This window comes from Ammodytes marinus, assembly GCF_949987685.1.
Source record: "Ammodytes marinus genome assembly, chromosome: 2".
Classification (NCBI taxonomy): Eukaryota; Metazoa; Chordata; class Actinopteri; order Uranoscopiformes; family Ammodytidae; genus Ammodytes; species Ammodytes marinus.
In genome coordinates this window covers 5,013,700-5,302,057 of record NC_137231.1, presented here as the reverse complement: position 1 = coordinate 5,302,057, position 288,358 = coordinate 5,013,700, and the positions used below count along the sequence as shown (strand labels likewise).

Genomic DNA, 288,358 nt, shown 5'->3' with positions numbered 1-288,358 from the left:
CATGTCACCACATACTGTATAGCAACATTTTGCGGCTGCCAGTTTAAATAAAATAAAAAAAATAAATATCATTAGTCTCTCAGACCTACATACATAGACACAACACACTTATTCACACAGTTAGAAATCTCTATGGGGATGGAGTAATCTGGCACAGAGACAAAAAAGGGCCCCAAATTCTCAAAAAGAGTTTGTTCTTCAGATTATTCTTATTAAGGCGCAATCTCTCCATCTGTATAACCAACCTGCGGTAGTTTGAGCGATGAGACCGTTTCCTGCCGGTATGCAGAGCCATATGTAAAGAGAGAGTCAGGTCAACTCTCTCTCTCTCTCTCTCTCTGCGTTTGACTCTAAAATGACACAACGTGCCAAAACTAACATCGCAATATAACGTGGTAAATAAACAAGTCACAAATTGAAAATGTTGAACTATTCCTTTAAAACAAAGGCCTAGGCTCTGTAAACTGGCATGTAAACAAAGGGAATGTAAACAAAGGTGGTCCACCATAGCTAGCGACATTCCCATTTACAGAAACTAGGCTCTGAATTAACCCTGGGTTTATTTTCAGCACTCACACAGTATACATACAGGTAACGGATCATAAGGAGATATTCAGTGATTTTGACAAAAAGAGATTTTTACTACAAGTGTTCTCCAGAACAGCTGACTCCACCTGTAACTAACTAAGCATATGCCTTTTCCCCTCATATGACCGTCTAACTGTCTGTGTGTGTGTGTGTGTGTGTGTGTGTGTGTGTGTGTGTGTGTGTGTGTGTGTGTGTGTGTGTGTGTGTGTGTGTGTGTGTGTGTGTGTGTGTGTGTGTGTGTGTGTGTGTGTGTGCAGGTCCAGGATGCGACGGGAGGTGCTGATGGAGGGTCTGCCAGACAACGACACAGACGCTGAGCACCACAGCTACTCTCCCTCGGCCACGCGGAGCCCCCAGTCTGAGGGAGAGGAGAGGAGGCTGCAGCCCTCAGGACACATCCACTCCAGCCTTCCTCTGGGCTCAAACCTCCCACTGCCTCACCTTAAACAGGAGGCAGTGGAAGACCATAGGGTAGAGGGGAGGGAGGGCTCCACGAAACACTCCAGAATTCAGTGTTTCTCCACAGCGGTACAGTTCCCGCCTATGAAAGCCGAGCACGAGGACTCCGCCGTCAGCTGCCGCGAGCCTCACCTGTCCGTCCAGCGCCTGAGGCAGGAGGAGGGGATGAGTGGGCCGGCCCAGGGGCTCTACCACGCAGCACTGTCCATAGAGAGGAGCAGCCAGGCCAGGCACGAGGGGGAAGAGGCCGCCGGGAAGTCGCCCGTGGACCCCGTCAGCTTCAAGGCCTCGTCCGAGCCGTGCCGCAGCAGCCTGGAGGTCTCCCTCAACTCGCCCTCTGCTGCCTCCTCACCGGGCCTCATGATGTCTGTGTCCCCCGTCCCCTCCTCCTCCGCTCCCATATCACCCTCACTGCCCAACCCCCCCTCCACCAGCACCAATCACAGCCTGGACCCCAACCAACTCCCAACGCCTTTCCAAAGCCCCAAACTCAACAGAAGCTCTCAGAGACGCAATGAGAAAATGGCCAACCTCAATAACATCATCCACAGGCTAGAGAGAGCAGCCAATCGAGAAGAAACACTTGAATGGGAGTTTTAAGCCCCCCCTCCCCCCTTTTACTTGTACCTAGCCCTTGATGACCCTCACGGCACACTGGAGAGTCTCAAATTGATCGCTTCCTGAAAGGGTTGGAACGGAGCCTGGCTCCTGAAGACCATTCCTCTCTGACTGATAACTGATAGGACACGGGAACACAGACCTTAACATGACGGCTGGATTCCCTACACGAACTTAAAAGAGTTGAAAAAAAATGTGTTACTGTGTATTTGTTTTTTGGTTGTTTCTTTTTTTCTTTTGATAATGCATACTACTTTTAAATATATGTGACAGCACTAGCTGTCGTTTTACCTATTCGACTTGACATGAAGACTTTTGCAGCTATGGTGTCATAAAATGTACACGGAAGTTCTGTAGATTGCCACTGGGTGAGATTAAAAAAAGACCCCTGTCTTAAGCCATTAAAAGCACTATAACTATTTGAAAAGAGACATTGACCAAATTTGCTACTTTTTGAATAGCAATTTTTCAGATTTTGTCTGTAAGACCGGATAGTTTAAGTCAAGTAACATGAAATCCTATACTGACTGAGGGATAGTCCTTTAAGACTCTAAATATTCAACATCTTGTATGTACTTAGTTTTCTTGGTGATATGTTTTGAAATATTTGTAACTCACACGTATAAAATGTGGTTGTACATGTTGTAGAATTGTCTGCAATAGCCTTCTCTAAACCTGATGTAGCATGGTCCTCACCTGACCCTGTTCTCCTCTGTAGTTAGTCACCTGTAATAATACTTGAGCCAAAACAAGTGAAAAAAAAAGTTGAAAACCCTGCAAAAAATAAGAAAAAAGGAAAGGTGAATCTAAAGAGTAGAGTACTTTTAGTGTTTTTCTTTGAATAATCCCTGAGGTTTACAGTTTAGGGCCCTTGTGCTCCAGGTAGTAAGTGAAACCTTCACTGCACACGAGCACAGTTTACATGATTTCTTTCAGACTTACCTCTCTGACCCTCAAAAGGCACTGCTTCTCAGACTGTAACAGGCCAAGACACAGGAACACCTGGTTTACCTCAGATTATGTTGATGCACATCATGCAATGACCATGTGATCCATTCTTATACATACACACAACCCACACTTATTTGAATCAACGGAGGGAAAGTACTCTGTTTCATGCATGAAAGAAGTGGCAAAGTTTTAATGGGCAAAAATATGTCTTTCACAAAGAATATGCTGCTGTTTGAAGAGATGGGGAGACAATAATTCAATTCTACATGTGTATTATGATCCTCCTTAGCAGTCAACACCTGATAGAGTGCACTTTCTCAAAATGGGTCATTTACTGTAGCTAGATTAATGTGTACTTGATCCAACACCTCAACCTCGTTAAAAAAAAACTATGAAATTGTATGATCTATGAAAAGTTACAGTGAGTTAACACTACAGTGCTGTGAAGGCTAAAGCTCACAGTATTTTGGAACATGATACAGTATATGGCCTCTTGATTTATACATGAAAATGTCCAATCTGTAAGTACGCTACATTCAAGGACACCAAAAGGTTACAGGTATACCCCCTCATATTATCTTTGACCACTTGTGTATTGTGTCTGTAGAAGTTTCTTTGTCATGCTTGCAAGATGTTCTTTATGTATTTTGCCTCTATTTTCTACTCGGAACAGTTAAACTAGATATTCAATACCTCGTGTATGAACTACTTACAGCACTTAGATTTTTGATAATTGTGAGGACTCGAGAAAAATTTCAAATATCAACATTATCCTAACGTTAGTGTCCACAAGTCTTTGCCTTTACTGTATCGTTGAAGTTGGTAGTAAACACTTGCACATGTCTACATAGTTCAGAGGACTTGGATTGTATTATGTAGAGATATATATTAAACAATTACTTAAAAAAAGAAAAAGAAAAAAATCTTACATTCTTGGAACAAAAATGTGCTGATTTTATTGAAGTAATAGAGTGTACAGATTTAATAAAAACCAAACCCATTCAAGCCAGTGCTGGTCTGGCAAGCTTGCCCACGTTTTAGACCTTCTCTCAGGGTAGTCTTGCTTTTTAAAGCTTTACTGAAACAGTTGCTTTCATCAGTGGTGGTGAATACGATAAACATTATGTGGTGTAGAGAATGACTATGTTATATATTCAATGGACCTGTGGAAGTTGCGTGTATATGGGAAAAGCAACTTTCACAGACATCGGTGGTTTTGTTGCGAGAGCTGTCGCTGTTTTTGTAATTCATTACACAGATGTGTCAAAGTACAGTGTAGATTGGAACTACCAGGATTGAAGCTAATGGGTTGCATTTTTGAGATCAGTAGACTTTGCTCTCTAAAATATTGTTTTGACTTTTTCTCTCTTGGAGCCACAGAAGATTTGCTCTGGTTTCCGTACCACCATTTTTTGTGCATAATATACTGTATGAATAGAAGTGGCATTTCGTATGTGGAGATTTCATTGTCTTTCATGGTAACATGGACGACTGAAAAAAGAAATGTATTTACCCAGACCATTATCTCTTCATGTAAAGCCCATCTCATTGTTTTGCATGCAAAATCATTCTAGTCACATGACGAGGGATAGACTGTGTGTTTGTGTTTTTGTTCTTGCACAGGGACATTGAATCAGCACTTAAAGTCTTTTTTAGTGAAGTCCATGCATGGTGCAGCTGATCAATTTGGCTCTCTCAAAGTCATAATGAATCCAGTTCAATCAGAACCCAAGAAATACCCAGTAAACATGACTTCTAGGTAATATTTAAATTATTTTGTGCCATATCATTATCCTCACAGGACTAATGCCTTGTGGTAAAGTGTGATTTAGAAGGGGTGTAGGGCTTTTTTTATGATCCAGTTCAGAAAAAAAGCTAAGCTTTTCTTTTACTTTTAGCCCTACACATTGGATGGTTTCATTTTATAATTGACATTTGTCACTAAATAAAGTTATTGTTCGGCAACAAAGATTGTGTTATTTACAACTCCGTCATTGAGGGATTGTCACAAAGAAAATGTTTCATTTGAAATTCAGCTGTGAGCCAATAAAGAGAAGTGTCCTGCAGGCTTAAATGACTCGTCTGACATGTCAGGCTATTATATGTTAAAGAATGGACTAAGGTATGCCAAGCGTCTTGGAAATAAATTTGCATATGTAAGCCATCATTCAATACATAATTGTTTAAGATCCTGCAGTGTTGTGTTTTTCTTTCTCTTTTGGTGAGGAGTGGCCACCCACAGTAGCCCTAAATATGAACTTACACAAATTAATGGGAATAAAGTCATAAAGGTAGCCTACATCAGTAAAACCACTATAAATGTATATTGTGCTAATCTAAAACAGCATGTAGCCTAATATTTTTATTTCCACATTGCTTCCTTAAGTATCACTTGTTCGATGATCCAAAACTTTTATCAGTATCATTCATGTCCATATATCCGTTTATTTGGGCCCAGTATTTACATGATCGTACAGCGCATGGTGAGTCTGAGGTCTGGCCCCTCCTCTGTCTGTGACGCGATGACGTCATATGTTCACGTAGGTTGTTGGGCTGGAGAATTCGCGGCGATGGTGACGGCTGCTCGGTGCTGGAGGGACGCAGTGAAGCTGGTTTCGGCTCGGATATGACTAATGTTTATCTGATCGAGGTTTATTTGCTGCTCAGTAATCGCACGGGCTTCGGCTGAATCTTTGGCTCCTAACTTCTCATCCCTCCGTTCACTGGTGAGTCCGCCGGTTGGTGTCGTTCCTCGGTGTGTTTTGACAGAGGCCTCCGCTTTGGGTTCCGCCCTCCATCTCATAACAACAAAAACAGTTGCAGAGAGCTGCGCTAGCTCTGCCAGCTAATGTTAGCTAGCCAGCTTACTGGCTGCTCTGTCACAGCTTCTAATGGCAAACATCGAGTAGTAGGAGATAGCAACCCAACAGAAAATGGCAACGTTACATGTTAATTTCGGCAGCTTTTCATCCAAATATCCACTTTTGACTATTTGAGCGTTAGCATGCTAGCATTATTTTACGTACGTTGAATAAATAGTGGCTTTAGCTAGCGGCAGACCCATCTAGCTAAATGTTACCCAAAGAGAAGGAAGAGCGATCATTTCCCTGCTATCCAGCTATTCATCTTTCTTTAGTGTCATGGGTAGTTATCTTATCTTACTAACATGTTAGAATAGCTGGCGTTAGCTACTGACTTTTTGCTTGGGAAGAAATGGCTTCTCCATAGTTGTCATTGTTGTGTTGTAGAGCATTTGGCTTTTAAATTATCATAACAATTAACCTTACGATTCAGAAGTCTTTGCGGATGTTTTTTTCGTGTTCGTAAGTGTTCACTTTACGTTATTTCCTCAGCATTCGCTGGCTAGCTTGACTATACGTCCATTGTTTATATAGCTTAGTTAACATTTTAATTGGAAAGTGTCACCATAGAACTTTCGTTGAGATAATTTAGCTTAATCAGTTTAAACTTGTTCACACACTAACTGAGCCGACACGAATGCTTTTATGAGAGTTAATCCCTGTTAGGTCTAATATCGCATTCATCAAAAACTTGACAGTCAATGTAACGTAGTCAAGCTAAAGGTGCTGCTAGTCAATGCAACTCACCGCCTCGTATTTCTTTTGGAAACTTGCTCATATCAGAGGGGATATCGAGTTTATGTGCTTGATAATGACAATGCTAGTGCAGTCTGTGATGCATGGTGGCCTGTCACGGGATAGGAGTAACGTTAAGGCTCTAAGGGGCTTAGCCTGCCTGTATGCAGGACCAGCCTGCTGAGCCGACGCCACGGGGTCATGAGCCCGCTGCAGTAAACAGAGCCCTGTGTGTGTGGGGCAGATATGCTTTATCAGGCAGCAGCACCCGACGCCAGAGCTGGACACCTCGCTGAGTGACGTAATGACCCCCCTCCCCCCCACTGGCTACTTCACACTACTCAATGACAAGGCGGTACTGAGGTCAACATCTGCCCCTGTTTCATAGTGGTTTTCTTGTTTCTGTCCATGGGCACATAACTTCTTTTGCCACCATGAGGAATTCTGAGTAATAACAACAACACTGTTGTGCATTTACATGAGGTACGGCTTCCCATCATGCATGGATTTGATACTTTCTGCTGTACATCCAGGTTTTTACTTAGCAGGAAAAACAACAACGGAAACATTTCTTGGGCGCTTCTTAGCAATTTTCTGAGCTCCTGCAACAGTGTCGGGGGCGACACCAGTTTGTCAACGCTGCTATACTGAGAAATCCAGAGTTTTGTGGAGCTGACAGGCTAACTTTATCAAGTTTGTATCATCGTTTGCCAATGGCTTGAATCTAACTGACATTCATTTATATGAAATGTTACGCCCTATAGCTTTAAAGGTTTCTGAAAAGGTGTGTTCAGGGTCCTGCTCATAGACTGACCTTCTCGGATCAGATTTCAGCCTGTGCAAGAGTAGCTGGCCTTAACAACTATTAGTGTTCCGGTTTGCTTAGAGATCCGTAACGGGGTTTATGTTTGGAAAAGAGATGTTGGGTGATATCTCCTTTAAGGATACTCTGTGTGCACATAGTTTAACATTACCTGAAGAAAAAAAGAATTGGTATCCATTGCTGTTCTGGGCAAATGTTTTCAGCCGATTCGATTGTGCATTGAGCAGGAAATTAATACCACCACCCAAGTGCTCTGAGGAGTCTGCTCTGCCAAGTATGTGCCCGACTGAACAGCCTTTTGGGCAGGTGACCAACCATTGTTGGGTACTTTAACCACAAACATTGTTTCTTGTGCACTATAGCACATCTGTAAAACCTTCCATTAGCCTGCATTGACCCCACATGACTGAAATTAATATTCTGACTTTGTTTGGTTTGTTTTTTTCTGAACGTGGACATTAGCTGAACACCAGTTCACGTGACTGAAACATTTTTGTATGCTGGCAAGAGTGAAGACTTAAGTCTTTCAAGACCCAGTTGGCAGGGTCGCCCTTAGCTCAGTTGGTAGGGCGCCCCCCCCCATGGGCCTCGGCCAGCAGCGGACCCGGGTTCGATTCCAGCCCGCGGTCGTTCTCTGCATGTCTCTCCCCTCTCTGCCCCGTTTCAACTCTGTCTCTACACTATCAATAAAGCATAAAAATGCCAAAAAATATCTTTAGAAAACCCAGTTGGCTTTTTTTCCCCCTCCCAATTCCACCAGAGTTTAAGTGGTATCTCCGAGCTCGCATGTCAAGCCACTGTGACCACCAGTACGGCTATATTTACAAGGACAGCAAAGGAGCAACTGTAGCTTGAATGACTCTGTGAAAAAAAACTGTGCTGTTTGCAAAATATAGACATGTTTGTATGGAAAAGCAATTTTGCTCATTATTCAGGTGCACATTTTCCTCCCATTTCCACAGATTTCCATGTCTTACTTGTGAGAGTTACCTAACGGGATCATCAGGACTGCTCATCGTCCGCTACTGATAGTCTGTGGTAAGGATTGGAGATTTCTATTCATTTTATTGCTTTAAGTGGCAGTTTTAGCTATTAGCTTCTTCTTCAACTTTACTGGTGTCCCTCTTTATTCAAATTGATGCAGCGGACTCAATTTAAGCTTTACAGAATGTCTAAATCCTGGTATTTCTGGCCAAGCCTTCCATTACGCCATTTCATGTTGAATTGATTTTGCTATTGAACCTTTTTTCGAACATGACTGCCCAACCATAGGCTCATGATGTCCTGGTCGGTCGCATATCCATTACAGGCTGACAAAGTATTTTTTCCAGCCTCCTGATACCAGCAATGCATACAAGATCACAACTGCAGTAATCCAGTAGTTTGACCAGCCCTTACAAAATCCAGCCACTCCCTGCAAACAGTTTTCTATTGAGCTCCTTTTAGAACCTGTAGTCTGAATACACCCAACAGAAGCACAGTAAATGAATATAGAAAGAGGCTGTTAGGCTGGTTTTGTTACATCAGTAGTTCATTTCAACCAGAGAGGGGTTATTATGCAGTTATCTAGTACCTCAACTCAAAAGGAGCTCTCTTAAGTTGGGCTGGAAATGGTTAAAACAACGATGGAATGACTTTGTGTAGACAATAAACACATCAAGTATGTTGTGCAGCATTTTGCCTTTATGAGAGAGTGGGCAGTGTAGAAAGATGGTTGGAAATGACGAGGGAGAAAGATGGGGTATTACATGTAACCAACATTTTAAATTCATATTCATTTTTTGGAAAACTGTTTGTCCCAAGAATGTCCTTTTTTAAATTCAATGAGAGGAACCGGTCAGATAAAATGGTGACCTACTGATATGAACAAAAGACCTTGAAGACCTTTTTAGTATTGAATGGAAATTTCAAAAGCAATCATTAATATTGATTCCCTGCTAAAAATAAACGGTATGGCAGGTAAAAGTCAACTATCAAAATGCCATTAACTGACCTGAAAACAGCATTGATAACGACACTCAGAATGTAGGATTTTAATCATGTATTCTGTTTCTATAAATGTTGGCCTGTATTTTACAATATTGACCTCAATGGATTTGTCTGCACAATGGACAATATGTGGCTGGAAGAGATTTTCTTTTTTTTATAAAGCGTTTGTGGAAAATGCTTGTTGCGCTATCTGTCCGTACTACCAGTTTACAGAGCCTAGGCTGTGTATTAACACTTGATTATTTTCCAGTGCGTGCACAGTAGGGACAGGTAGTGGGATCATGAGGTGATATTCACTGATTTTGACTAAATGTGATTTTGACAAAAAGCATTCTCCGGAATCACTGACTCCACTTTCAATTTCTAACGTTGAAAATGATGGTGAGGCCAAATGTAAGAAGCTGACGGCTGCTTTTATTTCATGTTTGAAAGAGAAAGGTTTAAAAACACTATACTTCATTCACTTTGATGTCTGTCAGAACTACTCATCAACTCTCTCTCTCTCTCTCTCTCTCTCTCTCTCTCTCTCTCTGTCTCTCTGTCTCTCTGTCTGTGTGTGTGTCTCTGTGTTGTCATTGTACAGACTGGTCCAGGCCGGAGTTCCTTGTTGGTTGACCCACACTCCTTCACAAGGGGCCATGGTAAAGTATTTTCACTTCATGAACACTGTAGACAGTGACTGCTGTGTGTCCTGTGTGACTCCAATGCTGTCTGCCTAATCGGAAACGTTCCATCGATTTTCACTTTCAATCAGCTGTGTTTATCAGGAAGCAGACGCTTACATCATGTAGTCAAAGGTTGTCGGGGACCGCAGTCTAAGCAGGGCGGCTTTCAGTTTATTCCACCACTACATATTTGAGTTGACATAGGGTGACATAACCTGCCCGGGGTGGACACATAGTCTGTTGAACAGTGTCTGTGTTCTGAACATAGCGCTGAGTGGTGGCTGTCCCCTGCCTGGCCTCTGCACAGAGACTGTATATATCAGCTGGGCCAATGCTGAGCCAGCATCACACAAGCCTGTGCTGTTATGTGCCATCATCTCCTTCCACCACCTTTATCTTTCTTTGCACACTGTCCAGACTAAACTCTGCTCCGGACCAATAGATTCCTGTCCATCTCTGTAAGCACAGGGCCACACTCCTTTTTTTTTTTTTCAAGCAGATTGTCCTTGAGGAAATGATTCTTGACTCTGCTTGTATATACATGCCAAGCATTCCCCTCTGATAGGCATCCTCTGTGAGATCTGCTCATCTCGGCTAAGGTGACCTCAAACATTCGGCCCTGATGAAATCCTGCTGGTTGGCTTTAAACAAAAAACACATCTATAATTTGATTTAGACTCTCCTCTTCTCTTCATGGTCTTGCGTGAATGTATTACCTGGTCTTTTTCCCAGGTTTTAAATCACTGTATGTTGGTGTCATCTGTTATATGGCTTGTGGTATAAGGGTTGATTATAGTAGGTTAGCCAGGGTGGGAAGGAGGAGATAAACGCTGCACTGTCAATTTTCCTTTTTTTTCCACCCAAATAAACGTACTAGTAAGGAGGACGCCCTCACACTTGGCGGGTTGATCCATGCTGTGCTTTAGTTCGATTGCCCCCCATCCCCCCCCCCCCCCCCTGCACTCACACTGCTCCTAAAGATCCGGCCTTGGCCAACATGTGCTGCAAATATTCCACTTCCATATCAGACCAATGCAAACCCTTAGGCAACATTTTTTCAATGGTTTGTTGCGCGCATGGACGAATTGGGCTGTGGGGAACAGTCTCATATATATATTGACGTCAGGACCGCCGTCTTTCAACCGTGCCGGGTCAGTGTACAGTGCTCGTGCGTGGTACGGAGCACTCGCACTGCTCAAACTATCTAGACTTGAGCCGTCAATCGTGCTTGGGCAGGGTTCGAAATGCCTAGTGTGAGTGCTTCCTAAGATGGTATTGAGCACAGATTTTTACCCCCCCTTGCCCCCCCCCGCAAACAATTTCCGATTACATCTTAGGTATTAAAGCCGTGAATGCACAAGTTGCGTGACAGGAGTGTAAAATAAGGAAGCACTCAGCCAGTCTTATATGGACCATATTTCAAAAGCCATAATAAAAAAGAAAGGGTTTGATTGTTAAAGTTGCTAGTGCTTCAGTAAAGTTAACAGGCCTTTTTCCCCTCTCTCTTTAGGAGGAGGAGGGGCAGCAGAGCTTGGAGTGTATCCAGGCCAATCAGATCTTCCCCAAGAAATCCCCCGTCCTGGAGGATGAAAACATGCAGGTGAGTAGGGCCGCTGCTCATCTCCTAAAAGCTCCACTTTACACAGACAGTTATGGGTTAATACCTTCGCCCCTCTGTACTCTGTTACGTAACCAACCATGACACATGGGACTTAAGTGCACTTTCAGTTTGACCAGTCTTACGACTCAAAAAGTCAAGTGATATCTGAAGCCGTACGGTCTAAAAATAGAAACCTCATTTGACAGTCTATGTTGACGGGGGAAAACAGACTCGATAAAGAAGAGATGGGGTTTATAGACTTCTACCTGCTGCTCTGAGAGGATTTCAGCGAGCACTGGCCGATCGCTCATTCAAAGCATACATGAGGGCACTCCATTTACATATCTCCATTCCTATTCATATGCTATTCATATTCGATTCTTTGAAAGGCCATGTACACTCAGAGAAGTGACGCGGTCCATTCGAGTGGCAAAATCAGTATATGGCTTAATCCTATCGAGCTTTCCCATGGAAACGCACTGCCTGTTGTTCAGTACTGCATATGGTAATGGTCTAAAATAGCTGAATATGTCATAAGGCCTTCTTTAAAAAGATAACCCAATTAGTAAGTTATTTTCTATAAAATAAAAGTTCACTAGTGGGTTGTGGAAAAAGCTCTTGCTGTGGATAAGAGTTGTACAGTTTATTCTTTGAAACTTCAATTTACATGTAAGAGGGAAAACATTTCATTTTGCCTGACTGACTCGTGTGGTACAAATGGTCTGTGTGACACATTGTGACATGCGTTCAGTAAAAGTCATGTCCATGTTTAGTGAAACAGTTGCTGCTAGCCCGCTGTGTATCAACATCAGTAGTGACCTGTGTAGCCCTGCAGTCTGTTTTGAAGAGTCTTCTCCCTTGCTGTGTCTAGTTGCCCTTTCCTGAGCTGCACGGAGAGTTCACCGAGTACGTGGGCAGAGCAGAGGACGCCATCATCGCCACATCCAACTACCGCCTACACATCAAGTTCAAAGAGTCCGTGGTCAACGTGAGTATCTTTTTTTGAAAAAGCGACAGATGAGCTTTCAAGGTTAATAATAATAATAATATATTTAATTTATATAGCGATTTTCTCGCACTCAAAGCGCTTTACATAGGAGCATAACAGTAAACAAACAAAAGGAAAATGTAAAGTTGATGGGGCTTGGGTTGGTGGGTGATCTAGGGGTAGGCAGAGGAGAAGAGATGGGTCTTGAGGTGGGACTGGAAGATGGTGAGGGACTCAGAGTCACGGATATGTTGGGGGAGGCTGGTTCCAGAGCCTGGGAGCTGCCCTGGGTTAGATACCATTAGAGACTGCTTCTCTCACAGCTCCTAAATAACTGAAGAAAAGAACCAGCTGGTCTCTACTAGAAGCTGTGTGGAAAGTGTGTTTTTAATGTATTGTGAGTGGACAAAGCGCTGTGGTTGGAGCAGGCCATTCGGGTCTGATCTGATGTGGCAGCATTACAGCGTGACTCGTGCAGCACCTCTGTTCCTACCCTCACCCGCCCCATGATCCGCTATCCCTCTGCTGTTGCCGTGGCTGCAGTTGTTCCAGAGGGGATGCATAATAGTCGCGTGCTCTTTTTTCCAACCTCTCTCTCATGTAAAAATGATAGACTAGCTTTGTTACCCAAATGTGGTCACTCTCTAAAAAAAAGTACTCCATTGTCATTGCTTCGAGGTTCTCTTTGACTTGAATTATTTAAACTGGTCCCATCTTATTACAACCCACATTAATATGTATATATATGTAAATGTATACACTCACATTCATATAAATATACACGTACCTTTTTGAGTGTCTTTTTTATATATAGTTGTCTCAGGACAGAGTGGTTTATCATTTAAATTTTTTCATTCAAAAATGCATAAGTATATCCCTTAATTTGACCAATACATCTCGCTCTAAACGCCTGAGTAGAAAGTGATGCAATGACAACTTGCTCCAGGAACAGTTCATAGTTGTTTCACTTCCTTCTCTTCAAATATGATAATTGTCAATTTTTGAACTTTTAAATTTTTAAAGGATGTGTCTGGTGTTATTCTGTATGTTTCTTATTGTTAGCAAATCACACAATAAGACCAAAACAGTGTGTGGATCCTAACAACAAGTATTGTACTGTGTTGTTCAAGCGTATTTGAGCCGGGTGACATGTTCTTTGATATCAGTGAATATTAAAACATACATCAATATGAAAATACATGGTGTAGTTAATCTGGAGTCACTGTGCTGCTGTTGTAAATACCTCAATAGTGCACATGATCTGTAGCTCAAAATAGTCCCAAAAATGCACCAACTTTCCTCCTGTTTGAGTTGTATTTGCCAAAAACTACAGTCGACATTTGTTTAAGGACATTTTCTGAGCATTTTTCAACAGATTGTAGAAGTCAGAAAGTAGGGAGAGATGGACTAAGTCATTATTGGTTTTGGTCCTTCCATGCAAAATCACCTTCAATTAAAACAAGTGAATTTCTCCTCGATCCACTACATGTACGTACTCCTGTGTGTGTTTGAAAGGAAAGTCCTGGGTTAATACACAGCCTAGCTCTCTGTAAATGGGTATGTTGCTAGCTACGGTGGGCCCCCTTTGTTTACGTATCCTTTTGGTTACATCCTTTAAACAGGGCCTAAACTGTGTATTAACAGCAGATTTCTTTTCAGTGCATGCACGGTAAGAACAGATAGCAGATCTTGAGGAGAAATTCACTACATTTGTCAACCACTATTCTCCAGAATTTCTGCCTCCACCTTTTTAGTTGGACCTCAATGAGCCTCTGGTTCTCATGTGGAAACTGTTGAGGAGGCATCTGCATCACATGACACAGTAGTTGTCAGAGCTCACACATCAGGGGTGGGAGGTGCTGCTGCCAGAGAGAGAGAGAGAGAGAGAGAGTGAGAGGCTGTTAACAAGCAGCCTAGGAATTTAGATGGCGGCCATATTCTGGGGTGTAGATTGGAGGGCTGGGATAATATGGTGTTAACCGAACATCCTGGAATGTGCTGCGGTAGCAAGCCTACACACACAGACAGATAATAGTGACGAATCAACATGCATCACTTTTTCATTATTGTTCTCTCTGTTTTGCTTTGGATAGAGTTGTTGTTGTAAGGTGTCAGTAAGTACCTGCCAGATGTGCATGGCGTGGAGTGCTTTAACTTGCCTTGAGTGTCTGTGTATATTTGTGTGTGTGTGCCTGTCAGTCTGTCAAAGCTGACTGCTTGCTAGAGCAGTAGAATCCTGTTGGTCCATGCAGTTTAACAGCAGGCATTGGATTAAAGTAGACGTGATGACAAACTATGTGTGGGATCTCTGCACACAGATGGCTGCTGATGGTGCATGGCTCCGGACTGTGTGTGAACAGCAACTTAAAGCCACACATGTTAATAAAACGCCCACTGTGCTGCTGCTGTAAAAAAAAAAAAAAAAAAAAAGCTCTCCGCTAGTTAACGGAGCTTAGTCATAAGCAGTATAGGTATTTTCCTCCAGTATTCAAAGTATGCTCTTAAGTCATAAGCACCGCGGCAGTGCTGTACTTTGGATGGTATTTGCCTGTAAAAGATAAGGACGTAGCTCTGGGCCAACAGGGAAATGAAGACACAAGCACTTCAATGTTTTAGTATTGATTGTTTTTAGTGCTCCCATTCTCGGAGAAGGTAATGTATTTGACCAGAGCCCAGGGAGATGTAAAGGGGTGTGAAAAATGAATGGAAAGGACACCAGGACAAGTGCTGTCTGTGGTATATTTTTAGCACAATTGAACATGTGATGTTGGTGTACTGATGTGGCTGATCCTTGGCATCAAAGTGTTTTAACTGTGTTACTGTTGACCACCACTAATGTTCTGAATGGATTGTCAGTTGCAGTCTACCACACTACTGACTGCATGTGATTGGAGTATTTCCATTACCTCCATATGTTTATTAAACATATTTCTCATCAAAGTTTGACTGGGGTTTGGAGTTGATGCTCCCTGTCTTCTGCTCCACAGGTCCCTCTCCAGCTCATAGAGGTCGCAGAGTGTCGGGATATGTTCCAGCTTCATGTCACCTGTAAAGACTGTAAAGTTGTCAGGTATGTCAATTACAACTGTTGCATCCTCTTTGTTAAAGTTATCCCAAAGTTGCTTTAGAAATCACGTTTTCTTTTCCTTTGTCAATCCCTGCGTTCCAATCCCCATACTTCCCTACTATGTAGTATGCCAGAAAAAGATTTAGGATGTCCCAATACATGCACGTCAATTGTAGCATGCTGAAAATACATACATTCCCCACTAACTCCAATAGTATTTTGGATCTTCGTCTTTATTCTTGACATTTCTCGACATAATGAAATTTCCTATCCTGTGACGCTAAAACTCTTCTGTACTTTTGTATGTGGTGTAGTAAAAAGAAAGAGTATGTGATTTGGAACCCAGGGTAAATGTAGGAATACATGTGATGTTCTGTCAAACGGATGCTGGGTACAAACTGTAGTCTAGTAGGGCTGCACGATATTGCCCAAAATGATTATCACGATTATTTTGGTCAATATTGATATCACGATATTTTACCACGATTATTCAGTAATTGTAGTGAGTAAAATATTTTTATTGGATTGTCACGTAAACATAACAGCGCTTTCATATCCATGTGATCGGCTATGCAATATTACTGATAATGTACATATATTTGCATAAATATAATAAATATTTACCTGAAGTCAATGCATTTCCACAAAGAAAATATAAATCAAAATATTGCACCAAAACTTTACTCAAAATCAAATCAACAGAGCACTGCTTTAACTTTTCCTTGTGCTACATTTCTGTTGAATAACACATCTTTGTTTCCTCACCTGACCTCATTGCATCTCCTAAAAGCAAAAATATAAAATATTTTACTCCATTCATTGTACCTGCATGATGGATGTGTATAAAACTTGATTTTGAACTAAATAAAATTGTGCCCACAATGTATAACTAAAATAAGTATATTATGAGCTGCGCCCTGTCAAAATAAATCACAACCTATATGGCTCTACTATGTCGGAATTTAATTTGAAAGGACGGAGACGGGAAGTGGCAGGTAACACTCAGCAACACGTTAGTTAAATGTTGCTGCCTCTCATGCCTTTACTCCCAACGCGAGGTTTCATCTTCGCTTCAGGTCGTGTGTACGCTGAGGCACTGACTGTATGGAGTTATTAGCAACCCTGGGAGCTTGTCTAATAACTGGAATAGTCATTGCAAACCCACTAGGTTCTTATGTAATGAAAACGTAGTTCAATACGCCAGCAAATAGGAACGACCAAGGATACGAACTAGCAACGGTGGAATAGTCTACTCGCCCAGCTAGACTGCTTCAGCTGACTGAAGGCTCCGGCTCAGCTGTTAGCCAACATGCTTAACCAGAGCTCCATCTAGCTAACAAAGCATTATTCCCCAAAATCTATAACAATTCACGGAGAAAATGACTGCCGAACATTTACATGGCGGGCTGCAGCCTGAAGCAAAACGTACTCGCGTCGTCTTGCTGGAGTCCTGTCGGACATTAACCATGACTCCTGTGTTCCCTGCTCTCCTGATACATGCAAAGACGTGTTGAAAAAGTATTCCATTGTTTTCTGAACGAGTAGCCCTGTTTGTGGACGTCTATCCATCAAAACTATGACGTAGGTCCTTAGGTGACCCGTTCGCTATACATTATACTCTTGACAGCGGTCTGTCTGGCTGGATAACAGACCTGGCAAAGTGTCATGTAATAATGGGTTATAAATCCGGTCCCACACAAAAAAAGAGACTAACAAGGGGATGTATGTGATTTCACAAGCGCAGATGTCTGCTCTCGCTCGCGCGATAAGCAGCAGCAGCTTGCTTCTTCGCGCGGCTCTTGGAGTGCTTTCTGTCTATGCGGGCAGAAAATTGTTCACACTTTGGGGGCGGAGCCACTGGACTTTGATTGACAGCTCTCGGGGAACCTGGGGTTGCCAGGTTGGAGCATGAACAGGCACATGATCAGCGAGTGGTTTGGGGAGGGATTGATTTGCTTCGCAGCTGAGCACACATTTAAAATATCGCACATTCATGTACACGTCATCGTGGGAAGCCAATATCGTCATCGCGATGAAAATTCGATATATTGTGCAGCCCTATACAGAGAAGCTTTGCCAAGCACAACCCAACACGTTGTGATGTTGTGTTTGTGACACACCTGGGCAATAGAGCGACATGTTCCTCTTAAAGGAATAGTTCAACAGGTTTAGTTTTAGTTTGTTGCCTCACTCTCAAGTTCAAGACAAGGAGACAGAAACCGTGCGTCAATTTTGGAAAAGAAGACCTGGGTAAAGGTTGCTCATTAGCTTATCACAAATACTGGTAGTCAATGGGAAGTGTTAGCCTGCCTCCACTGACAAACAGAAGATACACTTTACAACATCACTAAACGTTCCTGTGTGCTTGTTTTGACTTGTTTATTTACCACGCTCTATATTCTTTGCACTTTATGTCGCTCTTCTACTTGTTAAGACGTTTTGTTTTGTTGACCTACTGACAAGGACATAAGCAGTGGTTTGTGCATGTGCACAGGCACTGCACAGTTTTATTCCGATGTGTATTTAATTCTGAAATTACATAAAGTGCAAGAAATATTGAGTGAAACATAAAACTGTTAAATGAAGAAGTTACAACAACACAAAGGACCGTTTAGTGCGACCCACTAGTTGAGAGTCACTGTTTCAGAGGACCCTTTTTGGCTAATAATACTATTTCTATATAGAGTAGCTGAGTGTAACAATGTCATTTGCCCCCCCCCAGGTGTCAGTTCTCCACCTTTGAGCAGTGTCAGGAGTGGTTGAAACGGCTGAACGCAGTGGCTCGCCCTCCCTCTCGCCTGGAAGACCTCTTCTCCTTTGCCTTCCACGCCTGGTGCCAGGATGTGTATGCTGGGGAGAAGGAGCAGCATGGAGAGCTGTGCAGACCAGGTACCATGCTGTCTCTCACATAAACCACAACACAAGCTGTGTTCTCTACGCTCTCCTCTTATCGGACATCTGTGCTCTGTCTGTAGGAGAGCACGTCACCTCCTGGTTCAAGAACGAGGTGGAGAGGATGGGCTTTGACACTCAAAACGCCTGGCGGATATCGGACATCAACAGCAAGTTCAAGTAAGAGATTGAGCTTTCATTCAGGATACCAGCGGCTGCTGCTGCTGCTGAGTTGATTTCTGTCACTCCCAGCTAGTAGACAGACCCGTTCTTTGCTCTCATTGGTGTACAGCACAAGTCAGCGTGTGTGTTTTGGACAGTGGGTGGCTGTGTTATTGTACTGTCCTGGTGCTGCGCCCTGGGCCGAGGAAAGCCCAGCCCAGGATTAGGTGTCTGTATACAGAGACTTTTGTTGAGTTATCTCGGGGCCCTTTGGTGCACCCCCTATCTCTCTCTCTCTCTCTCTCCCTTTGTTAATCTGTTGCTCTCTCGTCCCCTCTGCTCTGCCAGGCTCTGCCCCAGCTATCCTCAGCAGCTCCTGGTGCCAGCCTGGATCACTGACAAGGAGCTGGAAAATGTGGCGGCCTTCCGCTCCTGGAAGAGGTTTCCCTCAGTGGTTTATAGGTGGGTGTGTTTTTGTTTTTAAGGCAGAAGGCTAAGCTGGAAATGGGCCTTTTTGTGGGAACGGAACCATCATCTTCAGACAACTTTATAGCAGTGGCGGTGTGGACAGAGTTTACTTTGGCTCGGAAAACCACAACACACAGCTAATGAGGAATGGATGATTCTCTGTAGGCTACATTTCTCTATTCACCCTTATTGAGAGTGAGTCAACATGGCAAAGACCACAGCCATGGCTTCAGTGGATTTGTTTTTTGTTGTGTTTTAACAAAGGGGTTCTTGGGTTCTCGTTTGATTTTTGTTTTTTGGAAAAGTACTCACCACCAGTTTGTATGTCTTAGTATGTCACAACACATGAAATAAATATGAGACCAATGTTTACTTTGGTGGCTGGAAAAATGCTAAAGCCAATAATGCTTAACCTTCCTGTCTTGAATGAAATGAAGACTCCCTTTGACCCGTAGCCTTATTGATTAAAACATTATAAGTAATAGTAATAAGACTTACTGTTGTAGAGGGAAATGAATAAATGGTAAATGCTGTCTCTTATAAGCCCTATCTCTATATCTCTGTGGTGTGCATACTGTAGCAGCAAATAGTTTTTCTCTCCGTGCAAATAAGATTAGATTCTTTGGTTGTGCTGTGGCTCCCTACTCCCTGGTTGCTAACACCCTCCCCTCACACAGGCACCAGACCACGGGGGCCGTGATCGCCCGCTGTGGCCAGCCGGAGGTCTCCTGGTGGGGCTGGAGGAACGCAGACGACGAGCACCTGGTCCAGTCCATCGCCAAGGCCTGCGCTGTGGACGGAAGCTCCCGCAAACACCTCAGCAACGGCAGCTACACCAACGGCTCCGACCTGCCCGATACAGACTTTGGTAAGAGCTCACACTAAGTCAGCCAACACCCACTCAACAACATACTGCAAACGCCCACTCACCAACGTGCACTTCCAGCTTAACACACGCCTGCCACTACACACACAGACAGCTGCTTTCACGCTGAGGCCTTGCTATCTGTATGAACAGCAGACACTGTTGTGCAATCCAAACGTGTTGGAGCTTGTTCTGAAGCAGCAAACGCACCCATCACACTAACTTCACATGTCCAACACATTCTGATGTGATGTGTTTGGAAACGCATCACATCTTAATGTGTATATGGACTTTTTGACTGTTATAGTGATCTCAACCATACCATAGAGTTTCATACACACTGAAATGTACTGATTGTAGAGCTGGTTATCCAAGTTCAATGCTTTTTTTGGTATTGACTGAAATGCCTTCATACCATCGAATATCGCAGTGTGCATCAGTGAGCATTACACACTTGACTGTCACCTTTTCATTTTGCACTGAACACTATTGGCACTGATTCATTTTATTGTTGTAATGTGGTTCCTCTTTTCTTTTATATTTTGTTGGAGCTGCAGTAGCTCAGGAGATCGGGCATTTGTGCTCATTGGAAGGCAGGCAGTTCCATTGCAGCTTAAAGTTTTATTTATTGATATTATCTAAGGAGCTGAAAACTAAAACTTTGGAGTTTTTTTTTTAATTACAATAATGTGTAAAATCATCTTGTTAAAACAGATTCAAATTTCTATTGAAAATGCTATCGCTTAGGAACCGCTATCAAAGTCAAGGTACCGTCTCTATGTCATTGTTTTAGCCGATGCCCAGCCCTAAGTGAGACTTGTATTGTTTTTGTCTGTATTAGAATCCTCCATAACACACAGCACGGAGGTGGAGACGTTGGCCATCCAGCCCCACAAGTTGCTGATCCTGGACGCCCGGTCCTACGCTGCTGCTGTGGCCAACAGGGCCAAGGGGGGAGGCTGTGAATGCCCAGGTTGGTCTTTTTTTTAGGCTCAATCGCTGCTTACAAGCAGATTTATGTCATTGTGTTTTTGTGGATTCAGCAGGTCAGTGAAACTCAATTGTTCTTAGTGCTAAAATGAAAAACTCCCACCAGTTTTGGGTTTCTAACCATTGTTTCCCTTTGCGTTCCAGAGTACTATCCCAACTGTGAGGTGGTGTTTATGGGCATGGCCAACATCCACTCTATCCGCAAGAGTTTCCAGTCTCTGCGTTTCCTCTGCACTCAGATGCCCGATCCAGCCAAGTAGGTTTTTTTTCTTTTTTACGCCTCCAGCTCTGCCTCCAATTTCCTCCAGTCATAACTCTAAAGCTCTGCAGGCTTCTTCTATTAAATCCAAAGCTCCTCCAAGCCTTGCCATAGTAACCGTAGGTAACTAGTAATCACAGCTGTGTTTTGGCCTCTGTGCCTACACAGCTGGGCCTGATTTAGACAGCCTGGCCCAAACCCCAAATGGAGCATCTCTTCCAATCTGGACTCTTAAACTCGCAGTACAATGATGTGTAATTGAATCATGCTGGCTTCAGAAAATGATTCTGAAAGTGGTTAGAACAGGGGTTCCTAACCTTTTTTTTTTCCAAGGACTGGCATATTTGTTTAAAGAAAATCCAGGGCCCGGTTGTCAATCTTAATGCCAAACATTTGAATACGCAGCATTCCATTTTGTACACTTTTTTAAACATATAGCTTACATCGTGGTATAGGCCTATAAACTGTATGCAGTAGGTGAAACAAAGACTTTTTGTTTGACACTGTACTTACCGTACAAACGGCTGTTGGGAATCGCTGGATTAGAAGATCAAAACAGACTCCAAAAAGAGCCAACCTACTCATGATCCTAGCCTAGCATCTTTGATAAAGTCATACAGATTGGGTCCATAAACCTTCTCATTTGAATGCTTCTTTGTTTACGTATTAACTTAAAAGATGTAGATCAGTGTTGGTGCTCTTAGCTGTAGAAAGTGATAGAAGGTGTTGCAAACTAGCTGAGTCTATAAATGCTGTGGTATGTGGCACCGGTCCTCACTGTGTGCAGTAGTCCTCCATAAAACATGTGTGCCATCGCTTAGTGTCTGGGGCATGTCTTGTGCTGTTTGCCTTGTAGCTGGCTGTCTGCCCTGGAGAGCACCAAGTGGCTGCAGCACCTGTCTCTGCTGCTGAAGGCCTCTTTGCTGGTGGTCAACGCGGTGGAGAGAGACCACAGGCCAGTCCTGGTGCACTGCTCTGACGGATGGGACCGCACCCCTCAGATCGTTGCTCTGTCCAAGCTGCTGCTGGACCCTTACTACCGCACTGTGGAGGTACACGTCAAGACCAGTTTGGAGTACTGTCCCAGACCCGGACCATTTGTTCACATTTTATTTTATTTTTGTATTGTCTTCTCATGAAAAGTCTACTCACTTTTATTTTTTAAATACTTAATTTTTCGATTTAACACACAAACAAAAGACAAAACAAAATAAACATCTTACATGGGGTACTCTACTTTACAGGTTTCTAAGACATTGTTTAAATTAAAGGTAAATATAAAAAAAAAAAAAAAAGTCAAAAGGGTTTCATGAAGGTCACCTCAGCGCTGCTATATAGTCCAGGATAGGCTGCCATATCTGTATACATGTTCTACTTTACCTGAACTAAGCATACTCACTTTAATAAGGTGTATTCCATTTTCTCCACTTGCTCCTCAGAAATAATGTATTTGCAGGTTATGAGCACATGAACGTATAAATAATGAGAGAAAAAATCGGGAAAATGTCTATGATACCTGAATGCCGAGCTGTGTCGTTTGCATGACATTTCTCATAATTACTACTTTGGAGGGCTATGCTCATAACTCTTAAATACAATATATCCGGGTAGCACTTGAAGACAGCATAATGCTAAGCAAATATTAGCTTCAGTAATTATTATGTTATTTAAGCTAATAAACAAGTAAAAAAAGTTAATATACATACCTGATTATGCACATTGTATGTTCTTAATTCTGCTGCTGAAGTACAAATGACCTTTTAGACTTGTTTTTTGGTGATTAAACATCAGCCACCCAAAACTAAAAAAAAAAACTAGCGTCTATGTTAGCTTCTTTTATGTTTCTGACCAGAGCACTTGAATGCATGTACGTAGAAAATGACTTCTGCACAAATGGGAAGCACGATATATATGTCTCAGAGCATGTGACAGACGGCATACAATTGATAATTGATAAACGTCTCATTTTTTTCATCTTGAGTTCTTGGGACTTTCTTCTCCATGCAGGGCTTCCAGGTTTTGGTGGAGACGGAGTGGCTGGACTTTGGCCATAAGTTTGCCGACCGCTGCGGCCACGGAGAAAACTCTGAGGACGTGAACGAGCGCTGCCCCGTCTTCCTGCAGTGGCTGGACTGTGTTCACCAGATGCAGAGACAGTTCCCATGCTCCTTTGAGTTTAACGAGGCCTTCCTGGTACGTCATACCATTGGTGGTCCGAATCAAACACAACACTGATTCCGCTAACACATCCTTAGATCAAATGCTGCAGGATGTTTTCATTTACTGAAGTGGAAACCGCATGCCTTTTTGATTGGAGTGTATTCACACCTGCAACAAGGAGACTGCTGTCATCTCTGCTCATTATCATACATGGGGGTGTGTGTGTGTGTACAGGCCTCTACATGTTAGTTTGTGTGTGTGTGTGGTTGCAGGTTAAACTGGTGCAGCACACCTACTCCTGTCTGTTTGGCACCTTCCTGTGTAACAGCGGTAAGGAGAGAGAGGACCGTCACGTTCAGGAGAGGACATGCTCCGTGTGGTCTCTGCTCAGACCGGCCAACCGCACACTGAGAAACATGCTCTACTCCTCACACTCTGAGATCGTACGTCCACCGCCTCACCCCTTTCTCCAGGCTGTAGGCCCTTTGGAAGTTCTGCCTTCATTATTGAACTTTCAAATACTTCACCTAAGTAAATACTGTCTGAATCATGTTCAAAGAGCGCTCTTCAAAAAGTCAAGCTGATTGATCCAGCCATACAATCATTTTAAAAGATTTTAAAGAGACAGCATAGTCTTTAAATGCATTATGGGAAGATGTATTTCATACTGTCTCCTAAGATTCAATACTAATTGTTATAGTCTCAAACTGGATTGCCACCCTCCTGGAAAATGCAGTCTTAATTTTCCTCTGATGATCATAAATGAGCTGTACCAGCAATGGAGACCATCAGCAAAAATGACCCCAATTTTATAGTTCTTATTAATGCATTTGCATGAGTCCGATTTTTTTTTTTTACAGCAGGCAGTCCAGAACATCCTGTTTCCTGGAGGCTACTAAACAAAAGTTGAATCTGCTTCACCATCGTCATATTACTATTATAGATCAGACATAGTCACATATAAATACATTACCTCATGGAGATGCATCCTGTGGTCTCTCTCTCACTCGCTTCCTAAACAAGGGCAAGCGCCTCGAGCCGCTCAAATCAATCAACAGAAACTAGCATTTCTGAAATAAAGTGTTTTTTAATTTTCTTTTCACAAGATTTCTTTCCGTTTGTCTTGTGATTGAGTTTAAGTTTGCAGCTGTTGTTGCAGGTTCTCCACCCAGTGTGTCACGTGCGCAACCTGATGCTGTGGACGGCGGTCTACCTTCCCAGCTCCTCCCCCACCACCCCCTCTGATGACTCGTGCGCCCCCTACCCTGTGCCCGGTGGCAACCCGGAGGACACGCCCCTGGCCAGGTGACACCCCCCTCTCTGACTCACTCATGTAAGGTAAAACACCAGGTCCGTCTCCCACGGCCGGAGGGGCCCAGCCTGTCAGCTGCAACGCTTAGATTCTTTGCTCTGATCAGGGCCCTCACAGTCACATGTACTGCTATATGCTCTGCTATCTCCTGTGGCATGACAGTCACAGCATCAAGGAAGTTGTTTCATTTTTATTTGGATATATTTCATGAAAGGCTAGCTCTAGATTAGAGAGTACATGTCTGAATGCCATTCTTTAAGTTGGTGAGGCTAACCATGAGATTGGTTTGTAAACTGAATACTTTGTAAAGACAATGTGTGCAGCAAGATATTAAATCACAGGGCGTCAAACACATTGTTATGAAATATAATTACATGTTGTTTCTCTTGCATAATTCCTCTTTTGTTTCCTCGTCAGACGTACGAAGACTCGCTCGTTCGACAACTTGCCCAGCGCATGTGAGCTGGGGAGCTCGCTGGCTCCTAACCGGCGCTCCAGTGACCCCAGCCTCAATGAGAAATGGCAGGACCACCGTCGCTCTCTGGAGCTCAACATGGCGGTGGGGCCTGAGGGCCAGGAGGTGCGGCCTAACGGCATGGGTCCTTACCCGGACGGAGTGGACTCTGAGCTGGACGACAGCCCGCAGCACCAGGGCCCACACGCCCAGCTCACACAGGCAGAGGCCACGGCAGAGGATGCAGAGGACGCAGAGCTCTCTGTGGCTGTGGGCGTGGCTGAGGAACAGATGGAAAACATCCTGCAGGAAGCCACCAAGGAGGAGGCAGGAGCAGATGTCCAGAGAGAGGGCAGTGCTGCTGCGCTCACACACCTCACTCACACTGCTGACACAGAGCTGGAGGCAGAAGCAGAAGGTAAGGAGGACCATCAGTGTGCTAAGGTCAACGGGACTGAGGGCCAGACAGAAGCCTTGGCTAATGGTCACCTTCCAGAAAATGGCCCAAGAGAGGGAGAGGAGGATGAGTCTCCCACTCTACCCACACAGAAGGCAGAGGAGGGGGATCAGGAGCCACCAGAGGCTCTGGTGAAGCAGGATGTAGAGAACTCTAGTGAACAGGAGCAGGAGGAGCTTGCACATGGACCCAGTGAGTCAGACTCAGGTGAGGTTGAGCAGCCTGGAGCCCATAGAACTTTAACTAACGGCTTTGCCGACAGTTCACATGAAGAGCCAGGTGTGGCTGAGCAGAGCTGCTTTGACTCTGAATCCGACCCCTTGGTCCCGGAGAAGGTGGAGCCGGTGGATAAGAGGCCCTCTTTGATGGAGAGCTCCACAGAGACTTTAACTGAAGAGGCCTGCATTAGGCCTGAGCTGCCAGAGCAGCAGCCTGTGTGTCCAGGTCACCCGCCCTGCTCCAGGAGAGAGAAGGGACTGGAGACGGGTGAGCACAGCTTTATCAGAACTTTAAACGGGGGCGTGAAGCGGCCCTCCGTCAGTGCCTTTCAGTCTGTGAGTGGTGACCTGAGCAGGGACGGGCTGTGTAATGGAGACAGCCTGGAGGAGCCTGGTGGAGGAGGCCCTCAGTGGCTCAAGGCAAACGGGGAGAGGGCCCCTCTGAGTAGACAGGTGTCCTTAGCCAGCTGTAACTCCCTGATCCTTCACCCGCGAGGGGGCAGCTGCTCCCATCACCGCTGGTGCCACACCCTGCTGGGCCGGGGGGCGGCCGCCAGCCCCGAGCAGCCGGCCCGCAGCCACCTGGACGACGACGGGCTGACGCTGCACACAGACGTCATCCAGCAGAGGCTCAGGCAGATCGAGGCCGGGCACCAGGCCGAGGTGGACACTCTGAAGAAGCAGGTCCAGGAGCTGTGGAGCCGCCTGGAGAACCAGCAGCACCACGCCGGCTCACACAGAGTCAACGGAGACATGGGAGACGAAGTGGTAAGAGGCTGAGCCGGTACACAAGAGCGCTTGGGGTCAAAATCACTTTTTGTCAAAATCAGTGAGTTTCTCCTCATAATCTGCTACCTGTCCATACTGTGTGTGAGCTGAAAAAGAATCTGGTGTTAATACACAGTCAAGGCTCTGTAAACTGGTAAGTAAACAAAGGGGGCCCTGTGTAGCTAGCAACATGTCTGTTAACAGAGCCTCAGCTGCGTATTAAACCTGGATTTTTTTTCCCAGAGCATTCACAGTACGGAGAAGTAGCACAGTGATTTTGACAACAACCATTCTCAAGAATCTCAGACTCCACCTCTAAATGTAACTGTAGCACAATGCACTGGTGGCGCACTGGTTGAAGTGAGCTTGACTCGTGTTGTCTCCCCATCCTGCAGACCTCAATGACAGACTTTGAGTACAACCTGGACCACAGCTGTTTGTCGCGCTGCAGCACGGAGCTGTTCTCTGAGGCCAGCTGGGAGCAGGTGGACAAGCACGACACTGAGGTGAGCACATGGGCCAAGCTAGAGCGCATTTTAGGAAGGGAATGAACAAAAGTCTTAAAGGTCACCCATTATGCAAAATGCACTGTTTCATGGTTTTTCAACATAACTATGTGACTAGAGACTCCCAAAATATGTAAAAAAAAAACAACCCTCTCACTTTTTCTCAAAAACAGTCAGATTTTATCCCTTTATGTCATCATAAAGGTACGAACACACTGCACATCGCCGCGCGGCGAGTTTCAATAGAAAGTCAATGTATTTCGAGCGGCCGCCGCAGAAGTTGAAAATATTGAACTTTTCGCCGCCGGCCGCCCCGCGATAGCCAATCACCGTCGTTAAGCTCCTCCCGACGTCACTCGGGTGAGTCTGCTGAGCTACAAGACACGTGAAACCTGGCTGGCGGTGCAGTCGGGAAAGGAGGGATAAAGGGAAAAAAGAAGGAAAAGACAGAGAGAGAGAGAGAGAGAGAAAGTTCCAACACATCGATAAAATGTATGACAGCAGTTTAATGAGACACCTTTTAGTAAAAGGAGCAAGGAATAGACTCACATTATAGAAGAGAGAAGGAGAGAAAGCCAGGGAAGATGTACTGCAGATGAGTGAATATGCAGAGACAATAAAAACTAAATACGACAACTGACACTTCCAAACATTTCCCTAAACATCTGAAAATCTGTTTGGGTTTTCTCTACATGTTGATATGCCGGCGTGAATGTGTATATGCACGGCCATCGATACGTGCGTGTGTGTGTGTGTGTGTGTGTGTGTGTGTGTGTGTGGGCGGGTTGTGTGTGTATGTGTGTGTGGGTGCATGTGTGGGTGTGTTTACGAAGCTTGGGTGGCAGGTGGCGGGGAGAAATGTGTGAGAGGTGCAGTGAGACCAATACAAGGGCCGATGGCAGAGATGATGAAGGCAGAATAGCCTACTTCAGAGACGCTCCCAACAAAAACAAATCAGTGAGGATGACGACGATGATGAGAGAGATGTAAATAGCGGGAAGAAACTGGGCGTGCACATTCAATGAGTCATCGGGCGGCGGCCGGCGGCGGACACAAATGAGCCAAAATGACCACGCGGCGCGGAACCTGCGATTCGCGCGGCCAACCGCCGCGCCGCGCTGTGCAGTGTGTTCGCACCTTAAGGGGACAAGCCACGCTCCTAATTTCAAACCTAGCTTAGCACTACCTCCACCTGTGATCGGCACATCCCCAAGTTCTCCTGAATCTAACTGGCTGTTCGATTCAAACCGACAGTTAAATTCAGGGCCAAATCAGAGCAGACTGGGCTTTCTGGAAGGCGGAGCTTAAAGAGAGCGTTTCAGACAGAGGCTGAAAAGAGGAGATTTAGAAATGACACTGAGAAATATAAAGTATTTTTTTTTCAGAGACTAAAAGTTTCCAGTAAAACCCCAAATTACAATTTTTAACCTGAGAATGAGCATAATATGTGACCTTTAAAGAGTAGGCTGTGTGTGCTTGTAGTTTGTGTAGATTGACTGGAGATCTCTTCAGATACGGCAGTTGATGATGGCGGATGGTTGATGGTAGAGGAGAGCTGCTCTGGAGCTGTGAACTGAGATCAGTCTGTACATTTACAGGTGACTCGCTGGTACCCAGACCATCTGGCTGCCCAGTGTTACGGCTGTGAGAGCAGGTTCTGGCTGGCCACCAGGAAGCATCACTGCAGGTAAGCACTGAGGCTCAGGAGCTCCTTCAGTCACTGTCCCTGGCATCAACCAGCCCTGTCTATCAAAGAGATGTCTGCTTCTTCTCTTCTATCCAGATCTTATCAGCTTTTCACTACACATTCCATCTGGAATTCATTTTGATTTCTGATGGGATTTTCTATTGGGATTTTACTTCATTTCATCATTTATTAACTTTAGTTTCTGCAGACCAGAGCTCAAGTTGGTATAAAAGCATTGTTTATTGTCCAGCCTGCTCTGTTCTGCATATGTAAACAGACGCATCTCTTACCGAAAGCAACGTTTTTTAATGTTATCTCAATGTGTCGTAAATATGTTTTGAATGTCCACTCTGATTAGGTAATTTTTATAATAATATACTGTATATGATACTATTATTATATTATATATATGATTTTTTGTTGTGGAACAATGGATCAAGCAAGACAGGTTGGTAGTGAGTGGCAGGGAGAGTTTAGATGTGAGGAGGACAAATGAGAGGAAAACCAAGAGCCATCATCTCTGATGAAATCAGGGCCACCATTATTGACCATGTTACAGTGATATGCTACATTCAGTTAAATGAAAATGTCCTTTAATTCTGTAATGAAATATTGATTCAAGGGAAATCATTCAAACATCAAATATTTGACCGTGGGGTTTCAGTCAGGGCCTTCAGTAGCGAACTCCGACCATTATGCTTAGAAAGCGGCATCATCAATGAAAAACAGCATCACCTACTGCCTAAGTCCCAGCAATAGGCTACAACGACCATAACAAACAAACAAAATGGTTTTAAAACTCCACAAAATAACGTTATCTCTCCATAGATAGACACAGCCAAAAGTAACACTCACCCATCACTTGTAGAGGAAATCCATCCTCAGATCCTATAAGCCATTAAGGCTGTTAAAATCTGTGATGTGCCATGTTCCTTCACAGGTTTAAAAAGCAGACAGGTCCAGCAACATACCGGTAACTTGTTCCGCTCGGTGCTAGCTGTTAGCCAGTCATAGCGTCGTAGTTACAGTCAGTGAAGTGCCTCAAAAAAACGTTGTCAGCCCATCCAGCTTATGTGTAGTATTCCTGTTGAAACTATATTTAAACTATGTTAAACGATCACCTTTAAAAAGCCACGCTAGATGGGCAGCGGGAGCAGTAGGTTGTGTGAAAGCGATGGCCACAGTAGTTCACTCACATCACAATGCAAAAAACCCGCCGAAGTTTCAAACTTCGCTGATGACATCCCGGGGGGCTAGCGGCTGAGATATCGCTGGGCCCTGGGGGCGGGCTGTCACTACACATCAAAATCTGATTGGCTGATGAAACGCGTCAGTCAAAGTTATTATCCAATAGGAGACGGCAGCTTCAATGAAAGACTAGCAATACTTCTAGTGCAGGTCCCGCTGCTCCACATAGCTGTGATGCGTTTAGATCATAGTTTAGATGATATGCCTGGGAAATCCAGCTTAGCCTCACAAAAAATAACTATATTCCAAAAAAAAATTATTATTATTGTAACGTACTGACATTTTTTATTAAATTAGACACATTTAAACACAAGTTAATCCAATTTAAAAAAAAATATATATATATATATATTATTTGGATTTTGACAGGGCCTGCAGAGAAGGCCCTGCTGGCCCTGACGGCCCACCACTATATCTTTAATGAAATGCTACTAGTTGGTGGTGTTTCTCCAGACTGTGTGTCAATGGGACCAGTGTTGAAGCGTGCATGCAGAGTTTTGTTGGTGTGAGTGAGTTGTGGTGTGCGACTGTGCGTGGAAGCATCAGGAGGATATGGTGTGCTTATTTTTCAAGTGTGCAGGACGAGAGCTACTTTTTAGGTTTCTTTCTCATTCTACCAGCGGGTGGCATTTCCTCTTGTGTTATCATTTCCTCATATCACTCTTGTCTACACTTTACTTCCCTTTCTCTGCTGTTGGTTGGATCAAGTTGTTTAACCATTTAGTGGCACAAGTACATTGTCTCCAACTGTTCCGGCAGTTCTTATCCATTTTCTGCCCCTCTCCTCTACAGTGGCAGGGAGCCTGTCCAGGAGGTCTGGTGAGATCCCCAGTCCCCCCCCCCCTCTAACCTGGCATTGCTATAACCTCCTCCTCCTTACCCTTCCTCCCCACTCATTCCCCTTATCCCCCGCTGCTAGCTGGTTCCCCCTCAGTCTGTTGTAGTCGTCAGAAAATGCCCAGGGACACCGCTCTCATTTCTGAGATGTATTGACTTGAATGTGCGTCATGCAGCATCAGTGTGTTTCCATTCAGCATTTTTCTTTTTTTTTTTTAATTGGCTCATAGCGTTAGCCTGGTGAGAGCAGCCTGACCTTGTGAGCTTCAAATTTCTTTCCCTGCCTCACATCAGTCTGGCCCCTTTTCCAATCTCTGTGGAGACGAGCCACGTCAAAACATGCCCGGCCAATCAGAACCTAAACGTTGGTCCCTGTTATAGTGGAAGGCAGCTTCTTATTTATTCATGTAGTCAACAAGCTAGCCCGATGAGCCCAGCCATACCACATGAGCTTATTTGTGGATCCATGTTGACATCACTGACTACATTAACATGCACAGCATATTCAGATTATGGTCCATATTCCGCTGAAGTTTCGGTTCCGGTAGTCTTTTTTTCCGGTTACATTAACACGCACAGCAGCTACGGGGATATTCCTGTACACTTGTCAATCAACATGTTCTGAATAGACCAGCGACTTGGTAGAAGTGCATTTTTTTGGGTAATAATTTCCTTCCCAACCAATAAAAATCTTTATGTCATTATCTTTGCCTTGCTTTGTTTTGTTAGCCAAAATGACACCGCTTCTTTTAAGGAGCCATGTTTACACACTCTAGTCTGCAAATGCAGAAAGAAATGCAGCGAAAAGACCGAGTATTGCTGTGCATGTAAACGTGGTCACTGACTACAAGAAGGAGCTGCATTCCAATTACGGACGGAAAGTGGGTAAGGTCCTTTCTGACAGGAGGTTGGATTGACGACTACATTGACCAATCAGGGGCTGCCTTCCACTAACGGACGGGGCCAGGCCCCTCCCCACGGGGGCTGGAGAAAGCCAGGAGAGGAAGTAATGTGAAGCCTGTAAGATGAGGCTAGTCTCACCAGGCTACATTAGAGTGTGAGCATGGTGCTGTCAGTGGCAGAGCTGGTATGGGAAGAGGGCAGATTGTTATTTCACCTGAATCTAAAACATTTAAAGAAAAAAACAATCCCACACCTCCACCCTCTTCCTACCATGATGCACCTCAGCGCCCTACCCTCCTACCTCCATACCCTCCCACCACCCTACACACCCACCACCCTACACACCCACCTTGGCATGCCGCCCGAACCCAGCCCTCTGCATCTCACCTCCAAGCAGCACAGCATGGTTACTGGAGAATACTCAGTCCACCTGCTGCTGTAAAAGGCTGTAGACTGCCAGTCAATTAGATGTTTTTTTTTATTCGTTGTTGCTGCTCAGGGTGAGTGCAGGCAGGTAGAATTGGAGCACTGTGTGTGTCAGTGTGTGAGCATGGCCTTACATCTGAATCTGAGCATGGGGATCTGAGAGCTTCAGTGTGAGCTGCTTTCCTGTCTAGTGATGATAAAGTGTGTTTCACTGGGCTGAATAATCAAGATGGCCACTGAGTGATAGAGCACCTTCTTCTAACCCGGCATGTAGTTCAATGTCACAACACAGCTGGACTGACAAGCTCCCATTCCTTCTTTCCACCTGTTGAATCAAGCACCATGGACGCATACAGCAACAACACAGACATCATTTCCTGTCATTTAGTTTGCCTACAGACACATCAGAATCATGTTCTTCAAATGTTGTTTAAAGGTACAGTGTGTCATATCGGGAGTATATAGCAGCATCTAATGGTCGGGTTACAGATTGCAACGCTCCCTCCCTTTAGGAGAATTTACAGATCTACAGTGGCCTTCAAGGACAAGAAGCTAGTTACTAAAATCACAGCATCCACCACTGCCTCAAGTGTTTCCACAATATCAAGTGATGAGGTGCAGATGTGTGTTAATTCTTCTGTAGTATAACTTCCTATTCCGGCAAACACCAACTATTTAAAAAAAACTAAACACGCAAGGCCGTTTAGTTTGTCTGTTCTGTGCTTCTGTAGAAACATGTTGATGCCAAATGGAGTCCTCCTATGTAGATGTAAAAGGTAATAAATACCAAACTGTTTAATTTTCAAGCAATTCTTGAGAACGGACAATAAATACTACACACTGTATCTTTAAGCAATCCAGGCAGGTGTTAGCCGGCTAGCTAAAATGGCCCGAATAGTCAAACACTATCCAGTTTGATTTTTATATATTATTCCCCTTAGCCATAGAGCTTTGGACTGTACATCTACAAACACATTAGTGATGTGGTAATAATACACACACACACACACACACACACACACACACACTGTAGCTTATTTTGACTTCTTCTCACATGCTGTACAGTAAGTACACCATCCTGCTGTTGTAAATATGTATAAATCCACAGCTGAAAAAAGTCCACAACAAATACCACCTTTTAGGCCTGTTCCATTTATTTGAACCATGTTTAAAGCTCTCCATCTTGAGCAGGGTTTTTGCCTAGTGCAGTTGTGTTGGAGTGTAATGTTATGAATAGGTAAGTGTAGGTGTAAAGAGGTGTGTCCATGTGAGAGTGCAGCACTGACCTGTGTGTGTCTCCCTGCAGGAACTGCGGTAACGTCTTCTGTGCCAGCTGTTGTGACCAGAAGATGCCAGTGCCAAGCCAGCAGCTGTTTGAGCCCACCCGCGTGTGTAAGGGCTGCTACGGACAGCTGGGCCCGCCTCCTCTGGACCTGGAGCTAGATAAACCAATCACAGCCAGCTCCAACTGACACACCAATCACAGCTAGCTCCAAGCTGAGCGTTACAGGACTGGAGGAGGGCTGAGCCGCTGGCTACAGGCGCACTGCTGAAGAAGAAGAAGAAGAAGAAGAAGAGCGCAGGAGCTACACAGAATGTCCCACAAACTTAATGTGTGTGTATTTGGGTGTGTGCTGCAGATGTGGACTTTAATGTGTATATACAGAGGATGATTCTGAGCGCTCTGAACGATTGCTGTGCACAGGGGCGGCGTGTGAGTGAGTGAGTGTATGTGTGTTTGAGAGAGGGAATGGTGCATCCGCCCCCCCACCCCAAAGGATTGTGTCAGTGACGGCACAGCTTTGGAGGCCAGAGGAGTGAGAGTGGACATCCTGGTGCAGACAGAGGAGGTCTCTCAGAGGACTTTGAATCTTTGAATGGTTTCTCTTCATCAGACTCCTACAGTACCATCATCTCCCTGCTTGGACTCCAGTGGGTGTAAGATCAGGAGCCAGGTGGAAAAACCTCTTGGCAATCATGAGAGCGAGTCCCTTTAGAAGCTTTACAAGTGTCTGGACAGCTGATGCTAACACGTGTTCAAGGAAAAACTTAAGTGGTCAGTTCACCCCAAATGACAAAAAAAGAAGCATTTGTCTTCATTTACCTCTTGATTTCTCCTAACCATGTATTTACATTTAATGCAGTGGATGTGATTTGAATAAGGGCTACAACTATTACTTTGAAAAAATCTGCAATAATTTTTTTATCAAGTCATAGTTTTTCCTGTGTGTGTGTGTGTAATATATATATATATATATATATATATATATATATATATATATATATATATATATATATATATATATATATATATATATATATATATATATATATATATATATATATATATATATATATATATATATATATATATATATATATATATATATATATATATATATATATATATATATATATATATATACACACACACACACACACACACACACACACACACACACACACACACACACACACACACACACACACACACACACACACACACACACACACACACACACACACACACACACACACACACACACACACACACACACACACACAATATCAAAAACGACTGAAATTTGATTAATTTTGATAATGTGTATGACAAAATGTAGTCCCCAGTACAGGCCTTCGTCCAAAAACAACTAAAAATAGTGTTTTAATAGTTTTAAAATGACTGTCTGTCTGGTAGAATGACTGTCTGTCTGGTAGCCAGCCATCTCCAGGCAGCTTTTACATCTGAGATTGAGGTTTCTCTTCCAAAGGAGAAATGATGACATCACTATGACATAAATGATCATATTCTTTTCTGACTTGGCAGAGCTCCTCTAGAGCCACAGAGGCACAGCTGTTTTCACAGGCTGAGTAGCACTGATTGCCCCCTGGCCAGTCCCCATTACTCTGGAAAATCCTAAATTGTCTATTTTAGGTGAACTGACCCTTTTATTGCTGTGCTCTGGGCTGAATCTCAACTCTGCGTATCTGCTTGCTTTTTGGTTTGGCGAGTTTCTTTTCTCAGCTTTTTTTACCCAGAATGGCACAAACGTGTAGGTGTGTGCGTATGTATAGCTGATTGACAGGTGAATACAAAAAAAGGTAAAGATACTAATCATTTTGTCAGCATCAGGTTTGACTTTGGGGGTAACGTGTGTTAGATTCAGCCCAGAGAGCAGACTGGATGTTGGAATCCTAAAGCTTGAGGACATTTCTGCCCCAGAACAGCTAACTCCTTTTCAATGCTCATCTGTACCACAGTGAGGAGGTTTGTGAACACAGCCAGCCGGTGGGACTGTATTTAGTGATGGACACTTTAGAACGTGCAGCCCTTTAACAGCTGATAGCTGACTGGCTGACTGAGTCATCTCTCCTGTTAGCCGTACCATCATGCCCCCTCATTCTTATTATTTTTTACCCAGCAGGCACTGGGATCTGGATGTCTTGCTCCCTTTCATGTCCTTCAGTGGAAATCACAAGTGAATCGGACACGTTTAAACTTCCATAGTCGAATTCTAAAGATGGAATGAGCGGCACGACCTCACTTGTGATCTGCACTCTGATTGGCTGATAGATGGAGCAGAGCAGTGGCAGTAGAAAGGGCTCTTATTTCTCAAAAGTCTGTAACTCTCCACTCATGAAATATGTCAGAGAAGCTTCACTGAGACACCCGCTCTGCCTGACAACCATTCAATGACCTCCTTGCACACACACACATTCTTTTTTTGTAAAATAAATGAATAAAATAATATATTCAGATACCTATATAGCATTTAAGAGAAACATGTATATAATCCTTAAATAGTGGCTCACTTAATTAGTCACCAAAATTATTATTATTTTTTTTTATTTCTTTATTCATTTCAGGAAAAAAAACATATATTTTGCAACCTGTTTTGAAGATAAGAGTTTTTGTTTGTTTTTTTAAATAGAGAAGCAGGGTGTCCTGTTTTGATGTGGTTTGCCCCTTTGAAATGCTTTGATTTAATTTATTATCATTATATCCAGACAATTCAATTTGCCACGGGATAATCAGTGTTTATGAGCTTGAGAATGAGAGAGAGAGCGTTATGATCTGTGGCTCGTCATGTCTGATTGGTATCGGCCAATCACAGAGCAGGATTTAGTAGATGGAACAATCCCTGACTATGAGGGGGAAGAAGGGTGAAGTCAAAGGTGACATCTAGCATTAGTTCACCTGTGGTGATCTCTTGTTGAAATGCAAAAGCAAAAAGACAGAACGAGTGTTTGTAGCCAATGAGACGCCTATGCACTGAGAAGAACAGTGGTCCAAAACAAGCAACCTGAACACACAAACATTACTCCATTCAAACCCAGCTACAAACACTACCTCTATTTGTACACACACACACACACACACACACACACACACACACACAGAGACACAGAGAGAGAGTTACTAGTTGCTTTTCACTTTTACATCATCAAGAATGGCCTTTGTTGGTATTGGTGAACCGTCTCCGTTAATCAAAGGTACAGCAGACAGGTGCAGACTTCCCTCTTTAATGGAGACTTTATTTTGGAGCCTGCCAATCTTTTTATTCCTAATCATGTCAGCAGATGGCCCACGTGTGCTTCATACAGACACACAGTGACACATTGTTGCCTATAAGAGGAAAGAACACACCAATACAAGTATGTGTGATTTGACAACTACCATTAAACCACAGTGGAGCTGTTGTATTAGCTGATCCTCTCCTGATGTGGTGGTAGGATGAGCAGATATTTTCTGTGCTCAGAACAACAACAGATTTTCAAGTGTTGTTCCAGTCAGCCCTGGCCATTCAAACAGAACAGAGCACTAGTAGTTTTTTTGGCCCCCTCATAGATGACAATTGAATATTTACAAAAAGCACTTGAACACGCGTTGTTATGGGTGACTACTAGAGTGTCCTTAGCTTCACCTGACCCACCATTCATTACTGATTGGATTTCTTCTAGGTGGTATCAGTGCAGTTAATGTGCAGGCAAAAGGAAATGTTCTCTCATCTACGGAGATAAACTGGAATATATGACTCTACACCTTAAGACTGTTTATGGTGCTGATGTTATTCAAGATCAATGCTCCTTTTTAACACACGATTTATTCCATGGCTTTACACTCCTCCCAAATGTATATGCCTATGCCCCTAACTATTGAAACACTTCACAGCTCATGATCTCTTTAAGTACAGAGCATCAACACAGGACTTAAGTTTGATGCTGATGGCTAAACGGCCCTGTATCATTTGTGTCCCCGCTCTGACACTGTGTTTTCACCACCGTCACAGGCATGTGGGACGCCACGCTTGTCTCTTAAAACAATCCATGAATGTGAACTGTCCCAACAACAAACAAAAAAAAAAGGCTATTTTTTGCACATGACATTAAGAAGACACTGCCACTGAGTGCATAGAGAATAACAACTGAAAGCATGCTGTGCTTTTCAGTATTGTTACGAGCATGATGAATATGTGTGTGTGTGTGTGTGTGTGTGTGTGTGTGTAGGCGGATTGGCTAACGTGATGAACAGCTCATCACTTAACACACATGTTGCTAGGATGATCCTTTGCTGTTTTTTTCTTAGTTCTTTTTTTTCTTTCCCTCTCAGTCTGCATATGTTGTAGTTCTCTCTCCACTCACACTGACGCGCTCTACCAGAGGCGTCGCTGCAACGGCCCAGTTATCACTCCATGTGAGTGTGTGTGTGTGTGTGTGTGTGTGGATGCATTGAGCATTGGTGTGACTGTGTGTGTGTGTGTTTGTGTGTCTCCTACGGTGGAGACTGGTGCCAAGCAGTTTTATTACGGGTCTCTGACAAAGGGATCACTCTTGCTTTTTCTTTGGATTTTCCTCGTCTCTCTCCCCCTTCTGTTTGATAAGCACTTTGAACCTTCTCGTCTGTCAGAGGAGTGTGTAGCTGTACATAGCAATTCTCCTGTAACAACAAGTGCTCCTTGTTCAGTCTGAATATTTTGTTTTTGTTGGATTTACTTTAAAGAGCATTACATTGTTGTAGAAATTAAAGGAGAAATAAACTAGATGAACCTACTATGTTGTCTACGTATATCACCTCATTACTCATGCTCTCACTGATCTCACAGGGGAAAAGATCGGCCGCCACACACACACGCACACACACACACACACACACACACACACACACACACACACACAGGCGGGCTGTACTATGAGGCAAACCAGGCAATTGCCTGAAGCCCAGGGAACCCCCAAAATGCCCTCTTTATATTTTGTCCCCATATTTATTGTTTTCTTTATAAAGATCTCTTTACAAAAGTATCATCATGATGTCTAATTACTCACGTTTTGACGGTCTTTCTGCCAACCGTGCACTACAGTCTGCACTACACGTTTACGGCGTAAAATTCAAAAGAGTATATGGCGGGAGAAGATGGGGAGATACGAGATAAACAGTGGCGTATTTAGCCATTTGGGGGCTCCAGGCGAACAGTCATTTGGGGGCCCTTGCATCTACCGGTCTAATGTACGCATAATGAGATGATACTGCATACAAACTATACATACAATGCGGACTGAGGTTTCGCTTGAAAATAACGTTATTTCAAGAGAGTTGCTAATGCTCATGAACTTAGTGGCAATAGTTCTTGCTCCACTAAACCTGATTATTAGCCAACTGTTACAGCTAGTGAAGCTAACAGAATGTAGCATACTCCCCCTAATAACACAAGGTTTTTCGTGTGCTCTGTCGAAATAAAGTTGGTGTTTTGTCCGCTTTCATTCTCAGATATGAACTGATTTAGTGCATTGATGCTATGAAACGGTGAATACAATTTTACAACGCAAGTTTATTAACAACCACAACACTTTTTTTCAACCAAACATGTTGCTTGTTGTATGTAATTACTCCTAGCGACCAGTGGTTGTAGTAATGATTGATGGCCACAGGAGGACGCCTGCACACTGCACTAACGCTCTGAATAGGATTTAAAGATGAAGTAAGTGATTGATTTAAGTTTAATATAAGTGTGAGATCGCTCTTTATTCGTACAGTGATCACTTATATAGTGTGCGCGTTTCATAAAGCCCATCTCTCAGACAGTCACTCACTCTGCATGTAATCGGCAAATAAACTTTTCGGGGATCCCGAAACTGGTATCCAATCAGAAGAGAGAACGCTACAAACCGGCACCCGTCTCAGTGCCGGTGCACGTGCAGAGTGACAAATGGGTGAATGTGTATGCGCCTACAATGTTATATCACACTTATTACATGGCACTTTGAGAATCAAAGTAATTTTATTCGGTAATAAACGGGATGCTTGTCGGTCTTTATTTCTAGCAAGTGACCCGTTCGCTATACTTTATCCCTTACTTATGGATCTGAGATGATGCTAGATAACTCGCTGCTTGAAGACCGCATTGCATTAATGTGGTGATGTAGGGACGAGGGAGGGGACCGCTAACTGCAGTAACTGACAGGAAGTTAGCTAAACTGACCATTCTGCATACTGAACCTTTAAAGGTGCAGTGTGTAATATGACATCATCAAGAAAATTCTAGAAAGTTCTAGAATGCAACACTCCCTGGGTAACCCCAGCACTTTTGAATAATAACAGAAGCTACAGTGGTCTTCAAGGACAAGAACAATTCTAAATTCTAAACAATGCACCTGATGACTTTCCAACCATGACGCTTCCAACATGGCGACGCCAATGCCTTGGTCCAAGGTATGGAGAAATATGGACATATATGAGACCCTTTCTAAGGGGAAAAAAAATATTCTAAATTTTTTTTCAGCTATTATGCACTAAATCAAAAGCACTTATGGATATTATAATTATCTTCTACAAAGTCTGCTAGGAAATAAAACCCAAAATTCTACACACTGCAGGTTTAACTGATTACCTCATTGCGGCCACATGATGGCAGTAAAGAGGCGTCATTATAAAGAGATTTATGTCTTATTGAAACAAGTTCCTCTCACTGAAAATAGACAAACAGTTCTTAAACATCCGGCAAATATAGATATAATACATTTTTCCTTCATAATTTTTTCATAGATTAATTAAAGAGAAATAATTTTTATTACATTTGTCTTTATCAAGTGTGTGTGAATGTGTTTAAAATTGTATTTAATAAACTTGTATTTGTATTTAAACTGTTTATTCTTGAGATGTTGATATGTAAACTTTGTAATTACTTAAAGCCACTACGAGTAACATTTAAATATCTTTTAAACAGCCTCACGTTTCCTCTGATAATCATAAATTACCTTTAACAGCAAACGAGACCATCAGTGCAAAGAAAGACGTTTTATATAGTTTTTATTACTGCATTTGGTCTGGTCGCACACCCAGTCCGATTTTCGGTTTGTGCATGCAGGCTCTATGGTCACATATCCATATTGGTCGCAGATTTCAGTGTGGCGCAGCAACGCGATTTGAGAAGCCTATCCCTCCAGGTGAGGGAAGGGGAGCGGGAGCCTTGTTTGAGACAGTTATTTGTCGTCATAATGACTGATAACGGGGCTGAACCATCAAAGAAAAAAAAAGAAAATGCAATGAAGAAAAGCTAAAAGGGAGAGTGATAGACGGGCGGGAGGAGGGCGTTGCCAAGCAACGTGTTCACAATTTCATGGGAGCGAACTAGACTGCAGTGTTTACTCCTAAATGAATGAGCGGTAGCCTACTAAAACAAAGTTTACTTTGCTTCACCATCATCAGATGACCATTATTCATCTGAAATAGTCATTATTTACAACAACATAAACACATTACCTAATCGTGATCCATACAAACTACAGTCTCTCGTTCATTCGCTTTCTGTGAGGACACGGAATCTTTCAGCTCCGCTCATTGCAATCAGGTGTGTGTGGCACTGACTGGCATTAGTTGATGCAGAGTCACTAACCACTCTCACGGAGCCGAAAAGAGTCCGTGCCCTCACACTTTCAACACACGGACATGCACTAAATACTGCGTCCTAATCATTTGACACTCGCACGGCCGGCACACGCTAGAAAACAGCTTTACGACAGCTGGCGTCGTAAAAATACTACCGCTTTTGTCCAAAGGGGCCGCCAACTGACAAAGTTACTCATAGTGGCTTTAAAGAGTAACTGCACACTTACACTTGGTTTTTTAGAAAGAATCTGAATTAAATTATTTTGTTGTTAAGGACCACATGCTAGTGTTAATGTTGACATTTTTTTAATGTGTTAAACTTCGGCATTTTAACACATTTTTTGTTTTTCAAAATGACTTTAGTGTGCTACCTTTTCAGATCCATACAAATACCTACCCTAAGAACACCATACCCACTGTCAAACATGGTGGTGGGAACCTAATGCACCAAGATTTCATCAGGCAGTTGGCAGAGAAACTCGGCCTTGGGCACCAGTGGACATTGTAGCAGGACAATGACCCAAACCACACACTAAAAGTTTATCTGTTTGTGAGATAGTTGTCTGGATGAGTAGCTCATGAGGATAGAAGCTTGCATTGGGAGACCAGGAGTTATGAGTTCCAGTCCTTAGACAAACTATTTAAAAAAAAGTGTTATAATGGAGTCTTTTACTCATGTACAGTCATTATGAAACGTAACACATTCCTCGACACACTGTAATTTTTCCAATCTAAAACCCAAAGAAATACAATTGTCCAGAGAAATGTTCCCAGCTCAGTCGGTAAGAAGACTACCCTGGTGACCGAAAGGTTGATTGTTTGAAACCTCATCAGGACAGAATTTTTCAAGTCAAATACCCAAATGAAGAAATAAAATCGCCGGAGAAAGCTTACTAGTTTGAACAGAGAAGTAGCTCAGTCTGATAGCGGAAGCTCTGAAGACCCAGAGGTTGTGTGTTTAAACCCTTCTCCGGGAATTTTTAAAAAGTCCCAGTGCCAAAGCACAGAAATAAGAGCGTCCAGAGAAAGGGTTCCTGTGTGAATTGTCTCGATGGCGTAGAAGGTCTTCCTGGAGCCATGGAGGGATGCAACCTCGTGGTGACTGGTTCAAATCCCACTGGATAGCACTCCATTTGGAGGCTAAGTGACACTTTGAAATGGGAGGTTTGCATCCCAAAGGTTGAATGTTCAAATCCCATTCTGCCAATGTGGAATTTTTCAACTTCAATATCCTAAGCACAGAGATGAAAGCACAGTCTAGAGTCGACTGAGAGCTAGCTCAGTCTGACAGCGGGAGCCCTAGAGACCCAGAGGGTTTGTGTTCAAACCCTTATCTGGGCATTTTTAAAAAGTCCCACCGTCAAAGCACTGAGATAAGAGGGCGCAGAGAAAGGGTTCCAGTACGAAGGGTATTCGGTAGCGCAGGGCAGATTTGGGCGGTAGAGGCGATGCATGTTCAAACATCGCCACTACATGTCTGGTTCAAATCCCACTGGCAACACTAGAGCCTGGATGACTGAGTAGTGGGAATATAATAAAAAATTCATTCCCCATCCGGGCCTTTCTGAGAGGAAAAGAGGGGGGTTATGAGACCAAACAATGTGACCAGCAGGAGTTTTACTGAGGAGTAGGGTAGCATAGGAGAGTGATCGAGGGAGGAAACGACATGCTCACCAACCCCAAAGGAGTTTGTTTGAGAGAGAACGAGAGTGATGGAGAGGACCCCTGATGAGCATTAATTACTCTCTTGAAGTAACGTTACTTTAAATAACATCCGCATTGTATGTATAGTTTGTATGGAGTATCATCTCATTATGCGTACATTAGACCGGTAGATGCAAGGGCACCCAAATGACTGTTCACCTGGAGCCCCCGATGGATAAGTTCGCCAATGCGCGCACACACACACACACACACACACACGCACACACACACACACACACACACACCAGAAGAAAACGGTCACTTCAGCATCATCATGTTTAATGCATGTACTGGTATACATCTCTAAAAATTAAGGAAATCTTAAGTTACTGTCTAACACCAATGTCTACTTAGTAAATGCAAATTCAAGTGAATACATGATACAGAAAAGAACAACCAAGAGAGAGAAAGAAAAAGCATTGCTCTAAGTAACTCATGCTCATTGATAGAGGTGGTCTCAGTGGCTCCTCTTGACAATAACTACACTTCAAATCACTGCACAGAAACGAGACATCTGTACCATAGGCAGCAGCAGCAGCAGCAGCAGTGGAGGAGGCAGGCTAAGAGCAAACCAGGTCCGGCATCAGAGGCAGAGCTGCGGGTTTGCTCCATCTTGGGTTTGCCAAAAAAACAACACAAAGAACACTTGGAGCCAGAAACATTGCTTAATAATTGTTTTTACAAAGTATGGCCGTACGACAATTGTCGACAAAGCAATCATATGCAGTTATATATATAGAAAGGCTATTGAGTCAAGAGGACCGTGCATATGATCCAAAGAAAGAAGACTGGTCCAGTTCTTAAGTCCTGCTCAGATCCAATCTCCGTGTGCAAAGTGTTGCCTCCTCACACCTCGGCCTCAGCGCGATGTATCAACGAGTGATCAAATGTTGCTTTGAAGAAAACCTCACCTGACATTTTTTTTGGGATTCTGATGAAATGCTGATATTGTATTTCTTAACCGACGACATAGTTAATCTCCCTGCAACATCTTTAGAAACTCATTTATTAAAAAAAATAGACGTCTTTTACCAGCCCGACTGTTCCCTTTTATCTATAAAAACTCACCCAGCAATATTTACATCTTATAAATTAGATTCTCTTCCATCCGTATAGAGCAGCGGACCACCTGCAGACAACTCTACTGCGTGGATCTCTCCCATGAAAGCACAAGTCACAAATTGTCTGTGCAGTTTGATGCATTGGTCTAGGACTGACACTGAACTATGTACAGGCAATGGGTCAGCGGGCAGCCTGAGTGATGTGTATGTGTGTGTGTGTGCGTGTGTGTGTGTGTGTGTATGTGTGTCTCGGTGTGCTTGCACTCATGAATGTAGGGTTTTCCAAAGTTTCTCCCATCAGAAGCAGCGTAGAGATGGACTCACACCGAGGACTGATCCCACACCTGCAAGACAAGAGCAGGGACAAAGAGTCACGTTAACAATGCTAATCAATTAAAAAGGTCCAGCTTTTTGTAAATGAATCAACACCTTTCTCACATCAGAACAACTTTTCTCCCTTAATAAGAACTCCCCCTTCGGGAAGAACATTTATATGTTTTACAATGTGTTGGTCTATCCCTCTCCTGTCTGTGGCTCTCATTCCTAAAGTAGATGTAAACATCTTTAGTAATGAGTCGCAGATCAAAAGTTTCACTACTAAAATAACTAAACAGAAACTATAACCGATGGGCTCTGTAGTTTTTGGGAATGGGTGCAAACGCAAACCAAATGTTTAGAGTTGGAATCTTCCTGTGTCATGTTACAGAATATTTTATTTTTCATACAACAGTGTAAGTTTACCACCCACCCCCCCCAGACTGCAGGAAGCCCCATACAGTACCTTGTTAACAGGGGCGAGCTGTGTGCGGACCGACCCTGCATGCAGTCGGCTGCTGTCCCCAAACCTCCCCGGAGAGCGCTCTCTGCGACTGTCCAGCACTCTGCCTGGAGACTTCTCCCTGTCCAGGGGCCTGGCTGGAGACTTGTCCCGTCTGAACTCGGTGCGTCCCTCCCTGTAGCGGTGTGGGGTGCTGGGCTCACGGTGCAGCCCGCCGTCATGGCTGCCGGGGCCCGACGTCAACCGCTTGGTGATGTGCTCTGTGTATGTGGGAGGGCCTCGCTTACTGGGACTACTGAAGAACACACAGCAGAGAGGGGGGGGGCTCACATCAGTGTCAATGACATTAGGAAACCAAACTGTCTTTAATAGTCAGGACCCCGACAGTCGCAAAATGTGGTTATGAAACAAAGATCATTCTATTAGAGCTATATGGGGGTGCTGATTGTCTGATTGATGGTATCACTTGGTTTCTCCCACAAAATCATGATACATCACCTATCGTGGTCTAAATATCGGCCGATTATACAGTTTGACAATAACTCGTTGGTGTCCTTGAAAATATCACGGTGGTAGAATTAGTCAAGCTTACAATTAATTCTCATGGCAAGTCAAGAAAACAAACTGTAGTTGGGTGTTTCAGCCCCTTTGTCTGGGATGGAAAGAATGGAAGCCAATGTCGCTAATGAGAATATGGCAAGACAACCAGATTCGACTCTGTAAACACCTCTAGTCTTTAAGAAACCAGAAGGAAATCTGATGTTTTTCCAGCAGATGGCGGTGTTGGCCTTTTCTGATGAAAAAGCAAGACTAGTAGACCCTTATGGTGTTTTTCACCTATTGATTTGAACGGACGGTTCACTATAAAATGTGTGTGGTTGGTATTCAAGTGTTTCTAATCCACCGACTCACTACACTACTAATACTGTTTTATTTCATTTTCTAAACTATAGAAGAGGAGAGCTGACCCTCTGCTGGAGCCCGTCCTCTGCAGCTCTCCAGACTCTCGGATCAGGCTTCCCTTACAGCAGATGACCCTCAGCTTGTTCTGGTAGGAGGAGGCCAGGTAGATGGCCCCGGAGGAGATGGCTGGGCCCAGGTAGCGCGGGCTGGGGATGTCCAGGTGGGCCAGTACCGTGGGACTGGGGAAAGACAAGACGTGGTTAATTAAACAAAAATCACCCAAAGCAAAGTGTTATGTTTTTGACACATTTTAGTGGGAGGTCTGTCTCACCCCAGAGAAGCATGTCCCTGAACCTCGATGACGTCCAGGGAGTTGAAGTAGGTGACAAACAGGTAGGGCTCTCTGTAGGCTGGAGAAGGGGACAATCATAAAGATAGTATACATGCTGATGCTACTACATTGCTTCTATCTGTGTTGATGCAGCATGAAGCAGCAGGAGTGTCAAAGTGTATTTACCAAAAGACAGAGGCAGACGGCTCCACTTGATGTCGTCCGTGCGGCTTCTCCGTCCGTACATGTCCACAAACACTCCAAACTCTGTCACATAAACAAAGCTTATTGTACTGTCCTCTGTGTGCCTTCTACTGGGGCTAACTTCACCACAGGCCATGGAACTACTTTTCATTTATCTCTACTTCAGTCCATTTAGTTCTGGGTATGTTTGACTTTTAATCCACTACATATCACAGCAAATATCTACATTTACATTTTTACTTTAATAGCGGACTTGGTCCATCGAACCAACCAATTTCAATGAAAGACTTTCAAAGGTATGAGCGGTCTTTGTTATTCTGCTTAATGGCATTCAACTATGCAGGCCAACCGTGAAGAAAACCTCATTCTGATTTACACAGCCTGATTCCAAGTGTGCACTGTGTCACAGAGGTTAAACACAATAGGAACATTTAACCTTTAAAATAATTGACATTAGATTGTTTGCCAGTGTTACCAGTATATACAACAGGCACACTTGATGATACTCTATACATCTGTTGAATTAGAGAATACATTGGGCAAGAACTTTTTTACTTCAAGTATATGTAAAAGCAAGTAAATTCTTACTTTTGCTCAAGTACTAAGGTTAAGGCGGTCCTTTACAAGAGTAAATCATTCTCTGTTTATTTGTACTTTTACTTTAGTTAAATGTTTGGTGACTCTGTCCACCACTTAAACCAGGACGAGTTGGGGGTGTCACTAACAGGGAATGTAAAAAGAATTGTCACCCATCGTAATAAAGTACAATATAGTAAACATCACAAACCATGGAAATAGAATTATAGAAGAAAGAAATATTTAGCATTTGTTGTGGTCACACTGGAAGTTACTGGCTTTACACCGATTGTCTTTACTGTTCTTCTTACACATGACCACACCAAAAACACTTGACCATGTCGTGTTGTAATCAGAAAAGCATGTTAGTAAAAAGGGCACCGTGAAAGCACAGCAGGTACTCCTCCTTGGCCATGTTGCTGGCCACCTGCATGATGGCGATGGGGAAGCAGTGAGACGAGGCAGCAAACACCGCCGAGGCCAGGGACACGTCGTTCTTATCCAGGAACTCTGCAGGGGGGGGATGGGGGGGGGCGGGGAGGGGGGAGGGGGGGAAACAGAGCAAAAAGACACTTAAGAGATCTGGGGTTTAATAAAGGAGCAGCACTTTAATATTGTCTGATGAGTCGTAAAAAATGCCATCCTGTGATTGTCTTTCAGCATAACTAAAAGTGTGTGTATGAAATGCCTCTGCAAGAAACACAGAGACAAAGGGACGGCTGGTGTTGTGTTTGTGTTGTTGTCATGGTTTTCTAAAAAAGAAAAAGAGAAAAAGAAAAAAACAGCGCTATTCTCCTGGTTGCCCTCACCCTCCAGCACAAACTGCTTCATCTCGATCTCGTAGAACTTGTTGGTTCCGATGATGATGCTGTAGCTGGTCAGGTGGACGCAGCTGCACGGCTCCAGTGTTTCTATCTCCTGAGAGGTGAAGAATACACACACAGGCTGGCAGGTTATTTTTGGTGTTATTTTCATTCTTTTGAAGTCTCCAGAATGCTGGAAACAATGGTTGCGTTCCGAATTGCATACTCTTTCTTTTTTCTTTTCTACATACTACATCCGACGATAAAAAGAATCTAGTTAGGATGCAGTACGCATACTATTAGGACATACTTTACTCTCTTATTTCATCATAACATTGCGCCTTGATCTTGCCTTTTGCTTTTATATCCGTCGCATCCCCGTTTGTTTTCATATGGATGCTTCGTCGATGTGACGTCACTTCACGTGCGCACTGGATTGTGGGTCAGAATCGTCCAAATAGGATGCACTTTTCAACACTAACAATCTTGGCCGCATGAAGTAGGACATCCGGGTACTTCTAACCATCCTAAATCTGGCCACAAGAATCGGGACATCCTAAATCTTTTTTCTACATACTATATAGTAGAAAGTATGCGATTCGGAACGCAACCAATGTCTTTGTCGAAGCTCAAATTCTTTGGTAGTACTTGTGGAGTGAGAGTGAGACGGAGAGAAAGAGAGACTGCAGAATGTTTTGGAATTGGAGTGCTGGGTTTGTGTGCTGGTTGTTGACATCAACCCACATTATCAAGCATATAGTATATCAAAGGCCAACATTGATTTCTGGAGCCAAAGTTTGTGCCCCCCTGCGATTAGGGTAATGACCGCAAAATAGATTTGTTCTGACGCTGCCTTCGAATAGAGACACAATGTAGCATAGTGTTTAGCGCCACTATATTAAGGATGTAATGGAACCAACAGGTCATACTCACCTTACGAATGCAGTATTTGTTGAGATTGTCGTTGTAGCGCAGAATGGTTATCTTGTTTGGCATTGCGGCACATATACAAGGTGCGTTGTCTATCTGTAATGAGGTTACACATCACCCATATATAGGAGGTTACATATTACCGTATAACAGCAAAAGGAAGCGCTTTAAAGTTTAACATGTGTGGCGTTTTCAGAAGACGTACTCTCCCAGCAGCAAAGAGGTGGCAGCCCTTCACTGTTTCAAAGATGTATGGGCCCAGTTCAGACTGGCTGGGCATGTGGGACTGGGCCAGGGACTGTTTCACTCTCTTAATCTCCACCAGGCACAATGCCCTTTCGTCCCCTGCAACACACACACGCACACGCGCGCACACACACACACACACACACACACACACACACACACACACACACACACACACACACACACACACACACACACACACACACACACACACACACACACACACATTTAGAATGGCCTTTCAAAGTGTTTGACGGTGACATATAATTACAGTGCCTCAATTAAAGGTGGTATCAGTGATTCTGGAGAAGGATTGTTGTCAAATTCCCTCCTTGTCAAAATGACAAGGAGGGAATCTCCTCACAATCTGCTACCTGTCCATACTGTGTGTGCTCTGGAAGGAAGATAGTGTTAATACTCTGTAAAAAGGGCATGTTGCTAGCTACGGTGGGTCCCTCTTGTTTATATTCACTTTGTTTACATACCAGTCTACAGAGCCCATGCTGTTTATTGTTTATTAGAAGACTTTGTCAGGGCACGCACAATATGGACAGTTAGCGGATAGCATGGAGTTATTCACTGATTATGACAACAAGCATTCTCCAGAATAGTAGACACCACCTTTAAACCATTTACTTATAGTGGCAGCGGGTTATCCTCTTTCTAATGTATTAACTATCCCCCCCCCCCCTTGAATTGAATTGAAAACTCAAGGAGTCAAATCCTGCTGCCCGCTCAGTAGAGTTCTCATGTTGAACAATGTCAACGCTAGACATCTCACCGACGATCATCAGCAGTTTCTCCTGCTCTTTGATGACGTGGATCTGAAAGACTGATCCCAGGCCAGGGATGTGTGTCAGCGAGTTCTTGATGACGTTCAGGGCATACAGACCCTCTTCAGAGCCCACCAGAACTATCTGCAGCAACAAAACAAAAAGCAAGCACATCTGTTAACAGAGTTATTCTGCTGCACATGGAGATCATTCAAACAAAAGCAACATGTGGCAAAACTTGGGAAGCCAATGTTGAGATAATGGCTGTTATAGATGGCTGTATAGGAGATATATACAGATGCAGACGGACAATTTTATGTTAAATATACACATCTAAATGTACATTTTCAACTTTTCTATAACAGTATATACACTAGTATGAAAGAAGACATGTTATGGAAGCAAAATAGATATAAATCTCATAATTGACAAGTGATTGGAAACATTGCTTTTCCTGCAGTGTCTCACACTAAGAAAACAAGTGGAAAATGTTTATTGTGTTTTGCATAGAAAAAACCCAGCCCAGAACGCTCTGATAAATGTGATCCAATAAAATGGGCCGGTCACCTGATCAGTGAGGGGGAGGGTGCAGTTGATGTCCAGCCTGTCATCTCCCTCCAGCTTGAGGAGGGAGTTTCCCAACAGCTTCTGTGAGAGCAGAGAGAGAGAGAGAGAGAGAGAGGGGAGGAGTCAGCGGGGTCATGACATCACCGTGACATCACCGTGACATCAGAGGAGCAGGACAGGGGGGGTCTGTGTGTTCACTGAGTCAGAGCCGGGACCAAGTCACGAGTCCCTCCACAGTTTGAAGTTTGCTTGTCCAGTCACAAATAGAAGGAGAGTCATGTCCATTTGAACTACACATGTTTAAAAAGGTCAGGTGATGAGTAAAACGTTCACATAAACACAAACGCGAGAAACAAAAGAATAAATAAACTAAAAGGGTGGAGAATGGTCATATGAAAATAATAATTATTCATAATATAAAGTCCACAAGATTTTTGAAGTTTACTGTCTGTATTTCAAAATAGCATTTAAGAAATGTCCAAAACACTATACTGATAGAAGTAGACAGAAATAATCACACTACACTTTATTTTACCATAGTGACAGTTTATACTCAAAATTCATGTTTCATTTTAACTTAACAATACAACCATTACCATTAATGAAAGTTGAATAAATTATTACAAAGTCATCCTCTGTGTGTGTGTGTATGTGTGTGTGTGTGTGTGTGTGTGTGTGTGTGTGTGTGTGTGTGTGTGTGTGTGTGTGTGTGTGTGTGTGTGTGTGTGTGTGTGTGTGTGTGTGTGTGTGTGTGTGTGTGTGTGTGTGTGTGTGAGTGTGTGTGTGTGAGAGAGAGAGATAGTCTAGCAGGCTACATGTCAGAGAGTTGTTCCTGACGCTAACTTCCTTGAGGCAAACCAATTGAAATGTCCTGCTCCTCAGACAACCACAGTGCACCATGGGGATTATTCTGGGTTGACTTCAGTACAACAATATTCTCTCATCTACCAATGGTGGAGACAACTATTTAACCCATTGATGACTATGGCAATCTAGGATGCATGTCCTTAATGCCTGAGGGTTTTCTGAAAAAATAGTACGAATTGTCAAGTCTACCAAAACCGTAATATCTAAGCCTGTGTAGCACATAGAAACATGAAATAAAATACATTTAAAAGTTAAGGTTCACAGGTTTTATTTAAACACGCTCCCTTAGCGCTTACAAACCAACAAATATTTCTAAAAATCGTCAAAATTAGATGAATTCGAAAATTATTAAATATTGTTAATAAATAGATGCAATGTGTTGTGTGATTTTCGTCAGTAGTCTATAGTAGACCTTGATTCTGCGCACCAAACGCCACTAACTGTTCTGTCGCCGACATAGCTGGCGTATTTTTTTTATTATTTTGTTTTATTTTTTTATTTTTTATTTTTTTGATTGACATGATTTTCGGCAAACCACACAACTTTTGGGTGGTCACGTGGTCTTAAAAAAATCAACAAAACCCACCTCATGTGTATTTGAACCAATGCCATGAAAATTAGATAAAGTAATAATGCTGCGCGACGCAGCATCAGGCAGGAGAGCCAATGTGGCATCGCGCAGCAGCCGTCATCAATGGGTTAAGAGCTAAAAAATCTATATAATCTAGATAAAGTCCTATTTTAAATAACATGGATAATAATATAACTTTAATATATAAAGCGGTGTTGTTAATATGTATTGCATGAAGAATGAGGTTAAACAGCATGAGGTGTCACTGAGGTCTTGACTGGCAAAGCTGAATGTATCTGCTGATAAAGAGGCAATAGTATTATGGGAAATCTATTTCATTTGGATACATGCTAACTGTCCTCAAGGCCCCCCAGTTGTGTCTCACGGTCGGATAATTCAGAGTCACGTGACTTGAGTCCCAAGTCTGTAGAGGGTGTGCAGAGGGTCAGCAGGGTAAAACACAGCAAAGATCAATCCAAAGATGTTCAGACATCTTGGTGAGAGGTTGTGTTAGAAAAGAAACAGTACACAGGGAAGGGAAACCACTTCAGCAACATTCAAACTGTTCCATCAACACAGTGTTTGAACAGGACGTGACAGTGAAGCAGAGGAGAGTGAGAGTGAGGGGATGTCATAGCAGGTGAGGTGAGAAGGCTGGGAGGTGGTTGACAGACGAGAGTGACAAACACATGCACTACTGTGTGCCTCGTGAAGTGTGTGTGTGTGTGTGTGTGTGTGTGTGTGTGTGTGTGTCTCAAGTCTTTATCATTGTAACTCTTTACCTGCACCAGAGGAGACAGAACCATTAGTCTTTTGGACACAGCGGCCTATGTGTGCGATGAAACCCAATGGAATGGGCAGAACAGAGCAAATCAACAAAACGTGCCCGTATACCAGACATACAATGTGGCAGGATGAAAAAGCAACAGACAGCAGTTAGAAAGACAAAGAGAGAGAGAGAGAGAGAGAGAGAGAGGAGGGAGAGAGAAGAGAAGAAAGGGACAGTTAACGACACATAGAAGTGAACTGGGGGTTATCCATTCAAACTCTAAACCTGAAACCCATGTCCTATGCCTGGTTTCCACTGAGCAGCACAGTTTGGTTCGGCCCAGTTCGACAGGGTAGGGTAACCCTAGATCTGGTTTGCGTTTCCACCGCCGACAGCAACCGTTAAATGGTAAATGGTAAATGGACTTGACTTATATAGCGCCTTCTAGCCGATTTTCTCAGCCCCAAAGCGCTTTACATATCTTACCACATTCACCCATTCATACACACACTCATACACCGATGGCAGTAGCTGCCATGCAAGGCGCTCTCTGAACCATCGGGAGCAATTTGGGGTTCAGTGTCTTGCTCAAGGACACTTCGACATGTGGCGGGGAGACGGGGGATCAAACCTCCGACCCTGCACTCCAGAGGCGATCTCCCTACCCACTTTCCGTTCTTAGTTTGCCGGACAGCGATAGCTGCAGTCAGAGTACATACAGTCTATGGGTCAGAGTCATTGAACAGTACTGGCCGCAGCAGCTACGTAACTATGGTGACACCCTTCCAATCGTTTGACAGTGGAAACGCAAATAAGACGTTCGGATCCAAACCGCACCGCTCTGTAGAAACAAAGCTTTACAATGAATTCTTGAAAGATACAGTACGGTATGTTTGTGAATGTCCCCCACACAGTAAAACAGTGTATGGTCACAGATTAAAGCCTTATCTGTGAGTGCGGTCATAATGGCTTATGGTTTGACTGAATATACATGGAAATGCCCCTCTCCTCTTCCAGAATACTCACTGCGTCGGCCTCGGCCTTCTCCCGTGAGGCTCGCCCCGCGGCCACCACAGACTCCATGACAGCCACCCAGCGCTGTTTGTCTGGGAAGCTGGGAGCCATGAAGTAAATGGACTGTCCAGGCCAGCAGGGGGCGTGACAACGGGACTCCAACTTCAGCACGTAGGGAACATCTGACACAGGAGACATAGGGAAGGTAAGACTCACTCTAACGTAATGCTTTCTAGTTCATAACAATCAAATCACACTATGCTTCATGTAGTACAGTATACAGTACCTGACTTGGCAGTGGTGGGTAGCTCAGATGCCCCTACTGCTCCATGAACCACCACCTCTCCATCCGACAGACACAGATCATACTCTTCCAGCGGCTTCACTGATTCTGAACAACAGAGAAACACAGCATTTGCAGATCTGCGAACTATGAATCAGTGGGTGTATGTCGTTCTGTTACACAGACACAAAGTGAACTACCTTCTCTGGGTTCTATCTCGTAGATGGACACTTTAGTGCCATCCAGGACCATGTATTTCCTCTCCCAGCCCTGGCCACGCTTACCATTCCTGCAAAACCACACACACAAGGCAAGTGCATCACTAGTACTACAAAGCAACTGTTAACTGAGGACTTGTGTTTGAAACATCAGCCTGTCTGATCAGTGGGAGGAGATGACACAGCCTCACAGCGAGGGAGCACCGAAAGAAAGTGTATTGCTGAAGAAAAATACACTAATACGTGTGAAGGACATGACGGATATGCAACATGTAGTGTGTGTCATTAAGCTGCTGGCTGCCAGAAGCCTTCAGAGCAGCTTCAGAGCTCTCTGTCATTGTGTGTGCAGAATAAGAATCCACAAAGTTGTAACATTCATTAAGTTGTTTGGCTACTCCTCATGTTATCTGTGGAATCATCTGCCTCTGCGAGTTTCTACATGGATGTTTAAAGGGATAGTTCAGTATTTTTGAAGTGGGATGGTACTTATGCATTCTTTTCCTTTCATTGTATGTGACTGTACGTGTACATTGTGTGGCTATGCTAACATGCACGTGCTATTGCAACTATGCACAATGGATACATGCATGCACGATTATACAGGATCATACTGCACCCATTCTAGTGAGCTGCTCCTGCTTAAGGTTCCTCACGCTAACTCTAACCTAGGAATGACTGCCTTTTTCTTAGTGCTCCAAATTCATGAAATGCCCTGCAAAGCAATCTCCATATTGCTACTTTTCCTACTTTTGGTATATTTACAAGTAGGACACATCTCACTCAAACTGTTTTAGCTGAATTACTTGCTCTTTTACTATTTTATCGCATTACCATATTTTTATTCTTATTTTATCTTGTACCCCTTTAACACTTTTTTTAATCTCAGTATTATACTTGTTTATAATATATTATTCTGGTTGATGGTGTATTGTGTTTCCTCTTGCTCATCATCAATGTAAATGAGGGCATTCCTAGTGCCTCACAAGTTGAAAGAAAAGTAATTGATTGATTGAAGAAAAAAACAACATCAGCTGTTGTGGCGTGCGATGTGTGGAAACTGTAAGAGCCAAATGCACGAGGAGAGCGTGGAAAAAAAAATATGCTTAAACAATGAGAGCATTGCATCAGTGTGTCCATGTCTAACCTGGGCTGCTTCATCCAGCCCTCCAGGTGCATGTGTCCGCCGGTCTCTTTGAGCTGTTGGCCTGGGGAGCTGCCTTTGTCCAGGTGCAGGGAGCAGTCGCTGGACATGCCGCACGTGGCTGGGAGGCAGGGCGAGCATTTTGGATGGCACAAAGCGTGACATTCTGAGGAGAAAGAACATAGTTAAAGAGGGAGTGTTTGGCTCCTCTCCACAAGCCCTCTGTGCCACCAGCGGCAACGAGCTGAAAGACTACCAGGAAGGGTATATATGACTATAATGACTACTAATAGATATCAGACTTAAGTTAACGCTATTAGTTTAAGAGGCATTTAAAGAAGGTATTTTACTCTTTTATTAACTCTCTTACTCTAGTGAAGAGTGACCAAAGGGATCGACTAATGAGTCTGTGTCATCTGAATATCTCAAAACTGACAAATGTATGGCGGTTCTGTGGATAACAGATGTTTTTGAATGTGTTTGTTAATATGAACGCTTCTAATACTGTTCTCAGACAAAAATAAAAAGGTAAGGCAGCGCAATGAGAGTCAATGATACCATCACCATGGTTTTACACATTACCATTTATCATCTGTGTTTCCATTGATACAGTAGAAAAAAAACACAATTAAAATAAAGTATAGGCGTGCTTATATTTCAATTGTGTTTGTATTAATGAATCGACCAATTTCAAATCTCTCTATTCAGTTTACTTAACCCATTGATGACTATGGCAATCTAGGATGCATGTCCTTAATGCCTGAGGGTTTTCTGAAAAAATAGTACGAATTGTCAAGTCTACCAAAACCTTAATATCTAAGCCTGTGTAGCACATAGAAACATGAAATAAAATACATTTAAAAGTTAAGGTTCACATGTTTTATTTAAACATGCTCCCTTAGCGCTTACAAACCAACAAATATTTCTAAAAATCGTCAAAATTAGATGAATTAAAAAATTATTAAATATTGTTAATAAATAGATGCAATGTGTTGTGTGATTTTCGTCAGTAGTCTATAGTAGACCTTGATTCTGCGCACCAAACGCCACTAACTGTTCTGTCGCCGACATAGCTGGCGTATTTTTTTTATTATTTTTTTAATTTTTAATTTTTTTGATTGACATGATTTTCGGCAAACCACACAACTTTTGGGTGGTCACGTGGTCTTAAAAAAATCAACAAAACCCACCTCATGTGTATTTGAACCAATGACAGTGCATTCAATGCTGGGAATGCCATGAAAATTAGATAAAGTAATAATGCTGCACGATGCAGCATCAGGCAGGAGAGCCAATGTGGCATCGCGCAGCAGCCGTCATCAATGGGTTTTAAAGCTCACCTGGGTCATTGGGGTCAGGGTCCCCTTCTCAAAGACAGCAATAATAACTCACCGAGACAGGTAGCAGCTTGGCGACCAAAGTGCACCGTGTCCAGGCACACAGTACACTTTGCAGCTCTCATGTTGAGTCCCACTGTGAAGCGGTGAGGGGTGTTGTTGTGGTGCACCACCCTCTCTCTCTCCCTCTCTCTGTCTCTGTCTCTCTGACTGTCCTTCAAGCGACGGCTATACTCTGAATACAGTCAGGGAACACAGTGAGGGCCGGCAGCTCCAGAATGCCTGTGTCAGGTACATCCATCACCTCAACACCTCAGCGCACCATGCCATACCCGCTATGAATTCACTTCAACCAAAGAGTGTTTCCAAAAGAACAGGAAGATGTTAAACACAATGCATAAGCAAGTAAAATCTGAAGACAAAAATGCTGGAAAAATAATATTGATAAATCAATTCATATGCCTGCACCCACTCACTGTTGCATTTAAGATGAGACACTGCAGGCAAAAACATAGTCTTTTCGAACACTGGTCAGTTTTGACATTGTTGGCTATTTTGCACATGTCTTCTTTCATACTAGTATCAATAAAAGGTCAAAGATGTACAGTATATTAAGGTACATTTGAGTAAAACTTGTCTGTTTGTGTCTGTATAGTTCTACTATCTCCTATACAACCATCTTTAACGGCTTTTATCTCAAAGTTAGTGTTTTCCAAACGAGAGACCGAGATGAAATGGGGCAGAGAGGAAAATTCAACATCTTCATTTTTACTTTCCAAATATACGCATAGTTAGATAGATATAGCCAAATTCAAGCATATTCAAACATTTATGAAAAAAAAAAGTTTCATGGTGATTATACTGCAGTGTATCGCCTTAAGAGGCATTATCCAGTCAGTTACCCATTGTGTGTCCTGCACTCTATGGGCCACATCCACTAACAATGGATTGCGCGCACTAATAGCTCCATGAATTGCGGTGAAATAGCGCCTGCAATCTGCCCCGTTTTTAGCCTGGTCCTACCAGACCATCGTACTTCATTTCATTTGTACAGAAGGTCTGGAATCGCTCAATTGACAAACGTTAACTCGCACCTAGCACCATATCCACTAATGAATTTGCACTAAGTATACAGTATACCGCCACTAACATGCCCACAAAGTCTGGCAGCATAGACTCCCTCATTTAAATACAATCAGTTTCGGCGCAGACTGCTTACAATTCCTATTGACCTAGCGCTATTTTTTTCTGTCATTTAGTGGCCGCAAAAGCAGCGCAATCCTTTAGTGGATGTTACCCTTCGTTTGCTATTGACCAACGCATTTTCAATAAAAAATGCTCTCTTGAGGACTTTGGACCCGTCATACACAATGTTTAGTTTGCGTTCTTATTGTCTATTTGTTTTCATTTCCTCCTTTACAATGACCCACAACTTAAATAGTTGCTGTAACATTGACTTACAAGAAGCAAGAAGTCTGGATATTACCTTTCTGGATGCAAACAGCGTTTTGTGCTTTGCAGAGTTAATCACATTTCTGTTAGTGTATGATGTAACGTTCAGGTGGGATCGTAGTGAGGTAGAGAGCAGAGGCTAAGCTTCAGCAACCAAGATTTAAAAAAACATAAAAAAGCTTCAGATTTCTAAAGCTGTGCACTGACGAGCGGTAATTTTAACTTGACAATTTTCTAAGCCTCACCTGACCAGCATGGTGGGATGTGACATTTTCTAGAAGTGCAGAGCTTTTAAAATCTGGCCTTTCAAGGATGTGGATGAGAAAAGGGAGGAAAGGGACCAAACTGCAGAAACCATGAGTTTGGACAACTTACTTTCAAAAGTGACCCTCCTTCTCTCTGAAAGGTGTTTGAAAGAAAAAGGGATAGTAAGAGCTTCATAAATGATCCTTGGCGAATGATATCATAATGTGTTAGTGCAGGTTAAGGGCCAGTATCTGTCAGGTATGTAGCTATAGACCTGCATGTACACAATGTGTCTGTTAGAGAAAGAAAAAAGTTGCACTTCAGTAAACATCATCCCTTGACTCACCCTCGGGCGTTGCAGTCTCCTTCCTACGTCCAGAGTTGGAGGGTGCCAGGCTGCTCGGACCTTGCTGGTGCTCAGGAGACTTCACCATGGCAGACATCACCATCTGCTGCCGTGCTGCGGCCGGGTTGCTGGAGTTACCATGATCCTTATACTGGAGCGCTGGGGTTGGAAGAATTCATTTATTGGACTTTTATTATTGTGTGTTTTCATGCTGAGTAAACCATTTTCTATTGTTCAGATCAGTTAATATTATACTATCAAATAGTCATAATGGTGCAAATCCGATGAAGATGTGGATGCAGCCCTTGTAGCAACAGCTAAGGATGATGTGGAACGGAGACTCCAGACATTGAGCACCCTCATCATTTGCATCGCTTTGGAGAGGTTTGGCGTCAAGGAACAATTTGCCAAAAAGACAACTGCAGGACCAGAACCAAATCTTCGGGGAGAAAAGATCGCTTCATAAGTGACCCCTACAGCGACAGCAAGATCTTGACCACTGTGCAGCCCTTATTTCCCCAACCAAAACCCTGCACCCTGTTCCCCATCAAAGAACCCACACACAAAGAAGAGGAGGTCATCAAGTCGACCAGAGCTCCTTCAGCCCCGGGCCCAAGTGGAGTCCAGCATAAGGTCCTCAAACAGTGCCTAATGCTTATGGAGCGCCTAATGCTTATGGAGCGCCTAATGCTTATGGAGCGCCTAATGGCCTTTGGAAGATCCTCAGGGTGATCTAGAGGAAGGAGAGGGTGTTTGGATGCCTAAGGAGGAGAATGCATGCAACGTTGAGTAATTCAGGACAATCTAACTGCTCAGTGCAGAAGGGAGGTGTCCCCGGCATACAAGGATGCATAAAACACACTCGTCGTGGAAACCCAACTCATTAGAGAGGCACTCGAGAGCAAGGGTGACCCGGCAGTGCTTTGGATGGACCTAGCTAATGCTTATGGTTAAATCCTGCACACGCTAGTGGAATTGGCCCTCACCAAGTACCATGTCCCCTTGAAGATCTGAAGTATACATCCTCCCCGAGTCCTTCCGCCCACCAGCCAACTCTGCCATGAAGAGAGGGACATTGGAGCATATTCTCAGGTGCTGCTCAGAGGCCTTGGGAGAGGGGCGGTACCGTTCAGACCATGACCAGGTTCTGCGGGCAGTAGCAGACACCGTCTGCACCGGCATCCTCCAGTAAGCAGTAAAGGCTGTTACATACTCGGCGAGAAGAAAGAACAAAGTTCTCGGTGACAGAGCTGCGAGAAGTTCTTTCTGGTCTGACATTACATACTTCACGAGAACTCAACTGCCGAACTCCTCACCGCGGCGCATTGTTACCATGGTAATTAAATCAGTAGCGCCAGCTGATTTCACTTCGCTTTCCTCATTGACTTCAGACTGACCAATCACACAATAGTTCTCGGACAAGCTGCGAGAAGAAAGTTCGGCCCGGGTGATGTGTCGAGAACAAGCTGCGAGAACAGCTAAACAAGAGCTGAGAGAAGAAAATGACGTCATTTTCTTCTCGCAGCTCTGTCACTGAGAACTTTGTTCTTTCTTCTGGCGGAGTATGTAACAGCCTTAACACCTTACAAAGTGCCCCATCGCTGTTTTTCGCGCAGGTGAAAAGCATCATACCCGATGAAGGCCAATGTTGTGCTGTTCTGAACAGCAAGATATTGGCAGGTCCTGGTTGATCTAGGAAAGCAGCTTAAGTTCCCAGACACTATCACAGCTACTACACTCAGGCCACATATGGTCTTAATGTCCAAGCTGTCAGCATGTACTTTGGCTGTTCCTCTTTATCCACTTTAAACACTGCGTTCCAATAACCATACTTCCCTGATTATTAGTATGATAGAAAAAGATTAAGGATGTCCCAATGCATGTGGACATATGCAGCATGCTGAAAAACACACGGATGTCAGGATGGGATTTTTAGTATGGAAATCAGTATGATTTGTCTGTCACATCTACGGAGCCTCCCAGTGAAACAACCAGATATGAGACTGCTATATAAGCAAGAGGCAATTGTATGCCTAATGCATGCTAACTATGTACTTTTTATGAAAAGCTGTAATATGTAGAATAGTAAGAAGAAAGAGTAATGCAGGGATAGTGATTAAGCTGCCATAGGGTAGCATCCTTACCTTCTTCTCTCATAGATCGCAGCTCCGCTCTCATTTTCTGCAGGGCCTCCTCCAGGTCTGTGCAGCGAGAGCGCTCCTTATCCAGTGCTGACTTCATGTCGCTGTACTGTAAGGGCACTGGCTGGATAGGGGGCACCGGGGAAACCTGGCCCGGACCCTGACCCTGAGCCTGGGCCTGAGCAGCCATGGCAGCCAACAGGTCCTCCCGACGACGCCCAAACAGACCCTGACACACAGCAAGTAACATTTTGATCACCTTTTAAACCAATACCTTGCTCCTTACTTTCCAATTTGTTTATGATTCTAATTCTGTGAATATATAGGCTAGCAACAATCTACAGAGAGAGGCTAGTGGAAGCATTAATGTCTGTGTATAGTCATTTGTGGATGCCCCGAATTTAACTTTTAATAATGAGTTTTAATGAAACTTTTCATATGAATTCAAAAGCATTAATAAGTATATATTTATTAAGCACATTCTGAAAAATAATAAATAACACAATTGATATCAGATATCTAGATGTGACACTGGAGATTAATAGGGTGACATTTTTAACTTATACATATCATCATCACAATTGCCAGTTGATTACTTCGCTATTTTTACTATAACTATTTACTATTCAAACAAACTACATTATGGAAATATATATGCAAATATTCATTTTGGCAATATCACACTAATTATGTGAACATTTGCATATTTTTAAATAATGAAAATCTATATTGGTGGATAAAGCCCAAGTTAAAATCAAATTTAATTTTTACAACATATGTTTCAAAAATCAGACGATTAACAACATATAAAAACAAATCCTTCTGTAATTACCTTTAGAATACTGCTAAGAATGATTAGGTGATGGATTAAGGTGTTGTCAGTGCTTTCTCCCCGTCCTACCTTTTTCTTCTTGGAGCCCCCGTGGGCCTGAGCCTGAAGGAAGTCTATGAGCTTGTTTTGCTGGGTGATGGTCCCCTCCATTTTCACCTTCTCATGGGAGTACACAGCCTGCAGGTGGAGCTAAATGGACACCACTACTGCCATGAATATCTCCTCAAGTACTGCACTTCACACAGAGAGGGTGAAGGGGGGGGGTGAAACAAAGTGTAGGGGGCATGAACGTGTTTATGCGTCCTTCACCATTAAAGCAACAAATTGTAACATTTTAGTTTGGTGAGGTTTGGCACCACTTAAAAGGTCTCTAAGTACAACTGCACTGTCGAAAAACGAATGGGTCTGTTACCTTAATTATATATAGTCTAGGCTGTTATGCATCCTCCTCATAGAAAATGTGCATATATGGATTTATTTATTAATTTGTTTGCATCAAAGCCTTAGACATGACTTGGATTAAATGACTTTCAGCACCCAGTCATTTTTTTTCTTTAGCTGAAGGCTGCGTGGTGAACTAAGACTGCTAGTACCGTAGAGCACCCACCCTGAACCACGGTCAAGTTACACAGTGCTGGAAGCAGGAGACTGGGGCGCTCTGTGGGAATAGGACAGATACCATTCTCCCTGTTTAAAGTTATTGTACTATGGGATATATATTTATATTTTTTTAAGGTGGAAAAGTTACATATTGTGGCTTTAAAACAAATATACAGAATGGAATGAGAGAAACAAGACAGCAAAAGAAAAACCCCGCTCCCAGTACCAGCTGATTGTGTTTATGGTGCTTACTCTATGGATATACAGTACATTAGTAAGCGCGTGTGTGCGCGTGTGTGTGTGTGTGTGTGTGTGTGTGTGTGTGTGTGTGTGTGTGTGTGTGTGTGTGTGTGTGTGTGTGTGTGTGTGTGTGTGTAGAAGCACCTGGATGTTCTCTAGCTGGTATTCCAGGTCAGTCCTTTCAGTCTTCAGCAGGTCTGTCTGGTCCATAGCTTCCTGCAGACCCTGGGTCAGTCTGAAGATGTGGGTCTTCTGGGCATCCATCTGCTGCTGCAGCTTCTCCTGCTGTGGAGATCAGCTGTACAATCACCATCTGACACTTGAGCTTACAGTTTCTTTCAATTGCTAAACGACAGATCAACGCAAACAAGGATTTGAGGGACTAAAACAAATTTAGTTTTAAATGCTCAAGTATTAAATGGGCTAGTTGTATTGCACGTTACCCTATTGTAGAGGTTTATAAAGTGCTGATATGCATAGCAACTCAACTTTGCAGTATGCTTTGACACGTGTTACTGCTATGACTTTACAAACAGGAAATCTATTTAATTTTCCTTCTGACAACTGTTTTCTTGCAGCAGAGGAATCTGCATCCAACAGGAAGACGTGCTGTTCGAAAACATTTAAAACAAGCAAAAATTAAACAGCAGAGATCCGGGATGTGTGTGTGTGTGTGTGTGTGTGTGTGTGTGTGTGTGTGTGTGTGTGTGTGTGTGTGTGTGTGTGTGTGTGTGTGTGTGTGTGTGTGTGTGTGTGCGTGTGCGTGCGTGTGCGTGAACATGCACCTCTTCCAACAGCCTCTGCTTCAGATCCCTCTCACTCTCCAGCTTTTGCTGCAAACTGCGAGCGTTCATCTCCAGCATGGCGTGCTTCTTCTCCAGATCATTGAACTGACAACATAGAAGAGAAAGAATGTGTAGTGTAGTGTAATGCGAGCTGCAAAAAAAAAACAGAAACAAGTATTCAACAGTGAGGACATGCTAACCGTTTCGGCGAGGCTCTCCGCTTTGACTTTCTGGTCTTTGAGGGCCTGCTGCAGGGCCAGGATCTCAGCTTTGTGCTCCTTCACAGCCTGCTCCACAGCCTGCCGAGACTCAGAGCTGCGCTGCTCTGAACGTAGCCTGGGGGCATTCACAAAAAAACATTGTTTACTCTAGTTATTTGGAGTCTTGAGTGCATAGTATACTCTACCATAACCACTCTACCTATATGAATCAATTACATCCAGTTTCATGTACCGCTGTATATATTCTTTTAATTCTACACTAGGGCTGCAAAAGATGTCCAAGGTTTTTCGCAATATCACCATTGGGGATGCATTCACACACTCTGCTTGTCAGTATATTTGGCCAATCAAATTAAGCCTGTCAGAAAATGTTGTAAACGGGGGAATGAAGATATTTTGCTTGAGTGATCAATTGTCTGCGGTCTATGTCTGCAGAGCAAATAAAAACAAAAAGACATTAACACTGTATATCTAGGTGTTTCGTTAATTATCGCAATATGCAGCTATGTTATCACATGGTTCCTGATATCCTGCAGCCCTATTCTACACAATTATATCGAGTTGCCGGTTATTTTGGTTTAGGGTGTTTTTGTGTATCTGTGTTTAAATATGTATTCTGTGTACTCCAATCTTTAATCACCAGCCCTGCCTACAGCAACTCAGAAAATAATGTTATATATTTCCCAGAATATCTTTTTGTCAAAGCGTAGATAATGTGCCTGAACCTGTTTCATCCATGTGTGTGGGCGGAGGGAGCCAGATCCAACACTGACAGCAACACTCACAGCTAGAAAAAAATAAACTCATCACCCTTTCTCAAAATGTAGCGTTAGATTATGGACTATTGAAGCCACTATGTTTGGAGAGACTCTTATCCCTCGAAGGCTAATGATCTCAACTTTAGCTGCACTAACAAATATGTCCAGTAACCGCCAGGTAACAAGAGAACTAGATGGACATACTGTACATTTACTGGGCCATTAGTCTTGCATGCTCTATCATTACTTAGATAGAGCGGTCTGGCTTGTTTGAATTTCTTTAAACCAATCACAATGGTTATATTTGCATGTGAAGAGGTTGGCAGGGATATTGCTACTCTCAATCAACACCAAAAACGGCACCCAAAACTATAAAAGATATGTCGCCTATGTCGTTGATTTTAGAAAATGTCTGAACTTTAGGCAAAGACAATTTTACCGTGTACACATTTAACCATTTTTTCAAAAATTGGACCTCACTTGCCGACAGTCACAGTTACTGATGGGATGCCCTGTGTGTGTGAGGCTACTATTTGCTCTGCTGCTGCACAGACAAACACTTGCACGCTTTCAGTTTCCTTTTCTGAGAGTGAGCGTAAAGTGGTACTGCATGGAAGAGGAAGGGGAGGAGTTTTAAACTGAAAACTGTCAGCTTATCTCAACTATCTACACCTGGTAAGCCAGACGACAAGGCTATACATGTTTTAACTCTTACACTGACACAATGTTTGTCTATGTTTGTAACCTGTTCTGTTTCTCGGTGTCCAGCAGTCTCTGGATGTCCCTGGTCCTCCTCTCAGCCTGGTTCTTCTCCTCCTCCAGTGTGGCCCTCCATGCGTCCCACTGTCTCTCTTTCTCCATCAGCTCATCGTTCAGGCTCTCCAGCTCCAGAACCTGCTCCTCCAGCATGGTGCATGTGGTCTTCAGTGTCTCAAGGTTCTGGTCAAAAGGAAAGCAGGATGTAAGTGAGAAATACCTTGGTTTACTGTGCCGAGGACACAACTGAGCAGCACCTAAGATGTTCAACAATGTCCCCTCTCAGGATACAGTGCACATCAGAAAGTTGGTCATTTTCTTTATTCCGCCAATAATGTAGTGGACAGGGCAGTCACTCACCACACATCAACCCTATTGAGCTGTGGGGGCAGCTTTGCATAAAAGTGCCAACAAAGACAAACCAGCTTGTGGCAAGTGCTTCAGGAGGCATGGGGGGCATCTCTACAGAATACCTCAACAAATCAACAGCTAGAATGAAGAACAAAGGGCAACAAAATCAAAACAACCCAGTGTATCCCAAACTAGACCAGCTGCCAAGGCTACAGTAAGTTATGTAGGCCTATTTGTCAACTTGACAATGCAATTAAACTTTCAAATTTAGTTCTACTTTCTTGCCTTCTTTTTAAGATTATTCCCATTAACCCTCTGAGGTCTATATGCGTGCGCGCATATCTTTATTAATATCTTCCTGAAGATATGGCTGAAAAATAAAATGAAAACATCATCTCAAACTTGTGATACTGTCAATCCCTTAGAGGCTTAGAAAACACTGTGAGAAGCAAGACCCAGAAGCTCCCCAGCTACCACTTAGCTTGTAAATAGTGCATAGAGTATATACATATTTGTGAATGTAGTTTGTTATTATTGTTTTTATATTTACTTAATGGTTTGTTTGAAAAATGTTTTGAGATGCTTCCTCTTTTATTAGTATACATCCCATGAATCATTATATGTGGTTCAAAGTCTTCATTCAGTCTAATTTCCTAATGTTTTTTGAAAGTAGAGACAACATTTTTACCAAAAAGCGTCTGGACCAAATTTTATATGTATATGTTTTGTGCACTCCCCTACTGTGTTTTGGAAAATTTCCACTGCATGTTTGAAGCAAAGGCTTAGGAGAAGCAATTTCAATAGCCAGAAAACAAAGGTCTAATGTGTTCTGAACATTTCCATATAAAACACTTTGGTATAATTTATCTTCTTGCACATTTGAAATAGGTATTTATAGAAGTATGTAAAATCGGAGAAAATACCCCTAGACCTCAGAGGGTTAAGATAACATTGTGACAAACAACCCCATAGTGTTTGACAACCGAACCCCTTGATGGGGTTGGTTGTCACAATGTGTAAGAGTGTCTTTGATGATTAATTTCTTCTTTATTACAATAAGATAGAAAAAGTGAGTGGTACATATTTCAAGCCAACACCTTAAGCTTCAATTTAATGTAGGAATGACTATTGAAAGATGTTTAGGTGATAAGCAATTCTCACTAGAGTAAAAAGTGTGCCTACTTACCCCGTTCTCCCCTAATTGTAAAAGGTTGTTCACCAGAAATGATATCTAGGACCTTCAAGGATCACAACCTGGGTGGACAACCTGGTCAACTACCTGCTGGAAAGCTACAGGGGTCGGGAATAGCAAATCGAAACCACGGTTTAAGGCGAATAATCAACTGGAAAATGTTTCATGATGATATCTATAAGTAAAAAAATAATCAATTTTACCCTCGCCTTTAATCATGGTTCCGATTAGCTATTTCCGCCCCCCTGTAGCATTCCAGCAGGTGGTTGATAAGGTTGTCCACCCAGGTTGTGATCCTTGAAGGTCATTGATATCATTTCATGTGAACAACCTTTTACAACATTCCATGCCCATAAAAACACTTTGCCCCCTGGATAAGTGTATTAACTGCATTTTCTATTCAGCTTGCACCTTGAATTGAAGTGTGCGTTTTAAGGATAAACTGGAATTTCTCTGGTCGGTATGATATATACAGTCATATGAAAAAGTTTGGGAACCCCTCTCAGCCGGCATTATAATTGACTCTGCTTTCACAAAAAAAAGATAAAAGTGGTATGTCTTTAATTTACCAGGAACAGCTAAGTACTGGGATGTTTTCCAAACAAAGATTTTTTGAAAAGCAGTATTTGGTTGTATGAAATAAAATAAAATGTGAAAAACTGGCTGTGCAAAAATATGGGTACCCTTGTGGTTTTGTTGATTTTAATGCCTGTAACAGCATGTAAAACTGATGACTTTAAACGCAAAGTTGGTTGGATTATGTTGTTAAGCCTTGAACCTCATAGAATTGTCTGTTTAATCATGAGAAAATGTATTTTAGGTGCCTAAATGCAAGTTGCACTTCTCTTTGACTCTCTGCTGAAGTGAGACAGAATGGGATCATCAAAACAGCTCCCAAAAGATCTGAAAAACAAAGATTATTCATTGTCATGGTTTAGGGGAAGGCTACAAGAAGCTTTCCCAAAGGTTTCAATTGTCAATTTCTACTGTAAGGAACGTTGTCAGGGAATGGAAGGACACAGGCACAGTTGCAGTGAAACCCAGGTCTAGCAGACCAAGAAAAGTACAAGAGCGGCATATGCGGCGGATTGTGAGAATGGTTGCACACAACCCAAAGATCACCTCCAAAGACCTGCAAGAACATTTGGCTGCAGATTGTGTATCTGTACATGGTTCTACAATTCAGTGCAATTTGCACCAAAACATCTGTATGGCCGGGTGATGAGAAGGAAGCCCTTTCTGCGCCCACGCCACAGATGCAGTTGCATGGAGTATGCAAAAGCTCATTTAGACAAGCCAGCTTCATATTGGAAGAAAATGCTTTGGACTGATGAGACAACAATTAAGTTATTTGGTCTTTATAAAAAGCAGATGTTTTGGTGCAAATTGCGCTGAATTGTTGAACGATGTACAGATACACAATCTGCAGCCAGATGTTCTTGCAGGTCTTTGGAGGTGATCTGTGGGTTGTGTGCAACCATTCTCACAATCCTCCACCTATGCCGCTCCTGTTTTTTTCTTGGTATGCTATGCCTGGGTTTAACTGCCACTATGCTTGTGTCCTTCCATTTCCTGACAACGTTCCCTACAGTCGAAATTGACAATTGAAACCTTTGGGAAAGCTTCTTGTAGCCTTCCCCTAAACCATGACAATGAACAATCTTTGTTTTTCAGATCTTTTGGGAGCTGTTTTGATGATCCCATTCTGTTTCACTTCAGCAGAGAGTCAAAGAGAAGTGCAACTTGCATTTAGGCACCTAAAATACATTTTCTCATGATTAAACAGACAATTCTATGAGGTTCAAGGCTTAACAACATAATCCAACCAACTTTGCGTTTAAAGTCATCAGTTTTACATGCTGTTACAGGCATTAAAATCAACAAAACCACAAGGGTACCCATATTTTTGCACAGCCAGTTTTTCACATTTTATTTTATTTCATACAACCAAATACTGCTTTTCAAAAAATCTTTGTTTGGAAAACATCCCAGTACTTAGCTGTTCCTGGTAAATTAAAGACATACCACTTTTATCTTTTTTTTTGTGAAAGCAGAGTCAATTATTATGCCGGCTGAGAGGGGTTCCCAAACTTTTTCATATGACTGTATATATAATAATTTGAATGTTATAGTTGGTCTACAGTTGGGCTAACTTTAACTGTTCACTTAATCTTTAATAATGAATTGCTTTTTACAATTGATCATGTTTGTATGTAAAAGCTACATTAAAATGATACTTTAGTAAAAGGAGCAGCACTTGAGTAAATGTTCTTGGTTACATTCCACCACTGTAACCTTACAATCTCAGTTTAGTATTACAGCCTACTAACAGGTTGTGACGGATGGATCACTGTAAAAGTAAAAGTGATGTGTGATCCCTCCAATTATTTGACAAGGGAGACTAAGTGCTAGCAAAGGACGTTTAGAATGGCTAAAGTAATTTCATATAAACTTACTGGTCTGTCTACCACGTGAACCTGTTGGTCACAGGACTGTATGCAGAAAGCAGAGTAGGTTTAATATCTCTCTTAAATGTAGACATGGAAATGAATCAGTTGTAGCAACATAAGAAAGTCATGTGTCTGTATAAGAGGGGAGAAACATTTAATGTAAACTTAAACAACCATGAATAAAAATTTCCTCAGATTTTATTTTACAGAAGTAATATTGAACTCTTCATTTAATAAATTTAAGTTTGGTAAATATCTTCCCATGTAAACGACAGAAGCAGCAACCCATATCAAATATTTACCTGACATGTTTGGCCGTTCCTCCCCGGGCCTACACAATGCGCTATGCTTCATGTCTTACAATGCACCGCTTTAGACAAAGCATCGGGAGACAAATATAGCCTGAGCTGCATGCAGCCCTGTGAAGTCCAACGCTTGCATAGCTGACACGACCCTGGGAGTGATGGGGATGACACATCCCTCCCTCCCACACACCTCCCCATCCCTCGTCTACGACTGACTCCATCGCTGGTTACACAACCAACGGGGCCGACAGAGAGCGCTGCTGGACACCCACACACACATTATCCTCCCACTGGGGCCGCGCACACATCACACAGCCTTCCCAGCTCCCTCGCACTCAGTCTCTCTCTCTATCTATCTCTGTCTCTCTCTCTCTTTTGCTGCATCCATGAAACAGTAAATAACAATGCTGAGAAATTCCAAGTGTTTATCCTGCCTGATTTACACTTAACACTATCGGAGCAGAGAGAGATGTCTAGGCCACCTGTCAAAGGTAGGGTGGAGGTATACATTTGATTGGTTGTAAGTGGGAAGTGGGCAGGGGGATGGACTAAAGGGAAGGTGTATGCCTCTCTTAGAAACTGTTGTTTTATTCAAGTTTTCAACTAATGACGGCTGGTGTTCTGTGGCCATTTCATGCAGAAATTGGACAACTAGATAGTGATGGTGACATTTTGGCAGAAGAGTAAGCTTTCTGCCTTACTGGGTTCAAAAGACAGCTGGTTGCATGTTTGTGTTGTGTGTTTGTGAGAAACTGGACACCGAGGTGTGATAGAGATTGAATAGAAGGATAACTAGGGGTTAATACGGATGTAAGGGTGAAAAATATAAAAAATACCAATTGAAAACTAAAGTGCTACCGATAAGTGTGCAATCGGATCAAATTGTCCAATTACAATTAATATAATAGAGCTCTGTTGATTGAGCATGGCCTGCCCACATGACGCTTTCCTTTCTTTGGACTGTTGATGGAAACACTCAGACATAAAGACCATTAGGAGAACAGGACTATAGCAGCAGCAGCCAGACAGCTACCTGTTTCTGGTTGTTGAGGTGCATTTCGCGGTCGGCCACCTCCCTCCTCAGCCTGTCCACGTCCTGGCCCAGATGCAGGCGGTCTTCCCTCTCGTCCGAGGCCTCGTCCAGCTGTTTGGACAGGTAGAAGTTCTGTCTGTTCAGCTCAGCGTTCTCCAGAGTCAGCTGGGTCAGCTGCTCCTCCAGATCTGTGATCACCTGCATGATATACCAACCAGGTTATACACTCATACTACTGATGAACTATAGTCAGGCTGCTCTGACAAATCATTCATTTTTGGCCTGCCTGACAGTCTTTGCTTTTTTTTTGTCTGTATTTACAAAAAATAATAAATTATTAAACAGATATCACTGTTGTGTACAAAATAAAAGGTTAATTGTAATGTATACTATACATACTGTTAGTTATATACAAGTTCCAAACAGGTTCCTGACCTCAGATGACTCTCTTCTACTGTAAATCAGGTTTTTAAGTCTTAAAGGTGCAGTGTGTAATAAAGGATTATTTTGGCGTAATCTAGTGGTGAAAGTTCTAGATTGCAGCGCTCCATGTCTACCCCTCTCATTCGTGAGAATTTACTGAAGCTACGGTGGCCCTCAAGGACAAGAAGCTAGTTACTAAAGATGACATCATCCACCACTGTCTCAAGTCTTTCCACAATAGCAAGTGATGAGGTGCGGATGTTTTTAACTATTCATTCTATTGTACTTCTTCTTTGTTTTCCAACAGGTGCATTTCCAGCAGATGGCCACTTTGAATAAAATGACGTACGGCTTCCAAGTTTGTCTGTTCTGAGCTACTGTAGAAACATGGCGGTGCACCATGGCAGCCTCCGTGGAGGGCGCCCTACCTCTATGTAGATATAAATCATTCTAAAAGGTAATAAAATCAACAACAACTTTTATCTTCAAGCTTTCTTATACACTAATTAATACATAGTTATTAACACCATGTTCCATTTCTAAGTAGTTTGTCCAGAAAAACGGACAATACCTTCTACGCACTGAAACTTTAACACCGTTGACACAACAACTGTATGAAAGGATCTAGAAAAGCCATCCCAACAGCCCACACAGTCTAAGATCTATTTCTGCATTATTACATGATACAGATATCTAGGTTAGTGATATAATGCAGCTGTGATTTTTTTTCATGATACGGAGGCTACTTGTTTACTTGTGCCAGGCAGCATTCAGCGTAAGGAGCGGGCAAATCATTCCATCAGCCCCAGTCTGTTCCCTTAATCAGCCATGACTGCTGTGTGCACGCTGTAGGGAGATGAGGGTAAGAGGCTGCTGAGGCGGCCCGTACCAGTTCCCTGATTCTCAGCTCTCATGGGACCGTGTTTACCACGCACTACTTCCAGGTGGCGGGTGGGGAAAGAGGCAAATCTTTTAAGTACATAAATTAGCTGTCTGTTTCCTTACTGACTCAGTGCTTCTGCTCCCCCGAGGCCAGCTGACTGACAGCGGCGACTTAATACTTAAGGTGGGGCCAAGCAAGTCATCGCTGGAAAAGGATACAGTGGTGATCTGGCAAACCTCTCTATTTACTCTACTATGAGCCACTCGCAGACCTTAAAGTAAATTACATCCGGAGCTTTGCCATCCTAACCACTGCTGAATACAAATTGCTCGATGCTACTTGTGAAGGCTGTGGGTGTTCTGCAAATAAAAAAGGGCCGGTTAAAGAGGCAGTGAATCTAAGTCTAACAATTTCCTTGACCAAAATGAATGTTACGTTTAGTCCTCACTGATAGCACAGAGTACAGAGGAACATCTGCTCTGGCTATAAAACAGCAGAGAGATGCTGTGGAGGGAGAACGCACCTAAAGTCGATTTATTCACAACTGTTAAATGTAACCTCTTTTTAGTGACATCTTTACAACCTAATGACTGCTATGGGTAAAGCTGCACATATAGAGATGTATATTTAAGTTAAGTTTCTTTATTAGTCAATTTGCACAAGGCACATCAAAATGAGTTTTTCGCATATCCCCTCCCAAGTGAGGGGGGGGGGGGGGTCATACCACAGGGTTAGCCATAGTACGGCGCCTTGGGAGCAGTGCCTTGCTCACGGACACAATGGTAGAGATGGTGGGCGGTGTAAATGTAGCTCCACTAGGGTGCTACAAATAACACCCTCCTGTCCGGTGCCAGGGATCGAACCAGCGACCCCATGGTTACTGGTCGGCCCCTCTTTTCCTCTAGGCCACCCAACCACCCTCTGCTGGTGATTCATCTGAGAAAATATTTACAGGTGAAATAACCAGATGGAAATGTCTTTTGGATAACACGGTCTAAAAGCAGCCGTCATTGATTCAATCATTGCCCACAGAGATATGTTTCTTACTAGAAAAGGTAAAACTGACAAATGTCTTTAGTACCAAAGTGTACCACGTCTTACTGCTAAGCTCTAATATTGGCTACGTGAAGCAGGAGGAATGTACTCTAAAAAATGCCTAAGACAAAATTCCACCATCATTACACAGTAAATAACCTTTAAACCCAACCCACCACCCTTCATGTTTGAATAGACTACATTACTTCCTTATGTTAGCCAATTATATTTAGTAACTATGGGTACAAAAAACTTTTTTACATTCAAAGGCTATGCAGCCCCTCTAGAGGCGCTCAGAAGCCCATTGCAGAAAAATAATTAGACACAACAAAGAACATACCAACAGCGTAAGTACTTTTTACAGTTGTACCAGAAATGGGGCTAAATGAAGAAAAATCAATGCAGCCTGTGGACTATGGGATATTGCAGAGTTGACATTTTGGCCTGAAGATAGCACAAGAGGAAAGTTCATCCTTTTGGGAATGTACTCAGTATATTTCAAGGAAATTGGCACTTCAGACTTTGATGTCTGTCTGTACAAATGGAAATAATGGTGTGAATGATGGGTAAGATGGAGCACTAAAACTAATGGATTAAAAAATCCTTAAGGCATCAACCCATGGGGACCCGACTAAATTTAACGACAATTTTGCCCTCAGCTGTCAAGACATCTTGCTCTAATCCAAAGTGTTCAGCAGCCAGACTAACGGATAGACCAACATGGCAGGTCTTAGCAGGGTGAAAAATAGATGCAGAATTGGGCTGTGTTTAGCTGAACGGTGGCCAGCTGAATCTATGGACAGCACTTTCTGAACAGTTTGCGAGTGGGAGGATCTCAGAAGTAGGGCATTGGAGAAAAAAAAGGAAGACCATGATGGTCCTTTATTCAAGTTATGCAATTGTGAAGGCACTCAAATCCCTTACACATGAAATCCTTTTCTTAAAGGTGAAGTAAGCAGTTTATTTATGTTAATATAAGTGTAAAATCGCTCTTTATTCATATAGTGATCACTTACATAATGTGCCCGTTTCATAAAGCCGATCTCTCAGTCAGCTGCTTTGCATGTAATCGGCAAATAAACTTATTGGAGTATCCCGAAATTTTTATCCAATCAGAAGAGAGAACGCTACAAACCGACACTCGTCTCACTCATAAGTAGTATATACACTCCATGGTCTCACTGCCGGTGCACGCCAGAGCAACAGATGGGTGAATGTGTATGTGCCTACAATGGCGGAGCAGGTAAAAATCCTTCCCAATGTCTGTGTTGATGGTTTTTATCATGTTTTATCACACTTATGGATCTGAGATGATGCTAAATAACTTGCTGCTTGAAGACCGCAGTGCATTAATGTGGTGACGTAGGGACGAGCGAGGGGACTGCTAACTGCAGTAACTGACAGGAAGTTAGCTAAAAGAACCATTCCGCTTACAGCACCTTTAAGGTTAATGGGACAGCAGGGCTCCACAGTAACAATATCCCAATTTTGTCCAACAAAAATAATGACATCATATAGGAACAACACTTAATATGGTCAATGTGTTTTTTTACATGTGCAATTAGCAAAGAAACTTACTGCAAACCATTGGAATTATTACATGCTTTAACAATAGCAACAATAGCCCTACTTGTCTTTGTAATATACAAACAGATAACCAGCAAATTCTCTTATGATAGAGAATTTGGGCTTGGAACTGTTAGATAAAAAATATAACTAGCTATATATCGAATGGGGGTTGGTGCACAGTTGTTCGTTGAAGCTTCAGAAGTAGGTTGTCTTCACATGTTGCCTCATTATCAGGAGCTCTGGAGACACCATGGTGTGGTTTGTTAAAAGAGTGAAGGAATAAATATTTAATTTAGTACAGCTTGGACCACTGCCGCAAAGTTTTGCAAGGACTCTAAACATTGTGGAGCCTTGGGTTATAGTATTCACCAGCCCACAGGTTTATTTATTATTATAGTTCAACAAAAAAGGAACAAAAAGGAAAATGAGCCTGATTGAATGGAGTAGTAGAAGTGAAATATTTTTTTGAATGAGGCCCAATTTAGAACAAGGTTGACAGAAACACATACTGGCTGCAACATTACGGCCACTTTCAGTTGTTTATTCTGTGTAAGGATGTGTGAGGATTCAGCTGTTAGTTACATAATGCCAGGAGAGCAGCCTTTTGCTGGAAGGAGGAAAAGAGCACAACAAAACAAAACAACAAAGGAGAAACACCTTAGTGAACAGCTTACCGCACAGCTGTCTCTCAAGGCGTCAAACTTGCGCTGTATCTCGTCTCTGTGCGCCTAGAAGGTGTGACAGAGACAGACAGAGGGACACATTTCACCGCCTGAATTATATAACACCAAAAAGACAGCAGCTTAAGCAGCCTTCTACTTTACAGAAGAGTATGAGGGTCACAGGAGAGACAGAAAATTAGAGGAGGAACTTTTCTTTTCATTATTATATATATATATATATAATACAGTAGTATATTATATTATTTTGCTGAAACCAGATGCTCTCAAAGCTAAACTAATAACATATTTCTCTAGTGTAGGACCTACACCTCTGTTTTTCGCCAAAAAATGAGGGTTGTACCAAAGATGTTTGTATATTAATCAGCTTTTTCAATGAGTTGTTAACCCCGGAAATTTGAATCCATCCACAAATTATTCTAATTTTGTGTTTTTTATCAAAGTGCATAGTGAACCAGAAAACCTTCCTCCTTCTTATTTTTTTCCTGTGGCCCGTGGCCCTAATCCTCTTATGTATGACTGTGTGTGTGTGTGTCTCACTCTGAGCACACAGATCTCCTCCTCAGCCTCTGCCGTGGTGTCCTCCAGCTCAGACTTGGCCTGCTGCAGCTGGTTCTCCGTGGAGCGACGGGCTGCCTGCAGGCTGCTGATCTGGGACTCACGCTCCTGCAGCGACAGGGTCAGGTCTGTCACCTGGCTCTTTATCTCCAGCTGCTGCTCCTCGTGCTCCAGACCCATCTACACAGGGACACAGAGATGGGAGGTGTAAGGGAGGGTTTCAACCCCAAGAACCACACACTGAGGCTTTGTTCGAAAAAGCCCTACTAACGTCCTACTCATACTCATTTTGATATCAATTTGAGTATGTTGTGGTTTTGTATGCGAGTTTCTGTAGGCGAGAAATGCCTGGATGAGTACTTACTTCTTAATTTTTTGCGTATGGTTACTTTTCCTACTCAACCGCCCCACAATGCATTGCGTCTTTTCAAACGACACGGAAGTTTAAAAGAAAAATAGTTATTACTTCTGTATACTTCAGTGTAAACGGTCCGACGAACCTCGCCTACACAATCGATGGTTAAGTAGACAGTATGGAGTATACACATGTCGAGTATGTAGGAGGGAGGACGTTAGTAGGCCCTTTTAGAACACAGCCTGAAACTTCACCTCGTCTGACCCTTCGCCTAAAAAGGTCAAGTCAACCATTCTGGAGAACGCTTGTTGTCAAGATCACTTTCTGTCAAAATCAGTGAATATCTCTCTGTGTCTTCGCACCACGTATAACATCCGTCAATAATGTAATCCCACTTCACAGCCTTGCTCTCCGCTCCATCCCCCTTTACTATCTCTTCTACTTGTCCTATGTGCCCACCTCTCTGAGCCTGGTCTCCAGCTCCAGCACTCGGCTCTTGTTGCTCTGCTCCTGCTGACTCATCTTCTCCAGATGCTCCTCCAGTTTGGCATTCTGAGCCTCCAACTTCCCCGCCTGAGACTCCAGGTAGAACTTCTGCTGGCGAAGCTCTGAGATCATCTCCTCCTGGGCTTTCCTGCGACACACACACACACACGCACGCACGCAAGCACACACGCACGCACGCATGCACGCACGCACGCACACACACACACACACACACACACACAAAACACACACAAAACACCTTCTTCCTCACTTGAATTCACCTCATATTTCATGGATGGAGGTCTAAAGTTTTTTTTTCTCCCCTGTCAAAGTGAATCACAATGTTACCAGGACTTACATGTTCTTCTGGGTGTAGATGCTGCTGTTGGCTGCCAGCTTGTTGGCCTCAGAGAGCTCACCAATTCTCTGCTCCAGACTGTTCATCTTCGAGTCCATAGCATTGATGGTCTGAACAGAATTTACAATCAGGATAACACATTCAGATGCATTTAAATGTCTTTAAATTGCATTAGAGTTGACTGGTTTGTGGGTTTTTTTTTAAACAACGCACACAAGATGATCCTGCTCAAGAAATCAATGTCAGTGTACTATGTCAAATTTACAATGTAAAAAAGTAATTCTTTATATTATTTATCACTGGCATTTTGTCTACAATAACCATTCCACCTAAATGTGATTGTGACTAGACTATCCTTCTTTTTCTAAATGGCAGAGCAGTCAATAAAGGGACCAGAAATTCCTGTTAGAAAATGACGTAGTACAGCTTTAAATATCTGTCTGTGCCCGAGCTGGTTAATAAGCTCTTACCGCCTTCTGCTCACTGATGATGCTGCACTTGTCCTGCACCTCCTCCTCATACTTGCTCTGACTGGACTCCAGCATCTCCTTGTCGGCCATGTCCGCCTTCATCTGGGCCTCCAACACCTGCTCAATGCCAGGCAGCCCCACAGAACCATAACCAGGGTATCACTTAACAGGACAGAGAACGTGAAGATGACATACTGTATTGTACTGTACATCTCAATCGGCTAAAGTGCGACCACCAGACACAGCTGTGAACACTACCAGGATATACCTGCCTGTTGCTGGGTTTTTTTTTTTACGCAGCACTGCACATGTGATATTTAACTGTTATTCAACCTTTATCTTGTCCTCATAGAGCTTCTCCTTCTGCTTCATGTGGGTCTCCAGACGCTGGCCTGTGCTCTGGGTCTCTCTCAGGTTCTCCTCCAGCTCCTACACAAAAACGTAAATATGTTATGTAATAAGTGCCAAGTACTTTTAGGTGTAAGGGTACTGTGCAAAGCATTTGATCAGTAATACAGAGCTCACTGTTTGCACTGAGTGAGTAAAGGGTAAACAATGAGACTCAGTCCAATCAGTGGTGTCTCCTACTGGGACTAGGCCTCATCGTGTTTTAGAAAAATACCATTATAATGAGCTTTTGTTTTTTCGATAAAATGCAAAGGGGGTTTTTGATTGTGTTGGAGCCAGGGAGAGATTTCCATGCCCTTACCAGCACACAGATGCTTTTTGTCTGTAGGTGCAACATGTTTGATAGGGCAGCGCAATACTTGGATTAATATATAAAAAGGTCAATCCGACCTTGTCTCTCAGGAGAGCTCTTCATGGCCTTTTTTTTACATTACATTTTATTTAGCTGACGCATTTATCCAAAGGCGACTTCCATTAAGTGCATTCACCATGAAGGTACAAACTCAGAACAACAGGAATCCCGTAAGCACTCTAGCTTCAAATAAACTAAACTGCAAAGTGCCACATGTAAGTGTTACATGGAGATGTAACACGTGCATTTTTTTTTAAATATTTTTTTTAATGTTTTTTTTTATATTTTTTTAATTTTTCACTTTTTACAGCAGGAAAAGCACATTGTGGAACTAATAAACAACACTCAAGTTCTGGCACTGGCACACAACAATGGAACATGCAATTATTATAATCTATAAACTCAACCCTTGTCCCTGCACACCCACACAGTTGTTGTTCACTGATTCTGGCTAAATAGACCTCTAATTAGGTTAGGGGTAGATCCAGTATGCAAAGGATAAAGTCATGTTATACTATTCTGTTAATAATATGAGTTGAATTAATAAAATACAATAGCCATGTACTGTGTCCCACAACAGATACAAGAACACTTACCGGAGATGGAGTGAGTTATGTGAAACATAGTCAAACCCACACTCATTATTGAACATAATTGAAACACTTGTGTATGGAGGGCAGTGCACAAAGTATAATTCATCTGCAATTGTTCATATGGAATGATTCATACAGGCCAACAAACTGTGATTATTTTAGCTCCACACAAGTTGGTGAAAGGTAGGGGTTACCAGGATCTTATCGGCCATCTGCTGCATCTGCTGGGCCTTGCTCTGGATCTCATCTTTGAGTTTAGTCTCCCTGCGCTCCACTATCTCCAGCCGCTTTACTTGGTTCTCCAGAGTCTTCCTGCCATCCTGCATACACAACAAGTAACACGCACACACAAGCACGCACACACGCACGCAAGCAAGCACGCACGCACGCACACACACACACACACACACACACACACACACACACACACACACACACAAGTTAACTGAGAAGACATTCTTCTTCGACTTTTGAAAATGCAACACCAGTTGAAAAGATCCGTAATCCAAAATAGTGCTTTCTGCTCTGTGGACTTCATAGTGCATTTTGTAGATATGCTAAGCAGACTTTAGATTTCCATTTCAAGGAAGAATTAATGATACACTGTAGCAGTGGCGGCATCCATTTGGCTTGTTAGCGATGCACCTCTCTCTGCAATGTCTATATCCCAAAGAGTCTATTTGCATGTGTGATTGTTCAGAGGTTTACATTTTACCACACGCATATTTCCTTTCCAGTCAGAATTAACCAATGCTAATTAAACAATTTACATATCTAGTGCCTGATGAAAAGTGCTGCTTTAGAAGGCCTCATAACATCCTCTCTAAAACATAAAGGTAAAATGTATATTTAACTTCATGGTTGAATACAAAATGTATATGTTTACATATCCTGTATGTGTTCTGGCAGCCTTTCTGCTCCTTCTCGTTATAGTGTGTATCATGTTGTTCTCAGACCTGTTGGTTTAAAGTGTTGCATAAATAAATCTGCTTAGCAGAAAGAGCCCATATGTTTCCCTGTAAACATCACGTTTCTGCACCTTCTGAGGAACACTTGTGCTGTAATGGCATTGGAGCATGTCATTTCATTTTCATTTCATTTATTAAGGCTCACGGCCATAGCACATGGCATGGAGCACACAGTTCAAATTAAATCATTACAAAACAAAACAATGGTGTACGGCAAGAAAACAAAAAACAAAAACATTACTTAAACAATGGCAATACATGTCTCAGAAAGGCGCCTGTTTTAACAATAACCCCAGGTTTTTTTTTAACTCAAAAGCAAAATCAATTTTATCTTAGATGGAAAATAAACATAATATTTTGGCAGGTATTTTTCTCTATAGTACACTATATTTACATTTTTACACTCAAAAAGAACATGATATTCATCACCAACACAGTTGGAATCACAGAGGAGAGGTTGCAAGATCTTTCACTTCTTTCCAGCCCTTTGTACCTTCCAGTGACTTTGGGTATTCTGGTGTTATTTGTTCTAAAATTGCATATAGCCTGCCTGGACTTTTGGTTTTCATATAGCAAATATTTTTCTAATTTAAACTCTTGTTTAAATTCAATGTATGTGTCACAGGAAGTCATGCTTGTAAGCTCGCTCTGCCATTTCTGAATGAATTGATCTTGCAACCTCTGCTCAACAGTTCTTTTCAGCCAGTTAATGTTGTTGTACTTCTGATTTATCCAAATGTATGACAACCAGATAGCATGAATGTTCCACAACATTGATCATAGTTTGTTAGGCAAATCCACTTATGAACCCTAGTCTGCTGCGAAGAGGACTTTTTAACCACTACTCCACGAGTGCCCTCGTGTAAAGGCCTTTTACTGTAATAGTATTGGTGCCTTATATTTTATTTTACTGCACTTCAGTATTTCAACACTTTTTATTAGGCTGCTTTGTTGTGTCTTGCTAATAATTGGATGAAAATCATTCTATTGATATTTTTTCTCCAAAAAATAAATATGAAATTTCAAGCTCTTGAAAATGGACTTGTTGGACCTATTGTGACAGAAGTGCTTTGCTTGTGCTTTAGTGTCATTATCATGTGTATATGTTTCAGTCAGCAGGGAGTCTAGATTCCCGGCAGGCAAACCTCTCATCATCTTTAACACTGTCTCTTAAGTATCAATCTCTGAACTCTTTATTTATATGCAGTTACTATGCTGGGCTGTGTGTGTGTGTGTGTGTGTGTGTGTGTGTGTGTGTGTGTGTGTGTGTGTGTGTGTACTGTGTGTGTGATCACAAAGCTGTGTGTATTTACCTCAGTCTCACGCAGGCGTCTGCGCAGGCTGTCACTGGAGTCCTCCTTGTTCTGCAGCCTCTCCAGATCTCGCTCCATGCGATCCTTGGCCACTCTCATAGTCTGAAGGAGGTCCGTAGCCTCAGCGCTAGCCTTCAGCGACTAGGGTTTAAAGGACAAATTGCGTTCGTATATATTATCCACACACACTTACAGGTTACAATAAGAGATGCACCAGTCCACTATTTTTCAGTTCCCATCCCATTTCGATATCTGCACTTTGGATATCAGCCAATATCAATACCTTTCCGATATCACAATTAAAGGTGGAGTCAGCGATTCTGGAGAAAGCTTGTAGTCAAAATCACTTTTTGTCAAAATCAGTGATGATCTCTTCACTCCTCCTAATACACAGCCTAGGCTCTGTAAACTGGTATGTTAACAACGGGTACGTAAACAAAGGAGCCCACCATAGCTGGCAACATGGCAGTTTACAGAGCCTAGGGTTATGTCGAACACTTTTTTTTATCAGTACGGACAGGTAGCAGATTGTGAGGAGATACTCGCCAATCCGATAGAAGATGATTGGTTTGCAGACACATCGGGGCCCAATACAAAATTGTATCAGATCGATTCCATCCCTGGTTACAATGTTTGTGTGTACAGTATAAGACATGCTCTTGCTAAGTTCAGTGGTTACTAGTAAAAGAAAATATTGTTTACTACTAATATGAAATAATTTAACTAACATATATTCATATTAAAAAGAAAGTCCAACCCTACTGATTATTTCATGAACCACTTCCGCTTTGAGTCTAAGTAGACCAATGCTGAACGTGGTGTCAGGCATGCAGCACAACCATGTGTGCCCTAAATGATGGTACTTTTAAATATGCATTTCTAGGAAAAAATACAATTAGGTTGACATTATCTTTACTAATGAGGCAAAACTGTTTGATTGCTGGTAATTAAGCAGTAACTCTTGACAGCTTAAATGATCTTGGGCCATAGACCAAATGTGACTGTAGTAGACCACGGTTTAAGTGAGAGAGAGAGAGAGAGAGAGAGAGAGAGAGAGAGAGAGAGAGAGAGAGAGAGAGAGAGAGAGAGAGAGAGAAAGAAAGAAAGATGGAGGTCGAGGAGAGTATAGAATAAGTTTATACAACCATCTGGAAATGTAAAATGCTGTTACATCTCCTGCCTTTAGAGCAAAAGCTCATTGTTATTCATGAATCTATCCCCGGCAAGAATATTCCACCTTGGCATGCTTCTCTTGAAGATCCTGGATCTTTGTCTGCTGCTCAGCGTTGGCCTAAAAAAAAAGAAAACAAATAAAAAACATTCATTATGATGTGTAAAGATATTAAAGCTCCTCATCCTTTAACTTGTCGGTTTCCTCATATAGGCAAATGTTTCAACCCAAAATGACCTTCATAAACTTACCTTCTCCAATTTGGTGATCAGGTCCTCTGCGTCTGCCTTGCCTTGATCTTTGGTCTGAAAAGATAATAGGAAAAACATGAGATCCCTCTCAGTAACGTGCATTGGCCAGCAGAAAGTGAGGGAAAAGCTAAATAATAACTACAAGTGAGTTAAAGGTGAAGTAAGCGATTTATTTATGTTAATATAAGTGTTAGATCACTCTTTATTCATACAGTGATCACTTATATAGTGTGCGCGTTTCATGAAGCCGATCTCTCAGTCACCCGCTCTGCATGTAATCGGCAAATAAACTTTTCGGGATCCCACTACTGATAACCAATCAGAAGAGAGAACGCTACCAACCGTCACCCGTCTCACTGCCGGTGCACGTGCAGAGCGACAGATGGGTGAATTCATATGTCTAATGGGTGACTGTGTATGCGCCTACAATGGTAAAAATCAGGTAAAAATCCTTCCCAATGTCTGTTTTGATGGTTTTTATCATGTTTTATCACACTTATGGATCTGAGATGATGCTAGATAAGTCGCCGCTTGAAGACCGCAATGCATTAAAGTGGCGACGAGGGAGGGGATTGCTAACTGCAGTCACTGAAAGGAAGTTAGCTAAACTGACCATTCCGCTTACTAAACCTTTAAGTATGAGTCTTTTTGAGTTACACTGCTGTTCTTAGCCCTTTCTTCAATACTACATATGTATAGCATGTGTTAAATTAAGCACATCTCCTATGGTACTTTCAGGATCATCAGCAGCTTTAGTTACAGTGTAGACCTTCTGCATCCTATGCTGGTAGTCGGCAGCCTTCCTCTTGAGTTCCTCACTGCTCTGCCGAGACTCTTTGAGTTCGGCCTCGTACAGGTCGCTGCGGCGTCGGGCAGCAGACAGGTCCTCCTCCAGCTGTCTTATGGAGACACGCATCTCCTCCAGCTGGGCGTGGTATTCCTGCACAGAGTCCACAGACGAGAAAACTGAGAGGAGCAATATACCTACACACACAAATCGTTACCGTGTAAAGTAGGCCTGAATCTAACTGCCAGTTTGATTCTGTCATGGTCTGTCTGTGTCTTGTCTTGTTTTGGTGGTTTCCCTGTGTTTCCTGTTTTATTTGGGTATGTCTGTCTTGTTTCTCCCCATGTCCTGTCAAGTTTCCCTCCTGTGTGATTACTGGCCCCGCCCTAATGTGTTCCACCTGTTCCTCGTTGTCTACCCTGTCTTGTGTATATAGTCCGTGTCTTTCCTTTGTGTTTTGTCTCAGCATTGTCGTTCGTGGAGAGTCTCGTCCTCTGTGTTACCTGTGTTTTTTTTGCCTTTTGGAGTTGTTGCATTTTTGGAGCTGATAAATTGTCCTTTACTTTAACTGTGTGCTTATCACAGGTGGAGGCAGTGCTAAGATAGGTTGAGTAATGAGGGGGCGTGGCTTCTCCCCTTGTGACATCATACGAAAAAAATAAAAATCTGAATGCAGTTATGAACACAGGTTTATAGAAAGGTGGAGAAAAAGAGAAAGGGTATTTTTTTTAAATAATTTGGCAGGCTGTTAGCCTGGAAATCCATACCCTGATATCTTGAACGATAGAGGGTCTGGCCACGATCAATAGTAATTTCCAACTCAAGGGGCGGCTTCTACTCGTGCATTTCAAATGCCACTGCACGCAGTTGGATAGCACTACAACCAATCAGAGCGATGCACAAGGTGACGTAAGCCCCGTTCGTTTAGCGAACAGCTGTTAAACTGTTAAATTAAACGTTTGCCGTTGTCGGTCGGCAAAACAGAACATTCCACTTACTTGCTAATGAAAGATTTGAGTGCCGTCTTCCAAATCGTTAAGGGTCGAGGCCAAAGCAGTCTCAAACTCACACAACATATCCGCAGCCATCTTTGATGTTTACTATCACAGCTTCGACGTCGCATGCACTTCACTGTCGTCATCCGGTTACGTCCTCCCCAGAGTACCATATAAAGGGCTCTGGCGCGCCCATATTAGATAGAACCAATTGAAACGTGAGACCCAGATTTCTGGCGCAGCAAATTTAATTTGCCAGCGCCTAGTGGCAGGTCTGGGAATGCCAGGCTAGCAGTCTGTTGGAAAAACATAAAAAAGTGCATTTTGCAAAATAGGCGACCTTTAAGAAAGGAAGTTTCCAATATGAAGACATTAGAGTACATTTTACTTGCTCAAGCACCAGCATGGGAGACAGTATTTTTGAAATGTTTGCTACTTGTAAGCACTTTATCCAATTAACTTGACTATATTTGTCTATCAGGCATTACGAGTAATCTTCCAATAGCACAGCAAATTTTGGAAAAATTGTCAGAGCAATTACTGCATGGAGCTCTCATTCAGACCAATTGTTGCCTGACCTGAACCTGTTTGAAAGAAAAATGTGCTCTTGTTGGCAACAACTGTATAAGAGATGCATTTTAGTTACTCTGCTGCTATAGCGGCACATTCAACATAGTGCAAGCAATTAAAAAAAATCTTGTATAAAAGCCATGATATGTTTATTTTTGGGGGATTGGGTAGAATTGGAAGAACAGAGACACATCAAATTTGGAGCAAGTCTAACCACAAATAATTTCACAAAAAGTAAATGAGGAGAAAAAAGCAATGTGGATAGGAGATTGATGCACATGTCCGGTTAATAGCAATTAATCAGAGGCCTAACAGGTCTAATTTCAATGTCCCCATCAGCTCAGAGTGAACATTGGCCTGTCTGTCAGGATAATAAGAAGTAGCATCCCTCCGTATCCAGAGGGACTGATGCTAAACTATAGTAGACAACATTAGATCAGACATGGTGAAAACAAATGCTTAACTGCTTTAGCTGGAGGGGACCTCTGGGTAAAGACACAGTATCCCTAACCAGTTAGCCTATGTTAGTGTCCTATATGTATCAGAACTAACCATACTGTATATAGCTGAGGTATAGTAAGAAACATTATATTATTTTACTACAGAGAACCAGTTGTACAATATATCTTTTGTTTTGGTTTCATGTAGCTTATCTGCTTCACAAACAAGTCATTGTAAAGCAAACGTAAGTGCGTCTCTTGGGTTGGAATGTAGCTTGTTGTGGATCATTGATTGATTTTGGAAAAAACTCTCAAGAGACCAACAATGCAGTCACTCCCGACACCATCCATCCATACTGCAGCTTTACAGATGAGATACCTCCCGGAGACCTAGATGTATAAATCTGTCCATTTCAGTCTATTTGCTATATCATCAGCCCTAACCTCTCTGCTCATTTCGTTGGTTGAAATTGTCTCTTTGTCTAGATACAGTATGTCTTAATGGCTTTGGCACAGACCGATTGTCTCTGAAAATGAAAAAGAATATCCCCACTCTCCACTGTTTGTTGTTCCAACACTGCATGAGCTTCTGCATAAGGATAAACACTGCAGTCAAGTGACAAGAGCGTGGGAGACAGATGCATTTCAAGATGAAATGCTGGATTTAGCTGGGCGTAAGAGGCATCAATGGGAACACAGAGGCGGTTGATATGCAAACTACCAGCACACGTGAAGATACAGACTATACAGTAATCCCTGAATTTATAACAGAATCAGTATACCTGGACGTTAATTAGTGCAAATACAAATGTGTTTCTGGTTTGTTGTTAGTCTCAATGCTTTACAAAGTTACATACACACACACACACACACACACACACACACACAGATATGAGGTACTCAGATTAACTTCAGTCTCACAGCTGTTGGCCAACACAAACCTTTACTGGGGTCTCCTGTCAATCCTGATCAGAGTGTATTATGTTTCAAAGGTTTTTTTATTCATCAAAAGATTTGCAAAGCAAATACAGTACAATGATTTAGTTTTTCCCCTTTTTTCTTCCCCCGAACACACCCCGCCCATATCCCACCCCCACACAAACAATCCTGCATAAAAAAAAAAAAAAAAAACAGCACACAAAAAAAGAAAAAAACAATACACAGTGTTAAAAAATTACATAAACGAAATACACGCTACAAGAAACAAATAAACAATCGATATGAAAAAAAATTATAAAAAATATAAAAAGATACACTTGTATTGTTGTTGTTGGTTTTTTAAAATAATCTAGGAAGGGGCGCCAAATTCTGTCAAATTTATTCTCGGATCCCTGGGTAGTATAACGTATTTTCTCTAAATTCATACATGACATAATGTCTCTAATCCAATGTGAGTGGGAAGGAGGAGCAGGATCTTTCCACTTGAGTAGGATAGCCCTACGAGCAAGTAATGAGGTGAAGGCCAGTACCTTCAACTTCACTTTAGGCAAGCCCGGATTTGGAGCAATGCCAAAAATTGCAGTGTAAGGGTTTGGCTCAATTTGATGCTGAAGTACTTCAGAAATTGTTTGAAAAACTGATGTCCAGAACTCAGTCAAGGTGGGACACAACCAGTACATGTGAAAGAGTGATGCCGGTGCGCTCTTACAGCTATCACAGGTCGGGTCTACATCGGGGAACATACGAGCTAATTTAGTTTTAGACATGTGGATACGATGTACTACTTTAAATTGCACAAGAGCATGTCAGACGCACATGGAGGTAGAGTGTATCCGATCCAGGACTAAATCCCACATGTGATCTGTGAAGGCAGAACCTAGGTCCTGCTCCCACAGGGTTCTTATAGCTGCTAATGAGGGGCTATGCAACTTCGAAATAAGGTTGAAAAACACAGAAATTGAGCCTTTTAATGTGGGGTTTACCGAAAGAAACAAATCGACATGATTGGCTGGCGGTTTGTGAGGGAATTGGGGAATTAACTTCTGCGTAAAATGCCTGATTTGCAGAAATCGGAAAAAATTAGTCTTTTCGATACCAAAATGTTTTGTCAATTGAGAAAAACTAACAAATAGATCATTAATAAATAAATCACCGATGCATTTTAAGCCTTTTTTATGCCAGATCTTGAATGCACCATCCACTGTCGAGGGAGTAAACAAATGATTAGCTGCAATTGGGCTGAAAAGTGAAAAATTCTGCATTCCAAAATTCTTCCTAAATTGGGTCCAAATTCGAAGGGAGTGCTTAATCACGGGACTACTGTTGGGAATAGCCGAAGTGAGTGGAGGTGCGGCGCTTAAGAGGGCAGATAGAGACAATGGGCTAATAGCGCTGGACTCCATTGTTACCCAGACTGGGGCTGAGTCGTCAAGGTGAAAATGCACCCAATACACTAAAGAACGGATATTAGCAGCCCAGTAATAGAATTGGAAATTAGGGAGGGCCATTCCACCTGTTTGTTTGGGTCTTTGAAGAAAAGCTTTCCGTAACCGAGGGTGTTTACCATTCCAAATATAATTTATCATTAAAGAGTCAAGGGCCTGAAAAAAGGATTTGGGGAGAAAGATGGGGAGACATTGGAATAGATATAGGAACTTTGGGAGTAATGTCATTTTAATTGAATTTATTCTACCTATGAGAGAGAAAGCCAGAGGAGACCACTTTGATAATATTTGCTTCGCCTGATCTAATAATTTGAGGAAGTTCGATTTAAATAGGTTTTTAAAATTTCTGGTAAAACATACCCCAAGGTAACTCAGATGGTCTGTCACCACTTTGAGTGGGAGAGCTGTATAATCAAGTTTAAGAGCTTCTTTTTTAATCGGAAAGAGTTCGCTCTTACTCAAGTTAAGTTTATAGCCAGAAAACTGACTAAAGACCTCCAACACAGAAAGTGCCTCCGGTAAAGAGGTGGCTGGCTTGGCGACAAACAAAAGTAAGTCATCGGCGTATAATGATACCTTATGTTCAATTCCTCCTCTCCATATCCCCTGAATCTGTTTGTTACCGCAAATGGCAATTGCAAGTGGTTCGATTGCAATAGCAAAAAGGAGCGGGCTCAAAGGACAACCCTGCCGCGTCCCACGGTGCAGATCAAAACTACTTGAGTAGCGGCTGTTTGTTAATACTGAGGCAGAAGGGCATACATATAATAATTTAACCCAAGAAGTGAAAACAGGACCCAAACCGAATTTTTCAAGGGTGAAAAACAAATAATTCCATTCTACTCTATCAAATGCTTTTTCAGCATCCATAGAAGCGAGGCATTCTGATTCAATATTTCTGGGGGAATATAAAATGTTCATTAGCCGGCGGGTATTATAAAATGATTGTCGTCCCTTTATAAACCCAGTTTGGTCGGGGGATATGATAGAGGGGAGAACATCCTCCAATCTATGGGCGAGAATTTTAGCAAGTATCTTCACATCCGTATTTAATAGTGAAATTGGTCGGTATGATGCACAATCTAGAGGATCTTTATCCTTAGAGTATATTATGAATATCCCACTGAATTCAAACTTTCAGTAAACCAATGTTGACTGTTTTTTGAAGAAGTCCCCAACATGAGACAAAGACTGAGATGTTGAGGCGAAAACCAAAAATGATACTCCACTTATTGGGCTCAGCTATACGTACATCCTAATATGAACATTAGCAAGGCAATGTTGCTGAGGAAAAGGATGCAACAGCTCATACTGATGGATTGAAAAAAGAGACAACACTTTACATGAGAAGCAATGAGAAAAGTCTAACAGGCAACAAAGGCCCTTTGGAACTGAAGGCCTTGAGTCTTAATGTTGACATACTGTTAATATGAGGCTCCATCATTCTGAACTGTTCAAATCAAGTGGATATCTGCAAAGCTACAGTCATGTTAGTTTAATAGCCCAAAGAGGGTATACCATGCTAAACAGATTGAAGATTTGGAAAAAATCCTCTTGATGTTGCTAACTCAGAACGCTGAAGCCTCCATTGAGCTGCAGATCAAGTTTGGGTGAAAATGTCCACTTTATTTTTTCTAACTTACACTGGTAACATATTGGAATGGGGTCTATTAGTGGTCAGTATGCACAGGAGGAACAGCAAAAACAACTGTATTTCAACTTTCATTGTTTAAAGAGGACCTATGATACTTTTCGACTTTTATGACCTATAAACGTTGTTATAATGATTTATAGTCATGTTTAACCATACTAGAGTATCAAATAATTACGTACATGCATTTCGACGTATTCCCTGCTGACCGTCTGGGGTGGCTATGCAGAGCACTAAAAACTATGGCAGCCGGTCGAGCCGAACTTGTTCAAATTTCCGAGTTTTCTCTGTCACGCTCGGGTCGTTTCTGTCCTGTTTCCATGTATGGTAATGCTGCCGCTCAAGCAAGCTCCGGCTGCATGCCCCCACCTTCCTGGAAATTTCCTGAAATTTCCCGCTACTGGAAGGAAGGTAACCAATCACAACGGAGTGGGGTTTGCAGCAAGGGGGGGAGGGGCGGAGAAGCTCAAAGCAGTGTGTAGAGAGAGACTGCTGTGCTCGCTAGGGTAAGAGGAAGAGTGTCCCGAAAATCTACATAGTTTTTTGTGATGTGATTCGTGTCAGGTTGCTCTATAGCAGTTTTTAACAAGAAATTAAGACCAGAAAAGTAGTATAATAGGATCTCTTTAAGTATAAAAGTATAGGATTTGTAAAGCAGATTTTCTAAACTGTCTCACAATGGGAGCTTATTAAGATGGGTGGTAAAATACGGCTATCGTCAGAACAATGTGCTTTCCCATGGCATACACACTATCGCGATTTTAGGGTGAGCTATCTAGTGATGGTCCAAAATCCCGTTCGTCAAACAGTACGAGCCAAGGCCCCAGCAGCACCTCATCACGACAGCCTGCCCACTGCATCAGCGCTCTCTTCACTTGTAGGTATATGGCTCTCATCACCATAGCAACCACTGCACAATGTATTCAGCGCTTGGTAACCAGCACGAATGTAGGCAGAGAAAAAAACAGGTTGCTTCTCTATCACCTTTTTTTTTTAAAGAAAAGAAAATGGTGCATATCGCCAGGAAGACAATTTGTCATGCTGTCTATCTATTGTCTTAAACTGTCAACTGTCAAAAACTGCTTAATTTCTCACAGTTGGCGACACTCGGCTACGCGGTGCAATAAACGTTGAACACACAAACATTCACACACATGCAGCACACACTCATCACATTGGATTTCAATGATTAAAGGATGCGCGTGCTGTAAATCTCCTGCTTAATAGTAATCCAGATTCCATAGGTATTCCACATTGAGTTGAGACACTTAGACACTTAACACAGTATTTTTATATCATACAGAGGACTACAGATTTTATAACGAAAAAATGTGGTGCTTGTAAATAAACAATTTAACCAAAAAGTATATACAGTATGTTCAGTTATTGTGCAATGAATTTTTCCTCCTAAAACTCAAACATGGACAATCCGCATTTGTGTATTATGTTATACTGGCTGCACCCCTACAGAGAGTGGTGGGCTTTCCAACATAATGTGCCTGTCTCATTACGCCTACCTGCACACTGTGTGACTTGACCTGCTCCATCTGACTGCCATCATGAATTACTCCAAACCTGCTCCTTTTGTCAAAGATCACTCTTTTGACATTTTCCCTTGATGCATTACACTCAGTCCAGGTTACCCATCACTGCAATAAACTGAGTTAAAAGCAGAACTCTGACACTTTAAGAGAGAGAGAGAGAGAAAGAGAGAGGCAGAGAGAGAGAGAGAGAGAGAGACAGTGGCATTTCACTTGTTTTCTGTCTACAAACTATTATGCTCTGTATAGAAAAATTATACATTACAACAATCATTGAATTAAATCTTAAATGTTTTGAAAGTTAGGTATCTCATCAGTGATTTCCCTGACTGTGCCTTCATTCAGGTTTGACACCATTACATCTAGAATTTCATGATGGCAGTCAGACGGAGCAGGCCAAGTCACACGGTGTATAGGTAGGCATAATAAGACAGGCACATTATGTAGGAAGCCCATCACTATCTGTAGGGTTGCAGTCTCAGTCTGAATGACAATGATACATAATGCCTTTGTACAGCAACATTGTCCATGTATGTCAGTGAGAGGACCCCCAGGTGACTGTGGCTCAGGTGGTAGAGCGGGTCGGCAAATGATCCAAGGGTTGGCGGTTCGATCCCGCCCTGCCACCTGTGTCATGGTTGTTGTGTCCTTGGGCAAGACACTTCACCCACCTTGCCTCGTGTGAATCTCGATAGTTAGCCTGCTATCGGTGTATGAATGTGTGTGTGAATGGCAACGTGTAAATGGGAACAGGTCTCCCTTGCAAAAGAGTCTCCGGTGTAAATGGGAACAGGTCTCCCTTGCAAAAGAGTCTCCGGTCTCAATGGGATTTACCCATAGATAGTATATAAAAGGATTTACCTGTATAAATAAAAGGAAAAAAAAAAAATAATAATGATGCTATGATGGTCTTGTACCTGCTCTTTGATCTCCTGCAGCTTGTTGCTCTGCTCCCGGATGTCATGGAGGAGCTGCAGAGCCTTATCGTCTTCCTGTGACACCTCCATACGAGCCTGCTCCAAGCTGCGCTTTAGACTCTGAAACCAAGACACATACAGTATGTTCACTCACCCAGCTGAAACTAATACTGTCCCATAAATCAGATGTGCAAGAAATGGTTATAATGCAAAGTGTTTGTTGAAATATGTGTTGTTCCCACTTAAGGTGGAGTCCGCGATTCTGCTGTTGTCCAAATGACTTTTTGTCAATATCTGTAAATATCTCCTCACGAACCATTACCTGTACTGAAAAAAAACATCTGGTGTTTATACACAGCCAAGGCTCTGTAAACTGGTATGTAGATAAAGGGTATACAAACAAAGGGGGCCCACCATATAGCTGGCAAAATGCCTGATTACAGAGCTCAGGCTGTGTATAAATACTGGATTTATTTTAGCACACATATAGTACGGACAGCTAACGAATCGTGAGCAGATATTCACTGAATTTACAAAAAGTGATTTTGACAACAAGCATTCTCCAGAATCGCTGACTGCACCTTTGATTAAAAGTCATTTTCTAATATTTTGTCATCCCAAATGATACTAATACATCTCCTAAAAACCCATTGCACACATAGTCAAATCCAAATGAATATGTATGTACACAGACATTTAGACACACAGCCTTGCACAAATATATATTATATACTTGGAGCAAATGAAACAGTCCATGTGGTGTCCGCTGTAGTAAGTACAGGTCGACACTCACACTGCATTCTGTGATGTACGTTGCCAGGTCCTGTTCCAGGATGGTCCTCTGGGTCTCTGAAGCCTTCAACTCTATATCCTTCTGCTGCAACACTGACTCCAGGTCAGACATCTTCCTCTGGACCGGTGAGATGTCCTGCTCAACCTGGAAACAAGAACAGAGCACCAGCATTACAGGTGAGTATCATAGATGTGAGTAGATTGTTTTCTTTACACAACCGCCCCCACACAGTGTAGCAATGTTGAAGATATCTTCTTACTGTCTAAAATACTCTATATAACATTACATTGCATTTAGCTGACGTTTTTATCCCAAACCACTTCCAATAAGTGCATTCAACCATGAGGGTACAAACCCAGAACAGCAAGAATCATGTAAGTACATTAGCTCCAAATAAGCCAAACTACAAAGTGCTACATATACTGCAAGTGCAACATGTAAGTATAACAACGATATTAGTGACAATACATTTCCAATGTCTGTGTTTTTGTAAGTAAGAGTGCAGGGCTGCACTAGCTTAGTGGCACATGTCGTTGGTAGCGATAGATGATACCATTATGTGCCATTACAGCATTACAGGGCCTGAGGAGAATTGGAAAACCAGAGTGACAGCATGGCTGGCAGCACACTCATAGATACACAGTCACGGCACTTTAGTATGGTAGCACTTACACGCAGTCAGAATGCAAACACATGCTCACAACAACAACACAGTGCCACAGCATGGAGCCTGAGCTAGTGAGAACCATGGATCAACTTTGTACTGGAAAACTATGGAGTGCAAAGAATCCCTACATCAAGAGAGACAAATCAAAACATGTTGAATAGTGATCTGAATATTGCATAAGTTGATGATATCGTTACAAGCTTTGTCTTAAACAGTTGCTTGAAGATGTTTTGCATATATTTGTGGGTACTAAGGTTGGAAGGTATTATGATATTACCATATGCCGGGGTATTAAAAAATAGCAACGGTATTCCTTTAATTACCGTAGATACCGTCATAAAAGAAATTGGTGGTATGTAATGCCTGGTGCATGTTAATAATACATGCAGAGTGTGTGTGTGTGTGTGTGTGTGTGTGTGTGTGTGCGTGTGTGTGTGTGTGTGTGTGTGTGGGTGTGTGTGTGGGTGTGTGGGGGTGTCCATTTCCAGCAGCATCACCAATGCCTTTGTTTGAAGATATATGCTGTGTATCTTTATTATAAGAATGCAGCTTAAAATAGTAAATGACATGCGTTATTTTCCATAGTTTGGAACGTAGATTGTGATGTGTTCAAGTGCTGCCAGTAAATGATTATTTGGCGGAGGTAACGTCATAGTGATAAGTACAATTTAATCTTGTAAAATTTAGCAATAGGAAGCCTATACCAAAAGGTATTACCGTATACTGGGGTATAATTTGGCTTTAAAGGTATTCAAAAATGGATACCGCCCAAGCCTAGTGGGTACCAATGGACGGCAACGGTGTCTTGATCAATCATTGCAGCGTTACACAATGAAGGTAATGTGATGAACAATTTCATGTTGGGATGCAGGTGGTGAATTGGTGCAGCTATTATTGTCAAGTCACTGTTTTACTAAATAGAATATTCCCTTTTTACAAGTTGGAATATACAGAGTCACAAGATTAATTTAACTTTGAGAATTTTGCTTCAACCAGACCACAAAATAATTAGTCAAAGTACCTAGGGGGCAAAAACCCTTTTTTATTTGAAAAACAGACATGGAGCGTTGTAAAAGGTTGTTCACCAGAAATGATATCCAGGACCTTCCAGGATCCCAACCTGGGTGGACAACCTGGTCAACAAGCTGCTGGAAAGCTACAGCGGGCCGACATAGAGCAAATCAGAACCACTGTTTAAGCGAATGGGGGTGAATCAAATTTGAACTGTGATTAGGAAAGGCTTCAGGCAGTTGGACACTTGTTTTGTTTTCAAAATTTTAAAACAAATTGACTTGGTTTTCTTCCAACATCTAGATTTTGGGGCTTTGCAGATAGGCAAATGTACGCATCATTAGTAAGATATTGATGATTTTTCATATTTATTTAAACATTTTGGAAAACACTGTAATACAAAAAGTTTTTGTTTTAATGTCAGTAATCAACTGGCAAAGTCTCATAATGATATCTATAAGTTTAAATAATTCCCCATTAGCCCATCCCCATTCACTTAAACAGTGGTTCTGATTTGCTATGTTGGCCCCCTGTAGCTTTCCAGCAGCTTGTTGTCAAGGTTGTCCACCCAGGTTGTGATCGTGGAAGGTCCTAGATGTCATTTTTGGTGAACAACCTTTTACAACGCTCCATGTCCATAACATCACTTTGCCCCCTGGGTAAAGCTTAATGTTTGTATTTTACTAGCCAGACAGTAGAGAAAACACACCCATAGATCTTTAGAATGGGTAAAACGTTATATTTTATTGCTCATTATATTTTATGGCTCATTTCTTATCACAAATAGTATTTTTGGAAAAGGGAAACCATAGTCTATAAAAGACAAGATGTTGAGAAAAAAAAAAGAAAAATCGATTTGAATTGTGGCGTCGTGGGAGGACAATCCATGACAGTGAAATAGCCATGTCTAACACATCGCTAATGTGTTGAGTCACAAATAGTTTTAATAAGCTTTGATGTATCATTTGTATTGACCCGGCTTGGCCTCTGCTTTCACAGTGTATTCCATTGTACAGAAGATATCATGGTAAAGGTTTTCAAGCACCTCAGTACCTTATACCCTCTATTACTTTTAAGCAACCTTTGACTGATCATTTCACCTCGGGAGGTAAAAAGAACCATATGTTGTGCTACAATACTTTTGTTCAGTCATGGACACATAAGTGATTGTGTTGTGAGGAGGAAAACTAAGATGCATAAACACACACACACACACACACACACAAACACACACACACACAAACACAAACACACACACACACACACACACACACACACACACACACACACACACACACACACACACACACACACACACACACACACACACACACACACACACACACACACAAAGAGAGCTCAGCTACAGGCAAACAGATGTTCTGGAAACATACGCTTACCATGTGAAGAGTTATACCTGTGACATGTGTCCGACAATGCTGGCTGTGTTGCGTTTTTTTTAAATGAGGTTTTCCCAAAGGAGACGCTCTTATCTAGAGAGTTGACAGACGGAGTCACTCATCTGCAGGACAGGAGAGAGGATGGGAGGAGAATAAGGACAGAAACATGACAATTAACAGTCTTTATGCACAAACCTTTCACCCTGCCATTATGCTCTTATGTAACACCCTCAATTATTGAAATCATACCCCATAGATGCCTTTTTACCAGTCTGTCAATTGGAATAGTTAACCTTTCATGTGTTCTGAGTCTCATGATCAAAGTTAAAACAGACTATAGAATTCATGTATCTAAAAATGTGTTCTCAATAACAAGTAGAGGGTGGTTATGAAGCCCTACAGTAGATCACAGGTGTGATGATTGCAATCAAAGCTTTTTTCAATCACCTTATCATTCCACTTGAGTGATGCTTTACACATTACTATAACACTTGTTTCGTGTAATGTATAGAGTAACATGATAAAAGCTGACTAGATAGATAGCAGATAAAGGATAATGTTCCCAGATGAAGTATTTTAGTGAGCATACCACAGCGGATCCATAGTGTGCTGACCAAGTATGCGCACATATTGTAGCTGAACAGAGTCTATAAATAGCCCGCTCGTGTTCGCACAAACAGCCTTTTTTTTTTACCACCACTGGATATATTTGGCAGCTTTTGTGATCAAGAGGCACGCAGTAGAATGAGAGATGGAGGGAGAATGTCTATAAAAAGCAAAAAGGCTCTCCTCCCACTCCTCCCTACAGTAACACGCTCAATGCCAGTGCAACCAATATGTGGACTCACACAGTGTGTTTTTTACTGTTGCGCGATAGTGTCCATGTGAATTGTCACATACAGTGCTAAGTTGGCTATTTGGGTTATTGGATGTCCTCTTTTGTGTATATGCTGTCTGCAGCCATCTCATTGCTGCCCAGATGATCACATCTGAGTTAAGGGCAGACACTGTAGGCAAAACCTAATCTTTTGTTTTAGTATAAGGTCCAAAATGTCCATTTAGGAGTTTTTTTTAAATGATTATACCTTATCTGTTTGCATCTATATTTCTACCAAAAAAATCGCAAATTCTAAAGTACTTACATCAACTACATTTTCCATAATCATTTGGGTAATATTCTGAAGATTATCACATGCAATTTGTTCATATGATGTTTTTGTGCAATTTAAGATACATTTTCTTTCTGAAAACATGCCGGAAATGTTATTTTAAAAACCTGTACATACTATTTTTGTTTTGATAAAATGAAATGAAAAAAAGCTGCATCCAAAATCCTTTTTGTGAAAACTTTGTACACTAGTATGTTAAAACATTATGTTATAATAATGAAATACAGATTTTAAGTCTGGCTTTAGCCAACATCTAAATTTGGGTTTTTTAAAGGTCACATATTATGCTAAATGCACTTTTTAAATGTGTTCTAAGATATCCATGGGTCCACGGTGTGCCTAGAGACTGCCAAAATATTTAAAAAAATAACTCTCCTTTTCTCACTCTCCCCCTTTCTGAAACCCCCACCCCTCCCCCACCCAATATACTCCAGTCAGAATTCTCCCCTTTTCTGACCTCACAAACTGGAAAGCCAGAAGCTTCCACTGTGCAGCCCACACCCCTATTTCTTATTGGTCCACGGCCCTGACAGACAGAGGGCGAGGCGTATCTGGCTTTGCTTCTGGACAGGGGGCGGGGGGAGCTCAAAGATTGTATATTTACGAGGGGAGCTGCAGCTCTTTTTTAAAAAATAGACCATTGTGAGATTAGCTGAACATCAGCATAGTACAATAAATTATCTGAAAGTTTTTTTCAGCAAACAATTAAAGAAAAACGTATTAGGGACCACTAAGACCATGTAATATGGTGTATAATAGTACCGAAAAATGTATAATATGGGAGCTTTAAAGAAAATCAAAATGTATGCATGATTTATTCAAACAGTTCTGAACAAATTGTAAAAACTAAAGATTATCGTTTTAATATAAGTGATCAACTGGTAAATTTTCATATTGATAAGTAAAGAAATTAAGTTGAAAATTAAAAAAGTTACCCTATTCGCCTGCAGTGTCTCGCTCTAAAAACCAAAACCGCGCAGCCGTTGCTCATGAACAAGAGACATTATGAGTCTCTGGAGATGGCACAGGTGCTTACTAATGTTTTCTCACAAGTGTGACTAATTTGACCTCATGCTCAAAGGGTGGTTTAGGGGTAGGGTTGTTCAGTAACACAGCAGGCCATGTTGCATCAGAATACTGCCTGCTCATCCACTCTCATTGGCATGCCATGAGGGTAGGAGCAGGTGGCTCGTCATTAGTGATGATGGCATGAGCAAAGTGTTAGCTGTTAGGTGAGCTTTCTCTAGCAAGCTCGTTACATCGACTGGACATATTCCTGCTGTCTGCTTAAGTGTCATGCCCTGCGTTCCAATACCCGTTCAACATGCCCTCGTTCACTTGCCATACGCACTTGCCCTCGGGGGAATCCCCGCCGCCATCTTAAGTGTCGTTCCAATTGTCTGGAAACTGAAGTGAACTTGGTGATATAGACCCACGGAGGGCTGAGTGATCTATGGTCACTCCGAGGTGGATATCACCCACAGTGCATTGCAGTTCGTCTTCTTCTCCTTTTATTTTCCGGTAGACAGTATGCTTTTAGGGACATCACGGCCACCCGCAGGACAAATTGTATGTATATATATTCCAAAACGTTCCTCAATTAGCCTATCCTATTTCCATAGGAACAATCCAGTGAATGTATTGCAGTTTACACATTGCTGCTATAACACCGATGGCTGCCAATTAGAGGACTATTTAAAACAGAAGTTTTTGGTTGAAACTAACAGAAATAAGAAAATACGTCGGAGCAAACAATTTACATGTGTAAGTAACAATATCTTGATAATCTGAGTTACCATGTCGAAATTCAATGTTTGTTATGCTATGGAAATGGCTTTCTACAATATAGGCTACCTTAGCAGAATGTTATAATTCTGTATTATTTGCATTCAGAACTACCTATGTAACTGACGGTCCATTGCGAGTACAAGGGCAAGTGAGTTCCATTTAAATCCCCCGCTCCTCCCCCGCCCACTCTCCCTCCGCGCTCCAAGTTCCCTCCGTGCAACGTATGCTGGTACGTCATACCAAGGGCTGAGGGTAAATGAACGAGGGGAAGTGCAACTACTAATGGAATGCAGCTATGATCTGTATGTTGTCCTGTTTTGGGGGTTCCCCTGTGTTTCCTGTTTTATTTTGGTATGTCTGTCTTGTTTCTCCCCATGTCAAGTTTTACCTCCTGTGTGATTACTGGTCCCTCCCTAATGTGTTTCAGCTGTTCCTCGTTACCATCCATGTCTGTGTTTCATTGTTCCTTGTCTTAGCATTGTGGTTTGTCGGTGAGTCATGGCCTGTGTGTTACCTGTGTTCTCTGTATTCCTTGCATTCCTTGCCTTTTTGGAGCTAATACATTCTCATCTACCTGAACTGTCTGCTATTGGGTCCTACTTGCCTGCCTGCCTGCCTGCCGCCAACCTTACCATTAAGAGGATCCTGTTTGTAATTGTTGCTCTGTAAAAATGAGAGAAACTCTTTTAACCTCACAGGTGTGATGCCCCAAAGGTTTCCACACATCAAAGTGTCTTGACTGAGGCACACAGAAGCAGGTGCATGTCTCCTGGCGGCTCACAGAGCTCCAGACACCGCTTATGAACATCATACATCTATATGTGCTGAGCAGAGGTGGAATGTAACTACTTACATTCACTCAAGTACTGTACTTCAGAACAAGTCCTTGCTTTTTCAGGCTTCTTTATACTTCTACTCCACTGCAACTCAGTGAGGAACTTTTGTACTTTTTCCTCCACTACATTCATCTCATACAATTTACATACTTAATAAATGAGGATATTTGCCCACGAAACACATGAAGAGTTTATGCCAAAACTGTCATGGTTCCAGCTTCTCAAAATTTGACGATTTGCTCCTTTTAATCATTTAAAAGTTTACCGAGCAAACAATGAATTAATTAATAAATAAATACATACATACATACATACATACATACATACATACATACATACATACATACATACATACATACATACATACATACATACATAAATACATACTTTAATCCACAATGAAAATAAAATATATTTGCTGTCCCATACAGAATAAAGCTCCTCATCCAGCTACAAACCCGGCTTTTACATTAACACTTGAGTAATAACAATCTAATATAAACTAGAAGAGGAGTCTCATCTCCATTGAGCATTTTTACTATCAACCACATGATTTTTTTTATACTGTGGAGAAGTTCCTCAGCAGCCAGCCATGGGGGAAGTGGGTCCTAGCACGAGGCACCAGATGGGACTCAGATCTGGCCGTCTTCCTCCTAGCCTCCAGAGCTAGCTGACTGTCCATAATGAGCTAAGCTAACAGACTGTGCAGCTGGGCTCCTCCTCTGCAATAATTAGCTCCCTATAAGCAATTACTAATAACTATACTTTAAAAAAGATCATTACAACTACAGGGAAGACAATTGACTGCCTCGCTGGCCTATCTGTGCTGGCTTAACATTTCCAGTCCAGGAAAACAGTCCTCCATGTTGTGATTGGTTTTTATAACCTGTGCAGGCGATTCAATGAAAGTGACTGCACTCTAAAATGTTCCAGAAACTCTGCTTTGTTTTTGAGAGCTCAACATCAACATCAGAACAGTACACTGAGGAATGTTGAGGAGCTCTTTTCCGTGGGTTGAATAATGTGTGTGAGTCAGTGAGGAGGAGGAGAGTGGATAAAAGGTTGCATCCCAGTCATGGTGTTGCTCTACATCCAGTCTGCAGGCTTGACCCATTGCTACTGTATGTTCTGTAGGCAGTGCTGAATCACACACCTGTTGCAACACTGTAGTGGCACAGATTGTCCTCTGAGACCAAGCTCACAGTCCTTCTCCCATCTAGCCTGGTGACACCAGTCTCATCTTGCAAGCTTCACATTAGTTTCTCTCCAGCAGATAAGTCTGGCCTTTCTCCAATCTCAGTGGGGGAGGAGCCCGGTCAAAAACTGACCGGATTGACGACTACATGAACCAATCAGGGTCTCCCTTCCACATCCTTCCCATCTACTGCCCTATAGTTTGAACTTTCAGCCCAATTCTTATATACACAAAGACATTTAGTGCAAATTGTCATGACAACAACCACAACAACAACAACAACAACAACAACAACAACAACAACAAATATTGAGTGTTTTTGGCTTCAGCAACTGAAAGCAGTTCTCAACTCCACAGCTCCTGCTAAACACCACAGGCTTTGGAGATTAGGGAAGGTTAGCCGGGGCCAATCCCTAAATGCAGCCTCATCCAAAGAATATGTGCTTGTAATAATAATGCCATACATTTTTTGGAGGTGCAATGCAGGGCCTAGCGCATTAGCACTATAGTTGTACATTCAAGCATGTTAATATGCATTTAAAGAATGTAATTAGAAATATATTTGGTCATAGGAATGGTTAGAAGAGCAAATGCTTAGGGCCGCAAATGGTACTGGAGATTCTTATCCTTGTGCGTAATGCACCAACGCACTCAAAGGAATAATGACATTGGTCAGAATGAATATTTTCTTATATAAAGCTGTAGAAATGATGAAAACACCCAGAAAAAAAGGTTCAAAGACTGGTATTGGCAGATGCACTTTTAGGCCTGCAGTTCCCAAGCAGCCAGTTAAAGGAATATATGCAGTCAAGTTAATACTATTGCACGAATCCAGTGGAGCATGCTGCAATATATAGGGTGTTAACCCGGTCAACTATAGCCTTTGATCAATAACTAGCTCGTATTATTCCTCAACTCTCCAAAGAGACAAGGCTGTTTCATGGTTATTTATCCTACATAACAAGGTGATTAATATATAGCACTAACAAACACTCACAGTATTTACCAGGGCCACCAAACAGACCTACAGACCTGACTGTGATTCATTGCCCCCGTCAGCGGGCTGTCGAGTTGACAGAATATCACAATCTATAAAAGTATGCTGAGCAGTGAGCACTTGGGAAAGCACTTCAAAAAAAATTCCAGTCCATCATTATACCACAAATCCAAATGACAAAGAGGATCAGTGTGGGCTTCTGAAGGAGGCTTTGGGGAAAAATGACACTTGAGGATGTAAAGCTCTCTCCTCTACCCCTCTCTCTCTCTCTCTCTCTCCTCTCTCTCTCTCTCTCTCTCCTCTACCCCTCTCTCTCTCTCCTCTCTCGCTCTCTCTCCTCTCTCTCTCTCTCTCAAATTCAAATTCAAAAAGCTTTATTGGCATGACACTTTTGTGGTATACAAACAGTGTTGCCAAAGCGTTACAATATTACAAATAATACCAACAATTAATAAATAAATTATTATTTAATAAATAAATTGTACCAAAAATCTCTCTCTCCTCTCCTCTCCCCCTCTCTCTCTCTCTCTCTCTCTCTCTCTCTCTCTCTCTCTCTCTCTCTCACACAACTAACATAATCATCTGTTCTTCAGAGAGTTTGTTTAAAACTGTTGTAAAGTAGCGGTGTCTGGTATTACAGCTAAATCTACATCTCTACCATTGTGCCCAGGGGCACCGCAATATGGCTAACTCGCACCATTCAAATAAATACCAACAGATGTGACTGCACCAAACTTGTAGCCATTTATAGATTCCAAGCAATGTATAACGCAAGCCCCTATTTGGTATCAGCACCTGTCCGTCCATTCGTCTATCTATGATGTTCTCTCTCTCTCTCTCTCTCTTCATTTCTATTGTTTTGTCTTGCCTTGTCAGTAGAGTGTCATCTGGGATCCAGCTTGAACGGGCGCCAGAAAAAGAAGCAGCAAGCTTCCTTCACCTCTCCCTCTATCCTTGGCAAAAAAGCTGCTGTTACCATAGAGATACTTTCCTCCAACCACAGTCTTCATCTTGTCACACTTCTTTCAACTGACTTTGTAATGTTCATCCCTTTTCTGGACCACTCCGGCACCTTACCATTCTAGATACTTCAAGTGGGGATGAAATCAGTTGAAAAGAAATCCCTGTTGTTTTACATAGGCTACACTCAGACTAACTTTGTCTCAAAACTTCATGGCATGTCATAGGTGTAAAATGCATGCGCAAGTGGTCTCATTCTGAACATATAGAAACAGTGCAAGAGTTTGAACGCCCCCCCCCCCCCCCACCCCCCTTAGGGAGTGACAGCCATCTGTATGAGTGTAGTGTCCTACGGTATGATCACACAGCGGACAGATGAAGAGAGATGGGGCAAACACATACACAAGCATTTCAGTGTCGTGACAAAGAATAGCTCTCTCTCTCTCTCTCTCTCTCTCTCTCTCTCTCTCTTTCACTCCTGACTGACAAGATACAGCTGCTGCATATGTTCGGTGCTTGTACCGATGCTACATGGTATCTCATCACTACACAACCTCCTCAGCTATAGTGTCAGTCCAGGTGAATAGTTCCAACATGCTGACATAAGGGGGTGGGGGGGAGAGACAACAACAATACCACTTGAGCAGTTCAAAGCTGCAAAGCCAAGATGTTGTTTTTTAACAAGCTCCCCCCTTCCTTATATCTGTGATGGGAGAAGTAACTGTCAGTACAAATATAGTATATAGCACTTACTCAGACACACTGCAAGAGCTGGTAGGTTTCCCCCCCCCCCACGAAGCTCCGTTTAGACGCGGCGGCACCACCTCGTCCGGTAAGCCCGTTCATCTGGGGTCTCCCTCGGAAAGCCACCAGCCAGAATGAGAGCTTCGCTGGTTCATCAAATTCGGGGCTGTCATCCTCACTGTGGTAGAGAGAGAGAAAGAGAGATAGAGAGAGAGAGAGTGGAGCCGAGGGGAGAGAGAGATGCGCTGTGGCAGGTTCAGAGTGCTGTGAGCCAGCGACTGGAGATTACTTGCTCACAGAGAGAGGGAGGGAGCGCAGGGTATACACACAGATATGGCATTGTAGAGTAATGCAGCAGACCGCTGATCACATATACTGTAAAGAGTGAGAGTAGGAGCGCTCACCCTCTCTCTCTCTCTCTTCTCTGTCAACAACTCACCCTTAACCACCCACCTACCCACCCCAAGTCTTTCCTTCCACTCCCCATACTGCAGCAGCCGTCACTAATCACACTAATGTATGCAGACCCGACACTGTGCGTTAACACTCAAATCCCTGGTTGCTTTTCAGTATAAACTATATTGAATGTTGGTGTGGTGTGTCAGTTTCTTGAGGCTCCCTGTTCAGTAATGCAGCTCATTAGTGGACACAACGGCGAGCCCCTGCTAACCCTCCCTTCAAATGAGCCCAGGCAATGGGAAATCTAATCACTGCCAGGACCAGAATGTTATGCTTTTTCATCTGCAAGTAAACAAGAAATCCAGAACAATTAGAAATAAATTGATTTCTGTTTTTTTTTTGCTAGAGGAAAGAAGCCAGCAATGATGTGTCTAGTAGAATATTTTATAAATGGCGTTGTGAATACAACTGCTCCAAAAGTCAAGATATTGCAACAGGGCACAGCTGCGTTGTTTATTGATTTTATCAGTAGAAAAACACAATATTATTCCATTTTAAATATAGGTTACTGTATGTTTTGGACACATTTATCAGTCAGTTTATGATAACCTGTTTTCTCAGCTTAAAGGCTGAAACGTTGACTCTCCAACATTATGTCACTTCATTTATAATTTCCTTTTAATTACTGGTATAGTCAGAAATATGCCTTTTTTTGCTTTCAGATTGAACTCAGCAAGGAGCTCTTTAGTGATAAATCATACTCCTGTACAGCCACAATGTCACTTACAGTCCTCTATCCTTGACTCCACATTTCTATAATTTATTTGCACTAAAATAACTTGATGGTGGATTGCTGCTAAACTGCAGGCATTCTGCACTGTATGAGGATGATATCTAAGAGCACACTGTAACAGAATGCACACAGGTAACAAGGGAACAAATCAATATTGCACAAGAGTAAACAGCAACACACAGTACATGCTATGATGTCACAACCTAACAAGGTCCCTAGGGTCTGACACACTAGTTCAGGCTCACCTCAATACACGTGTTTTCATGCTTACTTCAGCCAAATGACACGTCACTGTGACACACACACACACACACACACACTCACACACACACGGTAACAGATGGTACACCATAACATGGCAAGCAGCACTACATCAGCCCAGCAGAAGGAACAAATTTATGCTAAGGAGGTGATAGCACAGTTCTGTACAATCAATGAATGATATGGTAATCAGTGGCAGACAGGGAACAAGAGCACTACTGACTTATACTTACTGGCGTTGATTAGACTTGTATGACTGTGGTAGGCTAATTACAAAGGCATGTCAAAAACCTCGGCTTTGTTTTAGAACAACACAAATCAGATCACATCTCCACTATGTGTCCATCTCCACACATCCTCCCCATCCTCCAGGATTTGATTGAATTCAATGCAATGTTAATGATATCTTTGACTGACTTTTTTTTCTTTAGCTCAATTGATTTAGGCGTCTTCAATTCAAGACAAGCAGATGTGTTAGTGTAATCTGAAGAGACATTCCTGTGTGTGTGTGTCTGGACAAACACATAAACACACCAGGAAGAGCCCTCAATTAAAGATGTTTCCCCCCACATAGCAGCCATTACTAAGTGACACCTGTGCAACCTCACATCTCCACAGTATTCAGAGGTTTTCTTAGCAAGCCATGAATATACCCTCGAAAAAATGTGTATGATAAATGTACTCCGAATCTACTTTGATCTAATGCAGTTACATAATGCGTTGTCTTGTTGGATGTATGTGACTTCTTATAGTGTGACTCTATAATACATTGAATGGTGATGGTGGATAGCTACTTTTCCCAGAGATAAAAAATAATCTCTTGAAAGTCTGCATGCATTTTCCTTTTTTTTTAGGTATCATTAACATTGATTGGTCAGAATGCTCACACATGAAAAGCGATACATTTGAACTGTGATAAATAAATAAATAAATACTTATTAGGGATTTACTGACATTGGCACAACAAAGGTGTTGCATTTTCACAGTGAGGAGTATTGAGTTGAGGCAGATATGATATCATACTGATGTTGCCTAGCAACAAGGTATTGTATGTCTCTCTAAGGCCAATGTCAGACGGAGAATAACAATCCTTTTCACTGGACGTCTTTACTATAATGCCATGTACTCTGAGTAATCACTTCACATTCCGTTGCCCATTGCAATCTTTCTGCAAGCATAGTATTTTTCCTTTTAGACATTTTCTAGCCCTGGAAAAAAATCATGCTAAATGCTAAATCTAAAGAAAAGTAGCCCAACAAACAGTTTGACAGTGACAAAAACTATCAACATGGGAAACCTTACACGATCAGACAGTCAGACGACAGAGCAGTACCTCCTCAGCAGGTGCCACAAGCGTCCAAAGTTATGAAGAAATTACAAGTAGTGCTAAAACACTGCCCTCCACTGGCGAAACATTGAAATAACTACCTTTCTCACATCTTGTTTTACAGTCTATCCGAGAGAAATACTGCAAATCTAGAGATGGTTTAAAGAGCCTGGTTTGGTTAGGCCTACATAATATACCAGCCACAATCATGCATTTTAGTTGAAAGATTCCGAGTCAGGCCTAGTATGACTAAGGGTGGATGTTACATAAGCACAAAACACCCAAGTACAAGGAATACGCTGCTCTATGTTCTCACTGCAAACTGGTACAAGGAAAAGGAGCTTCATTCACTGCTGGAGGGGAATTCATAATTGCTCATTCATTTGGTAAATCACACGGCGCCGAAACACGTCACTCACTCACTCACACGTTCAATGACAAAGCTTTTCATGTTGTTGACAATCCATCAAACACAGGAGGCCATTTGGCGAAATTGGTTGTTTTTGCTTGGCTGTAAATTTACTGAAGCACGGCACACTCCATTTCGCTGACTGCACATATCTGAAGAGACCTCCATTTAATTCATGAATTCATTCCGTACCATAATCTTCACTTATATCAGAAAACAGATCTTACACCCAGAGTGATTTTCAAACATTAATACAATCTTGGAGGAGCAGTTGTATGGCACTAATCATAATAGAACAGCAACCCTTAAAACAGTTTTCATAATCTGATTATGAGCAGTGTTATGTCAACTCTTGATTGTTTTCTCAATTTGACTTGAATGTAATATCCTTATTCTCCACCAGAGGGAGCCACAGTCTTTAATAAACAGCAGTGAGGGTGACAATAGTTTATCTCCATCCAAAGAGCCATGCATGGCACTGTGTAAATGAACTCTTGTGACAATTATTGAAATGTTAAAGTTTATTGGAGACTTCTTCTCCTATGATGACGAATATACTTTGTTAGGTAAAGTTATGTGAAGTTACACATTGGCTTTGCTGATGGGCAGTGTTTCCACTATCTATTTGTAAGCTCTCTGGTGGAGATCTCTATTGTATTAAGCTGGGGCTGGATGTATTTTGTTTATTTTTGCTTTTTTGTAAAGGTACTTGTTGTTACATCATACATACTGTTAATTATAGACGTGTTAACAATAACTGTAAAAACACACTCAACTTGAGTGATTAGGCCGTGATACAATGTGTCATTTTTTTTAGTACAATACAAATGTTGTTGTTTTTCTTTGTTTTGCACCGGCAGCGTTACTCTTAGAAGGATAACGCGGGCTGCAAAATAGTTTAAGCTTTAGCGGTTTATCTAAAAGCAGTGATGTTTTGATGTGCTTTGAGGAAATAACCCATTAACCCCTATACGTGGCCCCCTGCGGTCCTGATGTTAGGGGACAGTGGACCAGCAGACTGTGACCCACTTCTTTTGTGCCTTGATTAGATCAGCTCCAGTGCCCCTCACCCATCATCATCCCAACCCTTCATCCCCCACTCATTCACACAGATACACACATATTGCTGCATCAGTGAAGGCCTTTGCACGACTACGTTAATTCCTTGACCTGTAACCGCAGCTCACACTAAGATAAACCCTAATCCTTACTGTAATCTTAACCATTCATTTACACCACCCAACCCAAAATTAGCCTCTTTGAGCAGTTAGCAGGAAGATCTCAGTTTGGGATGTTTGCCCTCAATATGATTCATAATCTGTCTTGATCTGTAATGGCCGACATTTCATGAGTTTGACGATGGGATTTTTTATTTTTTTAAATTTTTATATTGCATCACGTCTCTGGGCTAGATACTTCAAAACTCCTCTTTGGGGAAACAATTTGTGTAAAGCTGCTATGGATGTTTACAGTATGCCTTTTGAATTTGCAGCTATTGAATTTTGCACTAGGTCTATGCCTTTTTTGCACAAGCAATTTTAGATAGTGGAATATAATTTGATTCTATGATAAATATGGATTCAGAACATACAGAAATATATGAAAAAATAATAATTAAATATATGTCTATATGCATACACATTTACAGAAGCACATATACTGTAAGTATTATCAGCAGATTGAACTTAAGTATCAACATTTATTTTAGCTATTCATTATTAAGAATGGCCTCTTTTAGAATGTTATATTTGTATATTAATATAAGTTCTGGCAAATGTACCCTTAAACAGTAGCCTGGCACCGCCCACCTACCTACTTCATTTCCCTTCAGTAGTCAAAGTACAATGGTCGTGTAGGACCAGGCTACTTCAACAGCATTTTAATGGTAAATCTGGTGAACGTTGAACTAGTTTTATTATTGTCATAAAGGCTTACATACACTGTAGATAATGCATTTAGACAGTAAATTATATAAACTAGGCTATAGTAAACTACAAAACAATTCACTATCATTGTAAAGTAAACTGTAGGCCTATAGCCGTGTAATAAAGTCAGCAAGTAGGCCTACTGCCTTCTCAAAAAAATTATTAAATTAAATTAAATTAAACGACAATCTAATAGGCCTAATAACATGAAACAGACACAATTAAGCTATGCTGTAGGCTAATTAACATAGCCTAATGAATGCATGACGCAGCGACATTAGCTGTTTTAGGCTATAAAATGGTAGTATATGGTTACGGCTAATTGACTAAAGGACAACAAAATGCAAACATAGGCTACACTAAAATACAGCCTACTTAAATAATTGAACATAACGTAGTTTTTACTAATCTCCTACAGCTAGATATCTAAACGGCTAGCAATACATAGCCTACCTAAGAGGCCAAGGCTAGTTAAAGTTTAGGCCTAGTTAGTTTTAAAAAGCAGTTTTACTCACTGACGAGCTACGTAACGTGACTCCTGCGTTTTAGGCTACCTTACAGGTAAGCTAACCTTAGCCTTTCCTATACATTTTAATTTTTATTAATTAGGCTATTATTAACTGGAAAACTGCATTACCTTACTGGCCTTGGTAGTTTCATTTACCAGAAGCCTAATAAGCCAATTAACCAATTAATGTTCTCTCAGCTGTTTGGTAGCCTACAAGAGCCCTATATTGAAAAAGCTCTACGTCTGTATAATAGGAAATGCCAAAACATTTTTCCGTTGCTTTATTTCGTCCACTGGAAACCATATATTTATGTAGAACGTAGGCTACTTTGACATAGCCTGGTCCAACCAGACCATCGTAACTTTGACAGTTTTATAGTGAAAACTAAGTGTCAAATTCCCTGCTGAGCAGGCATAATGTTGGCCCAACACTTTATGGATGTTGTTATTTAATATCATAATAATTTCGCAAATGAGGCAAACATAGGCTAGTCCTAGGCCTACTTATATTCGTCATTGTCATTTTTAGGTTTTCATTACCAATCTATGCACAATGTGAGTTCAAGGATTATTTTTCAAACTTCTAAAGTTGTTCCTCCTTCTTCATTTCTGACGATGGCTGCTGTGTCACTTCAGGCGGCAGTGCTCCAGGCGATGCCTTCACGTCGCTTCACGTGCTCTTTTACTGGATCTCACAGATGTGTGGTGAGAGGGTGAGAAGCACCAAAATATGGCGCTATCGTTTTCAGCCAATGGGCGGCCCGTTTGTAACAGGTCGCAGCCAACGTCACTACAGTGGCGGGAACGCGCATTCAAAACGGAAAGGAGGCTGAGAAGAGAAGGCATCGGGGTCGCGCTCATCTGTTTGGCTGGCAAATGCCTCTGGTGTAACAGGCCGTTTCATTATGGGGGAGCCAGGACCCCGAGACGAGACGGACCATGACCGACCGACCGCTGCGCAGAGCTTATGCAGGCGGTTTATCCCGGGATAAAATAATTGTGTGTGTCCACTAATAAACAGGCTGTCAGTGAACTGCAAAGGAGGCGGTGTTTGCTGGGATTCAATCAGAGCCGAACAGAGTCGCTGCTGGAGAGAGCGGCGTGAGGAAACTGGGACGAAAGCACTAGTGTAGCCTACAATCTAACTGGATCGAGCTCGGAATAGCGAGGGTGATGGATGAAATGTCGATTCGGTCCGGTCAGCCCAGCCCTGTCCGAACAGGGCGGGTTCATCCGGAGTGAAATCGAGTCGGCTCTTAAATCTGTTGTCCGATGTCCGCTTTCTGCCTACTAGACCTGCAGGCGTCCGCCGTGGTTTCAGCACCACTGGAGCTGGACAGCGACAGCATGGAGCCCCGGAGCAGCCCTGCCGCCGCCGCCACTCAGGCGCCCGGCGGTGGCGGTGGCGGCGGCTTCCAGGGTCACCCGCTGCGGCGCGCCGGCTCCGGGGGCCTCGGCATGGCCTTGGAGGAAGAACTGGCCATGCTTACAGGGGAGCGGGACGACGAGGACGATCTGCCCGACCTAGAGACGCCCTCGCCGGGGCATAACGCAGACTTTTTGTCGCTCTTCCGTCAAAAGGAGAAGGACTTGGTTTTGGCTGCTAAACTTGGCAAAGCGTTACTGGAGAGAAACCAAGACTTGACCAAGCAATATGAGAAAATGCACAAAGACCTCAACGAAAAATTAGAGGTAAACTATGAGAAAAGAAAATATAATTGGCCTAATTTAAAGGTGCACAATGTAGTTTAGGGTAGGGGGATTTGTTTACTTTTGCCGAGTCAGCAGCCAGTTTACAAAACATATTTACTCTACATGTAATTCTTATTGAATAATTCTATCATCATGAATCAAAAGACAATTATTTTTAGGCACCTGGAACCAAATGTAATACAACAATATGTTATGTAAACAAAACTTTGGACCCTGCTGCTGTAAACAACTACGGTGAAACCATCTATGGGTGAAACAGTAACTTTTCAGGTAGCTTTCTAACTCCAAACAGTGATCCAAATTTCCTGTGAGGAAAGTTTGTTATTTTGTTTGTTTCAGTTATTAGAATATGCCTTTGGAAAATGTTCGCTTCTCTGACACACCCAAAGTTACATTATGCACCTTTAAACACGTTTTAAAATTGCCCCACACCTCTCTGTGGTTTCTTCTCTAAATGCCATTAACATATAATAGTCAGGTTTGGACTTTTGCAATGTAAACCAACTAGAGAGGGATGTCAACGAATGAGGCCTTTAGAGCTCCACAATCAAGCCGAAGAAAGAGGGTTTCCCCTAGCAAGATTCTTTTATTGTAGCACATACGTTTACCTAATGTGCTATAAACTGGGAACTGGTTTCGTAGAATGAATTGGACTTTTCTGTTGATTCTGATTCAAAGATAAAATCAATTAGACAAACTCTGTCATACCTCGTTACAGGTACTAAGCTTTTTAGCCGAGTTAAAAAGTAAGCAAAGTCAGCGATTAAGATCACACATCATGTTTACAATGGATGCTGGACCGCTGAGCTTTTGTTTTTGGGTTGTTGTTTCTCTCAAAATCCTTCACACAAGCCAACACGTGGCCCGAGAAAAGACACAAAGACTAATCCCGTGGCTGTCCAGGCCCCACTGTATCTACTACTGTACATCTGTTCAGCCCTTTGATCCGTATTCATCCTCATGTGAACAGCACAGAGGGATAAGCTGCCTTTTTAATATCAAACTCTTATTAGGCATCATGTTGTTGGGTACAGGTGCTTGTCTACTACTCAATCAGTTGTTGTTTTGATCCTCTTAATCCAATCCAAATTTAGTTCGGTCCGTTAACTCACAAATGAGAATATAGTGATGCCAGCTGCTTTTTTGCCTATATGACAACAACCCCTATCCCAACTCTGGCAGCCGCTGGTGCTGCAGTGCAACTGTCCACTGTTCATTGCGGTCTAGAGAATCCAAAAGTAGCATCCTATTAGCTAAACTGTCACTCTAGGATCTAGGGAAACAAGAGACTGGTCCAGTTGAAAATCACTTTAATATATCACTGCACCAGATCCAACCTTTGCTTTTATGTCAGGCTATCATAGTGGCAGTTGTTGTCAGCCTTTTGCATGTGAAATGTCCTTCAGTTTTCTGGTGTGTGGCACAACTCAGAAACTTTTCTACACTCTAAAAGGTGGAGGCAGCAATTCTGGAGAACACTTGATGTCAAAACAATCTGTGAATATCTCCTCACTATCCCCTACCTGTACGTACTGTATGTGCCCTGAAAAGAAATCTGATGTTAATACACAGCCTATGCTCTGTTAACGGGTAAGTGGACAAAGCGCATGTAAACAAAGTGGGCCACCATAGCTAGCAACATGTCTGTTTACAGAGCCTAGGCTGTGTATTACCACCAGAGTTTTTTATTCAGCGCACAAACCGGACAGATATGTGGTGGATCGTTAGTAGATACTCACTGATTTTGACAGAAATTGATTTTGACTACAAGCGTTCTTCAGCATCGCTGGCTCCACCTTTAATGCTAAAGTGGGCCACGGTACTTGCGTTTTGTAAAATTATAATCACGATATCACAACTAAGCAAAATGAAGGTTTAACTATATTACACCCTCTCTGCCCTTATCCACACACAGCACTTGGAGCAGGAGAAGCACGAGTTGCGGCGGCGTCTGGAGAGTCGAGAGGGGGAGTGGGAGGAGCGCGTGGCCGAGCTGGAGACGGACGTCCAGCAGCTGCAGGGGGAACTGGAGCTCCACCAGGTCCAGCTGAGAGAGGCTGACAGGGACCGCACCAAGGCCATCAGCCAGCTCTCTGAACAGAACCACAGGCTGCTGGAGCAACTCAGTAGGGTGAGGAGCACTGTCCCTCTGTCTGTGTGTGATTTAAAAAATATCTATGTTTATTTTTTGAACCTTCATTTAGACAGGTAAATCCCATTGAGTCCGGAGACTCTTTTACAGGGGAGACCTGTTCCCATTTACACGTTACCATTCACACACACATGTGTGTGTCTGTGTGTGTCTGTACAGGCATCTTGGTGAGGACCAATTTAAACTTTTAACCATTATAGTGAGGGCATTTTTGGAAAGTGAGGACTTTTTGCCTGATACTCACTTCTTCACAGGCCTTTTTGAGTGTTAAGACTTGGTTTTAAGGTTCAGGTTAGAATAAAGTTTTGGTTAGGGTTAAGTTAAGCATGTACGTGTGTGTGTGTGTGTGTGTGTGTGTGTGTGTGTGTGTGTGTGTGTGTGTGTGTGTGTGTGCGTGCGTGCGTGCGTGCGTGCGTGTGTGTTCTAGGACTGTACAATATCGGGAAAACATTCATGTGCAATAACATGGTTGAATATAGCAATGGCGATAAAACTTGCGATCAATAAAATAATAATTAAATATACAGTGTTGATTTCTCTTTGCTTTGAGTTCACTGCCTATAGAGACCAAAGACAGTACATAGGCTATGCAGACACTGAAAATAAATTGATGAAAAAAGGAAATGCTTCGTTATCTCGATATCAACATTGGAGTTGTAGTATATTCCTCCAATGTTGATATAGCGATAACTATACATTTTTGATATATGGTGCAGCCCTTGTGTGTGTGTGTGTGTGTGTGTGTGTGTGTGTGTGTGTGTGTGTGTGTGTGTGTGTGCGTGCTTCAGGCGGGCCAGGACAACCTGCACGGAAGATTTAATCAGTCCAGGCGTGAGTCACTGAGTCACATGGTCTTAATGCTGCTTAAAACAGCTTCTTCCCTCTCCCTGTGTGTGTGTGTGTGTGTGTGTGTGTGTGTGTGTGTGTGTGTGTGTGTGTGTGTTTATGTACAGTATGTGTCTCTCCCTGGCCTGGCCTCAGGGCCACTCAGTCTGCCTGGCTGACATGACATAAGATGCTCAGCCAAGTGAGGATTCATCATCCCCCTGCCTCCATTCAGCCTGTCTCTAACCTCACCTGAATTATGCTAACTCATCAATTTAAAAGAGCAGCTTTTGGTTCTTGAACGCTGAATAATTTAAAAAGGATTGGACGGCACACTTATGCAATAGCACTCTGCATATTGACAGGTCATTTTAGAGCAGTTATATTGACAGAAGCGAGTGGAAAGCGTCTCATATCAAAAGTTCAGATAGACGGATGGATTGATGGACGGACGGAGAGACAGGCAGTTAGATGCAAACACACATACACATAGCAATGAGGCTGTACCCTTGTCGATGAGAAGAAACTGAGATTGGCAGCAGATTGATGGGGCTGAGAGCGCCACTGTTTCTAGTTTGTTTGTGTACAGTGGGTTAAGCTCTGCTAAGAAGCTCAGTACAATATTTTAGCCGGCTATGTATTCAGCCAAACATGGATGCTTTCTCCATACAGAGAAGTCCCTTTGGTGTAACAATGCAACTGTTTTGAATTAAACTTGATGCTGCTTTTAAGGCTAGACCGAGCAGGTAAAAAACTAGTTCAGGTCCTTAAAATGTGTTTTTGGCATGTTCTAAAGGACAAAATGTATCATAAGTCAGTCAATTAACATCGTATTAACTAATCCTTTTGTTATAACCTTCAGAATATTGTTTAGCATCATTATGGAAAGTTTAGCTGATGTAAGTGCTTTAGAAGTTGAGATTTCTGGTTCAGAGCATTGAAATAAACTAATGTTGAGACAATGGCCTTTAAAAATGGTCATACAAGAGAAATATACAGACGCAAACAGGCAAGAGTTTGTAAAATAAACACCTACATGTACATTTTGGAACTTTTATTTATACTAGTACGAATGACACGTTATGGAAGCAAAAAAGCAAAGAATCTCCAAATTGACCAGGGCAAATTTTTGAATGACACCATGTAAGAGGGGTGTTGGTCTACTCTTTTACACCCTTTGTGACTAAAGTTTGTGTCATTGTAGAATTGGCCTTGATTACACTGCATTTCAAGATCCCCACAGTGTATAGAAAGGTTGACTTGTTGCTTGTACAGGTGCTCTGTAGGGCTGCCCTGGGAAAAGGTGTACTCTGCTGCTAGGCAACCCACTGCTCAGGGGGGAGGGAGGAGGCTGTGTGTGGTTGTCTTTAACCCCCAGTGTGCTGCTGTCTGTGTAGCTCTTCAGCTCATCTCAATCAGATTAAACCAGACCCTGCCCCATCATCACATTCCAATCAAGGGCTGTTCTAGCCCACTCAGTCGCTATATGGACAGAAGCTAGTATAGGCACTCAGCATAATTAAACTGCATTTCATTACATTGAAACCTGGGTGTGTGGGTGATCTCTAAAGACATTACCTGAAAGTGGTCCACACTGTGTTTTAGGGGTGTGGGTGGGGGGGCATATCTGATGGTCTTTGTGACACAGTGAAATTTACGAGAGCCAATTGACTGCATCGATCCACATCTCATGATTCAGTGAACTGGGTTAGACCTGCTGGGTAATAAATGAGATCAGCCACCGTCAGTGCTCTCTCTCTCTCTACCTCTCTCTCTCTCTCATTTTATCCATCTGTCTTGCTTTCTTCCCCTGCCCTCTCTCCCTCTGTCCGTGCTCATCACTAAGCAATTGGCTGTGACTAGCTAATGTTAACAGTTTACAGCTCTGTGTGAATGGAGGCAATGTAAAAGTACCCTGAGGAAAACCTGCAGTAGAGAGGCCACTGGAGGCCTGCTATTTTAATCTGCCCTCCCTGTACTGTATAATTGTTAACTCTTTCGTTGAGTCTTATTATGAACTAAATTGGCCTGTATGTGTCCTATAAGCCAAAACAATGGAAAATACATGTGCCTATGCTATGCCCAAGCAATTATGAGCTTGTTATTGTATTTCCTTTAGCGGGCCTGCTGGAAATCACATTTCAGAGAGTGGTGCCTGGATATTACACAGATCCATTGAGCACCATTCACCTAATTTGACAGAACACATCCACTGCCGCTGGGTTTACCATACGTCACCAACAGCAGGAGCAATTAAAGCGGATTGTTGCTGCTATTGCTACGCCACATAGGGAAGAATAGTGATTTATTCAGCAATGAACAAACAAAGAAATAGTTTTATTAAACTATTTATTGCTATTTTAAAAACAACTTTACATTTATTTACTCCTAAATATCATTTTGCATTTATGTTTAATGTATTTTTCTAAATATTTAATGATGAATAAGCCTTTTTTTGTCCCCCATAGACATTACATTACCCCCCTGGTTTCCTGCCAGCTTTTCTGAGGGTGATTTCTGCAGCAAACCCTGTGGCCAAAGATGGGATTGATAGAGAGAGTATCGCCCTCCTAACAACAAAGCACTCTGTTCTTAACAGAGTTTTCAGTTGGCCTCAGACTGGGATGACCTTGAAAAGGCAGGGCACTCCATAGGAAGTGATGTCAGCAAGGCATGGGGTAAAATACAGCGCTGAGGAGACTAAGCTATAATCCCTGCTAATAGCCTTGCCATATGCATTCAGCCAACCAAGACAACTTCAGTCCCTACTCTACTTAATTAATAACAGCAGGTAACTTAGATATTTAGGCAAAGGAGATGCCAAAAAATAATAAAAAATAGATAAACGTCTATGGCTCTGTCGTGACATATTATCTAAGGATCAAGCGTGTGTATATGAGTGTTTTTTCCAATACTGGTTGTTAAAACTATACATTATATTCAATACACAGAGGAAATAGGTTTGTATTGATCCAAGTGCAGAGCCAATGTGGTGTGTGTGCGGCTCTGTATGGGTCGTGAGTGCGAGATGCAGCCAATCTCCTCAGGCCTTAATCTGATCAGAGTGAGGACCTTTCTCTAATGATATTAACACACATGCTCAACAGAAGACTGCTGGATGCACTGACCCAAGCATAAGTGTCTTGTGTGTTTTATGGCCCTAGTCAAATCATTTCCCTCAACCCTCCGGAATTGACTTCATTTTAAGGTTGACGGCAGCCTCCAGTGACTCATCAAACCTGTTCATTTCAGGCGGTAAGGCAGGGGGCGTATGGAATGAAATGTTCTGTCATTTAGAACAATTGGACAAGCAACGTGTAATATGAACGTTTTTTTTAATGACACAAAGCAGCACTTTGTGACTCAGTGCAGTGTTACTTCCACATCACCAGAATATTCAGTCTCACTTCTCCTTTTACAACCTCTGTAGCCGGGGTTGTTGAACACGCTCCCTGGGCATCTATCCAAGCCATCAGATTGGATGACATCCAGCCCCAGTGCATGACGTCTGTCTCCGGTCAGCCAAAGGTAGCTAGCTGTGGCTCTCAGGGATCAGCTCTCTGATAAGGTGTGATTGGCAGGTGATAGTCACTCCCTAAGTGTTTGTTATGTAACAGTTGGTCCATGAGTCTAGACGAGGCATCGCTCAAATAGCAGAGTTATTGAGACCACCAAGTCCCGGCTCCACCAATCCCACACTTCTTGCCGGTTGCCATGACAACCCGAGTGACATGAAAAGCCAAACTCCACGTGTTGTTACCATGGGAATGCGCTGTACAGAATGGCAAAGGGGTTTACAGTTTAAAGCTAGGCTGCACCATCGAAGACCCGTGATACACCTTGCAGTCATATCAGCTAAATCGTGTTCCAAAGCCACAGACAGCCAAGCCTGCAACCGAATCAACAGGAGTGATATCACCTCTTCGGATTTCCACCCTTCCCTGGAAACTGGATGTACATTATAAGAGAACAATATTAAAAGAATGTGTGTTGATAAAATCACTTTTGGTTAAAAACAGTGAATATCTCCTGACGATGTGCTACCTGTCCGTATGTGTGTGTGCTGAAAAAAAAATCCATCGTGAATTTCAAGCTTAGACTTTGTGAACGGGCATGTTGCTAGATGGGACCCCTTTGTTTACATACCTTGTGTTTACATAACAGTTTACAGAGCCTGGATTGTGTATTAACATTTCATTTTCTTTCAGCGCACACATAGTACGGACAGGTAGGAGATTGTGAGAATATTTTCACTGATTTTGACAAAAAGTGATTTCGACCACCCCACCTTTAAATGTCAGAGCAAAGCAGCTGATAAGAAACTCGCCTGGATGCTGAGCCCTGCTTTTCTGCCCCCTGGATTCTGTCATACAGCAGTCAGATTTGAGTTGTGTGTCGTGCTGATAAAGCCTGATCTGGGATCTGAAGAGTTTATGTCCAGATTAAGCGACTATGTCTGCAGTCAACTGTGTGTGTTTTCTCTGACATGATTTCAATCTGCCAGCATATTGGGCCAGTGGGTCAGACGCTAGTTAACACGGTGACCAGCCATTGCACTGGCATCCAACAGCCACACACATCTGTCTCCCACACAGAGAAGATAGGCTCACATAGCCATCACATGGAAACTCACATCCGGCCACAATGAACACTAGCCTGGCCCCACAGACATTAACACATAGTAACACATCAAGGTGACATAAGGCTGGACATGATCACTGTTCAAAGAATGTGAAAGAATATCATCACTACTAAAGTTTAATGCTTTCATTTTGAATCCATCTGTTGCTGAGAGAGTATAATTATTACAAAGATTAGTGGTCATTATTTCTAGCTATTATTTTATACAAGCCTAATGAATATAGAGGGAGGAGAATGCATGTTTTTACTTGGGTTGTAATCATTTAACTATGTTTGTTTTTGCTTTCCAATATAAGTATGTCATTAATATAAAATATCATTAATAATCATCACCATATATTATGGTTTTGGAATAGTCCTTTCTGGAATAACATTACACAAGGAGATGGGTGATGAATTTATTAACTGTAATAATTCATAACTTTGCAGATATATGACGACTTCCACACTTGTATAAGAAACTCTTTGAGGAAAACCTGTAGAATGTTTGGCATGAACTTATGGCCACAGTTGTATCATCCAAATCACACAGGGTTAAAACCATAGATAGTAAATGAAAAACAGAGCGCTGCATTATTAATTACTGTTCAAAGTGGAGCCACAGAGAGCCGTAGAGCTGAGTCACAGACATCATGTCAGCCCGGCCTTTCCACAGACAGCTGTTGAGCCTCCTGCATCTCCCTGGGAGCTTCTTTAAGAGCTGCAGCAGTGTGGGCTGCCACCTAGAGGTTATCCTTCAATAAGCTTTTACAAACATTTCATTACTTTTATAAAACTTAGTTCAACAATCTGATTATTTGCTGTCTAGACCGTTTGACAGGACTGTGTGTGTGTGTGTGTGTGTGTGGCCGTATCAAACGGTCTCCATGGCAACAGTCTTTTTTTATAGAACGTTCGGACAGAGAAAGGCAGGGATTGGTTCAAAAATACTTATTGTGTCATTAGAACCAGAGCATAGCCCGCCCCATCTTGACCAAATGTAAAGTTTATCAAACTTAAATGAAAACACTCTTTATTTGGATTGATAAATATGCCTCACTCTGAGATGCTTACTATCATGCAACTAACTCCCCAAATGACATAGTAAAGAGGATTAAATGGATTTAGGTTTACAGGGGCTTTAAGATTCATGGTAGGCATCTCGATTTTCCCTCAGAACCCAAAACAAAATAATAATAATAAAGATATTTTGACCTCCAAAAGGCGAGCTGATTCCCTCAGAGTTGAGGACTGCTTGCTACAGTAATAAAAACCCCATGCAGTTTCTCTATTTCCTATATTGTTTCTGACATATTTATTGTTTTTATTACTTTTTTTTATGTTTATTGTCCTAAGTGAGCTGTAAAAAGTGAAGTTCTTTTTGCTGTTGCCATGGTAGTGATGATAGTGTGATATATGTGATATGCTCAGCCAGGCTCTGTGTGGCCCGATCACACCTGTTCAATAAGCTCAACTGATGCACTCAATGTGCTGCTGGGCTGTATCCTAATAAATACTGATTCTTTAGGGCTTACAAGTAGGGCCACGATGACATTTGAGTTAATACACAGCTTTGGAATGCAGCATTTACAGGAACAGGGATGCTTTATGAGTAGCACTTTGTAGGTAACACTGAGTACATAATGCAGTGAACATCGGTGTGTATTTGCATGTGTGGGTGTGGGTGGGTGGGTGGGAGTGTGGGAGTGCTTGGTTGCGTGTGTGTATGTGTGTGTGTGTGTGTGTGTGAGTCTGTGTGTGTGTGAGTAACCTCGCTGTCGCAGTGAGGGAAAACACAGACTAAATAGCTTCCGTGCAATCTTTCTAATGTTACTCATCAGTTGAAAATAAAAAACAATATGTTGTCATTTCAGCATTGCCATGAATAGTGATTAAAGGATAACTTACTACAATTCTTTCTCTGTCTGTCTGTCTGTCTGTCTGTCTGTCTGTCTGTCCGTTTGTCTGTCCCTCTGTCTGTCTGTCTCCGTCCAGGCTGCAGAGGTGGAGGGGCAGCTGTCCACTCAGGTCCATTCATTACGGGATGATTTCAGGGAGAAGAGTATGTCTACAAGCCAGCACATGACACGACTGGAGACTCTACAGGCGGAGGTGAAACACACGCACACACACGCACACACACACACACACACACACACACACACACATAGACACACATACACACACACACACACACGCACACAAGCACACACAAAGGAAAGGACAGTAGAGCTATTTTTAATTAGCAAAATTTTTTTTTCCTTTTTTCAGTTACTGGTATTCGGCAAAAAGTATGTGCCTATAGGTACAGCAGGTACCAAAGGAAGTTAAAGCACCTCTTAAAAGAAGAGATAACACATTCCTCCTCATACAAATAAATAGTTGAATTACTTTACCTTGAAATGCTGAAATGCTTTTTCAATGTTATACACCCAGGAGTGTTATGCTGAAGTAGCTAATGGTGGCTAATGTTATCTAACGTTAGCAAACCTTAGATACATGTTGCAGTGTAACTGACTTTACCAAGGCAGTACGCTTATTTTCTAACTCTTCTCTACTTATGTTGCTGTTATGTTATTGTTGAGCATGTTACAGAGAATCATTTAGATGACAAGATAAGCTGTATACATGATGGAAAATGAAATTCCATTGAAGCAAATGCTCTTATTCTAGAGGTGGATGGTCTTCAACTTTTACTAAACAGTTGTGGGATTTCTCTCAAACTGTATCTTTTTTCCTTTCTTTCTGTATCTTTATCTCTCTCTCTCTCTCTCCTCACCCCCTCCTACATCCCTCTCCCTCCTTCGCTCTTGGTCGGAGCAGCAAGGGCTAGAAGTGAGTGGCGGTTATTGAACGCTGTCTGCTGGCCAGACTGCATGCTGCATGTGTAAAGCCTTGTAAAATAATAGAAACAAGGATTGCACCATTATTTTTCCCCTTTTGAATTTGCAAATGCGTCTCCTTTGTCAAATTAAAGGAGTTGATGATAACGCAAATTCTATAGTCCCATATAGATTATTATTAAATCCCATGCTGAATGAAAACAGACCTTTCTGAACTTACAGAACCATAATAGGTTCATATTGACGACTGTTTTGCAATGTTGTCACCTTTACAGAACTAAATGTATTTATAGAATATTTATATATACAGTATCATTTAAAATCAGTATTTTACACTTTTCACATTCTTATGGCAATCCCTGTTTCCTGAGATGCAGTTAGAAAAAACATGCTTGGTTATGTGTTGTGATGTCAGCTGTGTCATGTAATATATCAGCCATACTGTATGTAACAACAAACAGAGCATATCAATAATGAAGAATTCCCCTTCTTTTCAAAGCCAGTCAGAAAAACACCCAGACTGCAGAGCGCTATAATTGGGAGGGAGAAAAGGCTCCCGCTCTATATTTAGCTTGAGATACTGCAATGTCTGGGTGCTCCCACTATTTTTTCAAAGCTTTGATTTTATATGACATGAGCTGATGACTCATAGCTTGTTTGCCCTATATGTGTGGAGACACAGTCTATTGCAGCCCCCCCCTCCCCCCCCCAAGAAATATCCAGAACTTGGCAATGCGGATACTCGTGTGGTTAGTGAAAACAACAACTGATCCACATGCAAGCTTACTGCGCTGTGAAGTAGGTTGCCAGATGTAGGTCAAAAACAAGCAGGAGGGATACAAAAAATGAACTGATGTTTGTTTAATGGGGAAAGCTGCTCAGCATGCGGCAGCGACAAGAGGTACAACCAATTCATGTGGGGGAATAGTTGGCTGTGCAGCAATGTTGGCCTTCACTAGAAGGAAGGCCGATACACATGCCTGGTTAAGGAGTCAGCTTATATCAAGAGACATTCCTGAAGACCTGGGTGGCAACTAATAACGCCTACGCCGCCACGCTAGGCAAAACAAAAACATTCTTAAGGCCTAGACTAGTGGGAGGGCTTTTTTAATTTTGTGTAAGAGCACAGTTTGCTTCAAAGTAAAGAAAACAACCAAACTGAGCCTATAATCAGGTGCATATATAGCTGCCCAATCTCTGTTCTCTAAAAAAAAAAAAGCCTCTTTCCATTGAATGGCTGTTTGTAAGCGTTTGCCGTTTGCCCTGTTAGATCACGATGCTGTCTGAGAGGAAGCTGGAGCTGGAGCGCAGGGTGCAGGGCATGCTGGAGGAGAACGAGCTGCTACAGAACACAGTGGAGCAGCTGAGAGAGAGGACGCTGCTCTTTGAGAGGCAGTGTCACGACAAGGACCTACAGGTACACACACACACACACACACACAAACACACACATAGAAATCTTATTGTTATCGTGTGTGAATGACCTTCTTAAAAGTTTATTTTGCTTCAACATTTAGCCCTCTTCTGTTTTCTTTGTCTTTTTATATCCTACTACCACTAAGCAGCTTTTGCTAGTTTTTTTGTGTTTGTTTTTTTTCATACTCATACTATAGTGAAATTGTGTATGAATGATAAAGATGGGGTTATTTGAAAAGTGGTGGGGACACTTTTTTAGTCATGTAGGCCTACTATTCTTTTTGCCAATCTTCAGATCTAGAATATAGGGAAGATTCTATAAACCATAGTGGGGGCGTCTGGGGTTTTGATTATGACAAATCTGATCATGACTGTATAACTTGCTTAAAGGCTTGTTGTCAACATCACTTTTAAAAAAAAGTTTAGATCTGTTACCTGTCTGTATTGTGTGTGCGCTGAAAGAAAAATGTCAGCGCACACACAATACGGACAGGTATTCACTGAAATTAGAAATTAAAACTATGTTTTTAAAAAAGATATGCTTTTGCGTATACACACACACTAACATTTCAATTTCACTACAATGTATCCAGTTACGGCAGAGCCAGCTGGAGCTCCAGGAGGTGACGGTGTCTCACAGACAGCTGAGTACCCGGCTGGAGGAGCTGACGGAGGAACACAGCCTCCACACCCTCACCCCTCACCCCTCCAGCCTGCTGTGTGAGATAGAGCAGAGCATGGAGCAGGAGGAGCAGGAGCAAGAGAGGGAGCAGGTAGGGACAGTCACTGGTGGAAATACTACCTGGCTCTTTACTTGTGCTTTAGTACAGTATTTGAGTAAATGTACTCAGTAACATTATTACATCTGTGGGCACAGTAGGATTTTGAAAAGACTGATAAAACTGTCAAATACTTTGCTGGGCTTTTCCCAAACACTCTTGCTTGTCTGTTCAGCTGCGTCTCCAGCTATGGGAGGCCTACTGTGAAGTGCGCTCACTCTGCTCTCATCTCCGGGGAAATGACCTGACCGACTCTGCGCTGTCCACCGACTCTTCCATGGACGAGTCGTCAGAGACGTCCTCAGCCAAGGATGTGCCTACAGGCTCCCTCCACGCGGGCCTGCTGGAGCTACGCAGGCTAACGCAACATCTGCTGGACGGCAACGAGTCCACGGTAATGAGCAAGCTAGCTCTGACAATAAGCCTGTATTTAGAAAGGTGTCTGAATGCCTCAGTTTACGGCTGTTGTGGTATCCCTGATAGAATGGTGTCATTTGGTATGATTACAGGGGGGGAAAGAGATAATGGTTCTAGACCTAGACACTGCAGTAAGCATACTACGATTTGTTTAGGTTTTTAAAACAGAGACAGTAAGTAATATAATTGGTGTAGATTTAGCTAAAAATGGTATATGAAACAGACAGGTATAACAGCATATTGAATATGTTTTGCAAAGGGCTGCTCTTTGTTGACTTGTGTGTTTTCAGTGTTTCCTGCTATAAGTAAATAACTTATGTTGCTATATTAATTACTGAGCCAAAATAGAGTTTGACCTGAGATCTATTCAGCCATTTGTGTTTGGATACTCTGTGTTGTATGAATGTTTACACCAAGACGTCATGTTATGAGTAATCAGTTGTTTTGGCGTGTCTTTATCGACACACCACAGCCCTATCAGTAGCTATAAAGAAACAGAAAACTGAACAGAAACTAACAAGGACTCAGGGTCACTGTAGGCACCTGTGTCATGGTTGTTGTGTCCTTGGGCAAGACACTTTGCCTCGTGTGAATGTCGATAGTTAGCCTGCTATCGGTGTATGAATGTGTGTGTGAATGGTAACGTGGGAAAGGAAAACAGGTCTCCCTTGTAAAAGAGTCTTCGGTCTCAATGGGATTTACCTGTATAAATAAAGGTTAAAAAAAAAAAAAAAAAAAAAAAAAGATAAGATAAGATAAGATAAGATAGGAAAATATATTCCTCTATCCGTCCTCCAGAGGGCAAATGTACATTATGACAGCAGCAAAAGCCACAGAGCAGCAGTTTATAAAGGCACTAATGAAAAGTAAAATAGTATGTTAGTTACAATGTATTATGAAATAGCTTACAGTCAGGTTTACAAAAGTAAGTGAACCAACGGACAAAATAAAAAAAATTATAATGATGCAAATGTGAAACAAACTTTTAAAAGATGTTTTTAATTCAGCTTACTTATCAATACTTCCTCTGTGGGCCTATCTGATGATAACAAAGTGTGTGTGTGTGTGTGTGTGTGTGTGTGTGTGTGTGTGTGTGTGTGTGTGTGTGTGTGTGTGTGTGTGCGTGTGTGTGTGTGTTGACGCTGTGTGGGTAAAAGGGCTCGCGGCGCAGCGACGAGGAGGCCCTGGAAGATCAGGTGAGGAAGCTGGGAGACGAGCTGAGGGAAGTCAGGGAGCTGTACCAGGCAGAGCGGGGCAAGACCAGAGGCAATGAAGAGGAGACGCTACAGCTGCACAACCAGGTACTGCACACACACACACACACACACACACACACATATCATACACACACACACACACACACACACACACACACAGAAACACACACACACAGGCACACAGCTCTTTCTTGGCGGAATTAAACTGCATTAAAGTTATACCAAGTTGTACCGCCATGTTTCTACCATAGCAAAGAACAGAAAGAGTGGGTGTCCGCCCGAAGTGCACAAAGTACAGTATAGAATAAATACAGTAGCTAAAAGCATGTGCACCTCATCACTTGACTTTGTGGAAAGACTTGATGCAGTGGTGGATGATGCCATCTTTAGCATCTTTAGCAAGGGAGCGTTGCAATCTAGAACTCTTACCAGTAGATGATGCCAGAGAACTCCTATACGGTATTACACACTGTACCTTTAAGGCAAGAGCAAACATCTGAACTCTTTACAGCTCTGCTCTGCTGTTAGTGCTGTGAAAAAAAGAATGTCAGACTGCCTTCATTAATTCAATAATACCTCCTGTCTTCCTTAGCGGAAGCAGATCACCAGATTGTGTGCCAATGTGAACTCGGTGTATGTTGTTTGTATTGTAGGACATTGCTTCAACCTTGTCTGCTAAGACAGCTCGCTCTCTCCTGTGGCTTTCAAATGCCAACGTACATGATTTACAAGAACAAAGCTACACACACACACACACACACACACACACACACACACACACACACACACACAGGTCACCTATTCTCTTGCTCTGAACTGGGTCAACTTGAATATCAGTCTCACACATGAGCAGCCCTTTGTACAGCATTGACATTAGGGACTGGATGTAACATGTTTTGGGGGTTAAGTTGACGAGGTCTTTGTTATTGTGCAGATGGCGCTGCTCTCTGTAGAGATGTGCTCTCTCCAGGAGGACAACCTGCGCATGAAGACCATGGCTGAGATAGAAGAACCCAGTGAGCAGCTCCAGAGTGCCATCAGAGACAGAGACCACGCCATAGCCAAGTAGGATCACAACACATACTGTATACAGGCAGAAACTCACAATTCTGGGCTTATTTTCTTTACAGTAATAAGTGTTTGCAATTATTACAATTAGTAATATTATTATTGTACTAGCTGAGATTTGGTGTTATGGTTGTGAAGCAAACTGTGGGCCCTGCTCTTGTAAAAAAACATCAGTGAAACAGTAACTTTTAAGGTAGATTTCTAACACGTTTCAAGTTTGTTTACTCGGTTATGAGATTATACCTACGGAAAAATATAATATGCTGACACACCCCAAAGTCACATAGTGCACCTTTAAGTAACGGAGGTAAAGTACGTAATCCACTGCTGCAATTTATAATGAACCAGAATTGTCTTTTGAATTTAAAACTCCCGAAAGTTTAAGCCTTTAAAAATGGAGCTACAGTCCACCACCTTAGCGTAGCATAAAGGAAGACTGGAAGTTGGGAGAAACAGCAAGTCTTGCTCTGTCAAAAGGTAGACGAGCATGAGAGTGGTATCAATCTTCTTACGTTTTTTTTCGATTGCTAACCCACAGTGGGCACAACTGTAGCTCAATGTGCAAAACTCTAACTACAGTCTGCACTACCAACAGTCACTGGAGCTGAACAGTTCACTTCACCTGCAAAACAGGTTCAGTGCAGCAAACACTATGAACCAGCCTCATTGAGATAACACACACTGTCATTCAGAACACACTCAGAGTAGAAACACTAGCATCAAACCCCAATACTCAAATTACAAACTTTTAATTTGTACAGTTTTGAATAATTTGAGTTACTTCACACAAATTACGTAATATTTTCTTTGAGGAAAGAGTGAAATTAGTTCACATGAAATTGTTTATTTTATAACATACCAGTTATGTTTAGGTAAACAAAAATAAATGAAGATCAGAAGTTTGCTTCAATAGATACAACTTTTTATTTTATATTTTATTGAAAACATTTCCAAATGTAGTATTTATCTGTGTAAATATTCTATAATTGTAATACAGAAATCAATTCCTGTAATGTTGTCATTTACTGTAAGGATGCAACTCTTACATTTTCGTTTGCTTGAAAATTCGTATTACAGATGCAACTTTAGATCTTTGCAGATTGCATTGCACCCTCAACCCTGCCTCTCTCAATGAGAGACCATGATTCACAACAGGGTCTATCAGTGTTGCCCTTACTGTATTTCATCAGACATTACAGCTCTATGTCTTCCTCCACACATCCAGTCTCACTGCTTCTCTTCTCCCTCCAACAACCTGTCTTCCTATTTTTGAGCTTTCCTTATACTGTATATACAGTATGTTCACTGACAAGTCTAAAACAAGACACCTTCTTAGTGTTTCAGTTGAAATTGCAATCTGCAGTGTTTAAAATGCACTAGGCTGATATCCATTCTGTTTTGAATGTGTGGTCTACAGTTGAGACAGCAGTGTGTTAGCATTTGAACAAAGTGCTGGAAATCCACAGTGTTGTGCAGGATGCGGTTAAGCCATCAGATAAGTGTGTAAAGTTTTGAAATTTCTGTTTAAGGAATGAAAAACGATGTAGAGTTTGGTCCACATGAACCGCTGCTGTGCATAGTGTAGTTAGAGTTTTGCACTTGTCGTTCCAGTTGTGCCCACTGTGGTTTAGCGATCGAAAAAAAACTGTGACTAACTAGCTACAGAACATAGAATAAGAGTGCTCACCAAATAGTTACACTATTCCTCCCAAGACTTGTTGTACATGCATGGCCTTGTTAGAGAGCTCACTAGTCCCTCTGTCTGTCTGTGTGCCCTGCAGGAAGAAAGCAGTGGAGATGGAGCTTGCCAAGTGTAAGATAGACATCATGTCTCTGAACAGCCAACTGCTGGACGCCATCCAGCAGAAACTCAACCTGTCGCAGCAGCTGGAGGCTTGGCAGGTGGGTCAAAGGTCACAGGCAATGTGATGAAATTAGAAATGAGACTATACTATGAATATACAATTTATACTGTATATACTGTATATATATAAATATTTATACCATGGTCTGGCTGAATATTGTTTCCTGATTGGCTGGCAGGTGTGCGTTATGACCGTGTGACGCACACGTAGTTCAGCTCATGTTTAATCACCTCAGAATGACTCCACTAGCTGTTGTAAGGCACGCCATGGAGGTGATGAATGGAATAAATGTACACATCAAGGAGATCTTTTCTCTTTTTTACACCCCTGCATGGCATGCATGGCTTGCCTGCAGGGTAGTGCTGTGCCTTCATGGTGGCCACACTAACTACTTAACACAATCAAAATATTGACTAAACATGACTGTAAACCTATACATTAACATTACCATGAGCCTTTGTAATCGCCTCCCCTGGCCGTATGTAAACAGTGGTTTACATACGGCCAGGGGAAAAAGTTGTATCTACATAAGCTGTGGTTACAAGTTATTTAGCCTTTGACTAATAGCAACATCAATGGAAACATAGACTTTAAATTTAAAAAATGACAGTTGCCTCTATGTCGTGCCTCAGAACCGTATGGGCCACATCACATCAAATATTTATCAAATATTTATATGTGAAATGAAATGAGGTTCCAGAACAGTTGGTCAATGTCCTTTCTCTCCCCTGTAACTTGTGTTGGTTATGTACACTAAACCAATCAATTCACTTCTGACCGTGTTTGCTTGTGATGAGTTAATAGGGAATCAAATTACCTATGTAGCCCAAGGAAATTGTGTGTCTGCATCTGTGTGTGTCTGTGTCTGTTTATGTTTTGTGTGTGTGTGTGTGTGTGTGTGTGTGTGTGTGTGTGTGTGTGTTCCCTCCCCCTCCCCTCCCTCCTCTGTAACTAGCAGCTCTTTCCTCTCTCTCCTCCCTGCCTGCAGTTTGCCTCCTCAGGGCTCTTTACTGTTTGGCTCTTGTGGTTTCTGATCTAGTGGCCTTTCTCAGCTTCCGTACCACCCTCTCTCCCCCTGTGGTACCCCCCACCCCACCTCCTGCCTTAGAGGTGAGCCCCCGAGCTGCGCCAACCTCGCCGTTTCAGCCCCAAGTAACCCACGCCATGCCAAACCATTCCACGCCATGCTTAAAGTCGGGGTCAGTGACTCTGGAGAATGCTTGTTCAAAATCACTTTTCGTCAAAATCATTGAATATCTGCTCATGATCCGCCTACCTGTCCGTACCGTGTGTGCTGAATATAATTCAGGTATTAATACACAGCCAAAGCTATGTAAACTGGTATGTTAGTTAGGGGACCCAGCATAGCTGGCAACATGCCCGTTTACAGAGCATATGCTGTGTATTGCCACTGGACACACACACAGTACAGACAGGTAGCGGGCGGTGAGGATATATTCTCTGAATTTGACAAAAAGTTATTTTGGCAACATGCGTTCTCCAGAATTGCTGACTACACCTTTAACTGACTCAGAAGAAACGCTCATCTCTGCTTTTCTGACCCAAACCATTCATCACCAGAGAACCATCCAGAGCCACCACCCTGTCTCTCCCCCTGCCTCTGTCTCCTCACTATACACCTGTATCTACAGTCATGTGTTATGTGCAGGGTCCACTGGTCAGCTTACCTGTTGAGAGATGAGAGCACAGACTCCACAAACAGCCCTGTATCCACAGTAGATCATAATGCTTGGATGGCGCATGATCATATTTAATATTCTTTTTGATAGTAGGTGACATCAAAGCTTAAAAAGACATGAAATCACTAAGAACTGGTTTGAATCTCACAGCACAATTGTTGCCAAGTTGATTTATCAGCGTGCCAGAGCCCCCTGGTGGCCTTTTCACTATATAACGTCCAACAACAGACTGGCAACTTAATCAATTGATTGAGTAAGTCACAGTAGTTGGTGCAATTTAAAACAGTGGTTCCCTCTGCTATATTCTCAGGAGATGTGTTTAATGGAAAAGGAAAGCTAAAAAATCAATAAATAATAATAGTTCTGCAAAACAAAATTTGGTAAAGAGAACAATGAGATCGTATGCTGTATTAAAGAAGCAGAGTATTTATTAAAACAGTAGAGGCTTCATGTTTCCTGGCTCCTTAGAAATGAAGGTCCATCTGACCCCAGTAGCACGTATGCTCTCAGGGTGAGAATGGCCAAGATCAGACAGCAAGTCACATACTTTATACAAGGTACAACGATGCGCTTCAGTTCACCATAACAACAATACAGTGTGTTTCAGTTGGCCAGTCATGTGAGGGGGGAGGGGTGTGTGTGTAGGGGGGGGGGGGGGGTGCTCTGAGTATAAGACAATAGGATAGGTGTAACTTGTCTGAGCGCTTGTGGAATAAGCATTTGATGAATCTAACATTTCAGTTTAGGATACAAGAGAAAATACAATACTCTATACCTCTCATCACACTATATGTATTTCTCTCATCACAGTCTGGAATTTGGATTGCTGTAAAAATGATACATAAACAAAAAATTCAAGGTAAATATTTAGGTAAACAAATGAATAAAGTGCTAATATTGCTCCACAGCAGCTCCACTGACAAGGCTCCCTGCACTGTCTGCAGACTTCATTACTTTATGTTTCCCTCGTTAGTGCAGATATCGGCCGATTATTTTAAAATGCCAATAATCGGCCTGATTAATCGGTCCAGCTATATCATAATGGCCTGTCAAAATCAAACGTTTTGAACTTCATGGTTTAAAGGTGCTCCGAGGAACTTTCAGTTTGTGTTCATTCCTGCACCACCATTAGAGAAAAGCGGTAGAGTTTTTACTACGCCAGCTGTTGTTGCGGGGTGAGCGTACCCATGACAAAAGCATTAAGAAAAATAATAATATAAAAATAGCATTCTTTGCACTGATGGTCTTGTTTGCTGTCACATGTAATTTATGATCATCAGAGGAAAAATGAGACTTGTTTCAGAAATATTCAAAAGTTCCTCTTAGCTATTTTGTGCTTATTAAGTCCCTAAAATTGGATTCAACTGACCTCACAGCCAATCTGTGGCCGGGTAATATGACATATGACATTGTACTGAGAGCATGTAGAACAGGTAACTTTTGACCCCTGGGTTTAAATGCCTGTCATTTCTGATAACTTGGTATTTTTGAAACGATATTCAGAAATATACTGTAGGATTTACCAGGGATGAAAGATTATTGTAGCATTAATACCTCACAGGTAACTTGATCAATGAGTCTGATCTCCCCAGAACTCCCTGTAACACCCCAGTCACCACCATACGCCCCTCTCAGTGCAGGTGTCTCTCTCCCCTCTCTCTCTCTCTCTCTCTCTCTCACTCACTGCTTTGTGTCTGTCTTCAGGATGACATGCACAGAGTGATCGACCAGCAGTTGATGGATAAGTACCAGGATGAGTGGCGTGCGGCCCCCTCCTCTTCCTCCTCGCTGTCCGGGCCTCAGGCTCAGCCCTCCAGGCGCGCTCGCCGCCTCTCAGACCGAGACAAGAGACTTTTCTCTTTTTTCAAGAAGAGCTGAGCCCCCATTGGACCTGGCCCAGAGCACAGCAGACAGACAGACAGACAGACAGACAGACAGACAGACAGACAGACAGACAGACAGACAGACAGACAGACAGACAGACAGACAGACAGACAGACAGAGGATGAAGTCACATCACAGCACAGGGGGGTAACAACAACACAGCCAAGGACAGGCAGTGGCACACACAGAGGGTTGGGAGAGAGAGGGGTTGGAGGGGCGGGGAGATATTGCACTTTATCTGTTACTCTTCTCCTTGCTGATTGATTGGGGACAGCTGACAATGACCCCGTTTACATGCACAGCAATACTTCGATACTAACCTGATTAAGATTATATAGGGTCATATTCAGAGTAAGCCATAATTGCATTAAGACATGTAGAGTATTCTGCATTTGCCGCAGTTTACGATGCATGCCCTGGTTTACTGCTGTTAATCTAGAGTGTGTTAACCTCCTTCAAACAAGAGGTGTCATTTTCAGATGACGAAACAATGCAAGACCAAGATAATACCATAATGAGTGAGTGTTCATTTTCCTTGGAAGGGATGGGGATAATTGCTGGTAAAAAACTTGTGACGTCAGACATCATGGCGCTTCTACCCCACCAGTGTATGTCGCTGGTTTATTCAGAATATGCTGTGCATGTAAAGACGGTCAGTGAGAGACAGACATATAAAGGTAGGACTTGGCTGCTGACCGTCTTATAGAGTAGAACGCTGCTGGTGTTACAGAACATTAAAACAGGGTCACAAAGTTTACCTCCAAGGAGGAAGGTTCCCTTGTAGTGCCTACGACCATCTCTACTAGCCCACTGCCAACTCTGTAGAGAGGCTGAATACTGTAACTGTATGCATCATCCCAGTTATCAGGCTAAGGAGCCTGTGGACAGACAGGTGCGTCTTTGGGACAGTGAAGGATTGTGGGAAAAAGATGAGGCTAGGACAGAGCAGGATGTGAAAACTCCTACGGGTATTACAGGGCGAGCCCACATGTGATCTCTCAGGTTTATTCATTTGCTCAGGGGATGGTCACCACATGAGGCAACAGCTGTGTGTCAGGACCATAGTGTGTGTGTGTTTGTGTGTGTGTGTGTGTGTGTGTGTGTGTGTGTGTGTGTGTGTGTGTGTGTGTGTGTGTGTGTGTGTGTGTGTGTGTGTGTGTGTGTGTGTGTGTGTGTGTGTGTGTGTGTGTGTGCTGTATTTCTGACTAACCACATGAAAAAAAGAAGGCTTACTTTCTTACTGACAGCTGTGCAGGTTTTTAAATTTTATAGTGAGGATGGTTCAGTGCCCCAGGACTAAACCTGCTATTACATTGAGGAAACAATCCTTAAAGGGGTTCTTCAATGATCTAGCATTGCACTTTCAGAACCTTCGGGGACTTGCACAAAATATATTAAAGCTGAGCTAATCAATATTTTTTTATACAAACAATTTATGGAAAGAGGTTTCCTTAAACTCAAACCCACAGTGGAGTATCAAGCAGATGTGCAGTTCCCCAGTATTGCAGTCTTATTGTTTGAACCTTTGTTTTTGTTATAGTCTTGCTTGCTTCTCTCCTCGAGGCTGTTTTTAAAAGGTCCAGTGTGTGATATGGGAGTATTTAGCAGCATCTAGTGGTAAAAGTACTAGATTGCAACACTCCCCTTGCTAAGCCGTCCTGTTTTCAGAAAATTTACAGAAACTTCAGTATAGGTATCACCATGGTTAAGTCTCATACTGTATATCACATCATACTGAGGTCAAACAGCTCAAGCAGTAAACTGTATGAATGTATCTAGAGCAGCACTACGTAGTTGGGCCTGTGGTCTGTGGTGAACTCTAAGAGGCCTTCATGATCCTCTCTGGCATCTGAATAAACCTTCTAGATGACTGACAGTAGTGGGCCATTGTCCAGGTGGTATGTATGTATATCCAAAAGGGCCCGTCCCAAACATGGTCCCCCGTGATGTCAGCCATGTTCCTAGACGACCAAATGTTCAAAATGTTTACATCAGCGTGAGAAGGAGGGGGGAACTACGTAGAATGCTTTTCCAGTAGATCAACGGTGCCCTGTTGAATGTGTCATCACCAAACGGCATGTCTGTGTACACACACTCTAAAGAGCAGTGCTCACTCACCACCTGAGCTGCTTTGGTTCCAACTCTACTGTATAAAAGATAAAAGGTCTACCTCCATTCTCATCGCTTGGATACTCCATGAGCACTTTGATTTGATTTAGCTGTCGGGCTTCCGTTTGAGGTGACATATCCGTGACTCCATTCGTGATGCAATGTTTGTGTGTGTGTGTGTGTGTGTGTGTGCGTGCGTGCGAGTGTGTGTGTGTGCGTGCGTGTGACCTGAGCTCTCCAAACACGAAGGAATCACAGCGATGTCTCATGTCTTTCTGTGTGTGTCCAATGCAGTTGTGCAAACCTATGCAGGTGTCTTTTTGTCATCTCAGCTGGTTGTTGGGAAGGATCAACCCAAAGAATGATTTTTATATATAAAAAATTATAAAAATGAAATAAAAAATTGGTTTGGACGAAATCGATATATTTGTAAGAAAATATGCATATCTTTTGAATGAAGGTCTTTTTTAAGAGAGAGTAATATACCCGTACGCTGTTATGTGTTATGTGTGTCCTAAACAATGAGCAGGAATTCCACTGGTGAGTTGGACATTATCATCCATTATCTCTCATGCATACGTTTATTTCACTGTTCATGTGTGGCACGTAGCAGAGCTGGACAGGGACTATACTTCTAAGTTTGGCCCAAATGATTAACTAGTGTGATGCGTTATGTACCATAGCAGCCTCATCATGCATCTGCAAACAATATTCACCCAAGAGTGCCCCCAGAAAATTGCAAATGTAGTTGACAGTTCTTGGTAGCATTACTTGATTAGTCACTGTTTATAGTTTTTTTTTTAAAGCGTTAATTCTTAATAAATTGCTTTACAGATCAGTTAAAAGCCATTTATGAGAAAAATGCAATAGTTTAATATTTTGTGGAATATGCTTATTTACTTTGAACTAAGACTGAACAAAGGTCAGCGCTTTTCACAACTTGAAAATGTGTTTGCATAATTTTTTATTTGATCTTTATTTATTTTACAAGGAAAGCCTGATTTAAATTTTAAAAACAATTTTTTTTTTAATCAAGAGTCGGCAGCCCCAACAACAAGCAGCAGAGAAACAGTATAACTCTAAAGATATGCCAAAACATATGAACTGTGATTATTTTCCTATCAAATACATGGCACTTTTAAAAAACAACTCATAAGCTACTGAATCTAAAAAACAGAAATGAACTCACACCAGTCCAACACTATAAAAAACATACCTGTAGATCAGTCCAGTTAAACACAATGAATCATTAAAACAGCCATTAAAAAACACTTTATAAAGGGTGCATCATTTTGGAAAACGTCTCACTGCTCCTGCCATAACTACAATGACTTTCTCTTTTTTTTTGTTATGAAATCATCACACTGTAATATATTTGGTTTTGTCCACATTGTGTCCTACTTGCCCTTTCTGTTTTTCTTGTTTTTTCTTGTGTTTTGTTTGAGCCTGTATTCTGACTCATTTCCCCATTGAAAGCACTATTAAGAGGATGTCTGCTGTGTGTGTGTGTGTGTGTGTGTGTGTGTGTGTGTGTGTGTGTGTGTGTGTGCGCGCTAAGCATCCTCGTCTCCACTTAGTCAGATGTTTTTTTTTTTTTTTGGAATTCCAGTGTGTTTTGGTCGGGCTCATTGTGTGTTCAGTGTGAGTGCTTCCATTCACCACTGACTGACGGCACTGTTTTCAGTCACAAAATTGCTTCGAACTATTCAAAGTATTTATCATGCAATTTTCTGAGCATTTCGGGTATTTTTCTTTTTTTGTACAAATAAAATACTTTACAATGTGCTTGTCTCCGATGGTCTTGGCCCCCCGGCATAACGGTTACGTCTCTGCTTCTCGCAATCAAGACAATAGTTTTATAAGATGGAATGTTTACAAAAATGTTGTGTGTCACTACATGTGTGATGAAGGCTAACTGAATGAACAGCAATGAGAGGCTCAGACCAATCATATCACAACATTAGCAAACCTGTCATGTCATCTTTAACAAGTGTCAAATAGGGTCATTTAGAGAAGGAGTAACAAAGCTATACCCTGCATTCCAATACTTCCCTACTATTTAGTATGCCCTCCTAACTTCAATAGCATTTTGGAGTATTCATCTTTATTCTTGACATTTCTCGACATGAAAGAAAAAAAACTCCTTATTTGATATCCTGACCTGTGGCCTCTTTTGTACTTTAGTATGTAGTGTAGTAAAAAGAAAGAGTATGTGATTTGGAACGCAGGGATGCAGAATCACATGACATGAATGAATCACACAGAAATGTATGTGATTCATTTATTGCTTTTTCACAAGTCAAAATGTCTGTTGTGGAAAAGATGTATCCCTCCAGCTGATTGCTATATTCCTTAGCTAGATACAAGAAATATTGTTTAGGTTTTAGGACCGATATTGAACATTTTCAAATAGCCATCTGTAATGCCCATAGATAGTATATATAAAAAGGTACTGACACTGTAGACTCCATTAAACCAAACTCTTTTCATACACTATAAACCCCAAACTGCAATTCATAAATTCTTCAATGTATATGATCATCTGAAATACCTGACATGTTATTTACATGGTTCTAAACTTACACTGCCTCTGACATATTCAAACTAATGAAGTACAGTAGGTTAGCGTGTTGCTGACAGGACAAAGAGGTGAGAGCATAGACAGAGGCTTCACCAAAGACCAGTGCACACACTTCCTCTCATTCAATTTTATTCACAGAAAAGCAAGAAATAAAAAGACAGGTTTAAAATGAAGTTAGCCTCAAAGCACTGACACATGAGATCAGTCATTATGTGTCAAATATTTATTCCTTTAAAACGTTTATTACTGATTAAATTCATGTAGGGAAAAAATGAATAGAACATCTCTTTTTCTCCAGTGTACAGCAAACCACAGCTGACGAGTGTGTTCCATAGCACACGGGGGGGAAAGGGCATGTTTAACACATGCACAGTTTGGTGTGTGCTAGTTATGTGTGTATGTTCTATATTGAATATAAACACACAAATATATTTATATGTACATTACACGTAATGAATAGAAATCATAATGTGTGAGATTTGATACCATTGGCTAGTCCCCCGGAGGACCTCTTCAACGTTGTATCACCATCCCAAACCTGCTGCCCAGAGTCTGTCCACAGAAGCTATGCAAAACACCTGCAGCTCTGTCCATGCGTTAATAACTCTCCCAATTTAAAAAATAAGACAGAAATATGTCAGGAAACATTGTACGATGCTCGGGCCTCTGACAAAGCCTTGCACATGGAGAGGTGAGAGGAGCTCGGGCCCAGTTCATCCCCGTTTGTTCTCACATCAACAGTCCCACTTTGTCTGCCACACTCCCACCATGGACACCAGACAAACACTTCAGCTCAACAGGGATGGTGCTGGGGGTTGTGACAAAGTGAAAACCCAAAGAAAAACATGACATCAGACTTTGACATTAGTCCAATGTTAAAGGTCACCAATTATGCAAAATTCTCTTTTTCGACATTAATGATTTGACTAGGGACTCCAAAAGTATGAGAAAAAAAACAACCCCCCCCCTTTTCTCCACCTTTCAGGAAACCCGTGTTCAAAAACTCCAGTCGGATGTCTTTCCCCTTATGACATCATAAGGGGAGAAGCCACGCCCCCTTATTACATTTTATTTTTTTGGACAATACACCATGAAAACTGTTTCTACTACAAACCCCAAATTACAATTTTGAACGTGAAAAATGTGCATAACGTGACCTTTAAGGAGTATTCCGCAAGCTCAGAAAAATACAGTAAAATCCTGGACTGTCTAAATGCATGTCAGGCAAACCCCTTCAGACTAAAGTGTTACATGCTCTAAAACAAGGGGCAGAAAGCACACTCTGCTATGGAGTGGAGGTCACTGTGACGACAAAGAGAAGCCACTTGTCAGAGTAAGAGCCTCCAGGACGTCTGTCAATGTGAGAGGTGCTGATATGTGGGTGTTGGGGAGGGGGACCAAGGCCAGTGGCTGCAGACATACAGAGGGAGGGGAGAGGGGGGGCAGACCTGAGACTTCACAGGCTCACATCAGTCCCTGGTTCACTCCAGGGGCCACTATGGCAACAGTCCAATGAGCTCTCCACATTTTTTTTTTTTTTTAGAATATTGGCAGTATCATTGTTAAAAAAAAAAAGAGAGAAAAATATGGAGGAAGAGGTTTAAAAGCGTAGTAAGACTGCAGTGAACGGTGCTTTCAGGGCTCAGGGATTGGGTCAACCGCTCTGCCACACTTTAAAAAAAGAAAGAAAGAAAGAAAGAAAGGAGACAAAAAAAAAGAAAGACATAAAAATCAATGATGGTTGGCTCAGCACTACTGGGGGGGTGGGGGGGGGAGGGGGGAAGCTTGGCAAAATATAGACAAAAACAAAATCAAAAGATGAGAAGTCACTAGTTCTGTCCATGGGATTAGTTGCTAAAGGTCATCTATCAATCATCACCATTCTTATTCCCCCGTCCGTCAAGTCAAATAAAACAACATCTAGCAGTTTGTGATCTGTTGGCGTGAGCTGTAAGGAGCCCAGGTGTCTGTCATGTTGAAACTGTAGAGACGTGGTGAGAGCTCCGTTCATACTCAGACGCCAGTTACCCCCCCCCCCCCTCCCCCCCCCCAAAAAAAAAAAAAAAACATCCCACCCCGCCAAAATAAAATGAACTATAATTGGAAACAGATAAATCCAGAGAAAGGTAGAGCCCTCCTTCTCGTCAGGTGCAGAGTCTGAATGTCCTCAGTGTGCGGTGGAATGAGAAGGAGGGATGAGTTTGGGGATCAGGTGGATAGAAATGGGAGCATTATGTCGCTCACTTGGCACCTGGCAGATCCTTTAAGAGAGGGACGACCTCAGGTCAATAGTGCCCATCGGCTGAATCCAAATAAAACTCCATCCGACGTCTAATAAAATCTGTACATATTTTTTTTAAGGTCTCCATGATTAGCTTTGTCCAAAAGGGACATTTTTCCATTGATTTGTGATTTTATTTTAAATTCTTTAAATTGATCTTTCACCATATATTTATTTAATCTTTAATTTAGATGCTCTGAGTCCCATCTTGTTGTGTATGCATGTGTGAAGAAGAAAAAGACCGCTGCCAGCCTCTTTGTGTGTTGGCTTGGCTTGGGAGTTTGCTAGCAGCACTTTTTCTTTCGTTTACTGTTCCGGGTGAGTTTGACCACGTCGTTCTGTTGCTGCTGCTGCTGCTTGGCGAGCACCTCCTTCTTGGCTCTTAGCACGAGCTCTGTGATGCAGTTGAACATCTGCAGGAGACACACAGAGCCACAATGAGAGAGACACAGCACAGCGGGTTTAGGAAGAAGAATTCAGTATGAATGACTGTAGGAAAAGGACTGCTTCTATGTTGGAAAAAGCCATGGTGAAATCTGCAGACATGGCAGCGTTTGGATGTTCTCAATCAGTCTTCAAACGCATCCCAAACATCCCAAATAGTTTCATGCATTAAAGGAATAGTTCAATATTTAGGTGACATACTGTAGGTTTACTCTTGCTTGGAGTCGGATGAGACGGGCGATGCCACTCTCGTATCAGTCCATTCTACATGGAGCTACAGCCAGTAGCTGGTTAAATTAGCATAGAGTCTGGGAAGAGTTGGAAACGGCTAGCCTCGTTGTGTCCAGTGGTAAAAAGTAATGATTCAATAGCAACTCGCCTTGTTTGAAGACGGTATGTACAACCGCCAAAGTGTCAAAGCTATGTGAGGTTTTAGTGCAGGTTATGCATCAGCCTACTTCTTGGGCTGAGATCAGTGACTTTCTGAAATCTCCACTGATTGCCTGGCAACCACCCCATGATGACAAGAGCAAAGAGATATAACCTGTTAATGAATGATGCTTTTAATGGGCTGAAAAGGCAGATTTTTTTCTTAACTTATTTGACAGAGAGAGCCTAGCTGTTTCCAGTCTTTATGCTAAGCTAAGCTAGTCTTGAATATGTTGTTTAGCTTTTTGAAGATTACCCTGGATAGAAGTGGTTTTATTGACCAAACTATTAATCCAGAAAGAAAAGATAAAAGTAGTAATCAGTTGCAGCCCTAAGCTATACTCCCTTTGAAGATGGAGTCAGTGATTCTGGAGAACGCATTGTCATCAACATCTCTGTTTGTCAAAGTGAATATCAGAGTCAATATCTCCTCAACAACCTGTCTGTACTGTGTATGCGCTGAAATAAAGACCTGGAGCTAATACACAGCCTAGACTCTGTAAACTGGTATGTAAACAAAGGGTGTGAAAGCAAAGGGGTCCACCGTTAGATAGCAACACGCCCATGTACAGAGCCTATGCTGTCTATGTATTAACACTTGATTTACTTTGACAAAACCTGATTTTGTCAACAAGAATTCTCCAGAATCGCAATCGCTGACTCCAACCTTAGTGGATGGTGTGTGAAATGAGCCTGTGTATATTGAGCTGAGTGAGACCTCCTCCCGATCAGCAGGTATTGCAGGGCAGGAAGACATGCTCTCTATTGAGCCCTTCAGCTGGACTGCATTCCAGGCATGTCCCAGACACTGCTCCACACAAACATGTCAGGCTCCCACGGTGTGAGTCAGCTGAAACAATGGACTCACCTCTTCAACATTGATGTTCTCTTTTGCACTGGTCTCAAACAGGTTGATTCCCATCTGCTCTGCAAACTTCTGCGCGTCAGTCGTTTCGACCACCTTGGAGTTGGGGTCATCGTTTTTGTTTCCCACTGAAAAAGACAAGGTGATGCTAAAGGTCACGCAACAGGACTGAAAGACAAAACAAACACACCCTCCCCCCAACATATCCGTGACTCTGAGCCCCTCACCATCTTCCAGTCCCAAACTCAAGACCCATCTCTTCTCCTCTGCCTACCCCTAGACCAGCCACCAAGCCAAGCCCCATCAACTTTACATTTTCCTTTTGTTTGTTTACTGTTGTGCTCCTATGTAAAGCGCTTTGAGTGCGAGAAAAGCGCTATGTAATTGAATATATATATATTTTTTTAAATTACAACTCTTCACACTGCCTACAAATAATAGTAATAAGTAGGGATGCACCGATCCACTATTTTTAGTTCCGATCCGATTCCGATATCTGGGTTTTGGATATCGGCCGATACCGATACGATATCATAATTATTATAAAAAAAAATGTTGGTTGTGATGTTATGTGTAAGGTTAGGAATGCTTAAGCAATTCTAATTTAAAAGAGCAAGATATATACACAAATGCACATAGGTTTATCTTAAAGGCAGACTATGCAATATTTTAATGAAAATATCAATTATTGAGTCACACAAAAATAATCCTTCTCAATGATCACTTCTGCCCCACTAGAATATGTGGTGGTGTGTTTGTCTGCACAGTCTTCCTCTCTCTGGCTGTATTTTACATAGTAGAATTTGTCACAGTGCAGAAGCCTCTCCACTTCTTTGACTTTGGTTAGCTCACTGGCTAACAAACTGGTACTGTATGTCTAACTAGAAAGTGGTTTCCTCTCTCCCTCCACCGAACGTCGGCGCATGCTCACACGGCTCGTTCGCTCTTTCATTAAAAACAAAAACAAAAAAAAATATATCGGAGCCGACAGTCCGATATCCGATACGCAGATTTCGGCCATATCGGACCCGATACCGACACTAGGGATCGGATCCATCCCTAGTAATAAGAGGTGTGTGCACTGGATTTGAGTGTTTAGTCTTTTCTTGTGTTGGTGAATGATGCCAAGGTGACAGGAATGCCAGGACCTTTTCTGAACACTGACAGGTGCACACTCACCTAATATTCGGCACACGTCGTCACAGTTCTGGTTGATTTCATGTAGCCATCGTTTGACGTTGACGAAGGACTCTGCACTGGTGACGTCATATACCACTATGACCCCGTGCGTTCCCCTGTAGTATCTGAACACACAAAGGGAGAGAGAGACACAGTCAGCCACTGACACTGGGTGACAGTTAGTTGTCGACATTACAATTTCACTAAAAGTATACTGTGTCAACCTAAACACCTGAACACTATGTGAAGAAATGCATGAAGTGAGCACAGCATTTCAAACTGTTGTTGAAAATAATAAATAGTAGAGAATAGTTAGCTAAAGGTAATGGATAAATAGTCAAAAGAGTTTGCTAAAACAGATTAAAAAAAAATGATTAGCTAAGGTAACAGTTCAATAGAGCTAGTTAGTAATGGATACATGGTAGAAACAGTCAGCTAAAGGTGACAGATAATTAGTCAAAAAAGTAACAAAGAAATTGTAAGCTAAGGTAACAGTTACCAAGAAAGAAGTTAGCTTAAAGTAGTGTATAATAGTAGACACAGTTAGATAAAGGTCACGGATACATTGTAGAAAGAGTTAGCTTTAAGGTAATGGGTGAATAGAAATAGTGAGCTTAAGTAGAAAGAGCTTTAGGTAATGGATAGATAGTAGAAACAGTTCAAAGTAACAGTTACATAGAAATAGTTGGCTAAAAACAATGGCTTAATAGCTGAAAGTAACAGATATATAGAAATTGTTAGCCAAAAATAATGGATAAATAGTATAACTAGCTAGCTAAAAGAAACACGTTAGTAGTAGAGATAATAAGCTAAGAGCAGAACGGATAAATAGAAAATAGATTAAGTAGCAGATCAATAGTAGAAAACGTTAGCTTGAAGTCATTGATAAATAATAGATATAGTAAGCTACAAGTAACAGTATCATCCACTTGTATGTCAACTGTTCAATGATAAGCAGGCTAAAAACCAAAGAAAGCTTTCGCAGTATGACAGGTGGTGTCAATGGCGTGTTAATTGAGTTCATCAAGGCTGGGTCCATACCAGAAAGGATTTGTTGTTTAGGAAACACTAAAGTAACTGGTGCCTGTGTCCAGCAGAGGGAGACAAATCTCCATTTGGAAAACAACTGAATCATTTCTAAACTGTCAAATTAAAGCTAACAAATGAGCAACGACTCTGGAATTTGTGCTAAAAACAAACAATGACAAAACCATCTAACTGCCTTACTGGCCCAATACAGGGTCAACAATGAACATCGGGCCGGGGCGTGTGACTGCTTGAGTATAAGGAGGGAAAGCCCGCCTCACGGAGAGAGCAGCATCTGTGCCACACAGACGGACAGACCAGAATGTGACAGCAGGACAGTTCAACTGTAAACCAGCAGCAGCCAAGCTTCAAACAGATAGGGAGCATGCCCAGTGTAGCCTCCCTCGCCAAACAAACACAAAGAACCCTTTTGTCGGGCTTACTGTGTGTGTGTGTGTGTGTGTGTGTGTGTGTGTGTGTGTGTGTGTGTGTGTGTGTGTGTGTGTGTGTGTGTGTGTGTGTGTGTGTGTGTGTGTGTGTGTGTGTGTGTGTGTGTGTGTGTGTGTCAGTGTTTGTGCCTGTCGTGACAGTGTGGGGATACGCTGTTTGTCTGAGCATGCCCCCCAATGTCCAGCAGCAGTAATGAGCAACCGAACAGCAGGGGTGGATGGTGCAAGTCTGTGTGTGTGTGTCTGCTCAGTGCACATGAATGGAGAACCATAGAGTATACTACCAAGCACACACAGCAGGTATGAGGGGCCCAACCTCCAGTCACCATTTTCTGCAGTAAAACTCTGCACAAACAGGGTCATAAAATCTTAATAAACTGGACTTCTCCCTGCAAAACGTCATCAAACAAGGGCCTACGGGTTTAAAGCACCGGGCATGTGATCGCAACGTTCCTGGTTGGAGCCTCTCTGTCACTGCCCATCTCTCTCTCTAACCTCTTTCATGTCTGCTTCTTCAATATATCTACTTCTTCTCATGTGGGAACAAACCCTGCGTTTCCAATCCACCATATTTCCATACTATTTAGTATGCCAGAAAAAGATTAAGGATGTCCTAATACATGCACGTCAATTGTAGTATGCTGAAAATACATAAATGCCCCACTAACTCCAATAGCATTTTGGAGTATTCATCTTTATTTCTTGACATTGACACAATGAAAAAAAATCTTCCTTATCCGATTATTTTTTCTCTCCTGTGGCCCTAAAATCCTTCTGTACTTTAGTTTGTAGTGTAGTGAAAAGAAAAAGTATGTGATTTGGAAAGTATCTAAAGTAAATAAAAGCGCTGTCTTATAAACGGTGACGAAGCTTAGTTAATGGATACAGTATCAAGGTGGAGAAGCATCCTAGATTTCAAGAGCAGTTTTGCAGATGCCAGTCAGAAGAAATGCCTCATCAGAATAGAAGTATGAACCCACCAGACAAAGTTCATATTTTATTTTAACTAGGACTTAAAAAGGTGGAGTCAGCAATTCTGGAGAATACTTGTTGTCAAAAATCAGTGAATATTTCCTCACAATCCGCTACCTGTCTGTGCTGTGTGTTCGCTGAAAAGAAATCTGTAGGCTCTATAAACTGGTATGTAAACAAAGGGTGCCCACCGTAGCAAGTAACATGCCCATTTACAGTGCCCTAAGCTGTGTATTGAATTGATTTTTACTTATATGGCCATTTTCTAGTCGTACTTCACCAATCAAAGCGCTTTACACTTCTGCTGCATTCACCCCATTCACAGACTGATGGAGGAGGCGGCTGCCCATCACATATTCTAAGGCTTTACAACATTGTTTACCTCTCACTAAGCCATCTCTCACACACACACTCATACAACAACGGCAGCAGCCATCGGGAGCAACTTGGGGCTTCAGTGTCTTGCCCAGGGACCCTTAGACATGTGGCAGGAGACAGGAATAGAACTACCAACCTTGCATTCAGTATGACAGCCCTACCCGCTTAGCCACAGCCGCCCCTCGGTATAAACACCACATTTCTTTTCATCTCACACACAGTACGGACAGTTAGCAGATTGTGAGGAGATATTCACTGACTTTCACAAAAATATATATTTTTTCAACAACAAGCATTCTACTGAGTCCAACTACTGTACATCACGGGACTTTAAAGGTGTTGGTCTGGGCTTGGGGCTGAGGGCAGCTGTGGGTCAGCAAGCCACAGGCACACAGTCCGAGGGTCTGACATATGGCTCCCTACCCCAGGCTGGCCTGCTGGTGGGCTGAGCAGGTCACTGCATATGATCCATCTCCACAGTGAAAATGGTTTAGGACCTATGGAGGCTCCACAACACTGCTTAAGCACAGTCAACCATCAGTTGAGTTCAGTTGAGAGAATCCTGCAGAAAGACTGAGGGGAAACTGTGCTTCAATAGTAGGACGTTCAGAGGATTTCAGGCGCACTGATCCCCCTCAAGCACATACTAACAAATAACAATAACCTTTATTTGTATAGGATTTTTCAAAATGGGACAAAACTCACATGGGTTGGACAGTGACAGCCTAAAAAGGAATTAGTAGGCTTAGATGACATCAATGCAGTTTCTATGAGAGCCGTCTCATCATACAGTGAGAGCGGCCGCACATTAATGCACAACTCTTTATTTATTACTCATTGCGTGCGTCAGTTCTGTAGCCTAATGTCAGGCTGGTCCATGTTAACCGCATGGTAATGTAATGGCAAATCCATAATTCAGCAGAGCACGTAAATGCCATAAGAAATCCTGACAGCTGGCATTAATTTGAGACGCTGAACACGAGTAATTGGTTGTAAGACACAGTGAGGGCCACTCACTGCAAAGATGACAGGCAACAGGAGCGATGCTACAGCAGTTTAACCATTGGTGGGCAGTTTATAGGAAGACTGATTTCAAACAGCCATAGGAATAATAAAAAATGTTTGATATTAACAAAAGGATCTGAATACAATGAGAATGTGAAAGGGTCGCTCTGACTCGCTGAAAGGGACACACGCGGAGGAAATAACCAACCAACACTGCATTTGTTTTCACTACTCTTATCAGAATGTTTGGTGTTTACAAGCAGCGTGCTACTGTTTCCAATGAGAAAGCTCTGAAGACCAATTCATTTATTTATACATACAGGTAAATCCCATTGAGACCGGAGACTCTTTTTCACTATCTTCTCAGCACCAAACAAACAAATGCCACAATTCCTTGCTGGCTGGTGACCTAAGTGAAGCATTTAGTAGCTAAAGTGCAAGATGTTGTAGGGTAGAGACTGCCGATTCCTGAACTTAAGAGGCAACTGTTTGCTCTCAAGTTTTTGCATTTTCAACCTAAAAAGGCAATAGTATGTAACTGTTGCAATTGCAGCTTGTTTATGCAGTTTAAGTGGTCCACAGATCAGTTAATAAGAACGACTTTTCAAAAAGGCATTTTCAAACTAAAATAACCAAAACAAACTGTCTCACGTACTGCTTGTGGTCCAGGTAGATTTCTGCTTCCACCATAATACAAGGGAGATGTAAATGATATCTCAATGACAAGAAATTCCAGCAACAAAATCCCAGTTACTCTGGATAATCCACACACGTGTTTAACGTTTTCACTGGAACTTCTTTCTGCCAAAGAAATAGTTCCTATGTAAATGTACACTGACTGTTTCAAGAAAGAGATGACGCAGTGGAGTCAACATTACCAGCATTATTACATAGTACTTTTATTACTGTTTGACAGAGTAATATCAGGGGTGGCAACGTGATAAGAAAATAATCCATTGTAGATACCAGTTATTGCCATTTTACACATTTGAAGATAACATTCATTTTGGGTTAACCAACTTTTATTGGCCACAGGTCATGGTCAAATGTAGGATTAGGATAATACAGGACAGCTGGGCCGAGGGAAGACCGAGGGAGGAAAAACCTCATTCACCTCATTCATTTAGTGATTTTATAATGATAGAACGCCGGTTCCGTATGGGTGAAGTATTCCTTTAACCAGAGTGAGCAGCAGTGTGTCTTGATTTGTGTTGTGACTCAGCCCAGGTCAAACTGAAAGGATAGTAATAGAATTACTTGCCCATCTGATTAAGCAAACGGCCTTGTTTAGGACACATGTTTGACATCTGTATATCTATGGCTCTTGCATTGTGACATAATACAATAATATTGCAGGTTAAACAATTATAAATGAAAACTTATTTCAGACACGTCAAGCTGCGGCTGTGCAGACAACACGTGTGGGTCCCGGTCTACTCAGGGAACTCGTTAAAACAGAAAATAGAAGATAGTAAAGTAACCGCTATGCATTTTATCATCTTAAAAACATGTAGGACCTCAGTGTTAGATGAGTGTGAAGCCACACTGGGGCACATAGACGCTGGGCAACAGTCTGACACACACCAAAAGCACAAGAGAAGAAAAGACCTTGGAGTCATGTAGCACTACAGTGCAAAGACCAGGAGCCTCCCTCTCACATCTGTAATTAGGATTTGTGGGGAATTCCACCCGGTTTCATAGAGCAGCAAACACTCGTTCTAGTCATCTGCAAACTGCTTCCTCAAAAGATAACCTAGTCTGGGGACCGCAAAGAGCCTTTCTGGGTTTCAAACTCAATAGCTGAAATGAAAACGTCGGTCTTCACCTGAAAAGCCCAATGGCAAATTTGTGTGTGTGTGTGTGTGTGTGACTGTGTGTGTGTGTGTTTGTCTGTGACTGTGTGTGTGTGTGTGTTTGTCTGTGACTCTGTGTGTGTGTGTGTGTTTGTCTGTGACTGTGTGTGTGTGCGTGCGTGTGTGTGTGACTGTGTGTGTCTGTACTTACGTTGAGGTGATGGTGCGGAAGCGCTCCTGCCCTGCTGTGTCCCAGATCTGTAGCTTGACCTTCTCCCCGTTGATCTCCACCGTCCGGATCTTAAAGTCCACGCCGATGGTGGTGATGTAGCTACCTGCACACACACACACACACAGGCAAGGATCAAGCACCCATTACAACAGCAACAATAATAATAATAACTACATTGTGTTGAAATTGGGTTGGATTGGGTTGAACCACTCACCTGAAAACGTGTTGTCAGCAAATCGCAGGAGGAGACTGCTCTTCCCCACGCCTGAGGGGGAAACACAAGCACATGATGAGGTTAGGAGTACAACAGGTGGGGCGCTCTGGTGGCGTAGTGGATAGAGCGCGTACCATGTTGGCTCAGGCAGTGGAAGCGGGTTCAAATCCGACCCGTGGACCACACACACACACACACACACACACACACACACACACACACACACACACACACACACACACACACACACACACACACACACACACACACACACACACACACACACACACACACACACACACACACACACACACACACACACACACACACACACACACACACACACACACACACACACACACACACACACACACACGAACTGGGAGTGACGTCTCATATGAGTTGACTGTGTTCCAGTAGCACAAGTTTAAAATGACCAGACAGTGTGAAAGTTCCTCAAGATATACTGACTTAAACGTTGGACCAGTTGCAAAGCATACTACAGGTAAAGGATCTCAGCAAAGGCTGCACCCTTATGTTCCCTCACCCTCATTTCAATGAAATGTGTACCCCACAGAAGCTCAAATCCATTCACCAGAAGCACAAGCAACAGCACTTTGTCAAAGGCCACAGAGGCACAACATCAAAACTGAACAAATATTTCTTCGAGGGGTCCTGAAATAAACCTGGATAGTAAATGAGGTTTTTAGAAAAGAAATAACAATCACACAACAGAAGACTGGAGAGGAGAGAGGGTAGAGAGAGGTAGAGGAGTAAGGATCAGTTAGGAAGTGACTGTGCTGCACCCAGCCTGGGGGATACCCAGCCCACCTATTGTGTCATTGTCAACTCATGTTTGACTGCTCCTCCCAACAACAGAAAAGCTCTCAGGTTCCTGCAGAGCTCCAACCACACAGTCTCCTTCAAAACACACAAAAAAACAATAACCGTATAGCTTCAAAAGGCCCATGAGAGAGAGATTGTGGTCTTTTTTGTACTGCTGAAAAAAAAAACTAATACTCCACGCCTTCATGCTAGCGTACCACCACAAAAACACCAACTGCCCCGGGAATCGAAATTCCTCTGTGTCAGCGACGAAAACATTCATGACATTTTTACCATTTTCAACGTGTTCGGCTTGGAACACTTGTGCGGAGAATTTAATGTTACACAACTGGACTCTTGAGCTGGTGTCAAACCCTCTCTCTGTGTTGCAGAAGATGTCATGCGGCTTGTTGTGCTACCGTGACAAGAAGACCAGAGAGGCTACAGTTGAGTGATACAACTCGGCCCCAGTGCATCATGGGAGATCTGAGTGTGTGAAAGGTCTTTGATTGTCAGCAGCTGATCCGTCTACATGCAGCTGAGGAGGGGGCAGAGGTCAGAGCAACTTTTCAATAAATAATAATCTCTGTTTCGGCACCACAGAGACAGACTTCCATACTGCAGCTGAGAGGGGACACAGGCCTCTGTGTGTGAGTGGCAGACAGTGAATGGGCTTGATGTGCTGCCTTGCTGATAGGGTAGTGCCAGGATCGGGGCTGTCAATGAAAGCAAAGAACATTGGCCCCACAAAGAAGTCAATGCAAACTGAGTCCATACGTTGATGGAGATATCCAAGAAGACTCCATTTACACCATGCATACTATGACTGAGATATTGTTTATCGTGGCGTAAAGAAGCTAAGCTAACCAACCAACCACATAGTCAGTGGTATTACCCCCCAGACGAATGCACTTAATTAAGTGATGCTACAGTTGACAACACTTTGTTAGTGTCACTTTATTACACTGTGACTAGCTGTGACTGGATGCTAACCAGAGACTGCAGTGCAGCATTCCTCCACCATTGAGCAGCTAGCACTATCATGCTAGCCAGGTAAATGCATTATATTAACTTGAATGACCTCACACCGCACAGCAAACATAATGAGCTAATATTGAGCTCGTGAGTAGACAGACCCCAACTCTTTAGAATAGTAGCTTCTCAACTAACCGATACCTACACATGAACAAGCCAGAGAGAGTAGTGTAGCCTAACTTCCAACTTGCTAACACAGCTAACAAGAGATACAAAATAGAGGCCAACTAAGAGGAGTATGGGGACCCCCGTGCAGTTATTTGAGTTGCAGTGAATGTTTTGTTATGGAGCTAACACATATGTCTCGGTCGATATGAGAAAAAGACGAGAAACTCTACACGAGAGATAAACCCTGAAGATCTGGAGACGATATCCGGCCTGAGCGGCTGACATGCCCAGCCCGGACACACAACCTCCGCCCTGTCACCGCCACAGATAAAATTTGGCGGATGTGTACAATGATTTCACCAATCATTTCCATAGAAGAAAATTAAAAATACAAACTGTAAACGCACAATAGAAGTACACTGCGGGCCTAGAGCTGCATATCGTATCCCTCTCTTGTAAAAGAAAGGGGAAAAACACGACAAGGCCCACTTCCCGTCCCGTATCCCCGGCGTCGGCTTACCGCTGTCACCGATGATGAGCAGCTTGAAGAGGTAATCGTAGTCCCTGGCCATGCCGGTAGCTGGTGGCTCACCCCCGCCGTGTGCCGCTTCTTTGCTCGGTTTGCTGTCCACCAGCCCCCAGAACCCCCCAAGAAGAAAGAAGAAGACCACTACCAATGCTAGCAACGGTTAGCCCCCCCAAGCCGGCGGCGTTTTTCTCGGGGTTTCGCGGCGTCAGCAATCCTCTCCCTCCGCTACAAACAGCCGGAAACTCCGCTTCCTTCTCTGGTGGAGCTGCGCCCAACTGTGACCCGGCTTCACTGCGCAGGCTCCTGCTGCCACAGCTCAGCCGCCCCATCCCATTGATGAGAACTACACTCACGCTGCTACATGGGCAGCACACTCATACCATCCCGTCGATTCAGAACATCCACAACAAATGGCAGACAGGATTCTACACATTTAAATAATCACGAAACTTGGGATATGGTAAAATCTCTATATCCCTTATTAACTCTTTTGGTATGCTTATTATAACATCAGCAGATAAATGATAGCTTGCAAAAAATGGTTAAAGGTGCACTTTACAGTTTCAGAGGAGGGGGATTTGTTTACAGTTTCAGGGCCTGCAGTTAGTTTACAAAACATTTAGCTACTCTAAACATAATTGTTTGTATTGAATAATTCTATCATTCTAAACTTTAGTAAGAAAAAAATTTAAAACTATGTGGCACCTGGAACCAAATATAAGATATGTTTGTAAACTAAACTGTGGGCCCTCAACCCTAACCCAACAGTTTAATGGTAACCTTTAAGGTAGCTTTTTAGTGCAGTAGTAGCGTCAGTGTTCCAGGGATCACATTTTCCTGAGGAAAATGTATTTATTAAGTTATGAAAATATACCTTAGAAAAAGTGCATGTTTGTGACACAACCAAAGTTACAAAATGCACCTTTAATATGCCAAAGCAACATTACATGAATTGGGAACCCAATCCTTTAGGGTCTCCTCTAGTGATGCTGGTCATTTTAGTTGCCTACTTAAAATGGAGAGCTTCAGACAGCAAAGGCTGAAGTTTCACAAAATGCTCCTGCATAGGTTGCAGTTTGTCAGCATAGAATCTCACTTTAAATCCGTAAGGTGTAAACTTTCCAGTATTTCACACACAACATTATGAAATCAAGATGTTTTATTTTATTTCATATTTCCTCTTCTACAACCGTATCACTGAAATAAGAATGCGTTTTATTCTTATAGGAGGTTGTTTCCCCCCCCCAAACAACACTCACACACAAAGTCCAAATACAAGTTAAAGATAGGGTTGTTTGTTTCACTACAGTGGCATCTTAGATGCTTGAAAATCGTTTTGGTAAAATAAGTAGCAAAACATTGAAACATCAATAAAGAGTTTGCCTTATGTAGTTCCAGACAGGAGAATAAACCTGCACTTTGTGAGATAAAATTTAAAAAAAAGGTTATAAATTGGGCTTTAAAGGCCGCTAAAATAATTAAACGAAGTGAGAAAGGAGAAGAAAGAAAAGGAGAAAAACATTTTTTTTGCTGGGGGAAACACTACCCATCTCAGCCTTGGTCCATAAAGGGCAACATGGGCGTGTGTGGTGAGTGTGAATGGGGGTATGGTTCAGATCATATGTGTCATCTGCAGAGATCATTTCATAGTCGCAGTGCTTGCTCCATCACGTCAGAATGGTGTCGTCTATCTCTTCATTGGAGTCTGGCAGGCTGGCCATCTTTTTCATGGACCGGCGATGACAGTCTGACAGCAGGTCGTTACTGGCAGAGTCCAGAATGGCGGTCATACTCTGAATTTTTTAGAAGGAGCAAAAAAAGTCAACATTAGAAAAAAAACTCTCTTTTCCTATGTTATTATTGAATCAACATCTGTAAATGATAGCAGACGGTGTGTAGTCGGCAGTGGTGGAATGTAACTTTACTACAGTTACTCAAATACTGTACTCAGGTTTGAAGTAGGCCTACTTGTACTTTACTTGAATGTTTTCTTTCATGCTACTCTACTTTCTACTCCACTACAATTCAGTAGGAAATATTCTACTTGTTACTCTACTACATCCAACTGCTAACTTAAGTTACTTGATGTATGCACACAAAACATATGAAGAATCATTTTTAATACAAATATGCCAGAAATGTCACAACTTTTAACACTAGTTTGGGCTGAACTGCCTCCTCCCTGAAATTCAAAAAAGTGCATCAATTGGGCGGTGCTGGGAGGCGGGCTAAAGACAGTAAAGGCCTGTATTCTGATCTCACCCACACCCTGCCTGCCAGTGTTGCCATGTCAGATTTGTACAACCAACCTTGGGCTTGTTTATAAAGCACAGTCACATACTTGCTTCCCATGCATTGAATAATTTTATATTGTATATAATTGGCGTATTGTATATTATTGGCATGTTTTTAGTTTGATATTGAATTTTTGCCTGGTAAACTTATGCTATGTGATCGCAAGCATCATAACGTTAGCGTTACCATCTCTAGGTCGTTGGTGACGTTTCAGTGAAGCACACACCTCACGCTCAAGATCAGCCAATAGAAAAATGTATGAAGTACCCAGGTTTCACCTGTAGAGGCAGTCTCTCTATGCATATTCATACCATAAAATGTTGAATAAACATACTTTGTCTCGACATCATTGTAAATGAGGGTCACACCTCAACTGATCTTTCCAGTATAAAGAAAGGTTAAATTAAATGAAAAATGTACTTAAAGGCCTACTTCACCGGTTTGAATATGAAGGTGTATTGAATTCTGAGATCCTATGTAGTATAAATGTGCAAAAAAAAATTAAATTGGTTCATCCTAGCCTGAGAAAAGGCAGAAAGAGTTTTTTTTTTAACCCTATATTAATCTTACTGTGACATCACAGTAAGATAAATATAGGGTTAAAAAAAAATTACTTTGTAAATATTACTGTGATGTCACAGTAGGAGAAATCACAGTAATATTTACAAAGTAAGGTTTTTTTTTAACCCTATATTTATCTTACTGTGATGTCACAGTAAGATTAATATAGGGTTAAAAAAAACACTCTTTCTGCCTTTTCTCAGGCTAGGATGAACCAATTTCAATTTTTTTTGCACATTTATACTACATAGGATCTCAGAATTCAATACACCTTCATATTCAAACCGGTGAAGTAGGCCTTTAAATGTGGAGAATTTGACCTGGGACAATCAAAAACACTACTAAATTTCCATATAAATTGGTTGTAAGCTGAAAACAGTGGTTTAGGGGTTAAGTTACACCAAGTACATTTTCTTGATTATACTAACAATAATCTTAGGTAACGTAAATGCAGGACCTTCACTTGCACCAGAGAATTTTTTACAGTTTAGTATTTGTACTTTTACTTAAGCAAAGGATCTGAATGTTTCTTTCACAATTGCTCAAGCAACTTAATGCATCTTTTGAGCAACATTCCATATGAGCAAAATACTCTTGATATTTAAATACTTTTAAATTCAGATACTTTTGTACTTTGAATCAAGTGATGACTTTGATGACTATGGCAATCTAGGATGCATGTCCTTAATGCCTGAGGGTTTTCTGAAAAAATACTACGAATTGTAAACGTCTACCAAAACCTTAATATCTAAGCCTGTGTAGCACATAGAAACATGAAATAAAATACATTTAAAAGGTAAGGTTCACAGGTTTTATTTAAACGTGCTCCCTTAGCGCTTACAAACCAATACGTTTTTCAAAAAATCGTTAAAATTAGATGGGAGAAAAGAATAAATATTATAAAATATTTAAAAATAATGTGCTAAATGAGGGTATAATCCTGCTTCCTTTAAGCATGGATAGTAGTGACTGAGTGGAGAGAAAAAAATAGACGGATAGAGGAAGGAAGAAATGGCTTTATTTTATAATTTAGTTCAGTTATCGCTGTCGGGAGCCGATCAGCTGGTCCAAACAGCTGTATACCACGGAGATGAAAACGAAACTGAAACTTAACTATCGCCTGGCTGAGCTGAATTTGAGTTGGAGCAGCAAAATATAGCCTAAATTTATAAATATTGTTAATAAATAGATGCAATGTGTTAGGTGATTTTCATCAGTAGTCTATAGTAGACCTAGATTCTGTACTCTGAACGCCACCAACTGTTCTGTAAAACACTATCGCCGACACAGCCGGTTTATTTTTTATTATTATTATTTTTTGAATTTTTGTATTTATTTATTTTTGATTGACGTGATTTTCGGCAAACCACTCAACATTTGGGTGATCACGTTGTCTTAAAAAATCAACAAAACCCACCTCAAGTGTATTTGAACCAATGACTTAAAATTAGATAAAGCAACAATGCGCAGCAGCCGGCAGGAGATACAATGTTGCATCGCGCAGCAGCCGGCATCAATGGGTTAAGGTTAGTATAGTTTTCAGCTGGTATTCTGACCTGCATGGTTTCCTCTCCCTGGCGCAGTCGGAGCAGGCTGATGATGGTGTGTTCGCTCTGGGCTCTGACGCTGGTGTTCTTGTCCTTGGTGTTGTCCAGCAGGGTCTTGAGCAGAGGCTTGATGAGGTTGACCTCCATGGAGGGCGTGGCCGGGTCTTTGAACACCCACCACAGCACCCGCTCTGACACCAGTCTGATGTCACTGGACTGATTCTGAAGACACTGTGGAGGTCACACAGACAAACACGCTGTCACAACAGTAGAACCTCCATCTACCAAACACTGTTGCAGCAGGCAACTCATCACAATGCCCATCTTCCTATACAAACTCTGGTTAGGGCCGTGTGTGTTTATTTACGGCTACCTGAGATCTATGGCTCTGATGTCAGCTTTCATAGTCAGATTTTAGTGGACACTGTGTGAAAACAATATGTAATGTCAAGCCATGGTATTTGACTCCTGGGGGTTTTAGAGAAAAATGAAGAAGAACGGTTTGAGTTGGACTTGAATGGACTGCATAGGTCATCAGTTCAGGTTTTCTTAACTCGTCCAGTAACTATTTACGACAGAGCATAAGGGCCACACTGAGGGAAAAAATAAATAAATTGTGAGAATAAAGACAATAATACTTAATATTATGAGAATGAAGTTGTATTTTTAGGCTATGTGTTATTTTATAAAAAGAAACACAATGTGTTCCCCTGTGGTAAAATAAGCAACATGGAGTATCTTGTGAAGTTATAGCCTACTACTTCTTTGACAAAGGAAATGCTTCATCTTTTGGCAAATCAGGAGCACGTTATCATACACTGATGTTGACTGCGTGTGGCACTGCTCGACTCCTGAGACAATCACAGGCTAACTGTGAACTGGAGAGTCAGGGTCTCTTGACCCATTGTTCAGGTGTTAAAAACTAGCATTATGCTAATACACTGAAATCAATGCATCTGGTTCGTCCAATGATATTGACATGTCCATATCAAATAAAATCTACAATACAATACAATATAAAAAGGCATGTGTCTCAGGACTGGATTCAGCTTACCTGTGACCTGTGTTTTTTTTTAGCTGGGAGTTTTTTCCTCAGTGGAGCTAAGGGTCTGAGTACAGTGTACGGACTGGGAATCCCACTGAGGCAAATGGCTATTTGTGATATTGGGCTGTATAAATAAAAACTAATTTGATATGATCAAAAAATTAATAAATATGAATAAAAGCTGAAAGAAAAAAATGAATGAATGCCAACAGTGCTTTATATAAATTCTAGGGAAAGCGTAGGGGTGGGTGTAGGGTGAAGACCTTTGAAGTGACTTATTGGCACTCACTTCCTCATATGCAAAGGGAAGTAAACGGCCAACGGCCTGTGATGATCAACTGGATGAAAGAGTTCCTGCTTTACCTTGACAAACAGTGTGACGGTGTGCGGGGAAACACTGCTGCTTCCCTCCGTTCTGAGGTGATGCCTCATCATGTATCCCATGGCTCTGATCCCACTGGTGGCAATGGGGATCTGGAAGAGGGACACAGTCACAACATGTACTCACACACACACAAGGGCAACAGGAATGGATGTACACGGAAGGGAACCGTAGACAACCTCTATACTAATCATGTTATGGACTGTACCTTTCTTTAGATTTGTTATTTAGAAAAAGAATAGAAATTCAAAAATGGGCAAATAAGAATGACTTATTTTTTTTTAAATTATCTGTTGATTCTTAAATTGAATAGTGTTTAAGAAGAATTCTGCAATGATTGTTTTCTGTATGTAGTGAGGCTACTGTTAGTTTCCGTGTTCAATCGTGGGGGCAAGTTTTTACGAAGGTCTACTTAAATGAGTAGTTTGACATTTTGGGAAAAGATTGACTGTGTGCTATGAATGTGAAGCCAAAGCCAGCAGACAGTAAGCTCAGCATTAGGACTGTAAGCAAAATCCACCTACCAGCACCTCTGAAGCTCACGAGTTAACACACAATGGGCCAGTTTCACAGACATGGATTAAGCCAAGTCCTGGGGCCTATTGCATAAAAGTGGAATTAAGATATCCAGGATGATTGATAAAGCCAGCCTTGACAAAGTCTAGCCTGGGCACTTTGGATTAGTCAGTTGCATAAATGCCAATCCAGGACGAAAAGGGGCCGCTTTGTCAAGCCAGGTGTAAGTTATTCTATTAAAAGGGACTCTTACCGATCCTGCAATTGAGAATTACAGCATTATCATACCATCCCGCCTCCCTCCAATGCCCCCACACCCTCGTTCCATGCTTGTATCACTGGTTTCACTTCAGAGGTGTCGGCCAGAATACCACTTATGGCCAAAGGCGTCAGATTATAAGCATGAGACTAGGAGAGGAGGAGTAGGGTTTTATCCGCTCTTTATTTTCCTTCGTTCACAGGCACAGTCGCATATAGATCGCGGGAAAAGAACAAAGGTTTAAACTCCGCTCGTGAGGAGACGTTACAACAGCTGTTGCGACCCGCAGCCGTTAATAACATGCAAACTATATTACAACAGCGATCGGGACTGCATGTAGGCTACATACTCACACACGGGTGATTCACATTTAAACTCAGATAAACACGTTTCCATGTGGAATGATCGCTTACTGCGGCAACGCTCACACATCTGACCGAGGGAGAAGAGAACGGAAACTAAACAGGCTCTCTGGCCGACTGACGTCACGGCCCTAACTGACTGCTATCCACACTGAACAAAACACATCTTAACACACTGTAAGAAATAACAACACTGTAACTTATGAACGTTGGGGCCTTTTCTACAATGGTCGCTACTCGCTACTGTCTGCCGTGGAATCAAAACAAACCCTCTAGTTGAGAATGCGCAATACAGAAGCAGACCGCAAACAGACAGGTCTGTCGGCCAATCAAATCGTTCGGTCCGAACGATTTGATTGGTTGAATTTTATATATATTTTTCATAATATTATGAGATTGAAATCATTGTTTGTTTTTACTCCTGGTGGGTCTGTCTTGCTTTTTAGAGTGTAATTACCTTATTAATACCATTTTAACTTAATCCAAAAAAAGTGTAAAAATGCAACAAAGGTAAGAGTCCCTTTAAGTGCCAGCCCACAGCTTTCAGAAGTAGACCCAGAGATCGAACACAGATTTACTGATGTAAAAATGGAAAAGACGGCCCATTTTCCCACAATGCCTTGCTAGTTTAAACCGTAAGTGAGGGGGCAGTTAATTTCATACAGCAGATGTATTCTCTGCCAACTGATCTTGATGTCCCTGCATTGTTTCATGATAAAATAGTTGACAGTGAGCAGTCTGAAAGTGCATCTAAAAAATAGAATATCATGGAAAGTCCATTCAAAAAGTGAAACTTTCATAGATTCATTACACAAAGTGAAATATGTCAGGCCTTTTTTTTGGATGATTGATTGATCATGGAATAAAAAATCCAGTATCTCAAAATATTAGAATATTACATACAACCAATCAGAAAAAGGAATACAGAAATGTTGACCTTCTGAAAAATATGTTTATTCTAGATTAATTTCACCTCATGTGTAATGAATCTAGGATATATTTAAATTTCACTTTTTGAATTAAATTACAGAAAAAAAGGAAAAACCTTTTAGATAAACCTCGATATAGTTATAAGTACAAAGTGAATTTATTTTACCGACATTTGCAACGTCATCTGCCATCGATAATCAATTGTATAAATATAGCCTGCAATATGAACAGAAAATCACATAAATTATTATAATTTATATAATTTCATCTTAATCTAATTATAATTAAGTTAATTATAAATGGTTCAGGTTAAATAAATAAATTAGGTTAAATAATGAAGATCATGGAATAACTGTTAAACACCTTGATTTCAGATCGGAGTGACAGCTGACTGAGCCAGGCAACATAATAAGTTTATCCTTTATGTTTAACGTAAAAGATAAATCTCCATGGTAACTTATGTCCCTCCACTTTTATGCAACCGGATCATGGCTAATGCAAGTCAGGATAACAGAAATATCCTAGCTTAATCCCTTAACTTAGTTTTATGCAACAGGCCCCTGGACTAAATGGAATTATTAATGGAGATTGTTCATTGAAAGTACAATTTAGTCGAGGACTCGACTTAATACATGTCTGTGAAACTGGCCCTATATGCTGTTGCCTTTATCAGTGTACAAACAATTAGTTGTGGTTTTGAAGTGCGTTGTGGCTATAACCGTTTCTTGGCAGCAAGCAGTGACTTCCTGGAGTCTCAGCTGGTTGCCTTGCAACCTAAATGTAACAAGAAGTCTCCAGCCAAGACAGTGTTACAGCAAAAAATAAAACTCAACTTGACAATAAGAATATTTCCCAAAATATCAATCTATTTCTTAAAAAGTTGCCTCGTATAGGGAAGTGATTGCAGCCGGTATTAGTTCAGGGGAGACATGAGAAATAAAATGTGAAAGAACTGAGTGACACACAAAGGTTCTCACCCTGTCTGCGGTGGCGTTGGCCAGAATAGCCTCTGTCACAGTATCAGAGTATTCTTTGACACAAAGCTTCTCTGGAGCAGACTTGACAGCTATGGCCAGGGCCATGCTGCGACCATGACGCACCATCCAGTCAACACCAGACACGTCCGCTAAAGGGAGGGAGGAAAGGGTTAGCTCCTGTACATAAGCAGCAGAGAAACTCACACGCACACACACACACACGCTTTATGACAAGTGTTACTATGAACATTTATAAAATGAACATAAACACTATTTGGGCTACAACTAAGCAAAAACACATTTACTACTAAGTCCCTATTATTATTTCAGTCTGTAAACCAAGTTAAATCTAGAAATAAACAGCAATTAGGGGCCTCGATGACATATGAATGGGCAACATTTGTACAATAACTTTGCATAGAAATACCAACCCAAGACGTGCTGAAGTAACACACTCTTCAGCTCCTCCTCAGACAGGAAGGCACACATCTCACCAACACAGCCGGCTGACGCCATTCGTGTTGCATCCTACACACGCACACAGACAGACAGAAAGACAGACAGACAGTCATTTATATTGAAACACACAGTGAGACTCTAACCACCTTTTTAGAAAAACCACATCCTCTCAGCCTGACTTCCGTTTTTCTGCTGTGATCACAGAGGAAACTACACCAGTGAAACTCTGTCTAATACCTTTCTACGTGTTTATATAGACAGTTTACATTGGATTTTCTCTGGTAATTACTTAATGTATTCAGCAGCTATGTATGGCCCTCGGGTAGAAAAAAAAGGGCGTGCTGCCACGGTTACAAACTAAATCTTTTCAGCTGCATATGCTCCTCCTGTCATACCTCGTCATGTCCCAGCATGCCTAGCAGTGTGGTGGTGATGTTCTTGCGGATGGCTGGGTCCACCTTTGAACCAGCCCCCTGGATGACAAACCTTAAGGCTTGGAGCATAGTCTCCCTGTGTGAGGGGTAGAGAGTACGTCAGAACAACAACCGCATAGACACTTTTATTGATGATATATATATATATATATATATATATATATATATATATATATATATATATATATATATATATATATATATATATTTTTTTTTTTTAAGATAATTTTTTTGGCATTTCAAGCTTTATTTGACAGTACAGAGTTGAAATGGGGAGACAGAGAGAGAGGGGGGATGACATGCAGTAAAGGTCCACGGGTCGGATTAAAACTCGCGACGAAGGCCAGAGCCAATATGGTACACGCTCTATCCACTACACCACCGGAGCGCCCCATTATTGATGACATTTAAAGAGCATTCACCAATACTACTGAGCCTTATAAGGTCATATTTCATTTAATGTGGTTCTTTGCGCAGTGTTTCCCGCAAGAAATGTGTGAGTTAAGGTGCCGGTTTTTCGATTTCTGTGGACAATACTGCGATGCGATAGCCTATAATAGATTAATGGTTATTATATCTGTCAGATTTTTATTTTATTTTTTAATACAGAGGTTATTGATCGTTTTGGAATGTGTTTTTCTCAATTTGAAACATGAAAATAAAGCAGAATTAAAAATTCAGAAGATAAATATTGTTGGCCTCCACTAGCATGCTCTTTTCAAAATAACTTAACAGTAAATATATAAATAATAATAATAAATACAATGTGTTTTCCCCTTGAAAATAAATAGAAGCAGTGTGGCACTTCTGTAAACTGATTTGTGAAGCAGATAACAATTTAAATGATACAGATTAAAAAAAACATGGACCATATTCATTTTTGACATAAACAAATTTTCACAGTAAATTAAACTCGTCAGTGTCCTCTGGTGGACTAATGTTTTAACGGGGAGACTTTTTAAACAGTGCACATCTGTACTGACATGTCTTATGGGACAAATGTCAAATCAAACTAATTATTGAACAGTTTGGGTTGATTTAGTGGTGAGAGATACGTCTATAGTTTCAGTAACAGATGTAGTGTTTTTTCATTCTTATTGGATTCCCAGCAGTATGGAAACAAAGTCAATACAAATCATCCCAAACCAGATGTAGGAGGAGATCAAGTGTGATTTAATATGTGATGTCTATTTTTGGGTCTGTGATAATAATAGTGTTTCCAAATAAAGTTTGCTTGGGAGAAGTTGACAGAGTAATCTTTTATCAAAGTCTCTTGTATGTGTAGATTTCAGGTAAGTTGTGTGTGAGAGCTGACCTGACTCCTGCGTCCTCTGCGTTGCGGATGGCAGCCAGCTGTTCAGTGAACAGTGGGTCTACCTTGGTGTGGATGGAGACCAGCTGTCCTAAGGCCTCAGCAGCCCTCAGCCGGACAGCCCTGCTGGAGTCCTGCAGGGCCTTCAGGAAGGTAGTCTGCAGCTGGGGCAGGAAGGGCTTCAGGGCAATGCCCACCTGCAGTACAGAGGTTACACTCATTCTTTAACAATCAGACAGAAGTGAAGGTGCTTTGAAACGTTTGTGGCCATCTATAGCATTGTTCCCACTGAGCAGTGTAGTTCAGTTAGGTTAGGTGCGTCTTGGCATGCATTTATCTGCATTTCCTCTGTCAAGAGTTGCGAAGGGTACCCAAATAAGATAGCCGCGCCGCACCAATTTTTGTCATAATTTGATTGGGGTACAAAGCTGTCCCAAAAGGGTGGAGTTACACACTGCAGGGCGTTGATTGGTCCACAGAATCATCATTCCTGGCCGTGTGCAGTCACCTCGGCAAGAATGAAAAGTCTTATGTAGTTACGTAGCTGCTGCGTCCGGTGCCGTCCAACAGCTGTTACCCATATACTGTATATACTATACTTTGAACACGTCCGGCATAAACCCTATCTACCAAGTAAGGGTAGGAAGGGCAGTGGAAACGCAAACCAGATCTAGTGTTTCCGTGCCCTTCCGAACCGAACCGTGCTGCTTGGTGGAAACAAGGCTTTTGGTGTGGCATGAAGAGAGGCGTGTACAGACCTTGGCCAGCAGCAGGGTGAGAGTCTCCAGCAGAGCGCTCTTCACAGAAGAGGAGAAGCGGTCTCCTAGGATCCGAATGAGCGGCCCGGTGATGTTAATGACAGAGGGCTTAAGCGCCTCCGGAGAGGTCAGTTTGATGACTCCTCCCAGGGCTTTAGCCGCCTCCTCTTTCTGCTCAGGGCTGCCGGTGAGGACGCCTTCTCGAAGGACAGGCAGGATACAGGTCACTCCCTGTGGAAAACAAAGACCAAGAACAAGGATTGATTGACAAGTGATTTCTGCTTTATTTGTTAGTCTATATCATGTCAAAATTGTCAAACAGCAACAGCACATTCTGACTCATTAGTGAACATGGATCCAATGAATTGTTGCATTGTAAAAAAGGACTCCAATCAATCAATCAATACATATATGGTACGTGTTATTATTGTGACATAAACCTATTCCCTGAGAATTTCGCAGTTTTGTCTGTGGATTAGTTTCAGTGATTGAACATCGTGAGCGGACATCTGTGATAGAGGTGTTTTGCAGTCCTGATTTGCGGCATTAGCATTCAACTGTAAAGATAGCTTCTTCACAAGAAGCAGGCAAATTATATTGAAAATATTTTAGATTTTTGTTTGAACTTATTGTAACTTCCAAAACAACTAACTGTAGTGCGGGGGAGAGATTAAGGTAGCAGTGATGCCTGTGTCAGGGGGAGGAGCCTTCTCACCTTCTTGGGCAGACAGAAACCAGGCAGGTGAGGTCCCTTGACCTCTGCAGCCACTGACTTAATGTCTTTATGCAGGTCGTCGATCAGAGCCAGCTGGCTGCTTGCATCCAGTTTCTAGACAAGAAAAAAACAAACAATACTAAGACGTTGAACTTTTCTGTACTGACGTCTCATTCAAGTGTTTTCATTGAGTTTCTAAATGCAAAAAACACATAACAAGCAGACATAATAATACTGTACTGTCGTCCTTTGACAATAGTGGTGACAACTAAGGTGTCAGACTGTCTTCACAACAACAACAAGACAAAAGTATGAAGACTGAATGCCCTCTTGTATCTATTGTTGGCCTGTCAACACACCTTGGTAATGTTGTTGATGGTGTCCCAGCTCTGAGCCAGGACCTCTGGGTTGGAGTCGTTGAGGAGGCGGATGAGGCCTGACAGCAGGTTGCGGGTGTGGTTGCTGTAGTCCAGGCGCGTGCGGGCAAAGTATCCGTTGAGCATGGTGACGGCGGCCTGCCTGAGGCCCGGGTCGGCGTTCCGCGTGTTCTCCAGCAGGTCGTCTATGATCAGCCTCTGACCCAGGTCGTCCTCCACTGACAGGATCAGAGTCAGACAGCTGTGGAGCTCCTGAAGACAAAAGGCAACACCATAGAGGTTAAAGGAGCAGTAAGTCAATTGGTCCTTTTAGCTCACTTCCTGTCAGAGAGTGCAGTAAGCAGTCCCCTCCCTCGTCCCTACGTCACCACCACATGAACACACAGCCGTCTTCATCCGATAGGGCCGCGATGGAGAGCAGCGAGTCATCGTTCACGGGCAGAGAGACCCGCCTCTTTATAGCGCTCTGTCTCCTGATTGGATAAAAGGAGCGGGATACTCAAAATTTTATCTGGCATTTACTGCAAAGCTGAATGACGGGGAGACCTGTGTTATGAACTGTGCATACTGTTTAAGTGATGGCTGTATGAATATAGAGATTTAACACATAAATTACAAAAAAAATATCACTTCTCCTTTAAGGTAAAGCTCTTTATGAGGAGAGAAGCAAAGGCTCAAACATGACAGCAGCAAGTAAACAGCTGCTTTTATCAAGATATGGTATTAGATGGATTCATTGGACAACGATACCATATTTGCTGATGTCACAAAGTCTGCCGCTATACGAGTTCGATTCAATTCAGGGGCCTGCGATTGATATGAGACGATATCCTATGCCCATTTAACACAATATGTCACATTTATATCAACTCACACAAAAACAACTAAAATATGATTTTACCATTTTATTTCTCCCAGATATTAAAAAAATAAATACATTATGTTAATGTTTGGGCATTGCATCGATACGATTGGATCTTAGGCCAATGATACGTAGATATGTGGTTGTTACATTCCCTAAGCAGTAGATATTCTCCCTGCGTTCCAATCCCCATACTTCCATGCTATTTAGTATGCCAGAAAAAGATTTAGGATGTCCCAATACATGCATTTCAATTGTAGTATGCTGAAAATACATAAATGCCCCATTAACTCTTCGTCTTTATTCTTGACATTTCTCGACATAATGAAAAAAAATCTTCCTTATGTGATTTTCTTTTCTCTCCTGTGGCCCTTAAAACTGTTCTGTACTTTAGTATGTTAGTGTAGTAAAAAGAAAGAGTATGTGATTTGGAACGCAGGGTCTATCTAGTTTGTGCCGGTGTCACCTGTGCTTGGTCCTCTTGTCCCAGCTTCTCTTTGAGGGAGAAGAGCAGTGCGGGCATGATGACCCCTAGGTGGCGCGTCAGAGCGTCTCCAGCCACAGCTGACAGGAAGGCCAGCACACGGGTGTTCACGGGAGGAGCGATGAGCTGGTAACCAACAGAGAAAACATCGGCTTAAAGTCACATACACTCAAAACCATACAGGATTCACTTTCTCCACATTTTCAAAATTCCATACTTTTTTTAGACTCAAATTGCCAGGATTCTCTGTATTTATGTTCAGTCCATATTTGACATCAGAATACAAATAGGAAGATGCTTATAATGTAAAGAAATGGTTGTGAAGCCGTTCTGGAGAACTTGCATAAACCCGTGACAATCTCTTGGCCCAAACTCGAGACAAAATCTTGTTTAGATTCATATCAAAAGACCAGTGGATAGTGTAAGCTGCTTTGTTTTAGGTTGTATTTTTTTTTTACATATATATTTTTTAGTAGGCACAATAGTCAGGAAACACAAATATTTGTCCTTATTCCTTTGTTTTTGTCCATACTTATCCAGACTTGGAAAATACTAAAAATTAAATTCCATACTTTTTCCCATGCTGATAATAAAGCCTGAACAAGGAACCCTTGAGTGTAACGCTTTACCTTTGGGACCAGGTAAGGCAGCACAGAGCGACTCTTCACCGCCATGACCTGCTTCAGGCCGTCCAAGGCAAACTCGGCCGTCTCCTCGTCATCCTGACAAAAAGACATCCGAGTGTGTTAAATCCAGACTAAAAAACACATTTCAATGCTGTCCTTTGCTATGGCTATGGCTGTGAACGGTGTCCCATCCCACTCACTCACCAGCTGTTTGAGCAGAGCGGGCAGGATGTCGTCCAGCGCCTGGTGGCCGATGGTGGCGTGGAGCTGCTCGAAGGTTTTGGCTGCGGCCTCTCGCACCTCCTCCAGGGGGTCACACAGAGCCTTCCTCACCGTGGGGACCAGGGACTCGGAGAAGATCAGCACCTAAACAATGCACAAACACAAGCGGGTTAATACGGTGCTTTTGATCTATTTATACTAATCTACTGTATATTGCACATATTGTCAATAATGTTCTTCATATTGCATAGTTTTCCATTTTGGAGTTTAATAAAGTAACTCTGCAGCGTGTGTGTGTGTGACTCACTGCATCTCTGCTGGTGGACTTCATGATCTCACTGAGGCCGATGCAGACTCCTTGCCTCTCGTCACTCTTGTCTGAGCGCAGGCCCTTCTCCAGGATGGGAATGATCTCTGGGAGGATCTTCTCTCCCAGCTTCCTCACCAGGTCGCCCAGTGTGCGAGCAGCGATCTGAAACACACACGGCCACACACAGCAGTCAGTAAAGGGAACCGTGTGGAATGGTATTCACAGAGACCACAGCAGGTAAACGCTGACAAAGTTGCACAACATATTCTGCTTGGGGTGACAATTCTAGTCAAGACAATAATCCAAATGAGGTTTTTCCATGTGCAGCAGCTACAGGAAAATTATGTTAATCAGCATATTATGAATAAACCAGTGAACTTATAACACTAAGTATGTTATATTATAGTAAATATATTATATATATTTATAGTATATTTAGTGCGAGTAAGGGGCATACATGCCTCAATGTGATTAAGATGTCTAAATTCGATAATGCCTTACTACTACTATGACCTTATTCTGAGCAAGGTGCTGTTTACACGGGAACGTCTAATTCAGAAAGTGATCCTAAGCGGGTTAATATGGGAGTATTGCTGTGCATGTAAACGTGGTGACTGACGGGCGCTGAGCAGGGGTTATCAAAAGGAGTAATACCGTTCTCTTGTCGGACCAGGTGGAGGCCAAGAAGCCCAGCAGGAGAGTGAAGAGGGTGGGCAGGATCTCTCGCAGGGTCCTGGGCGTGTTGGACACCACGATCTTCCAGACGTGAAGCGAAGCCTGACGCACCACCAGCTGAGTGTCCACGCGGCCCATGTAGAGGCCGGACAGCACGCGGTTACGCCGCTCTGCACCCAGAGCTCCAATGATGGCCTGGGAGAGGAGAGGTCAAAGGTCAGGCTATCTTTAGGACACCTCAAGGCAGCATGACAAAAGCTGTGATATTTACAGAGCCTAGGCTGTGTATGAACACCAGATTTATTTTGAGGATTAGAACAAAGGGTCTCCAGAATCACCGACTCCGCCTTTATATGCCTATATTAACTGGATGGGTCTGCAGAGGAATTCTTAGTATAAAGAGAACATGTCTCGTACTTTATTGGATTGAGCCGTTCCAAAGTTGTCATCTTCGGACGCGGTCTCTGTGGTCATCTTTCCTGACACTCCAGAGATGTGGAACAACAGATCTCCAAGCAGCTGAACGGAGCTGAACCTGCAAAACGACATGGACGCACAACCCGTCAATATAAGAGTAATATTCATTCAATTAGCTAATGTATGAGCGTGTGCTAAAGTCTGACCTGATTCTCCACAGGTCATCAAACAGACCCTGTTCCAGCTCAGGCAGCAGCAGTGCGATGGCGGTCTCTGCGTACATACTGATGATCCTCTGGCCAGCCTTCAGCGCCGTGTCTCTCACATATTCATTCTCATCAGCCAGAGCCTGGTGGACAACACAGAGGGAGGGGGGGAGAGCCAATCTTTAATACCGTGTGTGTGTGTGTGTGTGTGTGTGTGTGTGTGTGTGTGTGTGTGTGTGTGTGTGTGTGTGTGTGTGTGTGTGTGTTTGTTTTCTGAAGATTATCTACTGAAACAAGGAAGCTTTCTCCAAACCTATTTGAGGTCTTCTACGTTTAATTATTGTTATTGTACTCTTAGATCAAATGATTGTGCTGGAACCATCATTTGAAATCATGCAGTTGGTTCAACAAACCAATACTGATATGCAAACTTACATTGGAATAACATACACATATTTAATGAATAATTTAGTTTTTACAGGTCTAGGTTAATAATTAAAAAGCCATATATATATTCTCCTAAAAAAAAAAGGTGGGTATATTCTCAGATAGATTTTAGAAATCATAGGAAAGCTTTACCCCCTAGTAAGATAAGTGAAAGTATAGAAAAATATGAGTCACAAAAACAACCAAATACTTTCTAATACTAGTTGCGATACCTTGAGGATGCAGGGGATGATGGGCCCAACGTAGGGCGTGAACCTCTCTCCAAAGGTGAGGGGCAGGTAGATGAACATCATGATGTAGCCGTCTCTGACGTGGGAAGCGATGTCTTCCTTGCTGGCTGTTTGCACCACGTCGGGCATCAGCTTGTCCAGCTTCTCCACTCCCAGTCCAGCCATCACCTCAGCCAGACCTGACGACAACACACACACACACACACACACACACACAGTCAGTGAGTGATTTGATGATGAATGGCATTCAGGGCTTAACAGAAACACACAGTCAGTTCTGTTTGTTCTGTGATGCCCTGTTTTGTGCTCTATCTTGTTTAATTGTATTTTCTTTTAACATTGATTTCAGGGGACTGCAGAAAATAGCCTTTTGGCTAACTCTGGCATTCTTAACCCATGTATGATAATGTGTTTTATTAATTTGCACTGTCCCCTTCTTAAATAAAATGAATTGAATAGAATTGAGTGTAAAGGAACACACCTTGTGCGGCTCCTGAGCGATCCACAGAGCTCTGTTCAGAGGCCAGTGTCTCCATGAGCCAGGGCAGCAGGTCATCAAAGCAGGACTCACCCATCCCCTTCACCATGGCTCCCAGGGCTTTGGCGGACACTGTGCGCACCTGGAGGGTACAAGAGATGGAGCCAAGCTTTAACTTCACACACACACATACACACAGGACATATTACTGCGGTTCAGTGAATCACTAACCTCAGGCACCGGGTCCAACAGAGAGGCCTTCAGTCCAGGAATAACACTGGGCAGGTAGGGGGACAGATCCTGTAAACAACAAATGCATACCACAACATGAACACAAATGTCAGAATGTCCTCAGAACTGTCTAATAACAGCTTTAGCTCTTGGTAATATATGGTGCTTGCTGCTGCGTACCTTCTGGTCAGTGAGGGAGTACATGTTGCCTATGATCTGAGCGGCCATCTTGCGCGTGTCGGTGGAGCGGTCCTGGAAGGCCCTCTGTACGATGGGCATGATGAGGGCCAGGGAGGGAGCGTCGATGAAGTGGACAAACTTGGTGTCCAGCAGCGTCTGCAGGCACGTCTGAGTCCTCCTGGACGGTTCAGTCAGAGCGTCCAGCAGAATGGGCGTAATGGCTGACAGAGGGACAATGACATGGCTATAAAAACACTATGTCACTAAATGTCCGTGGGGAAAGAAAAGCAACTTTTATATATAATATAAATACTTTTCTGGCAGCATTATGAGCCAACCAAACAACTCATGGATTTATTCTGGTTGGCCATGTCAAAACACAATTCAATGCACATAGCACAAATTCTGATTATAGTCCTAAATGCTGTTGTCCTATTGGGCTACATAATATTGTACATGGATGCCCTCATTAGTTCAATCAACTCTTATATTTACAAAGCATAGATTAACTTTAATATTTTTAATTATTATGTTATATTTACTATGAATATATAAAGCTGGACGATGGCCATTTTAAATACTGTAACCCCAGTGTAACTAGAGCCATTAAGACATTAAAACCAGACACAAAGATGAAAAACAAGACCCAATATGCTGTTGCCTTAAAGATAACGCCACAGAATTAGGATTTCACTCCTACACTGTCTGACCCACAATGACAGTTTTAAACAGTAAATCCAAACTGATGCAGTAGAACCAGATGTGTTGTCTTTTCCATCCCATGCATGTGGTAAGTTCTTTCAGATTGTTTCTGGGCAACAAGCGTTCTCTGTTGGTAGCATGTCCCATTGCTGTGAGCCACTCACCCAGGATTTCAGGGTTGCGGATGACAGAGCCGATCAGTCGGAGGGCCTGCTGGCCGGCTTTCTGCACCTTCACATGGGAGTCAGTCAGCACCTCGGTCAGCTTGGGCACAATGCTGGGCAGGCAAGACGACAACTGCTTAGGGGCACAGAAAGCCATGGCACCCAGCAACTCCACAGAGCCTGGGGGAAAGAGAGGGAGATTAAGATGAAGCGAACAACTTATTCAACTCATTGGACTGGTTGTGACTGATTGTGTCCCTTTTGGTGCGTGAAAACAACTTAACAACAAACTACTGAACAATAATCATGTGTGCCTAAAAAACATATCCTTTAATACTAAAGGTGATTCTGTAGAACACTTGTTGTCAAAATCAGGGAATATCTCTCTATGATCCGTTACCTGTCCGTACTGTGTGTGTGCAAAAAAAGAATGCTGGTGTTCATACACAGTGTAGGCTCTGTAAACTGATCTCAAGTTATTTTTCAATACCCTCAAGCTATGCAGAAGGCTCTATACCTGCTTTAGTCCTCCATGACTCCTCTTCCAGGGCCACCAGCAGGGAGGGAAGGACCAGCTTGACTCCGTGGGCACTCAGGTTCCTCATCACAGCCTTGGCACAGTCATCTGCAGCCTGGTGGAGAAGGGAGGGAGAGAGAGAGAGAGAGAGAGAGAGAGAGAGAGAGAGAGAGAGAGATAGAGAGAGAGAGAGAGAGAGAGAGAGAGAGAGAGAGAGGGTCAAACCTCTACACAGGGGCCTATACACACTTTGACACACTTTGGTTGAGAAGTCTTGTGAGAAGCCACGGCAGTGACATGACCAGGAAGTAGACTAGCCACAACAAACGGCAGAGAAAAATCATAATTCTCCGACAAAATATTGGATCTAAGAGAATGGACTTATTGCACAGAGACTCCAAAAAGAGGCACAAGTTCAGACCATCGTCCTCTCCTGTCAAAACTCAAAGATCTTCATAATCAAATCCGACTGATTATGGCCGGCTGGCCAAGCAGGGTTTGCATCCTCACACCTTGTGACACTTATATGAGCAGGGAGATCACAGTATACATGCTGCAAACAGGTGGACTCTGAAACCTGATGTGCCTGCTGCTTACCTCTCTGACATACTGGTTTCCGTCTCCAAAGCAGAGCAGGAGGTGAGGCAGCACATGGACCACGTAGGGCTCAAACAGCTTCCCCAGCATGTTACACAGCATCTCAAAGGCAAACAGGGATCCTGGACAGAGACAAACAGCTGCTCAGTGCCTTCAGAATGGTTCAACCAAGATGCTATTTAGATGTTGGCTTCTGGCACCCATTTTTTTTAAATACTTTCTTGGATTTTTCTTTTTATAGAACACACAAACAAAAGACAAAATGAACAACTAACATGGCGTACTCTACTTAAAAGGTTTCCAAGACATTGTTTAAGTTAAAGGTAAATGTTAAGCAACAAATAAAAAGTCAAAAAGGTGTCTTGTAGGTCACTTCAGCGCTGCTATATGGTCGAGGAAAGGCTGCCATATCTGTTTAAATTGTTCTACTTTTCCTGAAATCTCATGATGGATTGTCTTCATATATAGAGTGCTAGAGAACTCCATGAGCCACATATCGAAGCAGGGGGCTATCTTGGCTTCTGTTCTGACACCCATTTGGTTGATACAACGAAAACAGCATAGTCTAACATACATCACATCCCCAGGTGTAAATTCAATCAAAAGCTAACAGTTGAATGGACTTCACACTGACCTTCCCTGCGTCTGAAGTTCTTCTTGTCCTGGATGGCGTCTGTCAGCGTGGCCATGATGTCTTGTTGCTTGAGGGCCAGGATGCCCAGGCCTTTGACCAGGCCGGCCAGCCCGTACGCCGCTCCCTTCCTCTCCGCGTACTTGTCGCTCTCCAGCAGCAGCTGCAGCAGGTTCTTGACGATCCCCGCCGCGTCCTCCTTGATGGCAGGCACCAGAGGAGGGAGGCAGCCGGCCACTGACTCCTGGACCTGAGCAGGGACAAGACAGGAGGTTATGGGGAGAACCTTTTCCAGTAGTGTCCAAATAAAAGGCTGAGTGTAGAGTATGGGGGACAATACATGATCATTTCCATTGTCGAAACTGATTAAGTCTTGTTTATATTATCGAATCATTTTTTTCCAGTTGCGAAATTGGCTTCTATTTTTTCTACACCAGACAAAAGGGCTGAAACACCCAATAACAGTTTGGCTCCTTGACTTGGGATAATATTTCTTAAATTGCAACCATGGGGATGTATTCACATTTGTGAGATTAATTAAAACATTCATTCATCTTGTTTTCACGTTCAGCACCTCCTGTTGTGGAAGGATCCTTGTTTCATAAGCACATTTTGCTAAATGTTCCACTTTGAAATTGGCAGTTGAAGAGGGCTCCTTTGATCAAATTGTTATATAGTAGACCAGGGGTGGCCAACCAGTCAGAGACAAAGAGCCACATTTTTTACTGTGTTACTGCAAAGAGCCACATCGTACACACGGGTACACACAGTGGCGATTCCAGGAAATTTTGACTGGGGGTGGCCAAGGTGGGCCACAGAGTTAGAGTGGGGTGGCCATCGCACAACTGAATGAATAGCATGTGATATGCTGTACAACCAATTCAAAGATGATTTATAATCCCAAATGCCCAAATCATGTTAGTATCCATTGTAATGTTTGTCAGAAAACTAAACCCCTGAAGGGGGGTCTGGGGGCATCCCCCCCAGAAGATTTTTTTGTGTTTTCAACATGTAATCTAAGCATTCTGATGCATTCTGGCGAACATAATAAAGGAAAAAGTCAATATTTATTTCAGCTCAGATGAATAGTAAAATTAGCAAGACAACATAACTTGCTAGCAGCCAGATGCCTAACAACTGCACAGAGGGACGGATGACCACTAGCTTTTGACCAAATATCTTGCTAAAAAAATAAACCTTTATTTATGAAAGTCTGCCCTTGCTAAGAACATGTTACACTCGCTAACTACAAACTTGAATTTTTTTATTCAGATTTCAAAAATCTGCTGGGACACGTGCCTATACACATGCATGGGTGGCACGCATGTCACAAGCACACTTATGCTGTTTTCAAGACCTTTGCTGACCAGAGACCAGTTCTAGTGGCCACAGTCCTACCATTAATTTAGTAATTGAAAATTGGGATGGCCAGTAAGATTTCAGGGAGTGTGGGGGGGGCGTTTCTATTTTCGCGGGGAGCTTGCACATGCATGCACAAGCATTATTTATTTATTTAAAAAAAAAAAAAAAAACGGGGGCCCCACACTAGGACTTGAAACGGGCCCCCAGATCGTTAAGGCCGCCCCTGTGATAATGACAGGACTGGACTCCTACAGTACTAAAGACGACAGGGCAGTCATTTTCAACAATGAACATTGTGTGCACTGCCTCACACACAAACTCTTAGTTCAACCAAGTCCACAAACAAAAATATAACAATTTAAAATAGCGTTTTTCTCTTACTATGCATGTTGCTTTGTGGGACTTACTTTTAGCATGGAGAGAGCTGAAGTGGCGCTGAAGATTTGAAGCCTTGAAATGCGCAAATGACACCTGGCATATAAGGCAGAATGGCCTGCCATAACGTTCAACAACAAATATGAACTCTCCCACTCTGTTTTCGGAGCGAACTTGACACAAATAGTTTACTCACGGAAAACCTCCCTCCAAGCTGAGCGGGCAGTTTTATGTTGCGTCCGCACCAAACGTTTGCGAACGTTATGTTGCGTCCTCAATTAAACATTTGCGAACAGGCATACACATAGGGCCTACACATTAATAAAATAAAAAATTAAATAATAGACAACATGTAAAACGAACGTAAGAGCCGCATGAAACGTTTGCGAACATGCACACACATAGGCCCACACAAAAAAAAAAGTATAAAAAAAATAAAAAAATTATAATCACATAATTTGATATGAACTGAAGAGCCGCACGAAGCTGGGCAAAGAGCCGCATGCGGCTCGCGAGCCGCGGGTTGGCCACCCCTGTAGTAGACTATATAGGGATCACCCCAAGTGTAGTAGAGTAATGTAAGTGTCAGAAAAGCTGTATAAAAAAGAACTAAGAATTCAACCTCTTGGATTCTAAACACTCAGAATAATAGAGGGTGAAGAGGAAGAGTGGCTTACTTGCTGTGAAGGTGTGGAGAGAGCAGTGATGAGCTTGGCCACGATGGGTTTGACTTTAGGGTCCATTTTGTCCAGATGTTTGGCCAAGGAGCCCATGAGGATAACCACACTCTGACGGACAGAGTCATAGCTGGCGTCCTGGGGGGCGTTCTTTAGAAACTCCTCAAACACTGGCAGCAGAGCGCTCACGTTGTCCTGTTACAAAAATTGTCATTAAAAAAAAAAGTAGAATTCAAAGTATTTGTGAGATTATGCAGTGAAATGTTAGCCTGAAAATCCAGATCCATATCTAGAACGATATAGGGTCTGGCCACGATCAATAGACCTTCCCAACTGAAGGGGTGGCACACATACGCGTGCACTTCAAATACCACTGCACGCAATTGGATAGCACTACAACCAATCAGAGCAAAGAACAAGGTGACGTATTAAGCCCCGTTCATTTAGAGAACAGTGGGGTTAACTGGTAAATTAAACTTTTGCCGTGGTCGGAAAATTCTTCTTTCTTGCTAATGAAAGATTTGAGTGACATCTTCCAAATCGTTCGAGGCCAAAGCAACGCATCCGAAAACATCTTTGTTGTTTACTATCACGGCTTCACAGCACTGTGGTCATCCGGTTATGTGCGCCCCAGAGCCCCATACAAAGGGCTCTGCCACGCCCATAGTATAATCAGAATGTTCCTACATAGTTAATGAGCTTCAATGGATCGTGTCCAGACCAACAGGCTGAGCAAATTTTGCTAGCTGCATGTCTGGATTTCCAGGCTAGTGAAATGTGCAGTAGCCTGCGGAAATGAGAAGTGGGCGGTACCTTTCCGTGTGTGTTGAGCGCAGACAGGGCCGCGTCCAGCATGCAGCGCCGCACGTCAGCGTGGCGGTCGTTCAGAGCGTCAGGCACAAAGAAGAGGAAGAGAGGGGTGACCTGGGGCTCGTCCAGGTACTGGGACAGCTTGTTCAGAGCCACAGCTATGCCACACCTGACAAGGGAAGAGTTACAATAGACCTCAGTGCACAAGAGGGAACATCTACATTTTGATGGTTTCTAGTACTCTGGCATTATAGAAATAGCTTTTATGATAAAGGGTCGGATATGACCTCGCAAAGCACAGCATTAATAAGCAAACCAGGGTAAGGGTATAGGGTTGTTTATCAAATGACACAGATAAAAGCGGAGAACTGTCTGAAATAATAGGATCTCCGATAAACTCCTTCAAGCCTTTCTATGGCATTTAGCATTCCTGTTTTTTGGCATCTCATTTCTCCCTGCAGAAACTACAAGTAATCCAAATGTTTGGGCCATGACTGACAGTAGCCCAATGTAGATAAAATGCTGGATAATTGTGCATTTCATGCGCTTGGGTCCTTGGGACTGAATTTCCATTTTATCTGGCAAGAAAAAAAAAACTTGTCTATATATGATCTTGGCAAACAAACATTGACAATTACCTGGCCTCCCATTGGTCAGGTGGCGCTTCAGAGATGACTCTGCCCAGGGCATCCAGCACAGGAGGAGGTCTCTGGGAAAATAAAAACAAATACAAATGTGTCACAACTTTGTGTCTGAGCTCAAATACTTGCACCAGTAGTAGCCAGAGCTAGAAAGGATTTGGCCATGCAGGGTTCCCACACAATACATTTTCAAACCCTTTCCATGACTATTCTATGACATTTTACCCATTTCCATAACCTTATTTAGGCCTGCTTCACAGTCATATGGCTTAATTATGAAACTTGTACTGCATTTCTCTTGAGCCATGTGTTATAGTTGTCATGTAGAAGTCATAAATTATTAAACACGCACTTCCTAGTCATTCTTGTGGGTAAGCAAACAAGCAGGATTACGTAATGTAAGCCATGTTTTGGAATTCTTCTGAACATGATTCAAACACAAACTACACTTTTCCAAAACATTCAGTTATTTCCAAAACATGTCCAGGTCTGGAAAAAGCTTCTTCACATTTCATAATTCTTTCCAGGAATTTGGTGAGCGTGGGAACCCTGGCCTTGGCACAGACACTCACATAGAGTTTCTGGTGGTAGAGTTCAGTGAGCTGGGCCAGCACGGTGGGAGACTGCTCTCTGTACTGGGACACAGCGGTGGACAGGGCTTCTGCTGCGGCTGAACGCACGGCCTCCTCGTGGTGGGTCACGTCTCCTATCAGCAGGGAGCAGAGCTCAGGGACTGACTCCAGACCTAGAGACTCCAACAGGCTGAGGACGGACAGGACAAGACAGCTCATTGGTTCAACAGTTTACACAATGCTAAAGCAGTATGCTTTGATAATGATGACAGAGAGGGGCTACATCAATATGATATGGATGAGCATGAAACACCTTAATACTCACTTTTCAGCCAAGGTGCGGCACTCCTCCTCGACATCAAACCTGGCAACCCATAGCCTGCGCAGCAAACTCAGCCCGCTCTCTTCTGTGCTGTCTGTGGGCAGGGCAAACTCCATATCCAACAATCCCTGAGCACAGAGAGACTGGCTGTTAATACAATGTCTACTAGGACTACACATACACATGGGCTATATGAAATGTCACTTAACCAAGGATACCACTTCATATGGTAATAGCAGTTCTTTAATATTCCTGCTCCGTAGCTCACCCTGAGGGCAGCATCGCGGACAGAGAAGCATGGAGAGAGCAGGGCATCCATCAGCACGTCTATCTCCGCCTGCTCTGCCACAGTGCAGCCTTCTCCTCCTCCAGCGCTGGCACACAGGGTCATCAGGCACTGAGCCGCCAACACCTGAAACACACAGTGTGAAAGGTCTTGTATACAGGACTAAGCAGTCAGTCTGTTATCGCTTTGGTTATAGCCTCGTTTCCACTGAGCGGTGCAGTTCGCTTTGGTGTGGCTCTGCACACATTTGCTTTTCCAGTTTCAAAAGTTGGGAAGGGTCCCAAAATAAGCGAGCTGAGCCGCACACATTTCTGTTACCCTTTTGTTTGGGGGTACCGAGCCATCCCAAAGCCGTGGCGCTACACACTGCGTTGATTGGTCGACACTCAGTACCATAATTTCCGGGGAAGAGATAAACCGCTGTGGTGGATTTTGAATGGTTAATACCAGAGTTTGCTGAGCGTGTATATCTTAAAGGTTGGGGTCACTGGGGAAGTAATGAAAACAATCTATGTAAGGACATGTGTTTGACTTGTTGTGATGAAACGATCTGTCTATTTGTAGAAGATTAAGACACGTGATACACCCCAACACACGATATAAGCGTGTGTCCTCTTCATTGAGTTCATTAGTGGGCTACACTGTGTCCCGCTGCTACCTTGTCACCGTAGTGACGTAGCTGCCGCGGCGCCGCTCTAGAGTTACCGTGCAGAACCAAACCGAACCGTGCCGTACTGGAAGCGAGGCATTTGTTAGGTTGTTTCAACAGACACAAAGCGGATAGATGAAAGAGAATTTTTCACATAGATAATAAACTTGTAATGCTTTATAATTTCATATAGGCAGGAAGAAATGTGGGGAAAAAGAGAGGCCCTACAACAACAGAAAACTTGAAATGTATTTAAATTCCGTCTGTCAAATCCCTTGTGTACCTGGAGTCGTGGGGTGGCGGTGGAAATAATTCTTGTCAGTAGCAGCAGCATGTTGACACGTGGAAGCAACTCTGGGCCGTTCTAAAGAAAAAAACAACACAGTCAATGACAAATTACAAATGAACACAGTAGGACTGTCACAAAAACTTTGCCATTTTACTTTTACCGACCAATGGCTCTCTTAGCTAGATGTGAACACGCTGAGCGAACAGAAAAGAACAGCTATGGAGATGGCAGGTGAGGTTAACAAATAAAGACAAATAATGTGTAGGGCAATGTTTTCTCATTTGTTACTCTTTTGTTATTTCTGATAGACTGTTTTTTTCTCCACATAATTAATAGATTTTCCAAACATATTCCTGTACTAATGACAAAAGAAATTTGTCATTAGTACAGGAGATTTTTTTTTTGTAAGTACCTCATCTATGAAATTGGTATCATCGGTCTCGGTGGTGTCCCGGAGCTGTGAATGTTCGGTGATGACTTGTAAGGCTCTGATCATCAGGGCCTCTGTCTCCTCGTTGCTGCCTGAAGATTCCCTCAGCATGGCGTTGAGTAGAGGGAAGCAGAAGGAGAAGGCAGGAGCAGACAGTGGAGCCACGTCTATGGGGAAAAACAAGAAACAAGAGCGATCAGTTAGCCAGCACTGAGTCTCTTATCTTATCCTGCTTGCTACAACTCTAACTTGCTACTGAGAGGACTTTTTAATGAAATATTGTTCCGATATGTACTCCTCTGTATCATCTCATTTTACAGCTTTTTTTAAATCAATGATTGTCACGGGCATTTCAAATTTGGTTAATCTTTTTTTGATTGGTTGTTCGAGTCTGTTGTTGAAGAATAAAGTGCAGTCAGTCAATCTTTTCTTACCCACTTTGTCTAGAATCAGATATGCATTCGAACAGAAGGATTGAAAATAAGAACATGTATTGAGTTCTCCTGTAGGTGTTTCATTGTTTGAAACGGCAAGACACAGACACCATCTCGGAAAAACAAAAGTTCTTCATTGTGTGTGCTGTGCGGTGGAACTGTTAACTTCCAGTGGCGTCTGTGACTGTGCTCACCCCAAGCCCAAACCACAGCGATTTCTACCAGCATCCAATGCGGAAATGACAAACATTGCAGTAGCTTCCGGTAGCCACTACGAGGTGATACAAAAAGTGATCAATTTTTCGTTGACTCACTAGGCCGTTTTCACAGTCCCATTAAACCTATTTACAGGCTGGTCCACAAAACCATTCTAGTCTGTATGTTTAGGTCATATCTCCATGACAACACTGAGGGGGGTGATTTTTTTTTCTAACAGGCATATTCTTTTGGAGGTTAAAATGTATCACTTCGCCTCGGAGGTATACGTCAGCTAGATGGGCGTATCTCCCTCCGCCCGACGTCACATCGATGCCCTTTTCCGGCAAGAGGAGTGAGGCAGTGTAAAAATCTCACAAGATGGCGACGAGCATAAGCCAGGAGAATGGGATGCAGACAGTCTGAATAACTGAGGTCAGCCCGGATGCTACATCCATTTTATATACTATCTATCTATGGCTCACCCCCGGCCTTGGTGTCTCTCTGTGGGACAGTGTGGTTGTGCAGCAGCAGTATGGTGCGGATGGTGGCTGTGTCCAGGTCCTCGTGTTCCCAGGCCTTGTCCAAATCACATGCGGGCTTCAGCAGACGCAGGGTCACGTGTCCCACGAGCAGGGCTAGAAGGGGGGGAAGAAAGCAGTGGTGAAAACAGTACAGTCAAGTAAAAGAAAAAAAGTGACTGTTGTACTTTTATATACAAGTTTATAATTACTGGTGCATTTACGTAAAAGCAGGTGTGTAGCAGCATGAGGTGCAGCTCATTTAGTATGGGACTGCAAATACATCTTATTTTCATTGTAGATTGAAGTATTGACTTTATTTTTTTATTAATATATTGATTGTTTGCTTAGTAAAATTTAAGAAGCAGGAACCATGACATTTTGGGAATATTTGCATTAATTTGGACTTCATCGTAATAGTCAATTAAATTGAAATCTGTCAATCAACTTATCAATCAGCCCGACTGATGTTTCATATGTGTTTGGAGGACTACACACAATATTTGATCAACTCTTCATAGGTTCCATGTGCAAAGAAATCTTAATAAATTAACCCGTGAACTCAGTTATCAGATACATGTAGTGGAGTAGAAGGTAGAATATGTCCAGTGAATTGAAAAGATTCCAGTACAAGAGCCTCAAACTTGTACAGAACTTGAGTCAATGTACTTAGCTCCATTCAACCGCTTGACATGAGATACTGGGGCAATGTCTATTAATCCAATCCAATCCTACACCAAGACAAAAAGCCTCTACCTAGATTGCGAAGGTCTTTGGGCATGAGGCACACGCCGATGTCCAGGTAGACCGGTTGTATGCGTGGAGCAGCCAGAGGAGACTGGAGCAGAGGGATCAGAGCCTGGAGCACAGCGGGGAGCTCCTTGGTGATCTGTGGGGGTTTCTCCATCAGAATGGCTTCAAGCAGACCCAACACGCTCTCCAACATCACATCCATCTGGGGACAACGGAAGAGTATGAAACAGATCAATACGGTCAACTAAAAAGGGCCTACGTTTTTAGAGAGTTTCCCTGCGTTCCAATCCCCATACTTCCCTACTATTTAGTATGCCAGAAAAAGTATTTAGGATGTCCCAATACATGCATGTCAATTGTAGTATGCTGAAAATACTTTGATGCCCCACTAACTCCAATAGCATTTTGCAGTATTTATCATTATTCTTGACATTTTTCGACATAATGAAAAAAATAATCTTCCTTATCTGATTTTTTTACTCTCATGTGGCCCTAAAACTCTTCTGTACTTTAGTATGTAGTGAAGTAAAAAAATAAAAAGTATGTGATTTGGAACGCAGGGTTTGTTTAGGTGACTTGGTTCCCCTACCCCTTGAAGCCTTTTGCGAATGGCGGCCTCTTTATCCAGCTGGATTTGCATCATTTCCTTTTGTTTGCTGGTTAGCTGCAAATCATCTTTGATGCCCTTCTTCCTCTTTATCTCCTGCAAGATCAAAAGAGCAATCAAACCATGTTCCACACATTAGTGCAACAAACAAACAAACAAACAAACACAATTTGGTGTTTAGAGCCCGTTACCTCCTGTAACTCCAGTTCAATGATCTGCTCCTTGTAGGAGTAGGCCTTGTTCTCTCTCTTCATGTTGCCTTTATTGGTGCCTTCCTTCTGGGCACTGCAGCGAGCGTAGAGGCAGGAGACAGCAGTAAAATAAAACGCCAAAAAGAAAACAGATAGTTCTGTCCAGTGGTGTGTAGTTTAGGAACTCTGAACCAAGAACTCTTAATCTATTCATTACCTGCACATCAAAATGCCTTAACATGTACATCCAGTTGATCGCATATTGCACATTGTAAATATTTTTCATCACATTGCACATTTCAATTTAACTTATCTACTTTTTACTCTCTATTCTATTTTATACATACTGTTTTATATTGCACATCAAATTCCTTTGCACTACTTATTTAGAATTTATCTTATGTAAATATTGTTTATGTTATTTAACTCTATTTTTTTTTTATCGTACCACCTGCACCGTGGGACAGGGATAAACATCATTTTGATTCTGATGTATGTCTTGCATATATCAGAACTGACGGTAAAAGACTTTGACTAGTTTAGAAGTGGACAATAGTATCAGAGGCAGTGTGTGTTACCTCTGTATGATACTGTCGTCATAGAGCTCTCCCTCGGGGGTCAACATGATGGCGTACTCCTCCCTGGTGACGTGGAGTAGGGCGGGTTTAGAAAGGCCCTCCATCATATGACTGATCACCCGCGGTAACAGCTTGTCAGAGGAGAGGCAGGAGAGGGCACCCACCGCATTTTTCACCGCCTGAGGAGAACGGAGTGACCAGTAAACACCCAGGTAAGCATCAACAAGAGTCAAGCATCAGTGGCCCTCGAGTAGGGCTGGGTATCAAAGATCCATACTGTTTTGGTAACGACTGAAATGCTTCCATGCCATCTAGTGTCTAGAGGCATCCAGGGAAAAAACATTAGGTAACAACATGGGTAACGCAGTATGCATCAGTGGGCCTTGCGTACCGTCTTACACCTTTTCATTTGGCGCTGTCAAACTATTTGCACTGATTCATTGTATTGATTACATTTTGTTCCTTTTTTGATGGTATATTTTTGTGGGAGCTGCAGTGAGCTTATTTAAAGTATTATTTATTGATATTATGGAAAAAAATATTTACCATAATGTGTAATGTCATCTTGTAAAACAGTTTCATAAAATTGCTATTGAAAAAAAAGTATGCTTCAGGAACCGGTATGGAAGTCAAGGTATCGGTATTCGTTAGCCTGGCACTGCCAGCCTACCTACTTCCGCTCAATTTTAATTTCCCTTCAGTCTGGGTCCGCGGTATATTCGCAGGCTTTCTCAGGAAAGATTTTTGCATGATCAATCAGCGAACAGAGGGAGTGGCTGAGGATGTTGAGGTCGTGCGCCAGTTTCAGTTGTAGTCAGAAACCGGCGCATGACATACGTCACGACCAAATGTTATGCGATTGGTTGGCAGACCCAGAGTGGCACTGGGCAGATCCAATAGTTTGAAACTTCAACAGACACCCGCCTCCAAGTGAGTGAACATTCGTCAATAGAGCGATTCCAGACCTTCTGTACAAATGAAATGAAGTACGATGGTCTGGTAGAACCAGGCTAGGTATTCGTATCGATCATTTTTAAACAATACCCAGCGCTTGCCTCACAATCAATTTTTATATAGTTTATCTTTCCTTAAATAAACCTTGGTTTCTTAACAGTAAGCAATAATTTACACTTTAGTGTTCTTGTATGTATACATGCAGAATAAGGAGGTAGGTGTGTGTGTGTGTGTGTGTGTGTGTGTGTGTGTGTGTGTGTGTGTGTGTGTGTGTGTGTGTGTGTGTGTGTTATTTTCAGACCTGGTTGTCAGCGTTGACCTCCAGTAGTTTGGGTAGAATGGCCTCCAGATTCTTTTCTATGAATTCTTCTGCTTTGATGTTCATGGAGTGAAGCAGGATAGGCCAGAGACCACGGCGAGCTGTAACTGAAAGACATCCAGGGGGAGAAGAGATGTCAAATATGAGGCCGACCACCGATACATACTGAAAAACTCCACAAGATGATTAAAGGTGGAGTCAGCCATTCTGGAGAACGCTTGTTGTCTAAATCACTTTTTTGCCAAAATCAGTGAATATCTCCTCACGATCCACTACCTGTCCATACTGTGTGCGCACTGAAAAAAGATTACAGTGTTCATAGACAGCCTAGGCTCTGTAATCGGGCATGTTGCTAGCTACGGTTGGACCCCTTGGTTTATATCCTTTGTTTACACAGCAGTTTACGGAGCCTAGAATGTGTAATAACACCAGATTTCTTTCAACGCAAACACTTCAGGGATCGTGAGGAGATATTCACCGATTTTGACAACAAACGTTCTCCAGAATTGATGAATCCACCTTTAACCGTTAAAAGTGAGCCTGACTGTTGTTAAAGGTGCTGTAAGCGGAATGGTTCTTTTAGCTAACTTCCTGTCAGTTACTGCAGTTAGCAGTCCCCTCGCTCGTCCCTACGTCACCACATTAATGCACTGCGGTCTTCAAGCAGTGCGTTATCTAGCATCATCTCAGATCCATAAGTGTGATAAAACATGATAAAAACCATCAAAACAGACTTTGGGAAGGATTTTTACCTGCTCCGCCATTGTAGGCGCATACACATTCACCCATCTGTTGCTCTGGCGTGCACCGGCAGTGAGACCATGGAGTGTATATACTATATATGAGTGAGACGACTGTCGGTTTGTAGCGTTCTCTCTTCTGATTGGATAACAATTTCGGGATACTCCAATAAGTTTATTTGCCGATTACATGCAAAGCAGCTGACTGAGAGATCGGCTTTATGAAACGCGCACATTATGTAAGTGATCACTGTATGAATAAAGAGCGATTTTACACTTATATTAACATAAATAAACCGCTTACTTCACCTTTAATAAATGGGCAAGCAGATTGAGTGTGGAGAGCATCTCATTCCCCTTACCAATAGATGGATGGTGGCTGACTACGAGGATCTCCATGGCCAAGTGTTCTGCTTCTGTGGGGTCTCCCCATTGGCTGGCAGAGGAGCAGACCACACACAGCGCGTCCAGCAGGACACGAGGGGAAGCGTAGAGGCGACCCAGCTCACTCAGCTCTCCTGAGTCTGAGAAAACCACATCCTTGGGTAAGACCTGAAATGTCAAGCTCACAGTCACGAACACTGTCTTTACAACGATCAAGCTCTAAGGATTGGACTGATTCAAAGATCCACATTTTAAGGATGTTTTGGAGGTCATATATTCAGTGTGTACTTTGTGTTTGTTGATGACCACGCTGAGTTCTCCCAGAAGGCCATGGGCCAGAGGGGATCCACCCTGAGAGGAGAGCAGCTTCTTGACGGTCTGCTGCGCCCGCTTCCTCACGCGCCAGCTCCGAGACAGCAGGACCGCTACCGTGGCGTGGTGATACATCCTACAGAGCAGCCACAATTAACTCCAGATTACAGCACTACAGGGTTAAAGCAAATTAGACAATTCTGTGATAGATTTGGCCCTGATCCCCCCCCACAGGTAAAATAACTTATTAATACTCAATATGCAAAACAAAGTATGCATGCAAATAAGTGAACAACACTTCTCCCGTCATAGCTGCTGGTGTACGCATTGTTTAACTTCACTATGTAATGACTCTAAACCAGCGTTACTCATAGCGCGGCTCGCGAGCCGCATGCGGCTCGCCAAGCTTCTATGTGCGGCTCGCATGGCAATAAAAAAATACTGTGATATGATCATGCAGTTAATACAGATATTTCATAAAACCATTAAAAACAAGCATATCTATAACATCAAACCTGTTAAACTAACGTGGCTGCTCTCATACAAATAAGTAATAAAAGAATAAGTCAACAACGGCATTACAAGGTGGAAATACAGACTAGAAAATAATATATTTAAACTTGCTCAGCCGTACGCTGACTGACAGCGGGGTTGCCAGATTTGCGGTTTTCATGCATTACAAGGGAGAATGTGCTCTTGGATAGATTGGGCTGTGGGGGAAAAAACTAACTCACGGTCAATAAAAATATGTTATGCATACCGTCTATCACAGGCATGCTCACGAACATGGAATATATTAAATCATTTGCAAAAAAATAGATCTCGTTTCATATCGCTAAATTGGACATTTAAATTGGAGAACACTTAACAACCAGGCAACCACACGCACGGTACAGCAACAATGCTAGCTTGGATGCGATTTCAACATTTCATGCTGGTTACTGGTACATTGATAGATGTCTATTCAGAACCAGTTGGGCACCAGGACAGATGAAAAGCTCCACAAACGAGGAAAATGAAGTGTTTTGGCTAAACTGCATATTGTATGTTCACTTTGATCAGGCAGGGTTCCCAATGTCTCTGAATTATTCCAGAAAAATAATAGGCTGCTAAACAGCTCACATAGGACACAGTTGAATTAGCCTCTTAATTTTCCTCTCATAGTGCACCTGATTGATGCATTTACCTTTGAAAGGTTAAAAAAAATGTATTCCAGGGGGGTATTATATGAACCAGACCTGCAAACTCATAGGAGGTGAAAAAGGTGACAAACACCCGTCCCTTCTAGGGGGGTCGGGTGTTTTTCGCTGTCCAAACGATTGGCTATTGTTAAATATCATTCACACAACCAGAGTTCTCCACTATTGCCTCCAATGTCTAGCTGGGTGAAAATAATAGCCAGCTGAGATCCTGACCCTCCTAGGGGGGTCCGGGGGTATGCCCCCCCGGGAGATTTTTTTTAAACTTTTTAAAGTGAAATGCATGATTCTGGTGCACTTTGAGAGGGAAATTAAGAGGCTAAATCTGAGGAATTTTGTGTGAACAAATAATTTGGAGACACTGGGTCGGATGAATTAGAAGCTTCTTGGATTTTCCATTAAAATGTTCATTTAAAATAAAATATTATGCAGGGTCCTCTGGGTTGGGCTTGGTGCTCTTTTTCTTTTATGCGACATATTTCTCTGTAATATAATGAATACATTTAAATGCAGTGAGAGGAATGAAGCAGAAGAACTCTGTTGTCCAGCTATCTTTTTTTCCACAGACGAGGCTGAAATAGGTTATACAGTGCATGGGCATCTGAGCCCCATTTCCAAATGTTTTTAAATAAACTCAATACACACTGGACGTGAACGTGACGTGATCAGTTAAACTTGGATTACCTCCCAGATGAACTGATTAAATTATTGGGCTATTAACTAGGCTATCTAGATCAAAACATTGTATTCATTTTGTTGTATGATATAATAATATGATGTTAATATCAAACACACAAACTAAAAAATAAAAATAAAAATAAATTGGGGGGGGGGGGGGGGCTGTCGGTCGGCTCTGATTGTGAGCGCACTGCAGACACTGCGCTCATTAAACTGTCAGCTTCAAGAGTCCTGTGTGGGTCAACAGTGCAGTGCAAACTATGCAGCATAAAGTTACAACATTCGTCTACGACCGTGATGTTAAATCACCTTCACACAAAGTCTCCGCCCCAGCAAAGCAGCGAGTCGATCGCTGTGACGGTGAAAATCACCGGGACCCGGGAGACCCAGTGACCGAGTGAGACGCCGCTCAGAAAAAACTCTGTGGTTAGATGGATGAAATCAGTCGCCAGTCGGGGATATCCTGCCCGTTAACTTTGTCTACGGGAACGGCTTCCGCGATCTTTTTCTATGTCTCGAGTCTAACAGAGAGCCAAGTCGGCAAACTGACAGCGCGACTAAATAAAGGGACTGTAGGCTACAGTGAGCTGCGTCCCTCCGTATAGTTTCTGTTTCAGTAGGCTGTTACATTAACCTCTGAAGCATTGACAGTGTTTAATCAAAGCCTCTAATTTTTTATTATCAAAAGGGCTTTGATTGAGACTTTTAGCCAATTCTAAAGTCTGAACACACAGCGGCAGCAGTGATGCTTGCAGGGTTCAACATAACTTTTTTTTCCTACTGGCCCGCCGGGCCAGTGGATCCGAGTTTTACTGGCCCCTTGTATATTTTCACTGGCCCTGCACACACTTTTTTTTCTTCATAATTTAGTGTCAATCATTATAATACCTGTATTAGAAAAATAAAGAAAATAACCAGATCTAAAGGGAATATCTATACTGTAACAGTATATATATTCCCTTTAGATTTGGTTATTTTTCTTTTAGTTAATTATATGAAATGTTGATATTGCTCATACACATAATATAAAACCAGGCAAACATATTGAATTTGAAGCCTACAACTGAAAGTATGTTGAAAGAGTGGGCCAGTATTTTAAAGTCCAGTAGTTTGATGGTTGTTTTTATTCTTGAATTTGGGCAGTTTAATGAATAGTTCACCTGCAGAAGTCATGTTCAAACATAAAAAAAAAATAAGAGATGAAGGTCTGATCAGTCTTTGTGGTGTGGTAGGCTGTTTTTATTACTTTCTCTATGCATTAGGGATGTGAATGACCGGTTTTCCACTTGCGCTCAAGTTGACTTTAAAAATAGAATAGAAATCCGAAAATCAGGGGGTTATGCCGTTTTTTTAATGGGAGATTTCACCGTATATGCGAGTTCACGTCTGGTCGTGAGCGCGCAGCGAGTGTCACTTCTCCATGAAGTGTCAGCTTCACATAAGAGTCCAGTGTGGGACCATTTTTTCAAACTATTGATAAAAAACAATGCAGTGCAAAATATGCAGCATAATGCTAAACGCTCGTCTAAGACTATGACGTTAAATCACCTTAGAAACACACAATGCCTTCGTCCGAGCATAGCAGCGTTTCACCGTGTGATCTCGCCAGCGAGTGAGCCGTCGCGCAGATGAACTGTGGTTTGTGGCTAAAATAATAACCGGGAATATTCCCCCCGTTAGCGATTTCAATGGGAAAGACTTCCGCGATCTGATTGAATGTCTCGAGCCTGAAAACACAGTGCCAAACTGCGCGACTATAGGAACTGTACAGTGAGCGGAGTCCCTCCGTTGGTTTCTGTCTACAACCGACACAATCACCGGAGACGCAGTCACAGCGTTTAAATAAAGCCTCTCATTTGTATTACCATTGGGGCTTGCATGCAAATACTGTAACATAATGGCGGCAGCTAAAGGAAAAGCGCAGTTATAATTTTCTGCACCTGAACCTCTGCTGTGGGAAGAAAGAAAGGGGGCAAAGCAAGTCGATTGATTTGTCGACTCGCAGGCGGACGGTAGGCAGCTCTGCCAACGGAGCGAGAGTGCACCCGCTTCTTGCTCCGCCTGTCAAAACGCCCACGCATTGGTTGTCCACTGGCCTTTCATTAAAAAATATATTTTATATTAGGTTTATTATATTGAGTCTTAAATAAACACTGCTTTCATTCCGGCTCTCCACGCGCATTTCATTGAACCATGATGTAGTCTACAAAAAGATACTGAACTGTGATTGGCCAGTCACTGGCCCGGGCGGGACAGTGACTGGCCAATCAACTTGCCCTGCATATGATTTTACTGGCCCCGGGCCATCGGGCTATACGTTATGTCGAACCCTGGCTTGTGCCCGATCTTAACGCTGATTGGACAATACTCATGACGTCTACCAAAGATGTTTTATTGCCAAGATAACGATATTCCCTTGTCTCACACTACGGTAACTCGCCCACACAGTCCAGTCTGGGAAGCGCTGGCTGACTTCTCTGGCAGCTGCCGCTACCCCCCCCCCCCCCCTCCCAAAAACAAAAACTCTTCGGATCTATACGATTCACGTGGGTCATATATTTTGATTCTAAACGGCGATTTTCGCCGAAAAGCGACGAGTTTGCAGGTATGATGAACACACCCATTTTAATTGATAATATGTCATTCATAAAAAAAAAATTAACAAATATTTGAATAAAAAGTAGGATAATAATTTATTATTCAATAGCTTTGATGTTATGTGACCCAGTGTCTCCAAATTATTCCAGATAATAGTACACAGTCACACAACTCTTAATTTTCCTCCAAAAGTGCACCAGATTGATGCATTCTGGGTTAAAAGGTACCAAATTTTCTTCCGGGGGAGCATGCCCCCAGACCCCCCTAAGGACTGGGTTCCCTCAGTTTCACAAAATACTGTGGGAAACACTGGTTCAAGAATTACATATTAATAAGCAGGCATGCTTATGTATGACTGGATTTATAGCTTTTGATACTTTGCGGCAAAAATGGCTCTCCTGCTGACTTTGTCCTGTCAGTGCGGCTCTCCTGAAAAAAATTGTGAATACCACTGCTCTAAACCAAGGCTAATAGTTTGCTACGCGGCTAGCTAGCAGAGGGTCAGACTCACTGTGATTTGCTGGCGTTCAGCCGGTGACCATGGTCCAGGAAGAGCCTTTCACAGAGCAGCAGCACGGTGAGCAGAGCTAAAGACAGAGACACACCATCAGTTCATGTTTCAACATTTCAAAAACACTCTTTTGGCTTTTTGGGATGGCAGGACATGTTGCCTTACTTTCCTCGTTGGCCTGGGAGAGGAACTTCTCCGTGGTGAAGAGTGGCTTCTTCTCATCCAAGATCAAGGTCCAGAAGCTGGAGAACTTTGCCTCTGGAGAGACAAAAACACACAAACAATCTCCATCACTTCCCCTCCTTGTAGGCCAACGGCTTTCCAACAGTCTACAGAAGTGAGGAAAAAAAGTGTCTGTTGCGATGCCAGCCTCACCTGGCTGTGACTCCAGCAGTGCCAGACGACTCAAAAGAACAGAAGCTGCCACGCCTTCTGAGAGCAGAGCATGCTGGGAGTTTTGTGCCACAGCCTTGTCCACGGTTTGGAGGAGCAAGGGGATGAGGTCGGAGGCTTGGGCCAACGTGTCACCTAAAAGGGGGAAAGTGTGATAGCACAGGACTAAGGATTGAGTTCAGTTTTTTAGGATTTGTATATTAGACACATAACACAACGTCCCTTCTGTGGCCGACCTTTGAAGGCGCCCAGCATGGCCTGAAGGTAAGCCTGTCGGACCAGGGAGCTGGAGGTCTTGAGGGTGAAAGCCTTCTTCAACCAGTCCAGCAGAGCGCTGGGGACTTCCACTGTGAGACGGCTGCTCCACTGGGACAGCACAGACACCGCGTGCACTAAGGTGCCCTCGTGAACTGAAGGAAACAAAGCAAGGCATGAAACCTGCATTCTGCTGTTATTGTGACCTAGAAAGATAGTCAGCCTTAAAGGAGGAGTCAGTGATTCTGGGGAAAAGCTTGTTGTCAAAATCACTTATTGTCAAAATCAGTGAATATCTCCTAACGATCCTCTACCTGTCCGTACTGTGTGTTCGCTGAAAAGAAAACCCCCCTTTTTAAACATATTATTTGTTTAAATACCAGTTTACAGAGCCTAAGTTGTGAACTAACACTAGATTTGCACACAGACACACACACAGAACAAACAGGTAGCCAATTATATCGTAAGGAGATATTCACTGATTTTGATTTTTTTTTTGACTACCAGTCTTTTCCAGAATGGCAGACTCCACCTTTAAGTGAGTGGATCTATCTTGTGAGATCAGACGGAGAATTGTTACCTTCTTGTTGGAGATATGGGATGAACATCACAGCGACTGCAGAGCTGAGAGTCTGGCTGGAGGTTCCCGATACGGCATGATGGCTGCAGCTGGCAATCCCTAGGACAGGTTACAATCTCGGGTTGAAAAATAAAATCCTTCCACATTGATATGCATCAACTAGAAGTGTTTGCATTGGCCCCCTTACCTGACAACACACTCATCTTTTGGGCAACAATTGTGAGCTTTCCCTCGGACCCTGTGATCACAAGAATCATGATTCAGTTGAGCAAAAAGCCAACAAGACTGAGGCAAGGTTTCAGTGTGTGTAATGTATTGGTTCACCTCCGAGGATCTTGAAGAGATGAGTGACGATGTCCTGCACAGCGGTGGGGTCGCTGCACTGCTGGGCCAGGTTGTGCATGGCCTGGACCGCCTCCTCCATCAGCTGGGCATTGTTAGCTTTCAGCTGGCCTGAGGCACACAACACACCAGTATTCTCTCATTGTCTCCCCTGTGACAAATCATACCCTCGTGACAGTCGATTGCATGCTTTGAATATACAGCTCCGGAAAAAATTTAAAGAGACCGGTCTGGATTTTTCTTCAATCTTAAAACTCTACATTACTTAGTGGAAATGCTCTTAATGACAATATTCTTATTGTGAATTTGGTAGAAATGTTGTCAGTAGTTTATAGTTTAAAACCCAAATGTTCATTTTACTCAAACATATGCCTATCAATAGTAAAACGAGAGACACTTGAACATTTGGAGTGGTCTCTTGAATTTTTTTCCAGAGCTGTATTGTCTCACAAGACTCATAGTAAAGTGAATCCATTAGGGCCTTACTTGCGATGGCCTTTCCAATATCCATGGCATACTGACTGAGGTCCAGGGTAACAGCAGACAGCAGGCAGGAAACAGCTGGAAAGAGAGCAGACAGTGTTTTTAGTCCATTTAGATGATCAGGTAAGTATTTAAAGACCTACTTCACCAGTGGAAATATGAAGGTGTTTTGAACTCTGATATCTTATGTAGTATAAATGTGCAAACATTATAGAAATCGGTTCATCCTAGCCTGAGAAAAGGCAGAAGGAGTGTTTTATGGTCTCACTGTCTAGCCCTACATTTTCCCATGTGTGACATCACATATGGGAAAATGTAGGGTTAGGATTAACAGGACAAGGGAAGAAAAACCTAATTCATTACATTTAGGGCTGTCAAGCGATTAAAAAAATTAATCTAATTAATTACAGGCTCTGTGATTAATTAATCGCATACTTTTATGACACTTGTATACCTGTTTATAAACAGCTGTATAGCCTACTACAGTTTCTCTCTCTCTCTCTCTCTCTCTCTCTCTCTCTCTCTCTCTCTCTCTCTCTCTCTCTCTCTCTCTCTCTCGTAACTTCTGTCTCCTCCCCTCAGCCAGCTTTATACATGAAATTTTCGCAAAAAAACAAGCAGACTAAATTACGACTTTCCATCTCCCACAACAGACAGCGCTGCACTGCCACCAATTCATTCACCATTTTCGTACTCATAGGCAAAAATATTGACACACACACAAACACACACACACACACACACACACACACACACACACACACACACACACACACACACACACACACACACACACACACACACACACACACACACACACACACACACACACACACACACACACACACACACACACACACACACACACACACACACACACACACACACACACACACACACACACGGGGCGGGTGTCCGTTTAAATGCGCGACAGCTAGCAAACAAAATAAGATTGAGAGATAGGCCTACTGTTTTGAACCTAGTCTACATTGTTGCACCCACTAAATCAATAATGCACGGACACTGCGGAGAATAAAGTAAGATGTCTTCCTACCTTCATGCTTATTTGCCCGAAGCATCGCATAAACCGTCCATAGAGCCCTCGAGTCGGCCCCTTTCCCCTGCTTCTCTCTTCACTTTTCTCCCTTTTAACTGCGCGCCCGGGCCGGCAAGCTACAGGTGCAGCTCATATGTCCATGGTGCAGCTCCGCACCACTTTTGCACCGGGTCAAAGGGCATTATAGAAGTGCGATTAATCTGCGTTAATTTTTTTAATCGCGTTCATTTTTCTGTGATTAATTCATCGAAATTAACGCGTTAATTTGACAGCCCTAATTACATTATAATAGCGATTTTATAATGATAAAATGCCGGTTGCGTATGGGTGAAGTATTCCTTTAACATGGAAAAGAGAGCGTCTCACTGTGCAAGGCGTTCTCCGGGCTCCGCAGCATGGTCTTCTGCAGCGTGGGCAGCAGCAGCTCTTTGAACTCAGAGTGGGTCACGTGACGCAGTAAGGAGCCACTCTTCTCCAGAATGTGATGCTGGGGTTTGGTCTTGCTCATCAGAACTGATTTGATGTACAGATCCAACAGCGCACTCTAACAGACAGACAGAAGGACGTGAAGGTATTAAGTTCATGTGAGACTGAGATTCCATGTACACCTTAACAACAGTAGAAAGCGCTATACATCAAAGCACAGTCGATATGGTTTTAAGCTGTGCACTCACCTTGTGCTTCTCTATTGTAGCCTTGTCTTTCTGAGTGTGGCAGAAGTCTAGACACACCCCCAGCATGGCCAGGGTGGTGGGGCTCTGCTCCAAACTCAACAGTGTGGCCATGTATTGCTCAATCAGTCCAGGGTTCTGTTAAAAAGACAAACTGAATGTTAGACCTATCCAGCCTTACAGTTTTTAAGACAGCAGTCCAAAACCCAGTCCAGACAGGGATAATAACACATGTGTAATAAAACATTTCCCCGTGCTCTTTGTAATAGAAGTCGCTGATATATTAAGGGAGCGGGTTCTGGAATACACAATGATGTGCAGCCAGACAAGTATTACTTACCTTTGATTATTTTTTGCCTTAATTTGATTTGTAACACCTTTTAAAAATGTCTCTGTGGGTTTGGATTTGAACGACCAGCAGATGAACTGAATAACTAGCACGGGTCAATTTGTACAGATACTCCCATAGTTGGTCCCCGGTCCTCCCCCATACATGTGTTTTTTACTGCCAGTGTGTTTCTATACAGCGTACTGCGCTCACCTTCTCCCAGAGGTGACTGAGATTCTTCAGGCTTGATTTCTGAGCCGTGGTCTTGGCTCCACCCACCACCTCCGCCACCAGAAGACTCTGAACCTCCACCTGAAGAAAAAAAAAAGATTCTTAAGGTTTGGAATGAGGAGATTGCCCCCTGCTTTGATATGTGGCTCATGGAGTTCTCTAGCGCTCTACATATGGAGAAAATCTGTTATGAGAGATCAGGGAAAGCAGAACAATTTAAAAACATATGGCAGCCTTTTTCTGGACTATATAGCAGCGCTGAAGTGACCTGCATGACACCTTGTTGACTTTTTATTTTTTGTTTAACATTCACCTTTAATTTAAACAATGTCCTTAGAAACAAGGCAGAAACTCATCCAACACCTCAATAAGAACTGTATGGCTAGGTATGAACGCTCATTTAGGAATCACACTGTGCATTCAGACGACATAATAAAAACATGTACGGACCATTTTCTTCCAGATGGGTCCTTCTCTCTTCTCTGGGGCAGAAAAGACACTGGGGACTAAAAGGCAGGTCCAGGACAAGCCGATGAAGGCGGCAGAGCCTGCGCTTTTACTGAAAATATAGTGAGGCAAGCATAAGATGGAAGAGATGCAAACAAAGATAGGTTAGACATATTTATTTACATTTAAATCAGTTGTTAGTTTTTAATGTTGCTTTTTTATTGAAGTTTTTAACCAAATTAATATTAATATTAATTAATATGTGTTGCTTATTAATTAGATAATCCTTTATTGATTATAAAAAAATATCTATGTAGATAATTGTTTCTGCTAACTGAACTAAGACAATTATAAATCATACACACGTCTGTAAATCTGTAAATGTAGGAGTTCAACACTTTAAAAAATACTGTCTTATACAGTTGAGGGAAGAGGTACCTGGGCTCTCCATTCTTGCTGATGACTCCACTGCTGAGCAGGCTGTGGAGGAGGCTGGTGACCAGGATGTTGGGCTGACTGTCAGCCAGCTGGCCAATGACAGAGAGCAGCTCTCTGCGCGATGCAGCGTCCCTGAGAAGCACACACATCCATGTAAACACACAGGCTATATACCCTTTGCTGCTCATTTATATTCAGTTAGTATGTCCATTCACAAGAGTCTGGACAATTCTTTCCAACACAACCACAGACTACATCCAACAAAATGACCACATTGAATCAATGCCTATTTAAAAGCAGTTTGCATTGAACACAAACTAATCAGTATTATGTTCTATAATATATTTATACATACAATCTTCACCCTTTTCAATTCAAATGGTGGCTTGGCATTTCATTACCAAGGTAAAGTGTCATAAATAGTTAACACTGGTGCTGAGTAGGGTAGGAAATGAGTGGGGCCCCTGAAAAATGTGAAATTGCCCTCATTTGACAGGGGCTTTTAATATAGAAAATTATTTTTGCAGGATCTTAACGGTATTATTATGAATTTGCAAAGCCAGAGCTGAAAATGGACAGCTGGGCAACAGGCATCCATAGTACCCTGATAAAGCAAACAAGATATTTTCAAACTATTTACTATTTGAACAACCCAGGAGAATAAATATGGTGGCCCAATCCTGAATTCCTGAGAGCCTTACTGCATTATATTCAACTATATTTCTTTCACCAGGAAACCTGAATGTGATGCAGAAAAGGCCTCGATTGGAGGATAAAAATCCACCAGAATGCAGGAAATTAAGAATTTGACGCTCAAAACGCAGGTTGTATACAATATATTCAAAGATGCCTTGTTTTTACATTTTGGATTAAAAGGAAGGCATGATGGGACCCTCCGGTGGCCTAGTGGATAGAGCGCGTACCATATTGGCTCCGGCCTTCGTTGCAGTGGTCGCGGGTTCGAATCCGACCCGTGGACCTTTACTGCAGGTCATCTCCCCTCTCTCTCTGTCTCCCTATTTCACTCTGTACTATCAATAAAGCTTGAAAATGCCAAAAAATAATCTTAAAAAAAAAAAGGAAGGCATGTCAGTAAACTACATGTCTTGCCCTTAGTGTGATTCTCATTTCGTAGAGTGGCCCTTTGTGAAAATGAGTTTGACACACCTGATCTTTATATATTTTTTATCAACAGCATTTGATTCCTTGCCCACGGTAATGTAGATCTGGCTACTGGAATCTAGATTCTGGGTAATCTAAGAGGTGAGATATTGATAAATGAGTGTCAAATTCCAGATGGCTGCCATGTTGGCTTATCCTAAAATTGGAATCATGCATTTTTTGATTTGTTATTCTTTGACGATTTCAAAAATGTATGCTTTACCTTATCCCCAAAAAGCTCGAACCACATTACACAAGGAACCGGACTATGTGTTTGGTTTGGTTTGCTCGTGGCTTTAAAGGCACCAAATATACACCTACCGATAACGGTGTGGAGTGAGACAGAAGAGCTTGCATAGTCCTTTGATGGCATTTTCTGGTAACTCTGAAAGAGATATTTTACATTAGCATTAGGGGTGATCATAGCCACTATATTTTTAAAATAGTGTAGAAAATCCAATAAACCGAAACCCCCCTCACCTTTGCCCTGTATACACTGTTTCAGCTCTCCGAATATCTCCTTCCGCTCATTCACACTGGCTGTGGTCACGTTCACAGCAAATTTTTTCAGTGTGTCTGAAACCTGGAGGAAGAGTTAGTTTAGTAATATGGATGGACTGGTAAGGTATATGTGAAACATGCTCAGTTTAGCCTACAGACAAGGAAGGACTACAAGATAATCAGTTGATGTGTGTATTGGACAGGGGAAACAGCACATCCTTACATTCCAGTAAGAGGCATAACATGGATTAGTTTTCATCTTTCCTGATGGACAGAACATTAGTTTGTTCGAACAATTGACAACAATTTTCTTCTTACACGTTTTTCTATTTCAATGTGGGGTGATAAGATCAGGGCTGTTATTCCATGCGGATACTTTTCATATCGACTAGGTTTTGACTGAAAGGGCTGTGGATTGGGATGAAATCTATTCAGAGAAACTATGTGTAAGGAGAATGTCTATTTTTGAACTCCCCTTAAATAACTCTCACGAACAAGGTATGTCGCAATATTTTCTATTTTTTTTTTAAATCAACTCATGATCGACAAAGCCATGTGGCAGTACAATCAGTCTGTCAGCATGTGCCACGCAACACTGTACATTTATGCCATCACAACAAATCAGTTAAGTCATTACTTATGAGGGCGTGCCTGCACTCAGCATCACATAACAGGATTGTGTGTCTACCGTTGGGAGATCAAACTCATTTAGTTTAATGTCATAACGTGTATACCCCTGGAAAAGTTGGTTGCTCTACGGTACCATTTGGTCAAAGCTTGAGCACGCACAGAGACAGTGCTTGGTCACAGTATCACACTGATGCTACGTAGCACTAAGCTAACAGCCTGCTCGCGACCTATTGTTTAAACTTCGACTGAGTTTCTCGTTGAATGCCAAAACGCTCTTAAGCGTATATAAAGCGGCACTCGATATAGTACGAATGCTGCTCCTTCCGCACTTGTACACCTCTCTGTTAGCGGATAGTCTACTATTTAAAAACCAGCCACACGAACCTGCGTGTCCGCTGCCATCTTGCCGGTCTTGGTGCAGGAAGGACTTGTTGAGGTCACTTCCGGGTTACAACTGCTAGGTAACTTTTTTTTTCTCCCTAAAATAATACATTTATTATTTTGTGTTTATTTTGCCATAGACTAATATTAAAATAGTTTTTATGAATGAATAAAGGAAATAAAAACGAAAAGAAAAACAGCAGAAAAGCAGAAAAACAAGCCAAAGGGGCTATTTCATAGACATCTGGAAAAGTGGATATTTGCAACTAAAAAGATCTAGGTCACCGAAAGGAAAAATTAGATCTCGAGGGAAACACACAAAAAATTGCACACATTTCAAATTAGATGAATAAAAATGCAACAAAAGTCACTAAACAGTGGTTTCAAACCCCCTTCCCCAATTGTATACACATTTTAAACTCTCCTATTTTAAATGTTTGTCCTTTACTTTTTGAGTTGATGTTAGAGGAAAAACGTATTTACCCTTGCCTTGGATACTGCATATCAATTATTGAATTAATGCTGGTTTGTAGTAGGATAGCCTATACACACTATTCTCTGTTCTTACAGATTGTGTAGGCCTAATCTTAATTATTTTTCAATTTAAATGTTGATGGTCGCTCCTGAGTTAATGATTGATGGATGGAACTGTACGTGATTGTGTGTGTGTATGTGTATGTGTGTGTGTGTGTGTGTGTGTGTGTGTACGTGCGTGCGTGCGTGTAACAGGTTTATTACAGAATCAATGTATTTCTTTCCAGAAACTATTAAAACCACCTGCTGAACTCAGCCCATTTCAGCATATGTTTATGTTAACACATGTTCATGTAACCACTTCTTAAAATGTTAACTGCTTATAACATCATCATCATTTCAATTATAATTGATTAAGTTATAATTTACATTTGAACTTAAACTTTATAAATAACATCTGATAACACATGTTTAAATTTTACAGTAGGCCTATTCTATTTCATTTAGGCTACACTTGATTTAACTTCATACATAATATTTAGATTTTATTTAATAGGGGCGCCCTTAGCTCAGTTGGTATAGGTGTCCACCCCTGGGCCGGGCCCAGCAGCAGACCCGGGTTCAATTCCAGACCACGGTCGTTCTCTGCATGTCACTCCCCTCTCTGCCCCATTTCACCTGTCTCTCTGCACTGTCAATAAAGCATAAAAATGCCCAAAAAATATCTTTAAAAAAAATGTTAAACATTTTTTCAACATTTAAAAATGTCCACCATATTTGTATTTATTAAGGCCTTAGGTGGCTCTCTTAACTTGTGTTTCTCATAATAAAAAATATTTTTTTGTGTTAAGTTCCCTGTCTGAATTAAGGAAATTGCCAACGATATGAACCTTTTTTCAACTGATTACTGTTGAATTAGTTCCAAGAGAAACTGTTGGCATTGAGCTGTGTGTGTTATCCAGACAAACACTGACAGTCGAGAAAGGAATGGTTTGTGTCTTTGTAAATAAATAATTATACATTTAATTTTCCAATGCCATCTCTGTTGTATTGGTGTTGCATCAGAAATGACTGACACATATCTCAAAATCAGAGGCAAACAAATCCATAACTATTTGCATAGATAGCACCAGACGTAAGTGAGAAAATATGATTGGTTTTGTAATTTGGGTGAGACCTGTTGACAGCTGAATACTTTTGAACATACATTATGTGTATTGCAAACACACAGCAGGCTGTAAACTGGTCACAACTGATCACCAAACATCATAAATGCAGACATCCTTCATCTCTTACACAATAAGTTGAAAACAAAAATTCTAGGCTCAGAAAATTAATCTAAAGTATAAACATTGGCCAGCAGGAGCCACTGTTCATTCTGATTAGCTCTACTTGATTATCTTCATAGAAATGGAAAATATGAGCAGTTCAAGATATGAATCTGAATTCCTTTCACATCTCTATTGTGTGATACAGATGTATAGAACAAGTATGGACAAGTATAGATCAAGAGAGCCCTTTTTTACACAGCTTTAAACACATTTTAATGATACAGGCAACAACATTTCATGTGACGTTACATTAGTTCATTCTCTCTAATTTGAAGCCACCGGAGGCTGCACATATTCAACAAGTGTTCTGATTTCTCCTATGTCTTCTTTCACTGACACTTGACTCCTCCCAAATATCGTCGACTAAATCGTCGGTGACATGGATAAAATGTTCAGTTCATATGAGCGTGGTGGACCATTATGTACAGACAAATAGTAAAAAATTAGCAGTCTTATGATATTTTTTTAAATGCTACTAATTCATTGTTTTGCTGTTAGATGTAGGGTGGTGTCCAAGCAGAATGTTGAAAAAAAATATAAATGTATCTATTCTTCATTAAAGATGTGTGTGTCCTTCCAATGTGGGCCAGGCAGAGACATGACCTTTGAAAAAATTTACAAAAAAAACACAGCGAAGCAGCCCAAGCAATCAACTGTACCATATCAACTGAAGACTTACCCTAATAAAGAGTGAGGGAGCCACTCTCCCATAAATATCTCTACACACAGAAATATCACAGACGAGACTTAGCAGCTCAGGGCCAGACGATAAAGAGTCCAACAGCTCCCCTCCTCTTTTCCTGCACCTTATGTCTTTTTGTCCACTTTGTGTCACTCAGTTTCCGATCCTTCCGTCAGCAAATGGAGTTCATTAAACAATGGCAAAGATTATAAGTCCTAAAATGACGAGGGCCGCTACCACGCCGATGCCAATAAACAGCATTTTCATCTTCTTGTTCCCTCGCCGTTGGGTTTCCTTCACCTGGACGGTTTTCTTCTCAAAAGCTTTACTCTGGGGGGAAAAACACACACAAATAGAGGAGGTTACATGTTGTGTAAACTGCTTAATGTCTTGTAGTCTGGAACACATAGAATATATATATAATATTGTTGCATTAACCCATGTACACATTCATTACTCTGTGCTGGCATGTATCATCATGCTGTTTTATTTCAAACTGAAAAACTCAGGCTGCGTTCCAATCCCCATACTTCCCTACTATTTAGTAAAGAAGAAAAAGATTTAGGATTTCCCAATACATGTGGTCAGAAAAATACCCCGATTCCCTACTACATCAGGTCTTGATTTTGTACGCCTGCTCATAAAACATGTTTCCACAAAGTGTATCCCAGTGTGTCTTCATTCGTCTGCCTGTTTGCATTTTAACTTCTCTGAGACCGTCTCAAAACGGTGTGACCCGCTTGACCCACCCCACTGACGGACATTTGCCTCGTGGCATGTCCTGGAACTCACTCTGCCGTACCCAGGGAGACCTTCATTCATCTCGGTGGGAAAAACAATAGGAAATACCTCTCTAAAAATAGCCCCATAAAACACAATCAGGATGTAAATTGTACATTTGTTTTCCTCCCCAGCTCCACCTAAGGTGTATTTATAGACATCAATATGACATTTCCTACTTTTTTATCCCTCGAGGCCCCCAGTGGAAAGGGGGAGTCTGTGTGTCCTATTTGCTTCAGTCCAGGCCTTCACCTTATCCATACAGCCCAGACACTTCCACAGCAGAGAACACTTAAAATAGTGCAGGGCGGTGGTATGTTTTTTCCCCCCACTAGGACTAGCCTATCTGCCTTACCTTCTCAAGCAGCTGGTCGGCCCGGCCCTCCAGGTCGTCCAGTTTGCCAGACCTCTCATCAGCTTTGTTCAGGTTGTCCAGCATGATGACCTTCACGTCCTCCACGTCCTCCTGGGCCTGCTGCAGGCGGCTCTTCCCGTTCTCCTGCAACAATCAGCAGCACACAGCGAAAAAGGTTAAAGAGGGAGACGTGATGGGGGTCAACGCCAGTCATTTGGGACGTTTCACAGGAATTTGTATAATGTGTTCCTAACATTGTTTTGAGCTTCCCTACAGTGGAAAGAGAGATGGATAATGATTGCTCCTGGTGGTAAACAAACACCCACCGTGCGTTCCAATACCCATACTTCCCTACTATTTAGTATGCCAGAAAAAGATTTAGGATGTCCCAATACATGCATGCCCAAGACACATTTCCTTAACAGGACAATAAAGTTTACCCTGACCCTGACCTGACCCCTGACCCCCTGACGTCAAACGTATGCTGAAAATACATAAATGCCCCCACTAACTCCAATAGCATTTTTGGAGTATTTGTCTTTATTCTTGACATTTCTGGACATAATGAAAAAAATGTGTCCTTATCTGATTTCTTTTTTCTCTCCCTTGGCCCTAAAACTCCTCTGTACGTATGTAGTGTAGTAAAAAGAGAGAGTATGTGATTTGGAACGCAGGGACTGTGTCAACTGGGAATGTTTTGGAATAAACAAGAGGAAGTGAAGTGCCACGACCTGAAGAAAGACTGTTTGCAAAATCTGTTCTGTTAAAAAGTTTTAACTCTGGCTTTATCCACCGTCTAGACTCTAGATGTTTAGTTAAAAAAATATGCACATTTGAACATGATCAGTTAGATATTGACACATTTGCATATTTATTTTAAAAAAATTACAAAATTGTTTTAATCAACCGGCAACATTTAAATGTGAACCTTTTTACATGCAGTGTTTCGCCTTAAGCACCAAACCCAGAAGATAAGCAGTTGGTAAATAAATGGACATAGCATTGGACACACCTACTCTAACCTTTGAGCCCATTGTGAATGGACTCATATTGGATGTAATTAAAATGAATGTATACCCGCTGTATTTTATCCCTACTGAGTGGCAGAAAAGTGTTTTTATTCACAATTCCACCAATGATCTTCTTAAAGGTCACAGCACTAGTCATTGGGAAGTACCACTCAGCCAGTTACATCATTGTTTTAATGTCTTCTGTGACTTCTGAGTTTTTTCAAGTCTGAGAAAACAAGCGCAGATGATGTCAATGGATTGTGGTCACATTTTGAACAGTAGGCCTGCATTACAAACTGGGGTTATGGAATTTAAAAGATGTGGGATTTCCCCATCGGAGAGAGTTTGGTGACATTGACCTTTGTTTTTGTTTATTTGAACTGTGTCTTAAGTCCTCCATAGTTCTTATTTGAGATCCTCTGTACTTTCATGATAGGTTTAAGGCGGCCTACCCTGATAGATTGCTGCTTTTGCTCTAATCAGGGCATCCATTTCTTATTCCTTTGAAACGTTTCAGACCCTAAAATGACACTATCAAATATTTAATTCTTTTTTGTTGAGACATTTTACAAAAAACTAGGTCAAATGAAAACCTTACACATAGTTGACAGGCTGACGACTATGAAACTATTTAACCTGTGTGTCCATGATCTAGATCAGATAGGCCTTCTGTTTTATAAACACAGCAACGGAGCGAGTGTGTGACATGTGTCTCAAGAAGATGAGGTCAAGAGTACATCATTTGTAACTTTAAAACTAAAAGGATCTTTCAGCCTCTGCCTAAAACGCTCCGTTTTAGAGTCTCTTTAAGCCCTGCCTTCCAAAAAAGCTCTGTGGCCATGAATCTAACTGCCTGTTTGAATCTAATGTCCAGTTAGATGTAGGGGTATCTGGGGGGGGGGGGGGGTGGTTTATCCCAGGTGGAGGTAGTGCTAAGTAAGGTTGGTAAGGGGATGTCTGTTATGATGTAATAAGGGGATGCCACGCCACTCAGTCTTACTGGGGTTTTTGACCACAGGTGTGCACAACACTATTATTATAAGTAACATTGAAACCTTGCGCTGTCGTGAAAATGGGAACAAGTGACGACGAGAAACGAAAGTATTAAAATGAAGTAGAACAGGTTTTTTCCCGCAGCATCCAATTGTAAGTGAACAAAACAACATCAGGGCTGGGCAGCACCCACAGCCTGATAAGAGGAACCATGGAGCAGGATATTCAGAAAGCAGTTTGACCTCAAAGCAATTTGTATCTTGACAGGTTTGTCCTTCACCTCTGCCTCCCCCCCCCCCCAACCCAGCAGCGAGAGGAAACCAACATCTCACAAGCTGACGGCAACAGGAAACCCACAGATAGAAACAAAACAAGTTACTCTCTCCCTCTCTCTGCAGCATCTTGCTTTGCTTCATATAATTCACTGTCTGTCACTTCCTGTTCTAACTGTACTCCTCCACCCCTAGTGCACTGCAGACTTCACCACTAAACTTTACCAGGCATTAGTGGATGCCCCACCAAAAAGCCCAGGGATCTGCTCGCTTTAGCCCACTTAATAGTCGCTTGAACAATAAGTCTGTGTTTAAAATTCAGCCGGCGGCGACGTCTTAACACAGGAACTGCTGCCCATTCCAGTTCCCCTCCTTGCTTCCTTCCTTCCTTCCCTCACTCCCTCCCTCCTGCCTGCATTAATGTACCTGGCATTATCCCGGGGAAACCACTCCCACACCATGTTACGGTATGTTCACTACTACAGTGTAGTAGGAAACACACCATCCTATTTCAACAGTTCAACAGGGGCAGAACACAACAACTGATGTGTTGGTGGCAAAGCATTGTATTTCTCTTTATAGTAATCAATAGACCTATAGTATAGTTCATTCACACTCCATGCTCACTTTAAACATGCTGTTATTGGGCTGTTTGTTGACTGACAGACATTCCAAAACATCTTTACCATTGACCCAGTGTACTGTCTGGCGTCATCTCGTAAAGAAGACATCTCCATCTTTTTCTTTAAAAAAACAACAACAACCAAATGTCATTTACACCTATGTCTCACTTACTTTACACCTTGTGCTCCTCTTCCATTTAAATCTCAGTTTGCTCCATTTCAACTGTCAAGACGCTCAATGTGCTTTTATTTTGGAATCTATTAAAAAGTTATTTGATGATTTAAGATGTATCCCAACAAGGTATGTCGACCTGATTTAACAAATAGCCTATAATAGATTTCAGGGTCTGTTACATCCTTTTATTGATACTGTTTCAATTTTTTTTTTATCTGATCTAATTTTTTTTTAATTCCTAATGTTCATATCTTATTTTCAATTTATCTTCGTGGTTAGTGGTTTTTATAGCACGTTATAACACTGTTGAGATAACATTGCTATAGAAAGAATCAATGTATTTTATTTTATTATTGTTATTAGTAGGCCTATAATATGCTACCATCAATAAAAAGTAGTAAATATTTGAAAGGCAGTACGTCACAGTTGACAGCACCGTGTCCTATGGGACTTTGCCCACAGACTATAGGCACGGTCAGACCAATGCCACTAAACGAGCTCTCAGCCTAAACAAAGCCGCCCCTCTTTACCGAAGCCGTTTTAAGTCATAAAAACAAAGTAACTTCACCCACACGACACTCGTAATGACTTACCATGTCTATCGCGTCTCGTGCTGCGTTTGTGTCGAGGCTTGTCACCGGACCCGAAGCATTTACAGACTAGTGACTCTTCAAGAAGTCAAACTTTCTGGAACAGGAAACGCAGTCAACCTGCTCTGCTCTTTTAAAACCTGCCCCGCTAAAGTGTCCCACCTTCTGCCGAGAAAAAAAAAACACGTTCAACGGTTGCCGGTTTCCTTCGTCCTATGCTTTGTAGCTCTTCTTTCACACTCTGTCACTTTCACTTCTCCCCGACTGAGGCCAGTCAGTCCCTCTATCTACCTATCTGTTGGTCGCGCTCTCTGAGTGTGGCGCGTTCACGCTATTCCCGGAAACGTCACAATTATAATAGGTGGTAACGAGACAACCGCAACGCAGCCTCGGTACAGTTGTGGACTTTCCCGGATTTGGCAACTTGTGGAACTCGTTATATTAGTAAGAGGATCGATTGATTAGGAGTGGATCAGTTGACCATGCCATGGTCTTTCAAAGGCATTGGGCGCAATGGAGGGCAATTAGGCCTATAATTTAGCCTACTGCATTTGTTTGAGAGCTTTAAATTAGTTGATCACATCATCTAGCAACAATAATAAAGTGCAGCTTAAATGTTCAATTAAGATGAGTAATTAGGCCTAGATTAAAAAATAATAATGTATTTACACATTTATTTTTTCCTTCTGACACATGCCTATATTTACAACAATGTATTTTGGCCTGCCCAAAGTAAGATAGTGAATGCATTACTTTTACTTAGAAATACATTTTGGAAAGTCTTTTATTAACTTAATTTGATTGAAGTCCATATAGCCCACAGATCCAGCCAAAGGGAAATATCAGTGATATTTGACATCAGATGTCAAGTAGGTGTTCAGATTGTTATTTCATAACTGCAAACGTGCAGTTCTGTAGCCTAAATGCCATCCATTTCCAACACAGTCTAGATAGAAAGTCTGGGAAAGAATGTGAGACAAGGAAGCGGTGTCAGCATCTGTGGTTAATTTGCGGTGTCAATGACATTCCTTACCAACAGTGTCTATTTTTACTGTGAGTTGGTCTTGAACTTACCAGGGCCAACTGTATGCAGCAGCACTCAAAGCCCACAGTGCCAGCCCCCTTATCTCCTCATCCAGCAGGGTAACAGGGAACAGCTGCCCAACAGAAGCATCATAAATACATTCACATGCTTTGATGTGTCTGTTGTGAGCAGCTTGGCAGTGTCCTCTTCTTCATTTTTGTCTTCATGAACGTGCAACTGGTCCATTTTTCTAGCAGGCCTTTTCAGTGGTGTGCAGAACACTGTGTGCTGCTCGATCACTGAAGGGTGTTGCCTTCTCAAGAGCTGTGCAAAAAGACATTAAGAAGGTGACGGCTGGTCCACCCTTTTGAGAAATCTATGTAATACATGTGATGTTCCCACAGGGACTCACTAAAAAGTGAATTCATTTTGACCCCATTGCACTTTGTGGTACTTGATTTCCTACCCATGGCATTTTCTCATGTCAAATAAATTTTTTAAAGAGATCCTATTATACTACTTTTCTGGTCTTCATTTCTTGTTAAAAACTGCTATAGAGCAACCTGACACGAATCACATCACAAAAAACTATGTAGATTTTCGGGACACTCTTCCTCTTACCCTAGCGAGCACAGCAGTCTCTCTCTACACACTGCTTTGAGCTTCTCCGCCCCTCCCCCCCTGCTGCAAACCCCACTCCGTTGTGATTGGTTACCTTCCTTCCAGCAGCGGGAAATTTTCAGGAAGGTGGGGGCATGCAGCCGGAGCTTGCCTGAGCGGCAGCATTACCATACATGGAAACATGACAGAAACGACCCGAGCGTGACAGAAACTATCCGGAAATTTGAACGAGTTCGGCTCGACCGGCTGCCATAGTGTTTAGTGCTCTGCATAGCCACCCCAGACGGTCAGCAGGGAATACGTCGAAATGCATGTACGTAATTATTTGATACTCTAGTATGGTTAAACATGACTATAAATCATTATAACAACGTTTATAGGTCATACAAGTGGAAAAGTATCATAGGTCCTCTTTAAATACTTGTTTTAGAACGCAAACACACAACTGTAAAAGTGAACACACAAACAACAACACATACAAAATAAAATAGACAACTAACATGGCACACTCTACAGTTGCTCATATGTCTCTGCATGTGTTATTCATCATTTACTAAAGCTGAGTGATTGTTTAAACATAAATGCTGTGTGTGTGTGTGTGTGTGTGTGTGTGTGTGTGTGTGCGTGCGTGCGTGCGTGCGTGTGCCCCTGCCCCACTTATGATGAGGAGCAGACAGGCAGAGAACACAACTCCACTGTTAGTTCAACATGCGTCACCACCACAGTGGCAGCTTAAATGATCTCCATTCTTTCAATTCAGTCAGACAAACTCCATTAAACCCTCTGATTATGGAAAAGGTCCAGACATCATTGAGAGATGCAGAATACAAAACAAGTTGCTGCATAAGTTACTTATAGGTAACACCAGTTACAACCCGGTTGGCACACTGCTGTACTAGTCATTCTAATCTGTATCAAAGGATATAAAAATAGGATGAAAACAAAAACTTTTATTTCTTTCCAGACACATTTCCTAGCATTATGACATAAGATTGTTTAGAATTAGTTAGTATGGTGGTACAGTAAACGATAAATCTAGGGAAGGTTGTCCTTGTACATACTGTAAGTCACCTAGGGTCTCCCCATCTGTCAACAGAAACCTCATGACGCATGAACCAATACACCTAATCTAGAAATACATCTTACACTGCTGATAATGTGCTCTTATTAGAGAGGAAGCAGGAAAAAGCCTGGTCCTGTTAGATACTGAACGGGTTGCTAGCTAACCCAAGCTAAAGCTGTTAAGAAGAAACATGTATTAAAATCAGTGAGTTGGAGTCACGACCATTGTGTATTGTACACATTGTGATGACATGACTTAATCAGGTTACTTGCAGAAATTCTGATCAAGTTCCTGCAGTACATTATTCTTTAAGTAGCTACTGTTTCTGAAACAGTCACATAAATGACATGTAACGGCAAACGAGATAATTTGTGCAAAGAATGTTATTTTTATATAGTTGTTCTTAAGGCCTTTGTCCGTGTACGCTCACCAACAACGGCTAGTGGCGTAAAAACACTACCGCTTTTGTCCAAAGGGGTCACTAGATGAACACAAACTGAAAGTTCCTCTGAGCCACTTTAAAGTAGCTCAGTTTGTAACACCAGTTTATAAACACTGCCATACTGAGAAATACAGAAAGAGTTTCGTGGAGCTGATAGGCTTATTCAACTTTGTGTCAACGCATTTGGCAATGGGTTGAATGTTTCCGGCATGCATTCATACGAAAGAGTTACACACTGTAGCTTTAAGAAGATTAAATATATAAAATATCAGCATCTTCGGTCCAAATATGACAGCATTAACGGCACCAGCCACTATTTTACCTCATGTTCATTTTAACATCAAAGTGAACATATAATTACCATAGATTTGGGATTACCATTCTAGCAACATTAACATGAGACTTGATCAGGTCAGAGCGACTGGGGTCAGAGACCCGGACAACAAAAGGTTTCTTCTGGGAAAAAGCTGGCCCAAAACAAAGGCCATATTCAGTATGCTGACCACCCTCCCCTGGCATCATTGTCTAACACTGGTCCATGGATGGCACACTCACATCCACATGACTACGGCCAGAATGAGTCCAGGCGGACTTCCCATCAGTAACAAATGGCTATCAGTGAATTTGTTGTTTGGGTTTGTCTGAGAGGCTGTTGTTCCAAAGGCCTTTTGTCATGGGGATGAAGACTTAATATTTTAGTCGCCATTGGTCGACCAAACAGCACATTCACTGTGACAGGATAGAAAGGTTTACTGGTGTTGAGTCAACAGGGAGAGGTGAGCCTCTTACAGCCTGCTTTTCTGTTTTGCCTTGCCCAGTAGTGCTTCTATAAGTCATTTGGTTTGAATGCAGTCGGCCATGTTTGATGTATTAAGTGGGTAACCTGTATTCACTTATTTAGATCAAACTAATAAAATGTTTGATCTTGAAAGATACCGAAAGACATCATAAAAGGAAAAGTTCCCCCTCATTTGGATACATGTGTTGCCATTGAGTGGACAACATTATAATAATATAAATAAATAATATTTGATTGAGACTAACAAAAGAAATACGTCCTGGTTTTAATACGTGTAAACTTAAATGTCCTTCTCGGTGAAGTAGCTACAGCATTTGAGTAAACTGAGTTGAAATGGAAAGTGAAAATGTGCTACAGTGCACCCAGAGCTGATCTGAATCTGAACCGCCAGAAGAGCTCCAGGGGGGAAATCCCCTGAGATCTGTTTCCTCAAAGCTTGGAGTCTTTATCTTTATCTTTCTCTTTTTCTCCATCATGTGGCAGTTCAACAAATAGCAAATGCGTTAACAGTGTACTCCTTTCGTAAATAGTAGATCCACAGCATTAAAACAATTCAATAAGTTATCAGACAAAGAACCCTACAGTGTTTTCCCCCTAGTCAAACAGTTCAAGAAAATGGAACCATCCGCAGAGCTTTTAAAAAACCTGCTGCAGCTGGAGCCAGTTTGAACAGAAAATGATCCTGGCCTCACGCAGCATGAATTAGCTCAGTCAGAGTGTGTGAAAAGCCGATGACATTAGCACCAATGCACCCCAGGACCCTGTAAAATAAATAAATAAAATAACTATGACTGGATGATCTGTTTCCATAGGAATAACATACAGCTTTCATTGGTCAATGTTTGTTTAAAAATAACAAGGTGCATGAATAAAACATTAAATAAAGAGCTGTTAACAAATGGTTACACAGTTGACATTGGGAATTATTTTTCGAAACTCAACTGGTCCGGTAGTGTATCAGCAGAGAGAGAGGGGTGGGAGTTAAGAAGACACATTGGATCTTTGCTCCACACTTGAATGACTACGTGTTTTGAAAATAAAACATTCTACAAGCTGTGACGGCGGGGTCATATTTTTTGACTTGGACCCAGCAGAGGGGACACCATGGAGGGGCTGTAATCCATCTCTCTCAGCTGGTTGGCTGGAAGTGTGTGAACAGACATAGGGACCTGAAAACTGATCTCTTATCAGCTGACCCTGGTGGTGTGTTTACGAATCACAGTCCCAAAAGCATTATGCTCAAGTGTGGAGCTCTTGTGCCTTTCCAAAGCTGTGCCTGTGTTTTCTTTCCGGGCTCTACATCAACTCTCCAGCGACCTCTGTTGCTTCATTCAGCAGGAGCACTTTCTCTGAGCCGAGCTGAAGCAGTCACAAACTGCTTGCTCTCTGCTGCATATTACATTACAGTACATTACATGTCATTTAGCAGATGCTTTTATCCAAAGATACTTACAACTGGAGCACACATTCATACACCGATAGCAACAGCTACCACGCAGGGTGCAAGCTAACTATCGGGAGCAATTTAGGTTTCAGTGTCTTGCCCAGGGACACTTGGACATGTGGCGGGGAGACGCGGATCGAACCACCGACCCTGCAGTTGTGGGTCGACCATGCTACCCACTGAGCTACACCCACCCCCCCAACACATTTAAAGATAATGAACAAAGTGGTGTCCTTCCAGCTCAAGGGGGATGTACTACTAATAGGGTTTATACAATGCTGTGATTTTTGTTTCTAGAACAAATGTATGTAGTGTGCAAAACATCAGTTCCTTTAACTCTGATAATGACTCATTGACATTTGTACTGCTAAATACTGTGTACTATTTACAGAATAGGAATTTCTCATCACAAAGAGGCTCACAACACTAATTAAGTATCTAATTATGCCATTTAAACAAAGTGCGACCTTTTGACATCCAATCATTTTTGATCAATATAAAGCACAATTTCAACTGATACACTTTATCCAGATTGTTTAGTTTTTATTGCATGGATAATACACAGACCTGGTTCCTCCATGCCTATTCTGTTTACTGTTCTGATGGCCTAAAATCAAATTAGCTATTAATAGCTTAATTAATTGTTCCTTTATTATTTATAACATTATTCCAACACAGACTTGAAATGTATTTGTTTAAATTACAACAACAGACCTGTATGCATTCACCTCTTCTCAAACACAAGCCATGTTCTAGATTACAGACTTTATTTAATGTTCTATAGACATCTCTGCATAATCCTAAACTCACTATGAGAACAAAAGAAAAGAGAGAAACTGACTTTGATTTGAATAGCCTGTTGCACTTGCACCATTCTTCATACCGTTGTTTCTTCAATATAACTTTGTTTGTTAGAGAAGGTACATTTATGCAGTTCTGTGATTGACAATGAATCAGTGCTTATGTTATGACTGTAAACCAAAGTATTAATGACATTTGTATTAGCCTCTTCATTTTGTACAATTGTGCAAGTAATGCTGCTGTCCTGTGTGTGTGTGTGTGTGTGTGTGTGTGTGTGTGTGTGTGTGTGTGTGTGTGTGTGTGTGTGTGTGTGTGTGTGTGTTCGGTGCATGGGTGTCTGTGTGAGTGTGTTCAGTTTGGCGGCTTGATGGTAGGTTTGACTACTGGAGGCAGAGGTGAACTGGTAGGGATGACTCCGGTGGCCAGCAGGATGATGATGAGCACCACGATGAGGACCACCACCACGATGACCACCACCAGCTTGACGTTCTTCCACCAGTAGGTACGCGCCACTTTCTGAGACGTCTGCTTGAAGTGCTGAGCCTGAGCAGGGGAGAAGGCAGACCGGACAATACAATACACTGGAGCAACACATTACACACTGCTCCACTTTTTTCTAACATAACAAGCTTCATCCTCTTCAAACTGCTCCTCCTAACCTACAAGCCTCTTCACGCCCTCCTCCACTCTTAGTTTCAAAAAACCTCTTAAGCACCATCTCGTCACTAAGGCCTTTGGCCTCTGTTAACTTTGTCCCATTAAACCACCAGTTTCTATTGTGATTTTTTTGTATTTCTTTCTTTCTTTTTCAGCCCTTGTTGTGTTACTATTTCCTTATCAGCCTCCTGTACTTTTCTAAAGTGTCCTCGGGTTTCTTGATTGGCGCTATATAAAACCAAGCTATTATTATTATATACTATAGCATGGTGATTGACCAATCAAAACGTCTCAATCAAACGTTGCCGAAGACATTGGGAGGTTGTGAGCTTCAGATGGTGCTTTCCGTATTGTAATGTAGTTCCCGTAATAACTGGCAGACACATTTCCCGAAATGATAAAAGTCGATTTACAGGTTGTACAGAAAGCGCGTGTCATTCCCTCTGATGAGCATGAGAATGTTACATAAATAACAGTCCCAAGAAGCACACAGGACCGTTCAGTGATGTTGTTAAGTCTATCGTCTGCAGAGGGATGCTAAAACTTCCCATTGACTACCAGTATTTGTGGTAAGCTTAGCGATTAGCAACCTTTGCCCATGTCTCTTTCAATAATACACAACAGTAATTGTTTCTATAGCCTTGCCTTGATCCCGAGAATGAGAAAACAAGCTTAAACAAATAATTTTTTTAAATATTCCTTTAAGGTCAGAGCAAGTAAAAAGGGCCAAGCTTAGTCAGATACATTTTTACTGCGATGTCTTGACTATGGGATTAACCCCTAGCAACTTGTTGTACTGGTGAACACAATCCCTGCGTTCCAAATCACATACTCTTTCTTTTCACTACACTACATACTAAAGTACAGAAGAGTTTTAGGGCCACAGGAGAGAAAAGAAAATCAGATTAGGAAGATTTGTTTTTCATTATGTCGAGAAATGCCAAGAATAAAGACGAGAACTCCAAAATGCTATTGGAGTTAGTGGGGCATTTATGTATTTTCAGCATACTACAATTGACATGCATGTATTGGGACATCCTAAATCTTTTTCTGGCATACTAAATAGTGGGAAAGTATGTGATTTGGAACGCAGGGAATGATTATGAACACAGAGGGACTGACCCCCTTTTCCATGTCCTGTGCCTTGATGAGGAGGTCCCTGGCCTTCGCTTCTCGTTCCAAAATCAATTCCAAGTTATCCTTCATCTGGTCTATGACTCCTTGGGTCTGAGCCTTCAAGGCCTGCATCTTGCCCTGCGACTCTGGCTCTGCTACCACTGCGCCTTGCTCCTAGTATGAGAGAAATGTTGAAGGATAAAAGAGAGTGCATGCAGTCACTGCAATGCTATTGAAAGTTTGAAGTGGTGGAAAAAACTAAAAGAGTAAATGAACAAACCAGCAACCAGCCTGGGGAACTACAGATTGATAAGATAATAATGAAGTATTACAAGTAATATAACATACTCTGTGAATCCAAGTCTGGTTTTTATCTAAATGAGTCCTTATCAACTTTGTACAGGCAGTCATCACGCTTCTGTTGAAATACCAGACTAACATTCTAATAAAAGGCAGGTACTGACACACTCTCTTTAGTTTGAAAAATAATTATTTTGGATCTGATCATAAAAAATAAAGCATTCTCTTCTGTCTGTATCTGAAGCCATTCAGCCTTTTCTAAATGTGTATATTCACTTACCATGTCTGTCGTATCTCCTGCTGTGTTTGTGCTGAGCATGCAAAGTATCCAAAACATTTAAAGAACCCATGAGATGGATACTTTCTGAAACACTGGGCATCTTCACTGGTGACATCATCTGTATTAGTTAGGTGAAACAAAAAAAGTCTAACCAATGAAATGATCCGATGTTTTTTCCTAACAATCCTGCCTGTCTGCCCGTCCAATCAAATGAACCTGCCATTCTCTCCATAGCCAATTGGTTAAGGCTGATCCCTCACAGACCAGTTTCAACACAATGGGGAAGTAATGGTACCATTTCAAGGAATCTTCAAAGTCAACTTGAGAAGCAGGAAAGACAGCACACCAGCTGTGGTTCTTAGTCACCTGTATGTCCCACCTGGATCAATCCTTTTGTCGTTGTCCTTTTTTGTGGTTGGTCTGTCTACTGCTTCTCTCTGGATTCACATATCTCTTCAACTATTGTGCAGTTTGGGAAAAGTCCCCAGAGGGAGACTTAAGACTTTACTGATCCATCAAATGCTACCAGCAATGCTACTTTTTGTTATAACCTCAACATCAACTTTTGTACTGACATTAATATGCCCAACAAAATGAATTGTAATGCATATGTTGATCCTCTGACTTTACACACATCAGTTTAACCTTCCATTTGTCCACTTCTTTGGTTTATGACCAAGTCACTGCAAGGCTTATGACATTCCCATTGTTGTATTGGTTGGCAGATGTTAAATGCTCACATGCTAGACTAATATAGTGGACAGAGTTAATATTCCACAGCATTAAACATCATCACATTCATATTGTCATTGGGAGCATGCAGACATTAAGTGCAGCCACACTGAGAGGCTAGCATGACCGTAGACTGCTGTCTTGTTACTTTGTACCCTTCCTTTAGTGTGCGCCAACCACCATCACTTTCACTTGTAATATTCTCGTATTGTTTGTTTTGAATGTATATACCAGGACTTAATTTCTTTTCCTACTGTAGTTGAGTGAATCCAATTGGAATTCCCAGCATGCAGTTGTTGAACTCTCTGATTATGATGTGCTATGGTATTCCCATTAAGTTTCAACTACAGAAGGCAAAACAGTCATAACCTGACAGCAGGTTGATCAGGAAAGTACAGTCTAAGGACATGTGTATCAGAATGAAGCATTGTGGGAAGTGTAGGATGCAGTGTTTTTGGAGGTACTGTCCCATTTTAGGGACAAACAGTCAGGACATCTCACCCGCTTTTGCTTTGACCGCTCTTTTCTCAATCTGTCTCATGCAACTTAACCAAACTTTATCGAAGTGCTATTCCTAATCGCTGGAGTACAACGTAAAATCTAGATGAACTTAATAGTCACCATTACAGCAGTGGAAGGAAAGTTTTAGACTTACTGCTTTGAATAAAGAAATGTTAAAAAAAATCAGTCATATTCAACTTTTGCTTTAAAAAAAAAATTAAACCTGTGATTTAAAAGAAAATTAAAAGTGCGAAAATGTGCCAAGGGCTAACAACTATCCCTGTGTTCCAAATCACATACTTTTTCTTTTTACTACACTACATACTAAAGTACAGAAGAGTTTTAGGGCTACAGGAGAGAAAAAAAAAATCAGATAAGGAAGATTTTTTCATTATGTTGAGCAATGTCACGAAATAGACGAATACTCCATTTATTTTTAATACTATTAATAATAATAATTGATTGGATTTATATAGCGCTTTATTCCCTTAGGACTCAAAGTGCTTACAGGGTTCCAGGTTCAATTCGTTCACACACAGTCATACCGGTGGTGGTAAACTACGAGATTAGCCACAGCTGCCCTGGGGCAGACTGACGGAAGCATGGCTGCCATTCAGCGCCAACGGCCCCTCCGACCACCACCTCAAACATACAGCAATCATACACATTCACACAAGGCAAGGTGGGTGAAGTGTCTTGCCCAAGGACACAACAACCATGACACAGGTGGCCGGGCGGGGATTGAACCTCCAACCCTTAGATCGTTGGCCAACCCGCTTAACCACCTGAGCCACAGTCGCCCCAAACTACTAAACAGCATACTGTTACTGTAACATACTAAATAGTAGGGAAGTATGGGTATTGGAACGCAGCGTATGAAATACATGGCCTGTGACCTACTGCGTGAAGGCTTTAGATCAGGCTGTCTCTGTCTCCATCTTGTGGCACTTCAACAAAAGAGGAAACCATCACACGAGAGCAAATGTAAATACTATTTATTTCATATCAGACCATTAAAATCATGTCATCAGAATAAGACCCAGCTAATCAAACATCCACATACATCCCAGGTCAGCTGAGCAGGATTCAACAAGGGGAAAACAGGCCTTTAACACAATGACAGTGCTGCTGCTGCAAACGGAGCCCACAGGAACAGTAATGTGACTGTGGTCTCACACACAGTATTAATCAGGTCAGTACCAACATTGGTGTGAACCTCCAAAGAGCTTAGGATCACTGTAGCCAGGAGCCATGTTGGAAAAACACAATGGCAAAGGACATTGTATTCTTACCTCTACATAAGGATTAACAGCAAAGCTATAGAACTGTACCATTTATTTTTTTATGATCAATATTTTATTTATTTATATTTGATTAATGAGAGATAACTCAAATGACAAAGTGTTAAATAAATAGCCTCTAAAAAAGGACTTAAATTGACACATTGGTTAAAGGATGCAGCAAATATACACATAGGTAAGAAAAGGGTTTGACTATTTACAGTTCATAATGGGACGTATCCTGAAGCTGAACTGGTGTAACAGCAGAGACACATACGATCAAAGCTCAAAAAAGTGTATTCTGAAAAATGGTTGTCTTTAGGAATAGAAGCATCTAGTCCCAAACTGTGAGTCCTATTGCTTACTTGAGCACAGCAGATGGCGCCATGGAGGGGCTGTAACTGATCTCTCTCTCTGCTGGTTGGCTGGAAAAGCCCCCACTAACACTTGAAGTGTTGGAATAGACCTTTAACAGCCCACCCTGGTGGTTGTTTTTTATTGAATGAAAAAGCCTGAGCTATACTTTTAAACTGGGATATTTCTATAGTTAAAACATGAACAAGATCAGTTAAAAGAGGACAGTTCATACTGCACAGCACACGTACAAATCTACAATGTTGTCGATGACGTACATTCCAAAGACACACAGGGTTGAGTGTGGTAGCCAGTTGTTTCACACTAAAAAAATATTTTTTATATTAATAGTTTTGTCCTACAATTGATTTTTGTTGTTTTTGCGTAACAGTTATTTTTCCCTGGGTCCTATTGACAAAGTACAACGTCTTTGAACAAAGGAAACACCCATAAGGACACATTCTATTTGAATAGAAAGTCAGTAGAATGATTACTTTTACAAATAAACTGGAAGCACTTTTAAAAAGTAATAGTCGCACCAATATATGTTCAAATAAGCCTCGATTGAGCCTTTCTATAAATATTTTGCGAACTAAAACTGTAACAGATTTGTGTTTGGTGCGTTTGTGCCAATGTCAGCACCAAAAAAAGAAAAGAACACAAAAAAAAGGTTATTTTAGACACTGCATTTTCCATCTTTGAAACCATCCAAACTGTCCTTTGTAAAAGGTGCACAGGTGATACCACTCAAGACAAACAAAATCCACTTTCATTCACTCCATTCAGAGACACTAAAGTGACTTCCTCTTTGCCAGGATATCACAACAGTTGGTGGTGAAACAGCGTCCTTTGAGAACAGTCACAGTGAGATTTTTTTTAAGGTAAGAATTGCATTTTTGAAAGGATGCCAAAAAGCTAATGTGTCATTAAAGTTTCCTTAAACCAAAGCATGATGTCCTTGAATCCCAAGATGAGCGTGAAAGTTCCCAGTAGAAAGTAACTTAGAAGTTAAAAAAAAGGTTTCACCAAACAGTGATTTGCTCGAGTCTATATATTACTTTGTCTACTTCATAATAATGAAATGATACACAAACCTTTTTTGCAACAGTTAAGGGTTAGCTTCTCATTTCATCACGTCTGTATGTACATTCCGTGTGTGTGTGTGTGTGTGTGTGTTCGGTGCATGGGTGTCTGTGAGTGTGTTCACTTTGGCGGCTTGATGGTAGGTTTGACTACTGGAGGCAGAGGTGAACTGGTAGGGATGACTCCGGTGGCCAGCAGGATGATGATGAGCACCACGATGAGGACCACCACCACGATGACCACCACCAGCTTGACGTTCTTCCACCAGTAGGTACGCGCCACTTTCTGAGACGTCTGCTTGAAGTGCTGAGCCTGAGCAGGGGAGAAGGCAGACCGGGTAAGTATTTAATACATAGGCTGCGTTCCAATACCCATACCATCTACTATTTAGTATGGTAGAAAAAAAAGATATAGGATGTCCCGATTCTTGTGGACAGATTTAGGATGGTTAGAAAGACCTGGATGCTACTTCTTCCGGCCGAGATTCTGACCCACAATCCAGTGCGCACCTTAAAGATCTCCTATTATTCTACTTTTCTGGTCTTAATTTCTCATTAATGACTCCTAAAGAGCAACCTGACACGAATCACAGCACAAAAAAACCATGTAGATTTTCGGGAAACTCTTCCTCTCATCTGGGTGCATTCAGCAGTGTCTATCAACACTAGGCTTCGTCCTTCTCCTGCCAACCCCACTCCGTTGTGATTGGTTACCTTCCTGAGGGCGCGCGGGCAGATTCGAGCAGGCAGGCGGGGGCATGGCAGGAACGTGCCTGAGCACGTTGCAGCATTACCATACATGGAAAATCCGGATTGATCTACGTAGATAAATCCCGGAAATTTGAAAACAAGCGACCGGCTGGCCTAGTGTTTAGCTCTGCATAGCCACCCCAAACGGTCAGCAGGGAATACGTCTAAATGCAAGTAAGTCATCATTTGACACTTTAGTATGGTTAAACATGACTATAAATCATTATAACAATGTTTATAGGTCATAAAAGTTGAAAAAGCATAGGTGCTCTTTAAGTGACGTCACCTCACCGGAGCCTCCATATGAAAACGACCAGGGAAGCGACGTATATAAAAACAAGAGGCAAGATCAAAGTGCAATGTTATGATGAAATAAATGAGTAAAAATATGTCTATTCAAATATCATTCCACAGAGTCATTTGAAAGATGCTACCATCACATAAACAATAAGTCAAGTAGTAAGTTACAATGGCTACTTTTTGTGTTGATGGAGAGATTTTTAAGTCTCCTTCACATGGTACGTGGATTCCTCGATCGTGTGTCTTTAATAATGGCTCCTTTGTTTACTCATGGCTTGGTGCACACTAGGCTCACTGGCGCGGCCTACTGCACACAGCTCAATGGAAACGCAGCCATTCTCCATGTCATCAGATACTGCTGTGCTTCGAACAGCAATGACAAGTCAAAATGTGTTGTGAGGAAAAAAATGCGAGCTGTGTTAGAAAGCAGCAGGGTGTACAGGGTGCTCCAGAAAGTGAATACACTGATTCCATATGTATACTGAAAAGTACAAAAACACAACATTTTCTGGACTATAAAACAAGAATTAAAGGTTCAGTACATTTCATCAAAGGGGTCACTTCATTCCCAATGAAAGATGCCTTTTTACATGGCAGACATTTTGACATGTCAGAACATAGGAAGCACTGTTGTACTTGATGACTTGATTAATAATGACTGCATTCCATTTGGTTGCCCATCAGGAGGTTCCTAGCTTTCCTAATGATGACTGACTCAATTTGGCCTTCTGGTGGCACCTCCATCACTAATGTTATCAGTTCCACCTGGGCCTTTCCTAACCATACAAAAATCAAAATGTCTACCATAAAGAGGGTCTAACTAGCTCAAAGATGAGGTCAGAGCAAGAACAACCTCATATTTAGTCACATTCATCTGTAATATCTTGAAGATAAGATGGCTTTTACTTATATTGTGGCGAGTCTCTGTCTTACAGCAAAGAAACCTAGGGGGACTATAAGCTGCATCTCTCCCCACTCACACAACGTGAAAGGATAAAGTGGTGTGGTAGGAACTGACCCCTGCTTGAAGGTCCTCAGACTTGTCCATGAGGTCATCCAGTCTCTCTCCTCGGGCCAGGATCCGGTCCACATTGTGTGTCATGATGTTCTTCACTCCATCGACCTGTTCCTTCAAGGTCTGCACCTTGTCCTTCTGCTCCGGCTCCTCCTCCACTCCTCCCCGCTCCTGGCACCAACAAAACACAAGTTCAGTAAAGAAAACCAGCTAAGGAACAATCCCTGCATTCCAATACCCATACTATCTACTATTTAGTATGGTAGAAAAAAAGATTTTGGATGTCCCGATTTAGAATTGTTAGAAATACCCGGATGTCTACTACATCAGGGCGAGATTTTTAGTGTTGAAAACAGCATGCTATTTGGCTGATTCTGACCCATAATCCAGTGCGCACCTGAAGTGACGCCACATCTAAGGAGCCTCCATATGAAAACAAACGGGGATGCGACGGGTATAAAAGCAAGAGGCAAGATCAAGGCGCAATTTTATGATGAAATAAATAAGTAAAAGTGTGTCACAATTGTATGCCTGCTGCATTTTTTTTTAAGATAATTTTTGGGCATTTTCAAGCTTTATTAGATAGTACAGAGTTGAAATGGGGAGACAGAGAGAGAGGGGGGATGACATGCAGTAAAGGTCCACGGGTCGGATACGAACCTGCGACCACTGCAACGAAGGCCGGAGCCAATATGGTACGCGCTCTATCCACTAGGCCACAGGAACGCCCCCTAACTGGACTCTTTTTATTTATGTATGTAGAATAGAAAAAAGTTTGTAGTTTATTTTTTTAAAGCCATTTTAAATACGTTAGACTTTAGAATTAGGGGGGTGCTCTAACCACTACACCACAAGCATGTGTGCTCAGGATGGCCAAAACAGTATCATCTTTTAATGTAGTCCTTTATACACCATTCTACCATAGGCCTTTCACACTATTATATCCTAAATAAATCATAATTTTCTCCTCCCGAACCCAAGTGGCTGCATGTATTTGTTTGACACCAGCGTAAGTCAATGAAGGCTTATGGACAATAACAAGAGAGCCATCTATAAGGTCCTTGGGCTGCTATTTGTGACAGCACAGCCGGCTGTCTGTCAAATAATAATCATTTTTCTTTAAACATGCGAGGGAACGCCCGCTGCAGCGTGTCTGCACTCAACAGGAATATAAGCTGTGATCGTTACACAGTCGTAGGTGGGATTTGAAAGCAGGACATGTTCTATGCAGTGTGGCGTGTGTGTGTGTGTGTGTGTGTGTGTGTGTACGGTGACCTCCATGTCCCCAGAGCCAGCAGCAGACACTGTGACTGAAACGGTCTCTAGGAAACAGAGCAGGCTTTGCTGTGTCACCCGCCGCCTCTCTCTCTCTCTCTCTGCCTCTCTCTCTCTCTCTCAACTCTTTTCTTCCTTCTTTACAACATATCTTCCTCACTTCTTTATTGCTAGGTATATCACATATATAGTATAGGCTATATTTATTTATTTTATTTAACCTTTATTTATACTCCATTTATCATTGAGGGGTGACCCTCAATTGCAATGATGTCGAGAAACAAAAACAACAATACATACACAATATACAATGCAAATACATCAACTACACAACAAGCTGGTAAAGAGGGTATATGTATCATCTGATAATGTCTTACAAATTAATTTGTATATAAGAATGAATTCAGATGTATAATTTGATCGAGTCAACTAGCCTATACCATACATGGATTTATACATTTCATAAATACAGTACATCGATCATATATACGTAGGTCTGATTGCGTTTTTTCTATTTTTTGTAACATTGTTGTTTTCTGTATGACCTTTTGGCTTCTTTTTTTACATGATGGAAGTAAACTTTATCAAAAAGCAAAAAGCTGGAAGTCCTATTTTACCCTACGTTCATTTAATTGACCAGGTATATTCTCTTCTTCTGTTTCCTGTCCCGGTGCTAGCAGTCGAGTGAGGCCTTCTGAATGGCTGAACGCTATCAAGTATCAACATTACCAGAGAGGAGGGGGAACAGACAAACATGCCCAGTACAAGGCATCCATGCATAGACAGTTACGTTAAGTGTTCTATTACATTTTTCCTATAACTGTTGTGAACCTTGTGGGAGGAACTGGCCCTTACATGTGTTCCATGTGTGTGGAAGTGACTTCAGTCTTCCAGGTTAACTCAATAACAACTTTAACAAAAGCCTGACAGATAAGGTGCATTCATTGCAAATACTGTATGCAGCCGGCATGCGAGGCGTAAGGATGATGTTAAGGAAGTGCTCTCTCGAATATTAAACATGATAAATCAAATCTTCCCAGTTCAAATCTTTGACCTGGCGGCTGTAAACGCAAAACGATTCTCACCGCTGGCGCCCTAATCTATAGTCAAATGTGAAAGAATCTGCGAGTGCACACACACACACACACACACACACACAGCAAGCTTTGAATGCACCACATGCAGACACAAGAAGGGCAGCGAGATTTTTTCTTTTCCAAACACTAACACATGCTGCAGGCTGGAGGACAGAACTGGTTGATGGTTTAGCTCTCCCCAGTGAATGTATCACCAGACCAGATGTTTGACCTGATCTTCAAAATATAGCAGAAAGGTCAATCACTGTTTTTTTTTGCAGTTTAGCAACGGAAACAACTGTTTCATGTCAATTCCTCCTGCAGATACTTATTAGGCTTACGGCTGTTTAACTGATATGACTGAAAATGTGAGGGAGATATGAGATGAAGAAAAGAAAAAAAGCAATGAATGGGGGTTTGTATAATCTCTTGCAATTATGCATTTGGTGGTCACACATTGGGTGGAATTAATAACACTCAGAACTTCAAGATTTAGGAGGCGTTCAGGGCCCTTGTGCCATGATGGGTGAACAAATTCAGCCATTTGATAAAGATGAGCTGTTTCGAACTACGTTTACACTGGACTCTTTTGCATTGTGAATTATGCCCACGAGGCAATGCTTCATTGAATGACAAGACAAACTGCTTCTCTTAACAGTTTTGTTAAAACCAAATGTGTGTTAGCAGCATTACACCAACCTATCACACAAACAGGGGAGGCACAAACTGGGGCTAACAAATCTGAAGTCAGCCAGCACTGACTGAGCACAAGCTGACAAAGCTATCAAAAAAAAGATGAAAAAAACAGAGTAGGCTATAGGCTAGATAATATCTCTGTCGAGCTGATAAGGAGGGCTTTAGAGAGGGAGGCAATTATTTTCCAGGCAAAGAATAATGTCATGTTCCACGCGTTCAGCTCTATCAGAAGCTAGGGGGGGGGGGGGGCTAGCGTTAAATTGCCACATCTTTATGTTGAGTTTGGCCACAGAGGCTCAACCGACAAGCGGAGGAAGAAGTGAAGCATTTCGAAAAACCTGTTGAGATAAAATAGTGGTAGTGTTCATGTTACCCGTCTGACTTATCTGAACTCAATTAAAACAGTATTTTCACCTTGTGACCTTTTGGGTCCAGCAGCGGGTGTAAAAACAGGCCATTTTGTTAGAATATGCTTGGCTACTCTGTGACATCTTCTATCAACAGTAAAAAAGTAACTGTTCTTACAATTGTATCCAATTTTCCACACTTAGTAGGCCGATAACAGTTAAATGTAACTTCTTGTATGCGGAAATACACCTGTTGCCAGGTCGTGTAGCCTATATGACGTAAACGCGGTGACGGCGGAGAGGCTTTGTCCAAACAACCAAACTCGAGCTTCACCTATTATTATTATCACCTACCGGATCATAGTCCATCTTGTTGGAGACAATGCTCTTTGACCGCAGCCCGCTGGATACTCTGTCCTCACGGTTGACGCTGTAGACTTATTTTAAAAAACGTTTACAAAAAACACTTTGAAAGACTTGAGCGTCTGATTCTCGACCAGAGCGAATAGGCTACGTTCCCTCCTCTGTTTAACTTCCTGGTTGTTTTCTTCTCCTTCAAACTTGAATTCCTTCGCTTCAAGCGTCAAGTGGACCATACTCACCTACACGCAAAATGTCACATCCATATTGAAACAGTAAAATAAAGCACGTAGGTTATCCTACTTTGGAACTTTGTTTTGAGTAAAGTAGCACTGTATCCTACATTAGGCCCAGTTATCCAACTGCCCCACAAAGTAAAATTAAATGGGCTACCAATAATTACCAAGTTTGAAGCCTAATGAACTGTATCCAAAAATATGGAAATTTAACTACAAAGTCAAAATATAGCCAAGCGTAGGCCTACTGAAAACCACATTAGGTCAAATACATTTTAACAAATGAAGTTTGCCTACATTTTTTGTAACAATGCCAACAGATAACCGAATAATAATAAAAACATTAAGAATAGCAATACTTTACATAGCATATAGGCCTGAAAGTAGGCCTAAAAATAGTTATTTTCACTTCATAATTTAAATGTGATGACTTGAAGCATTTTGTCAGCTCTTTATCCACGTTGCACCATGCCATTTTATGCTTTTACTTTGAAGGTTTTTCCATTCAATTTCCTTTGTTATAAAATACAACCACTTGACATGGTCAAATTTCTTCTCAGACTGGCGTCATACAAAGGTGTTCCAATCATATGCTGCCTATGCGTCTAAAGACTGAAACATAATAACACAACATAGGCTAATAAACATTGAGTCTATTGCAAACACAGATCTACTATCAATAATCAAAACAATCACAATTTGTTTTAAAATAACAAATCATTGCTAATCTTTCACCACAAAGTATTCGTCACAAACAACAAAATTGGTAACAGGAAGTGTATTATATAACCCTGACACTTAAGATGACAGCTTTTAGGTCAGTCAGGTTTATTAAGCCTACATGCTGTATGGTAAAACAAAACAGGAAGTCAGAATTAAGAATCAATAAGGACCCTAACGTTATAATGGCATATTTAGTATTCTATCTATAGAGAGAATTCATCCAGCAGTGTTCCCAATGATTATAATTCAAGTACATGTTGTCATGTTCTCCCTGACTCCAAATCAGCAGCTGCCACCGCCCCCATCTGGTTTATCATGCACTCTCAGGCCAAAAAAGGGTAACCATCCATCACTGGAAAATATCATTAGTAACTCAGTTGAGTCACTTGTCATCATGTTCTGCATGGCTGATGGCGGCACCCACCCAACTCATTCCTTAACACAATAACTCAGTATCTCTACATCAGCATTTTTATAACAGATCCCAAGATTATGTAACGATTTTGTTTCAGGTTAAAAAAATTATCCACATTTGGAACCAATAGCATTAAGAATGTGGGATTATTATTATGGGTCATCGCTGTTCATTTTCTTAATGAATCAAAGTCAGGGAAATTGAACTCCAGCACTGTTGACATTGGTCTTTCTCAGCTGACTTGGAGTGGCTCCTCCTTCTCTGATGTCACCCTAAAAGGAGTCCCACCCAGCCAGCAAGCAGCAGCCTGGACCAACCGGTTTCTAGTCCGTCTGGGAAGGCAGGGGTGAGAACTAAATGCTGTGCCATTTCTTGACATAATGGAGAAAAAAAATCTTCCTCATCTGATTTTGTCTCCCCTGTGTCCCTAAAACTCTTCAGTACTTTAGTATGTAGTGTAGTGATACGAAACAGTATGTGATTTGGAACGTGAATAACTTCTTAGAAATGGTGCAGACATTTGCCCTCTCATCTTTGATTAAAGCATCTTTGTTGGTTCCATGTGTTTTTCCATAGCGTTAACAGCAAATAAAAATATCCAATAAGGTGGTAAACTCACAAAACTTCCTACAGAGCAGAAAAAGATATACTATTCATCTGCTTTCTCAGCCGTATTTGTACTCATCATGACTAGTGTTTGAGCAAATGGTTTCATTGTTGTGTGTTTGGGGCCTGCAGGATTACACACACACAATGTCTCACTGTGTACAGTTTATATTTGAGCACATAATCCCTCCCTGAAGATAGCCTGGCTCCGCCCGCCTACCTACTTCCGCCCAAATTTCATTTTCCCTTCAGTAGTCAGTCTGGTGATGGGGCGTATTAGTGAGATTTTTCCGAACAGATTTCTGAGTATCCAATCAGCGAACAGAGGAAGTGGCTGAGAACGATGACGTCGAAGTCGCGCTCCAGTTTCAGTTGAATGCTGCGTTCCTTTACGCTCGGAACTCGGATATTTCCGACTTGGTAGTTCCGAGTTCCGACCTGTCTGTGTTCCAGTGCATCTGCTCGCGAAAGTATGGACGCCTACAACCTTTCTTGTCCAAATAACTAAACGTTAGGCTCTAGCAAGTTACCGTTGCCAGGTACCGGTAGATCCATAGACTACAATATGTAGTGAAGTCGGAAATTTCCGAGTTCCCTGAACGCACCGTCAAAAGCCGGCTCACGACCAAACGTTATGCGATTGGTTGGCTAATCCAGAGTGGCACTGAGCAGATCCAATAGTTTTAAACTTCAACAGACACCCGCCTCCAAGTGAGTGAACGTTTGCCAATTACAGCACTTCCAGACCTTCTGTACAAATGAAATGAAGTACGATGGTCTGGTAGCGCCAGGCTACCCTGAAGACATATTGTATGTAAAGGCAAAATAGGCTTATTTGGTTTCAGCATTGGCCTGTTTAAATGTATAAAATGTATTGTATTTATGGTTTTTGATTTGTAAGGTAAACTGTTTCCATGGCTTGAATGATAAACCGCTGTGTTGGTTTGTATAGTAATGAGCAATAAAATAAATTAAAAAATTAAAAATTAAAAGACAGTGGCTAAAAATTATATCCAAACAAGAGGCTTACTATTTTATACTATTTACTGTAATTTACCTCCACGTGTTTTAGAAAAAAAGAGGCCTTTATTTCTTTTGACAATATACATTTTCTGTGCTGAAAAGTTAAAATATCTACACACAGGATAAGCGTCAATAGCACAGGATAAAAGGTAAAGGCCACAAGGAATAAGAGATAAAACCTTTGAACACTTCCTGATTACAAATTGCCTTTGCTTAAAAAATTAAAATTAAAAAAAATTGCTAAAAAAAACAAATGCTAAAAATGAAGAGCGTCACAGAGAAACATCAGATATAATACAACGTAAAGAGGTGAATAAGAAGAGGATAGCAAAAAAAGAACAGCAGAGATTCTCAATACAACATCCCAGAATGCATTTCTCCTCAGTGGCCTTGTCTGATGACGATATCCGACATGTCATCAACCCTCACCAGCTCTAAATTCTGTAAAAAGCAAAACATATTCCACATTACACACCATGATAAATAGAACTGAACACTTTACATTTCCCTCAATCTTTACTGAGAACATTTCCAGTTACTCTTGTAAGACGAGGTCAAACATTTAAGGATTCGTACACAATTTCTGCTTTACAAATCCCTTATTACTTCATATGCAGCAGAATATATGAAAGTAATGGATTAATCATACTCATATTCATATGAGAGCACTAAAAGTGTGTTATTATCACTGAATTTAATTAAATGGGACTAATGATAAAAAAAACAATTTGTTACCTGGACTTCAATTTTCATATCAAGTTGGATGTTTAACACAGGAATAGCAAGCCATTTTTGCTAAATTTACTTATTGGCTTTTTAGTTGAGTTAGATGAGAATATTAAATGAATACTACTCTTGTGTCTGTGGGCTACATATGAAGCAACAACTGGTAGCTGCTAAGGTATGCAAAATGAAAGGAGAAGTTACTGCTACCAGTCACAAGATATTGTGGCACATAACACTCCCCCCACCCAACAACCGGTCAATTGGCAGATTTAGTTACACATACATATTTACAAAATGAACCAAACGCACCTTTTCGTTGGCAAGATGAAGCAGAGCGACAAACGCCAGAGGCACCGACAGGTTCTGAGCCATCGTGTTTGGCAAACTGGACCAGCACACAGACAGGCAGCAAAAGAGAGAAAGACACAATAAATGGTATATTCCAAAAATCAAGCTGTTCAAATGTAGTGCAGGAAGTAGTATTTAAGTTCTGGAGGTTCACTTCAAGTTTTTTGGTTCAAAGATCTTCATGGGATTTGAGAAGAACCCAAATTCCAACAGCCAGAATAGGTAAAACACAACTTGTGCAGATATGTGCTGTATATTTGCAATGCAATGCTCTTTTGGTGTGTGCCATTCAGTCATTATTATTCCTCATTAGGCCTCTGCCATGGCAGGCATAGGTAGGAGGTCTGCTGGTACCTTTGAAGCAGCGCCTGTGTCGTCTGACTGAACACTTTCTCCCCGCACACCTCTGCTTTCTCCGCCTCCTATAGGGAACATTAAAGCACAACTCATGTAACACATGTACAAACAGAAGCGCACATAGACACAGCTGAGTCTCCCACTGGCTACTTGTGAACTCTACCCTACAGGTTTGAGTGTTTGTAGACCTAAAACTGTTGAATTTACCATCTTATACACCTTCAGACAAACAAAGGGAATACATGGCTGTTCAGTCACTTGTACCTCTGTGGGCTTTCCTGGGCTTTCAGTCAGAAGACTCCACATGCTGTTCTTCAGTCTCTTCATGTCCATTTTCTTTGCCGTCTTAGCATAGTTGATCTCAATCTTGTTGACCTTCACAAACAAGGGATAATGTTCATTGTTACAATTTTACATTGAGGAATGATGACTGTAGCTCTTGTCAGGAAATGGAATCTTGCATAGTAGGATGAATTATCTTAGATCAAAAAGCAGTTGCAGTTACTATTGGGCAAAGTTTCCTCATGGGTTACAAAAACATGAACACAAAAGCTTTTGAGCAGAGTGATGCTCTGTCTAAGGGTGCACTCAAACTAGGCGTTCACATTGTGCCCAAGCACAATTGATGGCTAAAGTCCAGTTTGTTTAATCTGTGTGAGTGCTCCGTGCCACGCTCAAGCAGGGCACATTTCCTGGTTCTAGCACAGTTAAAGAAGGTGTGCTTCGGGCACGGTACGGATGCTAACATTATAACATAAACTTTATATAATACCTTTTTAAAAAAACAATTGGACACAAATACACTCCAAAACCTGCGTGTATATAGACGTGGTGACATATTGGCTTAGGGCAGTGAGGAGGAGCACGGCACAGATCAACTGGGCCAAGTGTGTGAGTGTGTCCTTAAAGCCAGGACCTGACCTAGCAGCTGCTGTTACTCACCCTGTGTGGCTCTGGCACCAGGTCATCCTCCCCGTAGGTGGAGACTGCGGCTTGGTCTTGGTAGAGTGGAGCTATGCTGTCACCTGAAGGCTGGGTTTCGTCTGAACCAGCAAAGCCTTCCACATCGTCGTCACTGTCGCCACCCTGACCAGCAAGATGGATAAAGACGTTCATGTCATTTTTATGATACATGTGATCAATAGTTTGAGGAGAAGTCCTTGTGGTCATTGCCTAGTTAAAGCAGATAGAGGTGAACAAGAATCAAATTAAGGCTATAGTGCGTAACTTTTTTATATAAACGAATGACGGTTACATTCAAGCCATCTCCAAAAGGAGGTAACACGATGTTGTTTAAGCCTGTTAGCTCCACAAAAAACTATGCATTTCTCGGTATGGCAGCGTTTACAAACTGGCGTCTCCCTCCGACACTGGTTGCAGGAGCTCAGAAATATCCCCAAGAAATGCGCCTCAGAAATGTTTCAGTTGTTGATTCTTCTGCTCGGAAACCTGGACGTAAGCCTACAGTTACATATGAAATCCATTCGCGATCACCAAAGGCTCTTATGTAGATGCACCGACAGCGTTGTAATCACCCAGAGAATTTCTCATGGGGGAGGGGGGGGGGGGCAACAGAAGTTACGCACTATAGCTTTAAGAAAAGCAAATGAAAGCCATTCCAAAAGACATTGATAGAGTTCACACCTGGAGTCCTGGACAGAAGTTGGCTGTGTCGTTGGCGTTGTTGTAGTCGTAGTCTCCGATGCCTTCTCCCAGCTCTCCAGACAGCCTCTGCTGGCCTTCTTTACTCAACTACAGGCACATCAACCAAATACATTATTCTCAGTACAACACAAATCAGGTTTTATCGGTCACAGACACTCTAATGGCTACATTGTATGGTGGCTGACAAAATGTCACAAATAGGTGAAAATCCTATTTTAATATTATTTTTTTTAGATGACGTTGCCGCACTGGTGATTGCTTCAGTACATATTCCTTATGTTTGTGTTGACTGTATTAATAAATATCATGTCATACTTCCATCAACATGTGACTCATATGAAGGATCTCACATATTGGAATATGACCCCAAAGATCCACGTGTTACTTTTAAATAATCAATCAGCACTAGGGGTGTGAACGTTTACAAAAATGTCTAACCGTGTACACGACGGAATTATTTTCGTGTACACGGTTAACCGTGACATCATTGTCCTCGTGCACCCGCCGTCTTGTAGGCGCGCGCACACACACACCCACACACACGTGCGCGCGTTTGTTCGCCTGTAAACACACAGTTGACATGAACTACGCTCGTTTACACACCTCTTATAATAGGTCCATGGCACGCACACACACACACACACACACACACGTTCGCCTGTCATGTGCGCCGTCATTATCGCCCTTCATTAATTCCCTGATTAATATAGCCTATCGCACATTTCTACATGTCCACGTTTATGCAGGTTGAACAGGTGTTTTAAAGTTCGGGCTACGTACGAGTGTAGTTCATGTCAACCGGGTAACTTTAATCTTTAGATTATCTTTCATCACTCTTCCGTGGCTGTGAGTCGAGCCCCAGCACGGCGACTCCCCGTGTGTGTGTGTGCGCTGATACACACACACACACACACACACACACACACACTCGCCGAGGGACAGACCGCTTCGGCAGACTAGCTTTTATCATCCCCAATTAGTTTATTAGTGATGTAAAATCAATAAATGCGTGTCTCCAGAACATATTAAACATTTTGAAAAAAAGAACATTTAAAATTTGAAATTCGTTTATTGATTTTTCCTAAACGGTCATGATTTACTAAACGGTTACACGTGTACACCCCTAAGTGTGCATTCATAGCAGAGCTGCAGTCCAATACAGGGCTAAGAGAAGCAGTGTCTCATTTACATTCAATGACCCAAAGACAAACTCTACCTCTCTGCTGCGCTGCAAAAGGAATGGACAAACTAAACGTCTGTGTGTGTGTGCCTGTGCATCTCTACTGTCAAACTCTGTCACTCACCGAGCTGGAGGGTTTGAGATTGAGCTGGGAGAGCGTCTCTGGGGGAAACTGGAAGTCTGCTGGTAGAGTCGTTTTCTTATTGCTGGCACTGAGGGCTGACTTGCTGTTGGTAGTGGCAGCCTGTGCAATGAAAACAGACAATGTTAGATTCAGTTGAGATGAAAATAAATAAATAAATAAATAAATGTTACTCACAAGCTCTTCATTTTGACTGCATTTAGACATTTGGCCAGTGTCTCAATGGACAGGGATGTCATTCTGTAGCTGACATTTTTATTCGCAGATTCTGTGTCGTATTGTACTGAATTTGATGATTAGATCAAACAACGTATTTGTCTCATATGCATTGTGAAGGAATGTGCCAAGCTATCACCCGAGAGCCTGTGCTCTGATCAGAAAATGGAGCTTTTGTGACACATACAAGACAGATCATCTGGAAAAACATAGAATTGTTCGATAGGTAAACCAACCTCTGGTTTTGGAAATAGTTCATGGAACGGCTGAGATATAATAGAGTCCCAGAGCTGGTAACTGTGACACAAGCGCCATCAAAGATAATTGTGCTGAATGTGGTGTTGCTATGGCTACTACATCTAAATATGCCATGTTATAGCCTTAATGCCTCCACAGTTGAACATATGAAACATGTTGAGAGACAGACCACCTCTGACTGATGTCAGGCGTACAAACCCTAGGTCCTCTTTCTGTCACAATGTAAGCATACACATACACACTTATCAGTTTTGCTTCAGTGCACATAATGGAATCTAACATTAAACTGCAATCGCATAATCAGTCAATATCAACATCAATCAAGAAGAATGTTATTAAAGGGGCGCCCTTAGCTCAGTTGGTAGGGCGTCCCCCCCATGGATCATAGCAATAAACATCAGGCAACATTAATATAAGATAAAGTATGTTGTGTTAGGATTGATAAAAGCTGCAGCAGCTCTTACTCTTGTGGTGCGGAAGTAGGTGTCAAAGTTGACATCGTCATTGAAGTCTATTTCAAAGGACTTCTTGGGCTTCCTTTTACGTGGCTCCTTGTCAGGCAAATGGTCCACTATAGAAGATATAAGGTGCACATTACGCTGTCAGTGTAAGACAGCATACTGTACAATTACATTCCTGGCATTACATATAATGGGATGGCTATTATATCACACATATCTACATCAGCCTGGCATTCTCAACATACAGACTGCAGAAAGAGGAAATGCAGGAGGTGGCTGAGGCTATTTTAACCTTCTACTCTGACACCACCAGTGTCTCCATTCAAATATGTTTGAACTACAAACGTTGACTCACACTTGTGCTTTGGTTTGAACTGCCAGTAGCCGGGTCCAGCCCACGTGGCCATGGTTTTGGGGCTGAAGTATGAATACTCCCTGGGCTGAGAGGACAGCTGCAGACACATGGTGGCAATGTCTCCCTCTCCGATTGGAATCACATCCCTGTACCGAGCAACACACTTGCAAGCTTAAATAGGCATTAAGATGAAGTGTATCCTTTTGTGTACATTACATTACATGTCATTCAGCAGACTCTTTTATCCAAAGCGACTTACAACTGGAGCACACATTCATGCACCGATAGCAGCAGCTACCACGCAGGGTGCACGCTAACTATCGGGAGCAATTAAGGGTTCAGTGTCTTGCCCAGGGACACTTGGACATGAGACGGGGGATCGAACCACTGACCCTGCAGTTGTGGGTCGAGAAATGTGTAAAGAAGTGAATCCACGACCTCACCTTCCTCTGCTGGAGCCGGAGCCCTCACAGCCCTCCTTGTGCTCCTTGGATCTCTCCTCCATGTCCCCGCCTCCCTCCTCATAGTCTGCGTCAAAGTCTGGAGCGTCGTCTTCTTCAAACTCGGGCTCGGGCTCAGCGTTCACGTCAAACACGTGCTCCCCCTGCTTCATCTTGTCCAGGAGCTGGTTCATGGTCTGAAACAGGACATCAGCAGTCACACAGATGAGACACATGCTAGAGGAGTGTCCTGGATTTGTCATTGTTGCCTTCGCAGCACGTTGAAGAGCACATTTTAATTTATTATACTGGGCGATACATGTGTTGGCATTTGTTCTTTAGGGTTAGCTCGGTGTGTTAGAGCCCTACGTGTGCTAAGCGATTATTTACCCGGCACTAGGGTTTGTAGGCTATGCATACTTAACTCTGGTTGTCACTTTTTTTTTAAAAAGGCAAATTTGGAAGGATTTGAACTGAAGATGAAATTCAATGAATTTGAATGCAGCCGATATCATAAATGGTAATGCCCTCTGTGTAGAAACCAAAATACCTCCATATAGTGCTTATGAAATATCTATGACATATTACAAAGACTTATGTACATTCAATTTACAGCAGTTTTTGACAATACTAAATTCAATGCTTTTTAATAACCATTAAACACATTTAATTTCTGCTACGCCAGACAACCATAAACATTGAACCATTCGGAAAATAACAAACGAGGTTACGTTGGGAGAAGACACTAGACAACATATAACCACTTCTGACTGATTGTGAAGTATTGTGACCTGCTCAGGGTTCCAGCTGGTGAAGGAGAAATCCTTCAGCGAGGGGCAGATGGAGCTCTTCTCTTGGGAACGCTGCAGTCCGCCTGTCACAAACACAGCACAGAAAGATGGGTTAGCATGTTTCTATTGAGAACCAGCTCAAATTATACACAGTGGCACAACGGTTAAGACAAAGACCGTGGACAGTGTTCGACAGCAACCTCATGCCGGCGTCTGTACGTCTGTCTAATCTGAACATGGTGAGTATCGTAACAGATAAAAAGACTGTGAATGAAATAAAAATTAAAATTCCAGCATGCTGATTATTGTGTTGACCTTTGAATGGGGATGCGGACACTCCGTGTGCTGGTGGGGGAGAGTAGTCGGGTGTGGACTGCAGCAGGGTCATGTAGGAGGGGAACAGCAGCTCACAGCGACTGTTCTCACTGAAGAGGACTGACAGGAAGACGCCCGCCGTGCTGCTCTCATCGAAAGAACACGCCATCCGATGAAACATGGGGTCAATCTGGAGGGGTGTATGGTTTGAAGTGACAGTGTACCATGTTAACAGCCACAATGGAACCTAGATCAAAAGTACTTGGCCTGAAACAGACTTCAGGGAACAAAGTCCTGCCTTTATGTTCATGTCTATATGAGCAAAGCACCAGGATGAGTCGGGTATCACGGATAAGCAGGCAAATTATAATTTTTTTGATCCATGTCCAATCATTTATCTTAATCCTCATCCGTGAGACATTTCTGTGAATGGAAGTCGATTATGGCATTTAAATCAATGATTGATTGATTTGCTGTAACTGCAGATATAGATCACATCTTTGTTACAGTGATGTCTTTACGTTAGTCACTTCTAACCGGTGGTCTCTTGTCTGCACCAAGACTCAGCCAATGAACCAATGAGGGAAGGTATCAGGAGATCAAATGTGGGATTGGTCAATACTTAAACTGTTCATCTTGTTCAGCAGGGGACATAATATGGGCATTTGGCCGTTGTTTGTGATCAGGAAGGTTCCAGGAACTATGGAACCAGAGGTAATAAACTCAGGAACTACCCGGTGGGCTCCAAATTGCATTTGAAGGACTATTTACTACAAAGTTTCACCGTCAACTGCTGACCTGACATGCATACTAAATGGATGCAAGTCCTCTTTGCGGATCTGTGTGCATGCGGATCGTGTTCAAAACACTGTTGTCAAAATGCAGAAGGTTTTTTTTTAAACGCAAAAGGAGAAACTTGGGGGACAGCATACCTCACACTTCCTCTCAGAGTCTGCACTGTTGATGTTGCTGAGGTTCTGTTCTACGGTCTTCTTGGGAGGCCTCTTCTTCCTCGGCTGCTTGGCGGTCGCTTCACTTCCACCAGCCCCTTCCTCCTCCTCTGGACCTTGGGCTGCATAGGCAGCAATGGAGGAGAGAGAGAGGGAGAAGAAGAAGAAAAAAAAGCAGAACAAATTTAAAAAATGCTCAAATAACAGCAGAAGGTTACACTCAGTGCGTTTACATTTTATCGAATCTTTGAAAGGCCATGTATTCTCAGACAAGTGACGCGGTCCGTTCGAGTGGCAAGTTCGGTATACTGTATGTCTTAACCCATTGATGACGGCTGCTGCGCGACGCCACATTGTATCTCCTGCCGGCTGCTGCGTAGCGCAGCATTGTTACTTTATCTGATTTTCATGGCGTGCACAGCATAAAATGCACCGTCATTGGTTCAAATACACTTGAGGTGGGTTTTGTTGATTTTTTAAGACCACGTGACCACCCAAAAGTTGTGTGGTTTGCCGAAAATCACGTCAATAATTTAAAAAATAAATAAATATAAAAATAAATACGCCGGCTGTGTACTACAGAACAGTTAGTGGCGTTTGGTGCGCAGAATCAAGGTCTACTATGCTGACGAAAATCACACAACATCTATTTATTAACAATATTTATGAATTTAGGCTATATTTTGCTGCTCCAATTCAAATTCAGAATTTGAAAAGTTTCAGTTTCGTTTTCATCTCCGTGGTATACAGCCGTTTGGACCAGCTGATCGGCTCCCGACAGCCAGAGTCAGTCTGCGTTCCAGTTGTACTGGGAAGTCGTATTTATGGTGCCAGTGATAACTGAACTAAATAATAAAATAAAGCTATCTCCTCCTTCCTATGTCTGTCTATCATTATCCCTCCACTGCACACTCAGTCACTACTATTCATGCTAAAAGGAAGCAGGAATAAAACCTAATTTAGCACATTATTTTAAAATATTTTATATTATTTATCATTATTTTTTCTCCCCCATCTAATTTTGACGATTTTTAGAAAAATGTGTTGGTTTGTAAGCGCTAAGGGAGCATGTTTAAATAAAACCTGTGAACCTTAACTTTTAAATGTATTTTATTTCATGTTTCTATGTGCTACACAGGCTTAGATATTAAGGTTTTGGTAGACTTGACAATTCGTACAATTTTTTCAGAAAACCCTCAGGCATTAAGGACATGCATCCTAGATTGCCATAGTCATCAATGGGTTAATCCCATCTAGTTGTCCCATGGAAACGCACTGAATGCAGAGTAAAAAGAATTGCTAAATGCAGTCCTCACTCTCTCCAGGTTTGGTCTCTGCCCCCAGGCCACCCAGCACCCTGTAGGCGTCGGCATGGACAGCATCCACCCTCACAGCGTAGATCTTGGTACTGGCGTCTAAAGTGCCAGCAGCCACCTAGAGGAGGACACACAGGAAAAAAGATTTGATTTGACACACACTACTTGTGTATTGAATAAGACTATTTCATAGATAAGTCAGCTTGGTTTACACTGATCATACTCTTTTTTCCCTTTCTTTTTTTAATAAATAAATAACAACAACAGTCCGTCTGACAGTGTGTCTTCATAAGGTTAACTCAGGATATTGTAGACTTTAACAGAATTAGCGGATCGATTTTCTCATCAGACAAAACAACATAGTAGGGCAGCATCAGGGTTTTCTTTAATGATCTTTAAACGTCATTTCAGACACAGATGCTCTACTTCCCTGGATTTAAGACCTTTAATAACAGACAACTTTCAGGACCTGCGGGCACTAGAAATTGCCCATGTCATTTATTTATCACCATGGCTGTTTGTGTGAAGTAAAGTGAGCTGGATTTTCATCACTCATCTAATGTCAAGAAAAAAAAACAACAACATATCTTTCACACACTTAAAGGCTTACTGTGATGTCACAGTAAGAGAAATGTAGGGTTAGACAGTGAGACCATAAAATACTCTATCTGCCTTTTCTCAGGCTAGGATGAACCAATTTCAATTTTTTTTGCACATTTATACTACATAGGATCTCAGAATTCAACACACCTTCATATTCCCACCGGTGAAGTAGGCCTTTAAGACTACAAAAGTTTTTTTTATGACTAGGAGAATAAAGAGGGAAATAGCTAGAAGAGCTAATGTATAAATCAGTTCTATTCAACTTCTTAAATTAACAAAAGGTCTAAAGACAGTGGAAAATAATAATAATAATCAACGCTCGAACCTTGAAGTTGGTGAGCTCAGAATCCTTCTGTTTGAGAATGTCGGCCATATAATCAATCAGATGCAGACCAAAGGCGTTCTTGGTAGTGATTTTCTGCCAGAGAAGGGAGAAAGATAACATTATTCTTTGATTTTTCCCCTTTAGCTCATAACATTATTTATCTAAAAAGCAATAGATATATATATGCATCTTCAACACAGGGGAAAAAGTAACTTGAAAAATGCATCCTTCTTGAAACACTCAAAGCTTAATACCAGACCCTATATGTATGTATGCATGCACACATTTCACATATACTTACATTCTCAGTGGAGAGTTTTATGCAGGTGGAGTAATGCTCTGAGATCTGTGCGTTAGACAACTTTGGCACGGCGGCTGGAGTTCCCGTCGCACTGCATACAAAAATGGGATCATCTTTAAGCCCTCACATTAGATAGACAGGTAATAGCTGCCAAAAGCCATGATTATTTTGTTATACTGTTTTAGAGAACTTGATCACTCCTTCAAAACTAAAATGTGACTTTTTCATTTTGAAGCCATGCTTTGATTTTGAGTTGGAAATATTAGTTGGACATATTAACAGCACAAACCTTGTCAGTGAACTATGGAGGGCAAACCATTTTTTTTTTTTTTTTTAATTGTTCATTAATCCTAATCCAGGTCAAATGTTCAATTAATGCTGATATTGATTTGGGGTGAAACTGCCCAGCCCGACAGATGCCCTGCGTTCCAAATCGCATACTTTCTACTATTTAGTATGGTAGAAAAAAGATTTAGTATGTCCCGTGTGGCCAGATTTAGGATGGTTAGAAAGACCCGGATGTCTGCTACTTCATCCAGCCAAGATTTTTAGTGTTGAAAACTGCATCCTATTTGGCTGATTCTGACCCATTATCCAGTGCGAACCTGAAGTGACGTCACATCAACGGAGCGTCCATATGAAACCAAACGAGGATACGACGGATGATATAAAAGCAAGAGGCAAGATCAAGGCGCAATGTTATGATGAAATAAAGTATGTCCCAATAGTATGCCTGCATCAGATTCCTTTTATCGTCGGATGTAGTATGTAGAATAGAAAAAAGAAATAGTATGCGATTCGAAACGCAGGGTTAGCCACAGCATCTTACCTATGAGACGCAGAGTCATTGATGGAGGAGTCGGTGGCAGTCTTCAGGTCGATAACCCTTGACCTGCGGCGCTGACGTCGCTCCTGCTCGTCATCGTTGCCGGGGAAGGCAGCCAGCAGGGGGGTGCTGCAGGCCGCAGGAGAAGCCTTGTTCTTCAGGGAGGACGAGCCCCATCCTGGACGCATCCCGGAGATGGGTGTGGAGGCTGCACTCATCTTAGCTTGGGAGACAGACAAACATACAATTACAGAGGCTACACCGGCCCAAGTTTCACCTTCAAGAAAAAAATAGCTAGGGGGCGCCTTTAGCTCAGTTGGTAAGGCGTCCCCCTCCCGGGCCGGGCCCAGCAGCAGACCCGGGTTCGATTCCCACCCGCGGTCGTTCTCTGCATGTCACTCCCCTCTCTGCCCCATTTCACCTCTGTCTCTCTGCACTATCAATAAAGCATAAAAATGCCCAAAAAATATCTTAAAAAAAATAATAAAAAAAAATAGCTAGAATCATGCTTCAATGCTAAGAAAAATAATTGTGAGAAAAAAAGAGGTAGCAACACATACTAAATGCATTTGTACTTTACTCATACTGTATTGTGAGGTTTCAAAGAATGGAACATGCTGCTGTGATAGTGTTGACTTTGACGATCGTCATTGGCGAAGGTTTATGATATACTTTGCCATGGAAGCTAAGATGATAGAATGAAATGGGAAGGAAGGGATTTCAAATGCAATGATGCTGCATTCCATACAACTCAAAAGGTAGAGGATTTCCCGGTTGTAATTTCCCCAAAGCGTTCCAGACAACTGGAATGCTGTTTAAAGTCGGAGTACTCGGAGCATATCCATCTACCCCGACTTTGGGGTCGGGAATCGGGAGGTTGCAGCTGGGAAATCCTCCACTTCAATAGTTGTATTGAACACAGCATAACACATGGGTAACTACCAGTCTTAGAAATGTGAAAACTGTGCAGGTTTATCAGCTCCTTAATAGTTCAGTTGAATTTTAAAAGCTAAGTTTGACATCTTTCAATCCTTAGAGAGCTGGCATGCAGTAGGGTACCACATATAAACACAAGGACTATAGGACCCAATTGGAAACTTCAAGATAATACTGTATCATATGAGAGCCTTGAGTGCCAGATGAAAAAACTAAAGAAATATACTATTATACTAAACATTTAAAGTTATCATTAAGTTAAGATACATACATAGGCCTACATACATACATAGATACTATACATGTAGCCCAACAATGATCCATAATAATGTCGTTTCTGTGGTCTCTGAAAGGGGCTTATCACCATAATAAATAACACGCTTTGACATACTTTAGCCTCAATAGACCAACCGTTTCCCCAGGCACAGATAATGCAAAATAAATTCTCAAATATTATTTTAGAAAGTGATGCTGTGTGGTTCCTAAGTAGTAGTTCTTAAGTTCCTAACCCCGTTATTTCTCATTTAGTGCAAGAACGACATGTATAAAACAAAGGGACTCCAGTTACCTTGAAGTTAGATAGCCTACAAATAAGTTATAGAAGTTAACGCTCAAATACTTTTAGAGAAAGCAAAACACAGCACATTTGCAAAGCTAAATGGCCTGTCTGATCAAGCGTTCAAACCACACAGAACAAGCAAAAGACAAACGTTGACCCAACTCAATTAGGTGATACCTCCGCCAACTTCACATGCAATTTAGCACAACAACGCTAGCTTCGGCTAACATTAGCTAAAATGATCGTGTTCTCGTTGTTATCAAGCCTAGTTACAGAAACACAACACAACATGTCCGGTTCACTTTACTTACCACCAAATTCTTAAATCCGATTAGTTTTTTTTTGCAACTCGCTACAATTAGTAATATGCCATACAAGGAGGGAGCATGGAAGGGAGCAAGCTTTTAGCTTTTCTTCCTGTTAAGCGTTTTGAATTTTTTGCGCCGAACGGTTTACGTGATACCATGTACGTCATGACGTCACATCACGCCCACCACCCCAGGGTTTTCATGAAGTGGCTCCTCTAGAGCTAGGGTGACTCGCCTAAAACCCACCTAAAAAAATCACACAGAAAGATTAAAATGAACAGATAAGATTTGTTAGAGCAAATGGGATAGATTATGAATTGATGACCTATATAGCCTATGTGTTGAAAATGGAATGGAGAGGAAGGGATGACAACGATGATAAAAACAATAGCTGCTCACTAGATGGCAGTAAATAATAAAGATGCAATTCAGGCAAGTTTCAGGAGCCTATTTGTTACAACAGAACTAGTGTGACATGGGTAAATGTATTCTGTTGCATTTCCCCTATTTGTAATTAATAAAAAAATTATTTCCCACAAAAAAAACCCTCAAAGTCCCCAACCCCCCTGCACTGTTATTGCCACCTTCCTGACTTTGTATTCGATTTCAGCCTTCAAGCTGTCTCATCTTATGCTGGCTCTGGCATGTGGTCATGTCAGCCCTGTTAGAATCAAGGCAGAGACCGTATAGGATCATTGTAAACAATGATGTTGCTAAAATAGTGATATTGCTTTATTTTACTATGCTTTTGCAAAGATAAAAACTACATAGCAGTGTCTCAGCCAATCATCCCTCTTGAATGGCATTTATTTTAATAGAGCAGTACTTTGTATGATATTTACATGTTATTTACTCATGTGATTAAGTCTCAAGTCTTTTCTATTTTTGATTTCAAGTCATTTGAGCCAAATGGTCATCTCCATAGAAACACAGAACAAGAGATTGATGTCAGGCTTTTGACTTCATTGATGAATGTTCTACGGAGTGGAATTATGTGTGTGACTATGAACAAACCCAAATGTGATTTCTGTGACACTTGTGGAAGCTATACTGTGTGTGTATTCATCATGACATGCCCCAGCACAGAAAATGCCTCTCTATGTAAAGTAGTGAGGGATATAGTGATTAAAAAAATAAATAAAGAAGCATGCTCTATTAATATCCGCGTGAAAGACTTGTGTAATATCTGGTCTGGTTTTCACTATGCAGCTTGTTCTGTGTGTGTGTGTGTGTGTGTGTGTGTGTGTGTGTGTGTGTGTGTGTGTGTGTGTGTGTGTGCATGTGCGTGCGTGCGTATGCGGGTGTGTGCCCCTGCTGTGAAATCTCTAATGCCTCCAAAGAGAAGCATTTCAGTGTGATATATGGTTGTGGCAACAACATGGAAATGACACATGCATGTACTATATATTTAGACCACATATACATACGAGAACAAACAGAGACACAAACATTAAACATGCAGCACTGCATGATTATTGAATTATCATTTAATAATTATTCACTGTCTATTATTAAATTATTTTATCTTTCTCTGCCCTCTCTGCTTGTATCTGCTTGATTTTTAGCAGTGAACCTTGAATAAGTCTTGTTCATCTTTGCTGAACCCTTCTTCTGAGCAAGCACACACACACACACACACACACACACACACACACACACACACACACACACACACACACACACACACACACACACACACACTCAATGACTCAAAGAATGAAATTACAATGCTGCTGTCCAACCCAAGCTACAGTGCAGTACGCTACCAGTGCCTTTTATAAGTGGTCGGAATGTTTTTATTCTAATTTATGTGTGTTGTCTATTTTTTTGTATTGTATGTCTTTTAAATGAACTTCGAGTCTAAGAGTAAAAGTTGATGATGACGATGATCCACACACACACACACACACACACACACACACACACACACACACACACACACACACACACACACACTCTCATCAGCTCAGACTTGTGTTGGCTCAAGGTGAATGAGGTACTTAACTTAACATACTCAAACAATGTGCAGTGCAATGAGAGCCTTTTTTCTATATTGCGATGGTAATTTAAGTCTTCCTTGCAGAGGCGAGGATGTGCTTTGGTCCATGTCAATGAATGAGATATATGTGCTGTGCCGGTCCAATGCTTTTAATGGAATTACAAAGCAAGAGTAGTGATGTGAGCGCCTAGACAGAGCTGTTAAAAATAGGCTTGGCAGAAGCAGTAAGGCCAGGCCCACAAGAACGGAGTGTTGGACGTTTACCAGGGGTCAGCAAGAGTGTCAAATAGAATAAAGATGATGAAAAATCTAATGAAAATTTAGAATATATGATCATTTTACAGATTAAATAAATCTTCTGGTCATTTTAGTTAGCGTTCAGCTGTTATGATGACCAGTGACCACCCATACAGTATACTATAATCCATGGTTCATATTTCCTATGCAAATCTGAGAGGGAACCAAAAAACTGGTGTTTACAGTTTGTACATTCTACTATATGCACTAAAGGAGAAAGTGAAACCAAAATGTTCCACTAATTATTGCCACACACAAGCCACTGCCACTTAAAGGTATACCCTATAGAATTTCCACCATATAGTGCTCTGTAGCAGTGTTTTGACAAGTGGAATTCCGCATTTGTCCTGTACACGCACGCAAGCCAACATGCAGGCGGCACAATCCATATTCACGCTGTTAGATTCAGGGCTATTCCACTGATCTACAGTTGTCGAAGGTATAAGGCAAGGCAAGGCAAGGCAAGTTTATTTATATAGCACAATTCAGACACAAGGCCACTCAAAGTGCTTTACAGGGGCAAGATTAGAATACATAAAACACATTATAAAACATAATGGCAGGGGTGTCCAAACTTTTTTCACTGAGGGCCACATACAGAAAAATCTACGAAGGGCCGGGCCACTTTGCAAAATTAACACATTTATCGGGACATGTAGCTGCTCTGATGTTTAGTTTCATAGTGTTTTCGTAAATTGTAATCCTTCTTCACGGCAACACTTTACTTGCACATTAAACAGATACATTCCCCCTCTTGTTAAATGCCATTGATACACCCAGTGTTTTCTGCTTTTGCGTCCAATGTCCAGCTGGGTGAAAATAGTAGCCAGCCGAGATCCCGCCCCTCCAAGGGGGGTCCGGGGGTATGCCCCCCCGGGAGATTTTTTAAAGTTTTTAAAGTGAAATGCATGAATCTGGTGCACATTGAGAGGGAAATTAAGAGGCTAAAGCTGAAGAATTTTGTATGAAAAAAAATGGAGACACTGTGTCCGATGAATTAGAAGCTATTGGAGAAGGACACATGGATTTTCCATAATAATATTAATTTAAAATAAAATGTTATGCAGGGTCCTCTGGGATGGGCTTGGTGCTCTTTTTCTTTTTTGGGACATATTTCTCTGTAATATAATGAGTGCATTTAAATTATTTAAAAATTAAAAGGGCCATATTACATTATATTTTTAAAATGTGCCACGGGCCAATCAATCAGTTTTGACAACCCTGCACTAGTGGGTTAACTAAGAAATTAGTTAACCCACTAGTGGGTTAACTAGTTTTTCAAAGGGCCATATTACATTATATCTTTAAAATCGGCCGCGGGCCAATAAAAAGCGAACCAACTGCCGTAGTTTGGACACCCCTGGTATAAGGCTTTGATGCCTCTAGGAAAGCTGCAGGCTCTGTGGGAGACCTCCATTGTGTCAGTGTCATACACTTTCAGTCACCTTTTCAACTCAAACAGCTGAGGCCTGGGATTAGCTGGGGAAAGGTCGGCTGACCTGCAGTGATGGATACACATTCATTGACTTGAGACATACACACAAACACTCACACTCATGTCTACTGACACATGCACATGAGCAGACAAAGGGCCGCAGCTGTGTGAGCAAACCCTCAGTATGTGCAATATATTTCCACATTAGTATTTAGTGCAGTGTTTACTTGAGTGGCAGCTTTAATACATAAAAAATTGAGTGACTTCTACCAAATTCATAACGTCCTTTCAAATATGTTTTTCCCCCTGTATGCCGAAGGGAAGTTGAAGATAAATCGGGAACACTCTGTAATGACCCCCAGTGACTTCCATCACGACAACCTGAATGACTCCAAAGTGTTTCCTTGAATACTGATGGCTCATATCAGGAAAGCAGGTGGTTGCAGTCTAAATATTGATTTGATTGCTCGATCTACTGATTAGAGATATGGAAAAAAATATAGAAAACCCCAACCTGGGGTTTGTGCTTTATGGACTATAGCCCGCGACAGATCACACAGAAAAAATTAGACTGTCAGCAGATTGGTTGATTTTCATCTAGAATCGATGGCACTTATGTGTATGCATCATAAAACTCCTTATCATAATTTTTTTTGTGATAGTCATTTGAATCAGATGTATTTGACAGTAAACACATTTTACAGATATGAGCATCTGTATTCATGGCAGGAGCTTAATAGTATAAATGTGCAGAATCAGGCTGGTCACTCGAAAAAAGGAGATACATAAAAATGCCTCAAGCGTAAAAGAAATTAAATAAAAGTATATTACATCTCCTATATGGATGTCTTTCTTTAAACCAGTCAGTGTGAAACAGAGGGACGTTTTAGTTCCCAGGCAACAGACTAAGATGAGTAGAAGCTATCCAGCTGTCATGTGTGTGTGGGATAGGCCAGTGATCAAGCACCTACAGTTTCACATCAGAGGGGAAGGGGGGAGATAAAAAAGGCAGCCCTATAGCCACTGTCTCGGACCTATTGATGCATAGAAAGAAAGCAAGAGAGAGAGAGAGAGAGAGAGAGAGAGAGAGAGAGAGAGAGAGAGAGAGAAAGCAGTACAACAGCCTTGTGCAGCCTTGCGCCACGGGAAACTGTTGAGGACCTTTATACGCTATTCATCTCTCCCTACATGATTAGTGCCTGAGGAATGAAGCACCCCCGGAGTGCAGTCCCTTTAATTAAAAGATGAGACTTAACACTATCACTAAAGGACTGCACCATCCACTTATTAAAACACGCATTCATTGAATTGTACGGGCCCATCACCCAGCATGTCCCCCAACCCCCCCCCCCCACCCCCACTGTGGTTATTTAGCAAATTATTTTGCCTCTGAAATACATTAAAGGTGCACTACACAGTTTCAGGGAAGGTGGATTTGTTTACATTTGCATAGCCTGCAGTTAATTTACAGAAAATACAGTATGTTCAAATTTTTAGTATTAAAAAAATGATAGTACATTCATGAATCAAAACTAAATATTTTTAGGCACCTGGAACCAAATGAAAGACCAAAATATGTTTGTAAACAAAACTGTGGGCCCTGCTGCTGTAAATAACAATGATACAATAATAATAATAATTTTGTGGGCATTTTCATGCTTTATTAGACAGTTTGGGGAGACAGAGGTGAAATGGGGCAGAATGGGGAATGACATGCAGAGAATGACCACGTGCCGGATTCGTGCCTGTGTCTGCTGTGAAGAGGACTGAGCCGCTATGGGCAGGCGCTCTAACCACTACACCACGAGTGCCCCAACAGGTGGCTTTCTAACGTCCAACTGTGTTCCAGGGATTACATTTTCCTGTGAGGAAAGTTTGTTTATTCTGTTATGAGATTATTCCTCAAAAAAATTTAACATGCACCTTTAAAGGATAATAGTCAGCGACGCAAACCGATTCTCAAACAAGAGACGTGTAAGAGACTGAAATATATTAAAGATAACAGGTGTGTGTGTGTGTGTGTGTGTGTGTGTGTGTGTGTGTGTGTGTGTGTGTGTGTGTGTGTGTGTGTGAATTGAGCCCTGCAGCCACGCTCTGCAGAGTCAGAATGCCTTTACAGCGACATGAGAATGTCTGTGTTTACCAGAAAAAGTTCCTGCTTTTACACAAGCTTGGTCGCCTGAGGGGAAAAGATTAAAATGGGGTGAGAAGTGAACAACATGGGGCCTAAATTTGACAGCTAGCGTAGCATTGAAATGCATTTTATGTCTTTGTTCATCAACACATGCACATTCATATATACCATACATCCTAGGTCATGACATAGGCTATCGTTATATGAATCCCCTTAAAGGCATAGTTCTGTAAACTATATGCTAAATATGAAGCTACATCCAAGCGTCAAAAGATGATTTTCGGCTCTACATAACATGTTATATCTCAATTTTTTTGTACAAAAATTAGAGTGTAAAAATGATATATAGTTTTTGTCTTTAATTCCAGGACTCTCCACTCGTTGCATGAAAAAAACCTCACAGTTTTTCTTTAGTTTTTGTTACCATTTTAACAGAACCACAGGGGACCCATTTCCTCTAGTATGGCTTTGTCTGATACAAATACAATAAGGGGACAATCAAAAAAAGACATCACATTTTATGACGTTATTTTGTTTGTGCATCCAAATTACTTTTAAATTGATTTTACATGAGGACCAATTGGCTCAGTGTGTTCGTCTTGTTCAGTCTGCAGCCGGGAAAGGTTCACATCGCATTTGCAATTACCATCACAATATGTTTTGAATTACTTGGGGATGTAAACAAACAGCACAGTCCGCAATATGTAATTTGTCAGTCAAGGAGGATATGTTGTGTTGTTTGTGGTCAAATGTTTACCCTGAACATCAGTTATGGTCAGTATGTGACGGTATGTTGAACCTTTTGCAGAGTGTGAGAGTAGCATTTTTTTTAACCTGTCTTTCCCTGATGTTCTCTTTACCCTTTCCTACTTTAAGGGGCGCAGCGCACGCTAGACGACTCTTCAGTGTATCCCCGCTGTCTCCCATGTTTGGTTACTGTCACTCTATGTCTCTTGGCGGGGTATAACTGTAAACAGATTATCGTTGTTCTGAAACATGTACAATGACAAAATAAATCATCTTGAATCTTGAATCTTGAATCTTTGTCACAAATGTAGTCATAGGCCAGAATGTATATGTGTAATGTGTCATCCCACATGGTTTGGTTGTTCCCAATGCTTAGTTATCATGTAAAATGCAAGGCTCTTTTACCTCCTAGGTCATACAGTGTGAATGGGCTGTTTTTAAATTGGAGAGATGTTGGTAATTACGCTACGCTAAATGCAGGATTGGCGTTGCATGATGGGAGGGAAAAAATTACATGCATGTCTCATTTGGCAGTTACTGTGAAGGTGCAGTTTGTTACAATCATGTACTCCCCCATTGATTGTGTAAGGCTGACTGCTTCACACACACACTTAAATGTCCACCTTCTCCATCCCCCCTGACAGCTGGTGGTGCCATGTCAGTTTTGTTCACTTACTGTATCTCTCCAGTGATGGTGGAAAAGACATTTTCCAATGCGAGGAGCTGACCTTTATGTAATCATATATGTAAGTCAGACAAATGAGATGGCTGCACATTGGTACATTCTGGGGAAGTGATCTCTCAGACATTTTCGGGGTAATGTTAAACATCATGTGTCCGTCAAGTTGGTCTTCACACTTCAGGGGCAATCAGCAACCCTTTCAAGCACCATGAAAAGCATCAAGAGCAAAGCACGGTGTATGAAGGCGATATGAGGCTGAAGTGAGTGAAAAGTGCAAATGCCTGAAAATTCTTGAAATTCCAGTAGAAGAACATCACTCTTTGTATTATGTTGCTCAGTGGATAACCCGGAGGACTAAAGGGAGGTGATTTTAACAAGCCTCCAGACCATCCAGCAGATTAACTAAAAAGAAAAAAATGCAACCTTTTAAAGTAAAATTAATTAATCTGGTGCACTTTGAGAAGAAAATTGCATGCAGGGGCCCAAAGGCTCAGGGGGGCCCTAAGCCAGAAATACTGATAGTAACTTTAAATGTTGCATTGTCAAAGAGCTCAGTCACTCATGTCAATAACAGGGTCCAACAAGGAATAGCCTAAATATAAGGAAATAAATCATCATGGCCCCTCAACTATAGGTGAAAAATAGAAAAGCAAGTGCAAAACAAAAGCAATATTAGCTCTGGCTAAGGGGCTTCATGAGGGGCCTCGAAGGCCCCCCACACACAAACAGGAATAAGCTTGCTATGTGTAGATTCTATACTGTTCATGAAAAGTAGCTTTCCACCCTGTATCTGTTGCAATGGGCCCCTCCATCATATAACATGAGTCTGCAGACCAATCTCCTGAACTGTTTTTTACAGTTGCAGAGTAAAGAGTGCTGCCTGTTTAAGAAAAATAATGTTCCTTCTGCAGCTCAAGATTTGATTAAAATGATCCTCTCAACGTGCACTAGGTTGATGCATTTAACTTTAAAACGGTACAAAGAGTCTGGGCCCATTATCTCATAATCTGTCTATGAACCAACTGGTTTACACAATCTTTTTTTTATTTTTGTGGGGAGCATGCACAAGCATTATTTATTAAAAAAGGGTTAAAAAAAGTGAGGGGCCCCACACAGGGTCTTGAAACGGGCTCCGAGATCGTTAAGACCGCCCCTGCCTGCATGTCGTGCCGCCTGACGGAACGCTGCGCCTTCTCTCTGCCCGCCCGCTGAAACATCAATTGTTTACATTATATTATTCTTTCAAGACCTGAGTATTATGCCACCATCTGCACTTTTATTATTATTTGTTGCTATTGTAGGCTATTGTTTTTTTGTTACTAATGGTAGTTAGATCATTTATGTTGTTGGGCTTTGCATGGCCGGTGGTCCAGACAGACATGTCCTGTCAGATCTTATTTTCCAACGACGCTTGATTAGACTAGGCACTAGGCCTACATACAGTATGTCATTGTCAGTGTTACAATGAGATGTTTGATTACTAACTTAATTTACCGTTGTTTGGTGAAATTAGTTCCGAATGTCTTCTCCTTTCCTTTTTTTCCCCGACTTTTTTCCTCAGTTGACGTCAAACTTCAGTCGCATTCATAGCGCAGCTGCTGAGCTGATTGATTCCGAAATGACAGCAGAAGCTTTTTTATCGCGCTCAAATTAAGCAACCAATCACCGCTAACCGAAACACAACCCACGACAACCAACAGGAGGCAAAGCCAATCACTAAATACATAAGGCGGGACTATAAGGAGGCAACGCATTAACCCTTTCTCGTCGTTGTCATATCGTTCTCATATTGGTGTGGACAATTTCAGCACATTTGAATATTGGTATGGACACGTCCACACGCAATTTTACGCCCATGGGGGTAAGGCTTGATACCTTTCTCTTTTACCTGACTTTTTCAGAATCCTATTATTCTCCGATTCAATCGATAGCTTCCTAAATCATGTTAGACGTGGCAGAGCAGAGACGGGCGAGCCCTGCACTAATCACATTGCTCCGGCTGAAAAACTAGCTGACGCCGATTGAACATGTTGAATCGGCTGAAAAGAAGGCCGACGACATCTACGACGGCCGACGAACACACCAAACAGATTCATGTCCCCGCCCCCTCCAGACTCTCCAACCATGTCCGACACACGACTATCGGCCCGCTGTGTTTGGTGTGTTCGGTGATGTTGGCCGTCGTAGATGTCGTCGGCCTTCTTTTCACTCGATTCAACATGTGTTGAATGGAGCTGACTGAATCGCCCGACTCCATTTTGTGTGGGCGAAAACATCAAGCTCCAGTTTAGCTATGCACGGAAATAACATAAAGAAAGAAAAAGGTCTTCATTGTCAGTCTGGCTTTATAACTCAGTTTCTGACAAATGTTATTGTTGATGTTTTTTTCTTATCTCTCTGTTTTCCCCCTCCTCCTTTTGTAAAGCTGCTTCAGGCTGCCTGCATTTATCTTTTTTCGCAGATACGCACTGTGCTTCAATTATTAATTGGAGAATATTTCGCTCCTCCCTTCTGACTTTTAAGCAGGCTTTGTCAAAGCAAAATCATTGTCCGTCAATAACAAGGTTTCTTTCCCAAGCTTCCCTTCATTGATTGTGAAAGCATTCATAGTCTTCATGTGTCTCGGACAGCTCTTATTTTTAGTGGCAGACTCTAAAAAGGCTTGGGGTAAAATCACATCATGTCCCCCTGACTGAGTTATAGGTGAGATAAAGTAGCCAATGTGTTACTTAAGACGGAGCATCATATGTACCTAGTTCATTGATCCCTCTAAACACATAGGCTTATGTACTAGAGAGTGATATATCATTTGGATGACTTATAATGCTGCTTTCATTGGTGTCACTGAATTAACACGATTACAGGGGGGGAAAAAAATCAGGTTAGATCCAAAAAACTGGTATTATGAAAAATAATTAAAGGTGAAGTAAGCGATTTATTTATGTTAATATAAGTGTTAAATCGCTCTTTATTCGTACAGTGATCACTTGCATAGTGTGCACATTTCATAAAGCCGATCTCTCAGTCACCCGCTCTGCATGTAATCGGCAAATAAACTTTTTGGGGATCCCGAAACTGATATCTAATCAGAAGAGAGAACGCTGGGCGCCCTTAGCTCAGTTGGTAGGGCGTCCCCCCCCCCGGGCCGGGCCCAGCAGCAGACCCGGGTTCGATTCCCGCCTGCGGTCGTTCTCTGCATGTCACTCCCCTCTCTGCCCCATTTCACCTCTGTCTCTCTGCACTATCAAATAAAGCATAAAAATGCCCCAAAAAATATATTTAAAAAAAGAAAAAAGAAGAAAGAACGCTACAAACCGGCACCCGTCTCACTGCCGGTGCACGCACAGAGCGACAGATGGGTGAATGTGTATGCGCCTACAATGGCGGAGCAGGTAAAAATCCTTCCCAATGTCTATTTTGATGGTTTTTATCATGTTTTATCGCACTTACTTATCTGAGATGATGCTAGATAACTCGCTGCTTGAAGACCGCAGTGCATTAATGAGGTGATGTAGGGACGAGGGAGGGGTGTGCTAACTGCAGTCACTGACAGGAAGTTAGCTAAACTGACCATTCCGCTTACTGAACCTTTAATTCCTATAATATAGGCGATTATTTTCTTGCAACAATCTCTGTCTTTATGCTTATAAAATACTTATGCATTTCGATATACTTATCCCTTAATCCCCAAACCATTCACAATAGACAAGAGTCACTACCAGCTTAATATTAGTGTTTATCTATATGATATAACATAACCACATATTCCAGGAAGCTGCATGTTAGAGAGATCAAGTCTCTCTCTCTGATGCAATAGACAAGCGCTGAGCAGAAGATGCAGGCGAAGCTAATGTTGATAGATGTTCAGGCGGGTTGTTGTCAGTTCATTCTGACAACCAATCTCCAGGCTTCTGTTTATGTCTGACTCCAGTTCTAAACCTTGGTAAATGGACTTGACTTATATAGCGCTTTTTAGCCGATTTTTCTCAGCCCCAAAGCGCTTTACATTTACTTACCACATCCACCCATTCATACACACACTCATACACCGACTCACACACACTCATACACCGACTCACACACAGATGGCACTAGTCTGAACCATTGGGAGCAATTTGGGGTTCAGTGTGTTGCCCAGCGACACTTCGACATGCGGCGGGTAGGCGAGGGATCGAACCTCTGACCCTGCACTCTAGAGGCGACCTCCCTACCCATACCCACATGGGCTACTTTATCTCTCTTCACAGTCTGGCCACTGAGAACCAGAACTGTGTGAGATTATTTAACAATTCAAAAGACAACCAAGAGATCTGCACTGCAGCATACTCAGCGTGGCTCATCTTAGCAAGTCATAGCATGGTCTACATTCATAGATGTTATAGATGATAAAAACACAACTGGTCTAACGTCATTAATCAGACGGCACTAAAACACTGTCAGGTTAAATAAGTTTAAAGATTGTTACAGTAATACAGAAAGTTACATTTAAGAGCAGAGTGAAGCAATGTTACTTGATTTTTTTTCAGAACATATTCATTCATTCACCAGACTGCACAAATGCATTCATTACACTATATACTGTACAAGCTAAGCTAACAAGATGCACCTAAAAATGAAGAAAAGAGGAAAACAACCGCACATTTAAGAACAATTTTTTCTTTGATCTGCACTAAATGGCTTGCAGGGATCAACAGTGAAACGCGACCACCCACAAAGTCAACCACCATATCCATCTCCAGACATTCAGGGCCCCAATGCTGCTGAGCTTCGCGCTGCTGAATTTCTGTACACAGTAGATAATAACTAGCTCTTAGCCCCATTCATCGTTCAGCTCATGTTAGCACCTAGACCACCGAGTCAATTGCTTTCATTGACATTATTCTGTGCTCAGTGTGCTTCAGTCTTGTCCTGGATGAGTGGAGGTGTAATAAACAGATACTTCAAAGCATGCCCTGTGTGGCCTTTTCTTGAGTGTACACTGTAAAAGATATCCTTGTCCCCTTAAGGCTTAGACTCTTGAAAGGATGAACATTTACATGGAAAAGAAAATCCATCCTAAGTGTGAATATGTTCAGAGGTGGATTTGTTTTTGTCAGTTAAACGTGCAACGAGGAACTTATAAATATTTCTGAAACAGTCTCATTTTTCCCTCTGATGATCACAAATGACATGTAACAGCAAACGAGACCATCAGTGCAAAGAATGCTATTTTTATATAGTTTTTCCTAGGGCTGTCAAATTAGCGCGTTAATTTTGATTAATTAATCACAGAAAAATTAACGTGATTAAAAAAATTAACGCAGATTAATCGCACTTCTATAATGCCCTTTGACCCGGTGCAAAAGTGGTGCGGAGCTGCACCTGTGGCTTGCCGGGCCGGGCGTGCGGGTAAAAGGGAGAAAAGTAAGGAGAGAAGCAGGGGAAAGGGGCCGACTCGAGGGCTCTATGGACGGTTTATGGGATGCAAATAAGCATGAAGGTAGGAAGACATCTTACTTAATTCTCCGCAGTGTCCGTGCATTATTGATTTAGTGGGTGCAACAATGTAGGCTAGGTTCAAAACAGTAGGCCTATCTCTCAATCTTTCTCCAATTTTGTTTGCTAGCTGTTTCGCATAAACGGTGTGTGTGTGTGTGTGTGTGTGTCTCAATATTTTTGCCTATTAGTAGGCTACGAATTGGTGGCAGTGCAGCGCTGTCTGTTGTGGGAGATGGAAAGTCGTCATTTAGTCTGCTTGTTTTTTTTGAGAAAATGGAGGAGACAGAAGTTACGAGAGACGGAGAGCGAGCGAGCGCGCGCGCGAGAGAGAGAGAGAGACAAAGAAACAAACTGTAGGCTAGCAGGCTATACAGCTGTTTATAAACAGGTATAAAAGTGTCATATAAGTATGCGATTAATTTAGATTAATGAATCACAGAGCCTGTAATTAATTAGATACATTTTTTTAATGGCTCGACAGCCCTAGTTTTTCCTGATGCCTTTGTCATAGGCCGCTCACCCAGGAGCTACAGCTGGCGTAGTGAAAACACTACCGCTTTTGTCTACAGCGGGTGCAAGAATGAACACAAACTGAAAGTTCCTCGGAGCACCTTCAAGTGTCTTTTCATACACATTCAATCAAATACTTTTCACCAAGTATCGTTTTTTACAATAAAAGGAAAAAATTTAAATTACGATATTACAATAAACTAAACTCCAAAACAACTAAACCTCAGTTATAAAGACAGTCAAAGACATTTAGGTAACACTTTACAATAAGGGTACATTAATTAATGGTTAGTTAATGCTTAATAAGGTTTAACTAACCATTAGTTAACTGTTAACTACGGTGTCTAGTAAACATTTACTAATGGTATTAATGTTAACTAAGGTATTAATTACTACATTATGTACTGTTTATAAATATCCTATATTAACCTTAGTTAACCAATTAATTAAGCTTGAACCAACAGTTGATTAATATAATAATAAGCATAATAATTAACTGTTAACAAATGTCATTTTTGTAACATTACTTAAGCATAATTAACCTTTTATTAATGTTCTTTGTGACCCTTATTGTAAAGTGGGAACCATTTATCCATTAAGTAACACTCAATAAATGCACACCAGTGCTGAATAGGCATTACTTAAGTGTAATTAACCATTTACTAATGGACTTTGTGACCCTTATTGTAAAGTGAGAACCATTTCTCATGAATTAACACCTAATAAAGGCATACTAGTGCTGATTAAGCATCACTTAAGCATAATTAACCATTTCTTAATGTTATTTGTGACCCTTATTGTAAAGTGGGAATCATTCATCACTTGTTACACTTAATAAATGCAAAATAGTGCTGAATAAGGATTACCTAAGTACAATCCATCAATCAACATTGCTCTTTGTGACCCGTGTACATTCTCTATAATAACAATATTAAACATACTAAAATATTTCCAACTGGAAATCAATTCATGACAACAATCTGTTATCAACACAATTCAGTCACAATTTAAAAAAGAAAGAAAATGTTATTTTATTTAGAATCTTTAGTTTTATTTGGAAACACGGCTCTCACATTTGACATGAATACCGTCAAAGAACTCCAAAATAGTTTCTTCAAGAAATTATATCCAGTTTAATGATTTTCTCTGAAAGTAACAAACGGGAGGAAATGGATTACTAACAGCAATGGTGAAACACACTGACTCAACAGTTAGGTTTAACAGGTAAATGTGTATTTTCTACTCTCTTCCTTGAAGTGTATATCATTGTTGCAACATAAACAAAAATAAAATACACAAAGAACATGACAGTTCCATTTTTAATCATGGACTAAAGATAAAACAAAATAATGATCACTCTCTTGTGACTAAACACTAGTTTAACCTGGCCCTATCATTGTTATTTGAATGAACACATATGTATTTCATTTAACCTTTATTTATACTCGAAAGATCAGTTGAGGGGTGACCCTCATTTATAATCTCTCGCTCTCTTTAGATCCAGTTCTTGGGTTTGCTAGCCACTCCAGGCCTGGGTGCTCCTCTCCAAATGAAGCAGTTGGGCTGGAATCCAAGAATCTTGTCTAATCACCAAGTTGATGTACATGGAAAAAATGAAAATAATCAGTTAACAGTTCAGATGCATTTTTGTTTCCTTTATCTAAATCATTATAGCATAGCATTACGGTTCCACATTATGTATTATTATTATAACATAATGCATTGCATTGCTGAAACTGAAATATATTTGGTACCTTAATCAAATAAAATTCTCACTGAACCTTTAACAAGTTGACACTATTTTTTCATTCAAAAAACATGTAATCTCTATGACGATTCTACACAACACATGCTCAGTTTAAGCCCATTTTAGCCTGGAATAGCAACGTGCACTTTGAATATGGAAAATGCTTCCATGTGTTCACATATGGTTTGGTGTCTATAAACACTCACTTTATTTAGCCACCGCTACAATTACTGCTAAAAGTTACCTGTGAAGCTAGCCAGCACAAGCCTCATGCTAACGGTGCTATGCTAGCGGGAGGCTGCATCACTAATATATTTCACATTATTCATTTCTTACATACACACACACACACACACACACACACACACACACACACACACACACACACACACACACACACAGCTATATCATCTCACGAATACCTTAGTTAACTCACCAATAATTGTGTTGGGCTAATGGCAGCATACTGTAATTGTAACCACCACGGGTCTTTTGTGAGAATAAAGCACATAGCTGCTGGCCTGCTGCTTCACTGTCCAGACACACATCCTCTTTCTTGCTGGCTGATCGCTGGGCGAGTTCAAGTGCTTGTAAAACGTGGGTAATCCTAATGTCAATAAGGTTTGTAAAGAAATATTTTTCTTAAGTAAAGTCTCCAAACATATTTTCACCTTCCCAAAGTTGAAAATACATTGCATACATACATACATGCATTCACTCTACAGCCATTGTTGATTATCAATAGCCTATTATTGATCATATAAATCACCTATAGATCTCGTTTTTACTGGATCCTGGCCACTGGGAGGATAGAAAGACGGATGTGTGCCTGGACAGTAAAAGCAGCAGCTAAGCTACGTGCTTGAAGCCAGCTTGACCTGACCGACCCATTATTCTCACACAAAAGACCTGTGGTGGTTACAGTTATGCTGCCATTAGCCAAATTAAATTATTGGTGAGTTAATTAAGGTGTTAGTGAGATGATATAGTTGTGTGTGTGTAAGAATACTTTGAAATATATTAGCGACATAGCCTCCCGCTAGCATAGCAACGTTAGCATTAGCGCGCTGCTATATGAGCAGCGTTAGCATGAGGCTTGTGCTGGCTAGCTTCACAGGTAACTTTTAGCAGTAATTGTAGTGGTGGCTAAGTAAAGTGTGTGTTCATGGACACCAAACCGTATGTGAATAAATGTTAGCATTATTCAATATGCAAAGTGCATGTTGCTATTTCTTGCTAAAATGAGCTAAAGCTGAGCATGTGTTGTGTAGAATGGCCATAGAGATAACATGTTTTTTTAATGAAAAAATAGTGTCAACTTGTTAAAGGTTCAGTTAGAATTTTATTTGATTAAGGTACCAAAGATATTTCAGTTAAGCAATGCAATGCATTATGTTATAATAATAATACATAATGTGGAACCGTAATGCTATGCTTTAATGATTTATTTCATTTCATTTTCATTTAACTTTTATTTATCCTCGAGAGACCAATTGAGGGGTGACCCTCATTTTCAATGGTGTCGAGTTCAAACAAATTCCAAGGAAAAACAACAATGCATAGATAAAGGAAACAAAAATGCATCTGAACTGTTAACTGATTATTTTCATTTTTTCCATGTACATCAACTTGGTGATTAGACAAGATTCTTGGATTCCAGCCCAACTGCTTCATTTGGAGAGGAGCACCCAGGCCTGGAGTGGCTAGCAAACCCAAGAACTGGATCTAAAGAGAGCGAAAGATTATAAATGAGGGTCACCCCTCAACTGATCATTCGAGTATAAATAAAGGTTAAATTAAATACATATGTGCTCATTCAAATAACAATGATAGGGCCAGGTTAAACTAGTGTTTAGTCACAAGAGAGTGATCATTATTTTGTTATATCTTCAGTCCATGATTAAAAATGGAACTGTTATGTTCTTTTTGTATTTTATTTTTGTTTATGTTGCAACAATGATATACACTTCAAGGAAGAGAGTAGAAAATACATATTTACCTGTTAAACCTAACTGTTGAGTCAGTGTGTTTCACCATTGCTGTTAGTAATCCATTTCCTCCTGTTTGTTACTTTCAGAGAAAATCATTAAACTGGATATAATTTGTTGAAGAAACTATTTTGGAGTTCTTTGACGGTATTCATGTCAAATGTGAGAGCCGTGTTTCCAAATAAAACTAAAGATTCTAAATAAAATAAAATTCTCTCTTTTTTAAATTGTGACTGCATTGTGTTGATAACAGATTGTTGTCATGAATTGATTTCCAGTTGGAAATATTTTAGTATGTTTAATATTGTTATTATAGAGAATGTACACGGGTCACAAAGAGCATTGTTGATTGATGGATTGTACTTAGGTAATCCTTATTCAGCACTATTTTGCATTTATTAAGTGTAACAAGTGATAAATGGTTCCCACTTTACAATAAGGGTCACAAATAACATTAAGAAATGGTTAATTATGCTCAAGTGATGCTTAATCAGCACTAGTATGCCTTTATTAGGTGTTAATTCATGAGAAATGGTTCTCACTTTACAATAAGGGTCACAAAGTCCATTAATAAATGGTTAATTACACTTAAGTAATGCCTATTATGGTTAATTATGCTTCAGTAATGCCTATTCAGCACTGGTGTGCATTTATTAAGTGTTACTTAATGGATAAATGGTTCCCACTTTACAATAAGGGTCACAAAGAGCATTAATAAATGGTTAATTATGCTTAAGTAATGTTACAGAAATGACATTTGTTAACAGTTAATTAATGCTTATTATTATATTAATCAACTGTTGGTTCAAGCTTAATTAATGGGTTAACTAAGGTTAATATAGGATATTTATAAACATTACATAATGTAGTAATTAATACCTTAGTTAACATGAATACCATTAGTAAATGCTTACTAGACACATTAGTTAACAGTTAACTAATGGTTAGTTAAACCTTATTAAGCATTAACTAACCATTAATTAATGTACCCTTATTGTAAAGTGTTACCGACATTTACACCTAAAACAGCACCTCTTGGAATCATATATATTTCCTCAAAAACTTCTTTAATGCAATAGGCATTTAATATACAATAGTAAGTGGTCCCATAGCTCGCTCCTTTGCCACTGTTCATTCTAGCTATTTCGTATTCAAAGGAAGCAGTTTGTGTCATACGTTTTGTTCGGTCTGTGAGTTCTGGCGTGCTTGTGTTCTTCCAATTGTGCACAGTAAGTCTTGCTGCAGTATGATAGGTGAGTTTTATGATTAAATGGCACTGCATTTTAAATTATGAATTAATTTATGTTTTCGTATTTGCATATACAGCATGTAATCTTTATATGTAATTTGTAACTGCGTTTCTTGGTTTCACGTGCATGCATTGAGTATGTGGATTGGAAGCCCCAAAGGTCCCCAAGCTCAGAAGAGAAAAAATAATAATAGAAGATATAGACATATTTATGGATCTATACTGAAGTAAGCCATATCCATGTGATGACCTATGCCACCGGGCAGCAGTAAATTCAAAACATCTGTAACTTACATTGATTGAACATCTTATACGGTATAAATTACTCTTGGAATTTATGGAGGAAAGTACACAGGATGTCATTTAGTCTTGTATGTCACAGAAACTGGGGTGTGCTGTTGTTCATGCTGATTCTGTCAACGCGGGCCAATAAACCAGCCTCAACTAATTTTACATCACCATAGCAACATACGTTCATGGGGGGTTTGGTTTTGTCTTCCTGCCATTTCTGTCATATTGTTAGCTCTTTTTCCTTGCCACCCGACAGGGGTTGACCATTTCCCTCCTGCGTGAATCCATGTGAACGCAGCATAATGCATGAACACATAAAATATATGTGTAATATCAGCCTAAACCCGCTCGCATATAAAATAATTATTTGAAGGAAAGTCAATATGGACAGAAAATAATATAAATATTACCACATGTATCCAGAAAGGCTCCATCATGTGTGGACCTTTCTAACGGCTGGAAAGTATGACTGTATATGCTCCCATTTGCTACTGTACATTCTCACCAATTAACTGATATAGGATAGCTGAGGTTATAAAACATTCTCCTTTAAATATAGCACAGATGGACAATGCAAACAGATGTATACGTATAGTATGTGTGTGAGGGGGAGACTTCATGGTGTCACTGTCATCCAATACAAATCACAAAAATGTTGTGACACGTGGCTGTGCCAGGCAGATACTGCTGTTAACAATGCAATAATGTACAGTCTGCTTATAAAAAATACATGTCCCGCCGTCCTGCCATCCCCACCAGTCTTTAATAGTATTTACATTCACCTGGTCAGCTAACTGGGTGAGCTCCATGTGTCCTCTCATTAAGCAGAGGCCTGCAGAGCTGTGGCCATTTACTACAGCATGCTGGCTGATAATGACTGACTGGCAGAGCTTTGATGACGTCTCGTGTCAGCGGGTGGTTTGTGTGTGTGTGTGTGTGTGTGTGTGTGTGTGTGTGTGTGTGTGTGTGTGTGGAGGTTGTTCACCATCCAATGCTCCATGTAATATGCTAACCAGCAGCTCTTTGTATAATGACTAATGACTAGTCCAGTCCATGCAGTGCACAGTAAACCCCACCAGGATAATATCACTGGAGGTGATAGTTATGTGTTGTGGCCCAGCGTGGTTCTTTAAATACTACAACACTGATGATAAACAAGGCGGAAAGTGGCTGCTATGCCCTGCGGAACGGTTTAGGGCTGAGCTTAAGCCAACGAGAATTGCAGCAACCTGGAACGCTTGGAGGGATTTGTTCTTATTTTTGGACTCCAGGAAATAAGAACACATTCACACACACACACACACACACACACACACACACACACACACACACACACACACACACACACACACACACACACACACACACACACACACACACACACACACACACACACACACACACACACACACACACTCACTCACTCTTTGTCTCTGCAGCAAAGAGATCAGTGTTTGTAAAAGATGCTCTTTGAATTCTGAAAAGATGGAGGCATGCAAAAACTGAGAACAGAATACAACATCAGTTACTTCTGACAATAGGCCAAAGGGAAGAAAGCTCAGTTGCATGTGTCTTGTGGGGGACACATGTGCAGGCAGGCAGAGCCCACTGCTTGCTGATCTGAGTTTGTAGGGGGGAAGAGGATGGAGGGATGTTGGGTAAACAAGGAGATGACAAGAGACCGTATGATGGGTAGAAGCTGCAGCCATCACACAACCCATCACTAGGTCCCTAATAGTATTATTGGGTCATAATTCACCAACTGAACGTGTGAAAGAAGAGGAGTTCGACAGATACTCTACAGAGAGAACCAGACCAAACGTGTGTTTCCTTAGATCCAACAGACCATGTGTTACTAAAAGGTGTCCTTAGGTAAGGAGGACAGCTTTGTAAATCTATTACCATCACTGCACTAATAAAATATGTTTTATGCAAACAGGATGGCAAAAATAAGAACATTGTTGAGACCTTGGTGGAGAAAGCTAAGATGTAGGAGATGAAGAACAGACATGCCAAACCTGCAAAGCAAATCAAGGCTGGAGGACCCCCTAAAAGAGATGGAGGAATTAAAGAAAGAGAGTGAGGCTGGGCTGTATAGCCGGGTTTGTTGCTGCAAAGGAGGGCAGGCAGTGGAAACGAGTAAGAAAACCTGAGCGCTCACCGGATGCTACTAGATATTTGTCCTGCCTCCTGGGGAAGAATAGAGAGCCCCATTTGCATTTGTGCCAACTGACCTCGTAATGGGCCCGGATGGCACAAATGCACAACATGAATTTAAACACAAATCACTTAATTTTAGATTTTTTTTGTGTACATTAAATGCAAATTTATTTTTAGATGAGACCTAAGACTTTCGTTTTCTTATGATTAGAAGATACATAGATAATGAGGAATACACTAGAGAGTTAAAGGTGTACCAACCAATACTGGTGTCCACTTCTCATGAAGAAGAGCAGTAAGAGGATCATATTTCACAATGACCATGACCCAGGTACAACCCGTTAAAAGGTTGACTCCTGCGTAGTTCTCTTACAGGGACGCTGCTGACGCAGCAGCAGACCGATACACATGGCGTCTTAAACCAAAAGAGTTCAACCTTGATTGTTGATGACATTGACTTACTGACTGTTTTCTAGTCTTGTCATTTATCTTCCAGTTAGCTGCAGGAAGCTCTGCAAAGTGAGGGCGGCATGGACCAATGTGTGGGGAATCAAAGGGCCACCCGTTCAAAATGACCAGTAACTAAAGTACCTCCCTGCACCCTGAGAGGATGTCCTTGACTGTGACCCACTGAATGGCTGTGATTGGTTCATGCAATCGGTGTTGAGGGGTATACTACGAAACAAACACAACAGAGCCCGGCTCTCTTTTTTTGATCTGGTTCAACATAACACATACCCTCGCTCAGAACTAACCGGTATCACGAAGGAAGTTATCAACCTCTTATGTTGAACGAGGGTTTCGGCTTCAGGCTCTGTGCGCGTCCCCATGAAAGGGGGCGTTTGACCCGTCATTTGACTCTGCTTCCGCACAGACTGGACTGATCTTGTGCCGCTAACTTTACACAAACGGACTGATTGCGAGCAGCTGAGTAAAAAAAAAAAAAAAGTGCGTCTCTAACTTCACTCAAGAGGAAGAGTTTGTCAGTCTGAATGATCACAGAACAGCAGAAAGCAGAGAGCCGAAAAAAACTCATACTGCAAATAAGGAGAGAGTGGAATGTTGTCAGAAAATTGGGCTACTGAATTGATTAATTTATTTTACAGATCGTTCTCGCAGTGCGTACCGTGACATTATAAAGCAATTAAAGGTTGAACTCGGATTTAAACAGTACACCATTTAGCCTAGTTGATAATCCTACACTTGAGAATCTGATTTAAGTCTGACACTGTCCCCTAAAGGCCAGGACACACCAGTCCGACTACCCGAAAATGGTGACTGCCGATTCAGGGAGCTCCAGTCTTCCCGTCGCGGCCGAAAAAGTGCAAAGAACACACCAAACCGACTGTTGCCTTTCCGTACGCTCTGCGCTTGCGCGGGACGTAATGGCTCCATAACAGCAGGCGGTGCTAATCTGTATTGTGGCCCGAAAAAATACGGAAGCCGGAAATGATGGGACGGCTCTCTAGACCATAAACATAGATAGAAATATGTATTTATATTTATGGACTATAAAGAGCACCATTTTTAGCAGAGAGTGTCGAGCATGGTGTCGAGCAGTCAACAAGGGTTGAAGCATGTGAGTACTCGCTGAACGAAACAAACAAACAAACATATTAAAACAATGGCTAACTGTTGTTAGCTGTTTGTGCTACCCGCCTCACTTCCGGGCTTCACTGATTCGCTAGCCCTCCACCAATCAAATTGCTCCAACTGAAAGACTGTCCGCCGCAAAAGAAGCCCGACGACATCAACATCGACCGATTTCACGGCACACACCAAACAGATTTGTGTCTCCGAACCCTCCCGACTCTACGACGGCGATTATCGGGCCGGTGTGTCCTGGCCTTAATGAATAGCATAGCCTATGTGGAAAATCACTTTAGTTTTGGGCCACTGTCCACATCAAAATTAATACAATTTTGATTTTGATTTAGGCTAATAGCCCTTTATTTGCATCTTATAAATACCATTAAAATAAATAGCCTAGATACAAAACCTGTAGTCTGTATTTTCTGGACAAATATGAATATACTGTGAGAAGCTTAACCTGCGAGTCTGCAGCGATGTCCGAACTGTGACAGCTGTCACCTGTCACGTCCCAACTGTAATCGCTACTGATGAAAAGAAAGAAGCCCACAGTGAAATAATGTTGCAAACTGTGATTTTATAGAACGCTTCATTAAGAGCCAGGTAAAATCATTTGAGGTGAGAGCATAGAGTGGCGCTGCATACAGTAGGTCTAGGCTATTTTAAATGTTCTGCATCAATAACTGTATGCATGTGGCAAAAAGCCGCAGCGCGATGTTACAGTTCACTCTGATGTAAGACTTATGTCACGGCTTCGTTTCGTTCATTAACTTGCTGATCAATAAGTTTACTGATTTAACTAGTTTACTCAGTGAAAAGTATCGCTCAGACATTATAGTCAGGTCAGCGGGATTTCAAAATGTGTAGTTTCCTTAAAGGGCAGCGCTCTAAGAGCCGAATTTAAGCTCAAACTCTTGAACAAAAACTGGTCTGGGCAGGTTAGCCGTGCAGCCTCTGTTACCACGATGATCTAGCCAGGTAGAAAGAGAGCCACCTTTCGTGATACTGAAAACTCTGGCTTTAGACTCAACAGACCTCGCTCAGCCCTTAATCTCGCTTCGTAGTATACCCCTCTGGTCTGTTAGGAACACAATGTGGGATGTGTTGATCAAGGAACATGTCCTACTTATAACCCTATGGCGCTTTTCCATTGTTGTTGTATGGGCGTGTGTGTTTCTTTATAGGTCCATGTGATGTGTGGGTGTTGTTTGTGTCACATACTAAACAACGTCAAGGCATTTTTGCGCAGCTGTGCCATGACGACCCTACCCACGTTCAGGAGGTACCATTTGCAGTGGAAAACGACCCATGTTGCTACCAAAACCGAGGTGAGCTGAGTCGAGTTGAGTCGAGTAGAGCTACGTGTGCGGTGGAAAAGCGCTATTAGTCTCTCTCTTTTATACACAGAGTCGGACGGATTTCAAAACAAAACAAAAATAAAAGGACAAAGATACAGGTATCATGATATTATGAAAGTGTGAACAAAATAACAAGTACGGACATGATGTGGTTAACATCACTGATCAGTGCACGAAATATCATAAAAAGGTCCAACCTCTGCTAGAAATACAATAAATCCCATTCAAATGGTGCAAATGTGCACAGTAAATTCTTTTTTTGTTGATTATCCTCCTCCCCGTACACACAGCTGGCGATGCTTTCACACTTGTTTGCCGTAGCACTGTGTACATTTGCATGAATTTCATCATCAAAGTGCAGCTGTTGGACACCATTTCCAGGAAATGAGACTGGCAACATGCCCTGTGCCTATTTATAAATTATACATTTCATCTTTTCCATTTGCACGCAACAATCCTCTGCCAATTCTTGATAACAATGCAAGACACTAATGTTGATGATTTTACATCCCCTGGATTTTCTTCCTGTCAGTGGACACTGTCTATGCCCACCACACACACCCCCATTATGGAAGCCGAGAACAGCCATGCCCTTACATTTTTCTTAAATTCTGTTATGCCGTGAGCACAAGATAAATATCGAGTTATCACAGCATAACAAAACTTATGTGCCGTTATCTTGTGTAATCACAAGTTATTTACTTAAGTACACTACTTGAGTAAATGTACTTAGATACATCCCAACAATGCCGCAAACAGAAATAGAATTATACAATTACAGGGTTAATGTGGACTTTGCTCAGATGGGTCTGCAGGTGTTTATTCCCCATATACGTATGTTCTACATCTGGAACAATGCCATACTTGTGTAAGACCTGACAAAAGGAGAAAAGAGACAGGGAAAGATAAACAGTTAAACACTGGCTGAGTGTGGATGTCATGCTATACGCCCAGACACTGTCAGCAGCTAATGGAGGTTGACAAGGATGTAAATGTCAGGTGTCAGTCTCAAAAGTCTCACCTTGAGGCTTTTGACCTGGAGAGGATACTAGAGTCAGAGTCAAGATGCAAGTTGACAAGAACAGATACAGATTTGCCCTAGAGAGATTCTGAAAGAATACTTGCAGAGTGCTAAGAGCTAAGGAGGAGGCCAAACAACATACATTGGTGATATGGGTTGCTCCAGAGTGAAATATCTCAACAACTATTGAGCATGATCACCTTGAAAGACAAGCAGATACATATGATGCCCAAGACATGTATCCATATTACATTTGCCCTTATAGCATTATATGCTTTATTCATTCCTGAAGGGAAATTAAGTTGCAGTAGCAAAATTATGAAATTGAGTTGTATTGAAATTCTGACAGATTGACAGGGTGAAGAAGGATGGTAAGAGTGCAGTTCCCCTGATCAGATATCCATCCCCACAACTGCACACACTGGCTTCTACTGGCATCTTTTGGGACTTCTCACGACCAAATCAAAGAATATGATCCTCATTGCTGTCCACTCTATTCAGATGAGATTGTGTTCGCTGAAGAAGGCAGATTAGGATGTCTTCTACTCCAACCTGAGGGTGATAGGCAAACTGAGGTAAGCATCCCCTCTTTGCACCTTTGAAATAGACCTAGAAGAGGTAGGTACTGGAACAAGACATCATTTGTCAACGGCATTGGAACTTTCTCCTGGCTTAGGGTGATATGAAATTAGGTGAATCGTATTCACATCAGCCAAGGTCTGCTTCATGAAGGTATGTCTAGCAATATTACATGAGAGAGAGAGAGAGAGAGAGAGAGAGAGAGAGAGAGAGAGAGAGAGAGAGAGAGAGAGAGAGAGAGAGAGAGAGAGTGATTATTTTCAGCATGTGGCCCCATGCCTATGGCTTAATCACAGCTAATATAGTACAACAGCATGACCTCCAATGTGATATTGATTTTATTTAGCAGTTCTACAAGTTACATTTATCAGCTAACAGTAATAAGGGACAACAGATAGTAATTTGTCTTTTACTTAATCACCCCCCAGCTAACATAAACAGTTTTTGTTACTGACTGGTCTGTTCCTAGCAACACTTAAACATTTTCTAGACACAAGCTTGCTATCTTATTTTAATGAGGCTACACATCACTGCAAGCTACATTGTGTCATGTAACATGTATGTGTGTGTTTCCATTTATAGGGCAACCTGTAATAAGAAAAGGTGTCTGTTGACAGCTTTCTCTGTGTTAACTCTTTAGCGACCTTTTAGACATGCTAGACAAACACGCCTTTCATTTATAAATTGTATGTTTTATGTATTTTACGGCTCATTATAAATCACTATTCACATCACATTCTCCGTATGTTTATAAAAAGCATCTCCTGATGTTTGCCCACTCGGTGCCATGACCTCCCTCGCTGCATAGTTTGTGTAGCAGTGGCTCTCAGGCTGTGGTTGGTGTATGTGTGTGTGTCCCTGCCTTCTTTGCACATCCTGGGTAACATGTGTGATGGCTGGATAGCTTTACTCCTGGAATATATTTAAAGATTCTACCTGGTAGAGATGATTTCCTCCTTCCACAAACATACCACGCCTCAGATCAAATGTGCACTTCATTTGAGAGCTTCTTCCATAATTCCGTGGTACAATGACAATAAGAGATTCTGATCCATCTTTCCCTTGTGTGACATTACACATGGTAAAATGTAGGGTTAGGATTAACAGCACAACTGGGCCAAGGGAAGACTGGGGAAGAAAAACCTCATTCAGTTCAATGTTACGAAAACGGAACGCATTTGTCCGAAGTGCTGTTTCTCCGATTATTCAAAAAAGAGGCGCATTAGACCGATGGTCCTATATTCCACAATCCCTGGAGTTTCTAACTCTCTCTCTCTCTCTCCTCTCTCTCTTTCTCTCCTCTCTCACACTAAGCACCAAAATACAACCTATATAGGCCTTCATCTCACGTTCACAATGCGTATTGTAGAGAAACGTGAAAATAACGCTAATTTTGACAAGGTGTTTCAGCACCATGGACAGAGAGCGGAGGTAAACATGTGCGCGCGCGCACACACACACACACACACACTCTGTGTCTCTGCAGCAAAGAGATCAGTGTTTGTAAAATATGCTCTTTGAATTCTGAAAAGATGGAGGCATGCAAAAAAAACTGAGAACAGAATACAACATCAGTTACTTCTGACAATAGGCCAAAGGGAAGAAAGCTCAGTTGCATGTGTCTTGTGGGGGACACATGTGCAGGCAGGCAGAGCCCACTGCTTGCTGATCTGAGTTTGTAGGGGGGAAGAGGATGGAGGGATGTTGGGTAAACAAAGAGATGACAAGAGACCGTATGATGGGGAGAAGCTGCAGCCATCACGCAACCCATCACTAGGGCCCTCATTTATCAATCTTGCGTAGACCAGAAAAATGGGTGTACGTACATTTCCACGCAAATCTCGGCATTTATCAATATGGACGTGAGCGTAGGGTACGCTCAAATCCCACGCCAGCTCTCAGCTCGTGTACGCAAATTTGAAAACAGCTTGGACTCGCAGTGCAGGCTGTGCCGGGTAGCCGATGACTTTGTTGGACAATTATTAGAAGATAATACAAATGCAGTGCAAATAAGACCGAAATAAAGATATTAATCACTTAAAAATGAGCAGCTTGTGGTGTGCAACTGAGTTGGAGAGCTGATTCAATAGTGCGCACACCGGCCACTTAGGAGGGCTGCATGGGACTGCGTATGGGCAGTTGTCTCCGTCTTGGAGCAGCTGGGGGGACACTGAGGCACGGGGGCTGCATTCATTCAAAATGTTAGCCTAAGTATTAAATATGTAGAAGACATACACTGCTCTTTATGATACAAAAAAATACACGGCACAACATTCAGCTTAACATTTTATTTACTTGACGCACTTTGTAGATGTTAGTTCCTCTTTTAATGTGTCATTAATGCTAAAGCGAGCGATTTATTTCCACCGTTAACCGGCACGTTGTTCCTATCTGCTGGTGGAGCAGGACGGTGCGCTCTCACAGCTGATCGCTGCCGGGTCGGCTTGTGCAGCTGACGGCCGGGCTGACCACTCGTGCCAAGCGCATGCTGTCATACAGTAAAACGCTAAATGTGTTATTTTTAGTTTTTAAAACCCTTTTGAATAGTGCTATCTAAAAGGGCCAATACATTCTAATCATTCAAATCTCTGCAGACGTGTAGCCTATTTATTTTATGGGGACCATTATCGGACAGTTGGTGCGTCTTTTTCTCCTCCACCACTTATATTATGCCCGCAGCCCCGCACCACCAGTTGGTTGCATTTCAGAACAGCAACACGCTTTTTTTAGTGGCGATTTTGAGTCAACACCAACGCTGTTGACCGCAGCAGTTATTTCCTTCCTAACTGCTGCCTTCTGTCGTTCTTTGATGCTGCTTGTAGGCTAATGCTCCGAAATGAAACTCTTTTTTTCTTCTACTTTCGCTGTTATTCTGTCAATTTCTACTTCAGGGAAGTGCCGTATTGCGCATATCCATGTCGTAAAACCTCTGGGCGAGGCCTCTAAACTGAGAAAATATAGGGGCGTGATACGCTAGTTTTCATCCGCCGCATTTATCAATAATGGCCTGGCGTACGCTGAGATTGGCGAGATACGCCTGTTTGATAAATCCCACGCGACACCTGGCGTAGGGAGGTATTTGCACCAGAATCTGCACCAGTTTCCACGCAAAATTGATAAATGAGGGCCTAGGTCCCTAAACATTGGATGAAGTGTATTCTTCATGGCACACCAAGGTTGGGGAACACGCATAATCCCCTTGAATGCCTCCTCCAATCTTCACTCTGCAGAGGTTTAAAAATCAGTAAGAAAATCACCGTTTTTTTTCAACCATTTTGCTTGATTAGATCTCTTCCTGTGAATGTGTGGGTCTTTACAGATTTGCCTAAAATGAATATCTGTCACTATCCTGTCACAGCATGACACGACCTTTACCAATACTTACTTTACAACTAGCGAATGGACTAGCGCAACTCTGGAGATTGCAATCAGAGATCTGTTTGACAATGTCATAGCAGCAGTGGTGTGCACAGGGAGGATGGAGGGGGGCAACCACACCTTCCCTTTTTATCCCCAAGAGCTTACATGCCCTTTTTTAAATCTTTATTCAAGCCATTGCATTTAACCTGTTGGCTATTGAGACTTCCACACTTCCCCTAAGGTCATACAAAGGGCATTTGAGCGGCTCAAGGGCCCCTCTGGTTTGACATTAGTGCAAAAATCTAACTTTCCTCCTACTATAGGGGCACCCTAACAAATTCACTTCCTTTTTCTCTGGGGCATGTGTGTGTGTCACCTTATTTATCTATAACTAATATTCACCCTCGGTTGTTTATATAGAGGAAAGGCCCTTTTTTATTTCTAGCCCTTGGACAATTTGTGCACGCCATGATAAGTAAAGTATCGGGGTTTATATGGATCTTAATGTCTATGGAAAGGACCAAAATGTCTACACTAAATATTCCGTTGTTTTAAAATGAAACACATCAGAAAGTAGCATTGTAATGAGCTTACAGGTTGTCTAGGAGATAGGTTGAAGGAAGCCAGCTGGAGGCAAGCTACCATTGCTGATTATTATCAAATGTGAGGGGTGAAAATCAAACATCTCTATCAATTGTTTTGTGTCTAGGGTATCGGCTTTGTTTGTATGGTAGAGCTGAATCGCCATCCACAGCAGAACAAACAACAATGATTTTTTTTACTCCTGCAGACGTCAATGAATCTGACCTGACCGGATGGAACAGCTTTCAGTCATTTGTACCGAAAGCTCAGTTGAAAAAACACAACGATCGTCTTTTGTGACAGAGCAACATGAATAATTAAGGAAGTGTAAATGATAAACAAATAGTAAACCACTTCATTCGTTTGATAAGATTTGATCACTTCTATCTGATTAGGATATCTGTTAGTTCTGTATGACTTCACTTCATCTTTCAAATTCAACCTTTTTTAAAATGTGTGGGTTTTGTGTAAGACCAGCCTGATCTTGAGAGATTTACATATTGTTAGCCTCATAGCATAATTGCCTAAATCATACTTACTCTCCTCTACTTTTACTCTATATCTACTCTACTCTACTCTACTCTACATCTACTTTTCGTTAGCCTAAAAGCATAATTTCCCAAGTCATATTTTAAGGGTTATAGAGTAGGGTAAAGTAGATGTAGAGTAGAGTAGATGTAGAGTAAAAGTAGAGTACATATGATTTAGGCAATTATACTATGAGGCTAACTATTTGTTTCTCTCTGGCAGATCAGTGTGAACTTTCTCCAATCTCCATGTGGAGGACCAGTCAGGACGGTGATGTTACGATTTATCAGAATACCGCAGATACACATCTACAGCCTTTAAATGTAGCTTTTAATAATATTTGTAGATTTGTTCTGAGGTGTCCTTATCAAACACATCGTTGTTTTATGTATGATCGACTCAAGTGGCTTCCCCCTGACTTGAGGAGACATTTTCATTGGTTGCTTTTTGTCTTTAAATGCATTCATTTTGATTATCCTGTTTATCTCAAGCAGCATCTAGTTCCATTTACTTCATCATATTCACTCAGACACATTCAACAACCTTTTTTTGTTGTCCCTAGAATTTTTAAAGAAGTTGGGAGACGAGCATTTAAGTTTAAAGCACCTTCGAACTGGAATAATTTGCCTTTTTCACTTAGATCAATCACTTCTTTACAACGCTTCAAGATTTATTTGCTTATTTATCTTAAATCACCTTGCTCTTGTTTTTGAATGCACATATTTATTTGTTTTTGTTATTGTTAATTTTTTTTTATTGTTGCTATTTTTGGAGAATTGTGAGAGCCTGTGTATGTACTGTGTGTGTTTGTTTTGAATAGTTTGTTTTGTGTATTGTATTTGTATTGTATGTTTTTTTCTTTTTTTTGAGGACCCCATCGAAAACGAGATGATACATCTCAAGGGGCTTATCCTTAAATACATTTTTTTAAATGAAATGAAAATGTACATATTTGAAGTGAAGTTAGTGGATTGTATTCCTTTCTGTAAGATGTTGACATTGAGACCCAGCTGCTCATCTGGTGGTGAAAAAGTCAGAGAAAACTTGAACAAAGGAAATGACTTGGTTATAAACAATGAAGAGCCTGTTTCTTTACACAAAACTTCCAGGGGAGCATTGACAGTCTCTGCGGCAAAGAGATCAGTGTTTTAGAAAGATGCTCTTTGAATTCTGAAAAGATGGAGGCATGCAAAAACTGAGAACAGAATACTACATCAGTTACTTCTGACAATAGGCCGAAAGGGAAGAAAGCTCAGTTGCATGTGTCTTGTGGGGGACACATGTGCAGGCAGGCAGAGCCCACTGCTTGCTGATCTGAGTTTGTAGGGGGGAAGAGGATGGAGGGATGTTGGGTAAACAAGGAGATGACAAGAGACCGTGTGATGGGTAGAAGCTGCAGCCATCACCCTGCCCTTCTCTCCCTTTGTTGTTGTTTTAAAAAGTTAGCTTCTTCACTTTGTGCACCCCCACCTGCCCATTGAAGACGCTAGACCAAGACCGTCACATCTTCTGACAGGCTGTGAGCCAAAGCTTGGCTGCATGAATGCATCTTGAACTGCAGTTTTAATAAAAACTTTTGAAAGAACTTGAAGCTGTCCTGTTTCTTCGAGGTCGCATACTGTAGGGAGCATTCCTCCTCATGAGAATGTTCACCTATAATAATAGCAAAATAACAAATACAATGTGTTTCTGAGTTTCAATTGAGTTGTGCCGTATGTGCACCTTGAAACCTTCTGTGACGAGGTTATTGGTGGTGGCCTAGTTTAAAGAACAGGTTGCTTTCCCCTTTCCTCTATTGGGTTTCAAGATTGCTGTCGCTGAAAGTGCTACTGCTTTTTGCCATCACTAATGTTTGGCCATCTTGATGTGATCTTTGATATGAGCATTTACACATTGTGCATTCTAAAATCTACACTTGTAGTGGAGAACGGGGTAAAATGTCACACGGGTTGGTTGTCACAATCGTTATATCTCGGAACCAGAAGGCGCTGTCTGTGAAATTTTGGTATGTAAATATCCAGAATTAGGATCAGAGGTCACCTAGTCTTCCTTGGAGTTAGACTGCTGAATTTGAGGTGAGAGGACTGTTTGTGTTTTTCATGTCAAATTGAAAATATTTAGCTCCTCAGTTTTTTTCTTCTAGGCTTTTACACAATGGGTTTATAACAAAACACTTGTTACCCATAAAAAGTGTGAAGGGTAAACTATAGTTTAGATTGTGGTTAGCAAGCTAATTAGTTGTCAGATGGTTGTTGGCCTTGATGCTAGCAAGAAATTCAAGTTGGGGTTGGTCGTCACATTTTTCGGGTGGTGGTTGTCACATGTCATCCAAAGGCTGCAGCCAGAAAAGGAATCCAATAACGAAAGAAATTGTCAAGCTGTATCCTCACTGACACCCCAGAGAAGGAGAGAATAGAGCAGGAAAAGGCAGCTAGCATGCAAAAGAAAAAAGGGCAACAAAATCAAAACAACCCATTGCATCCCAAACTAGACCAGCTGCCAAGGCTACAGTAAGTTATGTAAGCCTATTCGTCAACTTGACAATGCAATTAAACATTCAAATTCTTGTCTTCTTTTTAAGATTATTCCCATTAAGATAACATTGTGACAAACAACCCTATAGTGTGTGACAACCGACCCCTTGATGGGGTTGGCTGTCACAATGTGTAAGGGTGTCTTTGATGATTAATTTCCTCTTTATTACAATAAGATAGAAAAGGCACATTTCAAGCCAACACCTTAAGCTTCAATTTAATGTTGGAATGTCTATTGAAAGATGTTTATGTGATGAGCAATTCTCACTAGAGTAAAAAGTGTGCCTACTTACCCCGTTCTCCCCTATTGTGCAGAACGAAGCATTTTCTTTTTACCAGGTACTTTCTAAAGAAAGGAGTAAGCCTGCTGGAGCAATTTATAAAATACCGAAAGCTGATTGGCTCTCTCAAAAAAGACAGCCAACATTTTGAATGACCAATCAGTGCTAAGTTCAGTCAGTTGTGCATTGGGCTCAACCAACATGCTAGGTCTAGCTAAATATATAGGTGGGATTTGGTGGGTTTATTCTCATCTAAATCCTTGGGTAGGTGGAAAATCCCAAATATCTTGCGGCGGAAGGCATGCAACTGACAAAGGGTTACTCAAATGTTTATTACAGCTTCGATTTTTATAGTGGGTCTACTCTCTGGAGCACTTTTCAGCAGCCAAGTGCTGGCCCCAAGGCCAACGTGAAAATATTTATGATAAGGAGATTAACAGCATTCTATTTGTTTGGCTTTATGGCTGGACTGACAAATGGTCTGTTATAAGAGTTTAATTCACAAACAGTGAGAGAAATCTTTTTTATGAGCATCACATGGAAAAAATGATGAAGCCTTGGCCAGACTCTTGGTCCACCTGCTCTCTGCCAGAAGTAGACTTCTTCTCCCTGCTTGACTCGGGCACAATGGATCTGACATCATTTTAAAATGGAATCTTCTGTGATAGTGATACTTCAAATCAGAAAACTCCTGATCCCAGTTAATGACACAAGCACGCTTATTTTGAGTGGAATCATTTTCACATGAGAACTTAGTTTTACAGTTTGTTTAAAGGAAACATTTTCATTAAACCTATCCCTACACTGTACAAAAACCCATGCAAAATGATCATGCTGAATATATCAGTCAAATATCCAGTGGGAAAGTATTATATTTCATTTAATTCCGATACAATGTCTTCTACTAGCAACATGCTTTGTTCTGTGATTATTTGTTGGCAATTTTAAAGTCTTGTACAGTCTTTGAACATTTTCTACATTTACACCTCTGCACACATGGCCAATCACCAAAAGAATGAGCAAGCTTTGTTGGATTGTTTGAACTGGCCTCTCTTAATTTCCCTGTTGGAAAGATGGAAGGTGATTGCAATCAGCCTGCAAATCACTTCATTTGAGGCAAACAGGGGTCTTAAGAGGCTCTTGTTTGATGGTGCTGCCTGGGATGAAAAGAGCCTGACTTCTTTTTTGGTGGAAAGTAGCCTACCTCAGACTGATGCTCTCTCTTACTTAAATGAATCATATTTGAATCACTGAGATATTTAGGCTGGTTTCTTGTCTTTCTGCTTCTGCGAAAACAGACTCAAGATTGTTTCAGTAGTAAAGCCATCACATTTCCATGTGCTCACTTTATTCTCAGCCTACTGTATGGTGCCATGGAGAATATAATGTCTGAAAGTATCAAACATTTGAGTGGAGCTAACATGTTATTCAGAGATGTTCGGCAGTGACTATATGTCAACCAAGTCAGCCTCTGTAAAGGCTTAGACAAAGTGTGGCTAACCTGTGTATTGATTCAATTGACTAATGTTCGGGAGTATACGTATAGAAACCACAAGGATTTAAATTGCAATACTTTAATCCTCGATGATTTAAATGAAATGAACCATTGTCGTCCATGTGTCAGGGATGACAATGACTCTAACAATAGAACAGCTCAATTCTATTAAACTCACTCTTAATTCAAACTGCAGTAAAACAAACCTTTAAGTAATATTCAGACTGTGACACTGAAAACTCGAATAGATTAGTGTTTTAAACTGTACCGTGTTGTTAGTGGCAACATATCATTTAATATAATGATATAACATAATCTAACCTAATTTAAAAAGGGTTAAAAAAAAGGATCAGAGTAGCCTACTTCTTCCACCCTTTTGCATTTCTACACTCAACAAAAATATAAACGCAACACTTTTGTTTTTGCTCCCATTTTTCATGAGATGGACTTAAAGATCTAAAATTCATTCCAGATACACAATTGTACCATTTCTCTCAAACATTGTTCACAAATCTGTCTAAATGTGTGATAGTGAGCACTTCTGCTTTGCTGAGATAATCCATCCCACCTCACAGGTGAGCCACATCAAGATGCTGATCTGACATCATGATTAGTGCACAGGTGTGCCTTAGACTGTCCACAATAAAAGGCCACTCTGAAATGTGCATTTTTTTGCTTTATTGGGGGTCTGGGGACTCAGAACCAGTCAGTATCTGGTGTGACCACCATTTGCCTCATGCAGTGCAACACATCTTCTTCGCATAGAGTTTATCAGATTGTCAATTGTGGCCTGTGGAATGTTGGTCCACTCCTCTTCAATGGCTGTGCGAAGTTGCTGGAGACGGCTTATGGTGGAGAAATGAACATTCAATGCACGAGCAACAGATCTGGTTGACATTCCTGCTGTCAGCATGCCAATTGCACGCTCCCTCAATGCTTGTGGCATCTGTGGCATTTTGCTGTGAGACAAAACTGCACATTTCAGAGTGGCCTTTTATTGTGGACAGTCTAAGGCACACCTGTGCACTAATTATGATGTCAGATCAGCATCTTGATTTGGCACACCTGTGAGGTGGGATGGATTATCTCAGCAAAGCAGAAGTGCTCACTATCACACATTTAGACAGATTTGTGAACAATGTTTGAGAGAAATGGTACAATTGTGTATCTGGAATGAATTTTAGATCTTTAAGTCCATCTCATGAAAAATGGGAGCAAAAACAAAAGTGTTGCGTTTACATTTGTGTTGAGTGTAAATAGCTGTTAGATTGAAGTTATTAAAGTAATCAGGCCTCTTCCCATTTTACTTCTCCCAGGTAATGCACCAGATTTGAACTTAACAATCATGCTGTGGCAGGTCCACACTATTTTAAATTTCAACCAAGGCACTGTGCATTTTTAGAAGGATTACACACAAGTGAATAAGTCAATGAGACCACAAAGCCGGTCCTTTTTAAGAAGTGCTTCTCCTGAGCATAGTTAATATCTGCATTTGGCTTCCTACACCCATGCCTTTGCAGCTTTCCCATCCCATCGAGCAGCAGCGTGTAGGCTCCGGATTACAATGCAAATGAACAAAATAATCATTTAAATATGAGACCCGTGGGCTTAATGTGTCAGCAGCAGGGGATGGCCTCCTCTCAGACAGCTTCTGCACAGTAAAGTGCTGTGTTCTATTATACACAGTGGTTAACTGTCAGCTGTCATTATGCATTTCCATCAATCCACCAAAAGCTTTTGATAAGGAGCATTGGCTTGGCTTCAGTCACTGCACTTTTATGGATTCATAATTGTTTCAAACGGACAGCTGCTGTTTTCCTTTACCAGCCTTTATCTTGAATGATTAAATGTATGCCCTTGTGAGTAAGTATTTAATTGTTTATTGTGTGAGTGTGTGTGTGTGTGTGTGTGTGTGTGTGTGTGTGTGTGTGTGTGTGTGTGTGTGTGTGTGTGTGTTTGTGTGTGCGTGCGCGTGCATATCTAATAAATAAAAAATCATCGGGCGGTACAGTTAGTTGGAATATGCATCAAAAGCCAAGGGGAGAATTTACATTGAATAAATGGAACTGAATTTCATCGTTTGTCTTTTTGGGAAGCAAGCATATTTTGGGTTGTTCTGTAAGGTCTGAGAGCTAAATGAAAAAAAGTTATACTACTCCCATGAACATGAAGCTATTATTGGAGCTGAATAGCTTAGCTTAGCATACAAACTCGAAAAAGGGGTGAAGAAATAATTTGGCTCAGTCCAACCAACGAAAACTCCATTGGTGTTTTCCTATATACATGCTCGCCACATCAAACCAGTAATAGTCCAGCACATAGTCCCCCCCCCCCCCCCCCCCGCCCCCCAATGAAGCTGTGTGTATGGGTCAGAGGCAGGTTTCGCTCAAACCTATGGGATGATTTTCTTTTCTTGTACTGTATGTCAGCTAAACATTCTATTTTTCTAAGACATTTTAGATAATGGAACGCCTACATCCTTAGGGGCATATTATTTATATATTATATCATTTTCTGACTCACAATACTTTAGTTTACTTGATCTATTCTCCTAGTCACACTGGTCTACTTTTTTCCTCTTTCTTTTTATCTTCTCTCACTCACTCTATCAGATCCATTGATTTATCCCTGAAAATGTCCTCCACTAAAAGAAGAAACTATAAAGCAAAGCAAGTTTTAAGATTAAACACATATCTTATTTGCTCACAACTCTGCTCCTGTCACCTCTGCTCCCCTTTACTCCTCTGTTCTTCCCTCCTTTATCCTCAACACACTTTCACCTCTTGACATCTCGTTGCCCTAATATGGTCGTCTGGGAAAGGGTGCTTTTCTCTTTTTCAATTTTTGTGGATTGAGCGAATTGGTCAATAACTTTTGTTGAGCCTGTCTTGGCCCGTGATCCTCAATCATGTGAGAGTGAGCGCACAGCACTGAAGGAGCATTCACACAGCTGTCGTCAGGGCCACTTGGAGACGACAGCCTTCAGGATGTGAAACATGTCTTCACCAAGCATTTGAAACACACCCTGCATTCCAAATCACATACTATTTCTTTTTTTCTCATACTCTTTCCTTTGTACTACACAAATTAAAGTACAGAAGAGTTTTAGTGCCACAGGAGAGAAAAAAAAATCAGATATGGAAGGTTTTTCTTTCATTATGTCGAGAAATGTCAAGAATAAAGACGAATATTTCAAAATGCTTTTTCAGTTAGTGGGGCATTTATGTATTTTCAGCATACTACAATTGACGTGCATGTATTGGGACATCTTAAATCTTTTCTGGCATACTAAATAGTAGGGAAGTATGTGTATTGGAACACAGGGACAGTGGCTGTGTCAGGGACTGTGTCTTTTTCCATTCTTCTCTGGAGGGATGAGGTTTAGCCAGAGGAAGATCTTCTTACTTTCATTGATTGTGATGATCGATAGCAGGGCTTTAGAGGGCTTCTTCAGAGAGGCAGGCCTTGCAGGCTTTAACACACTCCACCAGGAATCCATCAAATCATTTTTGATTCAGCCTGGGAACAACACTGAGCTGGATGTCATTTTCCAATAAAGTATGGCTCTGCATTTAAGGCATTGTACAAGGTTGAGCTAGTGTGCAAAGTAGTGCACATATCTTGTATTTCAGGGTGTCAACATTTGAAAATAAACTCACACATGCAGCATCCATTTTACGAGAATACTTAGGGGACAATAGCAAACATGTCAATGTGATATAACCCTACTAAATGTCTCACAAAGAAATAATTTAACTTGATGAACAAATGTGGAATTCTCGATAAAACACCGACTATGACAAGAAGATACACTCGAAAAATGTTGTAGTAAATAAAAGAAATGGATAAACATTGCTTTGAATATGACAATTATTCTGGGGAATCTTCCGAATTTCTTAGGGCCAAGGTGGTGTAAACATCATTCAAGGAGCCATTTTGTTGTATAAATATCGTGCAAGAAAGACCTCGTAACAATGGTGGCCTAACTACTGCATGCCAAGATGCAAAGGTTGGTAATCAATTTGAGGGATATGGCCAGGTAGTTTTACATCATTATAAAAACAAGTATTTTACTTAAACTCCAGACATTTTTTGATTTGTTATTTTGATATATTGATCCCTTGTGTGATCAATAAACCGGATATTACATCTAGTGCCTATATACCTTGACCGCGAGAGTGTCAGGCCTGGACTGACGTATTCTGTAAATGGTTACGTGTGTATCCATAGTCCGGCTGTAATTCAACTATATAAAGTGCAAGATTAAAATAAGTCACTGAATTTGGTGTCATTTGCCACAAAAAAAAACGTACTGATGGCTGACAATCATATTTACATAGATGCAATACAAAGAATGCAACTGATGTGCTGCACAGAGGTATGTGATTAGCTTAAACCATAACACAGAATACAAGACACATTCCACAATACACGCACAGTACTATATCACACAAATCACATAACAAATTCAAAAATAAATTGAAATATTCATCTCAGATTTTTAGTGACCAGTGCCACTTAAACAGTTGTGAGTGTCCTGATAACTATGGAATACATTTTGTTAAGGCATTCATGACTTCCGGAGGATGTATCTTGGTGGTGATGTAAATTTTTCTCTAATGCAACTGGACATTCGAGGAAAAGTTAGAGGATAATCAAAGTCGAAAGAATTCATCTTCTGGGCGTCTCAGGAATATCAGAACACAATTTCATGGCATTAGAGACACGTAACAGCCTCAGCATGTAATTTGTATTGCAGAATAGAAAAGACTGGTTCACTGCTCAGGGACGAACCTCCATCATGTCGGAAGTGGACAGGCACCAGCTGCAATATTAACCTGAGCGAATCCTGAGCATATATTGTTGCAACGCTCCAGGCAGGGAACAGTGTGTGTGTGTGTGTGTGTGTGTGTGTGTGTGTGTGTGTGTACGGTGTGTGTGTGTGTGTGTGTGTGTGTGTGTGTGTGTGTGTAGAGTGTAGAGCTGGGTGGTGGTGCTCCTCTGTGATTATGTCCTCAACGTGTGAGGCAGATGCTGATGGCAAATGAAATGATAGTCCTTCAGTTGGTCCCTTGAGAGTCGCCTCCCAGGAATCCAACTCCACTCTCAAGCTCTCCACCACCTGTTTGCCAGCTCTGAAACACACACACACACACGCACACACACACGCACACACACACGCACACACACACACGCACACACACACAAGACACTATCACTGATCACAGACATTAAAACACGCTTAATAAACTTACAAGCCCGTTTTTGCATAAACGCAATTTTTTTTTTATTGTTTTATTACTGTCTTGTCTCGTGAGGACCTCATGGACTCCATTCTTCAGGTCACTCCAGCATTTAATCATTGAGAGAGCTGCACAATCTAATAGGAAGCTTTTGTTGCCAGTTAGCCGTGTTGCACTTTTTATTCTTATTTAAACTCCTGCGTCAAAGTAAACTACTCCACAAATGAGGAATATGTTGCAGTCATTAATGCGTCAAGAGTTGTGTGATCCTATTGTCAAACTAACAAGCTTGGCCCAGCACAAAGACATCAAAACAAAGCTCTGGGAACTATAACTGTTCCATATCAATCCTCATATCAAGTTTTTTTTTATCAAAGAAATAACCGAAAAAAGTTGAATCGCAAACTTTTCTATTCTTTGCTCATTGATCAATCTTGATCATTGATTGATCATTGCTAGTATGTTAACTGTTTGTTTGCCTGCTCCAGTAGCTCCCCAACTAGTTCTGCGAGAACGTCAATATTCTTTTACTCTAACTTAAAAACTCAGCTAGACGTAACTGTTCCACCTCACTCCCTTTTTTATCCAACTCTCTTTTGTGAGGGTTCTTTCTGTTTTCCTTCATCCTAAGGGTCCTCAAATGTGCAACAAATCACACACACACACACACACACACACACACACACACACACACACACACACACACACACACACACACACACACACATACACACACACACACACTCAGGTGCCAATCTTTTACCTCTCTCCTCCATATCCGCCTCCACGCTGACACCCTTCAGCAAATGTGAGAGGAGGGAGGGTTAGGGAGACTCAGGATGTATTATCATGAGCTGCAGGGCTGCAAGTGGCGCTCCAAAGACCTGTGGACCTGTGTGCGCCGCTGGAGCAGTGCTGGTTTTAAGTGCCTTGCTCAAGGACATGATGGTAGAGACGGTGGGCACCGTAACATTTTCATTGTCTTTTTAGATACAACTCTTTAAAATGATCAATGATGTTACAGCATACCAACATCAAATAATTATTATCCTTGAGTAAAAACTACAGTGTTCATTATTAATTTGATTAGCAGAATCTCATTGTAAAGCCATTTTAGAAGCTGCTTCTCAAAATCATGAAAATTTCATTGTTTGTATTATGCTCTATATATTTTGCCATACAGCAAAGGTCTGCTCTTACATTTTAAACCTACTTTGGGTATTTACTTTGAAACAATCTCACATTTGGTTTTTTACATGTTCTCCTATAAATCTCTGCCTTATGAGCAAGAGGTTTAACATTGAATACGGATAACAAGGAGGGAAGACAGGGAAAAAGGGGCACAGATGGTGCTACATGGAGGTTCTGACAGATTTAAGACATTGGCTCCCTGAATCTCTCTCCGCATGGTTTGGAGAATGACAGGAACCAGATGCAGTGCAGGGCTGAGCTGAATATTACGACCTTTTATTAGAAAAGTGTACCTTGGCTTGGCTTTATATCACATATTTGGAGGTCCTTTACCTGACCAGTGGTCAATTATGAATTATGTCACTGCCCATAATTCCAAAAAAAACCTGCAATAAAACCAGGGGCGTTTCTAGGTTTCTGAAACATCCGGGGCTTAGCCCAAAAGGTAATAGGATAGTGCGCGCGCAGTTAGTACACTTTATTGCGCAGCATGCAAAAAATGTTTCATAATGCTTTATCTAAATAAACAAAATAGGCAGGTAATTATGGCTTTAAATAGCTAACTGACTGCTGCTTATCCCCAAACATTTAAGGTTCCATTCAAGTTATTTCAGAGTAACATTAATACAAGTGAGACAGACCTTACATTACCCATATCAGGGGTGTCAAACTCATTTCACAAATGGCCACTCTATGATGAAATGATAATCACACTAAGGGCCGGCATGGAGCTCACTGACATGCCTTCTTTTTAATCCAAAAGTAAAAACAACATCTATGAATATATGGTTTAGAACCTGCATAAAGCGGCCTAGGCTAGGTTTCATTTCAACATTTTGGGGGACAAATTATAGGTGGGGGGTATGGGGGTGCTCCCCCAGAATTTTTTGAGCTTCAAACACTTAATTTCCTGCATTCTGGTGGATTTCTGCATAATTTTATAGTGGAAATGTTTTTTTTTCTGTGAAGGAAAAGACAACATTCAGGTTCCTAAAGAATCACCTATAATAGAATAAAGCAGTAATGCTCTCAGGCATCCTGGATTTTTCAAAACATATCACATGTTTTGGGTATTTATTTTTTAGGAATCATGACTCAGCACCAGTGTTAACTATTTATGACACTTAACATTGGTAATGAAGTGACAGCCACCATTAGAAATGAAAAGGGTGGGCAGCTAGCTAGTTAGCTAAATTGTAACTTAAGGCAAAAGTTGGAAACAAATCAAGTTAGCATTCATCCTTAGACACTTGACACAATCAATCATCAATATTGACATGCTATTTAGCCTCATAGATTGGCCTATTTACAGCCCACAGAAAACTGACATATTTTCTTCAATGCAAGTTCATCAATTCATGGCTTAAAATCTTGAGCAGTAGAACAGAAATTCCTAGCAGTAAGCTACGCAGGAGTCCTAACCAATGGGAGCATTTGCGACGTGCGGATATGGCACAGGCTCTGCATGCAGCAAAATATAAAAAAAAATAAAAAAAATCGTGGCTAATCAAATTAGATTCGGTGCTGTAGCCCCAATAAAACAGCCTAGTGACGCCACTGAATAAATCCTCTGTCAACCATGTCCTAATGAGCTGCTGGCTTTCAGTGGAGATGTTCACTGTCCCAAGATGGTCTGTTTTAGAGACTTACTTTTCCTGACACTAACCAATCCTAGGAGAAACACAGAATATTAAGGGTAATAAAATGACCAAATGCAATTAAATCAAACCAAACACTATCACCAAATTTTTAATACATATTAACATCTTAATCCAGTGTTTTAATCCTGCTTCCTTTAAGCATGGATAGTAGTGACTGAGTGTGCAGCGGAGTGAGAAGGATAGGCAGACAGACTTGCCCAAATTATTGACTAGTTAAATGTCATTCACACACCCAGTGTTTTTTCGCTAGTGCCTCCAATGTCCTGCTGGAGGAAAATAATAGCCAGTGGAGAACCAGACCCTCGTAGGGGGGTCCCGGGAGATTTTTTTTCACCTTTTTAAAGTGAAATGCATGAATCTGGTGCACTTTGAGAGGAAAATTAAGAGGCTAAATATGAGGAATTTTGTGTGAACAAATAATTTGGAGACACTGGGTCTGATGAATTAGAAGCTATTGAAGAAAGACACATGGATTTTCCATAAAAATATTAATTTAAAATAGAAAAATGTATGCAGGGTCCTCTGGGTTGGGCTTGGTGCTCTTTTTCTTTAATGAGACCTATTTCTCTGTAATATAATGAATGCATTTAAATGCAGTGAGAGGAACGAAGCAGAAGAACTATTGTCCAGCTAAGCCGTGATCTTAATATAAAAAACACAAACTCAAAAAAAAAACATATATATTTTTTTTCACATATTAATCCGCGCCCCCCCTGTCATAACCCCACGCCCCCCACAGTTTGAAAACCACTGAACTAAAGTATCCAACTTAGAAAACAAAACCCTGATTTGTATAATTCCAATGCTGCAGTCACCAAATGTGGTGTCATTTGCCAGCAAAAACTTGACAATAATTTTACTATAGGCCTATAACAAATGACATGATAAAAGTTAAGCATAAGCCATTCAACAATAGACATGTTTGCTGATTTTATGTTGGTTTTCGAATAATTTTGTAATGTAAGTGTTTTAGTATGGACATCAAGTACAAGATGAAAATCTGGAAGTCCCTGACAGATGACAGGCAGTCTCTTGGTAATAGAGCTGTAGGCCCATGAAGACAGCTCAGCTGTGGTTTATTATACAAGCGGTGTGCTCTGTCTGAGGGTCTGAAACTGGCCACACATTCAGCCTCGGTTGTTTTTCACCTGTTTTACACACACACAAACACACACACACAAACAAACAAACAAACACACACACATGCACGCAAGCACGCACACACACACACACACACACACACACACAACCTCCTGTGCCGGCTCTTTCTTCCTGTGCACCTGCCTGTACCTTAGGTCAGGATTCACAAAGACAGAGTCAGTCTGAACAGTATTGAAGCTTCACAGCAGCACTTTCTCTGCCTCAATTATTTTTCCATCTGTTTCATAAATGTTGTTTGATCTGGAGAAAGAAAAAAAAAATAGTCCACCGTTTGTCAGTTGGAATGAACATAAAAACATTGGAAAACAATTGATATATTTTCTTTAATAGAAGACATTTAAGTTGATACCCCGATTTTGGCAAAGAGCACAGATAAAAACACCCACAGTACAGTAAATGTGACTCTACAAATAGCATGTTACAATGGAGAGGAACACAAGATTAAATCATTTTGTTCCTTCTTTTCAACTGACAAAAGCATGACATTGTGGATGAACATAGACATTTCAAATGCTTTCTGAACCTTAAATCTCTTACAGCAATAAGTAAGCATGACAGAAACAAGCAAAACATCGATACAGTATAATAGCTTGGACTGGCATACATAGGCTGTGTCTGAAAAGTATACACATGATGCTGTATGTTTCAGAGCCCAATATTACAAATAGCCTTTCGCCTCAGTGGGCTCCACAGTCCTTACACAATATCCATCTCTCATATTCTATTCAGTCACATGCTGCACAGTACCAGTTGGTTTTATATTCCAGCATATTGCACTTTATATGGACCGCTGACTGGCTGGTTAAAGTGCTGACTTTCAACTTCAAGGATATTTAAAAGGATTTAATACAAATCTCGGGGGAACAGTGGAAATTGTAACCTTATTCCCCGCGTCTAAAGGTCTACAGTGGCAATGTTATTGCCCCCAGTCAGCATTTTAAAGGTTAAGGCTGGTTTATTTTTTTCTTCTTGTCAAATACTTCAGAGAAGACTGAAATGCAACAAAGCTTTAATCCTCTTTGCAATTCTACTGTCTGATTTTCCTTATCTGCCTGGGGCACTCAGTCAGCCCTATTTATTTATTTTTATTGTGTATTCATCCTCAGTAATTAACTCATATAACCATTGTTACTCAAACAGGAGTAAATCCCACATTTAATGGGAGATTAATCTCAGCTGCCGATTATGTAATGCACACTTGTTGATCAAGTGAGTATTTCTAAAGGTGGCATTACTTCAAAATCAATTACAATATGTGTGTGCACTGTTATAAATTGACAAATTATCCAGATAAACGATGTGGCTCATTGATGTAGTATTTGTCATTCATCTGTGGTTTCAGTCAACCGGTGTGGAAATGTGCCCACCTGTTGGAGATATTTAGGAATGGGGACATTTTTTCTTCAGCAAGCCTCTGGGAATAATGCTTGGCTGGGAAGCCATTTTAACAAAGAGGTCACATGATTAATTCAGCTGCAGGATCACTTGATGCATACTGGCCTAGAACACTTTTTTAAATTGCAAATTATCTGTAAAACGGGTTGTTGTTTTACAGACAATTTGCAATTTTAAAAAGTGATGATCACAAGCACCGTATAATGACAGGTATTTGATCCAGAAGTCATCTTGCCCCGCCACACAAAGTCTCAATCTTGCTTGCTCTGAGCACGCAGAACACTGGAAAACTGTGAGCAACTTTCTTGGAATGAATGGGTCCAAAGAGCTAGGCCTATATACATTACACAATACTGATTATTAGTACAAACACGATTCAATGTCATCCCCCCTTTGGGTAGCAAGAACAACACTTCAGACAGTACGAATGGCATGAAACAAAGCAGCATTTCAGTTAGACTAGATTATCAGACTAGGGATTTGTTGGAAATACCTTTCCCCCCCCTTTTTTAAATATTACCTATCCTTTATCTCAAAGTTTTCTTTCAAATTGAATTGCACTGGGGCATATAGAGCCGAAAGAAAACTGTCAGGATATTCAATTTAACACACGCACACACTGGCCCTTCAACCTCCTGATTAAATTTAGGACATAAATCTTAACAGAGCTGAAAGCGCCAATATGGCTGTTAAATGCCACTGCACCGAGATAGGTTGATGCAAATACACCAATGACAACAGTGGGCTCACCCTGCAGGTTCAGTTAAAGCAGTGATGTGTAGTTTTCAGACACAGCCAAAAAGCATGGTGATGTAGAGGTATGACCATTTGCCTATTGGAACAGGTACTATAGCACTGCAACAGAACATTGTCGGCATCTTTTTTTAACAATCACTTTTTTTTTTCCCTTCAAGGACACACTGACTGGCCCACGCTGTTTCCGCAGATTCATTCACTTTTAAACAACAGATCACAGATACAGACATTTCTATATCATGGTTCAAACGGGAGTTCTCTTTTCAGCTCATAATCAAAATTCAAAGTCACATTCAAGAGTACGGACGATTCACAAAAGAGACCACCAAAAAAATAAAGAATAATAAAAAAAAAGTACATCATTAGAATATTTGCAAAAAAGCAACAATAGTGAGACCAATGGCATCAATGCACTTCTTTACATGGATTATACATGTTCTACACTGCAGTTAGTTTTTTCTTCACATAGTGACGCGCGGGATGTCATTTACACTGGGTGAGGCGTCATCTATACGTGTGCACTCATCCTTTTAAATGACATATTTTTTCTCATTGACGTGTACTGTGAGTGATGCGTCAGTGAATGTAAGGTGAACGGCCAGCCATGTTGTGTGTGGCACTCTCGGAACAGGTCATAGACACACGCACACACACACACACACACACACACACACACACACACACACACAAACACACACACACACACACACACATCCATGTCACTGATGAGGCCGCTTTAGTGTTTTCACCCCTTTTTAATGAGGACGTGCCTGTGTGTGAGGTACTTTTCTGCGTGCATTCGGCTGGCTAAAAAAAAAAAACACTCCACTTCTCTGTCGTAATTAGCATGATTGGAGAGAGCGAGGGATGGATAGAAAAAACCCAGGAAGAGAGAGATGGTGCTGATGAGGATATTCACCCCCGCTGTGTAGCCCCCCTGGCGCCTCTCCTTCAGCAACAAGACGATTGCATCTTTTGTCTCAATCTCTCACCACAGCCCTCGTCACGAGTGTGTGTGAGTGTGAGTGTGTTGGAGAGACAGGGGGGGGAGCACTCACCGAAACAAAGTTGATTACACATTCATTAAAGCGCCAGTCTTTTTCGTTTCCCCCCGCTCCACTCCACCCGTCCAAGTTAAGAGGAAGATGAGGGAAACGCACGCCGCATACGGGACATTTTTCCTGGCTATAATGGTTATGATTAGCCTGGTCCAACCAGACCATCGTACTTCATTTCATTTGTACAGAAGGTCTGGAAGTGCTGTAATTGGCAAACGTTCACTCACTTGGAGGCGGGTGTCTGTTGAAGTTTAAAACTATTGGATCTGCCCAGTGCCAATCTGGATTAGCCAACCAATCGCATCACGTTTGGTCGTCACGTGTGTCATGAGCCGGCTTTTGACGGTGCGTTCCAGTAAGACAGGGAACTCGGAAATTTCCGACTTCACTACATATTGTAGTCTATGGATCTACCGGTACCTGGCAACAGTAACTTGTTAGAGCCTAACGTTTAGTTATTTGGACGAGAAAGGTTTTAGGCGTCCATACTTTCGCGAGCAGATGCACTGGAACACAGACAGGTCGGAACTCGGAACTACCAAGTCGGAAATCTCCTTCTTCCGAGTATAAAGGAACGCAGCATTCAACTGAAACTGGAGCGCGACTTCGACGTCATCGTTCTCAGCCACTCGCTCTGTTCGATGATTGGACGGCTGTAGATTTTCCGGAGAATCTGGGAAATGCGCTGTACACCCAGACTGACTACTGAAGGGAAAATGAAATTTGGCCGGAAGTAGGCGGGCGGGCGGAGCCAGGCTAGGTTATGATTAGGCCAACTGCAGGTTAATGCGAAGTAACCAATACAAAGATTCTGAGATGATAAGAGTTTTTTTTTACGAGTGTTCGTTCAAAGTGTTCTGTCCACTTCTTTGCTCCTCTCACTTGCTCAGACAGTTGACGTTACATTCTAATGGATACGATGGATATGTTATATAATTATACAGCATGCGGGGCTGTCATTCGACCCTATGATTTGATGGGCTTCCTATGGTTTTCAAATTCTATGATTTCTTAACCTTTGGACTTACAAATCGCATCAAGATAGATCTAGGTTGGTTGAACCCTATTTGTGTTGATCAACCACATTCTATGTCTAACTCTAAAGATGAATACATGTTTTGCCTCCAACCTATATAGCTATCATATGAATCTTCTTTTTTTATGTTGCACCACCATTAGCATGATGCTACAGTCAGTTGAAATGGTATTTTTGTGTATTTGGTGAGGTTATTACTAAACTAACTGTCCTTGAGAGGTGTTTTGGTAAACACACCCACAAACAAACTCATTTGCAGCACTGCTATAAACTGACTGTGTGAGCTAAAGTACTGTTTTCCTGCTCACCGACTCCATATCATCCTATCAGCACAGGAGTCATCAAGGGGCGCAGGTCTCGTTCATGCCGTAATTAGATAACTATGCTCTAATGACATGTCCCTGGCTCACTCACTTTAGGGCTCTGTGGTTGAAATGTAATGATGCTGAGGAAGTCTGCTGCCTTTTCCACTCGCCACTCAAACCTCTAAAACACAGGCAAAGGAAAAGCACTGCTAAAAGGTTGTATGACAGTGTATCAATGCTATGTTGTTGCCGGAAAATTCATTATTTTTTATGCTTTTAAATAAATTCGACATTTGATTGGACATTAGATACACGAAAATTTAGGAGGCCGGAAAACCTGTGAAGTATCTGAATCCAAATCTGATACACAGCCCTGATAAAGCAGATTATTCATATTTCGTGATATCGATATTTTTCTTTTTAGAATTTTAGGTATAGGGGACTTTACTCGACCAACCTCATTCACACCAATCCAGTGTGGCTGTGATGGTACTAGTCACACTTTAGCCAGCACACATTATGCACAGCTCACATTAGTGGGCTCCAATACGACACTTGATCATAGCATACCGACTCTTAGCATACACTGTTGAGTTATACTAGACACTCTAACACGTACCACACACTCTGGTGTATGGTAATAAGTCTATTGTTGGACACAAGTGGGCTTCTTGCTAATACTTCAGCATAATAACAAGTGTGTGTGTCCATGCATTTCAAGACGTCAATCTCGGAAACGCTCCGTCGGATGTTCTTACCATTTCTATTATAGCTGCTGTGAAAAAGTGGAATGTCAGTTATGGTCTGTTGTATGTCCTTCATCTTTTTCTTTGCTCTCAATGCGACCTCGAGTCATCCCGGCGCCCGTGTTTGTACTTAAGTGTACGATGTGTTTCCATGTCACCTAGACAACATTTGGTAAGCTTTGATGTGATACTTAGAGCCCACTGTTGTTTCCAATGAAGTCATGTCTCTTCGCTTATGCTCCTCGGTTTCATGTCAGCTGACAGTGGAATTTATAACAACGGCTTTTGTGCGCTGGAAATAGATCAGGCATTATGAGGGGGACTGAGCCGGGACTGTGTGTGTGTGTGTGTGTGTGTGTGTGTGTGTGTGTGGTGTGTGTGTATGTGTGAAAGTAGAGTGATGGTTGTCAACAGGTGATCACTATTTATGTATGTGTGTGGATGTGTTGTTTTGCAAACGGCAAAGAATATCCATCCTGAAACACGATTCTACCAAGGATTGATTGCTAGTTTTTTCACAGAATGTATCCGACAGTATGATAACAGTGAAACTGTTGAATTGATTTCCAATGCCAAACAAGCTGCAGAAACCTGCTCCTCTTGTTTGAAAAGAGATTTCTTAGACCCACATACATCAATAAGACTTATTAAATTGATTTTTTTAAAATTGATTGTGTGTTGCTTAAGCCTGTGTTTGTTCTGTATAAAGCGTAAATCTTGAGGATATAGTAAGATCACGGGTGGAATATAAGATATGTAATAAAGATGTTGTCTTACATTGATTCACTTCACTTCCATCAATAAAAAACAACAACAGAAACAGCATGAATTCCTTACAACTTAAACTTAGAATGATGATTGATTATGAGGATATGCAGCTTGATAATAATGAAATGCATGTGCAGGTAGGTATACAGTATGTGTGTGTTTACCACTGTAGAAGGTCAAGACAGTTTTGTCCCACTGGGCTTCCGTAACCCTATACTGTGACCTAACCTTCCTTGTTCCTGGACCCCGGCAGAGTGAGCTGCGTCTCTGCTTCCCTCGCCCTTTAACAGACATCTTGCTAAGCAGCAAGGCACATCAACATAGCACATTAGACTGCTGCAGCTAACAAGCTGTGTACATTCCAGGCAATGCAACGTCTACGATGCACTTCACACATGATGTTAAAGGAATAGTTCAACGTTTTTTTCTTTTCAGCTTGTTGCCTCAAGTCCCAACTAACACACAGTAGCCTTTAGTGATGATGAAAACTTTTTCTTTTGACTGCCAGTAATGGGAGGCTAATGCTACCATTGACTACTAGTGTTTGAACTAAGCTAACTAGCGATGAGCGACCTTCATCTTTCCTTCTTCAAAAATGCACACACATTGAAAGGAATGGTTTCTGTAGCGTTGTAATGATGGAAGGCAACAAGCAAAAAATAAAAGAATGGTTGAAGTATTCCTCCAACATGCATCTTGTATGAATGGATTACATATGGATAGAACGAAAGCATATAAAATGGGATTATTCGAAGGTAGTTAATATCTGATCACCTAAATAACCAATTAAATGTCCATGTTATCCATCCAGAATGCTTGTCGCTGCCAGATGGCAGTGTAGAGCAGCTCATGAGAGTTATTTAAAAAATATATTTCACAGTTTGAAAGTGGTGACTTGAATCCAGAGGGTACACACAGAGCGGATGGTAAATATTGTGAAACTGTATAGGTTCAGTAGAAAACTCTGCCTTCATGTGCTGTCCATTGCGGATTGATCTCTAAGCTACACACCAGTATTGTTGGAGGTTTAGATGTGTCACACAAGACTGTATCTGGGATAAAATGTCCTATTGGGAAGGTTTTAGTAAGTTTAGTTTTTGCCACTCAAAAGTTTTAAAGTATACCTCTGCGTTCCACAGATGATGCTCCCGGCTGTTGAAGACAACGTTTAGCCAGATGAAAGCAGTGCTGTACACTTCAGGTGATTGCCAGAACCTTTCAGGAATCCTGAGAGTAGTCCATCAGCCAGCCAGGCACTCTTCCAGCATACTGGATTTGAGTTGGCATTCTGATTGGCTTACACACACACGTGCATTCACGCGCTCACTCTCACATGAAAAGTAAAGAGTTTACGGTTTGTTTCTGTATCTTCTCTCTATCTGTGGCTAAGCAGATGGAGCAGTTGTCCACTGTTCACAAGTTGGTGGTTTGATCCCCGCCTCTTGCCACATGTCGAAGTGTCCTTGGGCAAGGCACTTAACCCTAAATTGCTCCCGATGGTTAGCTTGCACCCTGCGTGGTAGCTGCTGCTGTTGTTGTATGAGTGTACGGGTGAATGAGACAAACCATGGGATTATGTCTGGCAGAGCCTTTGTCTTCTGAGGAGAGAGAGTTGAAACCAGGTTCACTCCACAGCAGGTGTACACAACTTTCTGAGAACCCCGATTTCTCGAAGCTCAATATCTTTGCAGAGAACCCCCCTTGTCAATAACAAGGACCTGCTGTGTTTGTTCACAGCACCCTGGTCTCATGTTTTAGCTCGTCTCCAAAATAGGCAGTGTGAAGTTGCGTGAATGTGGATGTGAGAGCAGGGCTGGTGTGATAAGCAAAGGCTGTGAAGTCAGAGGCGCTACCGTCTGTTTCGGTGTAGCTCTTGAAATGGAATGTGCTTTGTGTACTCCA

The 288,358-nt window shown here is 41.8% G+C and overlaps 10 protein-coding genes across 11 annotated transcripts in view; 3 read left to right on the top strand and 7 right to left on the bottom strand.

Annotated features, from left to right (window-relative positions):
* cux2b (cut-like homeobox 2b) overlaps positions 1–1,647 on the top strand; it is a gene marked incomplete at both ends in the record, with an annotated part of 94,597 nt that extends 92,950 nt beyond the window's left edge. Inside the window, 1 exon segment of the mRNA XM_080040622.1 lies at positions 846–1,647. Within this exon segment, the coding sequence (XP_079896748.1) occupies positions 846–1,647 (802 nt within the window).
* Positions 1,648–5,183: 3,536 nt separating this feature from the next.
* On the top strand, positions 5,184–34,220 carry mtmr3 (myotubularin related protein 3). 2 transcript variants are annotated; one of them, XM_080045741.1, is made up of 20 exons: positions 5,184–5,342; positions 7,998–8,073; positions 9,608–9,665; positions 11,200–11,289; positions 12,161–12,277; positions 15,265–15,347; positions 18,067–18,233; positions 18,320–18,416; positions 18,747–18,860; positions 19,544–19,734; positions 20,573–20,704; positions 20,866–20,977; positions 21,837–22,032; positions 22,988–23,173; positions 23,413–23,583; positions 24,300–24,445; positions 24,870–26,349; positions 26,745–26,855; positions 28,454–28,542; positions 33,263–34,220. In XM_080045741.1, exons 3-20 carry the CDS (start codon positions 9,663–9,665, stop codon positions 33,426–33,428), a joined length of 3,651 nt encoding a protein of 1,216 aa, XP_079901867.1. In that variant the 5' UTR covers positions 5,184–5,342; positions 7,998–8,073; positions 9,608–9,662; the 3' UTR covers positions 33,429–34,220. The 2 variants fall into 2 exon arrangements, with proteins under 2 accessions (XP_079901867.1, XP_079901868.1); XM_080045742.1 differs by lacking the exon at positions 28,454–28,542 and having other exon boundaries at positions 33,263–33,355.
* A 9,705-nt stretch (positions 34,221–43,925) lies between these two features.
* On the bottom strand, positions 43,926–99,128 carry citb (citron rho-interacting serine/threonine kinase b; the record flags this gene model as incomplete). Its single annotated transcript, XM_080048926.1, has 40 exons — positions 43,926–43,949; positions 44,387–44,678; positions 45,352–45,525; positions 45,618–45,696; positions 45,804–45,884; positions 46,779–46,907; positions 47,207–47,315; positions 48,134–48,226; positions 48,336–48,475; positions 49,158–49,293; positions 49,717–49,797; positions 51,937–51,981; positions 52,950–53,119; positions 53,224–53,328; positions 53,421–53,509; positions 54,583–54,745; positions 55,972–56,151; positions 57,744–57,767; positions 57,961–58,119; positions 60,105–60,330; positions 61,003–61,122; positions 61,918–62,058; positions 62,559–62,663; positions 62,759–62,894; positions 64,283–64,476; positions 69,625–69,822; positions 74,209–74,262; positions 74,755–74,952; positions 75,587–75,761; positions 75,972–76,081; positions 76,442–76,558; positions 76,775–76,870; positions 77,989–78,114; positions 80,076–80,216; positions 81,313–81,366; positions 81,498–81,551; positions 82,258–82,437; positions 90,783–90,902; positions 91,576–91,719; positions 99,012–99,128. The coding sequence occupies 40 exons, from the start codon at positions 99,126–99,128 to the stop codon at positions 43,926–43,928; spliced, it is 5,079 nt and encodes a 1,692-aa protein (XP_079905052.1).
* A 10,108-nt stretch (positions 99,129–109,236) lies between these two features.
* Positions 109,237–130,457, top strand: bicdl1 (BICD family like cargo adaptor 1; the record flags this gene model as incomplete). The annotated part of the gene is made up of 11 exons (XM_080041139.1): positions 109,237–109,656; positions 111,593–111,808; positions 119,270–119,386; positions 120,098–120,109; positions 121,388–121,534; positions 122,127–122,306; positions 122,488–122,706; positions 123,887–124,030; positions 124,881–125,011; positions 126,796–126,916; positions 130,284–130,457. The coding sequence occupies 11 exons, from the start codon at positions 109,237–109,239 to the stop codon at positions 130,455–130,457; spliced, it is 1,881 nt and encodes a 626-aa protein (XP_079897265.1).
* A 4,459-nt stretch (positions 130,458–134,916) lies between these two features.
* Positions 134,917–149,061, bottom strand: rab35b (RAB35, member RAS oncogene family b). The gene is made up of 6 exons (XM_080043316.1): positions 148,909–149,061; positions 146,421–146,471; positions 146,186–146,309; positions 140,352–140,476; positions 139,176–139,300; positions 134,917–137,847 (listed from the first exon to the last, which is right to left on the bottom strand). The coding sequence occupies exons 1-6, from the start codon at positions 148,958–148,960 to the stop codon at positions 137,719–137,721; spliced, it is 606 nt and encodes a 201-aa protein (XP_079899442.1). The 5' UTR covers positions 148,961–149,061; the 3' UTR covers positions 134,917–137,718.
* An 851-nt stretch (positions 149,062–149,912) lies between these two features.
* Positions 149,913–195,141, bottom strand: gcn1 (GCN1 activator of EIF2AK4). Its single transcript, XM_080045519.1, has 57 exons — positions 195,114–195,141; positions 194,079–194,181; positions 193,920–193,983; positions 192,438–192,569; positions 192,003–192,111; positions 191,535–191,633; positions 190,997–191,131; positions 190,689–190,866; positions 189,269–189,343; positions 188,765–188,893; positions 188,628–188,678; positions 188,441–188,539; positions 187,842–188,015; positions 187,588–187,740; positions 187,378–187,470; positions 187,213–187,288; positions 182,203–182,362; positions 181,893–182,082; positions 180,773–180,897; positions 179,518–179,696; positions 178,940–179,033; positions 178,731–178,844; positions 178,145–178,343; positions 177,353–177,505; positions 176,221–176,405; positions 175,803–175,883; positions 174,853–174,996; positions 174,588–174,712; positions 174,263–174,452; positions 173,688–173,758; positions 173,053–173,218; positions 172,240–172,434; positions 169,829–170,075; positions 169,195–169,316; positions 168,598–168,712; positions 168,081–168,260; positions 167,215–167,435; positions 167,035–167,103; positions 166,807–166,945; positions 166,308–166,504; positions 165,649–165,791; positions 165,443–165,560; positions 165,005–165,220; positions 164,348–164,512; positions 164,023–164,184; positions 163,822–163,914; positions 163,175–163,318; positions 161,829–162,098; positions 161,470–161,583; positions 160,755–160,985; positions 160,000–160,193; positions 158,646–158,760; positions 158,223–158,319; positions 157,792–157,940; positions 154,729–154,839; positions 153,330–153,551; positions 149,913–150,710 (listed from the first exon to the last, which is right to left on the bottom strand). Exons 1-57 carry the CDS (start codon positions 195,129–195,131, stop codon positions 150,585–150,587), a joined length of 8,019 nt encoding a protein of 2,672 aa, XP_079901645.1. The 5' UTR covers positions 195,132–195,141; the 3' UTR covers positions 149,913–150,584.
* Positions 195,142–197,042: 1,901 nt separating this feature from the next.
* vamp5 (vesicle-associated membrane protein 5) lies at positions 197,043–202,671 on the bottom strand. The gene is made up of 3 exons (XM_080046919.1): positions 202,399–202,671; positions 198,733–198,876; positions 197,043–197,927 (listed from the first exon to the last, which is right to left on the bottom strand). Exons 1-3 carry the CDS (start codon positions 202,399–202,401, stop codon positions 197,787–197,789), a joined length of 288 nt encoding a protein of 95 aa, XP_079903045.1. The 5' UTR covers positions 202,402–202,671; the 3' UTR covers positions 197,043–197,786.
* Positions 202,672–208,807: 6,136 nt separating this feature from the next.
* On the bottom strand, positions 208,808–210,530 carry LOC307263592 (vesicle-associated membrane protein 8-like). The gene is made up of 2 exons (XM_080044782.1): positions 210,369–210,530; positions 208,808–209,132 (listed from the first exon to the last, which is right to left on the bottom strand). The coding sequence occupies exons 1-2, from the start codon at positions 210,492–210,494 to the stop codon at positions 208,941–208,943; spliced, it is 318 nt and encodes a 105-aa protein (XP_079900908.1). The 5' UTR covers positions 210,495–210,530; the 3' UTR covers positions 208,808–208,940.
* Positions 210,531–213,155: 2,625 nt separating this feature from the next.
* vamp8 (vesicle-associated membrane protein 8 (endobrevin)) lies at positions 213,156–220,877 on the bottom strand. The gene is made up of 3 exons (XM_080051943.1): positions 220,705–220,877; positions 216,960–217,127; positions 213,156–215,204 (listed from the first exon to the last, which is right to left on the bottom strand). The coding sequence occupies exons 1-3, from the start codon at positions 220,717–220,719 to the stop codon at positions 215,013–215,015; spliced, it is 375 nt and encodes a 124-aa protein (XP_079908069.1). The 5' UTR covers positions 220,720–220,877; the 3' UTR covers positions 213,156–215,012.
* A 2,958-nt stretch (positions 220,878–223,835) lies between these two features.
* ncaph (non-SMC condensin I complex, subunit H) lies at positions 223,836–237,203 on the bottom strand. Its single transcript, XM_080051769.1, has 18 exons — positions 237,095–237,203; positions 235,292–235,511; positions 234,463–234,553; positions 234,162–234,254; positions 233,234–233,351; positions 231,900–232,039; positions 230,968–231,157; positions 230,653–230,735; positions 229,865–230,058; positions 229,422–229,567; positions 229,070–229,176; positions 228,114–228,233; positions 226,789–226,896; positions 226,087–226,230; positions 225,409–225,519; positions 225,142–225,209; positions 224,749–224,824; positions 223,836–224,154 (listed from the first exon to the last, which is right to left on the bottom strand). Exons 2-18 carry the CDS (start codon positions 235,504–235,506, stop codon positions 224,095–224,097), a joined length of 2,064 nt encoding a protein of 687 aa, XP_079907895.1. The 5' UTR covers positions 235,507–235,511; positions 237,095–237,203; the 3' UTR covers positions 223,836–224,094.
* Between the last annotated feature and the right edge of the window lie 51,155 nt (positions 237,204–288,358).

Coding starts and splice junctions, on each gene's coding strand:
- gcn1 (XM_080045519.1), bottom strand. Junction 188,016..188,440: donor CCCATATCTCCAACAAGAAG/GTAACAATTCTC, acceptor TGTTTCCTTCAG/TTCACGAGGGCACCTTAGTG. Junction 166,505..166,806: donor TCGCTCAGGAGCCGCACAAG/GTGTGTTCCTTT, acceptor TGTTGTCGTCAG/GTCTGGCTGAGGTGATGGCT.
- LOC307263592 (XM_080044782.1), bottom strand. CDS start 210,494: ATGCAGGCCTTGAAGGCTCAGACCCAAGGAGTCATAGACCAGATGAAG. Junction 209,133..210,368: donor CACAGGACATGGAAAAGGGG/GTCAGTCCCTCT, acceptor TCCCCTGCTCAG/GCTCAGCACTTCAAGCAGAC.
- rab35b (XM_080043316.1), bottom strand. CDS start 148,960: ATGGCCAGGGACTACGATTACCTCTTCAAGCTGCTCATCATCGGTGAC. Junction 146,310..146,420: donor TGCTGACAACACGTTTTCAG/GTGAGTGGTTCA, acceptor GTGTGTGTGCAG/GTAGCTACATCACCACCATC. Junction 139,301..140,351: donor CGACGTGTGCCGAATATTAG/GTGAGTGTGCAC, acceptor TGTCTTTTTCAG/TGGGAAACAAAAACGATGAC.
- vamp5 (XM_080046919.1), bottom strand. Junction 197,928..198,732: donor CCGACCAGCTGCTTGAGAAG/GTAAGGCAGATA, acceptor TTTTCCCCCCAG/AGTAAAGCTTTTGAGAAGAA.
- vamp8 (XM_080051943.1), bottom strand. Junction 215,205..216,959: donor CTGAGGACCTTCAAGCAGGG/GTCAGTTCCTAC, acceptor TCCCCTGCTCAG/GCTCAGCACTTCAAGCAGAC.
- mtmr3 (XM_080045741.1), top strand. Junction 19,735..20,572: donor CCTGCCCGATACAGACTTTG/GTAAGAGCTCAC, acceptor TGTCTGTATTAG/AATCCTCCATAACACACAGC. Junction 28,543..33,262: donor ACCAGGAAGCATCACTGCAG/GTAAGCACTGAG, acceptor GTCTCCCTGCAG/GAACTGCGGTAACGTCTTCT.
- ncaph (XM_080051769.1), bottom strand. CDS start 235,506: ATGAGTGCAGCCTCCACACCCATCTCCGGGATGCGTCCAGGATGGGGC. Junction 226,897..228,113: donor ATCTCAAACCCTCCAGCTCG/GTGAGTGACAGA, acceptor ATGTGCCTGTAG/TTGAGTAAAGAAGGCCAGCA. Junction 224,155..224,748: donor TTCATCTTGCCAACGAAAAG/GTGCGTTTGGTT, acceptor TGCTTTTTACAG/AATTTAGAGCTGGTGAGGGT.